The 244,867-nt window shown below is 34.5% G+C and overlaps 22 protein-coding genes and 4 long non-coding RNA genes across 73 annotated transcripts; 13 read left to right on the top strand and 13 right to left on the bottom strand.

Annotated features, from left to right (window-relative positions):
• Window positions 1-71,485: 71,485 nt before the first annotated feature.
• Window positions 71,486-105,576, top strand: trh (PAS domain-containing protein trachealess). 3 transcript variants are annotated; one of them, XM_070111241.1, is made up of 12 exons: window positions 71,486-71,826; window positions 83,626-83,658; window positions 85,545-85,592; window positions 98,336-98,571; window positions 99,574-99,641; window positions 99,880-100,168; window positions 100,343-100,464; window positions 100,860-100,919; window positions 102,260-102,453; window positions 102,655-102,761; window positions 102,820-102,967; window positions 103,058-105,576. In XM_070111241.1, the coding sequence occupies exons 1-12, from the start codon at window positions 71,501-71,503 to the stop codon at window positions 104,454-104,456; spliced, it is 3,030 nt and encodes a 1,009-aa protein (XP_069967342.1). In that variant the 5' UTR covers window positions 71,486-71,500; the 3' UTR covers window positions 104,457-105,576. The 3 variants fall into 3 exon arrangements, with proteins under 3 accessions (XP_069967342.1, XP_069967343.1, XP_036219737.1); XM_070111242.1 differs by lacking the exon at window positions 100,860-100,919; XM_036363844.2 differs by lacking the exons at window positions 71,486-71,826; window positions 83,626-83,658; window positions 85,545-85,592; window positions 100,860-100,919 and adding an exon at window positions 91,247-92,708.
• Window positions 74,672-76,747, bottom strand: LOC118681095 (uncharacterized). Its single transcript, XR_004976694.2, has 2 exons — window positions 75,098-76,747; window positions 74,672-75,019 (listed from the first exon to the last, which is right to left on the bottom strand). It is a non-coding gene; the product is annotated as an uncharacterized lncRNA (long non-coding RNA).
• A 1,460-nt stretch (window positions 105,577-107,036) lies between the features above and the next one.
• Window positions 107,037-109,421, top strand: LOC106619805 (coiled-coil domain-containing protein 22 homolog). The gene has a single exon (XM_014238073.3). The coding sequence runs from the start codon at window positions 107,163-107,165 to the stop codon at window positions 108,834-108,836; it is 1,674 nt and encodes a 557-aa protein (XP_014093548.1). The 5' UTR covers window positions 107,037-107,162; the 3' UTR covers window positions 108,837-109,421.
• HIPP1 (HP1 and insulator partner protein 1) lies at window positions 109,041-113,257 on the bottom strand. 2 transcript variants are annotated; one of them, XM_014238072.3, is made up of 7 exons: window positions 113,127-113,257; window positions 111,168-113,035; window positions 110,353-111,102; window positions 110,115-110,290; window positions 109,845-110,055; window positions 109,642-109,785; window positions 109,041-109,578 (listed from the first exon to the last, which is right to left on the bottom strand). In XM_014238072.3, exons 2-7 carry the CDS (start codon window positions 112,893-112,895, stop codon window positions 109,426-109,428), a joined length of 3,162 nt encoding a protein of 1,053 aa, XP_014093547.2. In that variant the 5' UTR covers window positions 112,896-113,035; window positions 113,127-113,257; the 3' UTR covers window positions 109,041-109,425. The 2 variants fall into 2 exon arrangements, with proteins under 2 accessions (XP_014093547.2, XP_069968042.1); XM_070111941.1 differs by having other exon boundaries at window positions 111,168-113,241.
• A 524-nt stretch (window positions 113,258-113,781) lies between these two features.
• On the top strand, window positions 113,782-119,350 carry msk (importin-7 msk). Its single transcript, XM_014238075.3, has 14 exons — window positions 113,782-114,046; window positions 115,221-115,456; window positions 115,512-115,612; window positions 115,705-116,101; window positions 116,165-116,341; window positions 116,403-116,548; window positions 116,621-116,730; window positions 116,869-117,556; window positions 117,650-117,873; window positions 117,950-118,126; window positions 118,186-118,319; window positions 118,375-118,577; window positions 118,634-118,900; window positions 118,971-119,350. The coding sequence occupies exons 1-14, from the start codon at window positions 113,957-113,959 to the stop codon at window positions 119,165-119,167; spliced, it is 3,147 nt and encodes a 1,048-aa protein (XP_014093550.2). The 5' UTR covers window positions 113,782-113,956; the 3' UTR covers window positions 119,168-119,350.
• Window positions 119,351-124,849: 5,499 nt separating this feature from the next.
• Window positions 124,850-126,632, top strand: Polr3E (RNA polymerase III subunit E). The gene is made up of 4 exons (XM_036363850.2): window positions 124,850-125,031; window positions 125,102-125,921; window positions 125,973-126,187; window positions 126,247-126,632. Exons 1-4 carry the CDS (start codon window positions 124,990-124,992, stop codon window positions 126,568-126,570), a joined length of 1,401 nt encoding a protein of 466 aa, XP_036219743.1. The 5' UTR covers window positions 124,850-124,989; the 3' UTR covers window positions 126,571-126,632.
• Window positions 126,580-127,407, bottom strand: LOC106624342 (nucleoside-triphosphatase THEP1). Its single transcript, XM_014244048.3, has 3 exons — window positions 127,244-127,407; window positions 127,024-127,177; window positions 126,580-126,974 (listed from the first exon to the last, which is right to left on the bottom strand). The coding sequence occupies exons 1-3, from the start codon at window positions 127,332-127,334 to the stop codon at window positions 126,611-126,613; spliced, it is 609 nt and encodes a 202-aa protein (XP_014099523.3). The 5' UTR covers window positions 127,335-127,407; the 3' UTR covers window positions 126,580-126,610.
• A 157-nt stretch (window positions 127,408-127,564) lies between these two features.
• ArfGAP1 (ADP-ribosylation factor GTPase-activating protein 1) lies at window positions 127,565-129,722 on the top strand. 2 transcript variants are annotated; one of them, XM_014244056.3, is made up of 7 exons: window positions 127,565-127,751; window positions 127,831-128,378; window positions 128,446-128,560; window positions 128,615-128,704; window positions 128,893-128,952; window positions 129,048-129,177; window positions 129,240-129,722. In XM_014244056.3, the coding sequence occupies exons 1-7, from the start codon at window positions 127,692-127,694 to the stop codon at window positions 129,563-129,565; spliced, it is 1,329 nt and encodes a 442-aa protein (XP_014099531.2). In that variant the 5' UTR covers window positions 127,565-127,691; the 3' UTR covers window positions 129,566-129,722. The 2 variants fall into 2 exon arrangements, with proteins under 2 accessions (XP_014099531.2, XP_014099532.2); XM_014244057.3 differs by lacking the exon at window positions 128,893-128,952.
• Window positions 129,723-132,237: 2,515 nt separating this feature from the next.
• Window positions 132,238-137,429, bottom strand: LOC106624347 (uncharacterized). 4 transcript variants are annotated; one of them, XM_014244062.3, is made up of 6 exons: window positions 137,171-137,428; window positions 136,541-136,667; window positions 135,375-135,542; window positions 133,835-133,968; window positions 133,144-133,344; window positions 132,238-133,074 (listed from the first exon to the last, which is right to left on the bottom strand). In XM_014244062.3, the coding sequence occupies exons 1-6, from the start codon at window positions 137,234-137,236 to the stop codon at window positions 132,490-132,492; spliced, it is 1,281 nt and encodes a 426-aa protein (XP_014099537.2). In that variant the 5' UTR covers window positions 137,237-137,428; the 3' UTR covers window positions 132,238-132,489. The 4 variants fall into 4 exon arrangements, with proteins under 4 accessions (XP_014099537.2, XP_069966967.1, XP_069966966.1 ...); XM_070110866.1 differs by lacking the exon at window positions 135,375-135,542 and having other exon boundaries at window positions 137,171-137,429; XM_070110865.1 differs by lacking the exon at window positions 136,541-136,667.
• Window positions 137,430-140,339: 2,910 nt separating this feature from the next.
• On the bottom strand, window positions 140,340-141,518 carry LOC106624348 (uncharacterized). The gene is made up of 2 exons (XM_014244064.3): window positions 141,357-141,518; window positions 140,340-141,298 (listed from the first exon to the last, which is right to left on the bottom strand). The coding sequence occupies exons 1-2, from the start codon at window positions 141,381-141,383 to the stop codon at window positions 140,495-140,497; spliced, it is 831 nt and encodes a 276-aa protein (XP_014099539.2). The 5' UTR covers window positions 141,384-141,518; the 3' UTR covers window positions 140,340-140,494.
• A 3,244-nt stretch (window positions 141,519-144,762) lies between these two features.
• LOC106624349 (uncharacterized) lies at window positions 144,763-145,846 on the top strand. The gene is made up of 3 exons (XM_014244065.3): window positions 144,763-145,124; window positions 145,196-145,270; window positions 145,377-145,846. Exons 1-3 carry the CDS (start codon window positions 144,973-144,975, stop codon window positions 145,753-145,755), a joined length of 606 nt encoding a protein of 201 aa, XP_014099540.2. The 5' UTR covers window positions 144,763-144,972; the 3' UTR covers window positions 145,756-145,846.
• A 165-nt stretch (window positions 145,847-146,011) lies between these two features.
• Window positions 146,012-151,155, bottom strand: LOC106624350 (probable methyltransferase TARBP1). Of its 5 annotated transcripts, none has more exons than XM_014244067.3 (8): window positions 149,102-151,148; window positions 148,835-149,029; window positions 148,401-148,776; window positions 147,839-148,038; window positions 147,387-147,781; window positions 147,199-147,325; window positions 146,970-147,140; window positions 146,012-146,914 (listed from the first exon to the last, which is right to left on the bottom strand). In XM_014244067.3, exons 1-8 carry the CDS (start codon window positions 151,057-151,059, stop codon window positions 146,752-146,754), a joined length of 3,585 nt encoding a protein of 1,194 aa, XP_014099542.3. In that variant the 5' UTR covers window positions 151,060-151,148; the 3' UTR covers window positions 146,012-146,751. The 5 variants fall into 5 exon arrangements, 4 of the variants coding, with proteins under 4 accessions (XP_014099542.3, XP_014099541.3, XP_014099547.2 ...); XM_014244066.3 differs by having other exon boundaries at window positions 147,199-147,335; window positions 147,391-147,781; window positions 149,102-151,147; XM_014244072.3 differs by having other exon boundaries at window positions 147,199-147,335; window positions 147,391-147,781; window positions 149,098-149,290.
• Window positions 151,156-152,078: 923 nt separating this feature from the next.
• On the top strand, window positions 152,079-161,023 carry ZnT63C (zinc transporter 63C). 2 transcript variants are annotated; one of them, XM_036363856.2, is made up of 11 exons: window positions 152,079-152,254; window positions 158,238-158,423; window positions 158,509-158,633; window positions 158,698-158,795; window positions 159,033-159,154; window positions 159,218-159,343; window positions 159,412-159,558; window positions 159,615-159,727; window positions 159,824-160,055; window positions 160,130-160,211; window positions 160,312-161,023. In XM_036363856.2, exons 2-11 carry the CDS (start codon window positions 158,247-158,249, stop codon window positions 160,404-160,406), a joined length of 1,317 nt encoding a protein of 438 aa, XP_036219749.1. In that variant the 5' UTR covers window positions 152,079-152,254; window positions 158,238-158,246; the 3' UTR covers window positions 160,407-161,023. The 2 variants fall into 2 exon arrangements, with proteins under 2 accessions (XP_036219749.1, XP_014099535.1); XM_014244060.3 differs by having other exon boundaries at window positions 152,079-152,274.
• Window positions 159,572-163,659, bottom strand: PIG-C (phosphatidylinositol glycan anchor biosynthesis class C). Of its 9 annotated transcripts, XM_036363860.2 has the most exons (4): window positions 163,547-163,656; window positions 163,000-163,096; window positions 161,499-162,386; window positions 159,572-161,442 (listed from the first exon to the last, which is right to left on the bottom strand). In XM_036363860.2, the coding sequence occupies exon 3, from the start codon at window positions 162,357-162,359 to the stop codon at window positions 161,505-161,507; it is 855 nt and encodes a 284-aa protein (XP_036219753.2). In that variant the 5' UTR covers window positions 162,360-162,386; window positions 163,000-163,096; window positions 163,547-163,656; the 3' UTR covers window positions 159,572-161,442; window positions 161,499-161,504. The 9 variants fall into 9 exon arrangements, with proteins under 9 accessions (XP_036219753.2, XP_069966963.1, XP_069966962.1 ...); XM_070110862.1 differs by having other exon boundaries at window positions 161,432-162,386; window positions 162,936-163,096; XM_070110861.1 differs by having other exon boundaries at window positions 161,432-162,386.
• A 2,887-nt stretch (window positions 163,660-166,546) lies between these two features.
• Fit1 (Fermitin 1) lies at window positions 166,547-170,444 on the bottom strand. 3 transcript variants are annotated; one of them, XM_014245379.3, is made up of 3 exons: window positions 170,204-170,443; window positions 169,957-170,063; window positions 166,547-169,876 (listed from the first exon to the last, which is right to left on the bottom strand). In XM_014245379.3, exon 3 carries the CDS (start codon window positions 169,792-169,794, stop codon window positions 167,656-167,658), a length of 2,139 nt encoding a protein of 712 aa, XP_014100854.1. In that variant the 5' UTR covers window positions 169,795-169,876; window positions 169,957-170,063; window positions 170,204-170,443; the 3' UTR covers window positions 166,547-167,655. The 3 variants fall into 3 exon arrangements, with proteins under 3 accessions (XP_014100854.1, XP_069966961.1, XP_036219748.1); XM_070110860.1 differs by lacking the exon at window positions 169,957-170,063 and having other exon boundaries at window positions 170,204-170,444; XM_036363855.2 differs by having other exon boundaries at window positions 169,957-170,443.
• Window positions 170,445-171,113: 669 nt separating this feature from the next.
• On the top strand, window positions 171,114-177,375 carry LOC106625557 (LITAF domain-containing protein). 6 transcript variants are annotated; one of them, XM_014245380.3, is made up of 3 exons: window positions 171,114-171,268; window positions 176,365-176,684; window positions 176,745-177,375. In XM_014245380.3, exons 2-3 carry the CDS (start codon window positions 176,392-176,394, stop codon window positions 176,848-176,850), a joined length of 399 nt encoding a protein of 132 aa, XP_014100855.2. In that variant the 5' UTR covers window positions 171,114-171,268; window positions 176,365-176,391; the 3' UTR covers window positions 176,851-177,375. The 6 variants fall into 6 exon arrangements, with proteins under 6 accessions (XP_014100855.2, XP_014100856.2, XP_014100857.2 ...); XM_014245381.3 differs by having other exon boundaries at window positions 171,179-171,325; XM_014245382.3 differs by having other exon boundaries at window positions 171,202-171,224.
• Window positions 171,300-172,123, bottom strand: LOC138857632 (uncharacterized). The gene is made up of 2 exons (XR_011396803.1): window positions 172,003-172,123; window positions 171,300-171,948 (listed from the first exon to the last, which is right to left on the bottom strand). It is a non-coding gene; the product is annotated as an uncharacterized lncRNA (long non-coding RNA).
• A 3,438-nt stretch (window positions 177,376-180,813) lies between the features above and the next one.
• On the top strand, window positions 180,814-197,627 carry Sms (spermine synthase). 2 transcript variants are annotated; one of them, XM_036363872.2, is made up of 4 exons: window positions 180,814-181,218; window positions 190,255-190,366; window positions 196,292-196,414; window positions 196,510-197,627. In XM_036363872.2, exons 1-4 carry the CDS (start codon window positions 180,937-180,939, stop codon window positions 197,091-197,093), a joined length of 1,101 nt encoding a protein of 366 aa, XP_036219765.1. In that variant the 5' UTR covers window positions 180,814-180,936; the 3' UTR covers window positions 197,094-197,627. The 2 variants fall into 2 exon arrangements, with proteins under 2 accessions (XP_036219765.1, XP_036219766.1); XM_036363873.2 differs by lacking the exon at window positions 190,255-190,366 and adding an exon at window positions 191,423-191,531 and having other exon boundaries at window positions 180,818-181,218.
• On the top strand, window positions 182,123-190,018 carry LOC138857633 (uncharacterized). Its single transcript, XR_011396804.1, has 2 exons — window positions 182,123-187,127; window positions 187,185-190,018. It is a non-coding gene; the product is annotated as an uncharacterized lncRNA (long non-coding RNA).
• A 1,448-nt stretch (window positions 197,628-199,075) lies between the features above and the next one.
• Window positions 199,076-199,754, bottom strand: LOC118681096 (uncharacterized). The gene is made up of 2 exons (XR_004976699.2): window positions 199,584-199,754; window positions 199,076-199,527 (listed from the first exon to the last, which is right to left on the bottom strand). It is a non-coding gene; the product is annotated as an uncharacterized lncRNA (long non-coding RNA).
• Window positions 199,755-200,937: 1,183 nt separating this feature from the next.
• Pbgs (Porphobilinogen synthase) lies at window positions 200,938-202,344 on the top strand. Its single transcript, XM_014234890.3, has 2 exons — window positions 200,938-201,144; window positions 201,209-202,344. Exon 2 carries the CDS (start codon window positions 201,230-201,232, stop codon window positions 202,214-202,216), a length of 987 nt encoding a protein of 328 aa, XP_014090365.3. The 5' UTR covers window positions 200,938-201,144; window positions 201,209-201,229; the 3' UTR covers window positions 202,217-202,344.
• Window positions 202,345-203,775: 1,431 nt separating this feature from the next.
• LOC106617588 (uncharacterized protein PF3D7_1120600) lies at window positions 203,776-206,290 on the bottom strand. The gene is made up of 3 exons (XM_014234889.3): window positions 206,190-206,290; window positions 205,741-206,116; window positions 203,776-205,685 (listed from the first exon to the last, which is right to left on the bottom strand). Exons 2-3 carry the CDS (start codon window positions 205,777-205,779, stop codon window positions 204,273-204,275), a joined length of 1,452 nt encoding a protein of 483 aa, XP_014090364.2. The 5' UTR covers window positions 205,780-206,116; window positions 206,190-206,290; the 3' UTR covers window positions 203,776-204,272.
• Window positions 206,291-206,404: 114 nt separating this feature from the next.
• Window positions 206,405-235,648, top strand: app (Palmitoyltransferase app). Of its 16 annotated transcripts, none has more exons than XM_070111596.1 (12): window positions 206,747-206,957; window positions 207,955-208,060; window positions 217,098-217,148; window positions 221,156-221,807; window positions 227,497-227,657; window positions 227,728-227,912; window positions 228,158-228,269; window positions 228,339-228,493; window positions 228,554-228,675; window positions 228,745-228,937; window positions 229,140-229,215; window positions 234,408-235,648. In XM_070111596.1, the coding sequence occupies exons 4-12, from the start codon at window positions 221,620-221,622 to the stop codon at window positions 235,388-235,390; spliced, it is 2,175 nt and encodes a 724-aa protein (XP_069967697.1). In that variant the 5' UTR covers window positions 206,747-206,957; window positions 207,955-208,060; window positions 217,098-217,148; window positions 221,156-221,619; the 3' UTR covers window positions 235,391-235,648. The 16 variants fall into 16 exon arrangements, with proteins under 16 accessions (XP_069967696.1, XP_069967700.1, XP_069967694.1 ...); XM_036363882.2 differs by lacking the exon at window positions 217,098-217,148 and adding an exon at window positions 233,354-233,386 and having other exon boundaries at window positions 206,747-206,967; XM_036363910.2 differs by having other exon boundaries at window positions 206,747-206,967.
• A 2,194-nt stretch (window positions 235,649-237,842) lies between these two features.
• Window positions 237,843-241,371, bottom strand: LOC106617584 (uncharacterized). Of its 5 annotated transcripts, none has more exons than XM_014234881.3 (6): window positions 241,246-241,371; window positions 241,002-241,181; window positions 240,740-240,874; window positions 238,494-238,997; window positions 238,240-238,421; window positions 237,843-238,169 (listed from the first exon to the last, which is right to left on the bottom strand). In XM_014234881.3, the coding sequence occupies exons 2-6, from the start codon at window positions 241,117-241,119 to the stop codon at window positions 237,954-237,956; spliced, it is 1,155 nt and encodes a 384-aa protein (XP_014090356.3). In that variant the 5' UTR covers window positions 241,120-241,181; window positions 241,246-241,371; the 3' UTR covers window positions 237,843-237,953. The 5 variants fall into 5 exon arrangements, with proteins under 5 accessions (XP_014090356.3, XP_069967702.1, XP_014090359.3 ...); XM_014234884.3 differs by having other exon boundaries at window positions 238,026-238,191; XM_070111601.1 differs by lacking the exon at window positions 241,246-241,371 and having other exon boundaries at window positions 240,973-241,110.
• Window positions 241,372-241,581: 210 nt separating this feature from the next.
• LOC106617587 (protein LLP homolog) lies at window positions 241,582-242,364 on the top strand. Its single transcript, XM_070111602.1, has 2 exons — window positions 241,582-241,897; window positions 241,951-242,364. The coding sequence occupies exons 1-2, from the start codon at window positions 241,712-241,714 to the stop codon at window positions 242,203-242,205; spliced, it is 441 nt and encodes a 146-aa protein (XP_069967703.1). The 5' UTR covers window positions 241,582-241,711; the 3' UTR covers window positions 242,206-242,364.
• Window positions 242,365-242,461: 97 nt separating this feature from the next.
• On the bottom strand, window positions 242,462-243,728 carry Syx17 (syntaxin 17). The gene is made up of 2 exons (XM_014234887.3): window positions 243,294-243,728; window positions 242,462-243,226 (listed from the first exon to the last, which is right to left on the bottom strand). The coding sequence occupies exons 1-2, from the start codon at window positions 243,607-243,609 to the stop codon at window positions 242,634-242,636; spliced, it is 909 nt and encodes a 302-aa protein (XP_014090362.1). The 5' UTR covers window positions 243,610-243,728; the 3' UTR covers window positions 242,462-242,633.
• Between the last annotated feature and the right edge of the window lie 1,139 nt (window positions 243,729-244,867).

Here is a 244,867-nt window from a genome sequence, read left to right as displayed (position 1 = left end):
GCTCAAAAACTGCATTTCATACTCGGAAGCTTTGTTTTTACACTCCGCACTCGCACCATTTTATAATAAGTGGAGAAATTACTTGCAAAATTGAAAATAATAAATTTTTCCGTTAACTCTACTTTACAGCGACACCTACTTTTGACATGGCGTTGGTATAACACATGCATTAGATGAGCAGATGGCGCTATATTATTATGAAATTCTAGCGTATGTGAAAAAGATTAGGCTTTATATATTATATGTATATAAAAGAATATTAATTGAGGGGTATGGCCGCTGAAGCGGGAATAAAATCATGTGTACTTTCATTAATTTTTTTCGTGATGCACAACCCATCCATACAAATCGCTGACTGTGAATTAAAGCTGAAAATATTTTATAAAAATAAGCATATAATTTAGCGTTATTTACATTTGGAAAAGCCGAACTCAACAATATAACTTCATTCCTTATTGCCAAAGTATCCTCATTTTGTCTTAAGAATGACGAAATAAGAAGATCATACTCTTCAACAAAATTAAACTGCTTTTACACTTAGTTGAAAAGGAAAGAAATACAAAACCTAAAGAAACATTAATATATTAATTGTTTCTTTAACATTGTTTTCATGTCCTGTTTTGGGTTCTGTTTTCATCACAATTTGTTTTTCGACTCTTTCTACATACTCTGTCTTCTTCATGTTGTTCGTTTAATCGAGTACTGACAAATCCCGTTGTTCGTTATTTAAGGGGTTACATGGGTTTCGTCGGGTAAAAAACGGCCTATTTTCAATAATTTTTTTTTATATACATAAATGTATAAATGATTTTTGATGATGAGATTTTCAAGCAAAAAAAATTAAAACTTCGCCATTGTAACGTCATTTCCGGTGACCCCTCGAAACAAAAGTGCGTCCGCGTTGTCAGCATTACTCCTGACAGGATCATTTAAAATGAAGAAAAAATATATGTGTTTTAATTAAGACCATAAACTCGTACTTGAACGAAGGAAAAAAACAAGTTCAAATTGGAATTTTGGCAGACCTTTAAAAAAAAAAGGAAAATTTCGGTCAAATTTGCTCGACATTTTTTAAATAGCTGTAATTGAAAAAAAAAATACTTCGTCCAACCACGAGTAAATTGTATCTCTTGTATAAAATTTCACCAAGATCGGTTGAGTAGTTCGCGAGAAATCTTGACAACCTACTTTGAAAACACAGTTATGAGAAAAACCGCGTTTAAAGTTTTTAGTGACAATATAACTGACCTCGAGCGCGCAACTTTTCAAAGCTGTATCTCCAAAACTATTACTGATATCAGCTTGAGAATTTGGGATTTCTAGAGATGTTATAGAATTAAATAAAACAATAAAACATTTTTGAAGCCGCGAAACCCATGTAACCCCTTAAGGTACTCAATGTAAAAAATTTGCTTGTTCATATAAGGGGTTTTCGTTATGTCCCTCAAAAGTTATAGGCATTTGAACAGAAAAATTAAAAATTTTTAGTCAATAATACCACTGGATATTTAACGATACTTCTTTTAAAATATTTTAACAATATTAAAGATATTAAATTAACTCTTTTTTTTGACTGAGGTCATTTATTTAATTAGTTTTCAGTCTTATGAGGTACACATAAAGACAAACTCCGTACTGATCAAAGTTCGTAACCTACTGTAATAAACTTTGACGTGGCAACCGCGGAGATGGGAGCTGGTTCTTGGTCAACGATCATGAAACTACGCTCATAGGTATACAAACATTTTATAAAGAATCGATTATGGAGTCCAATTTGGGTTTTATATTTATCGCTCCTAAGAATCGATTACTCGAGTACAAAAATCGATTATTTCAATTTTAATTGATTCTATTTTAAAATATCAATAATTTTTATAGTTAATAAAATGCCATGAACGAGTAATTCAAATTTATTAAATAATAAAGCATAAAAATTAAATAATAAATAAATTTTGTGTGTTTTATTCAGATGTTTAATCAAACTAATCGACTTTTATACTATGTTCGCGCCGGATTGAAATCCTCTTGAAAACACAATTTGTGGATTGGGGAACCAAAGTCGTTCTGACCGACATTGTGTGTTTTCGATGAGTTTTCATTGACAGTTCACACATCTATTTGTTTACTTGATGCCATCTCTTCCTCTCAATAGCTCTGCGTACGTCTTTCTCCAATCAGTGGATAGTTCTGAATTTAAAAATTCAAATGTAAATTAACAGTACTGACATATCAAATGTGAGTGTATTGGTGAACCCATCAGCAGTTTCTTGTAGGGTACGTTTAGGCCAATTATGGAATGTAAACAAATTGTCAACTGACATTTGGGCTGGCAAAATATTCACTATATTTTAAAATTTTTCTTCGATCAAGGCGAAAAAGCAGCCAAAGCGACTGAAAAAATTAATTTAGTTTATGGGCCCGATATTGTAAATGAACGTGTAGCACAAAGTGGTTTACTAGGTTCCGTTCCGGTAATTTCGATGTCAAAGATGCACCACGCGTCGGAAAGCCTGTCGTCGAAAATTGCGATAAAATCATGGAAATAGTGGAAACAGACCGTCACGTGAGCACTTATTTAATTGCTGAGGAACTAAAGATAAGCTAGAAAACCGTTTGGAACCATTTGCATAACTTTGGATTCAAAAAGAAGCTCGTTGTTTGGGTGCCACACGAACTAACGCAAAAAAACACGATGGACCGAATTGCCATTTGCGAATCGCTGCTGAATCGTAACAAATCGACCCGCTTCTAAAGCTGATTGTGACTGGCGATGAAAAATGGGGCACTTACGACAAAATCGAGCGCAAACGGACGTGGTCAAAGCTCGGGGAAGCGGCCCAGACGGTGGCCAAGATCTGATTGACGGCTAGGAAGGTTTTGCTGTGTGTTTGGAGGGATTAGCAAGGAATCATCTACTACGAGCTGCTCCCCTATGGCCAAACGCTCAATTCGGCCCTCTACTGCCAACAACTGGACCGCTTGAAGGCAGCACTCATCCAGAAGAGGCCATCTTTGATCAACAGAGGCCGAATTGTGTTCCATCAGGACAACGCCAGGCCACACACGTCTTTGGTGAAGCGTCAGAAGCACCGGGAGCTCGGATGGGAGGTCCTAATGCACCCACCTTATAGTCCGGACCTGGCACCAAGTGATTACCATCTTTTCTGTCCATGGCGAACGCTCTTAATGGTGAGAAGTTGGCATCAAGAGAGGCCTGTGAAAATTGGCTTTCCGAGTTTTTTGCCAATAGGGACGTAGCCTTCTACGTGAGGGGTATAATGAAGTTGGCATCTCGTTGGCAACAAGTTTACGAACAAAACGGCGCATACAAGTATTTGACTTAAATCGGATAAATGTACACAAAGTTATCATCTTTTGAAAAATCAATAAAAAACCGAACAAACCTTTTACTTGACCTAATATATAAATAATATATTGGAAATATAATAATATTTAGTTATAAATATATAAATAATAACTATTGGAAATAAATAAATACATGTTTGTATGACTTTTTATCACACGGTTTGTTATGACATTATATTGGTATGTAGACCTTGAAACTATTTACCTAACCTTAAAATCGAATGTCAAGAATCGATTCTCGATCGATCGATTTCGGAAGGTAAAGGTCGACTCCAAAAAATTGATTATTTTATTAGATAAATCGGAATCGAGTTTTCCATCCCTAGTCACTCATGATATTTCATGCAGAATAAAACTCACGCGGGCTTTTGACATGCTTACCGTCCCAGCTATCTAGCGCACCTACATTCGTTGGTCTGCAAATACGGGATATTTACTTGTTTCCCGTTATTATCCGTGATAGCCAATTTTTGGGCACCTGAGCCTTGCGCTCTTTAATTTCATTTTGATTTTGCACGATTTGCCTTTTAAAAATGTGAATCAAATCACTGCAATGATGTGAATCAAGCACACACATCAGCAACTTCAGTCGCTTTTTACCATGTTCTAAAATCCGCGGACTCTCGTACATTGCAGTTGTATTAGGCATATGTAACTAATTTGAGTCGGCGATTATCATAAGGGAAAAAAGTTCTATCCTAAAGGTATTCGAAAGGATAGTATCCTAACTTTTTTAAAAACAAACATTTTAGGATTGTGAAGAAATTTATTTAAAAGATTTCAATCAATCATTGTATGTCGAAGGGAAACAAAAATGCATTAAAAGCGTCTTCGTTCTATGTATTTCCATAAATCAGACAAAACTAATATCTATTCAGAGCTAGTAAAAATATAATAATTAAATTTTAACAATCAAACAATTTTCTGATTGGCTTTTCGAAATTGTAGCGAAAATGTTACAAAAATTCCTTGATAAGAAATGTCTAGCCGAGGGTAATCTGGAAGATTAAAAATATTATGTAGTAGATTCTAATAAAATATTGCGATATGGTTCAATTTGGTCTGATTTTTATATAATTTGAAGGGAAATCCATTCAAAATTGAGGACTAATACTACATCATTTAATCAACAAAAATTATTGCGAGAGACCATTTATGATAAATTTAACTTTATTTCAATTTGCAGTAACTAAAACTATGGGAATAACTATGTTCGATATTTGAACATTGACATCTTTAAGTATTTGTGAACATATCCGTTTACCATTAAAAAGTTAAAAGCGAGACTATCCAATTGTAATTAAAACTAGTTTGTTAAACTTGTTTCAAAAATATATTTATTTATTTTCCTAAAAGAGAAAATCGGGGAAATAATTCTAAATTGTAATTTTTTTTACATCGTGCATACATATGAGCTTACCGCATTAAGGACGAAAATTTGTATTGCTTAGTTGGCCAGAAAAGAAGAGAATAAAATAGCCAGGTATACGTAACTGCGACGGTTGACTGTTGGCGTAGTAGCAGTCCCTCTGTCGAGATATTTATAAAACCTTTCCGAAGCAGTCAACTGTATCGTTTAACGGTTTGTAACAGGGTTATTGTACAGTATTCGGCTATTTGAAACATTTATTTAAGAAATGACTCCCTCCGGTATGCTCCAGTCCGCATAATTGGTGCAGAGCAAATAAATGATTCCACTTTTAATTATTATCGATAACACAGTGATGTCTACATAGGTGGGTATGTATGTATATAAGTACATTTATAAAATAATATATCCGCACTTCACAGAAATTCTGTTTCTTAAATTTTACACAACTAACGTTATTAGAAGTCTGAATTCATATGCATTCACTTTTTTAATTCAAAATTCTACACCTCCTTCGCCTCGTTTGAAGGACGACAACGTTGTTCTAACATTTAAATTTGCATAATCAAAATCAAAAACATCATTTTTCAGTGCTCTTCCAAACCCCGCAAAATAAGAAGAACATAATTGTGTCCTCAACTTTCTAGCTTGCCCGCGTGGCACAGTCGAAAAGTAAAGTTGCTGTTACGCCCATCAATATGCCATAAACTCGAACAATGACGCACTTAACCTCTTGAAAGCCGCGAAGCAGCACTTCAACCCCGCTCGAACCCTCAAAATTGTGTATGCCTCATGTCGTCACTTGGCTGCTCAGGCAAGTGTCAATTCAACGCAAATGAAATTATGTAAATTATTTTCAGATGCAACAACAACACACAATGCAACAACCACAAACTGGTGGGAGTTAATCTGAAATATTGTATAAGTAAGCATATTATTATAATTGCTGGCGGCTGGTGCTAAAATCGAATTTGTTGTCAACACAATGATGCTACATCAATGCGACTGCCGCAGGAGCAACTACAAATTGGTACCCTTAGTAGATGACGACGTCGACGACGGCATGGACAAGGAATGTCTTCTTTGGCACTTTTCAGCCTCACGGTCGTTTATGTTTTGAAAAATTATGCAACCATTGTTCCTGCTCATTTCCGTTACGTTCGCAAGTAGTGGTGTTGGGCATGACTGAGGCAGCGAAAACAGCTACAGACTTTTTTACCACTCACTTGTGCTATAAGCAACTCTGTCAAGCTGACAATAAGGCAATGAGCAACTTTGACATAAAGCTCAAATTTTCAAAAAGCCGCCTGTGAACACCCCCTCCAACCATTATTTACCAAGGAAATCATAATGATATACTGAAATAATAAGCTAACAATATGAAATCAAAATAACGGAGACGTGAGAAAGCTCCTAATACACACACACACATACCCCCCATACTTGTACTCAACTTATGGAAGAGTATATTTTCATTAATTTTCTTCTTATGCACTTAACTAAAATTACTGCTACTCTTCTACATATACATAGTACCTTGGCAATGAGAAAATAATTGAAATATTTAGTTAAAGTAAAAGCCAATGAGAATAGTTCGATCGACACGGAAATCTTAAGGAAAATTCGATCTAGGAAGAACCGCCAACCAAGACTAGAATATCGCTAAATGATATTAATTTCAAACTTGTGATGATAGGAGTTCTTCTGTTTCGACATGTCGGCTATATTTACCGTATAAAGCCAGAAAACTTTACTAATGTATTATTATTATTATTTTTTCAACATTTATCACGTTTCATATGATCAAGGTATGTTATCGAAATTTCAGTCCAGTGAAGAAACATGACCCGGATACATTTGCCCCATATCCGCCTGTGTCTCGTCTGGTCTGTGAGTATAACATATTCGAATGTAGCCATCACTTTATTATTATAAATATTTGGTGACTAAATCAACAAGAAATGGGCCTATCACTTGTCCACTTAGGTCACGCGATTTAAGAGTTGGCAACACTCGACGACAATTTCAATCATTTTATTGGCAGTTTATTCAAATAAGTTTATTCTAGTTTAAAAACACATTTTGAGCATTCGACTTAGACTTTACATAGATACGGAACTAATTATATTCAAACGTACATATAGATCGTATGTACATGCATGTGTGTAAGTATGTACTCACTCTTTATGGACCACGCCTTAATTGTCATATTTTACTTATAGTGTACAACACAAACATCAAACATATTTGCTTCCTGCATTAGAACATCATCATGCTCCAGTTCACAGTGTGTGAGCAGACGGGTACTGAACAATGATTTATTGCTAAAATTGATACCAATCTGTTGGTCAAAAATTGTGTCACTGCAACGAGTGTTTGGTAAAGTTTGGGTAGGCTCCCAGCAGCCCTCACCCACCACCGAAGCACAGCGTCCTCACATTGGTCCCATAGCGAGTCAATTATTCAATCGATTATTGTTGGCAATCATACAAATCGACGATTTATGTCGCCACCAATTGGCAATAAATCTTCGATGTGCCACTGCCAGCAATGCCACCAATTCTTTAAAGCGAACACGAACATACGTTTTACCAACTTAAGGATAACACTCCACTACACGGCACTTGTAAAGCCTCTAACCTAACGGCAATTCAATGATTTCTTAAACATTCGATTGTTGCCGAAAACATGTGGCTATAACTGTGGGGTGGTTCATCAGCCGATGATGATGAAGGGGTTACTGGTGGTCTCGACATGTGCGCTTGCATATGCATCACATACTCGAATATCGGTACATATGTTTGTAGGTATGTGGTTTTGTTTGTGTTTCTGCAGCTCTTTACCACATCAACAAAAGGGGTTAATATTTGTGTGTGTGTTGTAGACCCATTCTTTGACGCGCTACGAAAGCGTTTTTTAACATTTCAAATAATTCGCAGTAATCGAATCAAACGGAAACGAAAGGCTATGAGCAAATCAAATTATGCGCCTGTGCGAGGCTTGTAACAAATGTTATACAAACACTGATTGTGGACAAATTATGCAAATTAGTCAGCAGAATCAGCGCATATGTGTGTATGTTTGAGTGTAAGGAACTTAAACTTTAAACAATGAAATTTTTATGAAATAAAAAGAATAAGAAAGCAAAGGATGTTAAGTTTCAGAAATTAGCTTGCTTTAATTACATATCAGCAACTGAAACATACACATAACATAATACTTAGGAGCTGTTGTTTGACGAGTTGATATTGAGTTTTGTGGGCAATAAAATAATGAACTTGACATTTTTAAATTAATATTTCAACACGCAGCCGCATCCTATTTTCCATGCAATTGCGATAACATTTCCAGTAAATAATGCTATATTGGTTTTTATTCTTTACTTTTCTTTTATTTCTATGTATTTGAAGAAACCTGTGAAAGTTTAAATTAGATATTCTACCTAAATTTACGGGCGATTAATCTAACAGAGTCAATTGTTCTTTCAATGTGCGACTAATTAAAAGTTCCCCTTTTCACATTTTTTCTAATTTATTACACTCCAATTTTACTTAACAAACGTTAAAGAATGCAAAAAATGTCCAAAGAGTCGAAGAGTCGAAGAGTCAAACCGTAAAGCGAAAACATCCCCATTTTCCATCTTCCGGTTCTCTTCTTGCTGAAGTGATAGTTGGTTTAAAAATGCAAATTTCCGTGAAATTGTGAAAATAAGGAAAATTCGCTGGAAAAAAGAAAGCAAATTAACGAACATAAAAATAATGTTTACACCCAACAATCCAACAATTGTAACAATGTGAGACACAAAGAAAGTCCCAGCAATTTGCTGAAAGAAAAATAATACCTGTCCCACCTTAAAGTGGGCACGAAGCTGTACTTGGCAGGGCGCGACGGTGCTCGCCAACAGGGATGCCAAAAGCCCAATTTTTTTTATAATGCACTGCCTAATAAAATTGCTACAATTTGCATACGAAAGTCGTAAAAATTAGTTGCGTTTACGCATTTCTTTTGTTGTGGGTGCAGGAGAGATCGTTTCCATTTGGACCGGAAAGCAAATAGTTTTATTGCAGTGACTGAAGAACGGGTTGACGGGTTGACGGGTTTACTTGCATGTTTTAACATCTGTGCCTTCCAACCCTCGGATGTCAATACTAAATGTTTTTTTCCAAAGTAAAAATGCCTCAAGTAACAATAAAGTATTTAGGCAAATTGGCGCCAGCTGCCATTCATTGATCATAACAACATACTTGTATTATATATTTGTACACCCTCGCAACACGTTACATCGAGTACACAGAATATAATCGTTTTGTTCACCTAACAACTATATGTAACATTTGAAACTAATCGAGGCAGATATATGTACACTCAAACATTAACTATAAATAGGTTTTATTTCTTACCAGCATTCGATTTCCCGAAATAAAAGCCGCCATAAATTTAACTTTGAAGTAATACCATCCTCGTTCATGGCGCTGGATACAATATTTTGTTCAGCAATAAGTGAAGTGAAACATTCCCAGTTGCGTTAACACATATGGCAGGTATAAATATACATCCGGTATGTATGTACATATATATCAATCGAAAAGATTTTCCTGTGAGCGATCAACATAATTTTCCGCTTCTTTAAATCCGTTAATATACCCGGAGCCATTTTGCTTAACACCCTATAAAAACATTTATGTAGACGCTCGTATCCAGCAACGCAATCGCATCAATGCCAATTGAAATTCAATTTCTCCCATTAACCGCAAAAATGATGATTTTATGCATTTGTATTGCAATCTGATGACATAAAAGCTGCAATAACATTGCTAGTTAATATTCTGAAAATGCATTCGAAATTGTGCCAAAAGCGACGCAAGAAGGAATTCGGCGATAAAAATCTCGAATAATGCAAACGCACGCCATCACATTCCTGGTGATTCTAACGGCGTCAATATATAAGTATGTACTCGTATGTTATAAATATATGTATATGTATACTCATCTTCACAGGTGCTGGCTGACTTAAGAACAATGCGGTACTAAAGACGATTTGGCAAACACTCTCCCCAAACGCGTTGTTATCATTTGCATCTAATGTCCACTGACACTTTTGGAAAAATAGTGAGATGTACATGGACAAAACGTTCAGTCAACCACAAACGGGAGCTCTCACCCGGAGCCTTACATATGGCTCATCTAACTACATGTGGCAATTCTAATAGCAATTCAACGCAATCATAAGTATATCTTTGACAGCCATGGAGCACTGGTGGCAATGAGACGGTGGATTACTCTTACATACATTCATATATACTTTTTTTGCGTACGGACTTATGATTGTATTGTATATGTACATATATATGCGAATTAAAAATATAATAATAAAATATATTTTAAATTCAAAATGTGAACAAAAAATATTTTCGTTTTTCCAATCAAAAGCTAGAATGAATGTGTGTTTCATGTTAGGCATGAAAAGTATTTTTAATTAAGATGTTCGGTATTAAAAAAATAAAAAAGCAAGCAAGGGGTGTAACCAAACATTTTATACTCTCGCAATTTTAATTAAAAGAAGGAAACATTGCATTCATTATTTACAATCACAAGCAAGAAGATACACTCTTATTGGAAAGAGATTCTGTCTGGATCCTTGAAAAGTTAAAGTCCGATTTCATTTTATGGGGCACCTCTCTTGGGTGGCAAGAAACATATGTATGTAGAAAGTTTCCCCAAGATATCTAAGTTTTTACTCAAGTTCTCGCTTGCACAGGCAAACAGACGGACAGACAGTCAACCGGATTTCAAATCGTATATATATAACTCTATATCTATCTCGATAAGTTTTAGGTGATACAAACAACCGTTAGGTGAACAAAACTAATATACTCTGTAGCAACATGTTGCGAGAGTATAAAAATAATGTACGAAAACTGTTTAAATCACGTTAAGCAACTGTTACAGGGAGGATTTGAGTACAAGCCAAAGCCCTCTAAAGGCTCAAGACATTTTTGTATTATTATGTCACTTTTTGCTGTGATTTCATAAATGGGAATAAAGCACACACACACATGCATTAAGGTTCCAAAAGGCCGTATAATGAAGAGCTCCCAAATTACACATAAGTTAAAAACTTGATAAAATCTTTCATTACATTGTAGAGCTGTGTGTATCTGGGAAATGGCGAAGACTTGTGCACTCGGTGTGGCTTTCAGGATTTTCTCCTTTTACAATGCTCACAAAAAAGGAGGAGAATATTTGTTTCAGATGCAAAATTATTAAAATAATTCAAGTTGCCATTACCCCACGGCTGGCCCTGGGTTCTGACTTGAACAGTCGAAGTCGCATGCGAGTTTCGTTAGTATTCGTTAACTACCGTAATGCACACATCCTCATAAATACGTTTTACTCCCGCGAATTGTTGTGGCAAATTTCACTTGCATACAGATTAACATCGCGTCCGTCCTAGCCTTTGTGCCCAGAGTAATTAGTAATTTTATTACACCACATACTTGTAGTTCTGAACACATACGAGTATCGCTCGCCTCATAACTGCTGTATTCGTTTTCTTAATGGGTGTTTTAAAGGATTCTGGGGCGTCTGGCATAATTACCGGCAACACGCCAAGTGCCAGCCACAGTCAATGAGGCAGTGAGGGCGAAACAGACATCAGATTCTAAGGTGTTGCAAATACTTTGTCCCATTATGGGCTACATATGTATGTAAGTTCATATATGTGCACATGTATCGAAGTATCTGTGCGTGCATATAGAGCACACACACACTGTCACATGAGTGTTGTGCACATAGATGTGAACCGTGAAAAATGAGTTTATTGTAATTTTGTTAAAATATGACATATTTTATTGCTCAAAACACTTTATCTGCGGCAACATTTGCATTCGTGTTTCGGCAATAATACCTTGTGCGCATATTAAACTCACGATAATGAAATGAAATTAGTCTCATTTGAATTTATGCAAGGACTAACTCACACAAAGAGTGGGAGTATAAAATTTAAGGTTTTATGAGTCAGTTAAGATTTTAAACTTCGGAGATCACGGTATACATTTTCTCTCACGAGGTATTGAGGGAAGTCCAACAGAATGTATTCATATAATTGACATTCGTCGTAAAGTGTGTACATACATAGATACCAACTCCTAAATACATATTGTATATACATGCACATGTGCATATAGACATAACTATCGTGTTTTTGTTTTTCCCTTTACGAGTATAATAGTCTGAAAAGTTTTTGGTCTTGGCTAGTTGATAGTCTTCAACTACGTAAATACCTAATATATGTATATATGTATAATTAATTTAGCGAAATTAAGAAATTGTTTCTAAAAAAATATTAAATTAATTTTTATAATTTTTTATGAGAATATACAATATGTATGCTTCTGTGTGAATTGTGGCTGCAAATGTACTAAAAGGATTTTGTAATTGTTTACAAGAACATGGACGTCATTCTTATGAAAATATGTAAATACATATGTACGTGGATGTGTAGGGGAAACTATTTAAGTTTACTTTCTTCATTTCTTTGCAAAATAATAAACTAAGTTCATATGCACACATGCACATAAGGACGTCCTACTGCAACTTCATGCATATGCGTACTAGTACGTGTGTATGTATGTGTACTGTACCTATGTGCGTTCGTTTGCTTGTACGAGCGTTTGTGTGTGTGTGTGTATCGGTGACACGTCAATGAGTTCGGTTTAGTTGATCTATGCACTCATGTCGAAAAGCTGAAAAGCCGAAAAGCAGGAAATCTGAAAAGTTAATGAAATCGTTTAATTAATCGACAGTTGTGGCCGTGGATAAGCTTGTCGCAGCTCAACGCAGCTCATCGCATTAAGGCGGTGAAACAACTAATTCAAAAGTTTTGATTACCTTTTCACGTACTTAAAATACTTTTGTAATTACTTTGTTAACTACTTCGACAACAAAAAGTGAGGAAAACAAAAAGTGACAAAAGAATAAACAAATGCGTTTATTGTTATTGTTACTTGACGCTATAAAATTTTTACATAAAACTCGTATCGGTGACTATATCAATGTTGCAGTTGATTCTCCTGACGTACTTAGTTGTTGTTGTTGCCGTCGAGATCGCTGAAGTTACAGTGAAACATAATGATTTCTCATTCCAGATAAGGTGCATTGCTTCTGTTCACGGTAAACGCGAGTCGCAGTAAACGGTTAATGCCATTTAAATTTATCTGTAACTTTTTATTTTTTTACCTTTTTTACTTTTACGAAACTAATCGGACTTTGTGTGTTGCTTATTGACACTCGCCTGCGTTGTCTCGTTCAGTCGCTAAAGCCGGCTCGTGGCACTCTCTACACAATGAGTAATTTAAAGCAGGTCATTGTTTGGACCGCTGAAGTGTTTGTGTATTTGTACATCTTCAGATTGAGCGTGAACACAAATCGGTTATCAACATCTATAAATCTCTGATTTAATTTGTATTAAAGGAAAACAAGCAGAAAACGTTTAAATTTGTTTTGGTTTTGTCTGCGGTGGATTTCTTTAGCTTAACCATCGGAGTTTTATGTATTTCGACAAAAACAGTAGCAAAAGTGTAGCACATCTCTTATACAGCCGCATATACACACATATACATACATTCGTATGCATACTTATATGTATACAACATAAATAGTTATGTATTAATTAACTCTGCAACGAAGCATGGAATAAGTCCGGACAAATGTCTAGAAGATAATCACATTTATCACAAAAGCTTCTGACCTAAACTTATTAGCTTTAAAACGAATTACAAATGGGTTATATAAATATTTGAAACAATTATCCGCACAAAAGTAGTAGCTTTTAACGGCGTAATATTTGTTCCATTTAAGGAGGTATTCTTTTCTAGAAAAGAAATAAATCGATTTTCGCTTTTTATATTTGCAAAGTTTAACTATTCAAGATGTCTACAGGAGGATTTTTCAAAATTCAAACTATTTTCGGAGATGAAGCTATTTTGCTGTCCCTTCCTCTAAACATTAAACACGTTTTTCTCAATACCTACGACTTCTCAGGTTTTACCGAACTGATTTACCTGAAATCGGTCTTTTTTATAGACTTGTTTATGTGTGGAACCATCCCCAAATTAAAATTTTTACTATTTAAAAAAAAGGAAACAGTAAAAAAGTGGTATAAAAATTGTTTTTTTTCGGGCAGTCGCCATTTCGTGAAAAAAATGTTCCCCACTTTTCGGTAGAACCAGATATTGCGACATTAGTCTAGATTTACTATTTGTTTTTTGGTTTCAGATTGCTCTAGACTAGAATACCCCCATCACCTCATAGATAAATTTGAATATTTTAATTAAATTGGAAGTTTTAACATTTGACTGACCATAGAAAAATCGGAGAATGTTAAAATCAAATTTGCCTGATTGTAAAGGTTCTTTTAAATATGAATATTATTAAATGATCTGTAAACGAAAGTGCTAATGTTCTTAAGTGTAAGTCGCAAATATTGCAAAGCCGTTAAACAGAGCAAAGTTTTTCAGTGGAATTCATCCAGAAAAAACTATACTACAGAGTTTTTAAAGGTGAAAGGAATATTTAGTATAACCATCCAACCGAGTGCATGACTATCATTCGCTGGTTCATGAGTTTAAATCCTGGTAAAATGATTAATAATATTTTCTAATAACGGTCACCAAACCCTGGTCAGAGTTAAAACCGGTTGTCGTATATCATAAATGCAACACCTGACAATAAATCACTGCTTATATGATTTAACAGAAATGTTTCGTTTCGAGATTTCATACACTTTAGTAGAGGTACGAACGACTGTTTTATCAACTTAAAACCATGTTAAATTGTTACTTGTAGAGATATTTATTAAATAATACACGAAGCAGAGATATTCGGTATTATTCCAAAATGTGAAGTCATCCCTAAGGAAAGTTAAGAAGATATGATCTGTTTCGGATAGTGGGCGGACCAAAATATCTCATGCGGAAGATTCGTTTACCCTCAAATCTAGAAGCTGTCAGGATAAATTCGACTGAATGAGATTTAATGGGCTACACCCACCGAGGAGCAACATCAAATATATTACAAGTAAATTCATGCATACATACATGCATAAAGACACATGTACGCATATGTGTGTATTTGATACAAATTCATGAGCATTCAATTGAACTAATTCACTGAAGAAAAAGTGCATACATTTTAACAGTTGATTGCAATCGTAACGATTTATTCAATAACACACACATATGTATGTACATACAATACATGAACTGTGTACGCAGAAGAGTCAATACATGCAAAAAGGAATCTTTAGAAAGCAAAAAGAAAGTTTTCCGTCTTCATCTCAATCAGCTTCAGTGAATCAAATTAAGCTGCCGAAATAGCGGCGGCTGTGTAATGGTCAACGGCATTGAGTGGTCAAATTACAGGAAGTTCGTTATCGCAATCACCCCCTTGACGTGGACGTCAGCTGATTGCCCCTGGCCACCAGTGGCGCCTGGTGCTGATTAAAATGTCACGCATTTGAACGGCAAAAGTGGCAAAAGTATTTGGGAAATTAAGCGGCCGACAACGGATGAAAATCAAATAACAGTTCGAACGCTGAAGACACATTGAAACGCTCGTTGAATAATACATGAATCGCTTCAACGGCGTTCATAAAATCCTTTAATCGAAAGAAGTAGTATATATTTATACAGAACACATGTATGTATATACCTATACCGATAAACTGAGACGTCAACTCCGAGCTAAGCACATTTATTCACTCATGTTTGAGGTCAAGCCATGGCTATTAGGGTGGTGAAGCAGACTAAGACAGCTTAAATGGTAATATTTATTTATTTGTACCGCATTTAATTTCGCATGTTTACCTTGTTTCCCAATGCCCACGAACTATCTCATACGCCCAGCCATAAACAGGAGCACACGCCTGTTGACAGCTATCAGTATAACCTGAGGGGGAATAATTACCCTTACTGCCAAGTGACCAAGCCACCACAAATGAAGCTTTGAAGCGGACATCTTACTTATATATTGTACTTAGCAAAGACGGAATAAAGAAAGTGTGACGTACCAGTAAAGTGCACTGCAGTTATGGTATGCGGGCCAAATGTAGTCGAGTGGCAAGTGTCTTAATCGCTAATGCAAATGAGTATAAAAGTTCCAAAAATACAGCATAGTACATAGAAATGTAAATCCATTCATTCATACATACATATGTATGTAGTTGGAGAAGTATCTAATACCACAGTCAATCTGCAATGTAGGTTTTGAGACAGCAGTGGGTGAATATACATACTTACGTACATATATTTACATAAATATTTACATGCTTATGCATATGTGGCATTTTATTTCTGCACATACATACATATATGTATAAGTATATTTATATGTGTATATGCGAATACGGTGCAGCATTCGCCACCGAATAGCTTGCAGCCAAGATTACGCAATGTGTGAACAATTGCGATTTTATTCAAATAACGAGAACAGAATTTAAAATTGCAAAAATAAATAAGTATCCGTGAAATTAGCTGTCTCCTTGTTTCCAATACCCTCTAAAAGAATTTTCAGAAACATACTTGCATGTAGAGGACAATCCGTACACACTCTTGCTCTCTTACCCCAACTAAAAACGAAAATTATTGCCATTTGACAAATTTGCGTAGTTCAAAGCAGTCATGATGACTTGAAATGTGTGCATTTGTATATGTATGGTACGTGTACATATGTACATACATACATACATGTTTCAGATCACCTTAGGAGTTGCTGCAAAATTTGGTGACAGTTGTTGTCTATTGATGTTCAGTCGACGTATTAACCACCATGACAACATTTAAGATTTGCAGAACATTAAACTTTTTATTTTTCAAGTCCTTTTTACTTTAAATTTTTAAGTACCAATGAGCAGCATATGTACCAATATTGTTAAGGTATGGATTAGTATAGTATATAAATACATAGATCAGTATGTACATACATGTATGCGGGAATATAATATAAAATCAATTAGGACAAAGGGTAATACGCTACTATTTCAGAGGCCTTTCTTTGTCGAGACTATTTGCATGGTACTCGAGCAATTATTCCGGTTTATTTGCCGCCTACCTCATCCAGGCCCCCAAAAAGTTAGTCCAAATTTATGCACATTATTGGATTAATTGGGATATATTTCGATACATTTCTCTTTGTTTCGATCTCTGGCCTTTATGTTTCTGTTATGTACTAACTGCGAACTAATATTTTTCAATAAACAAAAATTGAGCAAAATAAGTTAATTTTATTAAATTTCTTATGAGCAAATTTGGAAACTCAACCTAATGTGTTTTAGAAAATTGTCAAAGGATTCTCCAGAGTTTATTACACTTCTAAAACTAATATACATCTAAACGTGTGATTTATGGTATTGGAGAGGGTGAAGATATTACTTAATTCAACAAATGCGATATTTGTTGAATAAAACACTTGCTGATCTTATTAATATTTGCGCAATTCATCGGTTACAAATTACATATACGAATGGGTGCTTTTGCAATTTCTTAGACGCGTTTACCATTTCAAGGTACCTCAGCTAACCAAACAAATGCCTTTAAGAGACATTAGAGTGGGGGAGACACCAGACTGGGGAAGCTAGAACTCCAAATACTTTATTAGTTGCTGTGCGAAAACTAGGTCGACCACATCTGGGAATATGGATAAATTAGGGTAAGCAAATGGGATGAGTAGTAGATAATCACAAACAGTGGATTATACACAGAACAACTGTTTGTGCATAAGTGCTGTAATATTAATTTATTGCTTTTAGTCTCATGCCTTCAGCTAGAAGCCGAAGACGTATCGAAATGAAAAAGGACAATTTAATTTAATTTCCGTTAACGCGAACCAATTGCTACCGAAGGATTCGGTACCAAGTACTACGAAAGAAAGCAACAACTACCACTAAGGCCTACGAAACCATGCATGCGATGATAAAAAGCCAAATTTCAAGAAGAAAGCCATAGTTCACACTTGTGACCACACGGAGTGGAATGCGGTCACATAATGGCACATCCGCACAGATCTCAAACACATGTACATACATGTATATGCTTGAATGTATAGACGTATACTCGTAAATTGTACGTAAATACATACCGCTACGCAAGAGTAAGCGCTGTTGCCGCCAGCTGCTGAGGGTTGCGGTTAATTTATAGCCACTAATTACGATATGATGAATTTTCATTTCAGTGTCCACACATGAACGAAAATGTATAAATGCATATATATGTATGCAGGTGTGTGTGTATGTAAATGCACGAAATCAAAGCAATGACAAGGGAAGTGACGAGTATGTTGCTTGCCGCATGTGTCTTCAATTGTTCTGCTCATCAACCAATATTTGATGTGGTTTAATTTTGGTTTTTGACTTTTAAGTAAAATTTTATGTGTTATAAGCTTGTTCAAAATGCAATCTGGCAGCGATTCTTATGGACACGCACCCTAATGGAAAATGCTACGGCACAAAGCACCTTCTATTTCCAAGCGCAACGATAACTGTCAACAGTCACAAATCTATAGATTCAGTAAAATGGCGTTGAAAATGACTGTGCTTTGAAGAATAATGAAAACTACAGGTTTTACCCCCACTCCCGCTTACACCATGCCGCACAACACAATGGGCTGGCGTAATCCTCAAATGTGTCAGCAATAAAAAGATAATCATGATTTACATCGCTCAGGAATTTGTTCATCATCAGGGAGACGGACAAAATTCGTTCCAACAGATTCAACATTCATTCGCAGACAGCAACCAAAGTGAATATTTTTGAGGATTATTAGAGTGAAAATAGCGAACTTTATTAATTTGCAAATGAATTATTGACTTGAAGAGTCCTATAAAAGAATTCACACGTACAATGTCATAAATTCAAATACGAGTATTGAGGGGGATGGTGTCACTTTATGAGCGCTTTATTGTCATCCAGTCAAACATATTATATTAGCTGACGGCAGTCAATAAAGCTAACTTAACTTAGCGTATGTGTTGGTGAGGGCAGTCGGTGGAAAATGTACTCCTGTCTGTAATATCTCCAATGCTTTGTCAAAAAAATGTCTCGCCTAGTATTGAAATATTGCTAAACATACACATTACCATTTCAGAATATATATAAGTAAGCGAAAGGAAATTAAAATTATATTTGACAATATGTAGCTACGATTCGCTTGTTGAAGAGATATATGGCAAAATAAATTTCGTCGTGCCCTCAATTATTTAAAGTTTAACATATCCTAATTTTCTCACTTATTCATCATGTCCTCCCCACTTGTATTCAAATTAGACAGCTTCGTGTACAGAGCAAGACTGTAAATTTAGTACACACATACATACATATATTATATATTCCGATGCATGTTTATGAAATGTTTGAAAAATAGCATAGACAAATTGGTAACCAAATGTTAAATGCTCCAGCCTCCCGTTAGGTGATTTCGAGACCATTAATCTTTATTTCGATTTCGATTTCGATTCCGACTTCAACTTCACCTTAATTTTACCTGGCTACGCCGTTGAACGCCCCCGCTGTGCGGTTTCTGCAACGCCTCTTCGACCACATATAAAGTTCCACCCATTCCATTTGGACTGACACATAAAGTCGAAAGTCAGCAAAACAAACAAATTTCTTTTTTATGGTAATTGAAGTTTTTATTGCTTTCTCTCATTGATGTTTATTGGATTTACTTGGCAGCAATGGCTATTTGCTTTGCAGTTTACCCGTATGTATGTATTTTGTTACACTTGCAATATCTTCGTTTGCATTTAATTTTTAGGATATACACATGTATGTAAGCATTTAAATACCTGAGTTCACTGAGAGCTTTAATACTGTTTATTTCGAATTTCAAAAAATGACAAAACTTCTATTAAATTTTAAAATATTTACTAAAGAATACCTTCTCCAGCATCCTTCTCCGATGCAGCTCTTATGTTATTAGCGACTGTCTGGTGTAGCTCGCCAAAGCGCGTCGAATAAGCGTTTAAACGTGCGCCGAACGTCTGTCATCATTCACTGCGACGACCAACAATAAAAAGCAAATAACTCGCACTGCAACTTTTTCTGCTCGAAATTAGTAAGGTAAGGAAGCGAGAACAAAAACATGACAAGGTTTGGTTACCTCAAATACCGCACATTCCTGGCATCCACTGCTGAATTTCCGCACACGATTGCCGCGAATATGATCACCAGACAGCGTAGCGTAATACTACCTAGGTGCCCGCAAAGCGCGGTTTGTACCTGAAGTACTACATATGTAGGTGCAACCCGATTGAGAAGATTCATAGTTGCCAACGTACTTTGATTGCTTTGATCCATAGCTGTAAGTGGGAAAAAAAGGATGAAAAGAAATCGAGAGCTAAAAACAAGCAGCATCTTCAATTGTCAACAGCTCCTTGTCGTCATCCTCGTCATCGTCGCCACTGTAACCGCTGTCGGCACACATGGCCGCTTGCTCCTTGCTTTACGCTGAATTCAGCATATTTATACACATACTTATATGTATGTACATATGTAGCTAAGCGAAAACTGCTGGCTCACTTGCGGCATTGGAAAGAAATAATTACCAGCCGTTTTGCTGGTTGACAGCAGCATTGATGTAGGACTTGGATCGACCCGCGTGTGTCTCGCGCGTCTCTCCCACCTCTCCCACCACTTCTGAGTTGGGATGTATTGATTTTTAGTTATTGAAAGCAACCACTGCATTTGACAGAAAATTGCGTCAAATCAACAAGGCAAAAGCAAAAACTCAAAATGCGTATACGCATGTGTACACACATACATACATACTTGTACATATATATGTAGTACAAACGTTATCAACATACGTATGGCCCAGGAGTACAAACCGCAGCATCACAGTAAGGCAGCACACGTGTGCGAGTATGTGGAGCCATTCGCCGACAGCGTTTAAACCAAATTGCCGCAATAAGAAATATGCCGTTCGGGTCGGCCGATCGCTAGCACCGTGCCTAAGATAAGCGTAATGCTGTCCACTTTTCAACTCCCCCAGGACGTCAAATCTATGCGCCGCCACTCTCCAGCGAATAGCGAGTAGACAAACGCGCCATAGCAAAAAGAGCAAACGATCAATAGAGCGAGTGCAGCGAATAACAGTAGAAATGTCACCAGGACGCCATGAAGACTTTTTCCCGCTGAAGCTAGACTTTTATTTTATAGCTGCGGACAAATGCTTACTAGTCTGGTACGCTGCAAGCATTATTATTGTGCCCCCTCTGACTTCCCAGCTGATCGCGCGACTAGTAGTACACATGTTGTTAAACAATACCGCAAACATTTGTTGACAAAATGTGCAACAGCACCATAAACAACGGACGAAGTAAAGGGCAACGGCAATGGCAGCGAACAACAACAATAGCCACTGGTACATCGACAAAAAGAAACAACAAATGAAGTCGACATGTCGATGCACTTGGCTATGTTGCTGTCGCCAACCTAATCGCTGTTGTCGTCTTGTTACCAGGCCGCACGCCCTCCCCACGCTGGCTAGCGCACTGCAGGTACTACTACCACGCCGACTTGATTGATGCACATCAATGCCCATGTCACCGAGTTGCTGCAGAAACTGCTGTTGATATTTCGCCGTTGCCTATTTATGGGCATACGTGTGTTTTTGCTCATTGGTGTGTTATTCGACTAATTGGGTATGAAGGGGCTTAAATAGCAGAGCATTGTTCTACATAATTAGCTGCTGCTGCTGCCGCGGCTGCTCCTGCTATTGCCAATACCACAGAATTGTCTGCCGTAGGTGTGTTGGAGAAAGATACCAGTAGCTATGCACACACAAATAAATTAAGCCCTATGCTATAATACATAATACGCTATATTTAACTATTCGTTCCTCGTCTAAAAAAACTGTTGCCATCGTGCTACTTTGCGTATCAACAATTATGATGTTTAAATCTCCGTTTTTTATCCATAGCGTAGCGTTCATACATACATATTTATAAACAAATGAGTGTGGATCAAACGTTCACATTTTGTTGACCTAGGTGTACCATATCGATTGACGCCAATTTCGATTACTTCACACCCACCAGCGCACAGCTCGCAAATCGCAGCTGGTGGCTGGCACTCGGCTACGGAATGGACAAGCGGCAGTCGTAGCGTCTTCTAAGCGCCACTTTGTGGCGACGCATTCGGCATACACTTATGAATTGCAAAATTTACATCACTTCGGCCTCGCACCGCACGGCATCGCGCCGTTCATTCGACAAGTTTTTCACTCAACGACCGGCAAGCTTTGAGACACCACAGCGCCAAATATTAGTTAACATGAATGCCTCGTGCGGTCAGTGAGACGTGATGGACATGTAGAACTACGAAGCGCTCGTCGGATCGGTTGGCGCAGCTCCGCAATGTCCCGTTTCGGAAGTTGTGGAAGCGTTCGCGGTCGCGTTCACGTTCATGTTCACGTTTTCGTTTGCACTTAGGCCTACGCTTATTGATGCCTGTCGGCTACTTCAGTAGCGCCTGTTGAGCCAGTTAAGACTTTTTAGCGGTTGCGTTTGGCAAATCGATTGTAAGCAATACATGCCTCGCCGTTGCTTCCACGGCCACTGTCACGGCCTTTTCCGCTTACCTTGCAGCGCCGCTACTCTCCCTCGGACTCACTGCACGAACCTAGGTATGCATGTGTACTCGTACACTCATCCCAACATGCATACCCCTATGAACGTCTACATACTTGTATTCTATAGATGCGTGTACACATGTGCCACCGGGCGACGCGACTTGGCATAGCGGTCCATCGCAGCGAGCCGTATCGTGTGCGTAAATATCACTTTAAGCGAACGTGATATTTTCAAATTGATGACCATAATCTCCAGTTGTGGGATGTGACTGTGAGACCGAGTAAGGTCTTCCTGTAGTAGGTGCACGTACTTTGTGTTGCGTAAATTTTTGAAAGCACGCCTTCGGTTTTCATTCATAAAACGAAAGCTCAATGAATCGTCAATGTTATGCATGCACAAATGTGGCAAGTAGTAGATTCTTCCGCGTTACACGTCAAAAAGAAACGAGCTGGAATTCATATCTCACGCACAATTTTACTCTCCGTTCCCTGAGGGGCATATGCCTTGACGTATACATACATAATCGTACATATGTATGTTTGTTACAAAGCCGAATTTGATTGGGTTTTCGGTACGAGTGTTTGAGCTGACTTAATCATACTCGTTGCAGCTCTCTGTCACAAACTTAAAGAGCTGGCAAATAGGAAACGGTAGGACTGAAATCAATAGTTTGCATATAGTGATTACTTCTGACAAACGAGTAAAAAGACTATATTAGTTATACAAATGATTGTGTATAAATAAACTTCAACTGAATATAAATAAGGCAAAGTTCTATAAATATGTAAGTATATGCCTATACGGAAATAGAAATAGCTAATAAACTAAATCGGATACGTTTTTTTTATTCATACGCACTTTTGTATGTTTAACGATAATACTGGAAGATATAAAGGGTGATGCGCGCAGGGTTTATTGTAATCATAAGTTATTTTGATAGCGACAACTCAGATTTACGCTTTTTCAACGTTGAAAACTATTGTAAAACTTAATTTTTAAATGTAATATAAATATTGTCATTTAGTTAGGGAATAAGACCACTCTTCTAATCATGCAAATCGAAAGAAAGCAGCTCTCGGGATATCAGTCGTTGCTGCACTTTTTTACAAAATGTTTTAAATTTAACTTATCTTATCACGTTTTGTTCGAGAAAAAATCATTTTCAGTTAAAAGTGGTTTGAATGTTTATACGTTTGTCAGTTTAAGGTTAAATATTGTTAATTTTGTATAAGCTGCCCCCATTCGTAGTCTTTATTCAAAATAGTTGATTACGTTGTTTGTAAAAAAAGCAGCGCTCGTCTGTAGTCCGTAGTTACTGTTAATACTTGACGATGGAATTTGTATGCATCCAATTGGAACTCATATACCCCTTTTAGTAGTCGCCTCACATGATGTTGACCAAATGACTCTTGTCCTTATAACGGATGGGCCATTAATTTGGCAGCCAGAGGCATTGCGTACATCAATTAAAATATTTCCAAAACTATATACGAGTACATAGATATGTATGTCAACCGAGTAGCTATGATTGATTAAGGATTAATTAATTTATATATTTTTGATGCTCTGTCATTTGGCGACTTTGTTCTAATCGGTATGTGCGAGAGGGTATAGCTAATCTGATATATCGCCTAAGATCTGTAGATCCCAAATACAATCTAGATAATTTATATAAAGCTTTATTTCCAAGTAGCCTAAAACAGAATGTAAAAAAACATTTTAAATCGGAGAAATACGAGTGTGATACGAAACTATGAAATACTCCTAATAAATCCTGTAAAGTGTGTAAAATATAATTGACAGCAAACTTAAGTTCGATGAACATATAAAGTACATTGTTCAAAAGATAGAGAAACAAATTGGATTTATGAAAAGATCTTGTAAATATATAGCTAGAGGGTTCAAGAAAATTGTGAACAAAACACTGATTGAACCGCCCTTTATATATTGCAAAATAGAAACATACATAAAAATCATGTTATTGCATATTTTCATGCATATATAAAGCAAATGCATACATATGTGTTATGCACCGCAATATTTAACAAATAATGTGCTATAAATGAAACGCATGAAATTAATACAAGAAACAAATAAACACCTATTATTCTCTTCCTTGTGTTATTCTTATATTTATACTATAAATACACGGCTATCATCTTGGGTATTCACAAATATTAAGAAAAGGAGGAACACGATTAGATAAAAAGAGCTTTTTAGCGTATCTTTTCAAATATATTTCTAATAATAAAGATCATTCCTATGGTCTCAAAAACAAATACCACTTGTACAGAGAAAAATATTAGGAAAAATTTGATCTTGTCCAAGTTTTTTTATGCAAAACCCCATACTCATTACTTTTTCTTACTTCAATATGTCATATTGAAAATGTGTCTCAGCTCAATGAATGTATTACAAAACACTTTTTACTATTTTAAAATTACTCATTTTGAACCAAATAAATCACAAACGTTTTGTGCAGTCTATACTTGTATGTACATTTACGTATGAGCATCGTTTTCCTATCTAAGATATTCTTTTTTTAAGCAAATACAGTACAATCTCTATTCGAACACCCTCTAATCCGGACAACGTGGTAATTGTTGACTCTGTTATCCGGACACTTTGGTTTTTCATTTACCTTATAAACTCGGAAACTTATTCCCACTCCCCGTTTTTGATTTTAATGTATGCTATCATAAGTAAACACGGGATTTTTATTTATAAAAACAGGGTTCTATCTCTTTCTTATTAATTTATGTATTCTTAAATTTGAATTAAACTTTTGCGTCAAAAATGACACCAATAACAAAGAAAAAGCATACATTTCAAACAATTGAGCAGAAAAAGGAAGCCCTGAAAAAATTTAATTGAGGAAAATACTTTGTTAGCTTACTAATGAGTACAATGCTAGTAAATCTTCAATTTCCGATTAATCGAATGGGTTAAAACTCGATCAGTATGGAATAAAATTTCTGTAAATATCTGGCGAGAAGCGATCCGGTTGTTTTGCAACCGTTTATTGAAAAGCTACGCACAAAAATTGTATAAATGTGTCTTACATATTCTCAAGTTTACCATATACTATTCTAAAGGAAGATGCCAGAAAAAACGCTTGCGTTGCATACTGAAAATTTGTAAAGAAATGTACTCTTCTGGTTTGCCCCTAATTTTTCCCTGGTAATGCCTAGAGAAATTTTAAAAATTTTAATTTTCCATTTTTTTGGAACACTTTAAAGGAAAAACGCGAAAAAATCAATTAATTTGATATTGTAAAATAAAATATTAACTAGTTTTAAAATAACTCTCCGGCGGTATCGCGTAAATTATATAAAGATATAGTGTTCAAATTTTCAAAACGATCGGTGCAGTAGTTTTGAAGTTATTATTGGCGACTATGGCGCCGTGAGTTGTGGGGAAAACGCTTTAAATCTAATGTAAAACATTCATAAGACATCATATCCCCCTTAAAAATGTTCTGCTGCTGTTAGAACATGCTAACACCAAAACAGTTTAGATTTTGCTTAAAAACTGGTTTGAAAACAAGTGAAGCGATATCTAAATGAAAATAATTTGTCAGGCAAGCCACTTCTGAAAAGAACTGAACAGAATCATCGGAAAAAAAAATTGTTAAAAGTCGTGGCATTCCCGACAACAAATTGAGATATCGTAGCGTAGGTTCCTTCTGTTAGTCCAAATATCCCTGGATATTTATTTTGATGATGAAATTGATGAGTGGCTAATTGACGACACCGATGATCAGATTGAAGAAGTCGGTTTCGGCAGCAGCAGCCAAGATGAAAATAAACAAGAAACCCACGATCCAAAAACCCAGCACTCTTAAGCGACATATGTATGTATATCTTCGTTTAATACTTGTATTATATTTTCCGATTTTTCTTCTACATTTCGGTAATCCGAATATTTTGGTATTTCGGACACTGCTTGGTTTTCAATTGTCCATATTATCGAGATTATACTGGATTATTTGGATTGGAGAAGGTGCTGATCGATAAGGATATGCATCGACGCGTCTGTAAGTCTCAAAAATTCTGTATTTAATATTCGATTATGAGAACATCGAACATAGGAGAGGCGTCTTAAAATATGCATTAAAAAACTTCGAAAAGTTGCGCTTGTAAAGGTGTAAACATGCCACATATTTGTTATGCTCTTGTTAATTCCACTTTTCCAAAAGACGCATACATTTTTGGCCAAAGTACTTACGTAAGCGGTTTGAAGCATCTAAATCCATAAATAAACAATTTAAGTCCATAAAACATACACCAAAAAGCAACGGCTAAGAGGAGCCATACTGTAAACATATAAACATATGAAGGCAGTGTACAAATAGCCGAAGGATACCATAACCGCACTTTGTATATAAACAAGCACACGGTCCTAACCACTTGCGATACTAAGGCGCAAGAGAAGTGTAAAAAGGCTTTGCAATGGAAGCGAACAACGTGAGCGAGTAAAAGAGATAACAACTGAGATGCTTTACTGAAATGTAGTTTTGTAGCAGCGCACGAGTGAAGTAAATAACTGAACACTGCCAGCAACCACCAGTCGGAGAGGCGAATATTTAGTATGTGGCGTCCTCCCTTCGCTATTATATACATACCGTAGCAAGTGAAGCGAGTTGGTTGATAGTCTTGCTTCCAGTTACTACAGAACATATGGTAGTGGAGAGGCGTGGTCGCAAAACAATCCGTGCGAGCGAGAGAACAATGTATAGTAAGTATAGCAGAAAATGTAAGTATTTACAAGCGTGTTGACATAGTACATAGTACAGCAAGCAAATTTGCTTATCCCGATTTTTTATGTTGTGTTAATTTCATATACGTTTGTTGTTGCATTGCTTTCTGTCCACGACCATTACGAGTTCCATAGCGATAGGGAAGAAGTACTCTTTGTTGTTACATTCATATGCTAATTCCTATTCGACAGCAACTGAGTTGCATTCAGTCACGTCCCGCCCATTCGATCCCGTTCACTTACGTTCCAGCAAAAGTACCGCCATTAGGCGTATGAATACTCCGCTCGATTCCGGTTTGAGCCTATGTTAATGTCTCTCAAAATTAATAGTGGTTGATTTTTATTAAACGTCAGTGATGTCTGTATGCACCCCGATTCTTATTAAAGTTTTAACGTGCATTGCTTCATTTACATACATATATTATTTATTATTATTTTACTTATGCAATATATGTACATATAGTATAAACTATAGAGAAAAACAAGTTTAGTTCCAATATTTCACTTCTTTTCACATTCAAAGCGGATTTCGACATTTCAGCCAGTGATAACAATTTTCCAATATATACAAGGTATAAAAAAATAAACGGAATATTAAGCCTTAATATCCGATTCGTTTCTTAATTTGTTTTAGAAAATATTCTAAAACCGATATTTACTTCTCCAATACTTCGAACGAAAGCAAAACTATTGTTTAAGAAGGTATTAAATAATCATATGTACACATATATATTCAAATACATGTACGAGTACATATAAAGTAATGATTGAGAACATAATCTTTTAACTAACAAAACCCATGAATTATTGATACTAAACTAAGCAAAACATTTATAATCAAAATTTAATTAGATATTTTTCCATGCGTGTGGATCAATTTCATCCACAACCACATAATATTCAGGGTTTCGCGTCTGGGAAAGATTCTCCTTTAATTTTAACACCACAACAATTTCAAAATTTATACTTTGAACAGAGTAGAAGACTGTAACACCAAGAAGCAAACGTCAGAGACCCTCTAGTCTATAAGTTGAGTCGATTTAGCGAAATCGATCTGAAATTTTGCACACCCTTTTCTTACTTTGTCGGAACCCCCGAAATCGGACTACTATACAATATAGCTGCCATACAAACTGATTTATAAAAATCAAGTTTTTGTATGGAAGGTTTTTTATTTGACAAGATATCTTCAGGAAATCTGGCATAGATTATTTTCCAAGGCAGCTTTGCAATTCCGAAGCTATGGTTCAGATCGGACCACAATAGCATATAGCTCTCTTACAAACTAAACTATCAAAATCAAGATAAATATCTTCATAACATATCTTTCCGTATTAAGTAACCTTTTCGATGCTTCCCGTTGGATACAAACCGTTGGCCGGTTAGGTTTTCAGATTTAGTTATACATATATATGTATATGTTATAATAAATGTACCTAAAGAGGGTGCAGCCGATGTTAACTTTTTTCTTGTTCTTATAATTGAGCTATAGGAAAATACAATAGCTTTCTGGTCATGTGTTAAGACGGCACATAATTGGTAAAATGTGAAGTTTACCTGTAATTGGGAAACCTGTTATCAAGAAAAAACTCTGAACTTTGTGACACAAAACTGTTAGCACTTACCCTACAGGACCAATCAAATTTTTTTCGATTTGTTGAGTGTTAAGTAAAAAATAAATTTCTCAAGTTTTCAAAGTTTTTATCTTTGTATAGCTCTTATGACAGCTGTTATAAGGTTTCAAAGTACAAAATATACATATACAAAAATTCAACAGTAAAAAAATGTTAAATAGAGTATTGGCGTTAGACCCACGAGTCCATCCTCTCCCAAGTGGTAACAGGCATTGATAGGAAAATTTTAAGTATATTCATCCGTCAAGATCATTAGCCTTTCCGTTAGCATTTTATATAAATGTTCTATTTCGCAGTAAATTGGTTTGAGGTTAATGTGTTCCATAAAGATTATATGATTCCAACTAATGCGATTCGCTCAGAAAATTCCACCATATAAGCAGGGTTGCAGATAGTGCATTAAAAAAATAATTGAATTAACATTTAAATAAAAAAATTTTTTTATTTGTAACCCCAAATACCGGAAACACAGGATTAAAAACAATCTTTTATCAAACATACCTGATTAAAATATAAATAATTTAATTTTTTAAGATGTTTAAGATTAAAAATTGAAAATATTACTTTTTGATTTCAATGAACTCGAAGAAATGTTAATTTTGAAGCAAATTCTTTTTTTAATTCTTATTTCTATGCTTAAGGTCGTTTTTCTGTTTTATTTTTCAATTAATTAATTTTCATTCTAAATTACAAATATTAAAATATTTAAAACTTAAACTTATACGTATATGGGTCAGATATATGTAGGCATGCCTACTTACACAGGCGAAACCAAAGTGTCCAAAGTGTAAGTTACCAAGATTTTTATAAAACATTTTCACAGCTGTGCAAAACACTCTGCTATCAATGTATGCATTATGTACTTATTTTTATTTAAAGAAATCTCACTTGCTACGAGTTAGTATGGTTGTTGCTATCAGAATATTTCACCCTTCTCATATGACTGCTCTTCAGTCCCTTAGCCATATACAATGAAACCACTAATTTGCTACATTACAAAAATTAAATTAATGTTTACACTCGGTGTTACCGGAATACGTGCACACATACACTCTCATACTTTCATTGACAATTTTCAACATAATCAGAAACGCACACGCACACGCACATCCTTCTGAAGCATGATGATCCGATTGAGAAAAGCAAAAAAGCAACCAGTACAATTAGAGGCGAGCTGTTGAGGTTTACACTGGGCGATTTCGGCAAACACAACAGCAGGTTGCCACGTTCTTAATCGCATTACACGGTTCAGCCCTCACTTTGCCTATATATGTATGGATGTACCTCTGCCACCTCTGCCGCCCCTGCATGTGCCTAAGTTGTCCTCTCGCTGTCCGTCGCTTCAAATTCGATTAGAATTAAAATTGTTTCAAAAATCACGCAAGCATTACATAAGAATACATATGTATACACATGTACCTATGTGCGTGGGTTAAGTCAGAAACTTTTGAGCCTTTTAAAGCTTGGAATCAACACAGGATAATAGGGATTACGAAATTAATGAGTGAATATGTATAAATTTGCGTATGGTTTAAAGTTGTCCAACTTGTTTTACGATGTGCTGTGGAACCATATGTTATTTACAGCGTCTCTATTAAACAAGCATTGCTTGGAATGCTTCAGCTTTATCCCTTGGCCTTTACGATTGTATTATGAATATATATTATGTATTCTTATTGTTGCTGTATTGTCATAAATTCACTTGAATTCAGAAGAAGTTGGTCTTGTAAATTTATCTCACATCTAAATTGTTTTTATTGCTTTGCGCTTTACATTGCATTACGCTACAAACCACTGAAATTATTCCTTTAAATCAGTTGCAGAATCACAAAAACCACAAATCACTAACACCACGGGCTATTCGCTACACTTACGCAGTACATTTAACCACAATAAATACCCACATGACAGTGGAGTTGTGGGCGTAGCAATTTTAAACCGATGTAGCCAACCCCGAACCAGTTCAGATAAAGTGGCCATTTAAATTAATTATTTATATCCGATTGTCCTGCTTGAGCAATTATGTGGCATAATAAAACGATTTGCTCAAAGGAACTAGCCTCTTCTATGCTATATCTATCTATTTAACGGTCTACATTGGTATGGTGTTTGAAATATTATTGGTTGATTTACGTGTCGGTAAATAATGAGTGAAGGAGTAGTTGTCGACATTAAGGCATACCTTAAGTGAATGAAACGCTTGTTGGCGAACATTGTTGGTCTCAGTAAACACTTGGCACAGCATGTGAAGCGTTTATAACGATATTAAGATATTGAAATCAGTTCAAAAACACCGATTTTTATTTTTTACACATATGTATAACATGTTTGTACTATATAAATTGATCTGGATATTTTTTACGATAAATATACTTGTATATTTAAGGGATTTGATTAAATGGACGAATACTTTATTCATTATTGCCTCTTCACAAGACAACTGAACGTTCGTCTGTGCAAGCGCTATTCAAAGCACAATTGTGAAAATTCTATGACTCCTCGACCTTAACTCTCACAATAAGGGCATTCAACACTTTATCACTTTAATTAATAAGCATTTCTTATGTTTGTTTGTAAGGAAAATGTAAACAAATTTTACATTCTATATTTATTATTGTTTTGTTATTTTTTAATAGTTCTGTCCTTCCACTCTGTCATAATGCATCTTAATTAGTTGTGAGGTGTAACATATACATTTAATGAAATCTAAACATATCCAATTACAGAATAAAAGTCCACCTTAATCTAAGTTTATTTGCAATGTGTAACATTAGTTACTAACTCTGATGCCTACTGGCTGTCTGGCAAATTGTTCGGCAAACTTTGTATGTAATTGCAGAAAAACATTGAAAACTTAAGATATTAACGAAAAATCAGTATAAGGTTAACCGCTATCAAATCCTTTAAAGGCAGCGAGACCTCGCTTTCCCTCTTGTCATCTTTTCCTCTGACGATGCTCGCCATTGTAGAGCGGTAAATAATACATCCGGTTTCCAAGGCGCTAATGTTTTTTCGGCCATCGGCTTAACAGCGACAACGTGCGAACGGTAAGGGCAAGTATTCTGCATCCCGCCACTTCCGCAAATAAGAAATGATTTACGTTGCGTTATAAATGTGACTAACTTTGTCTTGTCTCTCTTTAACCCAAAGGAGCTGTTAAAGTTTATTAAAAGCTCGGCAGTATGCAAATCGCTTGCCATTGCCCAACGGAAATTTAAAAATACATTTACGCTGACATTATCACTTTGAAATGTAGCAGAGGCCATTAAAACGATAAATGTTAAAGCTGAAAGGAGAGCACACTATCTGGCAATTTAGCGTAATTACATACATATACACAACATTTGGCATTTGGCTTTATTAAATGGCCGAGAACATCAAACAATTTATACTTGTGGGTATGCACGTTAATCGTGGCGTCTGAATAATATGATTTCATATAGAGAAAAGGTCAAATGTCCAATAAATGATTCTAACGGAATGACACGTGTCGCGGTGCAAATTGACGCAAATCTGACAGTGAATGACACTTGCTTGTTTATTTACGCCTCCACGCAATTACCTAAGGCACAAATAATAATTCAATTGGTTGCATTGCTTTAAGCTAAAAATAATCTTGACATTACTAAGGCTTTTGTTACATATTAATAAACCTGTTTTTGTATTTGTAATTTTTCCTACACTTACATTGATTACTTCAAATGCAATAGTACCAGAATTTCCTTTGTAATATAAGCTAACCTGCATCGATATTTTTCTACTGTCTCTTACACCCTCATAAATTATTATATTTGGTAGTTCCATTATTTTTATTTTAGTGGTAAGCGGAAGGTCCACCTGCTAAATAGAATCTTAGCACTTATGTGCCACTTTTCCATGTTAAACACACTCTTGGAAAATTAATATTCCCTACCGACCCCACTGTTTGTCTGGTAACAGGTTTGTATGAGTTGAGAGAGATTTATGCTTAGAGCATCAATATGCCAAATTTTTATAAAATTGCACATATTTTAAAAATTACCCTTTTAAAGCAAAATGAAATCAAAAAATAAAGTGGAAATGTGTACGTACATATGTATGTATTGCATAGTTCGTGCCTTCCCACCCACAATCCGGCTGGTTCTTCACTGATTTTACGTATTTGGCCGTCACCCTCAACTCTAGCTTTTCCCATTGAATTCCCTTTGTTACTCTCTGGAGTGTTGCGATTTTATTTATTGGCTCTGACGCGCACCCTGCGGAATAAGCACTGTGGTTATGCTTTTTCAATGTACTTGTACATATGTGTGTCGGAGTATGTACGTATATATTTTCCATTGGATCGTGCGGGTGCGGATAAGGCGAATAATGCATTTGATTTGGATTAGTTTAGGTGGCTGATGTAGCCGCTGTTTGTGGTTTTTTAAGCTTATTGAGGTTTAAATATTTGATGATGACTTTTTTTGGGCCTGAAAAAGGCCGAAATGCAAAAAACCCCTTGTTTTATTTATTTTTTATTTTTATTTATTGCAACAGTTTTCTTTGCTCAAGATATGATTTAGCGCTTCAGATTCTTATCTTTCAAGTGCTCAAAGGAAAATGTATCAATAAAATAGATCTACAAATACACAAATAAATATTGAAGAAAGTGTTTTAATAAATTCATCAGAACGATTTCCAGGATTTTCAAAGACAAGTACAAACGAATTTATAAATTCAGCGAGTAGATTAACATTTTGTCAATAAATCTCAACAATTACTTTAGAAAAAATAGATGAAGCTAAAAATAATAATAATATGCAGCAGAACCGATGTATGTAGTATGTGATGTATATATGTATCTTGATATCCATACAAATGGGAGCAATTCTTTCATTTCATTTAAATATTTTGTGTTTTGCATTGCCTTGCCGTGGAAACTGTTACCGAATTCAAGCGAATCCCATGGCAAATTGAAGTGATATACAACCACGCCTAACACAAATAAACATATTTTCATAATTCATGCTTACCATATTCGCCACTTTTCCATAAATTTATTGCTATGGCGAAAATAATGAAAATAAGGGAAATATGAGTTAAAATAAGAGGGCTGTTTATGACCCGGTGTGCGTATACTCGTATTTTATTCAGTGTCTTTCACTGTGGGTATTTATGAATGTAATGCAAGTGTCTTTACATTTTGCTATTATAAATTATAAACAAGCAGGTGCCGTCGGAATTTCAGAGCAATCTCCTTGGGCCAGCGGCAAGGGATACGCTCTACTTTAGGGCACTGCGCTCACTTCGGCGTTTTGATTGGGGCTTCCGCTTTGAATGGGCCATATTAGATTTCTTACATCTCATTTATTTTGATATTTCAAGCAGATGTAAATAATTCAAGAAAATTGTACTAAATTGCTTAGCCCATTTATGTTGACACTATCTCACGAGACGTTTATCTTTGCTACTTGGATGATTAATTAAGTTTCAGCCAGGCAACGCTGTAGGGCGTAGACGGTTGACATTTGAGTTTGGGCTTCGAATGGTGCAATTTAAAATCTTTGCAAAAGTTGTTTCTATGATAAACCAACTGAGGAATTGCAATGAACAGGTTGCTTTTATTATTGGCCCCAAGGTGCAGATAATTCTTGCAAGCATTTATCGGAGCTGGAGCGGAATGGTAAAAAAGGTACGGGCCAACTAGCCCACTACGTAGGCGGTGTGCTCTCTAACAGTTAACTACACTCCTTTTACTACACTCAACAATGAGAAGCATTTTTCTTCTTCGCATTTTCAAGATGCATATCGCCCCTAAACTCTCAAGTTCTCCACCCCTCCGTAGCGCTGTTAGTGTAAAATCCGCTAAAATTGATTGAAAAATTCAACTAACTCACCAATAAATTCCAATAACCTAAATCATGCGTGAGTACAAAAACACTGAAGCGCACAAATATAAAATGAGATGTGCTGCATGTATGAATACGAGTATGTATGAAAGATTTCAAGCTTACATATGCATGTATTTACGCCACTAGACTTTCCAAATGGATCGACATGCAATGACCCTCATTAGTTATGCATAGAACTCAAATAGGTTGGAAAATGCGCTTCAAAAATTGATTTCTACTGTGATTCACTTCATTTGAGAGAATGTATCGTGATTGTGTGTGTAGTTCGAAAGCTTACAGAATATCAGTCAATGTTGACACTTTATTCAAGGCATTCAATTACCCTATAACTTACATCAGAGGAAGGGGATATCCCTAATTTTCCTCTTGATTAGCAGAGTTGGAGTTAAAAACAGGATTTGCATTTAGGCGTTTTGATTTTGGGCATGATTTAACTATTGTAGTAACTGTCTTTCTGGACAATTGCGATTTCCGTGGGCTTAAGACTTTTTTATTTATGAATTTCAAGTATGTAATCTGTTTTGAAGCCCCTTCGAGAAAGTATTGAACATTTTATTATTTTTTCGGATTTTATACATATTCAATATTGCTTCAAAAATTTTCCCTCTTCTTAAATTGCTCTCTTGAAATTATTTGCAATTACTTAACTGTGTATTGTGTACATACATAGGTATATATATACATTAATTTGTAGGCATGCAAATGTAGTTCTCACAGAATTTTAGCTGCCTACCTTCCACCTTTATATTATATTTTTAAAGCAAGGATATTTTCTAAATAGGCCACACTCATACATATGAAGGTTCGGCTAATTGTGATTGTGACCTTATGGCAATAAGATTATATGCATAATACTCATGTACATATATACTCGTACATGCGATATGCCAATTCATATATTCATAGTCCACTCAAATTTATTAGAACGAAATCTATGGAAGTTTAATATTTAATATACATATATACATATGCACCTGCGTATGACTGTGTTAACATTCTTATATTTGGAGTGTGTATTTTGTAGTGTAGATATAAAAGCTACCCAGGAACATATTTTTCTTAGCAAGAGAGCAGAACCTTTTGGTGGAGGTGGACAATTGTAATAAGTACGAACGTATATGTATACATCCCAGCGAGCAGATGGTCATAAACCGAACGTCGATCTGGCTTGGTCAATAATGCAATAATACTTACGATAAATAAATAAATATGCCATAAAAATAACAAATAAACAAGGCCCTCAAGATATATGGCAAACGGTTGGAAGGTGTGCAAAGGTTAACGGTAATTGTATTTGAAAAATTCAAGAGGACGGCAATCGACCTAAAAGAAGTTCACCCAAAATCAACAAGATGACCACAAAACCAACAAAAGTAACAAACAAGGACAAGGACAATACATAGCGGCGGAGGCATTACTTATAGACAAGAGAAAGCAACAAAGAAAGCATCGAAAAAATACAAGGCTACTACAATACATGCAAACAAAAATGGTCAGATATCTAGCAGCAGGAGTTCTATTGCGATTGCTCATACAAACGCACGAACACCACTTTTCAACGATGATGCATCATTATCATTTTAACCACAGAGATGAAGAAAGGCAATATGATGCACCAGTTGCTAGAAGATTAGAGTAAAGGAAACCAGAAGTGCCGTTGAAAATGATTACCCATTGCTAAGCGAATTCATAGAAAGGAAAAGTAAGTATCCACGGAAATTTATTAGATTATAACCATAAAACTAATAAAAAAAAACATCCACATGCATCGGTCGAATGAGGGCAAGTGCATTACTCCCTTGGACGCAGCACTACCTTTCTTCCACATACATGTGCATATGTATATTTACATATATTCTTCATATAAAACACCATACCAAACTGGAGCAGAAAGTGATTTTTATAGCAGCATTTTGCGGACGTTGCGTAAAAATATTTTCTTGCTAACACTACATTGGGATTAGTGCGCAAATCAGGAGGAGATGGGAAGGTTTTGCTCACCCCCAAACCCGTTTTTCAAGAGCTGTACATACATATGTGTGATGTGGGTGTAAGCGAGAACTGGAAAACGAAGTTCAATGCCTAATAGGCATGGACAGTTTGATGGCTCTCATCAAGCGTGTCTGCCAGTTGCGTTTCGACATCTCGCCGTTTCAGTGTCCCGCGGGAGTATTTTTATTGAGGAATGCAGGACAAGAGTTGAATTTTATTTGACGGCTGGCCGTCTTTCATTGGCACTTTGGTGCGCTGTCCATTTTTTCTCTCGCCTTTTTCGTTTTTCGCAATAAGTGTATATTTATTTGCACAAAATTTGACGCTTTATGATGTCCCTTTAGTGCTGAGTGGACACAAATGTAATTGAATGAGCGAATTTCTTCGTTTTTGAAGAGGACTACTACGGCTTTTTATTCCAAGGTAGAGTGTCAATGACGAAAATTCAGTGAGCGATTTCATTGCAGAGCATGTATGTATGTATGTATGCATAGGCGTCCAGCGCCTCCTACAACAACCACAGTTTCACACATTTCATTCAACATCTGAAAATCTGTTAATGCTACAACAACAAGTGTCCCCAATGCTGAGCACGTCATCGTCTCCGAAACATTATTTAATTTCGTAGAAACCTACTCCGCTTCACCTAATGCACCGAAGCTGCTACTTCTTTGCCACTAAGGGAGTTCGGAATCGATAACATCGGAAAACGCAAACAAACAAATTAAATAAAAACACCTATGAGCTCATTCAAAGATTAGGCAAAACGCGGAAGACGCCTATTACTGTAATCATATGTATGTAAGTATATGTATATAGTCACAGTCTTGTGTACAATAGTTTACTCGATCGCACCATAGAGACAAATGAAATTTTAATAAAATATCTGGAAACTCATCAAAAAGGCGGAAATGTGGTGCGTGCTTAAAATAATCATTCAGTTCATTTTATGAGATAACATCTCGATGTCACCACTTGTATTCCAACTACAATGTATTATACATATGTATGTTCTGTTAACTTTAAATATATGTATGTTTGTACGTCTCCCCCGCACTCAGTGCAGAAGTGAGTGGTGATACTTATGTTCAAGTATGTACGAGTATGTAAACTTCTACTTACATATGTATGTATGTATGAATGTTAATGAACGTAGAAAATACAGTTGCAGTTGTTTGTGTCTTCATTCATAAAATATATCAGTGAATCTATTAGTGAATATACTCGTACAGACTCAAGCATATATAAAAACGCACATATGTACATACATATGTATGCATAGATTAAAGACAGCGCGGAACTAAATATTCAGAACCCCATTTTTCGAATTTGTTCAATGAGCCCCGATAAATACTATTTCAAAATTTGAATGGATCTCTAAATGAGTTCAAAATTTAATATTTTACTTAATATATTTAATAAATCTTACTTACATACATACTTACTTTTGACTAACAAATGAATAACAAATGTTAAATAAATCACAGGAAATTGAATCTGTGAGTAAAATTGACAACATTTTGGTTTCATTAGTTCGCAACTTTTGTGGTATTTGGTATTTGAATCGTAGTTGGCTTACCAGCATAGGCCATGGAATTCCGTACCGTCGCAATGTGTTTCATCTGAATCGGTGTAAGAAATTGAGGTTAATTTGGCTTATAACATTACCTTGTCATTCTTATGGACCAGATAAAAAAAAAAATCAGGTACTCCAAATGATTATTTCACTAAAAAAAATTAAAGTTCAAACAAAAAGTTTTAACCGGGTGTTTTTTGAGCTTTGATGGACGGTTAATATTTCGTTGGATAGCCTTTGGACTTTTTAGTTGCACTCAACCTGGATGGCATGGACTTTACCAGCTTTTGGGTCACTGAAGGTGGAATCTTGCTCCACTCTTCGACAAATACTCGATAGGATTGACATCAAGAGATTGGGATGGTGTTTTTAATTGTTTGGGTGTCTTGTAAAGAAGCCATTCCTTAACAATGCGGCGGTGTGTTTTAGATCGTTGTCGTGATGGAAGACAAAGGATCCTTTAAGTCCTAATCTAGCCGCACTTTCGTTCAAATTGGCTTTTAAAAAGTTAAGGAAATCATATTTGTTCATTGTATGCTCAATGAACACAAGATTACCTACTCCAGATGTGCCATACATCCCCACACCATGAGCGACCCGTCACCATGTTTTACGGTGGCAGTCACATTCCGTAGTTCAAGCTCAGTATTTACTTTTCTCCAAACTTTTTCATGTCCATCCGAGTCAAAAATATTATATTATATTTACTTTAGTTCGAGAAAATAACAGAATTCCACAAATGTTCGTCTTTATTTTCGTGCTCTTTCACAAACTGCAATCTTTTTTGTCTGTTAGTGTTGCTTATGAATGGCTTTTACGGACATTACGACCATAGTAGCTAGCATCATACAGTACTCGACGAATAGTTTGGGGATTGCAGATTTACCAGTCTCGTTTTCAATCTTTGTACTCAGTTTTGGTGCACTCTTCTTTGGGTTCACCTGTATCTTGCGTGTTATAATACGCCGCTCGTAAAACCGATCAACCATTTTTAGACGCCCAGATCTCTCCTTATTTTTTTGTATTTCCCTCTTTTATATACTTTTTTTTATTATTGTATTTTTTGAATAGTTGAACTACTTTTATTTTTTATTTTTCCAATTTGCCTCTGACTTTTTTGATCTTTATGTAGTTTTATTATAACATCTTTTAAATCTTGTGATAGTTCTCTTCCGCACGGCGCCATGATCAAAATTTAAATTAAATTACGGCTAAAATTTTATTAAAACTTGTAAATCTTTCATATCTTAAACAAAAAACAAGCAAGGAAGGGCTAAGTTCGGATGTAACCGAACATTTTATACTCTCGCAAAGTCAAATGGTATACTCGTTTTAGATTTCTTCGTGGATATTGCCGCCTTGTTCTATGTCGACCGATATTTTCGATAAAAGTCAACTCTAGGCACCGGGGTCCACGTATTTAGTACCTAGGGGCTTGAACAGTTTTGGTTCAATTTAGATAAGTTTTGGTCACAAGGTGGCATACTTTAAACGTATTATACATGCAAAGTTTTACCCCGATATAATCATTGTTGCTTGATATGCAAAGTGGAAAGCGAAAGAACCAGAAGGAATTTAAAATGATGTTATATGGGAAATAGGCGTGGTTGTAATCCTTTGTGCTTTTTTTTAGTAGTTTTTAATAGTACCGTTATATGGGGAGTGGTCGGGATTGTCACCCGATTTCACCCATTTAACACCGTCGATAGAGATGCTAAAAACATTTGTTCCCAGTGAATTTTGTTATTATATATTATATACACTTTAAACATTTTTTTAACTGCAGATGCCCCTCCCTAATGTGATCCTGTATACCAAATAAGAGTCTTGTATCTTGTTGTCGAGCTTAGTTATGGCAATTTATTTGTTTTTGAATAATGGAGTTTGTGGGCGTGGCAGTGGTCCGATTACGCCCATCTGCAATACCAACTGTCTCACGGTACCAAGAAATATGTACACCAAGTTTCATAAAGATATCTCAATTTTTACTCAAGTTAGAGCTTGCACGGACGGACGGACGGACAGTCACCCGGATTTCAACTCGTATCTTCATCCTGATCATATATATATATATATAACCCTATATCTAACTCGATTAGTTTTAGGTGATACAAACAACCGTTAGGTGAACAAAACTATTATACTCTGTAGCAACAGGTTGCGAGAGTATAAAAATACGAAAAGTTTTATTTTTATTTTGCAATCTTAATAAAATTTCATTGAAACATTTTCTCAAGCATACTTTGGTTTAATGTCGAAGGTAAATCCAGTAACCCGAGACCTTTCCCTAGCACCAATCTAGAAAATTCTAACTTTCCGGCTGATTTTGTACCGTTTATATTGGTCGAAAATGAATATAAGGGAAAACGTTTTCATAATCATATTGTGGTTCAGCGCTGAATATGTATGAAATCACTTTCGAGATCTTGGTCTAGTCGTCTCACCCCTAAATAATCCTCTGGTTGACTTTTCCCTTATATACCCAAAACATAAAATTTCATTCCATTGGTTGATCTGAGCGATCAAGCTTATATCATTCGAATTAGTGAAGACGTTAGATTTGGGTATACTTTTAATAATTTGTGCAAGCGATAACTTGAGCAAGAATTGCGATATCTTGTTAAAAACTTGGTACATGCAAGTATGTTCTTTGGCACTCAAGGAGGGTTGGTATTGCAGACGGCTGTAAACGGATCAACATGTTGCTACAGAGTATAATATGTAGTCTTCTTCACCTAACGGTAGTTTGTATCACCTAAAACTAATCGAGTTAGATATAGGGATATATGTTTTTAAAATGATCAGCATGATTAAAAATTGAGATATCTTGATGAAACTTGGTACACATGTTTCTCGGCAGCGTAAGAAAGTTAATAGTTGCATAATCGGACCACTGCCACGCTCACAAAACGCCATTTATCGACAACCAATAAATGGCCTTAACTAAGCTCCACATTATGATATAAGACTGTTATTTGGTACAAAGTGGGTGTGGTTTCGCCCTCTAATAGGTTTAATGTGCATATGTCCTAAATCACTAAAGCTATAATGACCAGCTTCAACCATGGCCAATATTTATAGCACCCCTCCCGATAGTGTGAAAATGGGTGAAAATGTGATAACTAAATGTGCGATAATTCATTAAATAAATAAGTCAGAGAGTTTGAGTTGAAATAGGATGGTACATATTAGCTTTAAAGGAAAAGTAGTCGAAATTTGACGATGGGCGTGGCTCCGCCCACCTTAACAGGAAATCCCATATCTCGAGATCTAATTGACAGATTTGAATCAAATTAGGTATCTAACATTTTTCGTATATTCCTATGTTACAGTATGTTAATGGAAAAATTTGGACTACAACCACCCCTACTTCCTATATAACACCATTTTAAATTCCATCTGATTTCTTCACTTTCAAGTACACAAATCAAGCACCTATGAATATATTCAGATAAAACTATGCAAAAATAGTGCCTTTGAAGTTTGCCATATCGAGTATGAAAATTGTCGAAATCGGACCATAACTGTCCAAGCCCCCACATACCGAATATGTGGACCATATTGCATATAGCTGACTTTTTGCAGAAAATATCGGTAAAATTGAGAGATATATTTTTGAAATTCGGCGAAAATGTTTTTTGATAATAGTATTTCCTTGTACCAAAAATGGGTTGAATCGGGTCAATATTTCCCTTAGCCTCCATATACCTAATATAAAGATTTTCGAACTTCCAGTTGATTTTATACCACATATGTATATCGGCCAATGAGCGAGTTAATTAAATTATACTTTTGTGCCTAAAAGGGATAAAATCGGACAAAACTTGCCTTAACCCCCATATAACTGATATTCATAATTCGGCTAACTTTACTCCATATATATGTTTACATTTGTATATTCATAGAATTTCTTGAAAATAAGTTCTCAAGTATACCTGAAGATTTCTGAAGCCCCCTATATACTCTATATAATGATTTCCTGCTTTCCACCTGACTTTAAATCTTTTAGGTTTGGTCTTGAGCTAAACTTCATATCCCAAATATAATGAGTTTCGATCCTTTGCTTGATGTTTTCACCTAAAATCAATGTATTAAATTTAGCCTCTTCGGTTGATCCTTGCAAGTTGCAAGAGTATAAAATGTTCGGTTACACCCGAACTTAGCCCTTCCTTACTTATTTAAATAGTTATTAAATTGTTGTTGAAAGTTTCAGTATTTCTCGGTGATCTCCATTGTGAGAATCAGTGGTTTACAATACTACATATCTACCAAACAATTATGCCTGCCAATGTTCGTATATCTTTCAGTAGAAAGTGTTGAGCTCTAGTTAATTCCACGAAATTTTCATAGTTTTGAACAGAACGTTGATTATATCTTCTTCATTTGGCCATACTTTAATCATTATCCCAGAGGTTCAATTTTCTCTTCACTTTGCTCATGAATATATTAAAGCGGCGCTACGTTAATGTACTCATAGCTAATTCAAAAAGTTCCTTCACAATCTGCCAGCGAGCTGTAGTCGACTCTCCGATATCCGATATCCGCTTTCCGTATTCGTTGACGTGCAGCAAATAAAGAAGTATGTGCAAATGTTTATTGACATTTGGGATTTGAATTGATTTTGCTTTCTATATCAAGGCATTGTGTCCCTCTCCAGTAATTTTTGCAATTCTCCAATCAGTATACAGACACATACATTGTACATGCACACATACGCATGATGAGGCTTCGGGTTCGCTCATTTTCTAGCTGTTAGCATTTCAACTTCAAACATACTGACTTGTAGTTGCGAACATCCCAATCGTAGTTTTATTGTGATTCGCTTAAAGAACCCAAATGCAAATATACCGTTGGAAATTTATTGAATTTTATTTGTATTTGATTTGCGAAAATTCATTTTATCTTAAAAATCTGAACACGTCAAATATGTATGTTGACACTGTTTTGCATAAATAATGATGAGCCACCAAAATATCTCTTATGGAAGACAACTGCAAAATTTTAAGCGACCAAGCCTTTCTCAGTTGAAAACTTCGGCTAATATGAGCTTGTAAAAAAGATATACATATGTGCATATACATATTTACTTGAGTACTATGTATTTGTTTGCGAAAAATTATTATCAAAATCAAATTCTTCCTGAGATTTCCTTAACGATTCTTAAAAATGTACTTATGAACATACATACATCCGTGCATATGCAAATGTATAGATTGCTTTTGTGATAACCGTAGTAAATATATACATACATACATCCATACATATGTATAATAATATAATAAAGTTGCGCTATAAACTTTATTTATGTCCCTAAACATCTCCAGCTCAACCGTTGATTAAGAACTTCATTATCCACACGAAAAGCAGCGAAATAATGAATTACAAACTAATGACACATTCAGTAGCCATAAATTGGTTTACAGCCCACCAGAGAATTGTGATTAGTGACCAGCAAAGTTTAGTCCTGAAAGCAAGCAGTAAATACGAAAGGTCTTCCTCTTTTGCGACTTGCTGCCAAACAGGCCTATTATAATTATTTTATTTGTATGCAATTCAGCAAAATGACGCCGAAATTGAGTAGCTGTACGAAGCGCTACCAAAGCAAAACCGCCCATATGCAGCCAGCTGATTAAAATCAACATGCTAAGCCAGTCAAACACCGCACAGACAAACGAAAGTACACACATACATACATATGTATTTGCCAATCATGCATCCCCCAATAATCGGGCAATTCTGTACATGTATGAATGCGACGGTTATTGGGAGTATTGGTGCGTTTCAGTGTTTCCGGTGCGACACGTGGTCAATCAGCAGTTCAACAAAGACTGCTCTAATGAAGCGAATTAAACACCTTCTTTGTTGGAACGATACAAATCCAGTGCAATATACCCTGCATATATAGTACATTTAAGCCGCATTCGGAAAAATTAGCATTTTATAAATACTTTCCCCCAAAAAATACATTTCTGCTGATTGAGAAAATAAAAGTGAAATATACTCGTTGTCGATTTTCCCAAACACATATGAGTATGTGTATGTGTGTGCTGATACGTAATTGCAATTGGAACTACCTCTTTAATTCTTGCCTTTCTCGAAAATGCTTGCGATTGTATTTGAAAGCTCTCTTTCTTTTAGATTCCAGTTATTATTTTTTCCAAATACTTATAAGCCATACAAAATAGCTCATTCGTAACGCATATTTTTCGCTTGTCGTGGGATCAGTTGTTGCTTTGCTTATCGTACTTATCGCAAAATGAAACAAATTTGTTCCATCAATATGAAATATTGCAAAATTATACCATTAGTAAAACAAAAAAACTGTGATTGTATCTTGTCTCTTAGCCACTTTTCTTTAGATACACAACAGCGATTCCTTTACGACTATTTATTCTTTCATCTGTACCAAACTAACCCTCATACCTCACTCCGTGTGATAAACTCCCCTTTCCTTACATACATATGTACATATGTATAGAGGCATACACGTTCTTAAGACAAATAAATCATAAGCAATAAATTAGTTACCGTTATAAACATTTAAATATATATACACATGTACCATATATGCAATGGAAAATTGTGGGGCCAACGTATTTACCCAGCCACCTTACGAAGTGTGAACAGACTTAGATGCACCTGCAAACGCATTTCTATATAACTATGTATACCTTACTATACTATATGCTATACAAGTACATATACATATGTAGATATACATATATAATTATAAATAATCGAAGCACAAGTGCCACAGTGGATGACAAGGATGCATTAATTTTTATTAGGGCGCCATCATATATTTTCATAAAATAATAATATTGTACAAGAAAGCGTCTGAGCACTTTATATATTAAAAAATAGTAGGCAATGACTGTATATGGACTTCTAGATTGTGTTCCCTGTTTGGTCAAAAGAGAGCTCTGAAAGCTTTGCTCTGATTCGAGGAAGCAAACAGTTCGGTGCAGTGTTAAAAGACGATAAATTAGTTGCATATAAATACTCAAATAAGGCCAACCCCTTCCCAAGTCTTACGTTAGGCGTCTGCACCAAAAGATGTGAAATTCTTTTCGCCCAGAAATTTCGAAAACTTACAAAAAAAAACAGAAGTAAGGCATGTCACCCCAATAACACATACATCTAAATATTTATGTTTGTACTTTTGTAGTTCTAGCCTTGAGATGGAGCAAATTATAAGGTATTGGAAATTGACAACGTTATGTAATGAATATAAAATTATGTAAATTACAGTGCAGTTACTTTTAATGGTGTACCTTTGGAAAATGGGACCTGTGAAAGTGCTTCAAGTATTTTAAAGGATTTTCATGCATCTCAAAAACACATGTTTGTTAATTTGTATGCTAATATTTTACGAGCTTCTAATAGGGGATGACTAAAAGAGCATTTTTACTCTTAGAGGAAAAAATGCGTATAACGATCGAATTAATACATTCCAAAAAAAATCAAGAACATCTTGTATACCAGAAAATATAGTAGAGCCAAAAAATGTGTATACTGATGAAAATCAAAAAATTGTATTACTATAATAAATGTGAGGTCTGTCTATACTAGTAGATGTTTTTTTCTTGTTGGGTACATAGGTATAATGGGATGGATATTTTTCTATCCAATTCTTCTCCTAAATATATAATATTAGAGATGGTAAATGGATATTAGTAATGTGAGATCAAGTTTGTTTTCAACTTTTCGAGAATTAATGGGAGCGATGAAAGATACCTGATCTTTATCCGCAAAACTCTCCGTTTGAAATATTGAGTTCACTCTTTCTAAGTGTGTTTCAATCGACAAAAGCACACAATATGATTCCAAACTGACACCATACATAAAGTTTATGAACACATTCCTTGGGTTTATGCAAACAATGCAAATGTGCTTTATATGCGTTGAAATTTATCGAATCATTGGCCGCAAAAAGGGAAGCAAGTATTTAAATAAGACACATCTAAATAAGAATTCTGAATCCGCCAGAGCATACCATATGTATGCAACAATAGTATTTAATCGTGTCTACCATATTTTCATGTACGTATTTATGTATGTTCTTATGTCAGCGTCCCTTGCAACTTAAACACACTTACCGACCTTCCTAAATTTTACCAATTTGCACATATTATCATCGGGTCAAATGCAATAAAAGTGTAAGAAAAATATCATTAATCATTTGAAGACATAAAGTAGAAAAAATAGTATCGTCTCGATACGACCCTGCCAAAAGTGAAGGCGGGAATGTCCGAAATAAAAAATGCTCTTTTCGTCAGAGTGTTTTATATATCTAAATAAGAGCAAAAAACTAGTAGAAGCGCATAAATTATCCTTTTTAGATTGAGTTGAGCGAACTCTAAGGTGGCACTCTAAAAATACTTACACAAGTCCAATATAGATACATATGTGCATTGTATAAACATATACATATATAGGATGTTTTTTTTTAAAGAAAATTGGGATATTTACCTTTAGTATAATTTGGCAAATTACACTGAAAATATTTACTTCGAAAACAAAAATTGTCATGTAATCTTTTTGTTTTAGTTTATACGGCCAAACAACAATCGCATTTTTGCTGCCTAAATAGTTTTCACGATCACATTTATCGATTAATAGTTACGTGAATAGGCAAAACTCGTGCTTTCTACATGCGAATAATAACGAAGAGCGGCCCAGGCTCCCTAGCATTGAGAAAAAGTAGTGTTTGGTGTGCTTTATATGTCGGAGGTATAATATTATTGGTCTATTCTTCTTAAACTGAATATGAAGTTACTGTAAATGGTGAATGAACCCGAGAAGTCCGGCCATTTTAATCGGTTAGACTTTTGAGAGGGGACGCAATGCAATAGTCTATGTGAACCAGGTACAACTGACCGTAGACTGTCTTGCTTCACTAAACGCAGTTACAATGGCCATAATCCAGAATTTTGACGAAATATTAAGTACCATACAAGGTGGGAAATAATAAATGAAAAATACTTTTGAGTTTTATATTAAGCAATTTTAAGTTTTGTTGACTTTAAAGCACTATGTCTTACTTATGTGTTATAATAAAAAAATGAAGTTTCGTATTTCTAAAAAAAACACCCTTTAAATAATAGAACTGTAGATTTCAACATTTGGCGAACAAGTGCAAACTAATGTTATGCAATCCAATTTGCTTCCCAACTTTAACGTTGACTCTATCAAGTCTTTGTACACAGTGACACATCCACGTCAATAAGTGCATAAGGACACACAGGAAGATGTACATCCATCACTTTTATTGTTATTGTTGTTATATGCTTTGTGCTTGTGATCTCACAAAATCCGACATGAACGAAGGGGAAGGTAGCCAGGGAATGACGTAGAGCAGGGTGTCAATTTGCAAAGTATTCACTTGCATTTTTCTTCCGCTTCGATTTTCTCAATTTACAACAATGATCTGCGAAATTTAGCAAAGAATTTGTGATGTCCCTGGAGTCCGATGAACGAATAGCTTCTTATACACGGTCAAGTGAACTTAGCTTCAAAGTGCTCACGCCACCTAAATACCTATGAAATTTACATATGTACATATATGTGTATCCAGATACCCTACATACTATATGAACATATACATACACACACTCAATCGTGATTCAAACTATTTAATGCCTTCTACTTCATCACAAACAAACTGAAAAAGCAATCCATCCACGAAACACATTTTGTCAAACTAACATAACGGTGAAACGTTGGCGTATCCTAGGTATAAAATCCCGTACATTTTCTGGTGCATACATATGTATGTATACATAAACACCTTCGTGTAATTGCACTATCACAAATAAGATTTGTATGACAATACAGTTGGCCAGCTTAACCAATAAGATTTCAAATACCATACAAACACACACCAAGAAAGTAATGACGCCTTTCTCTCACATTCACTGCTGCGTTTACATAGAATTGAGTCACTGTTACACACGCACGTACACGAATGTTTTTGCCTGGTAATCATGCCGGCACGGCTGCTTCGTCAAGTGTGATGCCCACGTAGGACCATAGGTCCTTTGTATCCTACAAAATTTATGACATCACTGTCCCTTTTGTTATCTCTTTACGTATGTACTTCACAGACGCCAGTTATTCTTTCGTCAGTGTGGTTTCCACGAAAAATCAACCTGTAATTAACTGTAAATCGCAAGTCCCAGAAATAGACACATTGTTTGGGCAATAAACACGATAAAATTTATATATTTATCTTCGAAACACATTTCGTGTCGTATTATGATGTCACTCGATAACATTGCCGATTCGCCTTCCCAATAACAGCGATTGCTGTCATAATATATTGTATTTGTGACGAAAATTTCTTTATTAGTTGGTCGCATTGTTGCTGTACACATTCCACACCTGCATGTATGTATGATTGCATATTTCTACTCTATATATACCATATGCACATGTAAATGTACGGGCAAATAAACTACTTAATAATGGATCTGAATACAATTAATAAATATTTAATCCTTCCCAAATTAAGATCAAATCAAGTCTTCAGAATTTATGACCACTTCAATGTAAAAATGGTGCGCCTTGGCGCCTTTGGCAAATCATAAGTCCTTAGAAGACATAAATTTCGTGCTCAAACGAAATAAGGACGTTATCGACAATTGTTTGCAATTGCGTTTGGAAATTTCCGCGATCGCAAATAAGCGTAATTTGATAAGCAATAAAAGGGAAGTTGAAACAGGAAGAAAAGGAACAGGCTCACTCGTGCAAAGACATGGCACTTGTGCCATTGAAAGCGGCAATTGCAGCGTTGTGAGCGAATGTGCCATGCCTCCATAGAAATATAGAAGCACCTTGCATACTTGTACACACACGAAAATAGCCGACTGAAATCGAACGCTAAACACAATTTTAAGTAATACTTAGGAGGTGAATTTATATTATATTTGCCAACTCAAAACGACTACATACAAATTTAGAGCATTTGGCACACATGTTCCCAGAAGACGCCAAAGTGACTTCTAGGCGTGTTTAAATGAACGAGTATGAACATAAATATACATACATACATGTATATGTGTGCATGGCAGGGGTTGGAGCGGGTGTTTTTGCAATTTTAAATCCGATTTACTTTTTAAAATGCCTCGGGGATCGATTATTACCGTTCAAATTCGAATAAAACGTACGCGTGTTCAATGCGATTTTAAACTTGCATATTCGAACGTCGAACGGCGAAGGAAGGAGTTTGTTGGAACACTAAGCCCCCTGGATGAATGTGGGCGCGTTTCAGTAGATTTGTTCATTTTATTCGCTTTGAGTGCGCAATAATTTAAGGAATTTGAAGTCAATTCAATGTCGCCTGTGATGCTCATTCAATTTCCTATTATTACAATTGTCACGAGAGTGAACGGAGTCAGCCGTAACGATATGAATCATAATAAAAATGCATTTAAAATGTTAACAAAAGGCCTTTGTGCGTATTTTTCTTGTATTTTTTTCAGTTCGCTATATTGTGTTGTACGCAAAGCACTTTGCAGAGCATATGTTTGTGCATTAGAAACACATCTCACCACCCACCCTACCGTCCATTGCCGTTGCTCCTTTTCTAGAATAAAACGCTCTGTGAATGCCGATTGAGCGGTGGCTGAAACACAACTCTTCGAGCTTGACAAATGCACATACACACAAACACATACTATTGACTCATTTCGACTCGAAAAAGTCGCCTCAAGGTGTTAAACATACCTATACGCCCTAACCTTACCTAAGACAGGGTTTTAAACAGATAACATATGCGTCTTACAAGTATAGACAGTAGAGCGGGTCGAATTTTTCCTAAAAAACCGGGTATGCGCGAAATGTTCTACGGATAATTCTGAACATCTTTGCCTAAGAGATTGTGGCAGCCGGAAAGTAAAATAACTGAATAATCGGTTGTATGGGGGGGTAAGAAATTATTGTTGATTTATTTCCAGACATGAATAATAATTACACCCTCCTCCATAAAACGGGTTTTCGAAATAATATGATTTACTTTCAAAATGGTCTGGTACAAATTTCCCTAAGCACAATAGGATGTGGTCAAATGGTCAAATGGTCACATGTTCTTAATATTATTTTTATGGTGCGTCGATCGACTTTACAAAATATCGTAAGTATGATATATATATTCGATTTATGGGTTGGTACAAATGCACAATCTTTCCAATAAAATGATTTCCGTTTTTATAGGTGAATATGTTATGTATGTACATATGTACATATAAATCGGTTGGTATTGGATTGGTATTGTGATAGTTCAATTTATTGACGGTTTAAATTTTATATGAATATGACAAGACAAGACCATTCCAGTGATTACAGAAAGTGGTATGGAAATGGACCTCATAGAACATATTTCACCTAAGAGCTAATGGCAAAGAATAAGGTGCCATAAAATGTTCACCGCGGTCGTTTCTAGTAAGTAGAAGTCACGCAGATTCATAGGTTACAGTTGACACTTATCAAGTCTACGTTTTCAGAGCATAGTATACTCATTCACGCTATTCACACTGCCCCAGCGTTTTCATGAAATATGTATATTCGCCATTATGGGCAGCGTATACACACAATCATCTGATATTTAATATTCTCCACTGCTCTTCTTTACATATGTAGTTACACTAATCAAGATTTACGTCAAAGTTTTAGCAGCGCTCTGAGGCGGCCTGATTTAATCTAGAAAAGAAATCATACTTAAAAATAAAGTAAAAATAAACTAGTCAAAACCTCTCGCCAAGAGAATAACATTTGTCACAAGACAACACAAGAAAAGCCGACAAAGAATCTTATAGCAGTTGTTGCTAGCTTGTACTCGCTAAAAGTTAACCACACGGCATTGTTTCTTTTGGTCCTTTTCTCGAGAGATACAATTTATTTCTTAATTAAATCTTTAGAATATTTCAGCCAAATTTAATTTATAAATATTCAAGAGCTTTTCTGCATTCTACTGATATTCACATGTACATATGCAAGAATGGTATTTATGTATGAGTGTATTATTGCACTTTAAGTATAAGTTAATCCGAGGAAATGGTTAGTCAAGCTCTCCAAATATGCAATGGCTCTGGGCTTGACCAACAAATAATAACATTTCGCCTTCACCAAATGAGCAAACACAAACAAATGTCATAGCTGTTGATTTAGTGTGGTTAGGGAAGCAATTGGAATTGTTTCACTATGGATATGGACATTAGAAGTTATCTTTTACTTCCCTTCTATGAACCTGAAATACACATACATACATGTGAACCTTAAGAGGGCAACATATATACATATACATACCTATTTGCTCATAATTTGTATACCTGTATATACGTACATACATAGATATGTGTACAGGTCGTGAATCACAAAACTCTACAAGTATATAAATGAATAGTAATGAGACCAAACTTAAGGGCTCCAAACAAGCATTGGCAATTTTTTCTTTGTTTTTCTTTGCCATTATCCATTTAAACCTTCATAAAATCTGGTACACTATGCTAGAAAAAATTAAACTCGCAAGCATTTTGCGAAATGTCCAGTCGGTATGCTAGTAAGCCTTTACTTCATTTGTATATAATGTAGATAAGCACATGCGAAATGCGATTGTTCTGAACGTGTGGCCTTAATGAAGGACTTTCCATGAGCGCCATGGATTAATTTTGAAATTGAAAAACTTGAAATACTTACATACGTTATTACTTGCCGTGAGTGGAACATCTCTACACATTTAGGTAAATGTTGAATTAAATAAGCCACCCCAACTTGTTTGGGTATATTGAAGCAGACTTAAGCATTGAGCTATTTAATGGCAAACTAGAACTCTCAAAGTCAAACACAGTCACGTTTGGTTGCGATTGACCCAGTACTATTTTATATTTTACTTTTAACCTCATCCCCCTGTCCCCGCAAATTGGACTTTAAATCAAAACGTATTATTTGTCCTTGACAATTGCACTCAAGCGCAATCTCTTTTAGCAGTCACACACACTACTGCTACTGGAAGTCAGCTCACGTGACGACTAGAATGGGCAAAGCTACAAGTTTTCAGCATTAAAAATGTTAATTAGTCGTGGAATCTATGAAACAATTATTTTACTGTTCATTCTGCTCCTCAGCGTAAGTCCTCCGCCCTCGGCAAGCTGCAAGCGGACAACTTCTAAAAACCATTTGCATATAACAACACAAAACTGCATTAAAACGTAAACGTGCACGTAAAGAACAACAATCGCAACAACAACAATATACGCAAAATAAAAGTCTGTCCTAATTCGTCTGGATTTGCCTGCATGTGTTGTTGCCACACTTGGGAAGTCAAACATTACCCGCCAATTAGGTGCAATGTAACACTTGTACGCGACGGCCGCCCGCTCGTGCCATCCGTGCATAACTCTACAATCACAAAGTTCATTTAAGATTTCGCAATCGAAACTGCAATTGTAGTACACCGTCGAATTTACTTAAATTTTTTCTTTTGTCTCTTTTGCCTCGGCACCTGAACACCAGGGTCCTTTGAGCGCAAGCCGCAGACTGTATGACGCCCAAAATCGAAGCGGGTGCGTGTATAAGGAGAAGAAGACTGTGCATGTGCTCAGTAACAGTGCCAACCAAGGTTCGCTGCCATCACAGTTGCATATCGGTTGAGTATGCACCGGTTTTGCGCGTGAAGCCAGCACACATTTCACGGTTTGCATCTCGCAATACCTTATCTACGGCATCATATTCCACAATGATTACGTCGCACCTGAATTCAAGGCTATTTGCACTACCACTGCCACCACCATAACCACCACCACCATCAAGCTTTGTTTGTAGATGCTCTTATTACTTTTGAAATAGTTGCTCCCATTAATGGATCATGTCTGTACCGCAGCAGGCACTCCGATTCTCTTTGCCTTATAAGTCTTGAAGCTATTTTCACTAATTAAACCTTTGTATGTTCAACACTTGCGCCATTCCTCCCGGCTACTGGAATTGGCAACTGTAAGCAATGTAGGTACACTTTTCCAGATCAAAAGCAAAATGTTCTCGTTTCGAAAAAGAAAACAAAATATGTGCTTTTTAACTGTAAAGCAGGAGCACCCTATGCACATGCGGTCAGATTTAAAAATTACTTCTCATAAGATAGGCAGACGCAATTTATAAATAAAATTATGATTTTATAGAAAAGAATAATGTATGTAAATAAGAACTAGTATATATTTCCATATATTTAATTAGATATATTAAGGTATATTGGTATAAACAAGGATGCTTACAGCTTCGATAAAATATAAGGCGGGCATCTCCGCTTTTCAATGGTGCGCATATCGATAATATTCAACAAATCGGATGTCATACAACCTCTAAAGGGCCATTGATATTTTAGCTTGTTCATGCCAGGTATACACAAGTAACTATATTGGATTTGTTTTCGCCAAACATTTTTACGTTTAATGCTTAAAAGCGAATTTTAAAGGGCAATGTACTGAACCCGACCATCACACCTGTTTTATTTTGTCAAATGGCATATTTTAAACATTTTCCTTTCCATTACGAAACATTTGAAGGCCGACCCACCAAGTGTTCATGATCTTAATAAATATTCCCTGCGAATCGCCGCGCCAATCACGCGGTCAGAATTCCAGTCACGTTTTCTATCAGTTTGAAAGGAAGAAGAAAAATCAATACCTGAAATCCAATCAACACTTTTCGGAAACGCAGAAAAACTAAAACAGGGAAGAATTAACTGGGCAGCGGATCTATCTTGAACGTTATCAGTGGTGTGAGTGCATTTTCCTTTAATTGAAGACACAGACTTGGAAGAAGAACCTTTCTGTGCTCATACAAAATAAATATGGTCAAATGTTCAATGAAAATGGCATGTACTTATGCCTGGACACCTACATATACATTCCAAATGTATGCAAGTGGAAAAAATTAAGGAATTTTAAACGTTTATAAATTAGCCTCAATTCCCGATTTGTGTCGTTTTTGATTGATTCCCTTTGAAAATAATGACTTTGATTAACTTTGGAGCGGAATCAATTGTATTCGGATCAACATTAATCAAAGTGTTCGTCAAACTTAAGGGGTCGAGTGATATCTAGCAAATCAGCCACCGGAAATATGTGTTTCGAATGTTACAAATGACCTCAGCTATTTCGGCCGGTGATGAGATTTATGGCATCCCGCTTTGCTGTCAAGACAGTCGTCTTTTTACCCGGCCGCAGAACAAGTGTGCAGAGCCGCAAATTTTTAGTTTGACATAATCATATGTGCACCGCCACCGCTTTGCACTAAAGTGTTGATACTCACATCGAGCTACATATTGTCAACCGCGTTTGTCAAGCGAAATGCCTTGGGATAAAGGAGAAAACTAACCGAGCTCAACCTATTGAGTGGGGTGGTGTGCTTCCTTTTCCCAACACAAACTCGCTAGAAGTCATATAGTATATTAAATATGTATGTATATATGTACATACCCAAGCGCATGAAAAATCTTTGAAGTTACATACATATAAACGTATGTGCTATCAAGGCGTGAGATTAGCCATGCTCGTCCTGATGCTGCAACAGCTTCGTCGGACTTGTCATGTAATGCAATAATATTTGTACAATATTACCCTTGTTTTCATTGTCCATTCCAGCCATTCACTTTTCCACTTATGTCGCATGATAAATGACCTTCTTGTCTTCTAACCTCTATGAATTATGGCTTTCTTTTTCTTTACTTCGTCCTTTCTGCGCAGCCTATTATTAATTTTTGGCTTTTTTGTTTCAGCTTCTGAGTTTTTTTCATTGAGATTTGCGCCTTTCATAACTCTAAGACATGTGATGTCTTTTTGTTGATTTTCTATACTGTTGACAATATACGGCAATTCGACTTAAATACCCTTGAGGTTCTTCTGCTAGCTGAATTGAGTAGGAAGTCGGAAATTGTCTTCGCACTGCCTCAATATAGGGCAAGTGTGAGTGCACGCGCCGTAGCCATCGTCGTTTCTTGCCAATGTTGTCACTCTGTGACTTTACAGTTATGATTGTCTCGGATGATATTACTTGAAGATGAAACACCAACGAATGGCAGCGCATTAATGGCGAAAATGCTAATTTAACCCTTTTTAGTATTCATAGCTTTACGGTTCAGCTAATACACTTTGGAGAGTCCCGCACACGCACCCTCCGCCCGCGTTGTCAGCAAATGATCAGATTAATCTTTGTCGCGGCGCTCATTTGCATTCCTTAAGTATTATCCGCCGGGAGTTCTTAAACATCATTCTTGATGTTTTCAGGCCATTATTAAGCAAAACCACTTGGCGCAAAATCTTTAATATACATAAGTACGAGTGTATAAATAAAAAATAATTTATATTATTTACGTGCATACATATGTATAAAGTATTATACTATGATTTCATCCATATTTAAAATTTTCATACAACAAAATAAATCTAAAAATATTATATTATCCTCTTCTCCATCACAATATTGTTGTTATAGACTTCATATGTATGTGCATCCGGTGATGCCATCTTCTCAAACCGCCTGCTCTCCAGCAATTTCTTTCCCCAATAAAATTAAATTTACGGCCAACTATATCATTATCAATGTGTATGTACATACATATGTATGTTTGTATGTATTTGACAAACCACATATTCTAAGCTAGCCATAAAAGTGAATGCGGCAATATTAAAACCTTATTCCCTTTTTTTTAGTTTGTACATAATCTTTGTTTGAAGGAGTAATAAACGTAACACTCTCTCAAAATGGTGAAAATCAAGGATCAATTAGTGAACCAAAAGATGAAGGAAAACGCAAAAATTTTAAATGAATTTGGAAAACTCCTGGTTACTGCATTGAACGCTATGTATATGTATGCATAAAATCCTCAGTAATATTTCTCTGACGGTTCAATATATAAATCTCTGCACAATACTGGAATTTTATACCATTTCTCAAGCGCATGGTATAATATCTGCAATATACGATCTCTTGGTCTATCTCAAATTATGTATTTCGTAACAGCGAGGCGGTGGACAATTTGGAACTCTCGATGGGGCCTCGGGCTCGTGTCTGGCTTCCGGCCGAACCCTCTACCCCGGCCGAAATAGATATTTGCAATAGATAAACTAACCTACCTTTGTGACAGCTGGCAGGGCGGAAGGCCTTGACGTTAAGCTAGCCTCTAGAGAAATTGCTCCCTTGATCTCGGACTGGAGAGTTCTAGACCACCATTCCTTCTGCGACCATAAATATATTGGTTTCAGCTTAGACGCCTTGCGACCGAAACTCAAAACCTATAGCAATTTCAGGAATACCAATTGCGTCCTGTACTGCGGCAGGGATTCGATCCTATCTGCGGACGCGATTTATGAGCTCGTCGAGGCTTTCAGCTCTGGTAATAGAACCACTCTTGAAAACTCCTGTGCTCGGAGAACTCAGAAAACCAAAGGGAAACCCCCTTGGTGGACTTCGGAGCTAACGAAGATCAGATCTTTGATCAGAAGATTCTTCAACAAAGCCCGTAACAGTTGCTCTAGTGACGACAAGGACTGGCCATTTACAAGTCCGAGTTGAAAAAAGGCAAAAGAGCCTCGTGTAGAGCCTTCTGCAGTGTAGAGGGTTGACATGAGTCCCCATGGTTTAGGCGCATTCTTGCAAAAAATCCTACTCTATTGGGGTATTTGAGAAATGCAGATAGTGGTAAGAAAACGAGCAGCGAGGAATCGTTGAAGCTACTCCTGGATCCATTTTTCGCTGAATCGCTCCGCTGTAGAAGTGCCACTTGGAGGATTTGTAACTGGCTGGCCCCCATCTACACGAACTGAGTTAGATAGGCCTGGAGACAGGTTAAGGTTACGTTTACTCCGAAGGCTGATAAAAGTTCTCACGTCGGTGAAAAAGATTTCAGACCCATCAGCCTATCCTCGTTTCTGTTGAAAACGTTGGATCTGTACATTAGGAGCAGGCGCAGCATGCCTATATCAAAAGCAGGTCGGTGGACACTGGAGATAGCTCTTATGCACAAGAAATTTGTTGTGGGCACCTTTCTCGACATCGCGGAGCCTTCAATAACGTGCGGCCAGAGGCTTGGTTAAAGCTCCCGAAAAATTTGAGATGGAATCGAACCTCAAGCACCTCATTTTTAGTCTTCTTTGTGACAGAACTGTCGTAGCGAGGTGGGGTAGTGCCAAGTCAACCAGAAAGGTTAATAGGCGAACTCCGCAGGGAGGGGTACTCTGCCCACTACTCTGAATCTGGGTGGTAAACGACCTACCTATAGAACTCGAGGAACAAGGCTGTCGGGCGATAGCCTATGCTGATTATGTGGTTCTTATGGCTTAAGGAAAATTCCTAAATACCGTCTATGAGCTTACCGAAGGGTACCTAAACGTGGTATCCAATTGGACGAACAGAAGCGGCCTAGCCGTCAACTCAAGTAAAACCGAAATGGTTTTATTTACTAAGGGGTATAAAATTCCAAACGTGCCTCACCGCTTTTTCGGGGGTTCACGACTTCAACCTCTAGTGAAATACATAGGGCTTATCCTTGATAGAAAGCTTTCCTGGAGGCCAAACATTGAGGAGAGAGTTAAGAAGGCATCGATCGCCTTATAGTGCTGCAAGTCAGCTCAAGGGTAAAAGTGGGGAAGTGAGCATTCACTCCGCCAGCAGGGCGGCAATACTAGCGCGCGAACCGTGCAAACAAAGTTAGTCAAGGAGTCTTCACTAGAAATAGAATCTGGCTACTTCAACATTAGGCTCGTTTGGGTGACTGGTCACATCGCCTTCAGTTGAATCTCCATTAACGTCTTGCGTTCTAGCTATATTAATGAGCCGCAGGAGCTCGAGGGAATTTCTCGCCTTCAGCAAAGTGCATCTCGCCGCTATGGTAGAAGTTCTCACTGGACACTGTCCAATGGGCACTAATGCGTTACGGCTTAGAATACTACCCTATGATAGTTGGCAAAGTTGTATGGAGGAGGGTGAGGTGGAAACATCCCGGCACTTTCTCCTCCACTTTCCGCGGACCTGAATACTTAGCCGAAATGGATATTGGCCGTCTCAACAAGTTTGTTATAACCACAAAGCGCTTTGTCGACATGTAAGGGACTTTTGATCCAGCTTATAGGAGTTTTTAGGTACCACAACGGACCGGCGTTTAAGCTGTCCAAATGTGATCCTTCTTAGGATCATCGTCCTGACCTAACCTAACAGTGAGTTCCTAAAATATGTTTGCACGGCCATCCGAACCGCAAAATTGAAAAGTATCTTAAAAGTTATATACTCGTATACTAGTCTGAACATTCTAGCATATTCTTATTGATACGTATGTACATATCTATATATGATATAAGAGTATTTAAAGTATGTAAATTCCTCAAAACTGAGCATTTATTTACTTACCAAAATAAAAGACGGCAAAATGAACGTTGTAGAAATACTAATGACCATTCAGCGGACAATAACTCTCATCCGCGATCGACTACGTATGCCTACCGGTGACTGCTTGTATCCACAACCATCAGACGTACAAATTGTTTGTTTTCCTAAGATTGGGGCCACAGCCATTAATCCTCCCAGCTACGCATATCAATAATACTATTTTACTGCAGGTACCATAGTGCAGAGGTAGAGAAACTTACAAACTTATGCACGTATACATACATATTTGTCACACTATTATTCTGCAATAGCCAATATACTCGTAGCTGAGCAGCAATTGCATTTCGAATGCTCGTGTACACGCAAACGGTGAAGTCTTTACACTGGCATATGTACAAGCATGTGTGTGTTCGTTTGCATTCAGTCTCAGTTACAATAATGGAGGCAAATGTTTAAAACACTGCATGTACATATGTGTGTATGTATGTAGGTGTAAGGTAGCACAGCCTATCACAACATCAAAATTTAAATATATGCTATATGTACGAGTATGTATGTCCATTTTGTGCGTCCCTCATGGCGGATAGCCGAACAAACGCTTCTATTAGATAAGGCCGACAATGAGCAGTTGCAGTACCTGGTCATCACTGGTAGGAAGAATCACTTAGCAAAACCTTCGAGGACAATTTCTTAGCGAAAACTGCAGAACGTAACGAATAAAAATAAATCGTAAGTACGCATAAACACTCAAACATTTATTTTAAATTTTTAATATTGTTTTCTCTATCCACATATGCTTCACCCATCCATTTACATACATACATATTTTGCTTTTACTTGGAGTTTACAATTTTTCTGTGGTTACGCCTTTGGTTTTAAACATATTAACTTTGCTGTTTTATTGAATTACCTAATTTGAATGCACAATGCACCTGCCTGTGTATAATTCGTAGAATGTTGGGTATATTGTTTTTATTTTTTATTATTGTCGGCCCAACCTCAATATTGATACGTTTTTATAAATTCACTTACATATACTCGTACATACTTGTATGTCTGTGCATGAATGTGCTGGCATTACTGTTTATTTGCCATGTGTAGACGGGCTCTTTTATTTTTCCATTTTCGTGGGAGCGCAATTTACATATCTGGGTCTTGACGCTTTGTCCATATTAATATGCTTCACTAAGCGTCAATAGATTTCTCTTTTTATGCCTCAATCCCGTATACAGTAACTTTAGGTAAGTTACCGATTTGATCGTCTATTACAAATCAAAACTTGGACCTCGCCTCATTAGCTTCCAACGTAATACTTAGTTGCCTCAGCCAAGAAACCCCTCAATGAGATACCTCCTAGTAATATTGGATGCAAGTAGAGAGAGGTATTCTCCACGTAAAAACGACATCGAAGAGAGAATAATGGCTTCAAGATCTGTGAAATTCGGATATTTGAAAAAAATATACAGACTGCTGATTTCATTGCCATTTTGCAGCGTTCGCCCATAAGTTTGGTAACCATCTACGATTAAGGCAAAAGAGCTTTGAAAACACCCAGAAACATATTAATTTACGAAAGTTCAATTTAATTTGGCGAAAAGAACTTCAGTAAGAGACTCGCTAAAATATAGCTCAAAAATCGATTTTCAAGACAAAACACCGCAACCGTTATGTAGCTATATTTGTGATATACTGTCATCCTTGTCTGTGTGTGTATGCCTGGAAGCATATGTACACACATACGTTAATGTACGGCAGTGTACTAAAGAATGTATACTATACTATGTACTTGCAGCAAATTGTAGGAAAGTTTGTCATTTCGTGAAAGAAATGTCTTTGCGTTTATGAAGAAATATGAAGAATTAAATTCATAAACTTCATTCACAATGCGTGTCACGTGCGCGCAAACGTACGCAGTGCGACTATACGCTTACACTTTGACGCACACACGCACACACGCACATACACACATTCGCACAAGCACACATAGAGTCAATACGTCCATCCATCTGCACGTCCACCTATCCATCCAACTAAGCACACAAACGGTAGGAAAAAATGCATAGCTGTCGGATACTGGCCGCCGTGGAGACATTTCACTTCGTATTTCATTCGCCAAATGAGTTGGCGCGGGAGGCAAAAAGATGCACACGAGCTTTAATACTGCGAATGAAATATTCGTAAAATTTAGCCAGCAGTTATCTGCTGTAGGATTTCCGACAAGCGCACAAGCATGCATACGCGCGCAAATAAAGTCGTATGTATGTATGTACGCCCGTATGTTTAAGCGTTTACTTGTATAAAGACATGCTACTAACAATAGGAGCAAGCCAACTGCATCTTCTTAAAGCTTTTAGGCACACACCCTTACGCATAACTACCTAGCCATTCTCTAAGTAGGCACAGGCATACATACACATGTACATATGAGGGAATGAAAACATACCCAAAGTGTTTTCACAATGATTTGTCAACCAGTCGACTGACGAGTCATTATTTTGTGAGTTAGCCACAACTAAGTACTTCAATTATTTATGATGAACCTCAAATATGATTTCTAGGAGAACAATTTGAAAATGTGAAGGCATTTTTTGGAACACAAGCTACTTTCATACCGTATGTGTGTATGTGTATACATATATGTGTCTGGATATAGGAATGGAAATGAATATTGTCGCTCGTGTTCTGTTTTATTGTCGTTTTAGTGACGGTGAACGCTGCTCGCTAGACGCATTAGCTATAAATTCTCCCTGCCTCTATTAGCAAATCAAGGTGAATGTGGACTTATATGTACATACATACAGTTCGTACCATCATACCCTCATATAGTATGCCACTTAATCGTCGGTGGAGTGCTTTATTGCCGAAACTGCCGTTGACTCAACTCCCAAAGAAGTTAATTATTCAGTGAAATGTCTTATTCCACTTAGATACAAAGAGAGTAAACGCAATATTCAAATCTACATTTCACTCAAATTCACTTACAAGAAGAAGAAAATGTCTCCCACAAATCCTCATGTAGCGCAATTACTTAAATATAGCAGATATTGCTAGGTACAAGAATAAAATGCGAACGCGATGTATTTGAGTATTCACTTGATCTATATCCATGCGAATGTATGTATTGTAGTATGTCTTTTTGAAGTCAACGAGTAGCGATGTGAGATGCCTCCCAGTTCAAATCGAATGTATCTGTGATCGAAGAGAGAGTGTTACGAGGAAATGGTTCACTTTTGCACCAGCTCATTTGACCAGTTGTTAAATACAGTGATTATTTAATGTATATAAGTTATGTTTAAGCATAAGCCCATGTTGTAACCTGCATGCTACTGCAGTTCTTGCTTCATAATTCAATGTAGAACGGTCGACCAGTCCTGTCGCTATCAATTGCAGCGGCTTTTTTTTGTAGTGCTGTCCTGGAGTGAGGTTTCTCGAAGTGTAATTGGATACAACATGCCATCAAAGCACCTTAAACACATCACAAATCAGCTTAGAAGTTTTATTTATATTCCGCCTAGCTCACCATGATCTGTGGTCTGAAGGTTAATCCCATCTTGATAATCCGCCACAGAACTTAATCCAACCAAATCAATATACTTACAGTATACGGCATTCAATTAGCCGAAAGGAAGGGCATTACAAAGTAAATAGCTAAAGGAGTGGACGGATTTCTTTCATTGCAATTACTAAACCACGCTATATAGATCATCAAGCTTTTACAGACTGGTCGATTTATGTGACATAACAGAAATCAATAATTACATTTTTTATTAAATTATTCATTTCATCAAGGAATTTTCTGTGTATCAGAACCTGATTATTTTCACATCAGTTCTACATTCTAGTAGTTGAGGAGCTTCATATTTTAAAAATCAATTATATATTTATATTATTAATTAATATTTAAACTTAGTAAAGATGGGCCTACGTGAGGTCTTATTACACTATATGGATACTAAAAATGTTTGGGGTTTTGGAGTTACAATATTTATGTGGTGTGCATGTCAAGGAAAACGGTTCACAGATTTTGTTTAAATTTCGACTTTTAGGTTTACGTGTTGTACAATATATATGTATACATGCATATATGTATGTGTACATCTTTTATCATTTGGTCTGAGAGACAAAAGTAATCACGTAACAAATTTTTAACGAAAAGGTTCTTGAATCCCTTGATGAGTATAATACAAAAAAATTTTAATGGCGTATTTGCCATAATTCATTTTGCTGATATTGAGATAAGTATATGCTGATATACATACAGTATGAATGTATATCCAAATATACCTATATAAAATGCCATTTTCAATCCCATTTGCTTTGCAATAGATGATTCGAGCATTAGGGAAGATATCGAAACAAAGCTTGGTAAACATGGTTGATGGAACGCGATCCACATCTTGCACAGATCTCCTGCACATCCACATCTCCACTCAACACAGAATGCTGATGTTTTAGGCTTTCCAATCTTACAATTACAAGAGTATGCAATATTTTCATAAGAAAAATTCAATATTAAATTACCGTTTATTAAAGAGGAAGTAATGTTGGGATATACCAATGTTGTGTTTTAAAACTAAATAAATTTTGCCAAAAAATAGCCACTTTTTGAAAGTTGCAGTCCTTTAGGGTATATTTGATGATATGAACAATGAAAGTTTATTAATGCCTATAGAATCTTCATACATTCATACACACACACATTAAAATGTATGTGAAATTGAATAAACCGATTCATATGTCTATAATAAATGCATGTGTGGATGCTTTTGTGAACAAGTACAACAATGACAAATAATATGAGAAAATTCCTACCGCAATCCCTACTTATACATATATTTATTGTTGTTCAATAGTAAAAATTGTTCAACTGAGCTACAACAAACAAAAAGCAAAGCCAAAGTCACGCTAACCACGTTCCAAAGAACGTTTTGTCAACCAATGTGCGAGTATGTTTCAAATGAACAGTCCCGTCTAACTGCCCTCCTCGCTGTAGAGGTGTCTTTTAACGGGGCGGGAAACTGTAAACAAACAATGCGTTGACCCAGCACGATTCCATATTCGGCAACATAGAGAATATCTCAATTTCGTTATCGAACCCTGCAATGTGAATTTTACAATTGATTGCAACTCACTGGTATCCATCCGAGTGCAACTGGGTCCACCACGCCAACACGCAAAGGAAGCAAGCATCGAGAGACAAAGCAGTAAGCCACAAAAAATCTTTCGAACACTGCTTCCTTCTGAGTTGCTCCCGTGGGAGTCTTCGAAAATCGTCTGCGTAAGCACCGCTTGCTTCGTCTTTTCGGTTCGGTTCTAGCGGCAATCACGAATTTATTATATTGTAATGCTGTGACAAGTGGCGCTCCAGCCTCATTGCTTGTCAAATTCGTGCCCACGTAATAACTCTTTGCTTTTCTTTTCGCATATCTGCATGTATGTACATGCATTACATGTGTTCATATATTGTATGTACAAGCACAAGGGTAAGCCATACTTCGTTGATAACAATACCGGCTGCCATAAATAATGATTTTTTACAAAATCGATTCGATGTGCACATTTATACATATATATTATATATGTAAGTTATTACATTTTACGTTACGTTAAAATAAAAAAAATATTTTTTAGCCGAAGCGGTCTTTATTTTATCAAGGTAAAACTTAAACTGATTACAAAAATTTCTTAAGCTTAAAATTAAACCTAAGTCACATTACTGCTGTCCTCAAAGGTGTTGTTGACTCAGCATTTGCACAGATGCACGTGTGGTGTCATTTGGCAGTTACCCGTGGGATACTGCTTACAGTGCAAGTCTCACCTGAAGCTTTAGTTTTTGACAATAAAGCTTTGTGTGTCAATTCCAGCGTATGTGGTGTTAACTCCTCCCCCTCTAAAACATGCAGCGTCCTCGTTGGTAGGAAGAGATATGTGAGCTATTGAAGTGCTGGACCTTTCTACAGGTATAGGTGGATTATCTTCTGAACTGTTAGTATTGACTTCAATATTAATTTTAGTTTTTCTATTTAATATTATATTTTTTATCAGGATTATTATTACGATAATAAGTGATATTACTATTATCGTTGATCCTGTAAATAGGCTGACCTTGTATCTAGTCCTAATTTCCTTGATCTGTTGAATATTTGCTACATTGAGCTCTTTCAGATATTGTAATGAAAGTACTTCTTCAATGTTTCCTGTGGCATCTCTTGATTTTATTATTGCTGGTAATGGGTTTACAAATATTTGATTCTTGTTTGTAAAATTTTTGTTTTCCACTGTTACGCTTGAATTGTCATATTTAATCAAAAATGTTCCGTTTAGTTTGACGATTTCATTGTCAATTCTTAGGGTTCCCGTATAGTTATTGATTAACAATAGACCAGGTGAAATTTCTTCTATCGTTTCTATGTGGTGATTGTTTGTTATGGTGCAATTTGATGAATAACCTTTGAGCAGATTTGGTATGCAATTACTTTCTGTGACTTCCTCTAAATTATTTTGTTTACATAATATTAAATTATTTATATTCTGACAATATGATTTCATACCATATATTTTCTTATTACAAACAATAAAATCTTCATATCTTAGTTTAATTGTTTTTCCCTTAAGTTTTACAGGTTTTATTCTTATTGATCTACATAGTTCATTGTTTGTTAAAGGAAATTTTATAATATAAATAATTGTTGACAAATTCGATGCTATTTTGACATCGCTAAATTCAATAGCTTCTACTAAGTTTAAATATGGTATATTCTCTTTTTCAAATGTTTCTTTAATTACATTGATTTCTTCATTTGACAACATAAATGAGTTTACAATTCCGGCCTTGGCCCATTGGATAGAATAATCCAAATTAGTCAATTCGTCTTTTAAAAATTTTAATTTTCTTTCAATATTTTTTTCTAATTCTAATTTGAGGCTATCGCTCGATTTCATTTCGCTTAATATTACGTTTGAAATGTGTGTTAAGTTAGCTTTTCCTCTGGTTCGGAAAAAAGTTTTGGGAATATATTGCATAAATTGCGAAGTTTTTCTGACTGTTCGGAAGTAAGGTGGTCTGTTCTAATTTCGATATTGTTGACTGATTTGGTTATTTGTTGTTTGATAGCAATTTTAATTTTGTTTTTTATTAGCATGTAGTCGTCTGATGTGTATATAACTGCGTTTAGCTGTTTTAGGCTATCGTTGCCAAGAATTGCATGAAAGGATTTAAGTGTGGGTAAGATAAAAAATTTGTGTTTTTCTTCCTTGATTCCGAAAAGGTTGAGTTCGGTGTGTTGTGATATTTCGATATTGCCGCCTACTGATTTTGCGAAAAAAATGTTTTCATTGGGTTTGGGGTTTTTTACTAATGAGGTTTGAATGTAATTCTTATTCGAACCGGTATCTATTAGAAATTTTAATATTTTTCCATCGCTCGTCCTACACTCGAAGTAAGGTAGCTCGAAGTAAGGTAGCGAGGTTAGTCTAAAAAATGAACATCTACGAAATCATTAAAATTATTTTCTGGGTTGTCCTGCTCTTTTCTCATATATTCGTTTTTATATTCGTCCCATGGTTGTATTTCCTCATATTGGGTGGTATCTTCTTCGTAGTTTTTACTATTTTCATTAGCATCTTGTGCAATATAGTTGATTCGTTGAAATTTGTTCGGGTAGTTGTTGCTTAATTGGTTAGATGGTGGTGATGGTCGTTTCCCTGCAATTCCGTTGAAGTTGGGTCTATTCATGTAATTAATATTTCTAGTTTGTTGGGATTCGTCTATTTCCATCGGAACTGATGGTTTCGGTTGCGTAGGTCTTGGCGGTGGATAATTAAATTGGTTAGGCCTTGGTAATTGTCTCGAAGGATAAGCAGACATGTTTTTGTATTGGGGATTGACAAAATTATTCTGATATTGAGGATAATGGGGGTTTTGGTATTGTATATTTCTGAATGCTGCTGGTTGTACTAAATTCTGTACGCGATGGATTGGTTGGGGAATGTATGCGAGATTCGGATAAAAAGGTTGCTTTTGATATTGTTGTTTCCTTAATGGAAGTGGGGGTGGTATTGGTTTTCGTGATATAGGTTGGTTGTTGAAAGCGTGCTGTGTTCGGAAATTTTGATTTTGTAATTTCATGCATAACTGAAGTGCTTGAGGTAGGTCAGTTGGTTCTTTTATTCCTAATAATTTTGGAAGTTCACCATTTAAACCTCTCACAAAAGTGTCTAATGCTTTATCGCGATAAGTTTTAGTTAATATATTTAAAGATTCTTGACTTATGTCAAGACATGCAATTTTATTCAATATTAGGGAAAGGTGGGAAAATACTTCGTGATAAAATTCGTTAATAGATTTATTTCCTTGGAAAAGGGAAGACATTTGGTACTCCAACGTACTAATGTCTCTTTGGTCTGCGTAATGCGTATTAAGGCATTTCGAAATTGCTTCCCAATTGAGCGGAGTGTTATAAGACTCTAACGCTACATCGGCGTTCCCTGTTATTTTATTTCTTATGACATTCAAAATGCCAAAATAACGAGGTGTGCCTTTTTCGGATTCGTATAATCTCAAAATTCTCTCTACACTTTTCTTCCAAGATGCGAATTCTTTCGGATCGCCAGAAAAATCTCTTAAACACCTAACAACGTCTGGTACTCTGTCAAGTCCTGATAGGTTTCCTGCATATCTTGGGTCAATTGTTTGGTCTGTTACCGTTTCCCTTCTTGGTTGAATAATATTCTCAATGAGAGCTGGGGCGTCTGTCAAAATAACTTGAGTTACGATATTTCGTATGATGTTGGATAGTTCTGGGGTAACTTGAGGATTGGAGGGTGGTGGTATATTGGTATTTAGGACTGGCGGTCTAATTATAGATTCGGGATTACTCATTTTGAGGAATTAAATTAAGAATTAAATTAAAAATTTTATGGAAAATAAAGTTGAATATAATGGATATATATTATTATGTTTATTTTAGCAATCTCTGGAGGGTCCCGTTTAGGTGAATCGCAGAGTTGTTCTTTATTATAAAGCCGGAGGGTCCCCCTTAAAGGTGGTGAATCGCGACTTTTAGGATTTAGTATTTTATTGGCTGTACAAGCCTTTGTTTTATTTTATAATTTTGATTATCAATCTCTGGAGGGTCCCGTTTAGGTGAATCGCAGAGTTGTTTTTGTGTTATAAAGCCGGAGGGTCCCCCTTAAAGGTGGTGAATCGCGGCCTTGCTTTTATTTAATTATTGGCTGTACAAGCCTTTAGTGATTAATTTATTTAAAAAAAATTTTTCCCAAATTGAATATTACTCCCTTTCGTTAATATTAATTGGTATATTTAACTTTACTTTTCTACAAATATATATTTTTATTTTATGTATATATCTTCTTTTGAAATGTTTCTCTGTATTTTTTTTTTTTTTTTTTTTTTTTTTTTCGTTTTAAATTTGATATTTTCCGTTTTTATTAATTTTAATTTGAATATTTCACTTCTTCTTTTTTTCCCACTTTTACTTTTTAATCTCTATTACTATTTTGTTTTTCAAGAAACTTCTATAAACTTATTTTCACGATATTTTCTTATTTCTTTCACTTAGTTGTATAACTGAATATGTTTTTTATGATATCTTAACTCTATGCTTACGTAATAATCCCACGGCGCATATTGAATTGTCCCGTTTGCTGGTCGCTACTAGAGTTCTTTATCACGCACTCTTCGTGGGTGCGGGTCTTCTTCCACCGAAGCTATCCCTTTTCTTGTTGCGGTGTCCAAATCCGTATCGTAATCCTTGTGGTGCTGCTTCAGGACCTTTTACGCTCTTATGAGGGTTTTATTTTGGATTCACGAACGCGATTGGCACGTTGGGCGCCAGTTATTACATTTTACGTTACGTTAAAATAAAAAAAATATTTTTTAGCCGAAGCGGTCTTTATTTTATCAAGGTAAAACTTAAACTGATTACAAAAATTTCTTAAGCTTAAAATTAAACCTAAGTCACATTACTGCTGTCCTCAAAGGTGTTGTTGACTCAGCATTTGCACAGATGCACGTGTGGTGTCATTTGGCAGTTACCCGTGGGATACTGCTTACAGTGCAAGTCTCACCTGAAGCTTTAGTTTTTGACAATAAAGCTTTGTGTGTCAATTCCAGCGTATGTGGTGTTAACTTGTACAAGGACTAGTTGAGACATATGATTTATAAAATCTCATCTTAATATAAATAGTTTCGAGAGGCTCAGGGATTTAACTGTTAGAATAAGTCAAATTCTGTTATTATATTCGTAGTTAGAATGAACACAATAAATGTCAAATCATTAGTCTAGCGCAAATGTGAAAATGGCAAAAGAGGTAACCTTATAAGATCAGTTATTTTCCTTACGAAAAATCCTCTTCGATATTAACAAGAATCAAAGATAATCTTAGCGATATTAATGGAAAAGAATTTAAAATTCGGTCCATTAAAAAAACTCATAAGCTCATAGAAGTATCTCACACATTAGATTAAACCGACTCTGAACTATATATGTATATATATATAAATATATATGTGCATATGTGTGATATACTTCTATGAGCTTATAATTTTTTTAAATGGACCGATATGTATTTATCAGGATGATGAGAGGAGTTTAAACCCGAATAAATTTCTATCTGTCCGTCTTTGCAAGCTGTAACTTAGGTAAAAACAAGAAAAAACGTTAACTAAGCTAGAATACCCTTCACAGATAAGAAAAGCACTATTTCCATACAAGCCCTTGATTTTGATCGTTCAGATGATATGGCAGCTATGTAGGTATATGCTATAGTAGTCCGATAACGGTGGTTTCGACAGATAAGCAGCTTCTTGGGGGAAAAGGTCGTGTGCAAAATTTCAGATCGATATCTCAAAACCTGAGGGATTAGTTCACGTATATACAAACAGGCGAACATGGCTAAATCGACTCAGCTCGTCCCGCTGATTATATTTTGTCAGAAGCACCTTACCCTACGGCTGTTGCGGAAAGGCTTTATAGGAGCCGGTGTCCATATTAGACAATATTTGTGGCCTTACCCACCTTTAAATGAAACTACTTATCTCAAGAACGGCTTGACCGATTTCAGCCAAATTATGTGTATAACATTATCCTGACATTCCCATATTACAGTATGAAAATTCATGAATAAATTGGGTCAATACAATTTCTAGACCCATATACCCAATATAAGAATTTCAAACTTCCGGTAAGCTTTATACCGTATATATCAGACAATATGTAAGATATCTTAGGAGTATTAAGTGAACGTATAACCCTGTATATACGATAGTTTATTGCCGAAAATGTGTATAATCGCCCCAACTTCCATATTTTATGTACATATTATAATGATTTTCGCTATTCCAGCAGACTTTATGCCGGTGAGTGTGTGAATTATCTTCAAAAAATTGCGTGAAAACAAGTTATCGAGCCTACTTGAGTAATGCCAAACAGTAATACAATTAGTCCTAGCTATAAAGACACCAAATTTTCTTCAAGCTTTTCTTGAGCAATTGACAATTTTGTAGTCATTCTGTATAACCTCCCTTACTCTTCTGAGGGATGAACTTAACTGCACATATAGTCATATATTGGGCAGATTTCATAAGTTGACCGAATACGGCTTGAGTAACATGGAGATAAAAGAAGCTAAGATAAACGTCAGACCATTTCCCATTGCCAGGCGTCAGGTGCGCACCTGAGCCCATGAAGAGCTGCTCTTAAAGGTGTTGTTGGTGGCGCAGTTATTGGCACATCACTGCTTTGTAGCTGGCCTTGCCGTTAGCAGTTACTTCTTCGTTGTTGCAGCGAATTCAGAGTCGCGATTGTTGCAGAAGTCTACGGTCGTTTTGTCTCCTATGTTAAGCTTTTTTATTCTCGCTTTAGCTGTGCCTTGCTGCTTGGTTGGCCGCTATCGGGCTCTGGCGTGAGATGCTGTATTACTCCCGTCTAGTCAGCATCGTTGTTATTGCTGTCTTTGCAATCTCGAACTGGTCTTTTCGTTTCGTTGGGGCAGGTTTATGTCCCTCCAATAACAACAGTAACACTAACACCATCAATGGGCCACCTCACAATCGTCGTTGTTGTTGGCCCGATTACTGAGCCGGCCGAAGCGACGACTAGTATATGCACATCGCCACCGATGTTGAAGACGATGACGACGATGATGCTGGCATTATTGGTAACACCAACAACAACGAACGTTTGGCAATAACGACGATGTTGCAGCTGAAACATGAATGCAGTGAGGCAACTCTGGCTGCCACACGGTACCTCAGACATCACTGCGCTGTGTTGGATGCTTCGCTTGATGAGATGAGTGGCGACCATGTTTCCTGATGCGAGGCGGATAGTTTATCGCCAATTTTCATGCCGTGCAGAGGTGAACGCGGAAAAAGGCGTTCAAATTAAAACGCACTGCACAGTGTAGGGAAACCTCTAATTGTGAGAACGGCTGCCCGCCAGTATATTAGTAGCAATGGGTATTCCGTCGGCAACTGGATTCGTTAAATCGTTTCATTCGCTGATTGTGTGCCTCTGGCAAATCGGCGGTCTATGACGCTCTCGCACGCATGATTATTAATGCCGGAGGGAACATATGTGTACATATGTCATACCACATGCTAACATATGCACGTATACATAAGTGAAACAATACGGTTCGGCCATTCGCATTGTTTGAGTGCAGATATTCCAAAACACATCTGGGCGCACAACAGTTGTCATAATAGTGCTGTCTTTAAAGTGCTAATTTATATTTGCCACACAAGTGAAAGTGAAAATCCTAAGTAAATATATGTTATATAACTATTAAAGTTGGTGTAGCGAATGTAAGAATTTTGAAAAACGAGCAGTGCAATGAATTAAGCTATACACATTCATCCATAGTTTACAATTAAATTCAAAATATAAGTAATTGACCACGATCTCTCGAGCAATGGATCATCCAAGTAGCGGTTTTGTGGCATCGCCATGGGCCGCAGTTTTGGGCCATCACGCTATGGCAGCAACGGCTGCCAGTGCTGATGCGGGATTCGCGGCAGCAGCAGCGGCACATGTCCAGAATGTAGCGGCAGTGGCTCAACATCACCATCATCACCCACACCATCATCAGATCGCTGCTGCTGCTCACCACCACTCGCACCACCACCCACACCATCATGGCCACTCACACCACTCTCACCACACACATCACTCTCATCACCTTAATCCGACGGCCATGCCCATGGACTTACATGTACCACAAGGATTTCCATATTACAGGTAATCTTATTAAACAAAATACAAAATTTGGTTACCGTTTTCGAAGCATCCAATGCTCCATATAGAAATGTCTGAATTGAAACTGTTCTTACTTTAATGGTACACACCGCTATTCTTGGCTATTTCTGTTTTTAGGGTATTTTTCATAGGGATTGAGCGAACAAACTTTCATTAAAGTGACAGAATATTGTTCAATTGTAACAGAGCTCTCAACTCACAAAAATAAACTAAACAAGACACAATATCTGAGAAGAGAAATTGACAGTTATTGTTTCTAAAAATGGTGGGACAATCGACAGCACTATTTACAAGGGTAAAAGCAAAGGAGGAAGCAAAAACGACACATTTTTGGTACAAAATTATGAAGCCAGAAGTTGATAAAAGATTCGTAGGACGTTCTTTAATGACGTTTAGTGGGTTTAACAAAAACTTGCTCACGAAATGAAACAAGAATAAAGTTCAGATCGGACGCTAAAAGCGTAGCATTCGCAATTGACAACAAAAGTGTGTACGCTCAACAGTTACGACACATAGAAGTCAGCTTGACGGATACGGTCGTTTCTAGAAAAGGAATAGTGATAAAAATTAAGATGATTTCAAACACGCTATAGAACAAGCTCATTAAGCTCCATTCGCAATAAATAATATTGTACATATATATCCATTAAAATCATTCTCAACTCAGGTCTGCTCAAATAGGTTTAAAATATTAACAAGTATGTTAATATAATGAATGAGAATCTAAGAGATTTGGTGTTACGTTAGTTTAAATACAATATCAAAATTAGCCAACACAGGAAATATTCCATCAAATTTTTTATATATAATTAATTTAAAATGAGTTGACACAATCTTGCGATGATTTGATTCAGTAGAACAATCACTAAGGCAACCGAAATACATTTTTTTGTTTCCAGTTTATATAGAAAATACTTTTAGTCATTTGTTAAATATTCCAATCTCACATTATACACTATCGCAATTTATAATTTAGATTTAACATACAACGTATCTGGTACAAATTCTTTCCGAGGATCATATTATGCTAAGTACAACATTCTTGTTTAATGATATTGAAATACATATATACTAGAAAAATGGCGGCCGGCAGAAGTTGGGGACTGATTTCACACATTCTTCGCTTCAAATCAAGTAGTCAGAACAATTGTTCATTTAATTATATTAATATTCTTATTGATATACTGGAGTGTAAAGAGGAATTTTTGGGGCGATATTATTCCATTTTGTTACATAGTTTCATGAATATTCTTTCTTCATGTATTAAGTGATTTACTATATGACATTGACATAAAGTCAACGGGAAGTGCAGATATCTTCATTTCTGTGCTTGGGGACTTGGTGGGCATATATATGTAGACTCTTTTTGAAGCATAGTTGTGTGCGGAGCAAAGTTTGCCATTTACTAAGTATTGTTTGTATATACACATATATTTATATAGTATATTTGAAAAAAAAACCTATTTGGGAAGTGGGCTAAATTATTATACCATTTCCGCTACTGTGCTAAATGAAATAGTCATGGGATTATTTCGGTTGAAACCAGTAAAGTATTAAAATTAGTAAAGTGTGTTTGATATAAAGTCAGCTATACCAATTGTATACAATTATATCCATCATAAAAAAATTAACGAGTCTGGCTCTTCCGGTAGGAGGTTTGTCGAATTTTAAGCAGTTTTCAAGAAAGCCATCAAATGGAAGATGTGCACGATTATTACCGTAATTAGGCTATTTTACGCCCTCATTCAAAGACCCAACTAACAAAATGTATCGCAAGTTTTATCAAGATATCTATATGTTTAGTCAAGCTGGCGTTAACGCTCATACATGTCTGTTTGACGTTGCAATGTGTGAAAAAATGTAACAATTTGACTATATATGTCACAATATTAGTATTCATATAAACTATAATAAATCTATCGAGACATATATTTAAGTCAACACTAATGAATAATTAAACAAATAATAAATACAAAATACAGTAATTCGGGATTTAAATGTTCGGAAAAATTCATAACATCTCTTTATATGGTGGTACACGAGGAAAGTCCTAGTATGAATTCGAATACGGTAATAGGTTAGATCTAGCTTGAGAATTAACCGAACGAGGACAGGCAAACGAATCAGCTGTTGATTGAATCGTTGTTGTAAATCTATCTCAGTGAGCACTTTATCGTTATTACTTCAACAATTTATTATATTTGAACATGGTCAGCAGCTAGACCGCGCACACAAAGCTTTAACTCATCGGTGCAATTGAAAGAGAATCCAACGATCAGCACTTGCACCAAACATCAAACACCAAACACATCCCCAACATCCATCCATCCGTCGATTCATACTCGGCGGTACATAATAAAAGTCTATCAGGATTTTTCAATTATATCGAAATAGCGTTATCCGTACTTGCATCGCGTCAGAACGCATAATTACTATAATCACCTGAGTTATTACCTCGACGAATGTTGCTGCAAATCGAATTTACTATCGCCCTCTGACCACCGCCGTCCGCCGTCCATTGCCAACCATTCACTACATCGTGGCTTTACATTTGAAAAGGAAGAATACGAGTGCTCACTTCAAAGCGAAAAGTGTAAAAGGCAAAAAACAAATATAGAGGCATTATATGTTAAAAAAATATATGTGTATGCTGCCAATGTCTTATGGTTCATATTCGGCGGAAATTCGCGACTTCAAGTTGTATATCGTCTCCCCTTCACGCTTTATCCTTCATCGTCGATTATTGCCACTTGGTGAGTGTTTCACTTACGGCACACTGATAGGACTTCACAATCGGTTAAACTCAGAAATCGAATAACAGTAAAAATGTATTTTAAGTTTTTATTTCGATATGCCTCATTTAGGTGTTCTTTCGAATACCTCTATTTTATTATAGTGTAATATTTGTCATTATTTGTTGTTGTTATTATCACTTTTTAAAATCCGAAAAGAAACAAACACCTGTATGTATAGATGTGATGTGCAATTGCAATGCAACTCCACCGATTTTCCAACATAGCCCAAGCAGACGCCTTGGTCATCTCGCCAACTGGCGACGATTCCATCTTCGGCACTTTGATGAAAAGACTAATTTGAGTGAAGTAGTTGTACACACCCACACAAACAAGTATTACAACGTCAAAAGTGTGTATGGACAGTTGTATGTGCAAGCAAACTATATTAAGAACGATTGTGAAATTATAAACCTAATGGGAGGATCTCCGTACTGCGTTGTGAGACGCAAACTACTTACTACACCATTCCATATAAAATGCGAATCACAATTTCCACAATTTATTTTCGAACGTGATTGGTGAGTGACCGAGTACTAATAAAACGCCAACAACAAAGGCAGCAAAACGATGTTCTCGGCTATGCAAACGAAAGAAATAAATGCGGCGAAATTGCAGATCGCATAAGCAGAAAGCAAAAGACAGAAAAGCAAAATTAAAAAATAAAATAAAATAAAACTCATCCAAAAGTGATATAAAATGCAAGAAATTATGATGAAGATGCTCGCAATAATGATGATGATAGCGGCATGCTGAGGCAATTGCTTTGAGTTGGAAGTGATGAGAATTGCGGCGCTCGAAAACAAAGCGAAGCAGCTTGGCAGAAACTGCAGAGCAGGCGCTGCAAATCGGGCGAAAGGCAAAAGTCAACGCTGGCTTTGAAGTGCTGAGTGCACACCCCTTGAATGCGATTCACTTCACACAATCAGCCATCTACATTCACTGTCGATTTGACCAGTTATGTGAGTAGCAAATGGGTTGCGAACTTCTTAGCTGATTCTTCTTTCTTATTGGTTTTTTTAGCAGTTGTTGCTGTTGCCGTTGCCGTTGCCGCTGCTAGTGTTATCGCAGTTGAGTAAGTGCAGCGGTTCAGTAAAATAGCTCCTAATTCGTTCCACGGCTGCATTGTGCGCTTTACCTCCTATAACCGACATATTACTTGAACAATAAAATGGATAAAATTCACCGCCATTGGCTTGGTTATTCGTGCGCGTATATGCACATTGGTATGTTATGGCATAAATTGAGTGCACCAGCTTGACCAGCAGCCTTACTTGGATGCGCGTAAAAAGGGTGGCTGCAGTACACGCCGCCATTAATTTCTACAAATATATTAACAGGTTTGCATTATTGCAACACCATCGCTGTGATACTTTTATCAGGCAAACTCATTGAATTCAAATGCATTTAAATCACCCAAATCTCTGCCCAGAGCACATCGCACCTGCAGACGCAGTTACGCCATTTTATAAAGTTCGAGTGTCTGCGTAGGGAGGACTCGTCAACTGGCGTTGCCGCAGATTCAATTAAGTTATGCAAATTGGAAGATTCTGCCACTGCACAGCGACCATGCATCCAATCAAATTCAAAACATTGCACCCTCACTCCAATGCCTTGCCGCCAGCCGCGATGGAACGCTGATGAAGTTCTCGTTACGTTGTTATTATTGTTATTGTTGCAATTGTTGCTCTTTTCAATGTTTTGGTTATTCTTCTATATAATTTTGATGATTATTTGATGATGTCGAAGATGTTCACACAGCCTGCAGTCGAAAACTCATTACAAGGCGCTGCGTCAAACCCAGATGGACACATCCTCATGGTCGGCGAAGTCAAAGAGAAATAACATCGTAACATAGTTTGTGTCGACAAGTCAAACTCTAAAATTTACACAATCTTGATTAAGTTTAAGCGGCAACGGGTCTAACAACCACATCAAGCCATCAGTAGTAACTTCACTCCGTTTCATTTCTCACCGCCACAATCACTGACGGATTACACCGCGTTTGCAGTGCTACCGTCCGGCTGTAGGCTAATTTCTGCGGCAGCTCATAGAAGCGAATCCATTGCAGCAAGGGCCGCACAAAATTGCAAACACACACTTACAGTAAGCAGCCCCTTTGACACACTATTATATGTTGTGAATTTGTCAGAATGTGTGCGTTTGTGTTGCAGTACGCATGCGCAGGCTCACTTGCACAGCCATACGTTAAGTGCAAAAGTACAAATACCTGCTTGGAATATGTAATTCAGCGCAAATCATAAAGCGCATTTACAAGTGCTTATAATGCATATCTACGGACTCAGTAATACTTATATACATACATATGTACGAAGGCAATGTGTAGAGAGTGGTAATACACCATCTGGACAACGACGCGATTATAAGAATACAAATGCTTTATTAAGTTTGTATGCATGTGAATTCTACAAAGTACATAGGCTACCTGCTAACTACAAATGAATATGATACATAAGTGAAGACTTAAGCCATCACTCTGGTTGAAAAAATGGAGACGAATACATAAATACACCCACAACTTGTTTTGAACTGCGACTCAAGTACCCGTCTTAGTCCTAATACATATGATTTGTTTTCATTCCCTTTCTCCCAATCAATGCACCAAAAGACTTTTTTCATATAATATTTACCGTTATCAAGGCGAAAGCTCTATGAGTCTTCCTCAGAAAAAATATACATCAATTTTAGTTCCTCGAGAGAGAACCTTATTTCCAATATCACCATTAATATAATTTTTAAAACAAAAATACTTTGGCTTTCTCTATTGTAAATGTTGACTGTACTTTACCGCACGGCACTGTACTCACAAAAGCAGTATCCTAAATATGTATGAGTGGTGAAATTTTGGGTTTCTTTGTCGGTTGTTTCGGTAGACCTCGACACAATGGATACCTACAACAAGTAGAAGTCAATGCCGGCAAACAAGGTCGCAAACCTCAAAGGGTAAATGTGCATCGGTGGCAATAAAACTCAATTCGAAACAAATCGATCCAAACTCACTATCATCAGACAATATTAACAATTTTCATCGAACTTCAGACTGGCATAGCAATCACCAACTAACGGCTGCACCAACAGCACTACCAACAACACAGCCTGCAGTAGATCAATCAGTGGACAGCGGAATTCAACTTAAATCAAAACAAAAAAAACATTCGTTCAACGTACTGGTACAACAGCTGAGTCCAAGGAACGGAGCAGCGCGTAAAAAGCATGATATAATAATATTGGCGGACAATATAAACGCCCCAATAATCTCCACTCAAAATTAAAGAGATTTTTAGTATACTCGCACAGATGGAACAACAGCGTCGTTGGCAACATACTATGCGTTTAAGTAACTACATACATACATACATACGAGTAGTATGGACCGCTACCGTAGATATGTACACACTGCATACGTGTATGTATATATCGTCTCATTGGACAGTAAACGCGGTTGTGCTTGTCAATTTGATCGATTTTCTAGAACGAACTCCATATTAATTTGTACCTGTAGCACTCACGTCATACCCCACGAAACGGGCAGCGATCACAAGCGAAGATAGAGAGTAGAAATACAATATGCCGCAACTTCATTAAAACCACCACAAATGAGAGCGTCACCTAATAAAAAATAACTACAACAAAAAATTGTTGGACACCTTCTTAATGAGCAAATTCACACTTTCAGGTGGAATATGAACATCGATAATACGCCTATATATGTATTTGTGTTTTCATTATCTGTATACATGCAGCATGCTTCTTTAATAAATAGTGCTACCTCGATGGCAAATAATGCAGATTCAATAATTGTATTAGGTGATTTCAATTTACCGTGTGCTTCGTGGAAACCTTTCGATGACTATATCGTGCCGATTTGCAATCGGTCATGTTTTAATGAGTTTTTCGAAAAAATGTCCGAGTTGGGTCTGAACCAAATTAATTTGATTCCGAATAAATTTGGTAAATGCTTAGATTTAGTATACGTTGATACCTCTGCAAAGTGTTCCGTTATTCAGAGTAATCCTCTTGTTCTACCAGAGGACTCATATCATCCTGCTTTGGAAATATATGTCGAAATCTCAGGCATTGTACGGGATAATAATCATCAAACTTCGTGCTTCTGTACTCGGTTTAACTTTGCAAAAGCTAATTTTAAAAAGTTAAATACAAAACTTTCTACAATAACATGGCCTAATTATAATGGTGACATTGAATTGAGTGTCTCTCATTTTAATAACATTATTATGAAATTATTTGAAAAGTATGTTCCAATAGTAATTGTTAATAAAAGCAAAAGTATAAGTCCGTGGCTTTCGAAAGAGTTATATAAATTGAAAAACAGAAAAACTCGAGCCTTTAAACATTTTAAAAAAACCGGTTCACTTGTCGACTATTCTAAATTTCCCTATGGCGTCGACAATATTTTGACCTAAACAAAAAATGTTATAATAATTACTTAAATAAAGTAAAAAAAAATATTGTAAGTAATCTAAAATCGTTTTATGATTTCGTCAACTCCAAACGCAGGATTTCCAAATTTCCGTCCGCAATGAAATACAAATCTATCATTTCAAGTGACAATGATATTATATCCAATATGTTTGCAGAATTTTTCAAGTCAAACTACTGTAATAATTCTTCCAAAACTTTTTCTTATCAGCAAGTGCTGTGTTCGAATACTTTAATTAACGCTCCAATTATTTCTGAAGAAGACGTCCTATTTAATTTAAATAAGTTAAAACCATCTTTTAGTTATGGCCCAGACATGATACCCTCATGCTTCCTAAAAAATAGTGCCAAATATATTTACCTGCCTTTGACAAGGATATTTAATTCCTCTCTTAAACACGGTATATTTCCTGCAATATGGAAACAGTCATTTATAATCCCTTTGCATAAAAGTGGATTTAGATCCAACATTGAAAACTATAGAGGTATCGCAAAACTATCAGTTATACCTAAACTTTTTGAAGCTATCATCACTGACCATATAACCTTTTCGATTTCTCCGTTAATTTCCTCATCTCAGCATGGATTTCGTAAAGGGAATTCGACTATAACAAACTTACTTGAATTTGTAAACCATGTATCATTGGGTTTTAGGGAACATAAGCATACGGATGTTATATACACAGACTTCAGCAAAGCTTTCGATAAAGTAAATATCTCGATTCTCATACATAAACTTGATCTGCTGGGCTTTCAGCCAAGATTCCTTCAATGGGTATCTTCCTATCTTTATAATAGAACACAAGGATTGATATTTGAGGATACACCTTCAGATACAATTAATGTTTCTTCAGGTGTTCCGCAAGGTAGTCATCTTGGCCCGATTCTGTTCTTGTTGTTTATTAACGATATCTCTTTAGTAATAGAATTCTCAAAAATTTTATTATACGCTGACGACGTAAAGCTTTTTAAATCATACACTTCAACTGAGGAAAGGTGTCTGTTGCAAACAGACTTAAACAATTTGGTTGCATGGTGTGATAGAAATGATTTGCCATTGAATCTCAATAAATGTAAGACGATGTGCTTTTCCCGTAGATCTGTGCACCCCTCTTCTTATGTAATAAAACACCATATTCTAGAGCAAGTTTTAAACTATGTTGATTTGGGAGTTAATATGGACCCTAAGCTTAATTTCAGTCTTCATATTGATACCATGGTCTTGAAAGCAAAAGCTGTCCTCAGTTTTGTTAAACGTTGGTCTAAAGAATTTAGAGATCCGTATATTACTAAAACACTTTATACAACTTTGGTTAGACCTATATTGGAATATGGCTCTGTGGTATGGAACCCTAGCTACCAAATCCATTCTGACAAGTTAGAGTCGGTTCAAAAACAATTTTTACTTTTCGCCTTAGCGCATTTCCGATGGGATGCTTATTTATTATATTGTAACTTTAGATCTTGGCTGTTGAAATTTTTGTTTCTGTAACTGAGCAGTTTTAGATCTCAACACTTAAAAAACTCTCTTGCCTTTTCTGACTCGGCTAATTCCGCACGTATGCGGATTGCGCCCCTCGCGTCGGTTGGGCGGGAGGAGGGTAATCGTTGGGTTTATTATTATTATTACATGTTCATGTTGCTTCAAGTTCGCATAGCTTGGTATTGGAATTCTCGGCAAACGCAGCAATATATTCCCGACATTTAGACAACCATCCACACTCGAGAACTTTAAATTCTAATTACAAGTACATCAAATAATGCTATGAGTTGCTAAATGGAAAAATTTCTATTGTGTCCTTAAAATTTCTTAATTTTTGGGTATCCAAAAAATTTACTATCGAACTTTATAAAATCTAAAATTACGTTTTGAATTATTTTGAACGAAATATGTCAGGTCGATATAGAAATAGAATATAGAAAGCTTTTCGTTAGACCTTGCCGATTGACTGTTGGCACAATCTGCATTTTTGACTTCAAAAATCATAAAACAGAACGGGATTTGATCTCTACAAGTGACGACATATATTGTATTACATTGATTAACATTTGTGCAAATGGTTACATCATGTTATAGTTATATTACTTTTGATCTCAACAGAGTATGTAATGAGCAGTCAACTATGTTACGGATATTCAACATCTACGAGAAGTTGATACGAAGTTGCTTATGACTGTAGCACTAAATGTAAAAGTTTTTCTACTCTGCGAAGGTTTATATCGCCCATTAAAATGGATCATTGCCACACCCACAAAATGATATTATGATGCTTAACATATTCGTACAACTCTGCTTTTGAAGCCTCAACATTTTAACTACAAAAATCGACCCAACTTGATTATTACACTTGACATTAAACTTTGCACTAATTACAATATTATCATTATGACATGTGCCAACTCCGATACTCCGAACAACCAAAATCAGTTCGTACAGCGAGTACGAGCCCTTATGGCATGTTTTCTTTGTGATAATATAGTTTAGGCAAAAAATTAGTAATAACGGTTCAATCGCTCCCAAACGTTTATACGATGAATGATGTAGGAAAAAATAAGGTCAGCTAATTTGTTCCCATAATAAATTAAGACATTATTTTCCCAATTTCGCTTATTAACGAATTTGTAATGAAATAAAAAAAAATAATATTGTGGGGTGGCAGCATCAAACAATCATATCATACTTGTGAGGTATTAGTTTTAACACTGCTATTTAACATTAGTAAAAAGGCGTGTTAAACAAAGGCCAACAAAAATTATCAGAAACACTTTGTCTTTATATGTAGTGCTTGTGTAACATATTTATACAAAAAGTACAGCAATGTGTGTACTTTTGTATCGTCAGCGTGAACCTAACGATCATTAAGCGATAAACCTTTATTTATTGGATATGTGCATAATTAGGTATTTGACTTCTGCCAATATGGCATCCTCAATAAAAAAAAAACTACTGCAATTTTCCCTTTCTCGTAGCAGCAATGGAAATAGATGTCCCAAGGCACTTGACTGACGACATTTCAAAATAGCTCCCTCTTTGCCCGACAACGATCTCATCGCCTAAATTCGAATGCAAAGATTGTCACGCTTGTCGTGTCGATTGTAATTATCGCCACAGCTGAAGCCCTAAAATGGGTACTTAGTTTAACATAATAATTACTAAACCATGATGAAACAAATTAGCAGCCGGCCAAGCGTCGCTTTGATAATATGTGAACACAAATACATATTTATTTATATAGATTTACGTGCTCACAGGTTCATAAACATCCCTGTTGGAATGAAATGAACTAGTGAGCTCCTCTAAATTCGCAGGCATTTCACTAGTGAATACGAGTATTTGAAAAAACAAACGTTGCGCAATTCAAATAGTTTTCCTTTTCGAACACACCTAACGGTAAATTGGTATTTTTAAAATAAATTATTAAAATATTAAACAGTAAGTAAAAGAGAATCACAAGAAACTTTACGTTCAATACATTGCGTGGTTTTACCTGCAGGGGTGGAAGAAAAACATCTTCGAATTCCTGCGAAAGCACGTGTCCAGCGCAATCGCGTAAACGACGTTGAATCACAGACAATGTGTTGCAAACAAGGGAACAAATGCCAGATAAAGAGTGAAAAATTCTCAACCGAAGTCAGTCATAGATTGCTGGTATTAGCAGTTCCAATAAAAATTGCTTAAACAAAAGAAACAACGGGGAAATGGCGGCAAACAATGCATCCTTAACTGGGCGAGAGTGATGTTTAGACACTTGCTGATGGCTCACATAAAGATACAAACGATCAAGTAACAAGAGAGCTAAAACAGCTTGTGGAGATGAGTTGACCAATGAAAAAGTGTGTTTAATTACTAAATGCATTTGCATGGTTGTACGAGTATGATCGTGCTTACAATGCACATTTGAGTAACCCTCACAAAATGTTTAGATTATTTTGAGGACTTTTTCATTGAGAAAAACAATCAAAGGGCGAGCAAACAGCTTCTAGAAAAGCTGATTCAAATATTTCGCAGATTCCTAAATTCCGTTTTATCGGCATTTTTCTACTTGTATGTATTCTTGCTCCAGGAATCATGATATTTTTATGAACATTTGGAATTGACAAAGCATTACTGTAGAGTATAGATTGTTATCACTTCCGATAGAGTTTTATTTACTTCTTATTTAACTATGTGTAAATGAAAAATGAGTGTTAGTTCGTTACAACTATGTATCCTATCAGTATCCATATTTAATAGTCTTAACCTCCAGAACCAGGATTACTCTGCTAATGTGAGCTATGATATTAAGAGACGCGTTTTTGTTTCGTCTGTTGCTGGTTATTCGCATGTTTGTTTTAGAAACTCTGTGCATTCTTGGTAAACAAGTACTGATTCTCTTTCAGTCATGATCCGAAATTCCTCTTGAAATCTCAGATAACTAAAACGTCTCCAATGTCTTGGACATATCTTATTATATCCAATCATTAAATTGATAAATCCTCAATATCTCAGACGATTAGAATAATAAATAACAAACTGTTTTTTTTTCAGATATCGCGATGATGCTCTTTGCTGGGGTGATAGGTAAGCATTTATTTATAAAGGGTGTTTTTTTAGAGGTATAGAACTTTAAATGGCAATAAAACAACGATGGATTATTCGATTGACATGAATTTTATTTATCCGAAAGATAATCTTGTGGCATTACATTTTAAATATGATATCTGGCATATGACCGCCACGGCTGGCTCGGATGTAGTCCAATCTGGACGTCCAATTTTCAATGACTTTTTCCAACATTTGTGGCCGTATATCGGCAATAACACGGCGAATGTTGTCTTCCAAATGGTTAAGCGTTTGTGGCTTATGCGCATAAACCACTGACTTTACATAACCCCACAGAAAGTAGTCTAGCGTTGTTCAATCACAAGATCTTGGAGGCCAATTCACAGGTCCAAAACGTGAAATTAGGCGGTCACCAAACGTATCTTTCAATAAATCGATTGTGGCACGAGCTGTGTGACATGTTGCGCCGTCTTGTTAGAACCACAGCTCCTGGACATTATGTTTGTTTAATTCAGGAATGGAAAAGTTAGTAATCATGGTTCTATACCGATCACCATTGACTGTAACGTTCTGGCCATCATCGTTTTTGAAGAAGTACGGACCAATGATTCCACCAGCCCATAAAGCGCACCAAACAGTTAGTTTTTCTGGATGTAACGGTGTTTTGACATACACTTGAGGATTAGCTTAACTCCAAATGCGGCAGTTTTGGTTCTTGACGGAGCCATTCAACCAAAAGTGCGCTTCATCGCTAAAAAAAATTTTCGACGATAAAATGAACGTAGGGCGCGATACGTATTCCGCACAGAACCATTATTTTCGAAATAAAATTGCACTATTAGCAAGCGTTGTTCAGGCGTGAGCATTGTATAAATCTACAAGTAGCCAATCCTAAGATTTTCACTAATACACACGCAAAAATATCCCACTTGGTACGGGTTGCCTCGAAAATTCTACTACTAAAATCACACTTGGTACGGGTTGCCAACCAATATTCTGCTACTAAAAGCACACTTTGTACGGGTTGCCAACCAATATTCTACTACTAAAACGGTCAAATGACAGAAATCTGCTCTAGTGTGTTGCCGTGTTATGTTTTAAAATTAATAACTTTAAGAATGTTTTTATTCCATATTCAAATATTTTTCGGTTGTTTTAATTCCTAAAGATTAAATTTACATAGTATTATTTAAATTATTATTTATTGTATTGAAATATTATTAAATGTTTCCAATTTTATCTTTTTTAACTTACATGTTTATGTTTTTGTGAGTGAAAATTCTTTGTCTGTTGAATATTTAAATTCTTAGTTTACCGGTTTAGTCCTGGGGAAAGAAACACCCAAAAAAGGTATGTAACGCGCCTATATTGCAACCTCAGAGGTGGTGAGGAATAGCAATGGGAAAACTTTAGTTTAGCACCCCACGATTTCAGGGTTAAGAGGGGTATGGTTGGATAGAGGAGATTCTCCAGGTCACGAATATATATAACTATTGGCGCCGGAAACGTATAGTTTTCCAGATATTTCCATTTTAAGTGCAAATTGTTACACTACAACCTTTTATTTAAAACTCTGTGTCAAAAAAAGGCATATTCGATCAGGTGATCACGGCTGTTTCACACAGATAGGAAAACAGCTGATTCTTTGGCTACTTGTAGGCTTATACAATGGGCGTGAGTCTATTCATGATGAATTGCCAAACCAAACTGAGAATAAATCACTTGACAGCTGTTAAATCAGTACCCATCTTGAAGAGTAATGCCAACTTAAAGTTCTATACCTCGAAAAAAACACCCATTATTTTGATATTACCTGCTCAGCCTCCAACTACTACATTGATATATAGACAAATCAATATTGTACGAAAAATGCATTTGCAGATTAATTATATACTCTTTTGCAGAAAATCGATGGAAGAAATTGGAGCCGCCCAATCTTCGGTAAATGCAAGGTAATAAAGAGACACACATAAGTTTTACAATATAAACATGAATATTTCACACTTCTAAAAATGATTGTATCTAAATATAATTTTACAATATAAGAAGAAGAAATAATAGTAAGTATCTCAGAACAATTAGCAAACTCCGGTCGTACATAGTGGTAGGGTATGCTTTATTGCACCATGACAAAGGCAATGGGATGCTGAAATTTAAGAATTTTCTGTGGTTGTATAAAAACACATAAAATAGGAAAAGTTCGACACAATACAAATAGATAAACGTTATACGAACATATTTATAATTAATTTGTTCCTAATGTCAACTTAAAGACACACTCGTCTGTTATTAACGTCGACTCAAAATCTGTACCGTAGTTGTAGGTATTGCCACCTCGCTCAAGATGAAAATATCTACCCCGGTGTTTTACTACACATGAAATTTTACCATTAACTAATAATACATACATACATCCATACATGCAACCTAGTACTTGTGTGTTCTTTGCCTCGGCGTCTTTTATAGCGTCTTGTTGAATTTGTTAACATAAAATTATTAGCCCATCTTGACGGACGTTGCCTGACATCTTTTGCGGCTTAGGTGACATTTAAACAGCGTGTTTTTCTGTGACGTTGTTGTCAGCACATCGTTTCTGTTTCGCAATGTCAATAATGTTAACAACCAATCCTCGGCGATATCCGAAGCTGTGTGTGTGCAACAACAATTGTTCGAACATCGGTAGCTTAGTTTAGATACTTAATGCGAATTACAGTAGAAAAAGTACAAATATCAGACTAATTGGATTTATCGTGTGACTGCTCATTTAAAGTGGGCAGACTTGCACACATTCATATGTACATGTATATTTTTGTATTCTTTAGTTTTACATTAATTTATACACACATCCATTAATTAATGCCAAAGAGAAATCGCTTAGAAAATGCTTACATACATTTAACAGTGGGACACCGAATAGAGAAGGGCGAAGGACATATGTATATATGCTCGTAATGTAAACCTAGGTATTTTCAATGTATGTTCCATATTCTGAAAATAGGAGTAACACATATATTTCCAAATGGTTCGTCCTAGTTAGACGCAATCACTGTTTTATTCTCTCCAAAAAATCTGAAACCAATTCATTCATAAGTGTCAAACTCTACACTCTAACACAAACCTGTAAGTTTATCAGGAGTACCAAAACATTATACATACTAATACAAATTTACTGGATGATAACATACATAGGTGTATCAGTGGATTAATACCGACATTTAATATTCTTACTATTTCTTAGCCATTTTATTTTAAATAATTTTCATAACCAATGCAAAACTTCGATGTTCAAAAAACTGTCAAAGTCTTCGTCAATTCTGTTGTAATTGTTGCGTAATTGACTAAATAAAGCTTCAAGAAAAATTTGTAAGAGATTACAACATTTCCGTATAAATCTATTGAAATTAAACTATCACGCATTTTGTTACACACATGTGTGTACTTAATATAAATGTTTTCCGTATGCCATTAAGAAATATCAATGCAATGAATAAATGAGTTAAAAAAAAAATATTTAAAAAGTCTTCACACGGACAATGGATTCTAAGAGGACCGCCTAAAAACGCTAATTGAAACTATTCATATTTAAAAATAGTTAGTTTACATATTTGTTTACTTCGTTAATTGGTTGCTATATTATTAGCACTTTAATGTAATTATGGGCCGTTTCATGGTTCGCAATGCAAATTGAAAACAATCTCCAGGAAAACTCCTTGATATGAATTTTAATTATATATAAACCTCTGCCCAGAAAAATCCCATATCTAAGTCCATCGATTGTACTCATCAACATTGGGTAGAATTCTGTTCAATTGCTAGACTTACTTAATTGCCCTTTAATTAGTACTTGGAATATAACTGCTATATTTTACGAGTTGATGTCCTATGAGTTAACAAATCTCACATTTGGTTCAGAAAATTGACCAATTGATACCAGTTTAAAAAAGTTTTTAAAATATAGTTAGATTATAGAACTAAACCACTGACCTAATAAAATTACTCATTAGGACATCGTTCTATTGGTATATAGTTAATCTTTCTCTGTTGGATTTCAGACACGAATTACTAATTGCAAACTGATATATTTCCTTATTATAAAGTGTACAACCGGTCTAAACTCAATCACTAAATATGTAATAAATTCGCACTGATTCTGATTAAGGAATTAAGGAAATAATGCGAAATAAAATTTTGTTGAAATCGGTTAAGGGGCCATCAATAAAATACGTCACACGAATTTAACGCCTTTTTAACCCCTTTGATTAGCATACCAAATAGAGTTATTTTGCCTGTTCAATATCCAGTCCAGTATCAGTTGGTGCAACATATTCGGCAACGACTGGAAAATTATCAATGACTAACTTGCTCCAAATGTCAGCCAAACCGCACTTTCAAAGTTTCGTTTTTCTAGATATAAGTCAGTAGTTCGATTACTTGAATCAAGGTGTGACCCAAAATCATCATGATTTAATATAATATTACACCAGAAAGTTCGCGACTGAGAGGTGCACTCCTTCCTGGGGCATTTGTAGCTTTATAAATTGCATTTAAATCAAAATCTTTAAAATGTTGTAATTTACTAATTTGTTGAATGAGACATAATTTCATGGCGACTGTACTTAAGTATATAAATTTCGCGTTTGGACATCACAAATTTTGAAATGTGATGTCACAAAGCTTTCGATTTTGAATTATTACTATTAATTTGCATTAGTCTCTTCACAAAATATATGTATTAGACTTGAAATAGACAATTCCTTCCTGTGAATTAATCAACATTCAATTCAATACAAATCGCTTATTTACTAAGAAATAGTCATAATCCAAAATATAGCTCTTCCATAACGGAAAGTAGACCAAATGATCCAGAAACAAGAAACAGTTTTATTTCTTTGTCAGGGCTACTTTCTCAATAATATTGAATTATGGTGCTCTTTTAATAGAAAAGCGATATCTGTACGTGATATAAAATTGCAAATGGATGTTTGCATGTACAAATGTAAGTGTGTTAGTTTGTGTTAACAAAATACTATTTGAAATTTTAGTCACAACATGTCCATCAAAATAGTAAATACGAACGTTAAAACAGTTTCGATAGTATCCGTATTTACTTAAACATTCACATATATATAGTCATGTGTATACGTAATACATACATGTGTATAGACATACGCTTACATAAAATATCATATAGATACTTGTACGTATGCGAGAATATAACAGACGTGATGTGTGTATGTACTATATTCAAAGGACTGTAAATACTTTATTTACCCAACAAAAGGCATACATTTACACACATATATCGGTACATGCATATGTATAGGTTTATACAGTTTTCCCTCGATAAGTTTAAAATTGTGTTTGGTGGTATCAGTTTAATGGCGATTTAACAGTCATTCCTATGATTATTGTTATTCGAATGCGTTCTTTATAATCATCCCGACAATTTCAGTTCACATATATATGTTGACCATTAACTGTAAGCATATTAAGGGATATGCCATATACTGCACAACAAATTACTAAAGTCACTATTAATGCCATTTTGCAACATTTTCCATATTTTTACGTGATAAATGAGGTGCGTGACTTTTATTGTATAAAGATGTATAAAGCATCTACTATCGGTCTTAATTGCATAAATATTAAGTAAATTTAATTTAATAGCAAAATATTAAATAAATTTATCCTTTCGAAAAAAAAAACTATCGCTTTTCTGCCGATATATATAATTTACACGATCAATTGCCTTTGAGGCCTTTTCCTGTGCTTCACTGTTTTTTCCACTGTTAATCCATGTAGTTCTTTGCATACAAATATAAAGTTAAATAAATAAATTTCTATGAATGGGTATGTGTACATATAAACAAGCATGAATACAATATGAACTTAGTAGGTGAGTGCGTAGGCAAAGTGTAAAAATAACTAAATATCAGCAATGCAACTGAACAAAACGAGACAGCAATAAGTGAAGTAAACGAAAAAAAAGCCTTTGATATATGGAAGTGTGTGAATACTAAGTAACCCAGTAACATGACCAAATGCGAAAGTAGCCGACTAATTGTCGTGCGTGTCAGCCTATTATACCTCGAATTATTCGTATATAACTCGAGGATTGCTACAAAGCGACAAAAATTTTCGCTCACGTAACTACCAAAAAAGAAACTGTTAGTTTCTCGGGCGTGGTACCAACTGAGGTCAAAGCGGGATAGCAACACTAAATGGTTTCTTTCATGAAAAGTATATAAGACGTACACAATTTATATAAGTACAATATTTATATGCCAAGCACTAAACTGAGGCAAAAACAAAAACATAAAATATACTACAGGCATAGCGAAGATACACCAACAATTCTTTAGTACATCGTCTTCTGCAAAATAAGATACTTATGTATAACCAACCGTAATTTCACCTCGCAGCTCCTATTTGAATTTTTATGTTTAGTTGAATGTTATACATTTGTAAATTCATATGTATATACTGCTGATTGTATGGCTCATTTTGTATGCGCTCAATGTAGATCCAACCAACGGCAGTCACGTCCCGCCCATTTACGCTCAATGCAGCACATGACCGACAAGAGTAACAGAAAGAGAAAGAGATACAGCGTAATGTAACGTCAAATACTGTGTGTGCGAAGATATAGACATGAGAGTCTTGTGTGGTAGTTATGGCCGTAGACAAAAGAGAGGGTAAAAAACGGACGTGCATCTTCTTCAAATAGGAATGACGAGCAGAGCGTGCAACTGCTTAAAATGCTACTGGTACAGCGAGTACATGACCGAGCAGCTAGTCAGGTGCACGACAGCGCCCACACATATTCAGATTCGAAAATATGCACAACTTTTCCCCCTAACTGGTTACATACAAATGGACAAAGACGGTTCTTAGGTAGGTAAATACATATGTACATACATTGTATGTTATATATGTATATACGCATTTGTACGTATGCACGTAGTTCAATACAATGTGATAGGAAGCGATTCACATGTTCATCAATTCAATCCGCGTTTACGCAAAAGCTTTCGTACATTTCGCTGCAAAACTCTACATCCGTTGAAACTTCCTTCTCTTTTTCACGAAATCTTACAATTAGGAGTAATTGAAAGGATAGGACATTGAAATATACCAACGGTGATAAAAGAACCCAACAAGAGTTGAGGTAAATGTCACATTCAACAAGAGAATGTCTTCATATATACGTAAATATATTTGAGACATCAAAACTTTTGATAAATTAAGACGGTTCCAATTATTTATCGTGTAATATTGCAAATAAATATAACTGATATAACGCACGCATGTTCTTATATATACATATATGATAGTATTAACTCATCCCATTCGAGATAAGCGGACAAAATCCTCTATTTCATCCCCCACAATGCTACGCTCTGTCTACCGTTCCTCTCTTTGCTCCAAACTGCGCGCTCTCTAAGCCACTATGCCTTCGTCACACAACATATAATATGGTATGTATATACCTAAATGCGTATATATAGACATAGATATATATTTACATAGCTTGCCTAACCTCCATAGGCATGGCCAGATTTTCGTGTCTTTTGGTTTTATTTTGAACCTGAATACATCGTTGAATTATTCTGCACGTACTCGTCGCCAACTTCGGACGCACTGTGTGTATAGTCGCCAAGTCATACTGCGTACGTTTTATTCTCGTACACTTCCTTTTGTCGTTTTCGGTATTGCACCAGCGCGCATACTAACTAAACTGTGCCAGCGCCAGTCTACATCACTTTCTTTTGCAACGGTATCAACGGTGTGACCATAATCAGATTTTTCAACATAGAGTGCAAGTGTTGGAGTGACCGGTGGACAATGGCGGGTGGTAGTAGATAATCAACCCCAGTCATGCATAGTGGTAATCGCCAACTACGTGTAATTGTTGACCACAATTGCTAGCCAGATCCCATTCGGCGTTCAGCACTCACACGTAAACATCCCTGCACCAGCCTCTTCGGGCATACGGGACTTGGCTGAGATATCACAATTATAGACAAGGCATACACCGCAACGTGTTGCCATTAAGTACGCACGAAACGTACAACAACGTATTGGAACGTGCAGTTGGTGTGGACCGTTCGGTACGCGGACAATAAAACTCAAAGTCATCTGAACGCACGTCGCGTACGGTCCATACTCGCACGCGCTAGGATTCAATTGGAATTACTAATCCGAATTTGCCGAATTCGGCAGACACAAATTCGCATGTGCCAACCGGAAGGGCACACTAGCGCCAGCCGATAACCTTCATACGTTTCCTCATTGTAAATTAGACCGCCTCCCTCATTTATAGTTAAAATAACTGAGTGAAATTTTAAAAATGATTAACTCAGTGATTAATGTGAGTGTTTATATGAAAGTGAAATTATGAATAAATACAAAATAATTAATTAATTAAAATTAAATGTAACATTTACCAAGTTCATAAAATACAGAATTTGTTTATTCGTGTTAATATTGGAATAAAATGAATTGGAATGTGCCACAAACGAGTATGCATGGATAAAAGAACATGCCAATAGTGTTTTAATGCGCATCTTTATATGATAGAAAACGGTGTTCAAAATCACAACATATACGATTTATAAAAAATTAAGTAAAATTATAAAATTCATGTTTAACAGTGTGATATAGGTGCCATAATATTAAATACATATGAGGTGTGCATATATGTATTCACCTTAAGCAATAGTGATCACATATATTGTCGTATTGACGCAGTTATAAAGCGAATAATTATTGTATTCTCAGTCCAAAGCAACATTTATAAAAAGAATTAATTAATCAGCATTCGACATGTTGCCCTATCAGGCTGTTGCAATGGATTATGCTGGTTACCAGCGGCAGTCTACGCCCGGACATCCTGGAAATCATATGTCAGCTATGGGTTCTCTGAGCATGCCCGGTGTGGCGGCTGGACCCTTCACTCACTCATGGCTGGTGCCAACACAGGACCTGTGCGCTATGCCATATGGTAAAATGACAAGTCAGCACCAAACCGGAGGAATGCACGGTCCACAACAGCCCATCGAGCCAGGGTCAGTTTACAAATTATTTTAATCATTTATACTGAACTCTTTTTGTACGGAGTATTCCTCCGCATAACTGTTTATATCAGTATGCGAATTAATATATCACTGCAACTTGGTTAAAGCCTAAAATTTGACAAGTGTGACAGGAGTAACGATGTAACTAGATTTTTAAATGAACATATTAAAAAGTGGGAATTTGTAAATAACGAAGAAAGCACGAAAAAGTGCACGGCTTATTCGTAAACCAAAGTAAGCAGCTTGCGCGCGTGATCGCATTTAGTTAAAATGTGTTAACCGGCCTTAGGACTCAGGCTAAGCATATTATTATTCGTATATAAGTATGGAGATCATTCCCAATTACATTTTAAAGGTGTGAGGTGTGTTTAATTGAGGTGCCAAGTTGACGGCGGACATAAAACATTTTAACGCATATGTATGTATACAGCGCCTTCTAAAAATATCAGTTATTTTCCCAATAGATAGATTCAGTCTGTCTCAGTATTTTGCCAATAAGGACGAGGGTTTCTATGAGAGTGGTTTTATGAAATCAGCTTCAAAATGACAACAAATTATCGAACAAGCCGGTGCATATCTATTTAGTAGACCTACATATTACATGTTTATATACTCAGAACATTAGAATAATTTCAAATTTCAAATTTCCGTCTTATAACGCACGACATATTATTCCCATTGGACCGTGCATTGATACACATAAGGTTTCCAGTGACTCACTTCCTTCCATGTTGAATTCTTTTTAGTTTAGTTTAAAACGCAAATGTTAAAATGTAAATGAAAATCAGGTCACTTTACGTCATTTTAAAATAAGTACGCATATTGAATTATATGTAAATATGTATACGTGTGTGTATATATATGTAAATGGCTGAGTTAGTCAATTGGCCCGTGGCAGTCACATGGACAAAATAACTGTCTGTTAAATTTGTCCAGTGGTTCACTACATTAATTCGTTTAATTGCTCAAACAGATTTTTAACACTTCAAGATACACATCTTTGATGTCAGTATTCAACATGCTTTCAAATTCTCCGCCAGGTAAAATGCGTTCCGGCAAGTTTTGAAAGACAAAACCCAAAGAAGAAGCTAATAGCCAACATCTCATCAAGAAAGGGAAAAGCCGCGAATATATTATTGTTGTTTCACATACCAACGAACTAAAAGTGAAGATATAAAAATATTTTGTAAAGGAACAGATGTTCACTGCCGAGAAGTATCATTATTATTTATGCTCAGACACATTTTTTACATAGGTTCTTTAATATAAATATATATATATATATGTACATACAAATTATTAACACAACGTTGGTACGTTTATTTATTATGTATGTGTATGTGCACTGCACTGTCGTCAGAACAACATCATACCAAAGAAGCCGACATGAAACACAACCGAAAAGTCTAAAAATTCAAAAGGAAAGATAGAGGAGAAAAAAACCATAAGCTGCAAATAAAAATGATCTATGCATATTCATAATTACAAGTATTCACAAAGTCCACATACCCTTATATGTTTGTATGTAGTTCATATGAAAACATCTCAGTTTGACATCTCGCAGCAAAGCCAACGCTTTTATGAATGACAATTCCGCAATGTTAGTCACGCTTGCAGAATGAAGATGCAAAATGTTGCACACACGTACATTACACGTATGTACATGCATATATACCCAAACGCATGCAGATGCACATATGAATGTCTGTGCATTTGTAGGAGGACTGCACAGAGAATAGTAGTTTTGCTGAACAGTACCAACAAAAGCTTATCTACTCGTATGCTACCTAATACTTGCCTCGAAAGCTTAAATTGTACCCTGAGATAAAACAAGCAGCATGTCTTGAGAAATTGTCTATACATTCAAACAAAATATTTCAATACAAATTTCTCTCTATTTGTTTTCCTTTATATACATAAAATACATATTAATTTTTAAACAATCCCAATAAGAATTCTGCGGTTTGAAACTGTATGTTAGTACTATTTCCCTTCACAACTCAAAAAGCGACAATCTTTTATTACAACGGAAGTTAATACTAATCGTAATAATACTAGAAGAGTCTGAGAAAATTAAGCCGATGTGATATTTATCCGTTTCGATTCAATATTTTGTCAAATTAATGACTGATATTATATTTACAAGGCATCGTAAAATGATTAATATGTAGGTTCTCACATTTTTTATTAATTCACAAAAAATCTTCCTTATAATATCGGATATTATATAATTATTGAAAATTCGTCAATTATGTCACGCGGATGTCACAAATGATCATTTGGAAAGAAGGGCGAAAATACAGTGTTCAATAGCCGAATTGCATTTAAATGAACTTTACTTGCTATGTCTTGTTGAACCTTGCCATATATTTGTCTGTCATATGTAAAAAGAGGCAAATATTTTACCCATTGTTGCAGTTGACGTTAGAGGCCACATAATGGTGTGAAAGACGTCATCACTTTGTCAAAATTACAAACTTACAAACATCTATTCATTCACACGTTCACAGAACAAATTGCTGGCAATTATTTATAGATTCCGTCCAATGTTATTGTGATGCATTGACTTTAATCCCGATTATTTACTTTTTCTCCCCTCCGAACACTTTTTCTTTTAAGTGCTATTCGAGCTGAAAATTATTTAAAGTGAATTCTGGCAGACAATAGTGTACATAACTCACATAGTTTATATATGTACCTGATATTTGTCAGCTAATTAGTCTTTTTAGAATTGGTATTTGAAAATTTACCATGCAGAGTTTATTCCAAGCTCTTCGCTAAAAGTGTTAAATATTTACTAACGATAATAGAATTCAGTCTTTCGCATTAGTTATATAGAAATTATGTATATCAAATATGCACAAGCATATAATTACTTTGGTCAGAGGAAAATATAAAACTTAAATGTGTTTATTGTTAAGTTGGTCTGAAAAGTTAAAGCTCTTTCAAATTTACCTCAAAACATATTCAAATGTAAATATATACTCGTCTAATAAAAATTTAAATTACAATACGAATGTACATATATGTACAAAATATTAAGCTTCAGCTAAAGATATTTAAGTTATAAACAAACTCAATTTTTTTCAATATGAGCAGTTCTATTTTACATCGTTCTTTCTCTCTTCTGTGAACTTATGAGACGTGATGTTATGTTATTTTGGACAGGAAAATATTTTAAGGTGTTGGGAAAACTTTACATTAGGAAATGTTACGAAAATACTTCAAGATTCAATATTTGACGAAGTTGTGAATGGCTTACAATTCGGAATCCTATTAAGTTATATTATCGGTCATAGGCTCACTAAGTTTCATTACTATATTTTGCTTCATATTCGAAATATGTGTTTTAAAATCAATTTAGTTAACTCAAATAAAATATATGTATGTGATATAAACTCCACCAAAGAGGCTAAATTTAATACCTATATATTGGGTATATTTGAAAAAATCATCCAGTGACCATATTGACCAACGAAAACGGCTTAAAATCAGCTAGAAAATAGGAAAACATTATATCGGGTGCATTTATTCTAAGCAAAGGTCTGGGTTGATTGCATTAAAGGTTGGCATTACCTAAATATATTTGGAAACATGATTCCCCCGGGCCCGGAGTTCCAAGCCAGCTGCAAAAAAGTTTGCAAAAAAGTATCCGATAAGTTGTCCAATGACAAATATTCACCTCAGACACGTTTACGATGCAAAATTTTTAAACCCATCTTACTCCACACAACTTATTGAATGCCACCAATAATAAACTAAAAATAGGAAGACCTAGAGGCAGAATTAGCAAAGAAGTTGGATTTTCAGACTAGTATCGACGCATTCACTGCCGCCAAAGCTCGAAAAGCTCACTTCTAAGTTCCGAATAATTAAAGATAGGAGAATTTTAAACTGTATGCTCAAAAACTTAATCATGATAATCAACAGATTTTAAAAGATTTTTTACAAATCATTTAAGAAAGTCAAAAACTCAGAATTTTAAATGCACCTATACGTATATGCACATGATAGATATAGACTTCAAAAATATTTCTATTATGCTTCCGATGTTCATATTAATGAATTACAGTCATGTGTTTACAGGATAGTCTGAAAATTCTCGAACTCATTTTTTGAACATACCCAAAACAATATTTTTGTATCTGGTGTGGTAAGTTGGGTACAAAAGACACCCAAAAATGCCTTTTTCTCAAATTTCATTATATATATATTTACAAATTCTATAAAATATTAAAATTATTTTTTATACATATTAAAAATATGTACGATTTATAAGGAAAAAAGGTTCGACTTTTATCTCCGAATACCTTGGTATACATATGTGGTGGTGGGTTATAGCTAAAATACAAATCTAAATGAGTTTCAAACAGACACTTAAGGCAAAAACATTTATAATGAAGCCAAATGTTTAATGCATTATAATTTATTGTAATTCCATTTAAATAATTTTAAAATTTTTGAGCATATCCAATGTAAGTAAATGAACTTCTTCTATATTCCGAAATCAATGAACTAACAAGTAAGGAAGGGCTAACATAAGTTCGGATGTAAACAAACATTTTATACTATTGTACCTATTGCAACTTGCAAGGATGAAAACCGGTGAGGGGAAAGTTTTATCTCGATTCATTTATTGGTGCTTGATTTGTATACTGGAAAGTGAAAAAGAAATTTTGTTATATGCAAAGTAGGCTTTTTCGCATTGTGACATAGAAATGTCAAAATAATATTATGTATCAAATTTGGTTTAAATTGGTCGAGATCCCGAAATAGGTTTTCACCTAAATATGGGCGGTGCCACGCTCATCATTAAGTTATCGCACTTTTAGTAGTTTTCATCATAACCGTAATATGGGGAGTGGGCGGGGTTATAATCCGATTTCCATTTTTACACTGTCGAAGAAGATGCTTAAAATATTTATGCAAATCAAGTTCAAGTTTCGCTGATTCAGCTTATGCGGTTTGGAAGATATATACAATAAATCTATTCGGGCACGGAGCGCTGCCCACTTTTAAAAATGTTCAAAACAAATGCCCCTCATCACTGTAATCCTCTGCACTAAATTACAGTGTTGTATCTTAATTTGAAGCTTAGTTATAGCACTTTGTATGTTTTCTATTAATGGCGTTTTGTGGGCGTGGCAATGGTCCAATTCCGATCATCTGCAATACCACCCTTCCTTGGATGCCAATGAATATACATATGTACGTTTTGTAAGTTTTATTAAGATATCTTAATTTTTACCAAAGTTATTACTTGCATGGACCGACAGACAGATAGTCATTCGGATTTCAATTCGTCTCGTCATTCTGATCATTTATATATATATAATTCGATATCTATCTCGATTAGTTTTATGTGATACAAACAACCGTTAGGTGAACAAAATTATTATACTCTGTGCAACATAATGCAAGAGTATAAAAATTGGTAACGGTATAGCGATTATAAACTGTTTGTTACTTTGCTTGAAAATTTTTGCTAAAATAATATATATTATATTTTGCAAACTGCTGTGTTTTGTTAAATAAATCACAGGAATATAAATTATACATACACACATAATATGTATATTGGAATATTAGTGAAAATATTCTTGAACATGTATTTATAGGATTCTCGAACTACGAAAGGAAAAGTCCCGAGACGCAGCAAGATCTCGACGTGGCAAGGAGAACTACGAATTCTACGAATTGGCGAAAATGCTTCCTCTACCTGCGGCTATAACAAGCCAATTGGATAAGGCTTCCATTATAAGACTGACAATAAGTTATCTGAAATTAAGAGATTTCTCTGGGCAGGGCGATCCACCATGGACCCGAGAGCCATCGAGTAGTAGCAAATTAAAAAGTAAGTTGTTATTTAAAAATATAAATGCGTCTCATAACTTTTTGCAACCAGAAAAATAATACATTTTAAAAACGCCAAATATCTACCAATTCACCCAAGTAAAGCTAGGGGGTCCTGTTTTATAAATTCCTTGTTTTCATTAGACAAAGAAATCTGAAAAAAGAACTTTAATTACTACACTTATAACAAAACAACGTAATTATCGCTATTTTTTCTGATTTTAAACATGGCATCTAAAGTAGTTCACAGTTGTTAAAATCTTATTATTATTCATAAATTGACCTGCCTTCTTGAGGAATAAAGAAACTCACATTATTACATTTGCACCGAATTAGTGAAAACTTATGATGGAATTTCCAGCGTTCCGTTGCTCTCCCTTGTCATGTAGTGTCCATTTTTGAACTTTCCAATCAATTTGAGTTTGTCTTCAAAACATGAGTATTGCCTGCTTATTGTCATTTCCAATAGTTTAATACAGTTGGGGCGAATTTAACGCATTTTATATTTGCGGTTTATGTTTTATTTCTAAAACAATAACAGGCTAAAATATACATATAGAATATACATATCAATGTATATGACATATTATACTCGTATGTATATATTTTTTATGAATTGTGTTTAATTTTTACAATTTGAGTAAATTATTATTATTACTAAAAGCGGTTCTGTAGTTTAGGAGTTAACCCCGGAGAAACTGTGACACGCAATTTATATACATATGTATGTACATATACATATGTATGTGTATATAATTTTTTTTATACATGTGTAATTGAGGTTCGAAACAATTTGTGAATATATAATATAAGAAAATTAATATTGAAACAAACAACGGTAAAATAATCTTAGAAAGCAATAATCTACATGCATATGTAGAAACACATATATGATATAAACACAATTGTAGACATCGCAACGGACATAAAACTTTAAAAGATTTTGAGCTTATCCCTTATCATACAATTATGTAATAATTTCGACCTTATTTATTTTTATCAGGTGCTGCAATTCGACGTAGTCCCGCCGTAGATTTATTTGAGCAACATCAAGGCACACACATATTGCAGGTATGTATGAATATGTTTAAAAAATTAATTCCAATCAAATTTGCATAGTTAAATTAATTTGTATTCTGTCGGTGGGAATGTGTCTATTATTAATTATAACCAAAAACAAATACTTAGTACTAAATATAACCGTAGCGGGCTAAAATTTTTAAGTTCATGCATATTAGTTTTGGACTGAAATATCTATGAAGTATATGTGTATTTCCAATTGTACATGTTTTTAATTATTGAATTCTAGTCACTAGATGGATTTGCATTAGCTGTAGCGGCTGATGGACGATTTCTGTACATATCGGAAACGGTATCTATTTACTTAGGCCTGTCACAGGTAGAAATGACAGGAAGTAGCATATTCGACTACGTCCATCAGAGCGATCACGCAGAAATTGCCGAACAACTGGGGTTAAGCTTAACCAATGGCGGTATTGCAGCTGGTGGCAACGGTAGTGGTACAACTGGACTGGCGTCCCCCACATCAGGAGCGTCAGACGATGGTGTTGGTACACATGGAACGAATAACCCTGATGGTAAGCATTTGCATATGTACTTGTATTTGTACTAATATGTATGTATTGAAATATATGCGTTAAATGTGCAAAAGTACATTTATTTTTTTAAACTTATTTATATATATCTATATTCGAGAATAATACAAGTTACAAAAACTTGTTTGCTAATATAACTATTCTCGTATATTTCAGTATCTGCACAAATGACCGTGTCCTCCACCAGCGGATATAAAGGCTACGAGCGATCGTTTTGCATTCGAATGAAATCGACTCTCACCAAACGAGGCTGCCATTTCAAATCCTCTGGCTATAGGGTATGTACGAGTTCACAAACAAATAAATAAGTGTCTACATATGGTACTTGTATGTATTTATATAATTTATATTAACAATAACACATATTTTGTCATACACAGACCCACATATATATATCTACTGTAGTTAAATTGACATTGAAATACATAATAAGATGCTCCCCCTTGTCCTTTTAGTAAGTAGGTTTAGAGTTTTTGTTCGCTTTCATATAACAATCTACATACATATCATTCTATACGTAATTTTGCCATTTTGCCATCTTGCCATTGAATAGAGTTGTTACTTTGTGTTATGTTAGCTGAGGTGAAAAACAATGAGGAAAACTTTAAAGTGAAATGAATTATATCTACATATTTATATTTCACCATCCCGTTCCCCACTTATGTATCTGCAGGCAAACGATCAATCGGTCAGTGGTGGTAAAAATGGTAAACCAACGGGCACCAATTATTCGGTACGTATCAATTCAAATCAGGTGCAAATTCGGCTCTATTTGTTTCGCTTTTGAAAGTACTTGATTTCCTTATACATACATATGTGTACATTAGAAGTCCACTATCTCTCTATGTATATGTATATAACAGAAATGTGAAGTAGTGCATGCCACTTTTCGTTGATTTTAATAAATAAATTTTACTAACTTCTTTATTTTTTGTCGGTTATTTATTGATCAGATAAACGATCAATTGTGCGCTCCTTCGCATATGATATGTTATGTGTGCCGCACAGTACATTTCTCAAAAGGCGTATTTTCAGTTTAATTCTTTACAACATTGACCTATATTAAAAGGGTTGAAACCGTTAGAATTTGCTAAAGTCCCAATGTTGAAAGTCAACTCCATTTCTTATGTATGACTAACATATAGTAAAAAGTAGTAAATTGGTTTGCGAAATATTTGGTTTGATTGATCAGTTTGAATGTGGATAGCCATAAAATGAGGTTTTTCCGTTTTTTATTCTTAACACTTAAACGCCTGGCGGTTCATGTTGCTTTGATATATTAGTTAACTTTTAGTTCAGTCGCCACTTGTGTGTGAGCTTTGTAGTCACTTACGTTTCGACATGAGTAAGAGTGCATCGAAAAAATAATTTCAAGGAAAATTTTATACTGTCAGCGTTATTACAATTAAATTTGATGTAAGTTTTTTAGCAGTTTGCTAATGAGTATGGAATTATATGGATTTTTCTAAAAATATATACTTAAAATGAGCACCTAGTGGTTTCTCAAAGGACGAACCAATAAAACACCCTGTAAAATCTAAAAGAATAATTTTTAAGAAAAATCGTAGGACAAATGTTGTTTGTAACCGACAATTATAATACATATCAAAATTTTGAATGAATCGGAGTTCTCAGGCTTTTAAGGGTTAAGATAGTTTAAAAGTACAAGTATTATTGTCGATGTAGGAATTTTCTATTTTTCTATCATTTATGTACATACTTATGTAGTAGCGCATAATTTGGATGATTTGGATGTTAGGACGTATAGTGATGTAACAAGAAATTATGCGATAACCCGCGGATTTTACATAAAATCTAGTTTTGTTGGATATACAAATACATTTACATATGTGTGTATGTGTGTACACAGATTCACCTTACATAATACTCTTATACCATATACAAGGAATATTTGCCCAGTAAGGGCGTTCATACGTAAATATGTAGTCTTCCTCTTTTTGCTTTTAATTATGTTAGCAAAACTTTTATAATAAACAATTTTCGTTTTACGACAGTCACATCAATCTCCTAACAATTTCTTAATCCGTTTATTTATTTCCTATTCTGATACAGGTAGTTTTGCTATTGTGCAAGCTGCGACCGCAATATACATTTTCACACACACGAAAATCTCAGCCTCCTTTGTTGGGTATGGTCGCTCTAGCGATTGCCCTGCCCCCTCCTTCCGTTCACGAGATACGTCTGGAATGCGACATGTTCGTAACCCGAATCAATTTCGATTTTCGAATAGCGCACTGTGAGCCAAGGTATGTTGGAGAGTACATATTTGTTTGTTCTTTATTATAAAGAATACTATATATGCAAATTTATACACATACATATGTTTGTATATACATACTCATATGCAATATATATATGGGCCTATATGGGTATAAAGAAATTGCATGCAACTTTAGACAACTTATATAATGGTTAACCGTTAATATGGACTTTTCCGATCTATAAAGGGTGTCTGATTTGCTGGACTACAGCCCCGAAGATCTTGTCAACAAGAGTATGTACAACCTATGTCATGCTGAAGATGCCATTCGGTTGCGAAAAAGTCATATGGATCGTAAGTGTTTATCTTCGTATGCAATTTGAAGATTTGCTCATAGGCTTTGTAATTCCAGTAATAGAAAAAGGTCAAGTTCTCACTGGGTACTTTCGGCTGATGAACAAGAGCGGCGGCTACACTTGGTTGCAAACCTGTGCAACGGTAGTTTGCAGTACGAAGAATGCTGACGAACAGAATATAATTTGTGTCAACTATGTTATCAGGTATGTTATTAGGATCTCTAAATGCCGTGTATAAACACGTACACACACACAAGGATAATTCAATGTTTGTAATTCACTTCAATATTTTAGTAATCGAGAAAACGAGAATCTCATATTGGACTGCTGCCAGATAGAACCTAGTGTGGATTGTATTAAACACGAAGAACTTGTTAGTGACAAGAACTCTGGTTCGCCTAGCAGTGATGCCGCACCCGAAGGACCAGCCGGTGTTGGTGGCAATGTAAAAGACTCATCGCCCAAGGCTGATGGCGACGGACACAACCAACGTTCTCGTGGACGGGGTTCTAGTTCCACTGTCAATACGAACACTAGCAACTTAACTTTAGTTAAAGATAGTCCTAATTCTGTAAGCGTTGAAATGGAAAATGGTGCAAGTTCTTTACCTACAACTGTGGCTACACCAGCAGCAACCCTTACCACAACAACAAAACGCAAACGAAAAACCAAAGTATCTCTGCAAATCGAAGAAAACTCAGACGTAAGCACAGTTAATGCATCGGAACAGGATACTCAACCGCAAACGAAAATGCCTACCATAGATCGGGAAGTGCCACGTAGCCGTTTGCCAACGACAGTAGAGCAAAACCCACAGCAGCCGCAACAAGCGCACATTTCCCAACAGACCCAACAACAGATACAACAATCACAACAACAGCAACCGCATTCTGAGGCTTCCGTGAAGGATTTGGAAAATGCTATGACCAAACACTTGCCCTCACCCGGAATAAATAATAGCGATGCTGCGGTAATTGCCACAGATTTTAGCACCGATGCTTTATTAAAACAACAGCAACAAAACGAAAAGAGCAGCACTATACAATGGATCGGTGCGCCACACTACCAACAACCAGCGCAAATGCCTGCCACCGCGCTACTGCGACAACTTTACGCAAATCGGGAAAGCGTCATAAGAGCTACAGCTCGTCAAACACCGACTGGCGTCTTTTATGGAGACCAACAGGGTGGACCTTTGCCCACTCCGCCAGGTAGTGAGTCGTCATATGACAATCACCAATATCTACAACTTCATCCCGCCCATCCACAAAAATCTTCTTCAGATGCATTCACAAACTTGGTGTCCACATACGGTGGTTACCACACCTCCATCGATTATCATAATGCTATGACTCCTCCTAGTTCAGTATCTCCGCGTGACAGCAACAATACTATAAATGCAACCAAAGCAACCTCTCATAACAGTAATGGATATGACTACACGGACTCACTACGTGTTCAGTATTCAGCACCGAACAACGCCGGCGAAAGTAGTGGCACACCTGCACTACCTCTCAAGCCACAGCCATACTCGGCCGCAACGGCCACCATGCACCATCCCCACCCAAGTGCCGACACCTCCAGCATTACATACGGCAACTTAGATCAATCACAATACTTTCCACCACATTCCAGCTTTCATTTATATCATAAAGGTACACCACCAAGTGGCTGGTACTCGACACCGTCATAGGTCAGCCTTCAGAACTGCAATTTGCAGCAGCAGTGGAGAACTCAGAAAGAACAACCATTACAACATGTTGAACTGCATCCGAAGGAGAGTTGGGATATTGTTGGAGCTCTTGGAAAAGTTGCCAGAATGTTCTTCAGTGCCCGTAGGGAAAATTAAAGAAAAGGGCGGTTCTACTGACTCGAAAGAAATTGCCTTGCTGTTAAAATCACGAACATAGCGCAAAAAATAGCAGCCCAATTCAACTGTAATGTAATATGGTTCATACATACTTATACATATGCAAGTATGTCCAATAGAATGTAAGAAAAATATTACTTTTCACACTATTGTTCGAAATAATGTACTCTCCTCCTTCTTAAAAAATACGGAGTCGTTACTGAATACTATTATATGTACTTATGTAATTTTGATAATTTGCATATTTTGAATGATCATAAACGGGTATACCTATGTATGTACGAGTATGTATGTCTGTATGTAACTTTTGCGAAATTCTAAATTTTCTGCATTAAATAAATTATGTTTTAAAATGTACACATACATACATGTACGTACGTACATATGTCTACCATACTTGTATATGCATGTAACTCGACCATTGAATATTACAACTATTTAATCATTCAACATTTATAGGTACACATGTACATATTTTACTGTTAAATTTTATTTTCCTTTCCATTTGAATTTTGCTTTAAATATTAACATTTTACTATACACATGAACATTTTAGAAATCTGTAATAAAAAGTAAAATTATAAGTGTATTATGAGCACATTAAACATTTGTACATTTCCGGATTTAAAATATTTATAAAATGAAATATGTGAACCAACTAAAACTTGTATATTTTGGGATGCTATAAAATATAATTAAGGAAAATACTCGAAATGAACAGTTCCCAATTATTAATTGATAGCAAATAACCAATTGCTTATATAAGACTTAGATAGTGTGCCAATAATGCAAAGACAAAAATATTTAACATTTAAGAAATTAGAAGTGCATTTTGTATTGTTATTAATTATTTAAGCTACATACTAGCGATTTACTTAAAAGTTTATATACAATTAAGGATAGATATCTGCATGCCGCAAATACAACCCTTGACATAAATACATATCAATCGTTTTTGAATTTTGTTTCAATTCCGATTATGGAAGTACACCTTTCAAGTTTTGTGAATTAATGTAAATTTATGTATGTGTACGTGAATATGGTATATATTATATATGCATATGTGTGTATGCAAATGAAAGCATCCTTGTATATATATGAATAATACATACGAACGCTTAATCACAGATCCCATTCGACTCCCACCGCTCATTTCTAAATTTATTTCGTTAATATGCTTTTGCAGTTATTAAGGAGAATGTAAGTTGGCCTGTAAATACCTACTATATATACATATATATATATATATATATACAATACATATACCTTCATAACATACAATTCGATTGTATGTACATACGAGTACATATAAATTTGCAACCCAGTTAAGAGTAAAATAGGTAAAAATATAGGTGGATTTGGAAAGTCCACCATAGTAAATGCACAAACATATACATAAATAAAATAAATGGAAAAATTATGTAAAATTACATTAATATCATAAAGGTTTCGTGCCCCAAGCGGTAAACCGATTTCTCAAGTAAGTACACACTCATTCTATATATGTATGTATATGTTTAGATGCATATGTATATATTCCCGGAAAATAGATTTCTGAACAAAGAGTACATGAGTATTATTAATACATATGTACCTACAAGTATATGGGATGTGGGATAGTTGGTAGGCGATTTCACCCATTTTCACAATATCATAAAGTGGTAAAATGACCTGCTCATGTCACTATTTGTGGACATATCTTTTGGAAGTTTATAAGATATATACGATACATGGATGTGATCATATCATCATCATCAGTTCTGCCGACTATGTTTTGGATTTGAAATTCTAGGTTCCACTTATTACTGTCTACGACTGAGATAGTTTTCGAACCACCATTTAAGATTTGAGTGTTTATTTTTGGATCTCTTCCAGTGATCTAGCTTGAAAAACATTCAACATGTTAAGAGCTCTGTGTTTCACGGATCCGTCTGAAAACCTTTCGCCTGCAATTTAAAATAGCATAGCCCGAAATCGTGGGTAAAATGAATATGGGCTGAGGATGTTCTCTAGATTAAAAATATATGTATGTTTAACTATATAAAGTTCATAAGATTCACAATTTTAAGTTACTAACTTTTCGAATAATAATGAATTTTCCCCAAACTTATGTACATATATTTTCAATTTTACATCCACTAACACTTCATTAAATTGTTTGTATAGGTACAATTATTTTCTATTATATACTTGTAGTGTAAATCCCGAATTCGGAAGATGCTGTTCTAAAATTTTCGAATGTCCTCTGATATTCTTGGTCAACCCTCGACCAGCAGTGGACATAGACATATTGCGGAATCGACGTTCTAAATGAAACATCGTTTCTACGTCCGTACATTATTAAGTAGTTATCGACGCATCTCTTAACAATCGATAGCACTCGACTAATTCACTTTCCTATGTCAAACCGAACAGCTGTTACATATTAGTATAGCATATTTTTTATATTATTGTAAGACAGAATATATGTAAAGTCAATAAAAACGGACATCTAAAAAAATAAAGTATATAATAACAAATACTATCCCAATGGAAGAAGTTGATAAAATTATTGTTCAATCGCTGAAGCAGATCGGTTGTGATATCAGTTATGATTGTACGATAGTCGATTTTACTCCAACACTTTTGGTGTACACAGTGTCAAAATGCTTACAAAAAATCCAACCATCTTCTAGAAATATACCACACACACTGCCTGAAGGTCTTGCAATGGCGCAGAGGTTCTCCATAGCTACTACATTGTCTTCAATCATATCTACGCTTAACTATCGTGCGGATATTGGATATCAAACTTTCCTATACCCCAATGAAGTAGATGTTCGAAAATTGTTAATGTTTCTTATTGAAAAAATTCCTCGCGATGAAGAAACATCTACAACCGGTGGCGGAAGTTTGCCATGTGATACAGAAATATGGAGGAAAAATATTAAAGAATCAATATTAGAAAGTTTGCACAAACCATGGACACCACAATTCTGTAGAAATTTAGGAACTGCTCGAAATTTTGGATGTAGTGGTCAGATAACCTACTTCAAACCACATCATAACTTAATTTTTGTTGTTGAAAAATCGTTATTTTTACAAAAAGGCTGCTGTTCGCATAAAACAATTACAGTTTTTCAACAAACAGCTACCCAAAAATTTGACCTAATAAGCACAATTTTACATCAGAACTCTTTTGATTTATACGTGGGTAATCCACACAGCAACGAAGATTCACAAAAAGTTGCACCAAAGCAAAATCAACTCGTGATCGCTCTGTCTAAATCGGAAAGTTTAGTCTTAAAAAATGTAATAGACGTATCGCCTATCAGCAACCTTACAGAAGAGATTAACAGTTTTAAAATTCAAAACGCTAACATTTTAACAATACGAAAAACGTTAACAAGAAATATAAATACACTTAAAAATGAACAAGTAGGAACACATAATGAATTGGAAAATCTACAAGCAGAAGTCAAAATACATGAACGCGCTTGTCTTGTTTTAGATAATCCAAAAGAAAACACATCTAAATTGGAATCTCTTATTCGAAGCACCTTAGAGCGTCGAAAAAATATGGATCAACAATGGCACGAATTTCGAAAGCCAATGTTGAATACTCTTGAAGGCCTAAGAACTACTAAACATTTACTAAAAACTAAGAATGTAAAAGAGTTTCAGGAAACAATCAAACAACTAGCTATGGTCTTAGAAGAAAAGAAGACTCAACAAAAACAACTCGCCATGGAACTGAGAATGATTGCAAATGATAGAGCAGCTCCCCGTAAAGAATATATAAATAGAATATTGGAGTTTATTTCGAATATACGAAAGCAACGAAACGATATTTACAAGGTTCTAGATGACACTCGAGATTTACAGAAACAGCTAAACTCTTTATCAGCCCAATTACAGCGACAATTTTGTTACACGGATGATTTGCTGTTTCAGACTGCTAAACATGATGCACATTCAAAAGTTGCGTACAAGTTTCTTGCCACTTTGCATTCCACTTGCAATGAACTTGTTGAACTCGTTTCAAAAACAGGAAATGTGACTAATACATCGCGAGAAATAGAAGTTCAGATAGATCGTGAAAAAACTAAGAATGTAACTGTTCGTTTACGACAAATAACAGAAGACATACAAAATTTTGGTAATTTAATTCACAATCTGCGAACTGAAATACACGAAATTGAAAACGCAATTTCGAAAGGTTGAATCACGAAGGATAATTACATATAGAATATTGAAAATCATATTATTTTTTTAAAAATAGCCATAGACACAATGTAATGAATATATTTCAATCGCTATGAATATATCTCCCTTTATATTGATATTTTATTAAAATAGTTTTAATATTCTTTACGAATTCGGTATTTTATAGTTCCAAGTTGTTTATTTATTATTAAAAGATTTAAATAAACAAATATAGTTCTTTATTAATGTTATACAAGGGATTATGTTTTTTGAAAATACAAATTCATGCTTATAGAAAGAAGTACATACGTAATTTATTGTTTATTGCAATAGCATATCCTACTCTTAAAGAATATTCCAATATTAATTTAATGGTTTTAGGTATAATGTCGAATTTGAACAGTTTACAAATTAATCACTCCTAACAATGTCAAAAATCATGATACCTACATTTCACACGCGCTCTATGTATGTGTGTATACAGTTGGATGTACAATGGAAACACTAAAACCATCGCTACTAATTACACTTATTTTCAATTAAACACCAATGGGTAATTTTTGAAATCAAATAAAATATTGTGCATGATAAAAAAAAAAAAAACCTTTTAAAAGTGGCCACTCTCCAAATACTTTTTGAAGCTTTCATAACACTCTTCCGACGTCCACTGTTCAATAATAGTATCGAATTCTTCGTCTAAAGCATTATTTATCGTTTTCAGATAATTGTTTATAATAGATTTTTTCATGAAACGGTATGACTGGAAAAAAGAATATGTTTATAGAAGTTACAATTAATGTTAGGTTGAACAATAATTCCTTACTTCGGTTGACAACATTGCTATTTTTTTTGCAGTCAGTAAAGCATCGTCATTTACTTTACCAGATGCGGTAAGTTTGTGTACTAATCCAGATAAAGCCGATTCCGTTGAATGTAGTTTTTCTCCCATCCAAAAAAGTTTAGTTTTCTTTGAGACATCATATTATTCAATATTTATATATAATGTTAACCCAGTACTGTACTTACATAATTATCGCGAATTTTATTCATATTATTCCAAATGCAAAAACCTTCGGGCACTTGTCCTATTTTTACGTAAGGAGTCTCATAAGAGCCCTTATCACTTCCTATAACTATATCAAACAAAGGTAATTGCATTACGCCTAGGCCAATATTGCTCCCGTTTACTCCAGCAATAAGCGGTTTCGGGAACGTTGCCAGAGTCTTCAGATAGTTCCTTTAAAATTATTGTTCACTATATTTGTTTCAGCATAATTTTAATTCATTTAATCTTACTTAACGGCTGCTGCTAAGTGAACAGCGAATTGTCTACGTTTGTCTATAGTACCATGTGTTAAGTCAGTGAAATCAACACCGTAACAGAAGTTAGGTGCATTTGTTGTAATCACCACAGTATTACATTCATTATCCTTGCTTAGCTTTTCTAATATATCAACCAATTTATTCAACATCTGAAAACAAAACATTATCAATCTCATTCTTATTGCATATTATTGCATTAGCAATACAATACCTGAGCTGTGAAAGTATAATTTATTTTTGCCTTTTGCGTGTTAAAAACAATTTGCGCAACTTTTGCGATTTTTTTTACCACGACGTCTGACATATTTGAACCAGCCGAAGACTCTTCTTTTAGCTGTTTCGCTGAATTTTTGCTACTTACTCCAGTGACCTTGTTCTTGTCTTTCTCATCGGTATTAGCGGGGCTGCGAGTGCCTCTACGTCCCGCAGAAGCCACCACTGATTTTTTAGTGTCACTTGTTGACGAGTCATCCAAATGAGGACCGACTTTGGTTCTTCGATTTCCTTTTTGATTTGATTTTAATTCAGGTTTTGCAAATTCAAACGAGTTGCCAATACAGGTTTTCGGACCAATTCCAACACTAGATCCTTTATTAGTCATATTATTTTCATTTGATGTTTTGAGTAAACTCCTTTGGGCTGATTTTGCTCCGGAATTATTAGACGTTACGCTTGCAGTTGTGTTTGGTTGTACACTTTTGGTCAACATTGTTTTAGATGCACTTGAAGCTTTTGACACTGGCGCATCCAAACTAAGGCGCCGTATTGACGCATTACTAGAGTAAGAACTATTAGAACGACGTCTTATGATCATAGCATCATCAGTAGCTTGCTGTTTATAAACATAATCCCATGTGGAAGAGGGTCTTTGTTTAGAATTACGCTTGTTCTTTACGCCCCCACTTGTTGTTGTAACTGCTGTTACCTTTCCGGAGGTTGGAGTTGTTTCTCGTTTTAAAATCTAAAAAAAAGGTATATCAATTGTTACTACTATTTTCTATTAAAATATTTTAATGAAATATTCACTCTTTCGGAAATTGTAGCAGCGCGGCTTCGCATTAATGGCTTATGTGTTTTGTCGACTCCTTGCTCGGCAATAAGTTTATTTCTCTCACTTTCCAAGGAATGTAGCATGTTAGCAGCACCCTCATCGCTTACTAAACGATCGATTTCACTTACCCGCTTTTTCTTGGACCCTGTCCCACTTCCGTTTAAAACAGGCGTCTGTGAACGGCGTTTTATTGGTGACTGAATTTTCATTATATTTTCTTCTACAACTTTTTGAATTTTATTTGATTGGACAGTCGTTGGGGAGGGAGATACAATTTCTTTTACTTTAGTCACAATGGAGTCTAATTCTGTCTTCGACTCCGTGCCCCGTACCTGTTCTTTATTTTCGGTATCGTTTCGATTAAGAGATAATGATCCTTTAGTAGGCATTTTTTTCTCTTTCAATTCAGCTTGATGGTTTCTCGCAACTTCTACACGCACTCCCTTCAGACTTGCAACTGAAGAAGTTCTCTGAGAAGATATGTTTATAGATTCATTATCTCCTCTCACATTTGCCTTAGAACTTTGGCGTGCAAATTGCGCATACGAAATTTGAGTTTCAGGGGCATCCGGATCCCAAATAATCTTCGGTTTTATTATTCGTGTACGCTTAAACCCAACTACAGGTTTTGAAGTACAGATATCATTTTTTAAGATATCCCCTGTATTAGGGTTACACTCTCTTTTAGTGTTGTCTGAATTTAACTTACCTAATTGTTTCATATTTGATTCTGATGGTATCGGTCCGGTTGTTTTACTTAACATTTCCTTGTTATCCACATTCATTTCTAACTCAATTGTCTTATTTTTTATAGTATTGTTTATATTGCTTGCGGACTTTAAATCTATTTCAGTATCATCATCACTCCATTCTGCACCAAGCGACGTTACTAAATCGGAGCTTTCTTCAACTTTCAAATGTTTGATATCTTGCTTGCGTCTACGTTGACGATCAGCACCACGTGCATTTAATCCTGCTATTTGCTCCATAGCCATAGCTCGTATTTCTTCATTTGTTAGATGTGGTACTGCACTAACGTTGGGATTGCACGCAGGATTTGATATTTCATGTGTATCATTCAAAATATTTTCAGTATCTTTTTGTACAGACTCAAGTTCGTCAGATTCATCGTACACCACTTCCATAATTTGGAATTGTCCCTCACCTTCAATTGTCACACCCTCAGCTAGGTCACTTTCTGTTACAGATGGCGACCGCGTACTTTCCACTTCATTGTCGATTTTTTTTACCTGTTTGGCAGTTGGATTCGTGTGTTCATCAATACCTTTTAGCACTGCAATCAAATCTTCATGTTCTAATGCGGTTGTCGCATTATCTTCTTGTACAATATTACCTTCATCATTGCAATGACTCTGTAAAATGCCAACATTTTCTTCAAGACCAACACCCTCCATAATTTTGCAGCTGGCATCTTCTGATTTCAAATTTGATACCTTGCTAGTAGATAATCCTTGTTTATTGATAAGTCCATTCCCGGTATATTCTATATTTGTGGGTTCCACGTGATGCATTTCCGCAATCTCTCTTTCTAATGAGGTCAACTCATCCATTTTATCAACTCCACTATACATCCCTACAAGCAGCAGTTCATTCGATATGATTTTTGCAGTACCACTGTCATCCGAATCCCCACATTTTTTATTGTTGGTTTTCTCGGCAGCGATCATACCATATTCACTCATTATAGTCTTAATTATTATAAATGTTCAATTTTTTTTTAGTATCCGCTTGTATGTAATATTTTTGTTTGTGTATGAAGATTATTGTGGTGGTTATCTTACGGCATGTTTACATCGTAACCAGCGCCATTTTTACTCAGTTTCTATAGTAGAATAGAAAATTATGCACTTGATTTATGTACTTCTACAGAAAGCGAATTTAACAAACAAATAGTTGGATAAAATTCCACAAACATATAGAAATTAGATCTGCAATTTATGGTTTAATATGTTACTTATACAGAATATTAAAAACTATTGTATTTTGATTATTTTCACGTAATTAAATTCCTTAACATCACAATATCCAAATCTTTATCAAATGTCAATTAGACAAATAATTGTGGCCATATTAAAGACAAATTTTCGAAAAACATTCTAAAAGACAGGGTGGCACAATTTGTATATTCTAAATGAAGATAATGATACAAATTGTCTTGGTATAACAATTAATAAATGTGTATAATTTCTATAATGAAGACATTCCTCTGCAAATGTAGGTATTTGATTGTTTGACAAAAGTTTTCGAACTGATATATATTCACATAATTCATTTTTGGGATCGTATGATCCAAAGCCTTCAATTGTATTTATATCAAAATAGGACGGATAACTCGCAATAGTTACTAAGAGCAAGACTTTATGGTGGAGCATACATCTGTACATGCGTATATACAGATCCTTCCAATGAATTATCACAAAAATGTTATATGACCTTTAAAGCTATTTTATTAAGTTAGACATAGGATATAAGAAATTTTTTTATAAAAATGGGCAACTTTGGTTTCTTAAACAGTTGACTGCTGTCACAATCGTACTTGGCGTTTGCCAAAACCATTGTCACTATTGTCACCATAGTTTCTTTTTTGCGCTCTAAAATCGCATTGGTTTGACGTCGACAAGGGTGGTGCGCTTCAAAAGTTCACCTCCATCGTTTTGTCGTTGTCGCGATCATATTTCTTTGTTTTGTATAATTTTATACCGCATAAAGTCGTGAGTACGTTAACTTTTATTGTGTACCAGAAATGGATGCACAAAAGCTTACTGAATTGCTCCGGGCTACTATCGAACCGAATCCCGAGCAGCGAAAGGCAGCAGAAGACCAACTGGCACAAGTAAGTGTGATTGAAACATTTGAGGTTATTCAAAGCATCAAGGTGCTATTGAAATCAATTGTTTATTTCTGTCTCAAACAACACTCTTGTAGTAATTTGATTAATACCTATATAAACTTAAATGAAAACCAAATTTTGATCAGAATATTAAAAATACCACAATGCTAGTAATAGTTTTAGAATTTTGTAGCACGTGTTTTGATTTCCTTTGTAAATTTCTCATATACGTATGCATATATGTACATACTTTACCTTTAAATATTTAGAGGTAGGAATTAGTAATGGCATCAAGATCGTCTCAAAATCTTCTGAACATTTGAATTTGTTTCGGATTTATGACATCCTAACCGAGTCAAAAATTACTTATGTTAAAATTAATTAGGAAGCATGACGTATCTGATATTCAGGGGTGCCAGACAAAAATATTAAATTTTAAAATAGTATAAATTTCATTTTATTACTATGTACAATACATGTGTACAGTTTATATATTAGAAAATTTGAATTGAAAAAGAGGACAAGAACTTTTATTAAAAAAAACTACAAAATGAAATAATTCTGAGTTATTGCTCGTAATCATAGTTGACTTATTAATACTGTAAATTTAAAAAAAATATGTTTGTATATATAATGATCAGCTAAAAACGGAAGATGGAGAAACGTTTTTGTTTGATTTAATGAAAAGCAAACATATTTATAACCAAATGAAATAAAATATGAAATACATATAAGATTGAAATTGGGAATTGGGTAACGTGCATTCGACACAAATCAATGAGTCAAATATATATACTCGGAACTGCTTTTTATTTAAATTAATATAAACACCAACATTTTCCAAAACTATTAGATAATGTTTTATTTAAATTTATATAAATAGATACCCATTCACAGTCAACCATTATAGCAAACTGTATACCGATTGTACATCCCTATTATGCAGGTCAATTTCTTTACTTTTCAAGAAAAAAAGAGCGCATAAAAGAATTAGGGTTATCCGTTCCTTACGTTTTTTCGGGTGCATTTTTGTATTGTCAGTAACTAATCAGACATTTTTTAATAATCAAATATGTTTTAGCGAAGGATACTATAAGTCTATTGTTTTTACAAATACTATCAGGTTTCAGTATAAGAATATGCAATCAGTAACATATTTATTTGTCTACAATTTCAGATACACAAAATTATTGGATTTGTACCGACAATATTGCAAATCGTTATGCAAAATAATGTAGATCAACCAGTACGCCAAGCCGGAGCGATTTACCTTAAAAATCTCATAACGAACAGCTGGTCAGATCATGAGTCGAAAGCGGGTGAGCCAATACCCTTCTCTATTCATGAACAGGATCGTGCTATGATACGTGGGTCAATTGTGGATGCAATTGTGCACGCTCCAGACATTATAAAGTTAGATAAACATTTAGTTTATGATTTTCAATTTTCTAAATATCTATAATTTTAGAGTGCAACTAGCCGTATGTGTAAATCACATTATTAGAAATGATTTTCCTGGACGTTGGCCCCAAGTAGTCGACAATGTCAGCATTTATCTTCAAAATCCAGGTTAGTATATAAAGTCTCTTATATGTAAAGTATGAACAATTTAGTTGTTTCTTATGGATGATAAATTCAAAACTATGAAATATGTACTCTAGATGTAAACGGATGGAATGGGGCTCTGGTTACTATGTATCAATTAGTGAAGACTTATGAATATAAGCGTTCCGAAGAGCGGGTTCCCTTAAATGAAGCAATGAATCTTCTTCTTCCAATGATTTACCAACTTATGATTAATTTGATGAATGATCAATCTGAGCAGTCGATGCTACTACAAAAACAAATATTAAAAATCTATTACGCCTTAACTCAGTACACACTGCCATTGGATCTTATCACTAAAGAAACATTCTCGCAGTGGATGGAGATATGCAGGCAAATTGCCGAAAGACCAATACCAGATTGTTCACATATAGATGATGAGGAGAAACCTGAATTTCCTTGGTGGAAAGTCAAAAAATGGGCCTTACATATAATAGTGCGAATGTTTGAACGGTATGCTCTTATTTATTTTAGTATTGATTTAATTTCTTTAAACTATACATTGCAAAATTTCAGTTACGGAAGTCCACGAAATGTAGTGAGTGAAAAATATCAAAAGTTTGCAGAATGGTACCTTCCAACATTTACATCCGGAATTTTGGATGTACTACTAAAGATTCTTGACCAGTATAGAAATCACATTTATGTTTCTCCTCGTGTGCTCACCGACATTTTGTCTTATTTAAAAAATGCGTGAGTAAAAACGTACATTTTAAAAAGCGCAATAAAAATTAATGTTACAAATATTCCACAGTGTAAGTCATGCATATTCTTGGAAATTAATAAAACCTCACATGGTAGCTATAGTACAAGACGTACTATTTCCTATTATGTCTTTTACTGATGCCGACCAAGAATTGTGGGAGACTGATCCACATGAATATTTGAGGTTAAAGTTTGGTGAGTTTCGATTGTTTACCTACATCAAAATATTGTAGTTTACTTATAATTCCTCATTTTTCTTTAAACAAGATATATTTGAGGACTATGCAACACCGGTACCAGCAGCGCAATCTCTATTACATACAGTTTGTAAGAAACGGAAAGGAATTCTGCCAAAGGCCATGAATATAATAATGCAGGTATAGTATCTCAATTGCTTCCTATTGACAATATCAATACTATTTGTCTTAATATCTATTATTATATATTCAAAATATTTATATATATTAAGAAATTAATAATTGGTTTTACATTTTGAAATGTTATCATTTGAATAGATCATAACCTCGCCGAATGCGGATAATAAACAAAAGGACGGTGCATTGCATATGATTGGAACCTTAGCAGACGTGTTGCTTAAGAAACGTATTTATCGTGACCAAGTGGAAACTATGTTAACTACATACGTTTTTCCTGAGTTCCAAAATCCAGCCGGACATATGCGCGCCCGAGCTTGTTGGGTTCTCCACTATTTCTGCGAAATCCAATTAAAGAACCCTCAGGTCCTAGCGGAAATCATGCGCTTGAATATACATGCATTACTCAATGATAAAGAGCTTCCAGTTAAGGTCGAAGCCGCCATTGGCTTACAAATGTTTTTATCAACAAATGATGATGCCGCGCAATACGTGGAAAGCCAAATAAAGGAAATAACGAAGGAGCTATTAACAATTATACGTGAAACCGAAAACGAGGATCTAACGAATGTTATGCAAAAAATTATGTGTACATTTACTACTCAGCTCCTGCCTGTGGCCATGGAAATATGCCAGCATTTGGCTACCACTTTTAGCCAAGTACTTGAATCGGAAGAAAATTCAGACGAAAAAGCCATAACGGCAATGGGTTTATTAAATACGATAGAAACCTTACTAACTGTTATGGAAGATCATCCCGACGTTTTATTAAATTTGCATCCTATTGTTATTAATGTGGTTGGTCATATATTCCAGAATAATATTACCGGTAAAATACAATTATTTCCAATTATTGAAGTTTAATTAAAGCCAGCATATGTATTTCCCATAAATTAACATGCTAAATTGTGTGTCATTATAGATTTTTACGAGGAGACATTCTCATTAGTTTTCGATTTAACGGCAAAGGCAATATCACCAGAAATGTGGCAGATGATGGAGCTAATTTATCAAGTTTTTAAAAAGGATGGAATTGATTATTTTATTGATATAATGCCGGCTTTGCACAATTATGTTACTGTTGATACGCCAGCATTCCTTTCCAATCATAATAGACTCTTGGCTATGTTCGATATGTGCAAAACGGTAAGTGAAATACAATACAACCAAATGACATGTAAATGTAAATGTTTATTCTAAAATTCCTTTAAAAACATTTCAGATGTTAACTACTAATCCTGGCGAAGACCCAGAATGTCATGCCGCTAAACTGCTTGAAGTTATAATTTTACAATGTAAGGGTCAGATTGACTCTGTAATTCCGATGTTTGTTGAATTGGCTCTATCACGGCTCACCCGCGAAGTGCAATCATCTGAACTTCGTACAATGTGCTTACAGGTAATAATTGGTTTCTTTATAGTACTTCTGAAGAACACATATTCAATTTGTTAATATAGGTGGTTATTGCTGCGCTTTATTATAATCCACAACTTTTATTAACCATTTTGGAAAAAATGTCACAGCCAAGTAATGAATCCATTTCATCACATTTTATAAAGCAGTGGCTTCATGATACTGACTGTTTTCTGGGGTATGTAACACAATAGTATTAGCATTTTTATTATAAATTGAATCTTACACACTAGAATACATGATCGCAAATTGTGTGTTCTCGGGTTATGTACCCTGATTTCACTGGGAGACGCAAAACCGCCAGTGCTCAGTGAGGTAGCTGGTAAAATCATACCCAATCTTATTCTACTTTTCGATGGACTCAAACGTGCATATGAATCACGTGCACAAGAGGAAGAAGATGAGGAGGAAGAAGAAGATGAAGATGATTGTGAAGGTTGGTATTGATGTTATAAAGTCTGTACGAATCTTGTAACCGTGATTTGTCAATAGAAGCACTGTCTAGTGACGAAGATGAAGTTGACGAATTTGCATCCAACTACCTGGAACAAATTGCTGAAATATCTAAAACAAAGGCTGCAGAAGCAGGTTTTGAAATGAAGGCTGAAATAAAAGATGATGAAGATTCAGATGATGATGAAGAGGAATCTGTTGATGATCTTAATGAAACTGCTCTTGAAGGCTTTACCACGCCCATCGATGATGAAGAAGAGGATTCTGCTATTGATGAATATGTTACTTTCAAAGAAGTATTTTCAGGTAAATTAAATTAAATTCGATGATATGGTTGGTAACATCTTGAAATAAAATTGGAAATTAATTTTTACAGCATTGTCCAGTCAAGATCCGGCATGGTATGCACTGTTAACTTCAGGCCTCACAACTGAACAAACGAAAGCTCTCCAGGAGATTGTGGTAACCGCTGATCAAAGAAAAGCAGCTAAAGAATCAAAAATTATTGAAAAACGGGGAGGTTTTGCATTTCCACAACAAACCGTACCAACTTCTTTCAAATTTGGCTCCTAATACTGATCTATTACATAAAACAACAGTGTGTGAAATTTATTTGAAGAACATAAAAAAAATATTTTCAACAGGCATCATTATAGAACTTTTAAGATGATATGCATTAAAAGAATATAAATGATATAAAGATTGGTGCAAAATAATGTAATTATAAAGTGATTTTTCAAGACCATGCACATTTTATATTAATTTGTATTATTTAAATATTTTCGATAAAAGAGACTCGATCATTAAGATTCTTATAGTTTTCTACTAATGAAATTACGAAACGTAGAAGTGGATTTTATGCAGCTATTTACGACAGTTTCATATGGTCTCTTATGTATATTACTGAAGCATACATACAGATATAAATAAAAGCTGGTAGTAAGGTGGTGAAAATCTATGAGTGTTCTATAGCACTTTTGAACCTATAAACAATACCAAATTAGTTAAAATAAATAAGTATTTACTGTATTATCTCATTTACACAGACCATTTGATACTGTTAATGAGAATGATTTAAGATTATATGAATACATAAATTCATATGCATAAATCTAATTGACCATCAAGTTTACTCTTTATAACTTTTTTATTTTGAAATAAATACAATTCATTTATTTTAATAGTAAAGAACAATCGAGTTTAAATTCACTAACAACATGCAAATTGATATGTTTGCAACATGAAATAGGTTTGATAATTTGGATACAAATTTGAATTTGTCTAAAATGTTTTCGTCGGATTTAGTCATTTTGCAACAATTTGAGTTATTTTTGTATCATGTGCCATAGAAAATTCCGTCATAAAATAACATTGCCTTACTCTGAAAGAAACGTCTACATAGAATGTTTAATCGATGTAAGGATTTAGACAAGCTTTCAGCTGAACGGAAATGGGACGACGTATTCCAATGCCTTAAAATCGATGTAAACTCAACCATAGAGCTAGGCAGTATTAAAGGTAAGTCTAAAATATGTAGTATTATCTGCATATATACATACATATGTATATACATATATATAAATTATTATGATGTGTAGTTTCTAGGGATAACGAAAACACCGATAAGTGGTTGGACGATTATAAAGGCACTATGAACTCATTAGAAGTAATTCTAGCTATTATTCTATTTTTCGACCAAATATTCTATCTCCTGCTTTTGTGGTATTTAATTTGTTTTATAATCAAATTTATACGTTATCGCGGACTAAGCGGACTAAGCTCATGCTGGCAGTGGGCTCAGAAAATTTATTCGTTGGAAGAGAACATTAAAATGCCGGATACGACTAGAAAGAAAACCATTACTTTTGCAAAAGGCATATTTGAAAATTATGAATAATATTGATGCACATATCCATGTAGATACCTATTATGCATGGATGTCCCAATAGAAATAATGATAAACCCTAAAATTTCTATGAGTTATTGTTTAAATACATTAATTTCGATTGACTTTATATAAATATGATACAATTATGATGCAAATCTCCGTTCATACATAAACATTTGAAATCAAAAAGGTAAATAAAAATTCAGAAGTATACTACATATATGTATGTACATGATTCAATTATATTAGATTGCGTCAATACCATTGTATAAATCTAGGATTATATGGAGTGCGTTTTCTCTTATGAAAGAAGCATTTGTATCCATAAAAAACGGTAAAAAAAATGTTAAACGCGCTGAACTGGTGAATACATACATTTACCAAAAAAACTGCTGATTTTGTATTCCGTTATCACTCAAAAAGCAAATTTTCATTGGTTGAAATCTTTGAACAATTTATTTTTGAATCATAAAATCAAAACGGCTAATTTTGACATTATGGGTCCAATTACTTTTGACGAATTGTTGTTTTTGGGCTATCGACATACCCTTATATAATTAAATCATGCATATCAAGAATAATAGATTAAGAAATTACAATAATTACCGTTACTTTTTCGTAATTCTTTTGAGTTGAGAAGAAGAAGCATAGATCAGCAGTCAATTGTACCAAAAACGTAAACACTTTGTTAATTCGGGAAGTAGACTTAATTTATTAGTTTATAGTGAAGCTAATAGAATAATATTGCAAGAAAATATTTTGTTCATTTCCAAAAAAATACTGTGACGAACACGGATGATTGAACAAAATCGAATCGACGATAAATTACCAGAATCAACTGGACAGCGAATTCGTAGTTGCCAGAATGTCCTAGTGGCGAAGTTTTGTTAAAGATCTACTATATAAGGGCTGCTAGAGAATGTTAATGAATAGAGAAGGAAAAAATGTTAGCTGTACTAAAATGTTAATTACGATGAGGGAACATCGAAAACGCGCAAGTTCGAAAATAAAATGTCACCACACCTATCAGGGTACGCAACGAACTACACCACTCTACAAGCAAAATGTATATACATACATATGCACAGATGTTCTTTGGTACGCGCATAAACAAAAATTTAAATAATAAAAACGAAAGAAATTGACTTCTGACAAGAAAATATAAATAATGAGGGAAATAATATGAAAATAGAATTAAAATATCATTCAATAAAAAAGGGTTATAAAAATAAAAAAATAGTATATAAAAATATCTGATAGGATTTGAACTTAGGTAAAATATTTCATTACAATAATTGAGTGTGCTGCACAAGCAGCACCACAGACGATATTCGAACTAGATAGATAGATAGATTGATTTCGAGGTATGCTCCGCGATCTATGGTCTATTGTGCCCTCCCCTAAGTCATATCGTGTCATCTAGGCCCAGCATGTTGATAAATTCCAATATTCTGCTGGGTGCTAGTGAGGCGATACAATCCCTGTGTGGAAACATGGATCCCAGGGCCTTGATTCTGCGTCTGCAGACTGCTGTGCAGTTCATCAGCAGATGTTCAGGGGTTTCCGGCTCTATGTCGCAGAACCGGCAGTTTGCAGAAGAAGCTATGCCCATGTTGAAGAGGTGCTTCTTAAGCCTGCAGTGGCCGGTGTAGAAAGCGACAAGTAGCCGGAATTTGTTCCTTGGGAGATTAATTATGGTTTTGAACCGTTTGTGGTCGTAACCCCCCATTAGCAGTCTGGCATAGTGCATGCCCTGAAGTTGTTGCCAATGGGTCTCCCTACCTACTCTTTCCTCCCTACGGAGAAGCTCTTTGATTGTATGTGGACCAACCGCTATGAATATGTTCCGGTCCTATTATTTTTGTGGAGGCCGCAGAGCGGGCCAACTCGTCAGCCAGTTCGTTTCCGGCTATACCCCTGTGGCCAGGCACCCAAATAAGGTGCACTCGGTTGTGTTCTGATAGGCTGTTCAGCCGTTCTATACACTCCAGCACTAGAAGAGATTTGACCTCATAGGCAGAGATCGCTCTTAGTGCCGCCTGACTATCGCTAAGTATAGCAATACTTTTATTGCGATAGTTGCGTTGGAGGTTTATCCCTACACACCGACTTATAGCATAGACCTCGGCTTGGAAGATGCTCGGGAAGTTTCCCATGGGAATGGAGAGTTTGGTGCTTGGCCCAGCGACCCCTGCACCAATCCCCTCCTCTGTTTTTGACCCGTCGGTGTATCACTTGATAGTACTTTCCCGTAGCTGCAGGTCTAGTAATGAATTATTCCATTCAGACTTGCTGCCAAGGGTACTTTAAACTTCCTGTTGAAGTTTACTACTTGGTAATGCTGTCCCTTGGAAGAAGGGCTAGTGGTATTTCCTTACTTAGCGCTTCCATTTGCTGGGATGAGATTACCTTCCCTTTGCCAACTCCCTCTGATGTCATTTGGAGTAGAGTTCGTTTGGCTGTCTGTTTGATTACCAGATGTAGCGGTGAAAGTTCCAGCATGACTTCCAGTGCTGCGGTCGGACACGTTCGCATTGCTCCCGACGCGCAGATGCAGGCAAGTCTTTGCAGCTTCGACAGTTTGAGTCCTACCGAAGTCTGCATTGCTTTAGCAACCCACGATACCGCTCCATACGTGATAATCGGTCTCACAATAATGGTGTACATCCATCTGATTGTCCTTGGGGAGCACCCCCAGGATTTCCCAGCAAGTCGGTTGCACACCATGATTGCTTTTGTGGCTGATAAGACTGATTGGCCTAACAGATTTCGCCAATGAGTAGTCCTTCCTACCTACTTTGGGTATGAAGATCACCCTTGCAGTGCGCTATGGTTCTGGGATATATGCCAGCGCAAGGCTATCCCTCATCAGCCGAACAAGGTGGGGAGTAGCACCTGCTCCCCCTTTTGCAGAAAAGCTGGAAGGATACCATCCGCACCCGGGGACTTATATTTTTCAAAGGAGGCCAAAGCCCACTTGATGGAGTCTGCAGTGAAGAGCTGTTTTGCGACTACCCAGTCCAAGCGTGATGGCCTGCTTTCGACCATAGGTCGGATATTGTCTTCTTGAATCGTCTCCGGGAAATGCGCGAGTAGAAGAGCCGTGGCTCTTTCCTCTGCGCTGGACGTATAGGTCCCATCAGATCTTTTGATTGCTAGTACTGTGTCCGTCTTACCCCTAGCCAGAGCCTTATGCAGCCTAGCTGCCTCTGGGGTTAAGAAGACGCTTTCACAGAACTTCCTGAAGCTCTTCTTCTTTGCAGTCCTAATCTCCTTATTATAAGCAGTTAGGCTGCATCTGTAATCCTCCCAGTTACCGGTGCGCTTAGCCTTATTAAATAGCTTGCGCACCGTTTTCCTTAGCACTGAGAGCTTGCTAGACCACCAGGAGCAGTTACGACTCTTGGTGGTTGTCTTTAAGGGACAGCTGCTGTGATATTAGATTAGATTTAGATTATCTATTGAAAACACTCACACTGACTCAGTGAGGTATGGAATATAATTTTGTATCGATGAAAAATTAAGTTCTAAACTTATTTGAGTGGTGTTGTTGTTGTAACGGTTACCTAGTCCCCGTTTGGGTGATAAATAATTCAGATTCGTTGTCGTCGAGGTCATCTAACGGGAGGCCCAGGAAACGAGCTGTTTCGACGGGGTCGGACCATAGGGAAAGGGGGTGTGGGGTTTGTTGGGCATGCAAAGAGATGGTTAGTGTCACGCGGAGACTCATTGCACGCAGGACATGTGTTTGGTATGTCGGGGTCTATTCTGGATAAGTAGGAGTTTAACCTGCTACAGTATCCAGAACGAAGTTGCGCGAGGGTCACTCTGGTTTCGCGAGGCAACTTGAGCTCACAGAGGGAGTGGACCACAAGTTACGTGGCCCCATGCTGTCAACGCAATAATGCAACATCTGCCTCAACGGCTGTGCAACCTGCACCATGTTCGCGCACTGCGCTGCCACTCCAGTCGAGTGGCCAAGATAGGACCTACACGGCCCTAAGGAGCTCACACAGACAGCATGACTCCCAGTCCGTGCCCAAGACCCAAGTCCGTTCACACACGGCACCTCAAATATAGTTGGAGAGGAACGAAGTAACATACTTGTGTTCTTATTCCTGACAGTTAGTTCTACGAAACTTGGCATCCTCTGGTAGCGTATAAAACGAAAGAGTTGCTGTTAAATTTTTACTCTAAACTCTTTCGGCTACGACGACGAATGTTATTAGTAGCACATTCATAATAAAATTAGAATTTTTTTTATTTTAATCTAATATTTGTTTGAAACTTCTACATTCGAAACATCGATAGAATAGTAAATTTTTTTTATCGATAATGACACATACTGTTGTAATATCTTCCAGCACTATGCAATTCTTCACGCTTGGATGTTTTGAATCATGAAATTTTGAATGTGAGGGCTTTAAAATTACATATGTGGAAAAAACAGAATAAGAGAAATTAAATAAGGTTTTTAAGTTTTAATAATTATTCATAGTGTAAGAAAATGTCCAACAAATGCTTTGGTGATGATGCCATTATAGAAGAAGTTGGTTGAGTTCTTGCCTTTGTTATTAAAAGTCATCTAATTTAGTAATGAGAAAGTTTATCTATTACAGATTCCCATATTTTTGTCCAAAAATCTTCAGGAAAATCTATATCTTTTCCAGTATCCGACCAAAACACAGATAAGCAACTTTGATAATTCAGCTGTAGTTAACTGCTGTGTAAAGCCATTGAACCAAGAAGTCAAAGTTGATTTTGCATTAAACACAGAATCGCATTTTTATGACCGTTTTAAAGGAGAGAAATTCGCTTTGGCTTCTGACGGAAAATGTCAAACAAAAGGAGAACGTCCGACTTATAAACGCGGAGTCATGGATAAGCAAGCTTTCACAAGTACACGTTCGTTGGATGATGTGGACAAATATGTAGTTGGTATCCTTTCGGATAAGGAATTGCATTTGACACCCTTGGCTAATATACTGCAGTTACGTCCTTCATTATCTCATTTTGACAAAGAGGACAAACGATTGAAGGCAGAACAAAAGGCCCTCAATGATGAAGATGATGAGGAAGAATTACAACAAGTGACCGTAAAATTCGCGAAATCTGGCGTAGGAAATAAAAAGTCCAAAGCTAAGGAAAAACAAGGATATGCAAGTTTTATAAAACGAAGCAGTGAAGAATCGTGGTGTGAGACATATTGGCACCCGCGAAAGTCCCCCACGGCAGAACTTGAAAGACAAAAGTTATTTGCAACAAATCAGCAGATTAACTTGGCATTAGAATTGGACTTTCAAAAGTATGTGAAGAAACTTCTACCTAAGGATGGCAAGGACCAGGGCATAGATGCCGTACTTCCACCTAAGGTTATTAGCAAAACTCGACTAAAGTCAATGTGTCTAGTTGATCAACTTAAAGTAATTCTGAAAGATGGTGAGTGGTGTTATTAAATTTGTTAAATGGTTTAAATTATTTTTGTTTCAGTGCGAATGATGAGTTATGAGGATATATACTCTATACTTCAGGATTGCAATGATTGCAGTATATCTTGTGAAAAAGTTCTTCGCGCTTTACCCCAAGTTGGAGTTCTGATCCATGGCAATTGGGTACCCCAGTCCGATATAATTTATCCTACAGATACATTATCCAACTCAAACGGTGTTTCTTCAGAGCTAATGATACGAGCACGAGATTACGTGGTAAGTTTTATACAAATATGCAATATTCTGTGTTATTTATTAAATTTATTTTTAAATAGCTTTTCAGATTTTCTCGTGTCAAGTATCTATATCGTCGTCAGGTAATAACGGCGACACAACTCCCACCTGACGAAGCTGCTGAGGTTCTACAATCCGTTGCTCGTCTTAATTCTGAAAAAAAGTGGGAATTACTGTTGTCTCCCAACAAAGAGTTTGAACAGAGATACCCAGAACTTATTCAAAGACAGGAGATGGTTTGGCGAGCTACTGAACAAACATATAATGAAATGGATTTTGAGAAATCACCCAAGCGTTCACGAAAACGGTCAATTCGGGAAAACAAATTGCAACCTGCGCAAATGCCTCAAACAGAAGCATCATAAAAATATATATACTGTATTTAAGAAGAAATAAAACATTTTCTTAATTCTTTTTTAACACAGCATTGATACATTTCACGATTTCTTTCTGTATTGCATCACGATTATTTTTATTTATTTCGTATATCTTGGATTTAGCCGCCTTTTTTAAACTTTCAATAAGTTTACTTTGTTTGATAAGTGCGCATGGTATAGTAGCCAAAATGGGCATTTTATGAATTAGTTCATATAAAGTACTTTCAAATTTTTTGCTCTTCAATTCCATTTTTCCAATTTCATCAATGACCAGAAGTTCATATTTGAAATTTGCACATGCAATCAAAGGAAGTACAAGCTTTTCGAAATCGTTTATGTAAATAGAATACTTTCCCACTTTTGGCATCTGTTTGCTCTGTTCGGAACGCTCCCTAAAAATGGATTAAATGAATATCATCCTGTTTTAGGAAACATCCAAACCTCGCTAATACGCATCGCTGGCCAGATATGGTCACAACATCAAAACCAACACGTACATGTTCATTCCGTACTTCCTCAGTAAAGAATCCCTGACAACTGTAAATCAGACGAACTTCTTCAAATATCTTTCGCAATAATGTTGTTTTACCCACACCTTAAAATAATATAAATATCTTTTGAATGTATCAATATTTGAAAATTCGGTATAAATACTAATTACCAGGCGGACCCATTACTAAAATAATATTAAACATTCTTTCTGGATTAATTTCTTCCATAAAAATTGTAGCATAATATGGTTGCCAAGCCATCTCTAATGGATGTCAGTAATACTGCATTTTTATTAAAGCTGATAAAAAATTGTGTCTCTTATGTTTGCTTCTCTAAGCGCTTTACTAACTACTACTTAATATGTATTTGTAATTAAAACCAAAGGTGTAAAATTTTTGAATATGATATTAAAGTATTTATTTCTTTTTTTTTTGCAAATAAATTTTAAAGGGGTAAATTAAATAAAGGAAGCACACTGTATGTCACACGTCAACAATTTGTTTTACTGCGTGTGACAACCTCGTACTCTTCACAATACGGAAAATAAGTGCTGAAATATGTTGAGTTAAATTTATTTTAATTTTAGTAACTATTCAAAAAAAGTGGTTTCTTTTATAATGGCTAGTCCACGTACACGTCGTGTTCTTCAAGAATTAAAACCCAAGGATGAAAACTCGGTTTGTTTAAAAAATAATGAAATTATGTCGGTAACTACTAAGGTATACTTTTATACTATTGTTCTACTCTAATAATTAGAAATGCTTTGAGTGCGGGACACACAATCCTCAATGGGTTTCGGTTACGTATGGTATATGGATATGTTTGGAATGTTCAGGGAAACACCGTGGTCTGGGCGTGCACATATCATTTGTACGTTCCGTAACTATGGACAAGTGGAAAGATATTGAATTGGAAAAAATGAAAGTCGGTGGAAACAATAAAGCTCGAGAATTTTTCGAAGAACATCCTGGTTGGGATGATCGATCACCCATTACCCAACGCTATAATTCCAAGGTTGCTGCTCTATACCGGGATAAAATATCCACTCTAGCCCAAGGAAAGTCTTGGGACTTACAGGAAGCAAAAGATCGTATTTCCGCTACCACAATTTATTTCGGTGACAAAAATATCAATTATACTTCTCATTCCAAAATTAGTGGTTCTGAAGGTGGCTATCAGACAGAATCAAACATTGGATGTGGTAATAATACAAATAATTATCAGCAGTTCAATACGCCTGAGTTCAAAGAGCAAAAGGAAGAGTTTTTCGAGCGTCGAAAAATGGAAAATGCCTCGCGTCCAGAGTGGGTGTTCTTTACCTCTATTTTATATATTTAATTTTGAAATTAATTTACATTTAAAAATATTTAGCAATTTGCCTCCTAGCCAAGGAGGGAAATATTCGGGCTTCGGATATTCTCGAGATCCGCCATCAAAAACACAATCTCAGGAAATTATTGACTCTACGCTTTCTTCCTTGGCTTCGGTAATGATAACATTGTATAAAAATGTTTCCTCGCATTAATACTTTCTAAAACAGGGCTGGAGCTTACTTTCGGCAGGAGCATCTAAAATTGCAAGTACGGCAAAGGAAAAAGCTGTGACGACAGTAAGCTTGGCTTCTTCAAAGGTATGTTATGGATAATTTTTTGGAGTTCCGTGTTTTTCTTATCTTTAGTACCACATAATCCTCATTTCTTCAGTTAATATATTTTGTATCTTTTTTGTATTAATTTGTAGAGATAAGGGTACACATTGTTTTGTTTTTATTTTTTTTTTGTTGTTTTATTTAATTTTTTTTTAAATATAATTTCTCAGATTAAAGAAGGCAGTTTATTAGAAACTGTTCAAGGTCATGTTTCCGATGTGGCGTACAAGGTTCGTATTATTTAAGATTTGTTTTTTGATTCTTTTTTGTTTTGTTTTCTACTAAAACTTGTATAAATATTCTAATATTTATCAAAATTCATTAGGTAACAGATATCGGCAAAAGAGGTTGGAACAATATTGGCGGAAGTAATGTAGCATCTAATGAATTCAATCCAAATGGGAACAATAGTAGTAGCAATGATAATTCCTATCAACGATCACATTCTCTTGGTGGTAATTTTTCGCGAAAGATTTATTCTTTTAATAATTTCCTCAATAGCATTTTTCAATTACAGGTGACGGTGACTGGGATTGGGGGGATAGTTCCTCTAAGCCAACTATAACTCAATCTAATTCGTATCATCAACAACTCGGAGAAATGAATGATAATAACTGGTCAGGATTCGATTCTGGTGGATATCAAAGTGCTTTCCAACAAATAAAAGCAACTGGAGATTGTCCGGGCACGACATCGGTAAAGAAAAACACAAATCTTCAATCAAGCTCTGAAAAAGTGTGTGAAGGTTTCAATACTCTTGATGTTAAAAATGTAGCCAACAAAAGCACCAATAATGGAAAGGCCACAGAAGAAGATGCTGCTTGGGATTTGCTACTGAATTAAATGCGATATATCATTTTTTAATTGTTTAAAAACTTTTCATATGTGCTTATAATAGCAACATATCGAACATTTTGATGAAAATGAAATAATGGAGATGAGTTTTTTTCTGTATTTTGTTTTCTTGTACTAGCTTGTAATAAAAAAGTATGTATGTGTATTTATAGATTCATTAATTATGCGACGCAGCTGCGGAAATTTAAATTTCTACTACAATATTTTGCCAAGGGATGGGTTGTTTGATGTAGAACATATTTTCATCAAAAAGTAAATCAAGGATATATAGGATATTTAACCAAGCTAACTGGGTCTGGTTCACATAATTTACCGAGAGCACCTTTACCGCACTACCCATTCCTACGAACGTCATGGTTCGTGAGCATTAATTCCGCAAGGTGGTCGCTGTTGCTACCCAATTTCCCAGCCAAAGCAGATGTTTTAGCTAACGAGCGCGACACCTTACGCCATGCTGATCCCTGCGATCTCCGAATAAGGGATCTCAATTCGCAGATTCGTCACATGGTAAATTCGCATAAGCGGACAAAATTGGTAAAGCATTTGAAGTATTGTAACCTCTCAAGGCCTTGTCAAATCCGAAGAGGCATGACTACCGGGTTTAAATCCAATACGATGGACATGCCTCCGCGGAAGCGAATAAATGCGCGAGCTACATTAGCCGGCAATTCACTTTGCACCCTTCGACAGACAAGACCAAACGATGTGTCTCGCGCAACTTCGTTCCGGATACTGTAGCAGGTTAAACTCCTACTTATCCAGAATAGACCCCGACATACTAAACACATGTCCTGCGTGCAATGAGTCTCCGCATGACACTAACCACCTCTTTGCATGCCCAACAAACCCCACCCATCTAACACCCTTCTCCCTATGGTCCGACCCCGTCGAAACAGCTCGTTTCCTGGGCCTCCCGTTAGATGACCTCGACGACAACGAATCTGGAATTTATCACCCGAATGGGGACTAGGTAACCGTTACAACAACAACCAAACGATGTATGACCCAACGGCTGCGCAAAATGCCGAAATATCGCGCCCCTCTTACTTTCACTGGTGTCGCTAACCACTCTTCAAATACCCGATGTGTTGGAAGACTGGTCCCACTACTAAAACCCGTCAACAAAGGGGAGCCTTTCCGTCCGATAATTTTCCTTTCCCCAGTAGAGAAGACACTTGAGACCTTGTTACTCCCGACACTAACTCACCACCTGAGCCTATCAGACCTGAGCCTCCCCAAAAGTGCACAGCACTTAGCGTCATAAACGAATAGATAGTTCATGGCCGAAACCAAAGGCCACCCTGTGAGAGGACGATCCTCGTAGCGTTGGTTGAGCTTGTCAAAAGCTTTCCCTCCAGAGCTGAAGCGGTACTATTTCGAGGTCAAAAGTCGAGAAGAATTAAGCAGGGGGTCCCGGAAAGGGGTGTTCTCGCCCCCTTACTGTTTAATTTCTACATATCGAAACTCCCCCAACCACCAAAAGGTATTTCTATCACCTCGTATGCTAATGATTGCAACGAAATTGATGTCGGGTAATGGAATCGATGGCATGCGCTCAAAAGTAAACGGCAATCTCTTCGACCTTTCTCGCTTCTTCTCTGGAGGGACTTTAAAACTTTCCTCCACTAAATCTACATCGACTATCTGAAGGAAGGAGTACAGACTGAATCTAAACATTACAGTCGATGGCATTACAATTCCGACGGTCAATAACCCTAAGATTTTAGTACAAAGCCACAACAAACTCCTCACGTCGCCAGCCGGCAGCTCATGGAGAAAAGCCAAAGAAACTTAGCTGGCAACATATAAGGCAATCGGCCGGCCGGTCTTAAACTACTTCGCACCGGTATGGTCGCCTTCTTCGTTCTGAGTACTGTAGGAGGTAAGACTCCTACTTATCCAGAATCGACCGCTGAGTCTAATCACCTCTATGCATGCCCAATGAAACCTACTCATCTAACGCCTCTTTCCCTATGGTCTGACGTTGTCGAATCAGCACATTTTACGGCCTCCCGTTATATGGTTGATGACATTTAACTTACACTTTGCCACCTAAATAGGGCCTGGATAACCACAACTACAACAACAACGTTGTCTAATCGGCACCTTTCTCTTAAAATATTTAGACAAAAAGACAAATTTTAGCAATCCTGTCGTGAATTTGTGATTAAAATTCAAAAATAATATCTTCGTGATATTATTGTGCCCTACCCTCTAGACGTGAATGGAGAAGAGGTTTAGTAGGTGAGGAGGATACTACCTCAATATATACCGCCGGGTCCAAAATGGACTGCGGTGTTTGGACGGGGGATACACCGAAGATCTTGATATCCCTTTATCTTTCCTTCTACGAAACTCAGCTTACATCTTCCAAAAGGAAGTACTTGTATATATTACCATAGAATACCAATAGAACTTGTGCCCTAGTGTCAAAAATGGGAACACGGTTGACTTTGTAACATATAATCATTTGCAAAAAAATTATGTTTTAACACTAGATTAATCAGACCAGTCATTTTGACTGGTAGTGTAATTTAAATTCAAAATTTCTATTACATATAACATTTGCTTTCCGAAATGATGTTATGACTTTTGTAGCTATAAATAGAGAATGCATTTTCCGAACTTAACATTGTTTAGCGTTTAGAGTCAAGGAAACATTTTGATATTATTTATTTACATTATTGGAAGCAATTTATTTATCATTTGTGTTTAATTTATATGAATTTCGATTGTTACTCATTTAATTTTGTTACTTTCATAAACAGTATTTTTTTTAATTATACAGGTTTTCATAAAAGTATCACCATGTTTGATTTACAATTGCTTCACAAAAGTTTGTTGCATGTTTCAAACGTTAATAGAAAGTAAAAGATACATACCATATGTATGTATGAACATATAAATAAATTTTATGTAGTATAATCAGGCTTTGGAATTTCCGGATAAATTTGCTTTTGGGGCTTGAGTGGTACTTGAGGTTTACCTAGCATATTGGTGTATGACCATGGTAATTGACTTCGTAATTCTGCGTTCAGGCGAGAGTTTGACTGTTCTACACTTGAATATCGGCTATTCAAAGGTGTTTCTGTTGATAGGTGTTGAACTTGTTCCAAAGGCAAAATGGGGGAAATGGGGGAAATTGGCCTGGAGTTCGTGGCTGGATAGTCAAGACGATCAGGATGTGAATCAGCGTGGCGATACGATGTATTATTTTCAACTGTATTCAATTGTGCGCTATCATTTTGTGTTGACACCGATGAGACTTGGCGAATTGTAGTCGATGTATTTGGTGTTGGGTGGTCGTTAAAGCTTATTTCATTTTGAATTGAAGCTTGTTCAGTTACTATCTCTGGTGTATTCACACCGAATTGAATGGGTTTTACTTCTGATCGGCGTGGGTTGGTATTTATCATATTTTTTTCAATATTTGCAATAGAAGAGCTGTGATCACCAGAGGTATTGATTGAACTTTCGTTTGTTATTAAACTAGAACTCTGAAAAGATAAAAAATTAATTGATTTCTTCGGCATACATTCATATGCTCAAAAATTCGCAGTCTTTACATTTTTTGCCAGAACGTGAGATAATGACAAACAAAACCCGGTACCAAAAATGTTAAGCAGCCATATAAGCACCACGCGCGAACTCAAACAAGTCATTACTAATGCAGGAGTAATAAAATAGGCATCATAGCTTTCCAAAAAATTCATTAAATCACCATTTGTGGTATTAGCTCCGATATATGTAAATGCATCGCTTACTGTCTAAAATTTGAAAGTGTTTAGCAAAGAAATTTACAATTCAATAAAAAATTTAAATATGAACTTTCTGCATGGGTTGAAAAATCCCAAACCACCAAATGAGGCCTCTCGTTCAGAAAAGCCACATAAGGCAGTAAAACCTAAGCCATTACGAAAATTTATGAAATTTTTTTTTGTGTGATTGTAAAATGAAATTGAGTAATTTACAAAAATAAAGACCTTGCGGGCGATGGGTATCGCGTTTTTTGAACATAACATCGAACATTTATCCACTTTACGATAAGACTTATAAATTGAAGGAATTACGCTATTAAGTATTACCCCACCCAGTGCATACGCCAGATTTGGCAGTTCGCGACTATTTCCTCTTTCTCCTCCCACTATCGAACCGATATCAATATGTTGAAAGATAAAACCATATTTTCATTTAAAAAAACGTTTTTTTATTGTTAGGACCCTTTTCAACCCACGTAGATATGTATGTATTACTTACAGTTGTGTTTATAACGTCACATATATAATAACCAGTTGCTACACCGTCTAGAATACTTCCTCCGATTACTATTAAAAACCATGGCCAAAATGAAATAGCTGCGACCAAGTTTGTAACACGTCCGCAAATTGAAGCTGTGGTGTAAAAAACATATTAACATTACTGTATACATATGTATATGTACATACTATTTTTATATATTTGCAACATGTTGCTATAGAGTATAATAGTTTTGTTCACCTAACGGTTGTTTGTATCACCTAAAACTAAATGAGATAGATATGGAGTTATGTATGTATAAATGATCTGGATGTAAGATAAGTTTAATTCCGAGTGACTGTCTGTCCGTCTGTCTTAGCGCTAACTTGAGTAAAAATTTAGATATCTTGTTGAAACATGTGTACTAAACATAAACCGATTAAGATACAAATCAAATTTGGCACAACGAATCAAATTAAGGGGGGTCACCTGTGGTTTAAAAATATTTTAAAAATATGTGTTATGTTTAATATGTTTATTGTATATACAATATCTTCCATCACCAATGAAGCTATATCACCCAAACTTGCACAGGACAAATAGTATAAACCCTTTTTACGACAGTGTGAAAATAGGTGAAATCGGATTATAACATCGCCCCTCCCCATATTACGGTTTTGTTTAAAGCTACTAAAAGTGCGATAAACCGACAGAGACATAAAATTTTACACCCGAGATGGTGTGAGAGGGCTTTATAGGAGCCGGTGTCAAATTTGGACGATGTGCGTGGCACCGTCCATATTAAAGTGAAAACCCATATTTCGGGACCTACTCTATCGATTTCTACCAAATTCAGGTAATATTATTCTGATACTTCTACATCACTAAATGAGCGAAATCAGATAAAACCACTCCTGCTGTTCATATAATACAATTTTAAATTCCATCTGATTATTTTACTTTCCAGTGTACAAATCAAGAAAGAAGACCCCATATATCTAATAGAAAGATTTCCAAACTTACGGCTGACTTTATACCGCATATATCGGTCAATATGTGAGTTATTTAAATGAAATTAAAAGAGCATGTTTTTCTTATTATAGTGTATCGTTGTGCATAAGGTATTTCCCCAGCTTTGATCCTAACAAGTTGCAAGAGTATGAATAGCTCGGTTACACCCGAACTTAGCCCTTCCTTACTTGTTTAAAGTATTCATTGTTGGATTTGGCTATTTCCTTTTGAAATTTCAAATACACGTTCATATTATAAATAAAAATATTGTTTACAATAAATGAGATCACTGAAACAAAATTAGCGAAGGAGTTTACATATTGACATATTGGCAACGTACCATTAATGGTACTTTCAAGAGATCTTAAATAAAAGTGATATAAAAATTCGCATTCATATTTTCTCGTTGTTTAAATTTAGGTTGTTCAAATTAATTAAAATTTTATTTATTTTAATACACTGTTTTTACCTACAAAAAAATGAAAGGTACGCACATATCTACATACAACTATGTACATATATGTTTTCATACCATACAAATTGAACTTACCTAAAACAAGCAGAGATGTTACTATCCACAATGCGCTTACTGCTGCATATGTGATCAAAAATATATACGTCCGATTTGTAATGGCAAATGATTTAGACCAAACCATTTCAATTACAACTTCGTTTGAAAGACCTGGCGCTGATACTTTTGGATTCCCGCAATATTCTCCTTAAAAACATAATATAATCTTCATTTTTAATAGGCAGCGCCGATATTTTTAAGAAAATATCTTGTATATTTTGGCAATGACTCACATCTTCAACGACAAAAGATTTTAAAATTAAAGTTCTGAGAATTTATGCAAGAATTAATGGCTTAAGAAAATTTTAGTTCTTATTGGTATAGGTAATAAAGTACAAGTGTTCCCAAATCCAAGCCCAAATCACAACGGGAACTAAAAATTTATAGGCGAATAAAATACGGTGTGTTTGTAACTTGCACACACGTGACACTAGTATAGAATGAATGTACAAAATGTTGTATTCCTTTGATTGAATATAGGAACTACACAAAATCACTTGATGATGATGATGTATTTTCTATTACCATTTGAATACCGTACAAACTGAACGATCAAAATCAAATTCTTGTATGGAATCTTTTGTATTTTTAAAGGGTATTACAGTTTCGGTGCCATCGAAGTTGACGTTTCTTCTTGTTTTAAAGTAATTCATTGCACATTAAGTTAAACAAATCTAAATTTTCATGACCGTAGTCTTCGGTCAACTACACTATTTTTTTATGAACGAAATCTTGACTGCTACGGGACTAAAATCGACATCTAAATTTTGTACCTATTTTTGGAGATGGTCTAAACTACCACTTGTAAGGTTTCTGAATGAAATCTGACAATTGTTATCTTGTAGGACATCATCTCGTAAAAAATACTTGGGAAAAAGAGAGTCGTCTAGCTAGTTGAGCCTCTGGTTCACATCAGTTGCAAAGTAGTAACTTGTAACAAAATTAGATAAGTTATTATTTATATATATATAGTAGTAATGTGCTTAAATGCTATAATGATTACTTTTAATTTACTATAATTATTATTAGTCCTTGTCTGTGTGGTAATTATACAATAGAACATATTCGTCATTTAAGACTTTACGCTTATAAACAGTTTCAATGTACATATGTATGTACGAGTATATAACTAGGAACACACATACTTTGAAAGTAAATCAAGCGCATTACAAATTCAAAGGGGTTTTTGGTTATATCTGCCGTTGCTTCATTCTGGCAGCTCTCCCGCGTTACTCCGTATATTGATAAACCAAGATAGACACAGCCTTGGAGCTGAAAAGGTATCCATATTTCAATGTATGTACACGTGATTATGCAATGTTTTTACAACTAATAATGATTGAAAATATAAAGTGATTCACGTTTGTGCACTACGCTTACACATATGGTAGGACGTATTATATGTTTCCCCGAAACAATCAAAATTTGTGTGTATATACATACATATATACTATGTGTGTATACAACAAATTAGGCAGTCAATATTTTTTTTCAAGTCTATCATGCAACCTAGTCCGAACCCAGATTTTGTCTTCATTTAAATTTGACTTGGGAAGAAAAAGAAGTTAACCTGGTGTTATGTATGAATGTTTTATGTTTCGAATACTTTGTTCTTTTTCCGACATTCGCGTTATTTAGGTTTATAGAAACTTATAGTTATAGAAACTAGTTGCACGCGTATATTTGTACATATACAAGTATATATGTGTCCAAAAAACAAATATGAATATTTTCTTTTATTTATTTTTGAGCGTTTAATAAATTACAATAATTACCAATATCACAATTGCCATGAAGGAAATGAAACATTTAGCAAAGCCGGTATTGATATTAGAAGCCATAATGCTTATATTGCTTTCCGAGAGTATTTTCAATATAAATGGTAATCAAAGGGAATTTATCGTTCCTTTGGCTTTCACCGAGCAATTTTTACAACTTGTGACTGTAGATGAACTGACTGCGAAAGCAGAAACCTACGACGATAATGGCGATAACGTTAACTGCTTAGCAGTTGCTGCGTTGACGAAAGTATGATTTGATGGAGTATTGTATAGTCGTTTATCATCTGGCGTTCAATTCGATATCTTATCAAAGTAATGACATTTGTGGTTTCCAATAAAGAGAGGTGGGGAGTTCTTTAATGCGGGATATGAGAATTAAATACTTTTGTACTTACATATGTAGGTATACTATGCCATAATAGAGAAATGTAAAAATGTATGCAAAACTTTTCACAGTATTCTCCCAAATACTAGGTATTAAAATAAAAGGGTGAAGGGCCCCTCATGCCGTTTTATCAATATTTTATCAAGTTATTTTACATCATGCAAGGGCTTACATCTACATACATTCATACATTGTACGTGAGTACCCAGCAGTCAAATCAACAAATTAGAAACTACTCTGCAATTAGTATGAACCAGAGGCCCAACTTGTTCTCCGACAGTCTTTTTCTGTGCAAGCAACTGGTGTATTTTACGAGTTGATGTCATACTAGATGTCAGTAAATTCAGTAAGTCATGCGCTGTCTTTGAGTGCTGATCAAGGGTAAAACAAACACTTACAAGTAAGGAAGGCATAAGTTCGGGTAAAACCGAACATTTTATACTCTAGCAATTTGAAAGAATGAAAACCGGGTCTATTGTGTCCTCTCCTCCATCACATATATTCCCAAAGGCCTAGCACTCTGACTTCCTGGGCGCTATTGAGGTGATGTGATACCTATCCACATAAATCGATATAAGGGCCTTGAGCCTGCGCCTACAAAAAGCTGTGCAATGTAGAATCAAATGCTCTGGAGTTTCCGGTTCAATATCGCCAATCCGGCAGTTTACACAAGAAGCCATTGCCATGTTGGACAGGTGTATCTTGAGCCTGCAGTTCCCAGTATAGAACACGACAAGGAGACGGAATTCGTCTCGGGAGAGGTTAATCATGTCTTTAAACCTTGCTAGATTGTAACCTAACAATAGCATGGCGCATACCTACTGCTTGCTTGCCAGTAAATTTCTCTACCCACTCTCTCCTCCGTGTTGAACAGCTTCTTTACGTTGTTTGTCCCCACCGCAATACAGTGTTTTAGCCCCATCATCCTAAAAGCCGCAGCAGAGCGGGTGAGTTCGTCGGCCAGCTCGTTGCGGCTACTCTTTTATACCCCAGCACCCAGATCAGGATGCAAACTGTTACGCTGTTCAGCCTTTCTATACACTCTTCCACTAAGAGCGATTTAGTCTCATAGGCTGAGATCGCTTTTAGCTCCACTTGACTATCGCTGAGTATAGCGATACGCTGGTTACGATAGTTTCGTTGGAGAATATTTCTGCACCCTGACTTATAGCAAAGACTTCTGCTTGAAAAATTCTAAAAGGTAATTTCCCGTGTTGTAAATTTAAATTTTTTTTGGATTTCGGGGAATTCCAGAATATTTTTCAATCATTATAAAGGGCATAGTTGCAGTGGAAGGTTGATTATAAATTGTACACAAGAAAAATGGAGACAGATCCACTTTAGAAGTTCAAGATGATGAAGCAGATACTATATGTCATGAAATTGTTAACATAGCAAGAGAGTCAAATTTTGAAGGGATAAATAAAATTTATATACATAAATGAATTGCTAGCTTCTCATTACCAAGAAATGTCTAACGAGGAATTGATGCGAATGAATTTGGATATCGCTAACGAAGAAGACAGCTCACTAGATATAAGAGACGTCAACCTCACAGCAAATTTCTAAAGCAATGAATCTAATTGACGAAGCAATGGAGGTTTTTTTTTTTAAAACGATCCTGATAACGAAAGAAATGCAAAAGTTTCTTGTGCGGTAGTAAATGATATTAATTATTACAAGGAATTTTACCTTCAACTTAAAAAAAAAACAAGCTGTTCAGCAAACTTTGAATAAATTGTTTGCAAAAAAAAAAAAGAAATTTTAATGGCCCTAAAGAGTCTGAATAATTTTATATTTTCCTGTTTTTTGTTTTTTTAAATGATATTTTTAAATGATATTTTATGAATTGAGAAACCTCACAGATTGACCTATATATACGGTATAAATCGAAAATTTTTATATTAGGTATATGGGAGCTAGAGAAAATATTGACGGGATCTTACGCATTTTAGATATGAGGATTGATTATTATCAGTAAAGGACTTTCTATATGCTGTATGCTATAGTGGTACGATATCGGCCTTTCCGACAAATGAGCAGCTTTTTTGTGAGAAAAGAAAAGGTGTATATATACAGACGAACGGACAGACAGACGGACATGGCTAAATCGAGCTGAGTTGATTTGATTGATCATGCTTATCATTAATGTATACATTTTATAGGGTCTCTGACGTTTCTTTCTTGGTGTTACAAACATCGTGGCAAACTTAATATACCCTGTTCAGGGTATAAAAACAAATTGCCCTTTAAATAGTCAAACATAAAAGTATTACCAGAGTTCGACAATTTTATTCCGATATCTATATAAAATCTAAGATTATAATTCAAATTATAGGCCGATTTCGTATATTTACAAACTGTTACATAAGGAGTATTTATATATATATATCCTATAGAGTTGTATAGAATTTGTCAAAATTTTCTAAATAATTTTAATATTGTTGTATGTTATGAAATGTAATCTAAATTAAAATGAGGTTAGCAAACTTTTACGTTTGCATATATGATATATGTGGGATTTTATTTATACAAGAATATGTACTTCCGCCCATATACACATACATACGTATGTCAACAACTAAAGAGAAAAATATTTCTCAAGTTAATTTGAATTCAAATATCCCACATACATAGAAACACTGATACATGTACATACGTATTGGGAACTGGGCAGCCATTGTTTGCTTATGCGTTGTGAGATTTCAATAATTATACATAGTATATATGTACGTATGTAGATATAGTATATGTATTTAAATTTACAATTTGAGCCCGTTTCATAATTGCTTTGTTTGCTTGCGCAGGTCATATGATTTGTATTTACACTTTGTATCAACTTTTTTAAATAACTGACATGGAGTATTCATCTACACACACTGATCTGCATATAGTATATTTAGAAGAAATAGCATAATATAACTTGCGAACAATTAAACTCGAGCTGATAATATTACAGGTTCTGCTTCGATTTCAGCTACATTTGCCTTAAGCTCCGCCTCAGTTTGTTTTAAATCGGAAACCGTGTTTTTCGTTGTTGATGGCAACAGATTTTCAGTTTCCTCATTGACCGTTTGTTTGGTGTTGTTGTTTTTCTCCATTTGGTCATTAATAGTTTCAGATTTTTCCTCCAAAGGGGTAGCCTGGATGTTTGTCTTTCTAATGATGATTTGGGTTGGTTTAGAATCAGTGTCCTTAAAAGTAGCGGATATAAGTTTTGTTTGATGCAATTGGAAAGCCGGCACAATGGGGAAATTTCCATGATGTGGTTGCACAGAAATATGGTCAACCTGTATCCGAGTAGATCCTGATTGTTTATTAGAAATGTTTTCGTTGGATGCATTTATTGAATCGACACTTTCTGGTTCAACCATGGTTTTATTGTGATCCTCATCAAAAATAATAGCTTGGCCTAATGATTCATTGTCCGTTTTTCTTTTGAGTATTGCATGATTTTCAATAGGACTTAAATGGCTTTCCGTTGATTCCGTTGTTTGTTGCGCGAGATTGCCAACACTAGAAGCTGATTGTAAAAAATTCTGCTCTAAATTGCCAATAAGCGATTGTAAGGAAATCTTCTTCAAACTTCCATCTTGGTTATCTTCATAGATTCGACGCTTTACTATTTGTGAGTGCTTTTCTGGATTATAAAGATTTACGTTTTTTAAGTATCCAGTAAAAATATCATCCAATTGGGATGAGTGTGCTAAAGATATTACACAAAATGTGCTAAGCAACTGAAAATTCAAATTCATAATTTTTATTGCAAACCGAAATTAATTGTTAATCACTTACTACTAAATATGATGCACCCCACATCATAGTAGATACGAGTGTATTCGTTTGAAGTGTGATTTTACGACCAGATGCGACTGCTTTCCTCAGACACGAATTCTTTTAGAAGCACACTGGCTACGAGTTTGGCTTTTTAAAGTTTCGATGATATACTTAGCACAAAAGCTTTTTCGGATCGAGCGTGTAAAGGTGCAAATTAATTTGATAATTCATTTTGCTTGATTTCATTCGAGAGATGCTTTTAATTACCCTTTAGTAAAGTGTATACTTCTGTACAAACATACGTATATGATATATGTAATACAGATATTTAGCTTAAAAGTACCAAATTTATTTAAGTTTCGTAAATAAACATATATGTTCCATGTGATATGTACTAAAAAGCTTTAATCTCACCCAGTAGCATCACATAATGTCAATAAATATTATCTAAAACAACAAAACATTGACATCCACCGATATTTTTTTTATAACCTAAAGATTTCAATATAAATATTACACAAACGACAGGGTAGATGGTAGACAAAACGCAAAAAATAATATAAAATGCACTTAATCCGTATTTTATGGCACCCATATTAATGTCTCCGCCTACAAACCACAACTTTTCAAAGTTGTAAATAATAATTTCAACGTATATGGATCTATAAATTCTAAACCAAAATGTCTAATTAAGGCGAACTTCGAGTTTGTCTTGGAACAAAAATTACTTCACGATCCAATAACTTTCCAGAATTTTTCCTGAAGAAGTCCCTGTATAATATGATGTTGAAATCGGTAACAAAAATTTTGAAGAGGAAATATGAAAATTTATTATGCTTAAAATAACACATTATTGAGTCATAAGCGTAAAGCAAAAAGTTTAATACAATACAATATAAAAGATTAATTAAAATACTGAAAAGAACACCTAATGAGACAATACAAGAAAATTAAATAACACTTGAGAACAACTGTCCTTGAGTGGGCTTTTTAAATCTGGCTGTAAGCACTATGAACCTTCTCACCATTTTTACAAATAGAAAGACCATATTCCAAGAAGATTCGTGTTAATTTATATAAAAAAATTTACAATCGAAGCAACTTTCATACGCCAATGAATAACATTTAAGCGATCTGCTGAATATCAGGCGAAGCATCCGCTTGCGCGTTGATGACTTAATCTTCAAGATCCCATTTTGCACATAACTGAATGTTAAATGTAACGCAACAAAATTAAGCTGGGAGCACGTTTTATTGTAAAATACATAAAACGAAATGCCAAACAACAAGATCTTACAGACTTGACATAGAAGCCAAAAAACGTTGCGTTTCAGTTTAATTTCGTACTCATATTAATGGCATAATTGTTATACAAAGAACATATATCCGTCCATTTTTCGCGCATAATAGTTTTAATTTTTAACGCTAAATTTTTATATTTCTATCTAGAGGTTTTATGATCAAGATCATAAATCTCAAAACTCAGAATCAATATAATGCACTAAAAGTCTTAACATTTTAAAGGTGAAAATAGGATTTAGAATTTTTTTTTCAATTTTTATACTCTCGCAACATGTTGCTACAGAGTATAATAGTACTAAAACTAATCGAGTTAGATATAGGGTTATGTATATATAAATGATCAGGATGAAGAGACGAGTTGAAATCCGGGTGACTGTCTGTCCGTTTGTCCGTCCGTCCGTGCAAGCTCTAACTTGAGTAAAAATTGAGATATCTTTATGAAACTTGGTAGACATGTTTCTTGGTACCGTGAGACGGTTGGTATTGCAGATGGGCGTAATCGGACCACTGCCACGCCCACAAAACGCCATTAATCAAAAACAAATAAATTGCCATAACTAAGCTCCGCAATAAAATACAAGATTGTTATTTGGTACACAGGATCACAATAGGCAGGGGCATCTACAGCTCAAATTTTTTTTTAAGTGGGCGTGGTCCCGCCTCTAATAGGTTTAATGGGCATATCTCCTAAAATTCACTGGAAGCAAATGTTTTTAAAACCTCTATCTACAGTGTGAAAATAGTTGAAATCGGCCCACTCCCCATATAACGGTACTGTTAAAAACTACTAAAAGCGCGATAAATCAAGCACTAAACACGCCAGAGACATTAAATTTTATCTCTGGGATGGTAGGAGGTGACTTTATAGGAACCGCGTTCAAAATTAGACAGTGGGCGTGGCACAGCCCACTTTTCGCTGAAAACCCATATCTTGGGATCTGCTTAACCGATTTCAACCAAATTCGGTGCATATCGTTCTTTTCATATGAAAATGGGCGCAATCGGATTACAACCACGCCTATTTCCCATATAACACCATTTTAAATTCTATTTGATTCTTTCACTTTCCAGTATGCAAATCAAGCAACAATGATTGTATCGGGGTAAAACTTTGCGTGAATAATGCGTTTAAAGTATGCCACCTTGTGACCAAAAATTGGCGGCCAGATCCACAAAGAAATCTAAAACGAGTATACCATTTGACTTTGCGAGAGTATAAAATGTTCGGTTACATCCGAACTTAGCCCATCCTTACTTGTTTTTTTTTTAAGAATGCATATCCCAAGAATGTTGTGTCTAAATTCGAAGGCGATTGGAGCCAAATTTGACAATAATTGACGAAGTACTGGGTATTTTTATACTTGTTTATTAAACATTTTAGATCTGATTTCAAAACTTTAAAGCTTTTTTCTCACAGCTCACGTTTTTGAAGTCGGTGACCTTCACAACTTCGCAACTACTACACCGATCCTCTTCAAATTTTGAACCCTATTTTATCTTACAAATTAGCCGATTAGCATTTTTTCGAAAATCACTGTCGGTGTTATTTGGAAAAGCTATTATCTAACGAATGAACCTTAATTTTTCGTTTTCGGATGGGCACCGTAACCCACTTTTTTCCGACACATAAATTTTACATCACATTCTTCGAATGTCATACTTTAATGTAGCATTTATTATAGATGATGTAATAGAGTATAGAGAAGTAAACTGTGTCGTCACAAAAGATTCACAAAAAACATGACTGTTTTTACACGAATTAGCCCTACTTCGCGCTATACCGAGATTGCTAGATTGACGATTTAAATATGTGCAGAGTTTGAAATAGAGAATACAATCTTAATTTTTAATCTTTGCTATAAATATTGTAGTAATCTTCCTAAGTTTGCTTGTTTACTCGTATATATGTAAGTACAAGAGCTACTACACACGTACAAGTATAATTGAATAGTGTTATTCAAGGGTTCTCAGTAGTCAACTCACGAGCATGCGCCCATTGGAAGGTTTCGCTTTTAAATTAAGCACTACAAAACGCGCTAAATTAATTAGAGCTACCTCAGAGCACATACCTCACTTCCTTTATCATCTTACTAATTAACACCTTAGAATCGATAATTAACAGTCGATGTTAATTAACGAAATTGCAAAAGCTCCGAAACATCAATTCCAGTTAAATGAGTTCGATATAAAAACAACTTAAATTATGAAACGAAGATCAAACTGTCTGAAGTCGTTATATTACTGAGAAATAGTGTGGTTGAAAGCAAATCGATCATTAAAGGAAGGGATCCAAGCTATCAAGCATAAACGGGTTACAGCAAATCAGTTAAAAATGCTAATAAAATGCACCGTTTTTGTTTCCATTTTGGTGGCTTTGCTCTCCACTGGCTCGATAGCGTTGCCCGTGCGGGAATCATCAAGAGACGTAGATAACTCAACGTTACAGGAAATGATGACCAGTGTTAACGATACGCCAAAAAACCTGTAAGTACCCAATGATGTAAATTTTCTAGAATTTTGTAGAAATGTTTTTGCTGATATTGCTCTTTGAATAGCTATGTTGTGAAAGCTGTTGTTTATGAAATTGGAATATTAACGGAAGTCGATGACAACGAAACCAGTTTCGAAAGGTAATACATGCATACACGTGTTTACACATAAACTTGTATATATGTACATACATATTTACATAAAATATATATACATACAAACGATAAAGTAATCATTAATTTTTAGTCAAGAACGAGTGGATTTAACTTTCTATGACACCCATTCTAATCAGAGCCATATTAACCTTGGTAATGTACCTCTACCGATTCAAACGAATATATCAGGACAAGTACTTACTGGTATCGCTCCCGTCAATATTGGTGCATTTAGCAGTCCTACGGAACTTTTGGAAACGTTGCCCTTAACAGGAACTATTGTTAATATAACCCACAGCAACACAGCTTATTACCAACTCAGCAAGTCAAACATAAGTGACTCGTTAAAGCCTCGTATAACGGATGTTGGCGATTTGACAAATGTGTCCAACCTCTTCCCAGTTGTGAGCGAGGAGCCCTTGCAATATCCAGTTACCACTAGCGATAAGACAAATTCTGTGGAAAGATAAAAGTAGTAATAATATAAACGGTTTAGCTTATTTTTCCGTTAGACTGTCGTAATATAAATTGTTTATATAAATATTTAGTTTAAGCAAAAACTGCGACATGTTTTACTTTTTTATTAAGGACAGTATATTTTACATACTTACTCTCGACTTTCGACTTTCGACTTTCTAAAGTGAATAATCTTATCAAACTCAAATCAAGAAGGAGCAAAATATTTGAGAAATATCTTTTCAATTTTTACTCATTAATAAACATATGTACATTTACATATACGAATACACTTTATTGTTACAAAATATGCATAAATCATACACCTCGACCACTGACAAGAATTCTGCCACTACAACAACAGCTACAGTGTTGTAACAATGTAACTTCGGAAGTCAGGTAGTTTCACAGATGTGCTGTCATCTAATTATTTCTCTAGTTTTGCTTAAACAATATCTACATTAAATTCTGTCTAGGAAATTTTTTTATACCCTGAACAGGTTACCATACAAACTGAACGATCGGAATCAAGTACTTGTATGGAATACTCTTTCATTTGACGAGGTATCTTCACGAAATTTGGCACGAGTTATTGTTGAAGCAAAATTGTATTCTCCGAAAAAATTGTTCAGAACAGATCACTATAGCATAAAGCCGCCATACAAATTGAACGATCGGAATAAAGTTCTTGTAAGGAACCTTTGTATTTGTGAAGGGTAGGCAAACATTTTAAAAATATTCATTTACATATGTGTTATGTGTTTTGCCGAGTTTCTCCTTCTCCCACCTGATGGCAATCAAGCTCACAAAAAACCACAGACATATTATAGTATTCTTTGCTTCAGTAATAGAAGGCATGGATGCTTTGCTTTAATAGGATTAAAAAAATATTGTGTAATAATGGTAAAAATAGTTAATGAAAAACTTCAAATTTCATTATAGGCAAAAAGACAATAGTTATGTACTCGTACATAGAAACATAAATATATATATAAATAAGTCAAAAGATTTTATGTGTTAGAGTTTCCAACGATGTGTTGCTTACAATATTCCCACATAAACAATGCCCCCGTTACGTGTACATTTAGGGAACGTAATAATCCAAATTGAGGTATTTCAATAGTATAATCTAAAAACGCCAAAATATTGCTTGGTATACCTTCTTTCTCGTGCCTGGAAATATTGTAATGTAATAAATCGCTACATATTACACATTCATTGCACTCACCCTAAAACCAACACACATTTTCGGGGAAATGCAAACCCAATTATATTCTGACTGGCAACAGTTTGTTCGGCTCCGATAATATCAAAACCATCTTCGCGTTTGTCTTTTAAAAATTCTTCCAAATTAGATTGTTGAACTTCAAAAATATTCAAATTTTTTTCAGCAGTCATGCTATAATTAAATAAACTTAGTTATTAGTTAAAATATACCCATAACATAAACTACTTACCTCACACTTTTGAAATCGTCTTTTTCAACAAGTTTTTTTGAGCTTAAAACCAAATTTCCCACACCAAGTACTTCACATGATCGCGCAATCCCTCCAATATTAGGAATTTTGTCTATAAGGCTTGCCACTACAAACATCTAAGAAGTTATAACATTTAAAGGACATTGGCATAGTCATAAAACACATACTTACGTAAGAATTTACAGAAGCTTCTGCCTCAGCAATGCTACTTTTAGTACAAAGAGCGCTTTCCGGGTTCATTTTACGCTGCATATTAATACCATTGTTGCTAGCCAAAATAACTTGCTCAGGTGTGTGCGACTCTTTCATAAAACTACGTTTTTTCTTTGAAAACATATGCCTTGATAATTCATATTTTGTAAAATCCAAATTCGAATTATATTCGTCGGCTGGTGCCATTGTAATAAACATTACATTATCAAAAAAATGTTTAGTATCAGCTAAATATATATATGGCAGCAACAACCGTACATCGTTTAGAAATTCATTCAGTTGTGATCCAATGGCCACAGCTATTGCTTCTTGCAAATTAAATTGATTTGAAAATAAAGTGTCGGCATCACTAAAATATTGATATTTTTATGATCTAACTTTTCTACTGGAGTTAAGCTATACATACCATTTACAGTTTTCTAAAATTTTATAAATAACCAGCTGAGCATATGAACGCGTCTGGAAATTGGGTCCCATGGTGAGAGGAAGAAGGTTGTTTATAACAACATTTTGATAGTCTTTGGAAAGCATGGTCCGATTTAAGACAGCGTAACAATAAGCGATGCTAATAATAGACACCTGCTGGCTAGGTGTATATTTGCTTACCTTCAAGTATAGAAATAATATTAGTAATTAATATTGTGTATTTAGGTCAATATAAATTTTTGCGCACTCAATAAGTAACTCAAAAGGACTCATATTTTAATGCGCGTATGCATAAAGCTAAATATTTATTTAGTGAACATTTTGTTTATGTCTAATATTTATAATTAGCAATAACTTGTGTTTTGATGAGTCATTAAGGTACTTGAGTGGAGCATATGGTAATTAAATAGATTAAGGAATAGAAATTGCGTGTATGACATCTGCAAATTTGTTACAAAGTTTAGCCTTTAGTATACAAAATACACAGGCGATTGCAGTATTTCATATGCACACTTTCTTGTTATAATTTTATATTATCTTACATCATTTAATAGTTTTATAATAATATCATCATTAGATATACACTTCGCAACAAGCAGTTCGTATATATAAGTTATGTTCAGTTGATTATTATGATTTAACAGCAGCTTTAATATGTCTTCACTGAAACCACATTCCCCATTTGATTGCATTATTAAGGAAATTACTGCATTTAATATTCTCATTTTCAGTCGATGCTCAATAGAATTCTCAAAATATCTTGGCCTTTTCGAACTTAAAACTTCGAGTTTGTTAAGAAGTTCGATGAGTATTATAGCTTTATAATCGATTGGCAATGATGAAATATATCTTAAGCGCAATTGGTGGAAACGAAGGAACTTTCTTTCATATGCTTCTAGACAATAGATTTCCTCTATCCTTCAAGTGAAAATCAAAATAGTTTTACAAAATTTTAATTTCTGTATAGTATTTTTACCTCGCGTCTCCGAAGTTTATATCACCCACTATAATGCCGTCAATATAGGTTTCTTTCTTTAGAACGACACCAGAATTTAACACTGCAGCGCATATACCAATATTTTCAAAATCTGTGCGTATAATTCGGTCCGCATTTTCTCTTAATTGGTGCGACGAATATATATTTTTAAAGTAATTTAATAAGTTTTCAGTCCTGTAAAATAATCATAGCATAGTGCATATTTAAATATACATAATTCAAAACGCTTTATTATTATTTACCTACACAACATAACAAATCGATGGCATGCGAGAGAATCTTTTCAGTTGTCTTAAAAACGTGTCGATTATACATTCGTCCATAGTCTCTGTATTAGAAACTAGTAATTGAGAAAGTTTAAGCAATGTTTTATAAGATCCCGTAGTTAAAATATCCTCCATATTCTCAATATAGATATGTAAGTCCAGAGTATCTGTTATATACTGTTTGGTGAAAAAGTCAGAAAACTTTTTGCGAACAAAAGCTTTCGTGTTTTCCCCGCAAGGTAGTTTTGATATTATTTCATCACTTATTTCTTTATAAGGACTGCCAATACATTTATCTAGTTGCAGATTCCAAAATGATTGACAAATATTTTGAACAATTTCGGAATTTTCCGTCTCGAACACCAGCATGAAAAGTAGCCAATTAAGATTATTTCGATCTGCTTCTGTTTTATTTTTTAAACAGTAAACGAACTCATTTAACAAATATGATTTATTTAATTGAATTACTTCTTTTTTTTGGACAGTATTTTCATATATTAACGTTGAAGGGTCGAAAGAAAGTTCTCCATTCAGATTATTTGTAACAATTTCATAAAATCGTTGCGTTAGTGACAGCGAATCATCATTATCGATGCAGTTTTTAAGTTTAGTACAAAATGTTGGAAAATTATTAAAAGGATCCGTAACATTGTACAAAGTTTCAATTAGAACGGTATATTCCGTCATTGTCATACAATTAATAGCTTCGGAAAATGTATTCTCACACAGTTCAATGCATTTTAACCGGATAAAAGGATTTTGTAAAACCCGAACTCTTGTAGCAATTTTTAATATTAGTTTGTAAGAAATCAAATCAGATATTGATTTACACACAAGGATATGGGAAAGCCAAAAATGCAATGGAACACTTTTCAGATTAATTTCCATCATAATTGCCAGAAACCGAACGACATCTCCCCTCAAAAAGTTTTTAACAGCATCCGTGGGAAGAAAGTAGCCCTCATAATTATATAAGCTTGTATTATTGCTGGCTCTTACAAATTGGCCCAAAACATTTGGGCTGATGTCTGAACAGGTATAAGTCTGGACAATGTATACAAGTGACCAACGGGTAACTAGAATATTTTGATGTGATAAAATTTTAAGATAAAGAATATCCAACCATATTTTCAAGTCCGCCGTTTGAAAGTCGTTTTGTCTTATATACTCTAGAGAAGGTAAGATTAGATGTGACTGGTTTTCTTCTAAATTTTCCAATATGGTAATAAAGGATATCCAAAAACGCTGTTCTGTCAAATCAGTACATACGCAGTTTTTAGTTTTTATCAAATATAAAGCCGCCTTATATTCTTCACGACCATCGCATTGCAATAACTTTAAAATCAGCTGCTCAATATCATGTCCATTTTTGAAACCGTTTATTATAGCAGAGAAGTCATCAAAGAACTGAATTACCACGTAAGTCGTTGCAATTGATATATCTTTACTATTTTTTAAATTTCTAAGGAGCATATGCCAAAGCCGATTCACAATCTCCACTTCATTAAATGATCTTGAATATATTTTTAGGCAAAATATTACATCTGAAGTTAGGGATTTACTCCAAGTGCTGGAGAACAACAATTCCACAACCAAATAAGCCCATTCAGAAGATAGTTTTAATTTTGAACCACGTGGGCGCCTCTGCTTCGATACTTCTTTAACTACCTGGTAAATTATCCTGACAATGTGCTTTAAAAGAATTTCATTTTGCTTGTATAGTTTAAGCATTCGTTGAAAGTAATCGCTGATATCAATTGTAGACCCATTTTCAATTTCTATTTTGATAGCATGGTTTATCATAGATATATTTATTTCTGGTGTCAGCGTTTCGTTCTTTGTGCTTGATATTTTGAGCTGCTCTTCTATTGCTTCAAGTTGCATGGACAGAGCAATGTAAGGAATTTCCATAAATTGCGATTTTCCCAAATTATCCATTTCTGATTATCTTTCTATATCCTAAATAAAGATTAAAAATACAACTTATACAAAAAAACGATATGTAGAATTGTCGGCACCCTGTACTTATTTTTCAATACCAGATGCATAAAATGATTTGAATATGTGAAGTTAGCTGGCGGCAGAGTTCCCTCTCCCAAATATGAAAAAAATATTTCTTAATATTTCTATTTTATTTTAATGCTTATTTTTTTTTAAAGATGTCATTCAATACTGATATCAAGCTTCATTAAAGATCTTTTCTATGCTTAATAACATCTTACTGTTAATTGTATAAAGGGAATAAACCCAGTTTTTTATATTTTCTGAAAGCAATTTTTCAACAATTCCAATGATTTGTAACTGTTCAATAGCGCACCGTTCTACTTAAGTCAGACTTGTAACATATCTAAACCTTGATTAATGATATTTTTTTTTATATCCAACTAAAGTTTACTCTTGCATTATTATTATATCTTCATTATTAAAATTAGCCTTATAGCCCTAGAGCTAACAATCATACAAATAAATTAAATATTACTAATTTTTAAAATTATAATTTAAATGCCTCTCTCCGGGAATGCACACATATTTATAAGCTATAAAAATTTTTCCTAGCTATTGAGCTCCGGTTTCACCACGAAAAATGTTATAATTTTATTTTCCCTGTCAGAATTTTTATTTTTCTACCGAGTGCCACAGTTTAATAACACGTGGCACGTTTATTAATTTAATTACCAAGACGAAAATTCAAACGACGCAATTGCGTTTGTTGCACAGCAAAATGTAAAATTTTTTTACACCATAGGAAATTATTTCGCCCCAACTTAACACAGAGAAAAATGTTAATGTTTGGAACACTGAGGGAGTCAAAGTCAAATTGTAAAAATAAATTTTAAATTAACTGAATCAAGTGCATACGGGAACACAGCTAACAAAGTTGTTTGCTCTGGCAGCACTAACTAGATACGTTGAATCTGATGATTTTGGCATTTTCAGTGATTTGACATTCCACTATTATTGACAGGAATTTATTTGGCTTAAGTACTTAGTTTTTTTGTGTGGTGACGGTCAAATATTTCTTAATATCATGTATTTGTTTGCGTTTTAATGTGACAAGTAATGAATACTAAGTGAAATTAATACTAAAGAAAAACAAGTGTTGAATTACCAATCTATAACTCGAACGACAAAGGTGGAATTTGTGTTTTAAATGTTAGTGAAGTTTATTTCTTGAAATTGTTTAATTTACGTTTAGTCTGAAGATAGAATTTTTGTACATAAACTTCATGTAATTAATTAAATGTAAATTTGAATCATTATTTTTTATTATTTCGTTATACTGCTCGTTTTCAATAACATCATTTGGTATTGTATAAATTATATTAACCATTTTAACAACCAAATATTACGTTGAACTACTGCTTACACTGCTCAGTTTTAATAGATGATGAGAAGATACACCAGTTCAACATTGGAGAAAATTTGTACATTTCACCGCTAGTCGTTTAGAAATTCCACCAAGCTATTACCAATATGATGTAATATTATTGTAACAGAATAATACATTATCAAGAAAATGGGGCAAGCTTTGGCGGAATGTACATACATATGTATGTGGACCTGAGTTCTAGTTAACTTAAAAACGATGATATATAATTGCTGCGATCTCAAAAACTATAGGTCTGAGGCTGGTATATGCATATATAATTTTTAATCTGGAGAAACTCTTATTTCCGTACAACCATTAGATTATGGATAGATAGACCAGAAATTTTATTTACTTAATTCAGAAAAATTTATGCTTCCAAAAGTATTTTCATACGCAGTATTAAAGATATTTTTAGACTCTTGCAACATGTTGCTACAGAGTATAATAGTTTTGTTCACCTAACGGTTGTTTGTATCATCTAAAACTAATCGAGCTAGATAAAGGGTTATACAATATATATATAAACTATCAGGATGAAGAGACGAGTTGAAATCCGGTTGACTGTCTGTCTGTTCGTCCGTCTGTACAAGCTGTAACTTGAGTAAAAATTGTGATATCTTTATGAATCTTGGTACATATGTTTCTTGGTACCGTAAGACGGTTGGTATTGCAGATGAGCATAATCGGTCTCGCCCCCTAATAGGTTTAATGTGCACTGAGAACAAATATTTTTAGCACCTCTATCACAGTGTAAAAATGGTTGAAATCGGGTGACAACCCCGACCACTCCCCATTTAATGGTACTGTTAAAAACTACTAAAAGCGCTATAAATCAAGCACTAAATACGCCAAGGAAATTAAATTTTATCTCTGGGATGGTATGAGATGACCTAATAGGAACCGACTTCAAAATTAGACAGTGGGTGTGGCACCGCTCACTTTTAGGTGAAAAATTGTCTAAATGGACCCAAGTGCCTATAGTTGACTTTTCACCGAAAATATTGGTCAATGTGTAAGATATATAATTGAAATTCATATAATAAAATAAATAAATGAAACTCTCGATAATAGTACGTTGTTGTGTCAAAAATGGGTTGAATCGGATCAATACTTCCTTTAATATACAATTTTGCCAACACCTGTCGTAATTTCTTTTGCAAGTTGCGAGAATATCAAATGCTCAGCTGGCCCGAACTTAGAACTTCCTTACTTGTTTTTAATTACATCTGATTATGATTGTTATGTGATCATGTTCCAAAAATCAATGAATGCAAGTTTGAATTGAAATGAAACCGTGATTTAAACTACAAGTAGCTTAATAATTACATAATATAAGTTACAAGTTAAGAGAAAATAGTATAAGGGATTACGCGATCCCAATGTAATTTTTCATATGTCTGTAAACCAATATTTGATATCGAATATATATACATACATATATATAAATTGATATTTTTTATAGTTGATTGATTTTGATATATATGTATAAATACATATATATATACATATCTGTCTTTGTCGGTTATATTAGTTATATATGTACACATATATCGAAATTAATCAATTATTAAAAAATATCATTCGTCTGTTAAGATATCCTAAATGATAACAACCGCTAGTTGGCGGGGCCAATCTGGCAATCTAATAATTACTATCTACATATGTATATGATTTATTCAGTCATGTTATTTTATTTCTTTGAAATTTGTCGTGATGTGTATTAATGTATTTAAAAGACGTCGCCTAGCCAATTTCCAAACAGACAAGCTTGTTAATTATTTATGGTTTTTCAAAAATGTGCTCTACAATTTTTATAGACACATCATCCTTTTGTCAACTGATCGAAAACAGATAAATTGTGATAAGGGAATACTGCCATGTTTAATTTTTTATCTCTACTGGAAGTCGATATCAACGTTATAAAACAAATTTTAATCTCTAACTGAGATTCTATTCGTAACTTTAGTAACAAAATACGTGATGTGCATACATTTACATATATATGTATTTACAATCATTTCTAATATATGTACAAGCATACAAACATATGTAAATACTTGTATATACTTTCAAATGTAAATAAATACCCATATGACTCTTATTAATTAATAATATAAAAACAAATCTGAAATTGTGAGTGTAATGTAATTTTCGGTATTTTTAACAGCGTTTGCGCCCATTTGTATGAGTAGTTTTTAACTTAATTGATAATTTCTGCTAAAGCGAATAAAACGATTAATTACGGAAAATTTTAATCTATACTATATTACATTTATATTTGATATTAATAAAATGAAAATTTGCGAAACTGTTAAAGCTATTCCCCCAACCCTAAACTCGTGATAAAGTTAAAGGTTGAGCAAAAAACAAATAATTGCACTGAAACAATAAAGATGCCATTTAACATATTAAATGCTCTTAATAAATAATAGCCTACTGAAACTGAAAGTTTAATAAATTAAGTACAAAATAGTGCAACGCATAGTCATAAATAAAACAAGTAAGAAAGGGCTAAGCTCGGGTGTAACCGAATATTTCATACTCTTGCAACATGCAAGGAGCAAAGGCGGAGGAACACTCAGGTTTGGGCAAAACTTTCTATCAAACTAATGAAAGTATTGCCGTGATTTCTTGCATTTAATGAAAGAGGTGTAATTAGAAAAAAAAATCTTCTAAATATCATTAAGATTTATTACATATTGGTTGTTGTTGTTGTTGTTGTAACGGTTATCTAGTCCATGCTTGGGTGGTAAGTTTGAGTTTGATTGTCGTCGAAATTATCTCCCAGGCCAGGAGGCCCAGGAAACGAGCTGTTTCGACGAGGTTGGACCATTGCTAAAAGGATGTTGGATGAGTGGGGTTCGTTGGGCATGCAAAGAGGTGGTTAGTGTCATGCGGAGACTGATTGCATGCAGGACCTATATTGGGTATGGCGGGGTCGATTCTGGATAAGTAGGAGCTTAACCTGCTACAGTACCCAGAACAAAGTTTCGCAAGGGTCACTCTAGATTCACGTGGAAACTCGAGCTCTACGTCTGTGATGGCTAGTGGTTTGACTCCAAGTACGCCATTCACTGAGAGGTAGTCGGTGAAGGTGTTAATGGCTCCACTGTGAATGGCGGTCAGTGCATGTCTAAAGTTCGTCGCGTCCGAAGTCGTACCAATGTCGTCGACGTAATCAATGAAGGACCTCTTGATGTTCCTAGTAGACGGTTCCGCTTCAAGCGGGCGACTGCAGGAGGGTTTCTATTAACACATCCCAGCAGAAACTGCTTGGAGAGGAGCTCGTTATGTTCCTTGATTCCCGTGATAGTTCGGAGTAGTGTGTTTTGACATGTCTGAAGCTTCTTCGTCTGCGTTGCACTACATCCAGGCGGCCATATTGGTGCAGCGTAGCTTAAGACCGGCGGGCCGATTACCTTGCCTGAGGCTGTCGAATGTAACACCTAAAATTTTAGGGTTGACCGACGTAATTTTAATCCAGTCAGTAAAGGGGTATAGTGTCAGGCTCCTTGGAGAGAAGAAGCAAAAAAAGGTCGGTGAGATAGCATCTTGCTTTTGAGTACATGCCATCAATTCCATTGCCCGACGTCAATATCGGTCATATTACATATTGGTCGATAGATGCGGTATAAAGTGATCCGGAGGTTCGAAAATATTTATATTAGGTATATGGGGGCTAATTGAAGTGTTGACTTGCTTTTACCCCAGAAAGTCTTATTCTGATAACTTTATTGAAGTGTTTTTTGTATACTGTAAAGTGAAAAATCAGACGGATTTAATAGTTTGTTATAAGGGATTTAAGCGGGGTTGTCATGGTGTCATCAGTGTACAATAGGAATGTTTGGGAAAACACACGCCAAATTTGGTTGAAATCGGTCAAATAGTTCCTGCGATTTAAGATTTTACCTTGTCTAATTTTCACACCAGATCCTATCAAGCTCTTCTCTACCATTTTGGTTGTTAAATTTAATGCTTGGCTCATTTATTCAGTAAGTAATCGTACTTTAAGTACTTTTCAACATAACCGTTATATCGGGAGTGGGTGTGGTTAATATCCGATTTTACCCATTTTCACAGAGTTTGAAGAGGTGATAAAATTCCTTTTTTTCAGCATCTTAAGCGGTTTGGAAGATATGTACATTAAACTATTTAGGGGGCGGAGCCACGTCCACTTGTTAAAAATTATTCATCCCATAGGTGCCCTTTGCTGATGCGATCTCTTGTACCAAATTACAGTTTTGTATCTTAATTTGAGGCTTAGTTGACACTTTAAAATTTTTGGTTTAATGCAGTTTTGGGGCGTGACAATGGCCCGATTCCGCCCATTTGCAATACCAACCTCCTCCCTTGGGTACCAAGGAATATGTGCACCAAGTTTCATCAAAATATCTTAATTTATCACTTGCACGAACAGACAGACGGACGGACAGACAGTCACCCGGATCCTGATCATTTGAGGTTATGTGCAAACGGCATTTCAGAACATTAGAAATGCTTGACTAATTGTAAATACTTCCGCAACATTCTTATTCGTTATGTATTCGCCTGGAATTTTGCCAAAAAATGATTAAAATAGCCGAAGAAGACAATAACTTCATAAATTGCCTGTTTATGTCTGATGAGGCCTATTTTAATCTAAACGGAAATTTAAACAAGCAAAATTGTAGTTTATGGAGTAAATTAAATCCAGAAATAATCCACGAGACGGAACTTCACCCAGAACGAGTCACTGTGTGTTGCGCAGTTTCATCAAGCTGTATTGTCGGGAAACACTTCTTTGAAGAAAATGATGTAATAGTAACTGTCAAGGGGCACCATTATTTAAAGATGTTGAATGAGTTTTTTTACCCAGAACTGCACTGAAGACGTAATCCTTTCAATAGCGTTTGTATTCAGCTAGATGAAGCATAGCCAGATGAAACATAGCCAGACTGGTTATTGCGGAGCTCCAACGAAAATTTGAAAACAAATCAATATCAAGATATCACTTTCCGCTGGCCCCCAAGGTCACCCGACCTGACTGCAACATACTTTTTTTTATGGAGTTATGTCAAGCAAGAGGTATACAAAACAGAACCCAGAAATGTGCAGACCATAAAAATGATAATTGAGGCAATTCCACCTTCAACCCTTCAGGCGCAATGAATAAATTTCTAATTGGGTGTCGCATGTGCGTGGCTGAGCATGGAGGTAATTTACCGTCCATATTTTTTAAAAATAATTAATTAGGTAAAAAAAATTAAATTTTCTTATTGTATAGATATAATAAAAAATGTAATGCATTGATTAAAAAAAAGTTATTACGGTTTGTTTTTGTAGCATGATTCGTGTATATGTACTACTTGATATCTATCTCGATTAGTTTTAGGTGATAGAAATACTTAACACATACATACATATGTATGTATATATATAAATATATATATTTACTTACATATGCACATATTTTGGACAGGAACTGGGTTATGTTTGTAAATTCTTATGATAATAGTGATTGGGTTACTACAAGCTAGTTTGCACGACCTAATTTTTAGGCTTTTCTAAAATTATAAAGATAGGGGAATATATATATATATTATATATTCATATGTAAGTATGTATACACACGCTGCCATAATCAGGTTTGCACACACTATTTTCGGACCTTTGTTTTTCACGAGATTTTATTTATTATGGAATATGTATGTATATGCGTTAGTCACTGTATGTAATGTATTCAATAACTTATACCTCTCTTTCGTAGCATCAAAAAATGTCTAAATATACAGGGAAAAAATGTCGTTTACTTTCTATGATGTGGCTGACTGCGTTTTTCTTCTTCGTGGAAATCGTGGTGGGCTATGTGACAAATTCAATGGCCTTGGTAGCAGATAGTTTTCATATGTTAGGTGACATAGCTGCCCTTGTCATATCATTCCTATCAGTAAAAGTACGTAATAGTTAAATATTTACATATCCATATATATAAGTACATATAAAAATTCAAAATTCTTGACTTATCCAAATTCATTCAGATGTCCCCGAAAAAATGGTCCAAAAATACATTTGGATGGGCGCGAGCAGAAGTGTTGGGTGCCCTGGTTAATGCAGTTTTTTTAGTTGCTTTGTGCTTTAGCATTACCATAGAAGCTTGTAAAAGGTAAAATATTAACGTTAAACACACGTGCAATGGAATATATGTTAATATATCTATGATCTTATAGATTTATTGAAGAAGAGGAAATTCACGAACCGAAACTCTTAGTTATAGTAGGCTGCCTAGGTTTGTTGGTAAATGTGATAGGTTTATGTTTGCTTTATGGTGAGTAAAATTGAAGTGTGTATGAATTTAAAACTACGCTCGATCTCCATTTTGTAACGTCATCTGTCACAACAAGTTATGAAAATTTACATAAGTAAAAATAAAACTAATTTGCTTTTCATTGCTGCTAAAATGTTAGAGAAAAACTATATAAACAGATAATTGGCGTGTAAAAAAAAAAAGAGTGTTTAATTTTTATATAGAAATACATATTTATATCCATTTGTTCAATACTAGAACACGGCGGTCACCATGGCCATTCACATGGGGGAGGTCTTACTAGGAATCATAGCAGACTCACCGAACTGGCTAATATAGATGATGGTGAGGGCGAAGCTGAATTTGCTTACGAAAAAGAGGTATTTTATTAAACATAATAAAACACAATGAAGTAAAAAATATATACATATATTGTATTTTAGAAAAAACCAGTGAAGAAATTGAACCATGGACATAGTCATGATGCAGGCCATATGAATATGAGAGGTGCATTTTTACATGTATTAAGTGATGCCTTGGGTAGCATTATTGTAGTGATAAGCGCTTTGGTATGTGCACAAATCGCCTATAGAAACGCATTGTGAGAATTTTTGTTTCCGTTCATTTGTATGTTTAGGTGGTATGGTTAACGGACTGGAAATATCGATATTATATGGATCCTGCTCTTTCAATTGTGTTAGTTTGCTTAATTTTACATTCTGTTTGGCCCCTTCTACGTGAATCTGCGTTAATATTGCTGCAAACTGTTCCAACTCATATTCAGGTAATTGATTGGATCTAGTACCTGGTTCAAACTATATTTTGTGTTGGTTAATGTAGGTCGATGCCATTCAAAAGCGTCTCTTAGAAAAGGTTGACGGAGTCTTGGCCGTTCACGAATTTCATGTTTGGCAATTGGCTGGAGATCGCATAATCGCTTCAGCGCATATAAGGTAACAAATCTACATGTGTACACGTGTTGTGTTTTTTAATACGAGTATCTTACGTCTATGTTGCAAATATTTTTTTTATTTAATATTCATTATTAGATGTCGGAACCTTTCGGAATACATGAAAATTGCTGAAAAAGTTAAGGAGTTTTTTCACAATGAAGGCATACACTCCACCACAATCCAACCTGAATTTGTTGAAATAGAAGGTTGTAATATGTCTGACGGTACATCTAGTCTAAATATGAGTGGCTCTGATTGCGCACTAGATTGTCCAAGTACTGCCGAAGGATGTGTTAAAGCAACTTGTTGTCAAAATAATAGCAAATTAGTAAGTTCTGAAAACAAGTTAATAATACATATCCAAAACTTAACCATATATTGTAATTCTTATTTTTTTGGCAGAACCAGGTGCCCTCGCCGACAAATTCCCCTTATGCATGTCGCCAAAGGAACTCGTCCAAAAATCCAAATGATGTGGAAGCAGGTACATATTTTGTTCATTGGTTGTGCTATTATTTTACATAAATTCTGTCCCATTAACACATTTCCCGATTTTCTTTTCAATTCGACTGGACTTATTATAGGCTCTTCACTTTTGGAATGTTTAGCTGGTGCATCGTATTCTGTTAATAATGGCAATTCAGAGTCTGGGCGTACGACTAATGGAGATGTAGTGTGACACCTTTGCCTCTCATATATGAGAGAAGAGTAACAAAATGAAAAAAAATCACAAACGCACAGAAAAAAATTTGTATTATCCATTTTTATTACAATTTCGCTACAGGTATAATTAATGGTTGAAAATCTGAATAGATAAGAATTCAACCAAAGATTGATAACAAATTCAGAATCGCATTGAATCAAGTAATATGATGTTATAAAACATTAATAACATATTTATTAATAAAGCATCAAGCACTGGTTCGATAGACAAAAATATGATAGTAAAAGTTAGTGAATGTTAGTAGGATATTCATCTAAATTTAGTAGTAAAATTATAATTTTTTCAGTACTTTAACAACTAAGTAATCGTTATATTAGATTATAATTATAAAATTTAAAAAAAAATTGGAGGCATTTCTTCTTTTTGACAATTGTTTGTCCAAATTGAAGTGATGTAGATATTTTTTATTTTCATAATTTTACATGCATACATATGTAATATATAAATTTTAGATGTAAGAAATAAAATATCTTTCACTTTTTGTGACATTTTTACTTTAAACATTGATATATGTACGAACATGAGTATTTACAATAAATTTTCACAAATTGAGCATATTTCTCAGCATTGCATATGCGAATGTATTATCCTTGATTATCATTAGGTTTAATATTATTTAGGTTGTGATATGTATTTTCGAATTTTTGGAACTTGCAGACATTATATAGTTAAATATGTGCAATTCCACCCTGTTGTACATCGGCACTTCAACAATATCACATCAACCAAATAGCTGTAATATACCAATCGGTTACAACAATTGGAATCATGAATCTATTGTATTAAATTAGATAAACTGGCTAGTCCACATACGGCATTCTTTCACTGTCAGTCCATTGAATGTTTTCACCTCTGTACAACAATCTCTTCCTATCGACAACAATTCTAAATATTATTTGAGAAGTATTCTTCGCCTCAGCAACAACCACAAATTGTAACCCCGCACAAACAAAACAGGCAGGTTAGTTAAAAAAACACCGTTATTATGGATCTAAAAACAATATTTTTTATTAATTCCAATGATATATAACATTTATCAAATAATACGTTTGATTATTTATCATTAATGACATTCTCTGAGTTTTCCTCTACTATTGCTTCATCCCATGGTCCATGAATATTTTGTTTGTATTGTTGTTGTGTCACAAATATGTATGGACATATAATATTAATAAATCCCGTTAAAATGGCATAAATTATAAGCATATTAATAGAAATGTTGTACAACAAAAAACAACAAACCATATAAGTAGGCAACAAAAGGTACCATCGCCAGTATAAAGATGTGAAAATAGGATAAAGTACAAAAAAGACAGACGCTTCTACAAGCAAAACAAACGCATGAAAAGCAGTAGAAAGGCGGGACGCCAAACAAATGGATGCAAATATCGCAGCATTCAGTGATAGCGCTTTTGAAACCATTGCAGCTGATAATCCATAATCGAAGAATATTAGATTGAAAAGCAGAACAAAGAATGTCATTGAAAATATTGTATCAGTACTTATAGCATTTGTTAGACGGTGTAGTAAAGGAGCAAAAATATATCCAAAGACCAACACCGTCAATAAAGTTTTTGAGTCCTCCAGAAGATATTGAAGTACAAAAAGCTTATGTCCTCGGTAAAAGATGTATCCAACTGAAGTGATTAGTCCAGTGACTAATAAAACATTAAGTGGGGCAACACTCTCGCTGTAAAGCAAATAAAAAATAACCAAAAAAGCGGTTATACATGAAATTTGATTATTTAGCCTAGTGATGCCTTTAAGAGCTTCCTCGAAAGTGAAAAAGCGAACATTTAAATTAGTTTTCAAATCTTTTAGAAAACTGGGATCTGTGTAATTGTCGTCGTATTCAGCATTTTCATACAAACATTTCTTCCAATGTTTATTGTAACAAGCACCAACCATGACGTATATTTATTTTGAACGCAGTATCTGAAAATAATATATTGGATTTATTATATAACTATCACAAAAATTCCATACTTTAAAATTATTCAGAAATGCGAAATCCGATTTCTTTTTAACTTTTTATTACCGATTTCACATTGAATCATTAATTAATGTCTAAAGTTAATGCTATGGTTGGGTTTAAGAATAGCATACCCCGCATTCGGGGTTAAAATGGTTATGTACAAATAGAAGAGATTCTCCAGATTAAGACAATATATACACTTAGTTGCCGCTGATTTATGGTTTTTGAGATATTTGCATTTAAAGTTCAAAAATTCAACTATTTAAAGTGCGCATTTCTCTCATATTTTTAACTTTTATGTGCACTAACACTTCATTATTTCATCTCTACACATTTGTTTGGTATTAAATAGTGCAAAACTAATTTTCATTCAATATCTAACTTTAGTTCAAATCAATTTCTTCATACAATAACAAAAAGGCTGCATGCAAACAAAAAATAAGTGGTACTATATTTTGCAAACGAATAAAATTAAATAATAAGGATTATAAAAGAAAGTAAGCACACACCGGTGTTGGACCGACCAGGGACGAAGGCCGCCAATGCTCAAAGGAATTATGTATTATATATTACCTGCCATTGGGGTATTATCTGTCTTCTTTATTCTTTTTGGTTCCTTTACGAACTATGTAGATACGGAAACACTGATTATTTGTTAGAATGCAAACCTCTTGTTGTGTGAATGAAAAGAAAGGAACAAAAATTAATATTGAATTAGTTATTTATGCACTATTTTTGCACTTAATATAAAATAAATGTGTGGAAACTAATTAGTGCAGTGTTAGTAGATATAAAAGTTAAAAATATCAGTGAGAAATCATTATATTTGGAAGATATACACAGCTTAAATAGTTTTTGAACTTTAAATGCAAATATCTTAAAAACCATAAGTCAGCCGCAACTATGTATATATATATATATATATTCTGAATCTGGAGGACATCCTCTATCCGTACGTAATCATTTTAACCCCGAATTTTAGGCGATTCTAAAATTTACCCAATGCTATTGTTATTACTTTAAGAGTGCACTAGACATTTATGTTCAAGGAATTGATAATTATAACCAATTAATATTTATATCATAAGCTATTGAGGTGTTGCCTTTTAATATTTACTACCGTAAAAATCATGGATACATTATCACTTGTACATTATAAGTAGTATATCCATTGTATTGTAACGAACACGGATGATAGAACAAAATAAATTACCACTGACAGCGAATTCGTAGTTGCCAGAATGCTCTAGTGGCGAACTTTTGTTAAGGATCTACTATATAAGGGCTGCCGGACTGCGCAGCAGACAAAGTTCTAATTGGAGTGTTGCCGTGTAAATAGCAATTAAGATATAAGAAGTTGTGCCTTCAACTAAGTCATATCGACTCATCTAGCCCCAGCATGTTGATAGTAAGGTAGTAAAGCGTAAAGTTTTTTCGATTAGAAATAAAAATAAGTGTATAGCTATTAAATTGGGACTTTTATTTAACAATCCAGTGATCGAACTCAAGATGGAGTTATAGGTAGACGAATTATCATGAAATCCGTTACAGTATAAACCTACAAGTAGCAAATGAATCAGCTGTGTTGCAAGAACTTTATTTTTAAAACAGCAGTTTTGAGAAAAAGCCGTTTTTGGCTCGGATCGGCTTGAAATTTTCAGACAATATTCCTAATGAATTGTACAATTGAATAAAAAAATCGATTTAAGTTACAAGACCCATGTAACACCTTAATATTCGTGGAGTTCTGTATATGCTCGCTAGCAGTTTCCTAAGTAGATTTATATTGCGAACATTTTCTGATTAAGTTCGTAGGCTGCTCGAAGCGGACATTAAAGCATATATGTACATATACAATGTTAATAGGTAATTCAGTTCAAATTTGCTATATGTATTTCTTCTTTATATTTTTACGTTCAAAATGCAAAAACAAAAATGTATGTTCCTATTTTCATTTTTGTGATAACGGGATTTTTGTGTAAGGAGAAGTAAACATAGGCACCATTAAATCTGCGTTCAGCTTTAAAAGTAGTTACAAAAGTATTAAAAAAGATAAAGAAAAATTAAATACAATATATTGTTGGATAGCCTCATTGTTTTAAACCCTCGCCAATCGATTTGGCATTGATCGTACCAACTTATCTTTTTCCTCAGCTGTAATCTGGGACTATTCTTCTTTCATAACACTTCGCAAAGCCACTTTACTTGTTATTGTGTGCTGACGAATTCTTTTTTCCAACAGATCCCATAGATGCTCAATAGGATTGAGGTCAGGTGATTGAGGGGGCATTTTAAGTTGTCTAGGAGCATTGTACAAGAGCCAAAGTCTAACTATTTCCGCAGTAAACTTCGGGTCATTATCTTGTTGAAACAAAACGTCGAAAATAATCCAAGATTCTCGGAACTTTGTTTCAAATTGTTTTTTTTTTATGTGTTCAAATAACCCCATTTATCCATTGTGGATTCAATAAATTCAAGCTGACCCACACCACCAGCCGCCATGCAATCCTACATCATAACTCCACCACCTCCGTGTTTAACTGTACCAACAAGATTGTGCTTTTCAAGGGCAGTTCCTGACTTGCGCCATACAATTTGTCGACCATTTATGCCAAAAATGCAAAATTTACTTTCATCCGAAAATATTACTTGTCTCCAGAATTTCGTCGACTTATTTATATAATTATGAGCAAATTCAATGCGCTTTCGCCTGTTTACAAATGAAATATATGGTTTCTTTCGAGCGACTCTACCATGATGTCCAGCTTTTCGTAAAAATTTTCTAGCAGTTTCGACACAAATTGCTTTTTTAATGGTTATATTTACGTTTTCAATAATCTTTGTGGACGTAATTCAAGGGTTAACTTTCACCATATTTATTATTTTCCATTCTTCCCGGGCTGATAATATTTTCGGACGGCCAGATCGCGGTTTCGACGTTAAAATTACGGTTTTTTTTAAATTGTTTACGACGCGCTGGACAGAAGAATACGTTCTTCCAATAGTTTGCCAAATTTTCCGACAGACTAATTTTTTTTCCTTTGGTTTCCATTTTTTTTAAATATTATTTAAACGCGTCACGAGCTCTTTAAACGACTAATTATATTAAAACAACTTAGAATCTACGCAAAAAGAACTAACAAATTCATGAGAAGTAACGGTATTTCCAATTCGAGCTAAGTGAACGCAGACTTCTTGGTGCCTATGTTTACTTGTTCTTACACTAAAATCCCGTTATCACAAAAATGAAAATAGGAATATACATTTGTGTTTTTGCATTTTGAACTTAAAAATATAAAGAAGAAATACATGTAGAAAATTTGAACTGAATTACCTATTTACATTGTGTTTTTACTTTACTTTAAGAAATGTGTCGGATGAACGCAGACTTTATTGGCTATGTGTACATATGTATGGTACATTATGATCTTCATTCATATAGAACGTTTCCACAAAAATTACTTAAGGATTGTATTCTGCCGATACAACAACAACAACAACATATAAACAGGATTAACTGGACGAAGAAACAAAAGTAATTTGAATAAAGTCATGAACATCTTCGCTGTCTTTGTTGCCATGCGAAATGTACCATATTTCTTATCAGACAGATACACACGTTACATAAAAATATGAGGACCCTTTTTTGCCTTCGTTATGAATGTAGAAAGACATCGGTTTCAACGTTATTTGTACCAAGAGTTATTCTCACATAACTATAGTTGTTTTTCTGAAGAAGCTATCTGTTCTGTTTATATTTATCTGTGCTCTAGATCTCCTATAAATGTAGAGGTTATGTTTAAAGACTGAATAAGTTTTTGTATATATTTTAAATTTACTCTAAAAATTACTTTCAAAATCTTATTTATGTATGTCCATTTATTAAAATTTTTTTAATAACAGTCAGAACTGTAACGATAAATCTTGGTTCATGGCTGTCGGCTACCAATCACAGCCAACTGAATGACGAACCTCCATCTCCCTTCTAGAGGAAATTGTTTCAAAATTTCAATATCGGCAATGATTATTTTAAGTTTAAATCAATTTTTATATCCAATCGAGTACTATTATTACTTTTTCCTCCTAATGTCTGATTGATTGGTGCGATACATTACCAGAATACAGTATTTTAAAATTATTTATTTGTTAATGCACAAATTGGTATTAAATAAACATAAATAGTACATAATTTATTTTTACTTGGTATTTGTTTGTAATATTGAATATTTATTCAGATTCAAACATTTTTCACTAAAAATTCACCAGTCAAAAATTTAAAAGCATTCTTATTGTGGATAATTTTACAATAAAGACCATGTTTATTATTTAGCTATTGTTTTGTATTTCAACTGCACACCTCGCAATATCATTTCCTCTTAAATTGATGGATGTAATCTTGTTTATATCCAATTAGTTACATTTACTATTTTTTTAATTCTTTTTGTCTCATAGCTAAACATTTCAAAACGACTATATAATTCGGCATAGCAATATTTCAATTCCATTATTCGGGCATAACATAATTGCATATATAAATGAAACTTTTATATAAAATTTAATATTTTTTGATGGGAAATTAGCCTGCTCTAAACAAATAAGTTGTAATATTTGACGTTAGGCTACTTGTGAATAAGGCACCGTCATGTTAACAATACAATTGTTAATTAGAATAAAACTTAAAGACATTTAGTACATTTAACAGTTTATGTACTTTGTTTAGATAATTAGAAAAATATACAAATACATACTTTTGTTTACACATTTTACAGAATAGTATAATTTGTTAAAACTGGTAAAATGTTAATAGTATAGTTATAAAAATGGATAATACCTTTATATAAAAAATAAATGTAAGGTACATCAGAAAGAACATTACGAATACCTAGTGTAATTAGTTTGGCTTAATATCTTACTTTCTAATAATTTTGAACGTTTCAGACAGGCTTTTCTTGATTAAATGCAGTTCAATCCAGTATAACGATTGAAATGATATCATGGTTATACATATGTATATTAATTCGTTTTTAAAAATTTTTAAATTTATTGACCACTTATTTGTTAAAAATGAAATCATATTTTATAAATTATTCCACAAAAAAGGTTTTGCACGACATTAAAAAACAACCATAATGTTATAAGTATTTAGAGTCCTTTTTAATGGACTATGAAATTTTTGTTATGTATGAGTATCAAGCGTACGAAATACTGGACGAAGCCTGCATATTTATTTTATGCCCATCCCCCGGTTAGTTTATGGAAAAGTTCTTCATTTAAAGTTTGGTTATTTTCTTTTGATCGCATTGACATAAATATATATCCACCAATAAATTCGTGAACAACTTTGCAATCGGCTGACTGACATGAGAATACAACTGTTTCATCATGAAATTGGATCATCATACATTTAATACCCCAGTTAACATTCCAGGCTTTCATCGTGTTGTAGCGCCATGTTTTAATATGATCACCAGTGTTGAGGTCCATCCGCATGATTCTATTATGTGCAACCCCAAGAAGTTCTTCCTTTTTGTGTCCATCAAATTTAATAACAAACAATGTTACTCCAAAATCAGGCAACGATTGCCAGGCCTCTATGTATTTAAGTTTTGCTTCTATCAACGACAGCTTTCGTACATTTGCATGCGCTTCTAAAATCCGTTGACCTGCTTTTGCAGATGCTTTGCGCAACATCCTGGGAGATAAATAGTCATTTGCATCAATGCTTCGTGGGTCTACATTAACAGCAATTCCTTGTACTGGTTTCTGCATGCTTAGAAATGATCGAATACTTGTCACTTCACTTTCATATGAACTATCAGCAAGAGAACGCCCTTTTGATGCTAATCGACAAGCGGCCATCCATCTGGCATATTGTTCTTCTGTGTCACAGCGGATCCACACTTCGCTATTTGGGCCGGTATGACCTTCTGGAGACACTTCTAATTTAATAGAAAATTTTCCTTGAGCTAAATTAACATCGGGAGTTACTTCACATCCACGCAAGTTTATAGTCAATTCCGGAGCACCGCGGCGAGAGTCATCAGCGGTTTTGTACAGATGAAGATGAAGATCTCGATATGCAAAAAAATATCTTTTATAACCTCTTAGTGTAAATTTACGAGGTTTCAGGAATTTCAAGTAGTCTGATAATTCTGGAATTTTTGTAATGTTGTTCACTTCTGTAGTAGCATTTGGCCCTTCTAATGTAATTTGCAGTTCATTAAGTGCGGAATCAATGTCATCGTATGTTCCATTTTCTCCATTGCCAGAATCTACGACATCTAATTTGGACGAATGTGAATCCGCTTGAAAATTTATTTGAAACTGTAGAGCGGCGAACATAAGTGACTCCTCTTCAGTACACTCAATTTCTTCATTTAAAATCGACCATCTGGCTTGTTCATACAATTGATTTATTCGCACCTGATCGTATTTCGGGTTGATGTCGAAAAATGTATAATACTTGAAACGTAAACATAAGGTATCATATTCGCGAATACCTTGTTCCATTATTGAAAGAGAAGAATCTAGCCATCCAACATTCATTCTCGCTTTTTCTATTAAAGTCCGCGGACGTAAAAGTCTTGCGCGTACATCTGGACTTGGAGATCTGGGTGAGCATGCTAAATTCTCTTGAATGTCACCGAGACTAGAAGACGAATCAATTGTTGTGTAACCGTTGTTACTTTGCTTCCAAGTTCCTGTTGGAGAGCTGATTGGAGTACTTGGAGCAGTTCCACTTGGACCTCGTCGAGGCGTTGAAGCATAAGGGGATACCGGACCACACAATAAATTTTCATTTTGTTGCTTATCCAGACTACCATTGCTTCCATTGAATGTAGAATTGATGGGAATAAAAGAATTTGTATCTAGAGCTGGTTGAAGATACGTTGTCCCATCAGAGTCTGCTACTGGTATTGCCTTTTGAGGTAATTTCGAAAAATTTTTTTTAAGGTGATCGGGTTCAATAGGCTTACAGAAGGATAATTCTTCAGGATATCTAATATCGAGCCCTTTACACAAATTTACTATTGATGCAAATGTCTTAATAGAAAAATCCACTCTACAATCTAAATATCGTAGATCCGGCAATTGCACTCGGAGAGTTTTGTGCATTGGAGTAAAGTGGAGTACGCAATCCGCTTGTACACCTACCTGATCTAATGTTGATCGGGTTCTCGTCAACCATACATTTTTTGCAGGCCACCAAAGGGCATGGTCTGACCAATCTTTTGGGTTTTCGGGTTCAACTAATTGCAGCATAATACCACCAATATGCTGATCGCCCCGTACTCGTAAAGTTTTTTCAATTCGCAAATCTGTGATAAAAATCCGTAGATTCCAAGAATTCTCGCCAACGTGAATCATTCTGTTTGTAACTTTTGCAACGTTTTATTTAAATGGGTATTTTACGATTCAACAAATTGTGCTCGCTCTTATGCAGCAGAATCTAAAATAAATAATATATAAAACAAATATTTTCAAGAACGCTTAAAACGAAAACGAATAGCGATGACGTAAGTTGCTTACTAAAAATCTGTGCTAATACATGCACATATTTCGCCTCCGTGTTTAAAATATTTGCGATTCAAACGAACTGCTTATCTTTTGGTGTAGCAGATGTTCAGTCGTCAATACTGCTTATTAAAATGATATAAAGTATTTGGTTTAGACACAAGTAAAATACCAAGAGTGTATTCACTTTTTCATTTATATCAAAAGTTGTCTATATTTCTAAATACAAAAACATCTTTTAAACAGTTTTTTCTGCGAATACCTTCTAGGGTTTCAAATAAATAAGTGCTATTTGTTCACATATAGATGTATGTATGCACAGAACTTTTTTTCCTTTTAGTTAATTAAAAAACCATCTCAGGTTTTCCGATCCAACAAAACGAATGAATAATGTAATTGTATTAGAAACAAACACAAGGTGGAGCTCACTTCACAACATATATTAAATGAATACAGTGTAAAAAAAAACAATAAACTAATCGCAACAAGCAGAAAATAGAACTGTTTCCATTACACACAGAATGAAGGAACGCTATAACTTTTAACAATTTATTAAAATTTCTCTCGGAGATTTCACTTCTCTCATGTAATATTTAGCATCTATTTTTAGAAGAACATCATATTAGAGAAATATAAGCTAAAGATGATTATAAAGTAAATACGAAAAACCAGCGTTGCAAAGACCATTCTTTCAAAATCATAGCTCTGCATAAAAAATTCCAAAAATTTAATTTTATACCAAATATAAGTTTTCAACACTATATAACGATCATAAAAATTTTTTTTCCGTTCCCACGACAGTCGGGTCTACGTAACCGGAACGGACCCGGGTTTATTCCGGCCAAGGACTGTCAACTCGACAGAATTCTGCCGCTACAACAACAACAACATCATACAATTTTTAAAATTTCAATCAATGAGAATGTAAGATTGTTAATCATCCAAAATTAACAAAACATAAATTGGAAATTAATGAAAAAAACAAAAAAAGTTTTTGACAAAACAGATTATAAATATTTTTTGTTAGACGAATCACGCTCCGAAGAAACACCGTCTTATATAATTAAATCATGATAGCGATGCATCGATATGAGTTATTTCATATCAAAAAGTAACATCAATTATTTGGTCTCCCACTCAAGTATTTACCATGTCATTAGCTACATGCATTAATGGGTTAATGTCATCTATGTATTTGAAGACAAAAATACCAAAATATAAATACCTGAGTTCCACATTTGTGGATTCAACTTTCATATTCAGTTGTCTTTTGTAAAACTTTCGTATGTATCGTAATTTTCAGTTGTTAAAAATATTATACTTTGTGGTGAGCCCTATTGGTCGTATTTTTTTGTACATTTATTATTATAATATATTTATTGAGGTCAGTACATGGAATTAAACAGTGTGTGAAAGGCTTAAATATAGATATCGTTCATGAATTTATGCTACTACTAATATTGGAATGTACATATTGAGTGATGAAATGTAGTGTATTTAACAATGACGTCACTAATAATAAGACGGTTTCGTTAGAACGCCATCATATTTTGTATACGTTCTCTTTATGCACATTCTGGAGTATAGAAAAGGAACATCTCATAAAAACCACCAACTTTCGCATATATAAACTTGTATAGATCTTTTTCATAAGTAGATGTGTTGATGAGCCTTTCATATGTTTATACTAATATGTATAGTTCGCATACGCACAAGTATTAAAGAAACGTTGGTAAATGTATAGTTTAGGTCCCCCAACTAAGGAGACCTCAAAAATGAATTTTTTTTAAATCGTCTTATTTTTAAGCGTGGATTACAAATCCGTGAGCGGAAAGTGAATTTTTTCAATATTTCTATTTTTTTTAATTTTTTTTTATAAATATGCATTAAAAATAAAAAATTGTGATACATTTAAATTAATTGTTTAAATTTTTTCTTTGAAAAACCACTCAGTGTTCTAGTTTTTTTTGGTGTATTTACTCCTCTTCTTCATAAACGTTTCTGAAACTTTATATTAAAATATCAATGTTAGTGCACTTTTATTGTGATATTAATACTTACACATACTCTGCATCGTGATGAATTTTTTAACTTTAATTCATTTTTGAGGTCTCCTTAGTTGGGGGACCTAAACTAAACATTTACCAAATATTTATATAAGCATACAAGCCAAATTTAATTTATACAAAAAATTCAAGATCCAGGTGCCACAGACAATAATTGTTACCTAGGTAAACTTATCAGGAGCAATATTGCCAAACAAAAAATTTATTTCAAGGGAGTTTTACTGCTCGATTTCCAATCTCCACAGAAAAATCTTGATGTAGTATCCAGAGCAAATAGAGGATGTTTTGCAAATCAAGAATATATGTATATAGATATAGCAGCGGGAAAAGTTTATATATATGTAGAGTGGTCAAGATATTTGCGTTTAAAGTTGAACATTCCAACTATTTAATGTGCGTAGCTAATTCGTTTGTGCACAGTTATTTCACATTAAATATTGTAAAAATAACTTTATATCAATATTTAATTTATTGTTCGATTAGATTTATTCACACATTAACAAAACTGTTACATACGGTGGCTGTATCTGGAGAACATCCTCTATCCGCCCATATCCATTTTATTATCGAAATCCTGAGATATTATTCTAAAGCCGACCCCGAGATCATGGGCTCTCTCAACTAGCAAAAAAAAGAGTTTCGGATCATTTTATCCATGGTCTTGCCAATCATTGATAAAATGATACGAAACTCTTTGAATCGAGAGAGCACTGTCAAGGTTCACATTTTTTTATAAGATTTGACAGTGGTGGAACTAAGGAAAGAAATAAGTTTTGAGATTTTTTAATGTATTTTTTGGGTATTTCTCGGTTTTCATATAACAGAAAAATATATATAATAAATATTAGTTTTAACAAACTAGATATCCTATATGCGGTCTAAATATATGTACATGTTTTGTTTTTAATCAAATGATTTTCGAAATTAACGTTTAAAACTAAATATTTTAATTACAATTACAATTTAATTACTTACAATTTTTAAATAACCTAAACATGAACCTTATTTCGAAGGCGAACGCGCTTAATGGTGAGAAGTTGACCTCAAGAGAGGCCTGTGAAAATTGGCTCTCCGAGTTTTTTGCCAATAGGGACGCAGCCCTCTACTTGTACGAGAGGAGTATAATGAAGTTGGCATCTCGTTGGCAACAAGTTTACGAACAAAACGGCGCATATTTGACTTAATGTACACAAAGTTATCATCTTTTGAAAAATCAATAAAAAACCGAACGAACTTTTTACATGACCATAATTTTACTTTTTTATGTTTACATTAAAATATTTAGATGATTTCATATTTGTTTCTTTCTAACGCAAAGGATTTAGTTCGAATATCATTTTATTTAAAACAAGAAATGTGATTAATTCATGAATGTTTTATAATGAATAGAAAAAAATGTAGAGTAAAAAAAATACGTGTTTTTTAAAATTCACAATAGAATAGGAAATTGCGTTACAATTAATATCTATTTTGTCCCCTTCAAAGTAATCCCCCTCGGACATAATACAATTGTGCCAACGCTTCTTCCAATCCTCGAAGCACTTCTGAAATGCGCTTTTCGGTATGGCCAACAGCTCTTTCTTCGATTGTGGCAAAACGCTTTCTTTTCATTGGTTTCCTCAGTTTTGTGAATAGCAAAAATTCGCAGGGAGGCAATTTAGGTGAATACGGTGGTTGAGGCATGATAACGGTTTTGATTTTGACCAAAATTCACGTATAAGCATGGATGTGTCAGCTGGTGCATTTAGCAATTTCGAAACAAACTTCGCTGTCACACGTTGCATGCACAAAACAATCGAAAAAATTTAATGACATGAGCCGATTGATATGCCAACATCTTCTGCCACTTCCCTAATAGTGATTCGAAGATTTTCAAACACAATGTTTTTCACTGTTTCGATGTTTTCTTCGCTTGAATCCACTCGACCTTCCCAAGCGACATCGCTTCGCTCTATGGGCGCTTGAAAAGTTCCAAGAAAATCCGACGTTTTCGAGCCAAATTTTATTTAGCAATAAGGCCCATTTCAGGTTGTAGTATGGGTATGTAAACAAGTAAAATTGCCGAATTTGGAACGAAGAGCAACCTGAAGAGATTCAAGAGTTGCCATTACATCCAGAAAAAAAACGGTTTGGTAAGGTTTGTGGGCCGGTTCATTCATCGGTCCATATTTCTTCAAAAATGATGCCGGTGAGAGAGTAACCGTCAATGGCGATCGTTATCGCGCCATGGTAACCGACTATTTATACCTGAAATTGAAGCTCGTGATCTCGGCGACATTTGGTTTCAACAAAACGGGGGCATATGTAAAGTCTAAAGTCCATGCGGACAATCCCGCTTCGGGTCAGACCTTTGAACAAAAGGTCATTCGCCAGTTACCAGTGGAAATGCTCGAACGAGTCATCGAAAATTGAACTCAACGGATGGACCATCTGAGACGTGGCCACGGCCAACATTTAAAAGAGATAGTTCTCAAAAAAAGAATGTTCCTTCAAATTATAATAAACATTCCCCATCCCCAGATGCTACAGTTTCCTTTGCGTTTTGCATTTGCAATGCCAATTTACAAAGCTCAAGGGTAAACGTTAACAATAGCTAGCTTAAATTTCGAAAATTAATGCTTTTCTAACGAACAATTGTACGTGGCTTGCTCCGGCGTCACTTATTTTTAATGCTTGGTACCGTAAGACAGTTGGTCTTGCAGATGGGCGTAATCGGACCACTTCTACGCCCACAAAACGCCATTAATCAAAAACAAATAATTTGCCTTAACTAAGCTCCACAACAAGATACAAGACATTTTTTTGGTACACAGGATCACATTAGGGAGGGGCATCAGCAGTTAAAATTTTTTTATTAAAGTGGTCGTGGTCCCGCCCCCTAATAAGTTTAATGTGCATATCTCCTACACCACTGAAGCTATAATAACAAAATTCACTGGGAACAAATGTTTTTTAGCATCTCGATCGACGGTGTGAAAATTGGTGAAATCAGGTGATAACCCTGCCCACTCCCCATATAACGGTACTGTTAAAGACTACTAAAAGCACGATAAATCAAGCACTAACTTTTATCTCTGGGATGGTACAAGATGGTTTTATAGGAATCACGTTCAAAATTAGATAGTGGGCGTCGCACCGCTCACTTTTAGGTGAAAACCCATATATTTGGACCTGCTTAACCGAACCGAACGAAATTCGGTACATAATATTCTTCTCATATTTCTATGTTATAGTACAAAAATGTGCGAAATCGGATTACAACCACGCCTATTTCCCATATAACATCATTTTAAATTCCATCTGATTTTTTCACTTTCCAACAATAATTATATCTGCGTGAATAATACGTTTAAAGTATGCCACCTTGTGACCAAAAATTATCTAAATTGAACCAAAACTGTTCAAGCCCCTAGGTACTGAATATATGGACCCCAGTGCCTATAGTTGACTTTTTACCGAAAATATCGGTCAACATAGAACAAGGCGGCAATATCCACGAAGAAATCTAAAACGAGTATACCATTTGACTTTGCGAGAGTATAAAATGTTCGGTTACATCCGAACTTAGCCCTTCCTTACATGTTTCAATATAGTTTTGAAGGAAAGTATAAAATTTTGTTATGTTGCGTTACTTACTGCATTGTTGTACGTTATTGAACATTCCGTACCTTTCAATTAGAAAGAGATTTTTAAAAGTAAACTTAGTGGCACCCTATAATAAGATCTGGACACATATCTCACAAACTATTACGTCAAATATCTTAATCGAATTAGGTGGAAATTTGCTCCATTAAACATCCTCTAAACATTTGAGTATTGTGCTTATTTCGAAAATCCGTGTGTACTACCTAAATTTGGCCAGAGAATACAAATAAACTGAGAAGGTGCAATGTTAAGAGCTTTTTGCGCATGCCTATTTAGATTTTCATATAAGGTATACATATGTATATATACATATAACATGTACATATGTATATACTTAGTTTATTCCGTTTGTCCAATTCAATGTAATATATATTTTTTTTAATATTTTACTTAAAAAATTGAAGGCTGTGATGTCGATTTACAAAATATTCAGGTTTTTTGTTAATATTTTACTAAAAAATTTATTTTGAATGTTTGGGTTTTGAATTTGAAAAAAATAGGATGTGCCTCCAAAGCTTTTTGGATATAAAATGGATATCAAACATTTTACCCATTTTCTTTTAATTGATGGGCACGAAACACCAATGGCCCACAATTGTAGTTAAAGAGCATATTTTTTACCTTATTGATAAAAATATTTGTGAAATATATATTACATACAGTACGTTTTGTAGATTAAAATCAACCCTATTCTGTGTTTGTTTTTTACTAGAATCTAACTACTAAATCTCAATAAATAATGAGCAAAGCAAATGGAACAACGCCCCCGCAATATACATACGTTCCTCCACCATCGGCGCCACCATCTTATCAGGAAGCTGTTGGTGGAGTTAAACCGGTTGGACCATTTACACCAATTGCAGCATCTACTGTTCTATCATCCAACAATGCAATTGTAACCACGGTTGTACCTATCGGTCGAACTGCTACACATATGATATGTCCTTCTTGTCATATCGAAATCGAAACTACTACACGTACGGAACCAGGCATGATCGCTTACTTGTCAGGATTTATAATAGCTCTTTTAGGGTATGTAAAAAAGCTTGACATTACTCAGAATTAAATAGTTAGTGTTTTGTTTGTATTTAGTTGCTGGCTTGGTTGTTGCCTTATACCATGTTGTATAGATGATTGTATGGATGTACATCACACCTGTCCAAATTGCAAAGCATATCTTGGACGTTATCGACGGTAAAACTAAAATTCAACTTGGTTCTAAAGTGTGAAATATCCCAAGTGGTATTTATAAGATTTTATAGGATGAAAACTATTTAATTAATAACGAAACTATAATGAATATTTACAAAAATGTAATCAACATTAATTAACAAAAATGTCGTCATCAATAAGCCTATTCTTTAAAAAAATCTTAGATTAGTTCTGGATTTACATACATACATATGTATGTATAGGAAAGAAATCAACAATTGGATGTAAATGACCACAACATTTTTTTTAACTCTATTATGTTTTAAAGTTTATTTAAAACTAAATCGAATATATGCAAATGCTCAAAAGAAATTTTTTCGAATTATTATTGAAGAAATTGTATATCACATTTTTAACGAAACTTAGAACACATATGTATATCTATTTGACTTTCTGTGTTTGCTTTTAAAGCTTTGATTCGTAACGCTTATGTGCCTTAAATAAGTTATTGTAACAAACTTCAACATGGCTTATTCATTTAAAAATACACCAATTACTTACAACTACAGAATGATATAAGAGAATTTTACATTATTTAGTATAACTCAATTAAAACAGGGAGTACACCACTGTTGGTGTAAAGGTAGGTAAATATAAATTCTGTAAAAAAAGCCATTGATCAATGCTGATCGTTACCATAAATTTCTGCTATTTATAAAAAAAATTATTGGTGTATGCATTAATTCGTGCGGTTTTCTAAAAGAGGGCTCTACTAGTATTATTTCGCGTCGTATTCATATGTGGCTATATTCATTTCAAAGGTACTGCCATTGCGCGTCGTTTTCAGTAGATATAAATTGTTTGAGCGTGAACAACAATTTGTTTCATTCATTTGAAAATGTCGAAATTTGTACCAGATAAAGTGTTTTTGCGGGGAGTTCTTCTTCATTATTTTAACATGAAGAAAAGTGCTGCCGAAAGCCATCGTATTTTACTGGACGTTTATGGTGACCATGCTTTAGCCGAACTAACGTGCCAAAAGTGGTTTGCACGGTTTAAAAGTGGCAATTTCGACTTAGACGACGGAGAACGACCCGGACAGCCAAACAAACTTTAAGACGAAGAATTGGAGACATTGCTCGACGCAGATGCATGCCAGCAACCGTTTCCAGACGATTAAAATCATTAGGATTCATCCAGAAGCTTGGAAATTGGGTGCCTTATGAACTAAAGCCAAGAGACGTCGAACGTCGATTCTGCATGTCGGAAATGTTGCTTCAACGCCACCAAAAGAAGGCGTTTTTGCCGCGGATTGTCACTGGCGATGAAAATTTATTCATTATGATAACCCAAAGCGCAAGAAATCGTATGTGAAGCCCGGCCAACCATCAACATCCACGGCAAAGCCGAATATCCATGCTGCTAAGGTTATGCTATGTATTTGGTGGGACCACAAGGGTGTGCTCTATTATGAGCTATTGAAATCGGGTCAGACCATCAATGGGGACCTCTACCGAAAACAATTGATTCGTTTGAAAAAGGCCATCGCGGAAAAACGACCAGAATATGCGACCAGACACGAATCAATAATTTTTCATCATGACAACGCTCGGCCACGTGTTGCAAGGCCAATTAAAAACTATTTGGAAAACTGTGGGGGAAGTTCTACCTCACCCGCCTTATAGCCCAGACATAGCACCTTCCGATTACCACTTGTTCAGATCAATGCAGAATGCCCTCACCGGAGTACGCTTCTCTTCAGAACAGGGTATCAGAAATTGGATTGATTCTTTCTTGACCTCCAAGCCGGAGAAGTTCTTTTGGGATGGGATCCACAAACTGCCAGAAAGATGGGCAAACATCATAGCTTCCGATGGGCAATACTTTGAACATTAAATGTATAACAATTTGTTCACAATAAAGTCTTAATTTTCGTAAAAAAACCGCACGAATTAATGCAACACCCAATAATGTAAAAAAAAAAACAGAATTAGGTGTATATTTATGCGCTTTTGAAAAGATTATAAACTATACTCACATACATATGGGGAAATGAGTGTTTATAAAAAAAGACAGTGATACTGCAAAAGACATATATTTCAGTAAAAACGCAAAGATTTCCATCGTAAACTAAAATAATATAACAATTCAACTAATATTTAGTTGAATAGGCTTTGTTTCGGATATCGACGGCACATCTTCGCAGCAAGGCGTCCTTTAAAATCAATGCACCAATCAATTATTCCATAAGGTGTTTTTAAGCTATTGCATATTTTCAATCGCGGGCCCCGCGGCTGAATCAAGAAATTCCGTAACGGAAATAAACCTAACACGATCACAAAGTATACACAAAATGTTTGCATACTTTTAGAGGTATTTTATCATATCTCAATATTCATGATTCAAAAATAATAATATCTAAGATACAATTTTTTTAATGGCAAATAAAAATATGAAATTTAATAAAAATAAATGATTCAATATTCGGAGTCATAGTATTACCAACATTATTATTAATTTGGTAAATAGCTACCCCACCTTTTGGAACAGTATCTCGCTTGAATTGAACATGGGAATGTTTGCTTTTGAAAAAATCGTAAACATTGACGGTCATTTTACTGTTCATTTGACTGTCGGTGGTGACAGTACTAAAGAATGCAGCTATTTCTTATTTACATATATTAAGGAAGCAATATAAATCGTAAGGGTCTCTTTTTAACAATAATAGTGATGGTCAATTGCCGGGTAAATTGACCGTCAGTACTGACAACAAATGTGAGTGGATTGGTGAACCCATCAGCGGTTTCTTGTAGGGTTATAGCATATCGCCACTCTCACTGCTATTAATGTGAACATAACTATACATATTTAAATTTTATTCTCATATGCGTAGTTTCTTTTTCTTCCTTTCCTGCAATCGTATGTTTACAGGTACGTGTACGTACTTATATACATATGTACAACCAAATAACTGTCACAAAATGACATTGTGCGTTTACAGAGTGACAAAGCGAATCAGCGGGTCTATGCCGAACTGAATATTGTACGTGCAAATGAATGTATCAGAATTAATATTATTTCCGGTTGAGTGGCAATTAGATTATAGTTGGGCAATTTGGCATTTGAAAATGGGACGCTGTCAAAATCAAATTTTTGTGCATGAGGTATTTTTTGACAGTAATTTACAGTTGTCGCTTTTATTTGGAGACGTCAGTATATTGTCGTTTTGTCCTATCGTGCTCGTTTTACGCTTCTTCGTTTTGAAGAAATAAATTCAGAGGAAGCGTTGGATCAAAAAAGTTCTAGCAAGCACTGTAAAGTATTCACCGGATATTTGAAAATACTAAAACTTTTATATAAATATAAATAAATAATACAATTTTAAGAAAATTCACATATTTTTAAATTATTTTCAGTATTGAACGTTTACTGCGCGATTCACGATCCGCGCATGTGAATTAGCCTTAACACTGCATCTCCACAGCCTATGCATTGCTAACCATCTGTGAAATTTACTTTTTTCTACAAATGTATAGTTTAGAAAAATAAGATTTTATGGTTTTAGACTTTAAGAATTGTTGCATAATTAAATATGATTATTGATACTTACTTACATATGCTAACAATTATCATTCAACTATTAACCATACATATACATACTATTTTCCATGTTTTGTTAAAATTTATGTTTTGAATAGTACTTAGCTTAATTGCAGTTGCTTTGCTCGCATCATTCTATCGAAATTATGCATGCACATGTTGCCTCTTAAAAACGTGTGTGCAAATGAAAACAGCTCTGTGGAACCACCAAAATGACAGTTCATTGCAAGCAATGTATGGCATTAAATACAGTTAGACATCAATTGCTGAACATTAAAAATGGCAATATTGCTAGCAATTCAGACTTTCAGCAATTTTTAATTGTCTGCCGAGATGCTCCCTAAGCCTTTTGGAAACTCGCAAGGTGTCGCTGGTTGTCGCAAAGCTTTAGTTAATCAAAACAAAATCAATAATACCGTTCGTTTTGACAGATACCACATATTCGTGAAATTTTTTGTCAATAAGTGTAGTCTAATTTTAGAGTGAAATTTATTAATAAAATATTAAAATAACCCCTAATATTTTCATAAAGATGACTGCTCAAACCATTCTTTTCGATTTTACTGTGGATTCAGAAAGGACTACTGATACGAAACAGCGACAAGAAATTGCTAAAGTAGTTCGTGGTGAAGTAGAAAACATATTTCCACAGGTCGAACTTGCATATCAAATGACCATGGAGGATGGATTTTTCTGTGTGTTCACAGAAAACAAGGAGACAATGATTACCTTACGCATTTTTCAACAAGGGCTTGTAACTATGAATATTGAGTATTACTTGGAAGATGGAAAAGAGCCACTGATGACTTTCGATGTAAATAAAAATTCATATATTAACCTTTAATAGTAAAATATGCTAAAAAATAAGAGTTCTCAGTGTTGCCGTTTTATGATAATTTGCATCTAAAACTATCATATGAATCTAAAACTTCTAAATTATTTGCATATGTAATATATATGCATATTTATATATATTTCATTCATATTCAGCGCTAGATATTCACATATATGCATATATTACATATGTAAATAATATCATGCACATGTCTGTTTCAAAAATTTGAAAGTGAATGATTGTGCTCGTATTCAGGAATTATTAGAATGAGGTATTTTTAATATTACCAAGTAATCTTATATCTAGGATAAGTATCATTATTTAAGGGTTTTAACGACTAGGACTTAGAATAGCATCCCCCGAATACGGAGTTAAAATGCGTATGTATGGATAGAGGCCGTTCCATAGATTAAGAAAATATATACATTTGGTTGCCGCTGACTTATGGTTTTTGACATATTTGCATTTAAAATTCAAGTAATAAAGTTTCCATATATATTATTAACTTTTATATCCACTACCACTTCACTAATTCGTTTCTACACATTTGTTTTGCATTCAATAGATCAAAGGCATCAAAGAAATACGCACCTAAAATAGTTGAATTTTTAAACTTTAAATTCAAATATTTCAAAAACCATAAGTCAGCGGCGACTAAATTTACGTATTTTTTTAATCTGGAGAACCTCAGCTTTTAAACCAGAATTAAGGCGATGCTATCCTAAAATTTACCCGTTTCAATAAACGGCAACACTGACATTTTATTGTTAATATAATTGATATTCATATACATACATCCTATATACATATGTATTCATGCCTATCCTAACCACATGTACGATTTTAGATATTCATAATCATGATTGAATAGTAATATATTGCACAGAACGGCATCGAATCCCGGACGCAGATTAACTGTATGTACTACATATATATAAACACTAAACAAACCAAAAATTATAAGTATATAACAAGAACAAGTAAGGAAAGGCTAAGTTGGAACATAACCAAACTTTCGCAATTTTCAAAAATCAAAACCGCGGCCATATTTTCGGGTCTCTAAATTTAAATTATTGAGTTGATGTGCAAAACGTCAACCAGAGGACCGGAATTCATTATTTTATGGATATGAGGGTTAGACCATGTTCTATACCAATTCCATACATATTTAATGCTAAACCATTAATATAATTATATAGTAATAAAGAAAACTTGTTCACCTAATTTCATTAAATTATCACACATATTGACCAACCTAAACAGTTTCAGTCAGCAGTAACGTCGGAAACTACTATTCAGTGTATATTGGTGACAGAAAAAGCCCTGAGATTGTGGCATCAACTTTTAAAATTGCTCAGTTATACTCGAGAACATTATTAGTAAAATATGCTCTGTTGTTGTTTTTGTAAAGGTTATCTAGTGTCCGTTTGGGTGGTAAGTTTCAGTTTGGTAGTCGCGCAGTTCATCTAACGGGAGGCACAGGAAACGAGCTGTTTCGACGGGTCGGACCATAGGGAAGTGAGTGTTAGATGAGTGTGGTTCGTTGGGCATGTATAAATTGGGTATGTTGGGGTCGATTCGGGATAAGTAGGAGCTTAACCTGCTACAGTATCCAGAACGAAGTTGCGCAAGGGTCGCTCTAGATTCACGTGCAACTCGAGCTCTACCTCTGCGATGGGTGGTGGTTTGACTCCAAGTCCGCCATTCACTGAGAGGTAGTCGGTGAAGGTGTTGATGGCTCCACTGTGAATGGCGGCCGTTCCCACGATAGTCGGGTCTACGTAACCGGAACGGACCGAGATTTTATCCGGTCAAGGACTGTCAACTCGGCAGAATTCTGCCGCTACAACAACAACAACAACAGCGGTCAGTGCATGTATAAAGTTCGTTGCGTCCGAAGTCTGGTCGGGGTACTGTCCAATGTCGTCGACGTAATCATGAAAGGACCTCTTGATGTTTCAAGCAGACGACTGCAGCAGTGGTTTCTACGAAAACATCCCAGCCCTCACAAAATCAGGACCATTCCACTTTAGCAGACTTTCAAAATAAGTACAATTAAAAAATATAATGAGTTGTATGTAATTATTTTATATATAATATATTAAATTGTGTATCATGTAATTTTTATTTCTGTGGCTGAGAGTTTAAGATCTCGACGTTTAAAAAACTCTCTTGCGAAAATTCGTCAGGTGTGTGGGGCGCCAGTAATCGTTGGATTTAGCTAGTAGTTAGTGACTAGTAGTTAGTGAGTGTATCTAAAATGGTTAAAATTGGTCCATGTACCATAAAGAGGCTGGTGTAATTTCTAGACTCTGCAGAATTCCTCAAAATTATTTGGGGAATGTTTTCTACGGCTAAAGTAACAAATTTAAAGTTAACGGGAATGTCGAAAATCTCTATATTAGAACTGACGGCTTATGGCATTAAACTAAATAGAGTATACTTTAGAGACTATTTCCGTTCAATTTCATTAAAATCATATAATATAATATGGAATGGTTTGGCGTTATATCATATATATAAGTCAATAAGTGTAACATGTTTATTTTTCTTTGTGTTATCGGCTACCAATCACAAGCAATTGAGTAGTCACTCGCCATTTTTGGTAACCTATATGTATTTAAACGAAGTTTTGCAATAATTTTAGATAATCCAAATATCCCATTGTAGGCTGTATTATAATATTTAATATTAGTTTACTTCGACCTAAAGTTAGAGCAAAATATTCCTGCAACAGATTTTGGCTTATGAGAAAATATCGACAATTATCAATAAACTAGAAATGTGACAAACGCATCTATTGTAAGAAGATAGCAAAAAACCTCTCACCTGAACACAAATTTAATATTTGTCGTTAATGAGTGAACAGTTGGTAGACGACAAATTGAATCACGTGAGTTCACTCGACGGCCGATGAAGGAACCAAGCTGAGTAGGGAATATACCAAAGCTCAAGTAGATTGAACAGTTTATAAAATGAAAATTATTTAATTTTCGGATGATTCGATGGACAATATAAACGATTTCTTTCATATGAAAAGATAGTAGACTCATTCCCAAGTATTATTGCAACTACTAAATGCTGGTGGTGGTGGTAACATATTGGTGTCAATTTTTTTCTGTATCAAAGATCGGGAATAACGGACCGATACATGTACACCGACATTTCACAAAATGTAATGTTGTCATAAATTAAAGAGATATGGTATTTTAAAATATCAAGCTTTACTTTCCTCATCTCAATTTACATTTTTTTAAATTTCAGAACTTTTAGGACGCATGAAAAGTATAAAGAATAACTTTATAATTAAAATAAAGATGTTTAGAAAGCTTTATCAACAAATGTAAAATAAGATGTGTAGCAGTTATCCAGAATAACAGATTTTCTACTAAATATTAGTGCAGGAACGTGTTTGTTGACATTAATGTAGAAGGATGATTAAGGTTAGAGGTTTGTAAAGAAGGCCCTTGTAGCGGCTTTAATCTCCTCATACGGTGGATAAGCCAGTGGTGTATGCTAGTACGAAAGTACTAAAGTACGCTAGTACTAAGCGTGGGGTTCTTTGTGACATATTTCTCGTATATCAAGCGTACCACACATTAACACAATAATAAAAGTATTTTTCGGTCAATATTACTGCCATTTGTTTATGTTAATAATTATTTTTCACTTTTCATTTTGATGTACTTTAAGAGCGTGTTTTTTTTTTAGTTTTTTATTTAAACTATATTTATTTTAATAGAATTCGGCTGCAAAACAAGTATACAAGGCTGAAATTTTGACCGTAGCCATCTATGATGTACGGTTATATATGTATATGCGTATTAAATTTGAAAGGATAATTTTATATTATAGCACTTGGAAATATACATACAAATTTATTGTTTTTGTTTAAGTATTATCTGTTGAGAATCTTTCTTTTCTCATTTATATTTTAGAACAAGGGTTCGGATACAGAAAACTCTACTTAAAGTCACTGAGTGGAGTGTAGAAGTAGAGTGTATCTGAAAATTTCCGCAATTAGAGTGTTTAGGATGCAATCCCGGGATTCAATGCCTAATATGCAAATATTTTTTTCAAATGGCTTTCTTTTAGCCATTATGTAATTTATATTTCTCAGCTAGGTTTTATTTTAATATAAGCTATACATACAAGTACATAGTTTTAATATTATTGTAAAGAAACTATATGTCAATGAGCGTACTTAATCAATTAATCTAATATATAATGGTTCCGCTTTATCTCAAATCGTATCTTTAAATCAAAGAAGTTGGATTTTAAACAATAAATGCAAATATGTTGGCAAAACCGGAAAAGTGTTAAAACTCATGGTAAAAGCAAAAATCAGAAATATTTTAGACAGACGACACGTTCAAACTATGATTTGTACAACGATCGCCCACGAATCGTTCGACATAGTAAAAAATTGTTAGAAACTAAATCGGTGCAGTTTTTCCAGCATGACCCGTATACTGAATATTAGCACCCCTATCCTTGGATTACAATCATATTTGATATCTTATTCACTCTTATTATAGGTCATATGATCACTAACCATCATTACTATGTTTTGATGTATATCCGAAATTATTATTTATTATTATTATTAATATTTATTAGTATAAGAAAATGCTTTACATTACGTTACATTAATGCCCTTTTAATAAAAACAATACATTTTTGCTTAAATGCTATATTCCTGGTTTCGCGGTCTTAAAAAATCGAATTTTTGAAAAAGCTGTTGTAGGACTACAAAGCTTTTTTTGTAGCCGCGTGAATATCGAAAAAGTGAAATATTTAAGCGAAGTTGTAACAGCGATAAAATACAAAATGCCGAGTAATGATGCTATGTGTGGTCAGTTATTAGACTAATTTTATTTTCAAAATTCTTCTCCTTAAATAATATTCTAAGCAATATTGCAATACCGTTCAATACATACTTTCCGCTAAGTACATAGTTTCGTTTTCTATTAGTGCATATATACACAAATATGTAAGTTATATAAAAACAGTTCATAAATAGAGAATAATCCAAGTACATACTTTACTCTATTGCTCCTTCGTATATAATGTAGTTATTAACAAAAGAGAAATATAAAAAAATGGGAACGCAGCATTGCAAGAGGCTGCTTACATATTAAGCTTAGTACATGTTAAATGGGACTAGCTAATGTGCACAAACAAATATTCATATAATTGCGTGGACGAAAACATAGCGTATGCTACCGCTAGTGTACAAAGCAAGCGCAAGCAAGCAATAAATGTGTAAGTATGTACACAATGCAAATACAATTATTAACTGCTTTGAGGTGACTGACTGCTAATGCTTGCCCTTGAATATTAGGCAAATAAGTAGAGAGCAAGAAATAGCAAAAATATATAGAACATATGACCGTATAATGCATTGGTTCTCAATCGGTGACCCAACAGCTGTATAAATTTCATTAAAATCTACTGAGCGGTTTCCGAGTTACAGTAGTCACCAGTTCGAAAAACATAGTTTTGAGAAAAACGCATTTAAAGTTTCTTGCAGCTGCCTCTAGCTACCTGCTCCTGAGCGCTTTGAAGTGTCTGAGCGGTCTTTGTTATTTGTCGAATAACTTAAAAAGTAATTATCGGATCAACTTGAAATTTTCAGGGAATATTTTCAAGATATTACACTTAACGAAAATGCAAAAAATGAAAAACAAATTGATTTTTTTAAAGTTCTGACTACCCCTAACCCCTTAATTCATATTTTTGTGATTCTCCTACATACTCAATCTTAACAGTTAAATCATTTAGTACATTTATAGCTTTGTGGACTGTCATAAGAGAAGTTAGTTCAGTCGTTCTCCGATATTAGGCCATTTTACAGTTACAGTTACAGTCGGATATCGGAAAAGAGAGTAAATTGTTAACTAGTTTATTGTTTTTCATTTATTCACTTTTTAAATTTTCCGTAGACTTCCACAAATATACAAAAACAAAAATTAGCCGAATTGATTCAACCATTCTCGAGTTTTAGATATTATAGCGAACAGAAATTCGTTTATATACTAGAGGACCCCGTCCACGCGTTGCTTTGGCTAAGGTATACATTTATTATGGTATAAGTTATTCAATATAGTAAAATAGTATTTATGAATAAAAACGAAAACGTTATTTCCGAATTTTAAATTACTTCCAAATTTAAAAATGATGAATACCAATGTTCTTTGTTTTGTTATTAAGCACAAATAAACATAAAAAATATTATGTTGATTTTTTTATTTATTATTTTATATTCAAATTGAAAACAAATAAATTATTTTCAAAGTTGTTAGTTGATGACATTTGAGATAATGAATGATGATTATTAAGATTTTCAAATCCAATTTAATTCAGCTCTATTCGTATCATACATTCTGACAGTATCATTGGAAAACGTGGCAAGAGGACCATTTCTCCATTAAATTTTCCAGTCAAAATGGTTGCTACCATAGTATTTCCTGTAATCTTTTTGATTACCAACCAAACGTGTACCGTTGCATAATTGAGGTGAATTTAAATTACTCTAATAGTTGAACAATTTTCACCCGAAGATTATGTAATGTCATTCCGAGTATTTCTAGATAATTTACGTTTCCATTTTCATCAAAAACAGTAGCGAATGATTTAAAATAAATCTGATAGCCTGGCACCAACTGTTGTAACTGGAAACTAATTTCATCAACTTCTACACTTTTGGCCGCTAATGTAGCCCGATTACTGAGCTATTTATAATCCAAAGAATTATTTTTTATTTTATATTATATTATATTTTTGGAATATAATCTTAATAATTTTTTTTTCGTAATGTACAGCGTATTTGGTTGAAGTTCTATTCCACCATTCCCAATATCTAGAAATTGTATTATTTCTGATAATGGATCAGTTTGAAATTGCTCGCAATTGTTCGTATATATTTGTATTTCAACGTTTCACCATAAGAACGATTACTTAAACATTCGTTAATCTCATTGCGTTAAGATAAGTGAAGACTGACCGGGCTGTCGATAATACCAGACAGTGGTAAGTCAGCACCACCGAAAACTTCATCGTTGCCTTTAAAATCTTGCATTGTTCTGTACAATGCTTCGAGAATATTTGTGAGCCATACATGTGCGTAAAGTTGACGCTTTGCCTTGGCGATGCAATATCCATGCGAATTTCTGTCTTACCGGTTTCACATGGTACGTCCTAAAAAAACCGCCATGTTCAGTTGCAACAACCAGTATAATCCATATACATATGTGTACAAAATTACTGTACTCTTGCAGTAGCTATGTGTTGTTATTGTTATTATTATTTTTTTTTAAGTAATAAAATATTTGTATGATTTTAACATGAATTTTGAATCCATGATTATGATTTCAAATATAATTCAATCAAATCGGTTAAACCGTTCTTGAGTTATAAATATTGTAACTAACACAACACGACTCTTTTATATACATACATATACCAGATATGATTACGAATCGTTTGTATGGAATTATAGAAAAGTGTTGTTTTTAGGCTCTCTCACACAATTTTTCTCTACGTAAGAACCATCCTCGTACTTCAAGCAATATTCTAAAAAAGGAATTAGCGAGATCGGCTTACCTATTTCCGAGATTTGCGCTTAGCAACACATTCAGTGATTAATTTTTATACTCTCGCAACATGTTGCTACAGAATATAATAGTTTTGTTCACCTAACGGTTGTTTGTATCACATAAAACTAATCGAGTAAGATATAGATGATCAGGATGAAGAGACGAGTTAAAATCCGGGTGACTGTCTGTCCGTCCGTCCGCCCGTCCGTGCAAGCTGTAACTTGAGTAAAAATTGAGATATCTTTATGACACTTGGTACACATGTTTCTTGGTACCGTAAGACCCCACAAAACGCCATTAATCAAAAACAAATAAATTGTCATAACTAAGCTCCACAATAAGATACAAGACTGTTATTTGGCACACAGGATCGTATTAAGGAGGGGCATCTGCGGTTAAAATTTTTTTAAAAGTGGGCGTGGTTCCGCCCCTAATAGGTTTACAACAATGATTATATCGGCGTAAAACTTTGCGTGAATAATACGTTTAAAGTATGCCACCTTGTGACCGAAAAATTGTCTAAATCGAATCAAAACTGTTCAAGCCCCTAGGTAGGAGTTTTTACCGAAAATAGCGGTCAACATAGAACAAGGCGGCAATATCGAAGAAATCTAAAACGAGTATACCATTTGACTTTGCGAGAGTATAAAATTTTTGGTTACATCCGAACTTAGCCCTTCCTTACTTGTTATATTATAGATAGCATATTCGGCTATGCGATGTTGTGGCAATGATATACCTTAAATTCTTTTACATATGTATACTATAAAATGTAGTGAATATATTATTTACGAATAAAGGCGAAAACGTAATTGCCGGTATAGGAATTCAAGGAATTGTACTTAAGGTTTGATATTGAAAATGATTTATACAAATATTTGTCAATGAAAAAAATTAGGAAATTGGCATTTTACTGGAAATTTTTTTTATTTATTTTTAGAATTTAGAAAACATGCTCATGCTAAGAAATATATTACAATATTTTTATGAATGGTTTTTCATTTTTTAAATTGGAAATTTAAACTATCCTACCATTTATGCTGGATCAACCTGGACACAATGTACTAAATTTTACTGAAACGGTTTAGCAGTTTAAGAGATAACCCCGGATAAAACGTGACACGTAATTTTTATATACATACATATTTAGATTTTTGTGGCTGTTATAATGTGGTTGCAAGTAGATAAATTTCGACCTTTGTAAATGTGCTTATCGGTTTGTAAACACATGCAACATATTTTCATTTCTTGTTTTGACATATCGAAAAATGTACTGAAAGTTACTTACCAAAAACACCGTTAACTCGAATTATTGTTGATTTTTTATTATTTTACAGATATTTTTGTCATACTTATATGTTTATCTAATATGTATAATATATTTATATATTGTATTGTGTAAACTTTACAATTGCAGACATTGCGCACAATGGAACTAGTTTTACGTCAAAAATTGCATTCCGATCGTTCCAAGTATTTACCGCCGATAAAACGTGGTGGATACATTGACATATACATGACTAGTTCAGGTCAGCTTAAGATTAAACATAAAAGCACAAATGTATTAATCTACTGTAGATCTGATTGTTATCATCAAAAGAAAATTTCATTAAGAAAGAAATAATTCGTCATTATTAATTATCAAATTAAAATTTCCGTACACAAATCATGTAGTCATTCTACTTTGTATATTCACTTAAAATTTTTTTCTTAGGGTTGGACGAGCTTAAATAATTGTTTTTATTGCCCTTTGGAAATAATGGCACAAAATGACTGTGTTTACCGAATGAAAAGTCGCTTTAAAATGTCAATCAGAGTTTTTAAATTTATGTATACAGACGAGCTTAAATCAAACAGCGAATGAATGATGGGTATTTTGCATTTTTAATGTAGGACATTTTTGTATTTTCGCCCCATTTTCAGCTGACGAAAAAATAGTAGATTTGATTATTTGGTAGCCCAATATGGTACTTATCTCGTCAACTTAAAAGCAAAATCCCAGAAGTTTTGAACTAACAATGATGGCATATTATTCCTTCATTGCAAAATTTTAGAGATAATACTTATATATTTTATTAGCGATCAGATGTAAATTATTTATGACCAAAAAGTAGGAACAGCTAGACTTGATTGCAGACAGAGTAATTTTAAGTTTTAAATTTATATTGAAAGAGGCTATTAAGATATCGATATTTACAGTAAAATAGAAATGCAAGTTATAAGAAAAAATTACCTTTATATCAAAATAAAATATTAGATTTAAGGGTAATTATTAAAAAGTGTTCAATCGGTCGAACTGACTGTTATCGGAGTAGTATGCAGATGCATACATACATACATATGAATGATTTATAGAACCTTATACGTATCTATCATTATATTCATCGATCATTAGTTATAATTGAATAACAATTTATAATTTTATTTAAAGCAAAACTATTTTCTTTTATTTTCATATATGAATCTCTTTCGACATCAACTCATAAAAACGCCACCCACCATCAACCACAATTACCATCATCACCACCACCACCACCACCACAACTTCTTCCTCTTCGATACTATCCGAACGCAAAATTTAACAGTCATCCAAACGCCTTGAAAATATCCTAGCCAAGAAATTGAAAGTTCATTCTGGCCAAGTATTGCCCACTTTGAAACGTGGAGATGTCGCTAGGTATTTTCCATCATCAGGTAATGTTTTCATTAAAATTTTCTGATTTATAACTTTGTTTATACGACGTATGTAATGTAATGTTTGTAATGTAATATTTCGGATGAATAAAGCACGTAAAGTAATTTACGTGTTTATATGTAATCTTAATCAATTATGTAAATGTATTTTGACCCATTCACATTAGCCGGCGCAGCATCGGCACGACAAAGAGATCGACACAAGCACAATCAATGGCTGTATTGTTGAAAGCGGTCAAAAGTCGTCGACGGCTTTCATCAATTACATTCATTGAACCTAATAAAATAATGATGTGTGATGTGTTGCTGCTGAAGTAAAAAGTTCTGCAAAAAATATATTCGGCTAGTGTGAAAATGTTCTCTTCTTCTGCTCAAAACTATAAATGGTAAATGTTGTAATATATTTATATCCACAAAATGAATCACATACTTACATATGTATAATATTTCCACAATTTAAAAAATTACCACTTCGCGGGAGCAGCTGCCTACTCATTTCAGCAAAATTTTATAGCAGAGTGAAAACATCTCTTACAAGTATTACACATTATTAAACTTAAAATAATAACATGGTAATGAAAATATTATTCTAAAGAGTATACTCTAAATACTGACCCTACAAAAAACGTGGAGTTTACAGCCTTTATCGGTGACCTTTACCACGGTGACGAATTGTTAATAAATATATCCGTACATACGATTACATATGCCAACGAAATAAAAAAAAAATAATATTATTGTGTGTATGTTGAGTACTTAATATTTTTTTCAATACATTGACTCCAGTGTTGTTGGGGTCATACTATTTATTGTATAAAAATATTTTTATACTCTCACCATGTATTGCACAGACCTTTATAGTTTTGTTAACTTAAGGGTAATTTGAAAACCTGTTTGTTGTCATGCCACAAAACGATATTACTCAAAAAAGTACAATAATTGAGTAATGCCATTATTGCTCGTCTTACCAATTGTTAGTCTACTTCAAATAAGGAGTAATAAGTGTCGACCGTTATTATCTATATTTTGTTATGTCTTTGGGGTTGGGTTAAGATTACTCGATATCAATCCGATCCGTTCTGGCGTTGAGTTCAACATCTTGATCTTCTGTGTCTGCAAAAAAGGTTCCGTTCAAATTTTACCGCAGTTAGGTGCAACACTCGTCGTCAGTGGTTAACGCGCTTCGTAGCGCCATGTTGTCCATGCTTCTATAAATCGCGCAAAACAGGCTTCCCTAGAATTCCGGTGATTCCGTACGGGTACCAAAAATTGCCCCAATTGGAGCATCATTCATGTAATAAGCCACCAAACCCCATCACAAAAGAGAAAAGGATGATATACTTTTGTTCTAAAAGGGCATGCAACGAAGTTAGTAAAAACCTTCATAAGAAACCTGTGATATAAAAATTAGTTTTATTTTGATCAAAAAAAATAATCATTATTTGTGATTATATATGAGTTTTTATAAAATTAATCAAAACTAATACGTGTCGGTGAAGAAAATTATAAAAATCCGAAATTAAAAACCATCACCGAAATCGTCGAAAAAAGATTAACATGGTGTTATCTGTTTTTTGTATGTCAATTTTAAGTGATCGATTTTTTCATTTAAAAATCGCAACAATAATCATTATGTACGTTCCCTGATAATTATTAACTTGACTAGAAATCATGCTTCTTGATAGTATCGAGTAATCTCCGCTCAAACCCGGTCTTGAGTTGATAGAACCAAATTCAAATTGTTCTAGAATAGCTGGTGAGTTGATGGGACCATTAATTATTTTAAAAAAGATAAACAGTTCAAGTAATGACCAACATAGTCTGCAAACTTCATTGAGGTTGAACGCTCTTGCACGATGAGAAATGTTTTTGCATAGCTTGTGTTGTGTTTTCTCGATCTTGTTTATAAGTATGAGCAAGGCGATCAAATTGTGGAGTAGTGTTCAAGGATCGACCTTACTAGCGCGTAGTACAACCGAACCAATTACCAATGTTTTGAATGTTCATAAATCTACTTTAGTGTCGTGGTAGACGGTAGTCTCCGATGTAATAATTGGCACGACGTAATTCACGATATCTAGAGGGAGTCTTTCTTGTTGAAGTAGGTAGATATCTTTATCTCACTTAATCTCTCCAAAGTTCTTCATATCATCAGCATAGAATAGAGTTATTCCGACTATTACTCATACTCAAACAGGTACCCTAACTTATAATTCGAAGCTTCTCCTGAGACGCCGTAACTGGCCAGTTTATTTATCAATAAGTTATGATCTACCATATCAATGGTGAGTCAAACCATGTGAATTGGACCCTAGAAATTTCGCTAAATCACCGTTTTTTAAATTTAGCACTTTATTAGGTGAACAACCAGACGCACACCCTGTCATATAAAAATTTCGTCAAAACTCACTTTTTATTAAAGTGAAGGTTTTCACCTTCTTTCACATATTTAGCAATTTTTGTTTTTTACATCAGCCAGTGAACAGTGAAAACGATGTTGATGAATACATTAATGAGTTCAATAACATACTCGCCTCTGCGACCACCTTAGTATTTGGTTATTGTATCTTAGGTGGTGTACATTAAACCTTTAAGAAGGCGAGGCCAAGCCCATTTTTTCGTTTTTAATTTTTAGCCCACAGGTGCCTCTTGCTAATGCAATTCCCTGTGCCAAATTACAGTTTTAAGTCTTTATTTAGTGCTTAGTTATGACACTTTGCTCATCCTGATTTATTTTTATGTGATACAAACAACCGTTAGGTGAACTATTATCTATAGCAACATGTTGCAAGAGTATAATAATGACATTTTTTCTGCGAATTTGTCCTCTCTGTATGCATTGTACCATATAAATGATCAGGATGACGAAACGTGTTGAAATCCAGGTGCTATTTGTCCGTACGTCTGTGCAAGTGATAACTTGAGTAAAAATAAAGATATCTTGGTAAAATTTAGCTAAGCTCCACATTAAGATACATAACTATAATTTGGTACAACGAATCACATTAAGAGAGGAGGCATCTGTCGTTTGAATATTTTTAAAACGTGGACATGGGACGCTTTTTAACAGGTTTTATGTACATATCTTACAAATCACACGAGCTATATCAACCGAATTTGTTCAGGACAAATCTTTTTGCCACCTCATCCGATAGTGTGAAATTGGATCGGATGACAAGCCCACCCACTCTCCATATAACGGTTATGTTGTAAACAATACCAAAAGAGCGATAACTCTAAACAAATACGTCAGAAGTATTTAATGTCAAAATCGGACAATAGGGGTGGCACCGCCCACCTTTACTATATATATAATGATTTTTTTATATACTAGCAGACTTTTTATCCAAAATTTCGGTCAGTTCGGGAATTATCTTCACAAAATTGGGTGGAAACACAAACAACTGGAATTACAAGAATTCCTTCAAAGATTTATTATTATTCCGCTAATTTATTTTTTTTTTCTAAAAAATGTTGATACTTTTATAGCACAGTCAACGAATTTTGTGAATATGATATTTTGTATTTAAGGATTAGCAAAGAAGCGTGTATATGAGTGATTTTAACCCCTCAGTTCAGTTATCGGGTAAATCATACGTTAATCATCAGAGAAGGCTACCAGATGTTTAATCAGTGGCAACGTGTGTATGTATTGATTTTAATTGAAACATTTTTGAACTGATTCCTTTGTAGCCTTTCAGCACCACCTTGCCTGTGAAGTTGATTGCTTCTGATCTATTTATTTAGTGAGTTATCGCACTTTTAGTAGTTTACAACACAACCGTTGTACTGGTGGGACTTGTCCTGAGCAAGTTTGGTTGAAATAGCTTTAGTGGTTTGTGCTAAACGTTTTGGGATTCAACTTTTAAAGGCTTAGTTATAGCACTTCATATGTTTTCGATTAACAGCATTTCGTGGGCGTGGCGATGGTCCGATTTCGCCCATCTGCTATACTGGCTTTCTTATGGTGTCACAAACACGTGTACCAAGTTTCATGAAGACATCTTAATTAACAGGGTATGTTTGCCACGAAGTTTCATAGAAGAACACCTCTGATATAGTTATAGAGTCATAAAAAATATATAAAAGATGAGCGTGACGAGCTGAGTCGATGTAGCCATGTCCGTCTGTCTGTATATACCTACATACGTGGCGGACTACCCAGTTTTTGAGATATTGATTGAAATTTTGCACATAGACTTCTCTCCCCAAGAAGCTGGTCATTTGTCGGAATCGCCGATATCGGAACACTATAGCATATAGCTGCCATACAAACTGACCGATTGAATTAAGTTCTTGAATGGTAGGATGAAGTTTCGGTGCAACCCAGGTTAACGTTTTATCTGGTTTTTTACTAAAGTTATCGGTTGCACGGATGTACGGACGTATAGACAGCCACTCGTCATCCTGATCATTTATATCTACATATATAGCCCTATATCTATCTCGGTTACTTTTATGTGAACAAAACTATTATACTAATGTAGCAACATGTTGCAAGAGTAATAATACTGAAGACTCAGGATCACAGTTAGAGTAATCGCAATAGCAAAAAGTCTGAATTAATCGTAATATTGTACTTAATGCTCAGCTCTGATAAAAAAATTATTATTTTGAATACAATATTTGTAATACGATATTTGTCTCATAATTTTTTGAAATTGTTTTCTTTACTCCCGGTCTATTATGTAAATGAAAATACTACAAATAATAAAATTAGGCAATTATTTGGCCCATTAACATATTGTTTTGAATTTTAGACGAAAGAATCGTCGAATATGACATTGATGCTTTGGTGTTTGAGGAGCGTTCACCCTTTCAAAAAATCCAAATATTGCATTCAAAGACTTTGGGAAACATGTTGATTCTGGATGAATTGCAAAGTGAGTAGATGTAATTTAAATAACATTTTATTTGTAAATAAAATAACTCTGACCATGTTTTATATTCAAACCTATTTAATTATTACCTAATTTAGATATTGCGGAATCAGACTTAATCTACACCGAAACTCTTATGGGCCGTGGAATCGAAAATTATGAAGGAAAAGAGATTTGTATACTAGGAGGTGGCGATGGTGCATTACTTTATGAGTTACTTAAGGAGAAACCAAAGTTCGTCGTGATGCTTGAAATTGATGAATTGGTTATGCAAGCATGTAATAAATATTTAAATACGATTTGTGGTGACGTACTTGAAAAGCGCAAAGGTGATAACTATGAAATTGTTGTTGGTGATTGTGTGGAGTACATGAAGAAATTCATATCCGAAAATCGAAAATTTGATTATGTTTTTGGTGATCTTACTGATATTCCAATATCTGGGGCACCTGTTGGAGAAATTTGGGATTTTATAAGAACAATCCTCGACCACTCTTTTAAAATATTAAAGCCAGATGGAAAATATTTAACACATGGCAATGGCACAGCTTGTACGGAATCCTTGGAGTTATTTGAAGACCAATTACGTTTGCTTAGACCAAAAGTAAAATTTACTACTTCCAAGGCATTTGTTCCTTCTTTTATGGAAGAATGGCTATTTTATCAGGTATGCCTGGCTTGACCGACTGCAATCTGTCACAATTCTCATAATACATTATGTTATCAAATGCAACGGCTATCTTACCAAATTACCTTACGAAATTGTATGGTAAATTTCCTCAGCGAGACCATTTTAGAGACCCGTAATATTTCATGGCAAATTGAAAGTTTATTTAGATCAATTCTGATCGAGAGATTTTCGTGGCTATGAAACCCAATATACCATTTATGTGTTTCCTAGTTTAATAAAATAGTGTTTTGCAATAGTTACAAATAATACCAAATGTGGACTACTAATTTAAATAAGATTCTGTTTAAGGTTAAATCACCAAAGTGATTTATGAAAATCGTTGAGTAATTAAATTACTATTATACTTTAAGCCTAATTGTAATTCAACCACAAAGCTAGGATGATAAATCATGTTACTTATCTAGATATACAGGAAATGTACTAAAACTTCAAACTGTTGAGTACTTAACATCTATATTTTAGTTCAAATACAAATAAAAGTAAAAGTCGTATGCAGAAAAAATATTAATAATCGTATGGTATGAATTCGCTGTTTTTTTTTAGTATCCCATGTATAATTAAATTGTAAATATGTATTTTTTATTGTTTATGATTACACAGGTCAACAAAAAAAATTTTTTCACTGGGTTTTACTTATTAGATTCTTGTTATATAAGCAAATATATATGGAAAAGGATGATTACAAATCGAAAATATATGCTTATTAAGCAATTATATATGGAAAAGGATGATTACAAATCGAAAATATATGCTTATTAAGCAATTATAGCGATTTTACCATTTTTGATTTTCGCACTCATATAAGAATCGGTCTTTCCGTGCTGTTACCGTCAAAACAGAGGGAAGAGCCGGGAGATAGTGTCGCTCGCATCCCTCGTAGCGTACGACAGTATGTGTTTGCACATTACAGAGGAGTAACGTGTTTCATAACTTTGTATTCTCTAACAACCAGTACAAAATGTCTTTGAGAAGTAATAAACGAGACGCTGCCTCGTTTTGCTATATTTTCGGCAAATTTATTAAAATGAGAAGAAAAAAGTATTGTTGCTGTAAAAATATATTCTGGATGGTAAGTTTATTTCCTCTTTTTTTTTAATAATTATTAACTGTTTTTATAACATTTAATTAGGTAATTTTTATTGTAGGCTGGTACCGATGTGAAAAAAAAACAATGAAGTTTGCAGTGCCGAGAACTTGGAGGGAACCAGGGGATCATCTTTCAAGTATTCAAAAAAATTTTCCAAAGCTTTCAGAGACAAAAAAAGGGGGAATCTTTGTAGGCCGCAAATAAAAAAATTATGGATAACGCATGGTTTCTTTGGAAACCATAGGGCTGACAATTATGACGACCTGATCACTGACATGATGACGAATTTCTCCATCATCGGATGTAAAATGCCTCTAAAGATGCATATGTTCCATTCTCATTTAGATAAATTTAAAGATAATATGTGAGCTTAATCGGAAAAACAAGGAGAACGCTTCCATCAAGATATAATGGAATTTGAGAGACGTTACTAAGGCCAGTGTACTGAAAGAATGATTACGGACCATATTCGAAGGTTTATAAGAGAAACTTGTACGGAACATGAGAGGAAAGGTGAAAATGTTCACTTTTAAACATTTGGAGTCTATTTTAAAATATCTATTGTAAGAATGAATCCTGTATTATATGTCTATTTTAAAATATCTATTGTAAGAATGAATCCTGTATTATATCTATTGTAAGTCTGAATGGATGATCGGCAGCTTTTAATAAATTATTTTTATGTATGTATTATAGTTTTCAAATCAAACCGTAAAAAAAATTTTGGGTTGAAGTGTTGTCAAACTTCAACTTTTGTTGGTATTACGGTTTTCAACTCTGTGCCAGTGGGGTTGACTAGAGTATCAAAAAATTTCAACTGCTAACAAGCAGTTGTAGTTAAACATTAATGACTTTATTTAGGATAAATAGTAATAAAAATGGAAAATGGGTAAAAAGAACTATTTTATTTTTTATTTCAAACAATTTTGATCAGTTACTTTGTACAAATCCATAGAAAGGTGAAGTTTGTTGAGTTCGTGGAGTAAACTTCCAAAACTGGACGAGACAAGCTACAATTTGGAAACATTAAAATAAAATTAAGGGACCGTGGAAAGTGTTTGGAACATAAAGAGTCGATACAATTTTGAATTATGTTTTGAAAAACTAATACAATAAAAGGATTAATATTTGTATCTCCTCTCATATACTCTGTAATAAATTACTAACGAAGCAATTAATAAAACAAAAGATATAAACAATAATCTTATTCAATCAAATAAAAAGGTTGATTCAGCCCAAAATTAATATGCATTCTTCACAGCTACCGGCAGCAAGGAAATGGAGAGTTTGTGGTAATGTTCCTCATCTCATTTACGACGAAAATAACTTATGAATCTGCTACAAACATTATTTAAAAGCCATTTATGGTAATTTTCAATAAAACTTTGGCTTACATGGTGTTACTAAGTTCGTGTGGATTTGGATTTTCGTCGTAATATAAATCAAAACTAATGTCCATTTTAATAACTATTTACCTTTTTGTGAGTAAAAACTAAATTAAATTGTTTTGAACTTTCGTTTACAACTTTTTAGCTGTTTAATTATCTGCCAAATCTTGATTTTTAATGTTGGCAACACCAATCATACTTCGACTGAAAATAGTTTAAAATCGTAATACCAAAACAGAGTTGGGTTGATCTAAAGTTTAATTCATTGCATAAGATGTATACAATGGTTTAATTGCTTCAACTTCAATTCAAACGAGTGGAGTTGAAAACTGTAATAGTCGTATTATATAAAGAATATTCTGCTTAAACAAAGAAAAATAGTTGCGGGGACAAGTTCACAATTCTCTCTTCGTTTATATGGGATACCGTGATTTAAATAGGCTGTGGATATACCGTTACTATATTAATAACGAATTTACCGAGTTAAGTTTTATTTCCCACCTTTTCAATTACGTTCCACAATTTTGCCCTTTAAGATGAGTAAGCAATCTTCATGTGATTTGAAAATAGTCATGGTTAAATACAATTCCGAGATAAAATCTAAGTCCATAGTATTTAATTTAATTAAAAATCATAAATAAACCAAGTATTTTAAAAGAAAAGTAGTGCAGGGAAAAGTTTTTTTTTTTGGTTGCTTTACAATAAGCTTGTGTACTGTAAAATTATTCACAATTTTATTTCTGTATAATCTCTTTTGAAAAATGGTTGAGTCGATCTTAAATTACAAAGGTCTGAACCCAACATGACAAGAGCCTCACTTTATTTTTGGCCACTGTGCTTCTGTATGTGAGTTTTAAGTGATGAAGTATATGTTCAATTTTAATAAGGTAATAAATAAATGTTCTGTGAAAATATTTGTTGTGAATTTGTGAAAATGTGAAAAAAATATCAGAAACAAGCAATACCGCATATATATTTCGTACATTAACGCAATAAAATGTTTTTAAATTTGAAAACAGACATGTTAAATTACAAAATTTACAATTATTGCCAGTAGTGGCAATTTTGCCGCTGTTAAGCTTATCGAGTCTAATGACTCATTCACATACAACTTTCCACACTCTGCTTGACAAATCATAGCTAAACAACGAAGCGAAGAAAGCAACGGGTATGCCAGAATGAACGCTTTGTTTTCCGTGCTAATCGATAATAAAAATGGACACTGTTGCTTGGCAAAGTGTAAAAAGAGGAGAGTTGCCCAACATGTTGTCGCGTTTCGCTGCGATGTGAACGTACTCTTACAAAACTTCACATCGAACTTTTCTGTCAAAACTAATGTCTGACGCAAAGCAAAGCAAAAGTATGAAGACAATGTAAACTCTACATACATAGCTATGTGATGAAATTATTCAAGCAAATGTTAGGCGATTTTGAGTGATACCGGCTATGATATGGGTTTTCGGTTCGCAAGTCATTTATGTCGCAAGTCACGCATTCGCCCATTCAAAGGCAAACTCGTTGTAGCATGGTACACTGTGTACGCAACACAAACAAACGAAGTACTTAGGTAATCAATAAAGCATTTAGTTATGGCTAAAAATGTTAAAACGAAGTTATTTCTATATTCACAGCGGATACTAAAATAATACATTATGGAAAGAAAATTGCACAGTGGAATTCATCATCCAACCTTGCGAATGCTGCAAGAATCAGGGTGTGAAATAACTCCACACAATTTAATGTACCCGATATTTTTGATAAGCGATGACGATGCAATCGAACCTATTAAAAGTATGCCAGGTCAATCACGAATGGGCGTTAATCAATTACGGAAGTTTATCGAACCGCTAATACCCAGAGGACTCTCTTCAGTACTTCTTTTTGGTGTTGTAGATTCTTCGTTGAAAGATGATCGAGCTAGTAATGCAGACTCCGATGTAAATCCGGTAATACGAGCATTACCTCTGTTGAGAAACTGGTTTCCAAATCTTTTAATAGCTTGTGACGTATGTCTATGTCCGTACATGAAACACGGACATTGTGGTATACTTGGTGAAAATGGACTTTTGAACGCACAGAGCATTGACCGTTTGGCAGAGGTTGCTGTTTCCTATGGACTTGCGGGAGCACATATTGTAGCCCCTTCGGATATGATGGATAATCGTATTCGTGCAATTAAAGAAGCCTTGATAGCAGCAAACTTGGAAAATAGAGTATCTTTATTGTCATATTCTGCGAAATTTGCCTCGAATTTCTACGGTCCTTTTCGCGATGCAGCAAAGTCTGCGCCAGCGTTCGGTGATCGTCGTTGCTATCAACTTCCTAGTGGCTCCAAGGGTCTGGCTATTAGGGCAGTTCATAGGGATGTTATGGAAGGAGCAGATATGTTGATGGTTAAACCAGGCATGCCATATCTTGATATATTGCGTCAAACAAAAGACACTTATCCAAGTCATCCGTTGTATGTATATCAGGTCAGTGGTGAATATTCTATGCTACATTTCGCTGCTGAGAATGGTGCGTTTGATTTAAAAGATGCTCTAATGGAGACGATGAAAGGATTTCGTCGAGCAGGAGCTGATTGCATTATAACGTACTTTACTCCTACCTTGTTAGATATATTGTCAGAACTCAAATAGCATAGAATTAAGTTTACTTTTAAATGTGTATGTACATTTATTAATACCAAAATATCTATGTATGATCATTTTATTATGTTGATTGTCGAAAGTTAAAAACAAAAACCGTAAAACTACTGATAAACAAACCAATGCCTTTTTTTTGTTAATGCCGTGCGTGATAAATGAATTTAATGTTAACAAGTAAGGAAGGGCTAAGTTCGGATGTAACCGAACATTTTATACTCTCGCAAAGTCAAATGGTATACTCGTTTGAGATTTCTTTGTGGATTGACTGATATTTTCGGTAGAAGGTCAACTATAGGCACTGGGGTCCACATATTTAGTACTTAGGGGCTTGAACAGTTTTGGTTCGATTTAGAAAATTTTTGGTCACAAGGTGGCATACTTTAAACGTATTATTCACGCAAAGTTTTACGCCGATATAATCATTGTTGCTTGATTTGCATAGTGGAAAGTGAAAGAATCAAGTGGTATTTAAAATGGTGTCATATGGAAAATAGGCGTGGTTGTAATCCGATTTCGCCCATTTTCGCACTATGACATAGAAACATGAAAAGAACGTTATGCACCGAATTTGGTTGAAATCGGTTAAGCAGATCTCAAGATATGGGTTTTCACCTAAAAGTGGGCTGTGCCACGCCCACTGTCTAATTTTGAACGCGGTTCCTATAAAGTCATCTTATACCATCTCAGAGATAAAATTTAATGTCTCTGGCGTGTTTAGTGCTTGATTTATCGCGCTTTTAGTAGTTTTTAACAGTACCGTTATATGGGGAGTGGGCGGAGTTGCCACCCGATTTCAACTATTTTCACACCGTCAATAGAAGTGCTAAAAACATTTGCTTCCAGTGAATTTTGTTATTATAGCATTAGCGGTTTAGGAGATATGCACATTAAACCTATTAGAGGCGGGACCACGCCCACTTTAAAAAAAAAAAATTTTAACTGCAGATGCCCCTCCCTAATGTGATCCTGTGTACCAAATAACAGTCTTGTATCTTATTGCGGAGCTTAGTTATGGCAAGTTATTTGTTTTTGATTAATGGCGTTTTGTGGGCGTGGCAGTGGTCCGATTACGCGCATCTGCAATACCAACCGTCTCACGGTACCATGAAACATGTCTACCAAGTTTCATAAAGATATCTCAATTTTTACTCAAGTTAGAGCTTGCACGGACGGACGGACAGACAGTCACCCGGATTTCAACTCGTCTCTTCATCCTGATCATTTATATATATATAACCCTATATCTAACTCGATTAATTTTAGGTGATACAAACAACCGTTAGGTGAACAAAACTATTATACTCTGTAGCAACAGGTTGCGAGAGTATAAAAAGGTAAATAATGGCAGATTTAAAGTCAATTCTTTATAGCTTACAAGTACACAACACAGTGCACATAGTAAAAAATAAGTAATCGTAATTTTAATTTCAAGTTCAAGCATTTCTCCAAAACCTTATAGTAATTTTGAGATGGTTATATTTTATTTTTTTTGGTTATAATAAGGATTCTACATTATCTGAAGATTTCGAATTAAATTAAAACAGCTAAACGAAATGTCTCGAAATATTTCCTTGTATTATTATTTTTACAGAAGTAACCATTTAATATTTTTAATCAATAAATTCTATGGAAGAATATTCAAAAGAAGTTTTGATTAAACAATTTCAATATTTTTTGGGACAAAATAGTCAATTGTTATAGCTTACACCTATTTTCTCTATTTATTGTACACATCACTTCCATATGTTAATGTCTAATTTGCTTAACTCAATTTGATTGACATAATTGATTGCATATTTATAATAAAAACGTTTATAAAATACAGAACAATAGAACCTATTCAAATTCATTATAAAATGAGTTCATTTTATTTATTTATGTAAAAATGTACGTGAGGGTTTTATTATTAATCTACGACTTTGAGTTATGAAGAAATTTTTTTATATAAGAAATACAAACATTAATAGGTGTGATGGGCATTAAAATAATGTGGAATTTTCATAATACTGGACTTTACGTTAACAAACCGGGAAATTTTTTATGATTACTATTTCAATTTGCTATGTTCTAATATTTCATTGTTTTGCATTGGCTCTAAATCTGTATCTTTAATAATCTCTGATAACCAATGTTCTATATGAACTGAAGAGATTGGTTCATTGTGTCTGTCATTTTTTAAAAAAATGTTAAGATTTTCAAAATTTTTTAAAACTAATTGCGGTTCTGTTTGTAAAGTTTCTTCCAAAAAAACTGGATTTGGATTGTTTTGTTCGGTTGATCCTCTTTGTGGATGTAATGATACTGTTTTTCTGAGTATCCCCATATCAACCGGTGGTCTTTTTTCATCCATGTTACGTTTGATTTCATTAAACAAGCGACTGTAAAAGTCGCAAGTTATTTCATCACCTTTGGCGGTTGCTGCAGTATTACCACTATCATTATCTTCGAAAGATATTGTAGAGTAATTATTTATGGGAACCACTGATACGTTATGTAAATGTAGACTAGATTGTTTCTTTGCTTCAATGTGATTCTCTGTATTAATTGCGTCTTTTTTGGCTTTTTTCGATTGGGATCTAGAGCTTGAATTACTGGATTGATTGGAGGACGAATCCAATGAACCGGGCGTAGAAATTTCCGATATATCTGCCATGTTCTTATAAACTTTCACGTCGTCAAGATGGTCACATTTCTCATTATTACAATTTATTGTTACGCTAGAAATATTACGAAGGTTGATAATTCCGTTGCAATTGTTAATGGTAACTCTAGGTTTATTTCGAACAGCTTTTGTTCTTTTAACAGAAGATATGGCCGATAGATTTGGCATGTTACCATTTTCACTTTTCTTATTATAAGAATCGCAGCTCAAATTAGATACGGCTTCAAAAAGAGGAGATTCCAGCTCATCATCCAACTCTTCCAAATTTAGTTGATGTATTGCCGTTTGATTTATCACTTGAGTTCTTCTTATAAGTTCTTTAGCTTCCTCAAGTGTTATATTAACTATGGAATCATTTATATATTTTACATTATGTTCAATCAAAGTTTTATCTTTAGAAAAATCAACGGAAACAGAATCGGAAACTTCGGAAAATTGTTTTTTTTGAGGTAATAAGTTGCTTTGATTTTCATCAGATTGAATATTTTTGTACATTATTTCATGGTCACAGTTGGGAGTTATATAATCCTCTTGTTTAAGAGCTAAAACCATGGACCCTAGTTGAAACCGGCCGAAGGATCGAATCGAACGAAGTAGGTCAGCTTCATCTTCAAATATTATCTTTATGTCATCACCTTCATTTGTTCTGGATTTAAATAGAATATTGTTTTCTGCCCCACATTCCGTTAAATGCTGCTTTGTTGATGCCACTACTTCCAATTGCCTAAATAACAACTTTTCCCTCATTTGAAGTGCCGCTCGCAAGTCCGCAAACTTTTTATGTATACCTTCTTTTAACTGCAAAACAATATTTTGTTAGATACTCAATAACACATGACATTCAATATCTTACTTTAACTACTTGATCACTTTCATCTCGGTAATTTTCCATTTTGTTATATAAATGTTCATACAAATTTAGTATTTCTTAATATGCCATAAAATTTACATATTTCTAAATAAAATCTTTATTTTAATATTTGTTAGATTTTCACTAATAGGTTTCACTAGAATGTCAATAACAGCTGGTTTGAATTTGTGATATCTCGCGCATGCGCTTTTTATCTGATCAAGTATCGATATTTAAGCTTAGGTAGGACTGCCAAATTTTCGTCAAAATACCAATTATATCTATTGAAATTGCAATGACAACACAAAACTTATTCTCGTTTTTTGTGAATTTTATTCTCTTAACACAGCTATGAGCCACCTATTTAGCTGTGAGCCACCTGTTATTTGGAAGATAAATAAGAACTTTTCCACCTGATACCTTAATACCACACATATATTATTTTTACTCACGGTAATTTACCACGATTAATTATATAAGGTTGTATCGATAGCCCAAAAACAACAATTTGTCAGAAGTAATTGGATGAATGTCAAAATCAGCGGTATTTCTTTGTATTGTTTTGATTTTATGATTCAAAAATTAATTTTCAAAGATTTCAATCAATGAAAATCCGTTTTTGAGTGACAACTGAATACGAATAGATTGTAAATTACAGAAAATTATCCAATTGTAAACAAAAAATTCATTCATTCAAAAACAGTGTTTTTGACATTATGGCTGCCAACACATCTTTCGTAGGAGGAAGCACGCTACGTTCTAATACAAGCTCATATAATTGAATCATGGTAATTTACATAGAATTTTTGAGTTTCTTTGCTTTTGCACTCAAAGGAAAAAATTATGTACAAAATGTTTTCGTACTTCCTAGCTGTGTACATAACTATACATATATATAATAAAATCAAGTGGCAAGGCTCTTGGAGCAGAAATTTTGTGTATGTGGTAGAATGTGGATCGCTTTGCAAATATTTAACCAGTTTTGTTCATTTCGCATTTGTCGGTAATGGTGAAAAGTGTTTTGGTATTTCGAGAAAACAATTCTAACGAAACTATACGCCTTTATCTCTTATTAATTAGATTTATATGAAAAAGGTTCCCTCATTTTCGAGACTGCGAGACAGTTTCGATTGTTGAAGTTTTTGGTTAATTTATAAGATAACTTGTTAAATTATGTCTTCGCAAATGGGAACACCCAAATTTTTTGGCCTATAGTCGTGGTACAGCATGGTATATTTGGTTTTGCATTAATATTAGTAAAATTATAAAAATGAAATGGTTTTCTTTTGTGATGAAGGAAGTGGTACATGAAATTTAAACATGATTTTTTTTGTTTGTGTACATATTAACATGCATTTGGTGCATCTAATTGAACAAGGCGAAACACCTTTGTGAATGTTCTTAAGTGTATGTATGTATATGAGCATCAGAAGTTTTTAGTGTGCCTTTATGCCATACAGGTATAATTATTTTTTGACTATAGTATATATTTTGTTTGAAAACAAATAAGTGAAGCAGACACGTTCATCATTTGATAAAACGAACAGGTGGTGCGCACTCACATGATTGGAGTAAAATCGGATAATTGTGAATCTGCTGAAATTCCAACTCCAATTATTTTTAGCCTTGATAAATTTGTGAACGTGCCCTTTTATGTAAAGGCTTAGTTATGTCAATGTGTGGTAGTGTGAGTTGGTCTCATAGTTTACTTTGTCAAAGTAAATTTTCATAAGAAAATACAGCAACACTGTGCTAGGTACTTGAATGTAGAATGTATATAGATTGCTATATGTAAGTATGTGAATTTGTACCAAACTACGCTTAGTCAAATGTGTCATCAGTAGAAATGTAAATTTTGTTAACTCCATTAATAAAGTTTTATTCAGCATATAAAAAGTATATTACGGATAAAATAACCATGTTCGGTAGTTGTAACCAGATATAATATTGATGTTAATAGTGAACTCGCAACTTTTGGTACTGAAATTTTGTTTGCACGTGAACATATCTACCTATGTTTTGTATATAAAAATCTCTATATATACTATATATATTTGTGACCAAAAATTTAATATTTGGAAATGAGAGGATGTATCTATAATGGTGCGCGTTCACATAATAATGTTTTTTAAAATGATATATTTTACTCATAAAAAATCAAGTTTTATCAATATGCAACAATCGGTATTAAAAGTGATGTTATCTTTTTTTTAATAGTAATCAGCCCTACATGAATAACATTAATGTTCCTTCCTAGTATATTTTAACATACCCATGTACATGTAACGGAAATATTTTTCAATTGGATGGTTCGTTAATACAAGTAAGTAATTGTAACAACAAACCTTAAAATGTAAAAATTTGAATACATTATATATTAATATTTATTGCTTTCAAGTTGTTTCGGCTAAACAAGTTTGCTTATTTGAAGACGTAATTATAATTTGTCTTGTTTAAATTTTAAATGAAAATTTGTGGTCAATTTTCAAATAATTGTTTTTGTACAGGGTGGCTAACGCATCTTGCTACTAAAACAAATCGTAATAACTTTTTTTTTTTAATCAATTCATTATATTTTTTTGTACTGTGTGGAAAATTTTATTTTATTTAATATAATTAACTTTTTTTAAAATTATGGACCGTAAATGACCTCCCTGATCAGCCACGCATATGCGAAACCTAATTAGAAAATTAATTATTCATTGCGGCCTATTTTTTGGCTAAATTCCAGGCGAATAGGCATCTAGAGGGTTTAACCGGTTTGTTAATTGAATTTAGTATGGAAAGTCATAAGTCATCATGAATTATCCGTTGTAATGACCGTCTGCTAATTCCAAGTTACGCCAATAAGTTGGTTGTTGAAACTCTGCGATTTCCCTGAATTGACGATGCAACAGCCGCGATTGTTTCTTCAACACGAACATATGGATCTCGATGGTGAGGTCTTCTTCCGATACTTTCAGATTCGGCTAATATATTTACCAACCGCCCTCATAATGGTCCATCTACTCGGGGGAGTGCCGCCAAAATTCCGTTTGAGTTCCCCGCCCAAAATGACGGATTGCAAAGCATAGTACCGCTGCACTATACAAACCTTCTATATTTTTTTTTTGTATATTGTAAATGACTTTACGCCTACTTTTATTCAAATTGATAATAATTGAAATTTAAAATTTTTCAATAACTCCGGGAGACCCTACAAGTATAAAATATATGCCTACATAAATGATCAGCATGACGACAGTCGATTTACCCATATCCATTTGTCTGTCTGCATACATCCGAACTAGTCCCTCAGTTTTTGACATATCTATCTGAAACTTTTAACACGTCGTTTAAACCCCAATGCTCATTTGTCGGAACTGCCGATATCGGACCACTATAGTATATAGCTACCATACAAACTGAACGGTCAAAACCATGTCCTTGCATGGCTAACTTTTTTATTTAAAGAGATTTGTTACGGACTATTGTTTAAGCCAATGGCACAATGGTAAATTATTTAGATCGGACCACTATAGCATATAGCTGCCATACAAATTGACCGATCAAATTCTGCCGCTACAACCACCACCACCGATCAAAATCAAGTTTGAAATGAAATCAACACACAGAGTAAATAAATAAATAAATGACAAACATGTTGGGACCAATTGCTTGTTAGCAGTTGAAATTTTTTGATACTCTAGTCAACCCCACTGGCGCAGAGTTGAAAACCGTAATGCCAACAAAAGTTGATATTTGACAACACTTCAACCACAATGCAGTTCGGTTGAAAACCGAAATTGTTGACACTATTATAGTGAATTTTCAAGAAAGACAGCCGGATGTAACCGAACATATTACACTCTCGCAAAGTCAAATGGTATACTCGTTTGAGATTTCTTTGTGGATTGACCGATATTTTCTGTAGAAGGTCAACTATAGGCACTGGGGTCCACATATTCAGTACCTAGTTGCTTGAACAGTTTTGATTCAATTTAGATAATTTTTAGTCACAAGGTGGCATACTTTAAAAGTATTATTCACGCAAAGTTTTACGCCGATATAATCATTGTTGCTTGATTTGCATACTGGAAAGTGAAGAAATCAGATGGAATTTAAAATGGTGTTATGTGGGAAATAGGTGTTGTTGTAATCCGATTTCGCCGATTTATTTACCGAATTTGAAATCGGTTAATCAGATCCCAAGATATGGGTTTTCACCTAAAAAGGAACTGACTAATTTTGAACGCGATTCCAATAAAGTCATCTCATACCATCCTAGAGATAAAATTTAATGTCTCTGGCGTGTTTAGTGCTTGGTTTATCGCGCTTTTAGTATATTTTAACAGTTCGTAACGTTATATGGGGAGTGGCTTCGTTATAGCTTTAGCGGTTTAGGAGATATGCACATTAAACCTATTAGGCCCACGCCCATTTAAAAAAAAATTTAAACTGCCGATGCCCCTTCCTAATGTGATCCTGGGTACCAAATAACAGTCTTGTATCTTATTGCCGAGCTTAATTATGGCGATTTATTTGTTTTTGATTAACGGCGTTTTGTGGGCGGGGCAGTGGTCCGATTACGCCTATCTGCAATATCAACCGTCTTACGGTACCAAGAAACATGTGTACCAAGTTTCATAAAGATATCTCAACTTTTACTCAAGTTACAGCTTGCACGGACGGACGGACGGAACCGTCTCTTCATCCTGATCATTTATATATATATATCCCTATATCTAACTCGATTAGTTTTAGGTGGTTCAAACAACCGTTAGGTGAACAAAACTATTATACTCTGTAGCAACAAGTTGCGAGAGTATAATAATTGTATCGACATGGACCTCCCACCGGCTCCAATATTATTATTCAGTTAGTTAAGTATTTAAGTATTATAAGATAATAGGATGCAAAATATAATAGTAATCGGATCTCAATTTCGTTGAAATTGCGAGAGTATATAATGTTCGGCTGCATCTGTACACACAGCTAGGCAGTTATTGGTTTGACCAATATTCAGAGGAATAACATGTGTATGTATACATACGACATTTGCACTGGAGTGCCTTGCGTATAAAAAACTCATCTGATTAAACCTTAATAAATTATTCCTTTAACCAGAACTAAATTCGGTTGGTCGAAAGAATCGGAGAATTGTATCTACATACAAATTATATAAAGAAAAGATGCATTTGTATAGAGGTATGTACATACATAAATTGGAATTCAATGAAAATTTTGTGTATTCGTCTGTCCATCCTTTTAGGCTACATGTTTCTGGTTTATTTTTTTATTTTTGGAAGCTTGAAACTATTTTCATAGAAGCCCAACATTTTTTTGCCGTTCCTTGTACTTATGTTTTTTTAATTAAATGTTATTGGTTCCTTCGATTTAGTTCCTTCAACCCCTCCTTATATGTTACCAAGAATGATAGAGACAAGATTGCAACATCCGACTGATGAAGTCGTCATACATAGATTATAGAATTATATCTAATTCTATTGGTCTTGATATGTTACCTCAATTTAATTATTGAAATATTAATCTTTAGACTTTACGGTAAAATCGATTTTCTTGGTATTGGAACAAAATTTGAGCTCTTTCGCCATTTATAAACAATGGGCATACACACATTAAGTCAATATTTACTTTTAATTTTTTATGTGCCTCACTTTCGCCATTATCATTGAAATTCAATAATTAAAAAAAGTGAAGTTACATGTCACATTTTACATTTTAAATTGTCATTTGAAAATATATAACGCATAAATTAAATTTTTCAAAAACTCTTTATTAAAAGTATTAATTGAATAACGGTATTTTAGAAAACACAAACAGTAGCCACACTATCAAATAATGATTTTATTCACGATAAATTCTGTGTTGCTATTACCAATTAGTTCTGTTCATTAATTTCCTTCTTTCACCTACCTTAAATTATGACCCCCATGAGTATTCTTATAAATATTAAAATTTAAAAAGTTGAATATTTACAACATACACAATCACTGTGTTAACGTAGAATGCTCCATACCGCTTTCGTACTGACACTCAGTGACTCTTTTGAGGAACTATAATTCTTATTTGCGCGTACAAAAAAGTCGCACTATCGCCATTTTGAACACAACTGTGAACATATGTATGTATGTGTGTATTGGTGTGTGAAAGTGTATGAATATAAGGATTAAAAACTACGGCAACTACTTGGACAATAGCCGGGCTATTTAACTATTGTTTGTATTGTTGGTTATTTGCATTCTTCCTTTCCGTTTTGTAAAGGCGCCTAAATAATTGTTGCACATCCGATTGCCTTATTTGTTTTTATTCAACTACGGTGACTTACAATGTGCAATTAAATATGTATGGTATTTTCAATTGTGTATTAAATAGTGCTAGATATAGACAAATCTAGAACAATAAAAAACATGTTTTGAATGTAGGTTTTGTCATAGAAATAATGACCATTTGTAAACGTTTGTGCGGGCAAAATATTCTTAAAAGGGATTCCAACCAGTTACGTATGAATGTGTGTAAGTTCGTCTGCATTTATCCTTCAATCAGCTGGCTGCTCAATTTAATAAACCAACTTATTCGGTGAATTAACATTAACGGCAGGAGATCCCGTTTAACTGATCGTAAATAATAATATCGGATTTCTAGATCACTAATTTGCTATTTTGAAATCAGCAAAATAGAGCTTTTCCTTCAATAAGAGTTAAGAAACACAATACATAATAATAAAATTTCCATGATTATGTAGTACGTACATACATACTGAATATTTTGATCCCATATCTTAAATTGTACTAATTGTTTTCAAAATCAGAAAGAAATATCCATTTGTCCTTAGTTTTTAGCGACAAAATTAAATTGCAATCGTGCCCAATTTACTCAAGCCCGCCCAAAACTCCGATTTCTTTGGTGCCGCGTTCTCATGGTATGGCGGGATAGGGAAGGTTCTTCAGATTAATCAATATACGTATATATATATATATATTTGTATATAAAGTCCAAAAATTGTAAAACTAATGCATGCTATTTTACCATGTTTAACACACTTAACGCACATTTTTAACTATATTCTTGCAACATGTTGCTATGTTACAGAGTACCATATAATAGTACATGCTACTTATGTTCCTTGGCACCCAAGGGAGATCGGTATTGCAGATGAGTGGTATCGGACCACTGTCACGCTTACAAAACTCCAATAAACGAAAACCTATAAAGTATCATAACTAAGTACTAAATTATGGTACAAAACTGTAATTTGGTGCAGGAGATCGCAGTAGCCAGAGAAACCTGTGGGCTAACAGATTTTCGTATGGAAAAGGGTTTTACCTTTTTTTCCGGTTTTTATTTTTTTTATTTTGAATGAATACATAACATTTCAAGATTGCATACAATTTACGAGGTAACGTCGGAGAGTTATTTTCCAACTAGTTAATAATTAAATAATTTAAAAAAAGAAATTAACCGATTTTTCGAAAAAAATCGCAATTTTTAAAAATTCTTTGGGCGTTATTTGGGAACGAATGAATCTTGATTTTACGATTTCGGATGATCCAGCACCGTGTTATTAGGAACGCCGCAACCCTCCTTTTTTCCGAGACATTTTCGAATAACTGCTGCCATTTGCCACACTTTAAAATATTTATCCATAAAAATTTTAACAATTTTCTTGAAATATCAATTGAAAATCACAAAAATATGCCTTTTTCGCACGAATTAACCTTATTCCCCCCTTAATGTATATATCTTCCAAACCGCTGAAGCTAAAACAATTAAATTCACTAACAAGAAGTTTCTTTAGCATTTATTTAAACGCTGTGAAAATGGGTAAAATCAGATAATAACCATGCCCACTCCATATATAACGGTTATTTTGAAAACTAAAAGTGTGATAATTCACTTAATGAATGCGCTACAACCATTAACTTTAACAACCAAGGTGATATGGAGAGGCCTTATAGAAGCAGTTCTAAAAATAAGACAAGGGGTGTGGCACCGCCATTATTTAGGGGAAATCCTACATCTCAGGAACTACTTGTCCGATTTCAACAAAATTTGGTGTGTGAGGCTACTCAAACTTTCCTAACATACACTGTGAAAATATCCCACTCACCTGTTCAACCTATATTTTGAAATTTTCACTTTTTTGTTGATTGCCACTCACCTGTTCAACCTATATCTTAGATTGTTGTCTCTAATTAACGTGCACCTGTGCGGCTACATGAATCAAATACTTGTTCACTTAATATATCTGTAATTAGACTGTGCACATTGAAATACATCCAAAATTTGATTTATAGCGTTTTGAAAAAAAAAGTATATTTTAGAAATTACAGACTGTATATACGCGATTAGTCCTACATTTTTAGAGATATCCGATGTGAATTTGGCATATCTCCTTCTCTATCCGTCCCTATTATCAGTTGACGGGGCCAAAGAAATCGGATCAGGTGCCGTGATCAGGTATTAAAAATGCCCAAAATGAATAATGTACTTATTTCCATTGCTTCATTCTTTATAGCAAATTTGTGCATTATAATAATTTACAACCTAGTCAATTGTGTTATACTATCCGATCAAATTTAGCTCGGGCTGGTCCATTTAAAATCGATAAAATCTGGTGTTTTTAATATGACGAAAAAATTGAAAAACAGATAAGCTTGCTCCACAATCCGGTGCGGGTCTTCGCTTGCTGCAATCAGTATGTGGATGATTGAAATTTTCACCGATCTATAGAGGGTGCGACGCTGTAGGTGTTAGCGCGAAATAGCATTTGTTAGCAGCTATTATCCTTTGGTTGATTTCTTTTGATATGTTATTCGTATTGTTAATATTTACTCTTAAGTACTTAAACTCGCCAACTACTGCAAAGTTCTGCTCGCCAACGCTTAAGTTTTGTCCAATACTGTGGTGCACTGATTTCGCAACGATGTCTATATGATCAGCGTAAGCCAAAATTTGAGTCGATTTCAAAAATATTGTACCTTTGGTGTTTCTCCAGAGTCTCTTATCACTTTTTCAAGCTCAAGATTGATAGACTTGAAAGCCCATCCCCTTGTCGTAGGCCGTTTTTCGAAATAAACTCACTTGATATAGAGTTTCCGATTCGCACCACATTTCTTACGTTTGCCGTTGTGGCTTTAATGAGATTAATTAATTTATTGGGTATATGCAAACTAATATAAAGCTTGGTAGAGAAGCCATCTTTTTATAATATATTATGCCGACTTGAAGTCTATAAATATGTGAAATGCGGTGATATTATTTTCCTTGAGTTTTTATACTCTCGCAACTTGTTGCTACAGAGTATAATAGTTTTGTTCACCTAAGGGTTGTTTGTATCACATAAAACTAATCGAGTTAGATATAGGGTTATACAAGTATATATTTAAATGATCAGGATGAATAGACGGTTCCGTCGGCCGTCCGTGCAAGCTGTAACTTGAGTAAAAGTTGAGATATCTTTATGAAACTTGGTACACATGTTTCTTGGTACCGTAAGACGGTTGATATTGCAGATAGGCGTAATCGGACCACAAAACGCCGTTAATCAAAAACAAATAAATTGCCATAACTAAGCTCCGCTATAAGATACAAGACCGTTATTTGGTACACAGGATCGCGTTAAGGAGGGTCATCTGCAGGGCGTGCTCCCGCCTTCTAATAGGTTTAATGTGCATATCTCCTAAACCGCTAAAGCTATAATAACCAAATTCACTGGAAGCAAATGTGTTTAGCATTTGTAGGGTGACAACTCCGCCCACTCCCCATATAACGGTATTGTTAAAAAATACTAAAAGCGCGATAAACCAAGCACTAAACACGCCAAAGACATATAGTCGATGTTGCCTATAGTTGACTTTTTACCGGAAATATCGGTCAATGTGTAAGATATAAAATTGAAATTCATATCATAAAATAAATAATTTGGCCAACACCTGAAGTAATTTCCCGGGCTTTGATCCTTGCAAGTTGCGAGAGTATAAAATGTTCGTTTACACCCGAACTTAGAACTTCCTTACTTGTGTTTTACTACAAATATCTGATCCTTTTGGAAATCGAAAAATCACATCAAAGTCTGTCAAAAAAGTGATGCTCATTGTTTTCTTTGATTACTCCGGTGATGATTCACCATAAATTCGTTCCATAGGGTCAAGCGGTCAATAAGGAATGGGTTGTTCTGAGGCGTATACGTAAAACGATTTGTAAGCGACGGGTTTGTGGGCAGAAAATCTATGGATTCACCACGATAATCCGCCGTTACATTCAAGCTAGCAGTATTACTCGCTGTGACTTTTTTGTTTTCGAACGTGAAAAATCCGCCGGGTAATGCGCCATGAGTCTACAGATCCATTTAAAGGTACTCACACCCCTTTATAAATCACATCCATAATATTTGAATTTTTAATTACTATTATTTTTCCTGAAGTTCGATGAGGCCCTACGACTTTAATGTCGCATCGAAGCATTTGTGCTGGTTCTCCATCACCTGACGGGGATTAGGAGCGAAGTCCTGGCTTCTGTCTGAAAATCATCCAATGGGCACGGGAGTCGCATAAAATCCTGGATGAGGCAATTGTTAGTCATCCTACAAATGCAATTTTTTGCAAGTTGTTCTCTGAATTGGATTAAAATATCCCACCAATTGACAGATATTCTAATCTACTATTTGTATTTGGGGTTTGAAAGGTTATAGTCGGATTTCGACAATTATTAAGTTGTTTCTCCATGATTTTTAATTAATTTGGTGGATTTGGGGGAGTATATTTTCTCAAGCATTTTTGCTATTTTTCGATAATTCTTGCAAATTTTTTGGTTTGGCGCAAGAATGATTGAATACAAGATTATGACATATTTACTGTTCCTTTTTTTAGTTTATGCTGTGACAATTGTTACAAAAGCAAATTGCATCATACTGTACCATACCTTATGACGTAATTCTTTTGAGATGAGAAGAATGAACATAGGACAGCATGTCAATTGTAAACAAAATTGTAAACACTTTTGTTAATTCGTGAAATAAACTTTATTAGTTGACATTGAACTTAATTTTTTACATGCCTGGAAGTCGTAAATGGGCAAGTGACCATACCCACGATTTTAACTCTCCTAGCAATCTGAAACAAAAAGAATTATTAATCTAGAATAATATCGCTATGTCTGGTTCTACAGAAAAGTTGGAACATTTTTATTTTCACGAAATGGTGACTGCCTGAAAAAAAAATGTTTGTAGCACATTTTTTAAAGATAGTAAAAATTAAAAGACAGACAAGTCTATAAATAATACTCTCTAAAATATTTCAGATAAATCTGTGAAAATATAAAATATAAATAAATAAAAATAAATTTTTTTTTATTTCTAGACTAGAAGACCCCTTTAATATTATTCTGTAACTACCAAACTGGGCTCAGGGGTAAATACTTCTAATACTTTAAACTTTATTAACTATCTTCCCACTTACTACTTCTATGTGTTTGAAGAATAAGTCAAATACGACGTAGTGTTTTATGCTCTCATCACATTTGTATTAAATTATTTAGATTTATTGCTGTCGTTGGGTGGAATAAATTTGTTTTGTACGATTTTGAAAATCAATAATGTTCATACATAGACTTTCAGTCAAAAATACTTTTTTAGATTATACCGGAATGTATGAATATTAGGATAGCAAGACTTGATAGTTAATAAAAAAGACAGAAACATCTCATTCAAACATTTATTTATCGATCTAATTAACGGTTGTTTTGATATCTGTTGACTATCAAGGTTTTGAACATGAAGTTTAAAATACTCCAATCTTCAATTATTAATATTCAATTATTTGGAACTTAGAAGTGAGCTTTTCGAGCTTTGGCGGCAGCGAATTCGTCTATAATACCGTGTAGCTAGTCCTGAAATCGTGCCCTGTGACGAGCATGATCGATTTAAATTCTTGAAGCTTGTTAAAACACTAAATGGACGTTCACTATTTGAAACCGAAACGGGTAAAGTGCAAAATATTCTCAAAGCGATGCAAATATTTGGGAAAAGTTTTCCTAATTTTCGAGCATTGTGGCATTCAATGAGTTGTAAGGAGTCAGACGGGTTTCAAAATTTGCATCGTAAACGTGTCTGAGGTGAATAGCTTTCTTGGACAACTTATCAGATATGGTACATCAACGGAATATTTTTGTGTACATTTTTTTGCAGCTGTGTTGAGTTCATCTTTCATATCGTGGAACTGCCATAGAAATGAGAACGATTTCTTTTGAATTCGATTTCTTCTTGACTGCTATTTTCACCCACTTCTTCATGTAGGTAGTTTACGTGGTTTGTTTTTTTTTGCTGATGGTAAAATCGTCTCGATATGCTCTAAATTCTCTGCAGCAATTTTGAATTCGTTATAAATTACTTTCCACTGGTCGCGCAGAAATTGCAAAGCCACAAAAAGGATTTTGATATTTCTAAATATTATATATAGCGTCGATGGTGACATTGATCTCTTGAAGAACCAAGTTTCTTTCATTGATGGGCTGAATGATTTTAAATCATACTAAGGCCTTTAAAACGCACTCAAATTTGCTCTTATATATTTTAATATTCCATCAACGCCTCGACGAGTTTCTGCCGTAAGTTAAGAGTTTTTAACCTCTTTCAAAGCGTTTATGAATTCGAGAAGATGTTTCGCAAATGGCTTGACGGCCACGATTCAGGTAGACCACCTTGTATTTGGAAGAAGGTGAAGTGAATTGGGGATTTTGGATTTCAGAATTTCCCAACGTTGTGCGCTGCTACTGAAAATATTTAAACATTTTTGAACGACACCATAAAAATCTGTTCTTCCGTCCGTCCGTCCATGCAAGCGATAACTTGCATAAAAATTGAGATATCTTAATGAAACTTGTTACTAGTATTCGTAGATCGAACCACTGCCACTCAAAAGTTTTAATAGTTTAGGAAATAAGTCACTTGAAAGACAAATCATCTCGCTGTACAAGGTTTTTTTTGGTCACTGTATTTATAAAATTGCACGAAAATATGTAAGTTCTCATGTATACCTAGCAATGTCCAAAATAAATGCAATTTCTATGCCCCCAATGATTTTAGTATAATTTTCGCTGACAGGAAGTAAAATATAGCAATAAAACTAAGTGAGTTTATTACCTTCAATAATAAGGCTACGAACTAAGCCCTTTCTTACTTGTTTAAAAATATAACGCCAAATAAAATTTTCACAAATGCGGACAAGAGAAAAATAGTTCGGAAAATTAAGAAAAATCCGAAAATATTAGCTCCAAAATTGTAGTTTTCTTTCTGTAACTGCCACGCTTACAAAACACCATTAATCGAAAATCTATAAAATACCATAAATAAGCACTACATTTACATACAAGATAGAAACCTGTAATTTGGTACAGGGAATTGCATTGGGAAAGGCCATCAAAGGTTAAACATTTTTTTTAAGTGGGCGTGGCTCCGCCTCTAATACGTTTAATGTATATCTCTTCATATGACTCAAATTTGCACATTCTCATGCCACGGTGCGAAATCGGTCTGCAATCACGCCCATATAGCAAAATTTTTAATTCCATATGATTCTTACATTTTTCAGAATATAAATCAATCACCAAAGAATATATCGGGACAAAATTTTGCACAAATAGTGCCTTTGAAAATTGTCAAAATGCCCCCCTATAATAATCACAGAATTTTCAAACATCCAGTTGATTTTACTCCATATATGTTGGTGAGGGTATGTGAGGTACCTTGATGAAACTCAGTGAGCACTTTATTCTGTTAATATACCTAATTTTGATTTTGAGAATTGATTTTCTAGCTTCAGGTTGGGCGGTGGAGTTGAACGTATAATATTGAATATACTATAGTTTAAATCCGAAATTAAGTGAAGTTACTCTACGATTACCCCAACTGCGAAAAACTACATATATTGATTTTCGTTATTCTAACAAACCTTATACCGAAAACATGTCGTTCAATGTGTGAGTTATACATATATTTATAAAATTGCTTGAAAATGTGATCCTAAGTATATCTCAGCAATGCTCAGTAATCTCTGTCCCCAATATAGCCTGTATAATAATTTCTTTCTTTCCACCTGACAAAATGTGTGATACTTTAATAAAATTAAATGAACATGTTTTCTTAAAAATTGTGTGGGAGTATGAATAAAATTAGTGAGTTTGTGACCTATAATATATCTTAATTATATACCAAATTTGATTGTAATCCATTTACGATTTCGTCGAATATTGAATGTTGCATTGTTTCACTACATTTTTTAACATAAAGTTTTCCTAACACCTGAAGGTATTTTCCCTGCTTTGATCCTTGCAAGTTGCAAGAGTAAAAAATGTTCGGTTACACTCGAACTTAGCCCTTTTTTACTTGTTAACTATTCACCTAACTTTTTGGAAAATACGGGACCCTTCGAGAATTCCGAGCACAGAGGAATCACCCCCGTGTCGACGGGACTGCGTGCATATGATCACCAATTTTAGCGTTTTATAAAAACTCTAACCATGCACAAACTTTAAATAAAATACTTTTGCCAAAGTTATATTCATGGATTTCCATGTTCGCTTTGATTGTTCTTGTAATATGAATACGTCTGTATATGTACCATATACCTTTATATTATTGCAAATGCTGAATACATAAGTACACATATTTGTTTGTAACTGTGTACTTATATTACATATTTACTCTATTAGACTCTCATCTAAAACAAGGACAATTGTGTGGCTTGTCACGTGCATTCTTTTGCGTTTCATATCTTGAGCTGTCACGTGCATGCAATGATATGTCAACAGGAATGCTATGCCCGCCGTGCATGTAAAAAAAACGTTTCTATAATTCGGGCAATAAGTGGTAAATGCGGTCATAGATAGATACACTTATACAAATACATATACGTACTCACATGTAAATTCTAGTTCATATACATTGACATTGGCACATGTAGGACTTAAAGTACATTAGTACCGATGCAATATCTCTTGGTTTTTAATACATTAGAGAAATCGAAACAGTCATGTTGAGTTGCGAAATTCGATTTTGATTAATGTAGATAAAACCAAGTCGCTTTCGTTTTTGTTTTTACAATCAAAGATAAGATTAGACACATGGTACGTCTAATACATACAATATTTGATGTATTTGCTTGTTTGCATAAGATGGTCATTGCCCATTAGGAATTATTGTTTCGGCATAACTCTTTTGATGCTAGGTTACTGCAACAAAAAAGGAAAACATTTATTTTATTTCATTATATAATATTATATATAAAATTACTGTAACAAATGGTTTAACCATTTATATGGATCAAAGCGGAAATATTGTATTATTGTATATAAGCAAATCTAGACCGTTAAGTTAATTTGTTTATGTACATATATGTATATAAAATTTTGTATTTAACAGGAAATTAAAAAGTCAATTAAAATGCATAGAAGAAAGCGATTCAGAACAATAAGAGATGTTGGAAAGAGATGTTATTTAACTTCAGCATAGAAACAATTCAACGAAAAGCCACTTTCTTATAATGTTCTGCCGTCCATATTGGCAATGGCGAAATAAGGAAACGAAAATTATGGCTAGAGCAAAATGGAAGCGAAAATAACAGTGAGATAATTGAAAAACAAATTAAATGAAAAATTTACTGAGGTGTTAATGATATATATTCATATTGCATTTTAAAATACTGACAATAAATGTGATATTATTTGTGTATTAAACGGAAATAAATGCAGAGTTCATTGAAATATATAATACATAAACATCGAAGACAAATGAGAAAAATTACTTTGTTACTTAGTAAGGCTAAATTTCGGTAAATTACACGAACATCTGCTGCCGAGATTGCTTGCAAGTCGATACGAACACCAATGAACTTACTGTGCTGCTGCTGTGGTAATATGGCGCCGAACACGAGGATAACTCGGAAATGGGAGTTATTTGCTGGGCGCAATAAATTTTACTGCGATGGATTATTGATGTCCGCACCACACACGGGCGTTTTTTATTTAACTTGCATATTGATAACGGGAACCAGTGCACTCTTTTTTGCATTTGAGTAAGTAATAACATTAGATATATATAGTATAGTTCTTAAGTGTATTAAGACCCACCATGTCGTGTATCCATATCGTCCAAACATGATTATATACTCGTATATGCTCTGTTTGTATGTATTGGGTTGGCAACTAAGTAATTGCGGATTTCAGATGGTTTGCTGGCGTATTCCAAATGTAAAATACATTTTGTTATTTGATAGTTGGCAATTTAGCTGTCAATCAGTAAAAAAAAGTTTTTTGATTGGTTGTGTAGTTTTCCTTTGGCGTTCGTTGAAAAATGGAAGATCAAAAGGAACATTTTCGTCATATTTTGCTTTTTTATTTTCGCAAAGGGAAAAACGCATCGCGAGCTCACAAAAAGTTATGTGCTGTTTATGGCGACGAAGCCATAAAAGAACGGCAGGATCAAAAATGGTTTGCCAAATTTCGTTCTGGTGATTTTTCACTCAAAGATAAAAAACGCTCTGGTCGTCCAGTTGAAGTTGATGACGACCTAATCAAAGCAATAATCGATTCGGATCGTCACAGTACAACACGTGAGATTGCAGAAAAGCTTCAGGTATCACATACATGCATTGAAAACCACTTAAAACAACTTGGCTATGTACAAAAACTCGATACATGGGTTGAACTCTTACCACCCAACCGAACGATCAATTCTGTTGTCTACATTGAACAACTAACGAAATTAAACAATGCAGTTGAAGAAAAGCGGCCCGAATGGATAAATCGAAAAGGTGTTGTATTTCATCATGACAATGCAAGGCTACACACATCTTTGGTCACTCGGCAAAAATTATTGGAGCTTGGTTGGGATGGTTTGCCACATCCACCGTATAGTCCTGACCTTGCACCATCGGATTACTTTTTGTTTCGATTTTTACAAAACTCCTTGAATGATAAAAATTTCAATAATGATGATGATGTCAAATCGTACCTGATTCAGTTTTTTGCTAATAAAAACCTGAAGTTTTATGAACGTGGGATTAAGATGCTGCCTGAAAGATGGCAAAAGGTCATTGATCAAAATGGGCAATACATTACAGAATGAAGTTATAGTTCCATGAAAAAATTGTCTTTGATTAAAAAAAAAAAAAAATCCGCAATTTATTAGTTGCCAACCCAATACAAGTATATTGAGATTTATATTTTATTTTTAATAATATAATTTTATTTTACTCTTGCTGTTATTATATGTAAACTGATTTTTCAAAATCCACATTGGCTAACATTAAATAAATTTAAAAAACTAAAAAACACGCTTTTAAAGCACTTCAAACTAAAAAGTGAAAAATAACACCTTATATAAACTGACAGTAATATTGACTGAAAAATACTTGTATATATAATTGTGAAAAAAGTGTGATATGCTCGATGTATGAAAAATATGACACAAACGATCCCACAATTTACAGGCAAACATACAGGTGAAGCTAATAAAAGCGTTGTAATGAACCCTTGTAAGTGCACCTGTGTATATCATACCGAAGTAGGTTGGACAATAAAGGAATTTGTGTATCATACATACATATGTATTTCTTAAATCCTTTGTCAGTGATTATTATAAAACAATTGCAGCCATACCATCCCCAGCGAATGAAATCAAATGATTTGCGTTTGCAGGGCAAGCAGGTTCCACTGCATCAAACCGTCCCTATGAGCTTTTCCATTGTAATCTTTGCATTTCTTTTGTGATAATTTGCATGAATTGCGGTTTAATTCTTCTGAACACATATACACACACAATTGCTGACTTCAAGTTGCGTAAATGCGATATGCTAATAATACATACAGTTGTACATAATTTCGAGGTGACAACTATCTGACGGTTCGGTTTAAAAAGTTTTTAGAGAAAGAATAAAGTCCACATATTTTGCAGTTAAACATAACCTTCAAAATACACTTATAAAGTTCACAGGTGTCAGATTATTGTTTGTAGTAGTATTTTGTAAGTTAAAGAAACATATTTTTTTACACTTGTTGACACAGAGTATAATAGTTTTGTTTACCCAACGGTTGTTTGCAACACCTAAAACTAATCAAGATAGAAATTGAGTTATATAAATATGCCTATCAAAGTGATCAGGATGAGGAGATGATATGAATTTTGGATGTCTGTCTGTCCATCCGTATTTCTGCAATAACTTAAGTAAAAATTACGATATTTAAATGAAACTTAAACAGAAGAAAAACGGATTAAATCTGATGATATCTACGCCCATTCCACATATAATGTTAGGCAAGATATTTAAGGACTTCATAGGAATCGATGTAAAATTTCATAATGCAAATGGCACTACCCAATATATAAACCAAGCACCAATGAACATACCGGAATTGAACTTTACTTACATTTAAGATATGCCATCTCACGTCAAAATGGGAATATAACTTTTTAAGCCTCCAGATATGTAGACCCTAGTGACTATGGCTGAGTTTTTGCCAAAAATATCGGTCAATCAGACCAGATATATATTATTGAAATTAAGTGAGAACCTTTGCGTCTCAATCTATTTTCTATATAATCACATGAAGTCCCCGGTCACGTTTTGCTGCGACTAAGACATACATTAAATTTTATTAATAATTGAGTGGATTCAAATTACGCTGAAGAATAATAGGTAAACCAATTTTAAACCGAAGGTTATGTAATTGCTTTTCTGGTTTTAATTTTCATCAACAATAGTAGCGATTGATTTTAAAGCAATGTCTCCTTTGTTTCACCTCTGGCAACATTGAAATTAGCTCATTCGACATTAGAGTTTATTCAACAAGTCACGACTATCGAAACTCCAATATATTAAAAACATGAGTTTCGGTTAAATTTATCTTTTTAGCCTTAAGAAATTCATAGTAACTTTAACCGAAACCTGGTGGCGCTCTTGGCTAATTAACCGGTGATATAATCCATAGTTGGCTTACGGGGTTCTTTCGTGTTTGTACTTGTATTTTTCTAATAAAATACTCCCATATAATACACAATCACAATGCAGTAATTTATTTTATGTAAGGCGATGGAATGGAATGGTCTAATGATATTTCAAATGGTATTCTATTGGAAGTAGGTATGGTTATCATGAAACGATCAAAGGCCCACACCAAGTTTGACTAACAATCAATGAGTCCTTAGTGACATATGTAAAGTCACCTATAAGTCACTATTTTAAATGGAAATTATTAAACGTTTTTAAAAAATGGTTAAAGTTAAAAATACAAATTTATGCTGCCATTGTACTAAAACACATACATATGTGCATATCAACTAACAAGGAACATTATATATTCCTAATGCGAATTTCTAAGATATAAAAAATATTAAATTTAATATAACATTTAATCAAACCGTTCGTAACTCTTAGAAAACAAAAAATTAGGAGTAGATCAGTTGTAGGGAAGCAAAGAAATATAACATACAATATAAAACGTATTAGATTCGCAAGAAAATACTTAAAAATTTTCGCTTCTGGAAGCAGATCATTTTAGAAATAAATATAGTATAAAAAACTAAAAACATGCACTAAAAAGTGAAAAATAAGTCCTTATATAAACTGACAGAAATATTGCTCGAAAAATTTCCAGTGCAGTATGAAGTGAGCGTTAAGATATAAAAGTCTTGGTAAGGAACATTTGTTGTGAACGAGCCTTAATATTTGTTTTGTTTGGTTGGCATTACATCTGTCAAACATATTCAATAACCTTATAGTCATTGAACAAACAACATCATATTTTTTCATTGCGTTGAAAATGTCAAATTTTGTACCGGAATGTAATCATTTGCGGAAAGCATTAATTTTTTAATTAAATGCTTGTCGAGGCATATGGTGATCATACTCTATCAGAAGCAACATGCAAAAGATGGTTTCAACGGTTCAGAGATTATAATTTTGATGTGAGAAATGAAGAACGTGGAAGACCGAACTGCAAGCAATATTGGATGAATATGATATTTTGAGTCAAAAGCAAATAGAAGCCATGTTAAATGTTGCTCAACAAACAATTTCAGACCGTTTGAAAGCTTTGGGAAAGATCCAAAAGTGTGGAAAATGGGTGTAACTTGAATTGAATGAAAGACCAAAGACCTGTCGCGGGAACAATCATCAACAATGACTGCAAAAACAGATCGATTCGCTAAGAAGGCAATGCTCTGTGATTGGTGGAATCAGAAGGGTGTGGAATACCATGACTTGGTGAAACTGTTAATACTAATCACTACAGACAACAAGTGATCAATTTGAACCATGCATTGATCGAAAAACGGCCAGGAAGGGATAAGAAGACACGGCAAAGTAATTTTGTTACACGAAAATGCACGTGCACACAAAGCAAAATCGGTTCAGGATACAATCAAAGTACTTGGCTGGGAGCTGATTCCCACCCGCCTCGATGGGACACACATGGACCGAGCAGCACTTCGATTCCTACGCTGAAGTCGAAAATTGGGTTTCTGATTGGTTTGCTTCAAAAGAAGAACATTTCTATTGGCATGGTATCCACAAATTGCCAGAACGGTGGTCAAAATGTGAAAAATGCAATGGTCAATACTTTGAATAATTTTTTTTACTTTCTTATTCAAAATCAGTATTTCACTTTCACAAAAAATTTTATACCGGTATACCTGGTACATATATACAAATATACAAACTCACAGGTGAAGCTAATAAAAGCGTTATAAAAAACGTCATCACTCAAATCTTTTACCCATTTTTAAACATGGGGGATGCTCCATCCTGTTTGGCTGCTGTTGGAGTGGGGAAGTTTGTTCCGATCAGCGAAATGAAAAATATATATAAGTATATACATATTATATATTGATATTTTGAAAGCAAATTTGATTCTAGTACAGATAAAATTGGATTTTGAGGTCGTTATCTATTTCAACAAGATAAAGACGCTAATCATATTGCCCTAAATACTCACCTTTGGATTCTGTACAATTGTCCATCCTAGCTAAAAACTCCTTTCCAAAGCCTTATATGAGTCGAATATGGCGAGTTATTAAACGTATGGAACGTAAATCAGTGAAAAGCGCAACAAAAGAAATGGCGAAAGACACCTCAAAAAGTTACGAAGAAGTTGGTGGAATCTATGCACCGGCGACTAAAAGCTGTAAATAAACTAAGAGGATACCCAACCAAATACTAATTGAATTAAAAACAAATTTATTGCTATATTGTAACAAATTTTAAAGTCATATGTATACCAAAACATAATTTTACTTCTTCGTGAAATATAAATATATTTATATAAAAATTAATAAATTAAGTATCAACTTGTGTAGGAATTCGGTTTTCATTTCATAAATTTGGGTAAGACGAAAAAAAAAAATTGGTGTACGAATACGATTTTTGCTGACTAGAGGAAGGTAAACGTACCGACTATAAAAAACTTTAAGCTTGAGCCTCTATTTAGCTTCTAAAAAGTAAATAATATAACTAAAGAAAGCAAATTTCAGGCCCGGAAATGGACTGCCATTTATTTTAAATTTTATTCAATTACCTATTAAAAAGTATAATGCTTCTCCTTTGTTCATAACTCAATGCCACAAAATGTTTTCGAATTATATAATTTTCAAAATACACACGTAGAAAAATATAATTATAATGACAAGTGCAATCAAGGCTAAAAAATACCTATTGCCATAAATATTTGAAAAATGGTTTTGTAATCTCCCTTTTTATTAAATTTCAGTTGTCCGTTTTTGGCTACACGTATAAATCCTATCATTCCTATTGTTGGTGCAGTGCTTTACTTCTTTACAATGAGTTCCTTGCTACGAACAACCTTTACAGATCCTGGTGTTATACCCCGTGCTTCTTACGACGAGGCTGCCTATATAGAAAAGCAGATTGGTAGAGGATTTGAAAGAATTTCACAAATTCAATTTTCTTATTTCTTTATTTTTTATTTATATAACTACAGAAGTGCCAAATTCTCTGAATAGCCCGACATATCGGCCTCCGCCACGCACAAAAGAGGTCCTTGTTAAAGGACAAACAGTGAAATTGAAGTATTGCTTTACTTGTAAAATATTTCGACCCCCACGTGCATCGCATTGCAGTTTATGCGATAATTGTGTTGATCGGTTCGATCATCACTGTCCCTGGGTAAGCTTTGATAATTTTGCTTACGATATCACTCCTCTTCTGCTCTATTGCTTTTTTAACATTATACATAAAGTTAAATTAACGAATGTACATAATTTTCGAAACGTAAATTGAATTGTACAAAAAAAAGGTGGAACTGCAATCATGATATACTATTTAATTTGTATTAAGAGAGAGAGCAGAGGAGTGTGATCATAATGTACTCGTTAATATGTTAGTAATTAATCTTAAATATATTTTTTTAGGTTGGTAATTGCGTGGGGAAACGAAATTATCGTTTCTTTTATTTATTTCTAGTCTCGTTAGCATTTTTAGCGGTATTTATATTTTCATGCTCTGTGACTCATTTAGTTTTATGTAAGTATGTTATAAATGTAAAAATACATAACCTAGCTATTGACCGACGTTTACTTTTGTTTCATGCAGTGATGAAAGCAGAACAGGAAATATTTGAGGTTATAAAAAAGGCGCCATTTACTGTGATTGTTGTTTTCATTTGCTTCTTTTCGATTTGGTCAGTTATTGGTTTGGCAGGATTTCATACCTATCTGACAACCAGTGATCAAACTACGAATGAAGACGTCAGTATAATTTCATAAAAAACATTCAGATATTAATGTCCTATTTCTTTTTGGATGTAGTTGAAAGGATCGTTTTCTTCTAAAGGGGGTCAGCGTTCTATAAATCCATATTCGCGAGGAAACATCTGTCTAAATTGTTGTCATATACTTTGCGGACCAATGACTCCATCATTAATAGACCGGTTCGTTAAAGGTTTTTCTTTAAATGAAACATTTTATGATTCTGTGTTCCCTTTTTGATTGTTTCACAGTCGGGGAATTGCAACGGATGATTATATTCTACAAATGCAACAACATTCTAGTCCACGCCATCCTTTAAGCGACGTGATGAGTGCCTCTCACGTAGGCTCAAGTGGAATGGTTACGGCCCAACCAGTAATTGCAGGAGTAAGTGGCGGTATTAACGTTGGGGCCAATGATATTAAAAACCGCCTTTATGAAGAGGTGAGCTATTAAATCACATTCTATTATTATTAATTTTTGTACATGCCTGGTTAATATCATTATTGTAATAAATATTATATAATTTCTATTTTGCACATGCAACTAATGTATCACAACATGCAATTTCACGCAACTGGATTGGACATTTGCACCAAAATACATTGATCGTTACACCTTCTTTTCTTAAACAACATGATTGTAGTCTAATCCCTCTTCGGCAACATTAGGGGCTAGTAATGGAATATATCGACCACGGAGTTATGATAATCTACAAAACGGTAAGTCACAGCAGCTACAATATAAAAAGTGTTCTTTGCAAACACTTCTACCCCCTGCTACTCATCAATTTAAAAATCGACTACTAAAGGCAAAACCAGAGCGACAAATTCTCCACGAAACCCATAGCGCACTTGCGACTCCACAAATCATTCATTCACCAACCATATCATCGTACCATTTAAATTTGAAGCGATCGCTTCATTTGCCAATTTCGCCTTCTTTCGATGCAGGAAGCTCTCCGCTTCCACTTTTGCATCACCATTCCCAAAATATGCATTCTATGTACCCTGTAGCATCGCAAGCGCATTCTTTAGCGGTAACAGTGGGAACAAATAGTATCATCAGTTCTCCCATATCAACGTTGGCAACACCTATACTTGCTGGCACGCGCAGTGCGGCAAAACGTCCATCTACATTACAACTCCAAGCGACGGCGGCCCATTCGGCCAGTTCTACAACTCTGACGACAATACATACTGCTGCACCACAGCCTCCCGCTCCAAGTGATTTTAAGTATTATTCGCCTCAACGAAGTACCGATTCTAATTTAATGCGCAATTATCCATTTCATAAAATTCGTGGTATGCGACGTCAGTCAACCCAATCGGTTGATTCGCAAAAAGTTAACATAAGTGGTTATCAACCGCTTCCGATGAGGCCACGCTATAAACATCAAGAAGTCCTTTTTGAACTAAAATCACCAACAAACCGTTTAACTATTCGTGAGTGCGACTTTGGCGGCGGAGGTGAACCCTGTGACGATGACCAATCTATAAAGGATAGTCAAATATTTCGTGTTAGTAAACGAAACTTATATATGAATCATCGATCCCCGTGGAAGGAGCGCGACCGTTATTCTAATTTATATGAATATTCGTTCAATATAGATTTAAATTCCATAATAGAGGATGCTGCTGGAAGCGACTCATCATAGTATGAAATAGACTTGATTTACTTTAGCTTCTGTTATATGCACTGTTGATGTCGCTTTAAAATATGCGCTAACACAGATGTCAGTATTAAAAAGTAACACATATTTATTGTTATATGAGAATAAAGTTTTTAAAGCAACGAAAATACAAAGCATAGGTAATTCATACTTCAAGTTCTTCAATTCAAACATTTTAATAATGAGGTTGTAAAAGTACATAATTCCTGTCTTGCATACAATGAAATTTAATATGACTAATACATGTCCGTTATAGGCGACAAATATAATAACACATACATATTCAGACGTATTTGGAATTAAGAAGATGGTAGAAACAAATTTCTCATTAACTGAGAAGATAATTAACATGTTAGTCTTAAATACGCTTGTTATATTATTATTTTTAAATATGTTTGACTACATTCTGTCTTCTTTTTAAATTGCTTAGTAATTTTTAATTGTAAAATTAAAAAAAAAAAACACTAATTACAATACAAAAATTTCTGAAATTTGTTAAGGATATAGCTTTAAAGTTTTGTGGGGTGTATCTATATTGACAATTTTGTTTGAGTTCCGCCTTTACGATTTTGAGCCTTTAGCGTATCATGTTGTAAAGTTATCATACTGATAAAATGTTCTTTTTGTTTTCCTCAAAAAATTTTCGCGATTTTTTTTTATACTGCTGCGACTTCTGTCAAAATATTCGAATTATCATACATCACATTCCCTTTGAATATTATGAACAAATATTATACCGAATAATCCCGAAATGAATAAAAGTACTGCCATTTTTGCTAAATCTACTAACCCAAGTGACTTCAAAATATATATAGAAATAAAGTTAAACATACAAGATTTTAAACAATTAACCGATTAAATATAGTAATACATTTACACGTTATTGAATAAAAGCAAAATAAGAGGCTTTTACGTATATATTTAGAAAAGTGGTTAATCAGCTATAATATTCACAAAATGTATAATATTAATTTATTTAAATATAATTAAGTTAACATAACAGAGTACTCATTTATTGAATACTTGTGGATATACAAAAGTGTTTAGAAATTTTTGGAAAGGTGTTTTCGTTGCCATTTTCTTAGACCAGTGTCTACTGATTTAACACAAATTTTTTTATTACTTAGTTACCATCAGCCCTCAGATTTTATAATCGATATTTTATATGTACTATTTATAAATTGGTCAGATTATTGGCTAGGTTTCTTCTCTTGTTTGTGCTGTATAGGATATGCTATCTCCACTCGGAGGTACGGCCACTATTTGAAAGGATTTTATACCCAAATAAGCATAATTTTTTTTTATATTGTTCCGACCAGGATTTCAACTTACGATCCTCTATGTAGAAATTACGGCCTTTTCTATGAATAAAATAGCTTCATCACATAAACTAGAAGTTGTTTGCGCAAAATTTTGTTTTTAAAATTGCATATTTTGTGGCTAAAATCAGTTGAAAAAAAGGGAATGTGCATTAGTTTATTACTGGGACAAGATAAATATTGACGTTAGTTCTCCGGTGCATTTTGATTCCGTATTGAATCAATTGCGTTAAGATTTAAGGGACTTATTGAACATTTCAGTTTAAATTTGTGTATGATCGTTCTTTATGCGAACCAGCTTAGATAGAACCCTGTTAAACAGTAACTGTGGAGAGGAATTGTTTAACACGTTCACACTCACATTTGTTTCTGCTCATTTCAATATTATTAACAATTATTTCATTAATTATATTTAGTTGTTGTTGTCCGTTTACAATTTTTATATTCGTTTAAACTATTTATTATCTCTCTCTTTCTCTTTATTTTTACATTTCGTACTTTCGTGTCGTCATTTTGTATTAATATGCAAACCATTTTGAAAAAAAAAAACTCTTAACTGATTTACTCAAAACAAATCTTGAGACAAATCAAAACAAGCCGCGTCGCTTTAAAACAATAAAAACTAAGAAAAATACTAGATTGGGTGAGTTGTTTAATATTTTCAACTGTAATATAGTAAACAAAATTTGAAATGATGAAATATAAATAAGAAATAATAATCCATATACACCAGTTAGTTGCGAATAATTACATATATTGTTATTCTCTTACTGTTTATGGTAGTAAATAAACATGATTGCATATAAAGTTTTATTGAGATTTTGATTTTCTATTTAAAGTTTAGCAAATTAGCATTAGCTTTATACCATAGTTTGCCAACTTGCGTTAGAATTTTGATGAATTGTGTACTCTCTTTTGCAATTAACTCAGATTTTTTTGCACGTTATTTTAAGCATTGATCACTGCAATTGTCGATTGCAGTGTTTTGCTTAGTTTTTTTTTCAGCCCTTCACACAAGACGCATTCGTGCATACATACATATATCGGTATGCGTATTTTTATTGTTAAATTGCTTAAACCTCTGCAAATAATTGTACCGAATCAACAAAATCTCTAGTATAAGCAAGAAAATTATTTTGGCTCCATCGGAGCCTCGGGGAATTGATCACTTTAATATATCATAAGGCATGGATTATTTATTTATATAATTTTAAGGTGAGAATATTATATAAGTTTTATTGGAAATAAATATAATTTTAATAATCTAATTGTCATTGAACAGTACTCATTCCGTCCTTTCAGTTACCGTTACCAAATTTAAATGCATATTTTGTAGAAATACAGATATTAATGAATTAACTGTTTATGAAGAATTTACTTCAACGCTACATATTGATCAATTTGTATGACGATAATTTTTTCAGAAATATGTATTTAATTTAGTTTTCATTGTGTGAAGGGTGCAACCACTTCGGAATTCTCGAAGTGCTTTTGTTATTAACCAAAATATTTCTATTAAATAAATCACACAATACGAAGTGGGAAAACTAGCCATGTTCGGTAATACATTTATGTACTTTCTCTAAGTGATTATGTATGTATGTATATGTATGTATCTCGCATCCCATTCCCCTCACTTCATAACCATAAATTTGTTCGAATATTGGCGGTTGTTTATCATATGTCTGTATACAACAAATATGTGAAATGTTTTTTTGTTTTGTTTAACCGAAAGGTACATAAAATTGAAATATGTATTTCATATCTTCTCTTCTTTTCTTCCCTTGTACATACGTATATTTGTTTTTGTGTTCGTTCGAATAAAATAAAAATGAAATACCCTACAACGAAAACTCAATTTTACTGAAGCTCCTGAATTGATTCAACCATTACTTGATGACGGTGAGAGAGTACAAAGTGTCTAAATCGAATACGGTATTTCCGCTTTCCGTTTTGCGATATACTCATTTTAAATTCAAACAAGTGCATGCTTTATGAAAGGTGTAAAAAGTCTAAACACTACAATTTTTAATGAAATGCATAGTTAAACACACATAGCAACATCCTTAGAATGTAATAGTACATAGCATACATATTTACATACACAAATGATTTAATGCAAATTGTGACAATGACTTATTGACGACTGTTGACATATTTTCATTGACGTGGTCCACTATTTTCCCTCAAATTTCGCAATCATGTTTAGTTCAAGGCCAGTCATATCTCATAGAGTCCAATAATATAAAAATTTACTAGATAAAAAAGTTAGAAATTTGGAATACTTTTTACTTCAGTGTATGTCTGGTACACATATATATGAAATATATGATTTATTTTACACTTTTTCCTATATAAAAGGCTCCTCGGTATAGGTCAAAAAAGACCGGCAATAAAATATTTTATTGCATGATATAATTTTCATTTGGATTGAAATAATGTAATATTAAAATTTGTTTACTGTTGAAAGAATAAAAATGGGTATAAATAATTAAATATTATTTTTTTATCTACAATAAAATTGAAAATAACACATCTTGCTTTCCCTTTTCTCACCGTACAATTGACGTAAATGGTATTCCAAAAGAAGATATTGTTTTATTTATATGTTAGTATTTATTGTTTGGACATACACGTGACCAATATGTATTGTATATTTGTATTATGGTAAATATCTTTGGTAAACATATATGTTCAAGTAATAAGATTTGACTGGCTTTAAGCTTCAAGAAATGCTTTTTCTTGTGGTTATTATTATTTAGCTTTTACATTTAATTTTGCATTGTTATATAAACGAAAACACTTGAACTAATTAATTAAATATACGATTTGTTTTATATTGTTTTAAAAATCCATTTTCCTAACGAACAATTTTAAAATACTAACAAATTATTATGCCTTTTGCTTACAAAATATATTTCAGGAAATTCCAATAGCCTTGCGTATTTGGTAGACAACGAAATTCCCCTTTCACAGATGGACGTACCGCAAACACAAACTGCACAAATGCAACGGCAATTTCGTCACCATAAAGATCGTGTACAAACGAGTTCCTCAGATAGCAATAATATTATAAATAATTTTGACAGTAACGACTGCAGTCCTGACGATGTAATCGAAATTGTCGGTAAAACGGAGGTTGTAGCTGCTGTGGCAGCAATTGCTGCTACAAGTCAAGCTCGTGAACGCCAGAATCGTTCGGACAGCTACAATAACTTATTTTATACGGAAAGTGGTCCCGCTAATATAAAAATCAATACATGTACAAACCCAATATTACCATCGAGTGTTTCGGCTATTGAAAGTTTAGATAAAGAATCATCCGATCTTCCGCCAGAAAATAATGCAATTAAGCTGTCTGTAAGTATTGACATGAAAGATTCTAGAGAATTGCCAGAACAAACTGATTCAGCAAATGAAAAACAGAAATCCAACTTGTTAAAACCAATATCCCAATTAGAAAATCTGTATAGCAACGTCTTACAAAGTGGTGCTCCGTGTGCTAAACATGTAGATAGTAACGCCAGTTTACATGTGTACTCAAATTTAATGGATGAACAAAAGCAACACGAATTAACGCTACAAATGAATAGAGAACATAAGCAATTGGCGCAAAAAAGTATTACATCATCCGGTGTAATGTTGTCGTCGGCGTTATTAAATGACGATTTAGACTTGGACGACCCAGTTAGTGCATCATTTGTTGCACAAGAAAACGTTGACTCCAGTTTTTTATCTGGCAATGGTAAAGTGTGTGATGGCTCTATGAGTGGTCTAAACCGTTTACGTATGCTAAATAATACGACCATGATAAATACGGCACTTGATTTGGACAGCTTGGACGGATCTAGCTTAGGTAACAATTCTCAATCGTGCTTAGTTAAAGAAGCTCCTCCATTATCCTAAGCTTCAAATCGTCAACCACGAGAACAAAATAGATGCATATACATCTATACTAAAAATTGAAAGTGTATAAGTTGATAGTTTAAATTTTTTATTTTAATTTACATAGGCTAAGATTTAATCAAACTGCAATGAAGATTTACGTACATTTACTATACGGCTTAACTCGCACAAAAACTGAGAAAACTACAAATTATGTTGTACATATTTTTAATTAAATTGAGTAGTTTGACATGTCTAATGAGTTCATGTATTTTAAAACCAAGTTGTATTACTTACATAAACTAAAGGTACTGCCGCTGTCACCACTGACTATGGCTATATGACTCTACCCCATCACCAAACACCAACTATTGGTTTTATAATTCTGTTATCATCATTACTTTTAAAGTCAAAATCGGCCATGCATAATTTTCAAAATCTAGAATAAGTTTCTGAGCTGGTGACAGAGGAATTTTGAAATGAAGTACGAACACATATGTTCCAATTTGATTTACACATAACCATAGCTGTTCTGTTATGTATGTAAATGCTTTTGTATGCAATTATTGTAAAAATTAGTTTTAGCTTTGAATGCGTAGCCTTGAGGATTTTATATTCCATTTTGAAGTGAACAGAGAGAACATAAAGCAGCTTGTCAATGAGCGTGCTAGAACAAAGCCATAATGAGGTACTTGTGCTTTCTTAAACGCTATATTTTTTAACAGCAAGAGGTTGGTTACTTATCAGTGTAAATAATTTCAAAAGAAAATACCAATTTTAATGTGTTTTAGTGTAAATTTCTAAACAGTTTTCATAAAAACAGCAAGAAACTGCTAGCTCCGGTTGTAGCGTAAAAGTACAATGGCATATTTATTATTGCCGTTAGTTTAGTGCTAAGTGTTAATGTTATTGTCATATGTTTAATTAAGTTGATTTTATTGAGGGAACCAGATTTTACCGTATTTTTTTACGATATTTTTAAGCACAGATTATGTGTCTAAAAGACAATAATTATATATGAGTTGAACTAACGGGCATGCAGATGAATTGGCAATGGTAGTTGCAATCATCAATTCATTCATTCGTGGCACTTTATAATAACTACGGCTTGAGTTCATTGAACAACTTGTGAAATCCTAGAAAATAAGTTAATAATAATGAGAGGTTAAATGGCTGTGCCTCATGATAACCGTAGGTACGAACTAAGCTAAATTAACAAAAATTGTTCGTGGGAGTTCAGGTGCACAATTTTTTTATTAAATTATAGTTTATTTTGATTACTTTTAGATGTTAAGATGTAGAAAATATACGCGAATGAAATCCAGAAATTGCCATTAAAATATGGAAGGTACGTAAAGGTATTTAAGATTTTATATTGAACAATAAAATGTCATTTAAGATTGTAAATAAAATAAAAAGTAAACAAACGCATATATATACATGGTAAACCATAAAAAAGAAGGAATAAGTAAATCAACCTGATTAGTTATAAAAGTTACTATTACTATTATTGAGATGTTATAAAGTTGTGTTGCCGTGTAAAAGATTATTACATAAACTCGTTACTGTAACTAGGTGAGAATGTGAATACTATAATGAATAAAGCAACGAAAACTCTAACATAAATATAACAAGTATTTCATTGATTCGCCGTTTTAAATTAAAAAGTGTGTTTCCTAATAACTCATATTACGTTTATACCTAAACACACTGACTGAAGAAAGTATTGTGATACGCAGCGAAGGTTAATTGTGTTATTGTGTGCTACTATGCACTTTACTTGGGATAAAGAAAATCTGTTAGCATCCCCTCATTAAAAAAGAGATATATAGGCGCAGCTTGCGCGTGAACTCAGTCAATTTGATGTTATTTTTTTTTAAGATAATTTCATAACCCATGTCATTACAGATATAATATTACCTGACAGATATGGCAGTATAGGGCTTAAATGAAGTGTTTGTCCAATTCCAGTACGGAATTTGAATTGTTTTAAACTAAAACGCAATATATACTAATTCACATATGTCGATACATTCAGAAATTAACGAATTGCAAACGTGAAACAATTGATCGTAGCAAAGAAAGGGTGCAAGAGTTGGTGCGCGGTTTCTTATTTTCTATGCATGTACATATGTATTTGGTTTCCAGTTTATGATTTGAGTCTTGATGCTGTCCGAAAAACTGTGGATAGATGGTCCTGGAGTTTTAAGTTGTCTTCGAAAGGACATATGTATGTTTCGAGAAAAGTTCTAATCGCCATTTAATCTAAATCAAATAAGCTTAATATTACAATAATTAAGTTTAAGCTATATGAAATTTCCCAGTTTTTAATTTTCGACCCATGGCATCCGTCGTCTTCGTGGCTAAAATAATTTTTTGTTAAGAAAAAATTTAATACTCAACACGCTTTCATTTGTATATGTATTGATATTGTCGTTAAGCTATTACATAATGAACTTCATATATACATACATACATATATGTCATAATATTCCTATGACAAAAATTATGAGTTTTATTGAAAAATAGGATTATCAATTAACATGTGCTACCGATTCTATAGTTTATTTTTAGTGCTACCTAACTATTCTTGTTGAGTGTCCTCTAGATTCACGAACACATTTCGCATTTTTTCCAAATCAGGTGGAGCCGTATCAGGGTTTCTTATCCAAAAGTGATAAGCGCGCTTATCCGTTTGTGTGAAGGGCTTGAAGCTTTTTGGATTTAAGGCATCGGTACCTGTGATTTTCGAATTGTATCGAGCGTACAAAAACACACGATAACGCCAATTATCGAAAGTCTATCGGATACAAAAAATTACACTAATCACAAAATGACATAAGACCATATATTAATAAATATCATTGTACCTGTTTCCATTCTGCTACATGTTTTACTGCCCCTTGTGGCACTGAATTAAGAATATCTGCTAATTTTACCCAATATTGATCCAAAATAGGATCACTTCGACGGTGTTCGTTAATGACGGGATTTTGCTCCATAAAGTTAACGTATATTTCTTTTTGTTTTTTCGACATACGTTCTTTTCGTTCTAAAAGCATCATATTATATATTACACAACCAAATTATTTATTATCTATTTTTATAATTAAAAAACACTTACGCCTAAAGCTATTTCCAGTTGTATTCTCTTGCATCAAAGTCTCGAAATGTTGTTGTTGTTGGTGGTGTTGCAATGCATATTCGTGTTGTAAACGTTCCAAGTGTAATTCTTGTTGCTGCTGTTGATGATGTTCTTCATCAATATAGACACTCGATTTTGCGTGGACCGGTAACGGCGGAGGGGAAGAGCCGTCTACCTCAGTGTTGGAACCAGTCGTATTAATTGTCGAGTCATAGTCAATTTTCGGCTCTATTTCCATATGACTTATGTCACTAGCAGGTATATTCGAATGCTGCATACGAACTTTCATTGTGGGGATTTCATCAGCATTCTGCGAATTTTGTGAACTTGTTCCGCTGGCATTAGAACGACCACCAACTGTTGTATGGTAAATGGGAGTGTCTGCGTTATCATGTAATTCCAAAGACGACTTTTGTGCTGCTGAACAACGACATGTTGAACAACTCCCGATTGAAGTGAAGTTTTCTTTGCAAGGATCATAAACTGCATTGTATATAGAAGAATAAAATGTACATACAACATTTAAAACATAGTTTACAGTATCTACATATGTACATGTAGCATCACACAAATGTAAACATGTTTAGTCGAGTTTTTATATTTATTGGAATTTTTATTTTTGTAAATTATGACATTGTACATTATAGGTATATTTTAAGGTTACTTTGGTATTCAATAAGTGCAATTTGGCTGTTCAGTTTCCGATTTGCTAAATGTGCCCAGCTAATCTGATTGTTGCAGGGAGGTTGTTTTATAACTAGTCCACATTGAATACGCTCGCTGATCGGTGGATGTTAGTGGTTTGAAAGTTTTTACATTGTGCGTAACGGAGCCAGAGAGTTTGTAATTGTAGCGATAGTACATAAACACCCTGTACCGCCAAGCATCAAATGTTTGTTTCCATTCCTCCACGTTTTTTACCGCTCCTTGTGGTATATTGTTTAAGATCGTACCCAATTTATTCCAATGCGATTCTAGCAGAGAGTCGTTGCGTCGTTGAGACTGCATGCATGGGTTTTCTTCGAAATATTTAACATACATTTCCTTTTGGTCTTTAGACATTCTCTCTCCCCTCCCTGTTTAAAGAATTACAATCGAATTAATTCCTTATTACAACACAAACTAAATAACCTACTTCTAAAGCGGTTCATTGAACATGAAGCAAACTGATGTTGCTGGTAACTAATTTTCTTAAAGGGAATGTCAGCGTTGGCTCTATTTTCAAAAGGATGCCCTGTGTCGCACAATTGGAATTCTTGATTTTGCGGATCTTGTACATGGTCGATTTCAAACAATTGCTTTTTTAGTGTTCGTGTTTTTTCGATTTCACAATCACTCGGCTCACATTTTGTAATTGTTTGCTCGTCAGTAATAACCGACAATTTAGATCTTTCAGATGGGTCCGAATAACCTTGGTAAGCAGTCTCCTTATTAAGGGTTTCGGAAGCACTTCCAAACACTTTTCGCCCATCGGAATTAGGTACAACTTCTGTATATTTAGTATGTTTACCATCAAAGGGGTCCCCATACTGTATTCCCCGAGCTTCTCCAAGGTGTATATTTTCATTTAATTGTAAGGAAAAGTCTGTAGGAACAAAGTTCTCTGCAGAAGACGAGTCAGCGATGCCATTATCTTGTACATCATTTAGATTAGCTGGAAAAAGAGCATATTAACGATACTAGATTTAATGTAAACATGTTTACGAACTTACTAGAGGCAAGTGCAGTACGGTGAGCTTTGAGTTTTTATGATTATTTAGTTGAAACCGAACATATCTAAATAAATTATAATTTATCGTATGTATGTATATATGTACGTTTTCGTACTTACATACATACATATGTATATTTATTTCTTACTTAACGTAATTATTATTGGATTCTAAAACCATTCTTACGACAGTCGTCTCTACGTAACCAGTGTATGCAAGGATTAATATTTTGGGAATACTTTATAGTGCTACCTCAAAGAAATTAGACGAACTACAATTATGTAATATATACTATTACTTCAAACTAAACCAAGCCTATATGGAAACTGGTAAAATATGAGACAATAAATCGTTATGACCTACCGGTTCGTAAACCTTTAGCTCCTCAAATTTTACATGTCGATATCTTATTTTAGTATATGTTAAGCCTTTTCACAAGCTTGTACAATAGAGATAATACTCATACCATAATGGATTGCAATCATTTTAGGATTAACTGATGCTATTACTCACCTTGTCCAATTTCTATAACGAAATTGGTAAGATCATGGCGTTGCGCCAAATAATGCAAAAGCAGCTCATCCGGTATGTTGAATCCAATCTTTTTATTTCGAAACTCAAAGTTATAAATTCCAAATGCAGCTCTCACTAAAAAGATATTTGTATATGTATATTAATATTTTTTTAGAAGTAATTTTATTTATATATATCTGAATACGGTAAATTTTTCTCTATAATGTACCCACTTTTACATGATCAACAAATAATTTCATACCAACATTTCTCAAGTCCCAAATGTTCAAATTACGGTTCTCTTCAGGCACTCCGATCATTAGAAGTTTCTTACTGTCACGAAATTGAAAAGGAATTATTATACCCGAGCGCAGTACCATTTTATTGTCTTTGAAAGACTATATCCGAGTTAATTCATTAACACCGCTCAAAATATTGTTGCCTGAAAAATATTCTGCATATAACTTCTGGGCTGAAGGATTTACTTTATTTATTTTTTTACTTACTTTCAATATATTTATTTGTGGACAACATTCCACAGCAAACGTCAATCGAAGGGGCATCGATCCACAAATGGACTGTAACACTTTTGGTAGCGGAGATAACTGGAATCTGATCGGATTATACAAATTAAACCATTATGTTTTGTTATCAATATTTGTTTATAAATTTTGTATCCATACATTTAAAAAAAAATTGTTCATTATTTTCATTTACAAATGTATAAATTTTATAACAATAATGTTTGTCCCAAACGCAGACTTATAATAGTAAAGTGTACTTGTAATGAAAGTTTGGCATCTCTGATAGGATTGACGTTCCCTTTTATTCAATGTTTTAACTGACGGAGTACAGAGAACGTCAAAAATATATACGATTACACGTGTTTATATTGGGATATTTGGCTTACAATAATAAATAAATTCGTTTCGAAAAATTAAACAATTTGTGATTGCCAAAGATTAAAAAAATATGGGTCGTACAAACCGTTCGCGCAAGCGTCGCGATGAAATGAATAAAATCAAGAAAGCGCGTTACGAAGCAAAGGAACTAATTCGTTTAAAGAAAACATTGGGTCTTATAGACGCTGAAGGAAATGAAGTTATGAAAGATATGTCGGAAGTAGCCACAGTAAAAACAGCAAAAGAACTAAAACACGTAATAGGAACCTCAAGAAACATATTTCAGTAATAATTGTTAATATTTTTCAGGAGAAGAAATCTCGTGAAGAACAGGAATTGGAACACGAGATGGAGGAGCGACGAGAGCCAGGTAAAAATTTTACAGAAGTTAACGAGAATACTGGAAAAGTCCATGTTTATAATAGTAAAACTATGAAAGATCAGCACGGTTCATATCCGCCATGGTATAAACCAAAGAAAACAGCCAAACGTATACGAAAGAAGGCCCACGCTATGAAAAAACGTTTTAAGCAGACTTGGACAACTGCGAATGTTCCCTTGTAAATTAATTGTTCTTTTCTAGTTCATAGAGTATGGTATAATATATATATATATGTATTTTTAATTTCACAGAAAGTATGTATTTTTGGATATATAGAACATTTTTTAATATAATAAAACGAAGTTTTTAGAAATAAATTACATATTAAATCCCCTGTGAAAGCTTGAACTCTTGTGACTTTAACATAGAGGCATAATTTTTTCCATAGTAAATAAACTATTACTTTTTTAATATAAAAGAAAAAAAACTAATCGCATGTATATAAATAAATAAGTCTTCATTGTATAGAACAGTAACTACGCACTCTACATATCACATTCGTCGTAGCTTGTGCTACAGAATCTAATTGTCCATTGCTGTCTACGGGTAATACCAATTGGGTGCAACCCCTTTTTGTGCATTTCCTAGATTTTTCTTCCGACCCTGAGGGTCATTTGTCCGTTTTTTCCATTTCTATGGGCTCTTGTGAACCTTCTTCCTCAATATTACCTTGCATAACAGTGGGATTTATTGATGTGTTGCTTTTCAAAACAGAACCACCTGTGAATCCAAGTATTCCACAGCCCACAGCGGCCAGACCACCTGCTTTCAAACCGGCTACCAATCCAATAGGGCCACCCACGCAAGTGCCTATCAATGCACCAACTACTGGATACATTGCTTTTTTGTATGTAAGGGCTTTGCGCAAATTATTCTCACCAATTTGCACGTTCTCAAGGGCTTCTTCGGCATTATCAGCAATGATTCGTACATTATTTCCTTGTTCCTGAACCAAATGATGCATATTATGATACATTCCAGTAAGATCCCGAATCTCGTTTTGCAACTGTTCTAGTTCATCCAAGCAAGCTTGTCTCTGTTGCAATTGATATTCTTGCTGTTCATACTTTGTTTCAATCGGAGGAACTACTTTGCGATGTGCCATGGTTAGTCCTATTTCTACGGGAGGAGGAGTTTCATTCTCTTCACAATTTTCCAATGAGTGCGAGTATTTATTATATGATGGTGCTTTCAATTTTAGCTCTTAAATGAAATTTGGGTGTCATGATTGAGAATAGTATATTATTTTACCTACATATATTAAGCTTACCTAAATATTCACTCATTCCTTGAAAAGCTTTAATTTTACCATCTTCCATCATTATATCGAAACGTGCTAAATCTTCAGAACGGACCCTTTCTCGTAGAGTATCCATCTCAAGTAACAGATTCTTAATTTGTTTAATTACACGTGTTGCATTAATTTCCTCTTTCTTAATTTTATTCCAATCACCTAAAGCTAGGCTTTTTTCGATATTGCTGCGATGATTTTTAAGGAGACTCAAATGATGTGGGATAGCGAGGTCATTAAATCGTCGAACTGAAACTTCGGCCTGTTTTAAAGGTATTTTGTCGTTCGAAGACATTGTATATAACTATCCGAACTCTGAGAAAAACTATAACATAATATGGGATTCGCGAAGATACTTTTCAGATTAGTCAAAATTATTTTCCTTTGTATCGCAATTTTGTTTTCATTTCATTATTCGCTATGCAGGGTTGATACCAATTAGCAGAAAGAAACATCAGAGAACGTATATCATACGATATACGTACATGCATGATATACGTTCTCTGGTAAAGCGAGGAAAGTTTGCCATAATGGTCGATAAAGCAGGTAACTTGGATACAAGCGGAGAATATACATATTTAAAGACGGGATAGAGACTTTGTGACCAAACAGTCACCGACATTTCTCCCTTCCGTACTTACCGCCCGTATCAAACCAAATTTGTCAAAAGTTATTCGTTTAGTTGCAACGTAGAAATCGGTTGTTCTCTTTTGTTTTCATTTCACCAATGTTGCCATTATTTTATTTTTATACACGATTTTTCATACATTTCGTTTTTAAGTCATAATTTTTCACAATGTAAAAGCTCAAAACTAAAATCCATCTTTTAAAAATAGTTTGCCTATTTATAAATAAGTGTAATCGACTGTGATTTTGAGGTATTTTAAGAGTATTTCAAATATATTCAAGTTAATTTTTTAATTACTACAAAATATCAATTGGCAACCCTGCGCTGCAAGAAATTGCTTTCTCCAGAGAATGTTAACAAATAGAGGAGCAAATGTTAACATTCTCTGGTATAGCCATTAAATTGGGATTTTAATTTAACAATCCAGTGATCGAACTCAAGAGTGAGTTACAGGTAGACGATTTATCGAGAAATCCGTTACAATTATTGTCAGAAGTGGGATTGTCAAATAAATTCCCAAGGAGATAATTATTCGAAAATGGCCAAGTTTAACGATCTGAAGATTCCACACAGATTTTTGAAGAACGTGTTAAAATTCAAACTGAAGTGGATGAATTGAAAGATCGTCTCCGCGAGCTACAATTAAATCGGCCAATTACGTCCACAGCTTCTGCCAAGGTAAAACCTCCATCCTTTGATGGCACTGTTCCGTTCCACTTTTTTAAGCTCCAATTCGAAAAGACGGCATCTTCAAATAATTGGAACGCTGAAGATAAAGTAGCTGCATTGTTCGTTGCATCAAAAGAATCTGCAGCGCAGATATTACAGACCATTCCAAACTGCGAGGCGAGTAGTTATGGCGAGAGGTATGGTAGTGTGCACAGAAAGCAGATCTTTCAAATCGAGTTGCGAAATCGCCGCCAGA

This window comes from Bactrocera oleae, chromosome 6, assembly GCF_042242935.1.
Source record: "Bactrocera oleae isolate idBacOlea1 chromosome 6, idBacOlea1, whole genome shotgun sequence".
NCBI lineage: Eukaryota > Metazoa > Arthropoda > Insecta > Diptera > Tephritidae > Bactrocera > Bactrocera oleae.
The sequence above is the reverse complement of the archived record's forward strand: the minus strand, read 5'-3'. Positions and strand labels throughout refer to the sequence as shown.

Coding starts and splice junctions, on each gene's coding strand:
- LOC106617584 (XM_014234881.3), bottom strand. CDS start 241,119: ATGGTACTGCGCTCGGGTATAATAATTCCTTTTCAATTTCGTGACAGT. Junction 238,998..240,739: donor CGTTATAGAAATTGGACAAG/GTGAGTAATAGC, acceptor TATACAATGCAG/TTTATGATCCTTGCAAAGAA. Junction 238,422..238,493: donor AACTGGAAATAGCTTTAGGC/GTAAGTGTTTTT, acceptor TGATGCTTTTAG/AACGAAAAGAACGTATGTCG.
- LOC106624350 (XM_014244066.3), bottom strand. CDS start 151,059: ATGGATAATTTGGGAAAATCGCAATTTATGGAAATTCCTTACATTGCT. Junction 148,039..148,400: donor TTATAAAACTATTAAATGAT/GTAAGATAATAT, acceptor CTATACTTGAAG/GTAAGCAAATATACACCTAG. Junction 147,782..147,838: donor ATTTTAGAAAACTGTAAATG/GTATGTATAGCT, acceptor TCAATATTTTAG/TGATGCCGACACTTTATTTT.
- msk (XM_014238075.3), top strand. CDS start 113,957: ATGGATGCACAAAAGCTTACTGAATTGCTCCGGGCTACTATCGAACCG. Junction 117,874..117,949: donor TGTTCGATATGTGCAAAACG/GTAAGTGAAATA, acceptor AAAACATTTCAG/ATGTTAACTACTAATCCTGG. Junction 118,127..118,185: donor TTCGTACAATGTGCTTACAG/GTAATAATTGGT, acceptor TTGTTAATATAG/GTGGTTATTGCTGCGCTTTA.
- Polr3E (XM_036363850.2), top strand. CDS start 124,990: ATGTCCAACAAATGCTTTGGTGATGATGCCATTATAGAAGAA. Junction 125,032..125,101: donor ATGATGCCATTATAGAAGAA/GTTGGTTGAGTT, acceptor TATCTATTACAG/ATTCCCATATTTTTGTCCAA. Junction 126,188..126,246: donor TACGAGCACGAGATTACGTG/GTAAGTTTTATA, acceptor ATTTTTAAATAG/CTTTTCAGATTTTCTCGTGT.
- Syx17 (XM_014234887.3), bottom strand. CDS start 243,609: ATGTCTTCGAACGACAAAATACCTTTAAAACAGGCCGAAGTTTCAGTT. Junction 243,227..243,293: donor AGGAATGAGTGAATATTTAG/GTAAGCTTAATA, acceptor ATTTCATTTAAG/AGCTAAAATTGAAAGCACCA.
- app (XM_036363882.2), top strand. CDS start 221,620: ATGAACTTACTGTGCTGCTGCTGTGGTAATATGGCGCCGAACACGAGG. Junction 228,676..228,744: donor ACTCCATCATTAATAGACCG/GTTCGTTAAAGG, acceptor ATTGTTTCACAG/TCGGGGAATTGCAACGGATG. Junction 228,938..229,139: donor AAAACCGCCTTTATGAAGAG/GTGAGCTATTAA, acceptor ACATGATTGTAG/TCTAATCCCTCTTCGGCAAC.
- Fit1 (XM_070110860.1), bottom strand. CDS start 169,794: ATGATTCACGTTGGCGAGAATTCTTGGAATCTACGGATTTTTATCACA.
- HIPP1 (XM_014238072.3), bottom strand. CDS start 112,895: ATGAGTGAATATGGTATGATCGCTGCCGAGAAAACCAACAATAAAAAA. Junction 110,291..110,352: donor ATTATACTTTCACAGCTCAG/GTATTGTATTGC, acceptor TTTTGTTTTCAG/ATGTTGAATAAATTGGTTGA. Junction 110,056..110,114: donor CACTTAGCAGCAGCCGTTAA/GTAAGATTAAAT, acceptor ATAATTTTAAAG/GAACTATCTGAAGACTCTGG.
- ArfGAP1 (XM_014244056.3), top strand. CDS start 127,692: ATGGCTAGTCCACGTACACGTCGTGTTCTTCAAGAATTAAAACCCAAG. Junction 127,752..127,830: donor AACCCAAGGATGAAAACTCG/GTTTGTTTAAAA, acceptor TCTAATAATTAG/AAATGCTTTGAGTGCGGGAC. Junction 128,561..128,614: donor CGCTTTCTTCCTTGGCTTCG/GTAATGATAACA, acceptor TTTCTAAAACAG/GGCTGGAGCTTACTTTCGGC.
- LOC106617587 (XM_070111602.1), top strand. CDS start 241,712: ATGGGTCGTACAAACCGTTCGCGCAAGCGTCGCGATGAAATGAATAAA. Junction 241,898..241,950: donor CAGCAAAAGAACTAAAACAC/GTAATAGGAACC, acceptor AATATTTTTCAG/GAGAAGAAATCTCGTGAAGA.
- LOC106617588 (XM_014234889.3), bottom strand. CDS start 205,779: ATGGAAAATTACCGAGATGAAAGTGATCAAGTAGTTAAA. Junction 205,686..205,740: donor AAAGTGATCAAGTAGTTAAA/GTAAGATATTGA, acceptor ATTGTTTTGCAG/TTAAAAGAAGGTATACATAA.
- LOC106624348 (XM_014244064.3), bottom strand. CDS start 141,383: ATGATGTGGGGTGCATCATATTTAGTA. Junction 141,299..141,356: donor GGGGTGCATCATATTTAGTA/GTAAGTGATTAA, acceptor TTGAATTTTCAG/TTGCTTAGCACATTTTGTGT.
- ZnT63C (XM_036363856.2), top strand. CDS start 158,247: ATGTCTAAATATACAGGGAAAAAATGTCGTTTACTTTCTATGATGTGG. Junction 158,796..159,032: donor AGGTTTATGTTTGCTTTATG/GTGAGTAAAATT, acceptor GTTCAATACTAG/AACACGGCGGTCACCATGGC. Junction 159,728..159,823: donor ATCGCTTCAGCGCATATAAG/GTAACAAATCTA, acceptor ATTCATTATTAG/ATGTCGGAACCTTTCGGAAT.
- LOC106625557 (XM_014245380.3), top strand. CDS start 176,392: ATGAGCAAAGCAAATGGAACAACGCCCCCGCAATATACATACGTTCCT. Junction 176,685..176,744: donor TTTATAATAGCTCTTTTAGG/GTATGTAAAAAA, acceptor GTTTGTATTTAG/TTGCTGGCTTGGTTGTTGCC.
- Pbgs (XM_014234890.3), top strand. CDS start 201,230: ATGGAAAGAAAATTGCACAGTGGAATTCATCATCCAACCTTGCGAATG.
- LOC106624342 (XM_014244048.3), bottom strand. CDS start 127,334: ATGGCTTGGCAACCATATTATGCTACAATTTTTATGGAAGAAATTAAT. Junction 127,178..127,243: donor TTTAGTAATGGGTCCGCCTG/GTAATTAGTATT, acceptor TATTATTTTAAG/GTGTGGGTAAAACAACATTA. Junction 126,975..127,023: donor CAGCGATGCGTATTAGCGAG/GTTTGGATGTTT, acceptor ATCCATTTTTAG/GGAGCGTTCCGAACAGAGCA.
- LOC106624347 (XM_014244062.3), bottom strand. CDS start 137,236: ATGGCTTCTAATATCAATACCGGCTTTGCTAAATGTTTCATTTCCTTC. Junction 136,668..137,170: donor TCATGGCAATTGTGATATTG/GTAATTATTGTA, acceptor ATACCTTTTCAG/CTCCAAGGCTGTGTCTATCT. Junction 133,345..133,834: donor GTGACGTTATAAACACAACT/GTAAGTAATACA, acceptor TTCAAATTTTAG/ACAGTAAGCGATGCATTTAC.
- trh (XM_070111241.1), top strand. CDS start 71,501: ATGGATCATCCAAGTAGCGGTTTTGTGGCATCGCCATGGGCCGCAGTT. Junction 102,454..102,654: donor ATAGCGCACTGTGAGCCAAG/GTATGTTGGAGA, acceptor CGATCTATAAAG/GGTGTCTGATTTGCTGGACT. Junction 102,762..102,819: donor GCGAAAAAGTCATATGGATC/GTAAGTGTTTAT, acceptor TTGTAATTCCAG/TAATAGAAAAAGGTCAAGTT.
- Sms (XM_036363872.2), top strand. CDS start 180,937: ATGACTGCTCAAACCATTCTTTTCGATTTTACTGTGGATTCAGAAAGG. Junction 181,219..190,254: donor AGCCACTGATGACTTTCGAT/GTAAATAAAAAT, acceptor TTACAATTGCAG/ACATTGCGCACAATGGAACT. Junction 190,367..196,291: donor CATATACATGACTAGTTCAG/GTCAGCTTAAGA, acceptor TTTGAATTTTAG/ACGAAAGAATCGTCGAATAT.
- LOC106624349 (XM_014244065.3), top strand. CDS start 144,973: ATGCTAATAAAATGCACCGTTTTTGTTTCCATTTTGGTGGCTTTGCTC. Junction 145,125..145,195: donor AACGATACGCCAAAAAACCT/GTAAGTACCCAA, acceptor CTCTTTGAATAG/CTATGTTGTGAAAGCTGTTG. Junction 145,271..145,376: donor AACGAAACCAGTTTCGAAAG/GTAATACATGCA, acceptor ATTAATTTTTAG/TCAAGAACGAGTGGATTTAA.
- PIG-C (XM_014244054.3), bottom strand. CDS start 162,359: ATGGTTGGTGCTTGTTACAATAAACATTGGAAGAAATGTTTGTATGAA.
- LOC106619805 (XM_014238073.3), top strand. CDS start 107,163: ATGGAAGAAGTTGATAAAATTATTGTTCAATCGCTGAAGCAGATCGGT.